Raw genomic sequence first — 278,898 nt, 5'->3', positions numbered from 1 at the left:
ATTAGCACTGGTAGCAGTAAAGACATTGCACACAGGGGATTCCAAGATAACTTTCCTATCACCAGACATGTGCAAAACGTTTTTGTGCAGTTCCTCTGTACTGGGGATTAGGAGCCACCTAAGGAGAAATAATGCAGGGCATGGGCTTGTTTATCACACATATTGTGTTGCTACAGGACAGGGTGATAGAGACCACTGAGTAAAAGCTACATGTTGAGAAATTAACAGTGCTGTACAACCTGTGAAAGTGTGCAGGATGTTGTCCTTAGGTTGGCATGAAATGAAGGAAGAGTGCAGTGAAACAGCAGCTCCCCCCTGGCATCACCTCAAGAGCACATCTCACACCACCCACCTCTGCCCTGCTGCCCAAATCTGTCCCTGACAACTCCTGCCAACTGCACACTGAACTCTTATGACCAAGCTATGAATTGCACTGTTTTATTGCCAGTAAAAATTCCTGGTATTTTCCTCTCTTTTTCCCCTCCCAATATAGTTTTCCTTCCATTAAGCACAGGACTTTTATATTACAGTAAAATTAGAAATCCCCTTCGGGGTTCACTCGCTCAGATGGACTCTGTCTACTCCTAAGAGCTCCAATTACTAAATGGATTTAGAAGTCCATGTTTAGGGTATCCCAAGAGATGCACGAAAGGATGACATTCCTCTGAGGATGTTTATGGTCTTGCACTGCAAAGTTGCCTTCGGCAACCAAAGTTCCTGTGGTATTGTGATTGGGATCGGGATCCTTTGGTGTGAACATACCAGATGGGGTAAGCTGAGGACAATGTTTTGCTTCAGAAACTGAATTTTCTGCTTTCAGTCAGCCTACCATTTACCTCGGCATTGCATCTGGGCAAGAGGGAGATGAGGATGGTTTTAATTGTAAAGGCAGTGCCCCTACTTTTAACTGTGCTGCTTTGACTTGTGTGCTGAAACTGAGCACATGCTTCTTAAATGCTTCCTATTGCTTCTACAGTTTAAAGAGAGAAAAAAAAATTATACTAAGTCATGGTAACTGGGACAAAATTTAGGGAAGAATTTGGGGAGCAGATGTAAAAGAAAGTTGCCAGAAAACTAAAGAGGAACAGATGTTTGTTTTCTGTATTTTAGTGACATCTTAAAATGAAGAGATTTTACTCTTAAAAAATACACTACCCCAGTTATAACATGTAATTTCAACTCAGGTCTGACACCTTTTTTTATGTGCTGTGCACTTTGACAGCAAAGACAATTTTTTTTTTTTTTTTCTTTCAATTCAGTTGACCAAAACTGGCTGGCAAACTTGAAACCAAAGCAGCTAAATCCCTTATTTGTACAGCTGCACCAGGCTCTCCTCCACCCCCCTAAACGATCATGTTGCAGGACAACAACTCTGCACCAAGGCAGTTACCCCCAGGTCCTGCAGCAGGACATGGGATGATCACAAGCCTGTTTTGGTTTTACAGGCTATGACAGTTCTGCCCTTGTTTTGGAAGAAAGTGGTGCTAAAGTCTCCCAACCATAGCAATGTTTCAGCTGGTGTTTGTACAGCTACAGATGCAACCTAAGAGGGATCTGAATGCACCACAGTCTATTCAGGCTCAGAGCTTGGCCTCAGATGTGTTGCTGTAATAGAGTTTGATTCCATTTATATTAAACACAGATAGGTGTTGAATTAGATAGCCAACACTTAACAGGAGTGCATTTATGAACCCACCTGCCATGAACAATTGAAATTACTTTTAAGCAACCTAAAGGAATGCAAGTTTAACTTGGATGTGTTAAAAAACATCATAAGTTCATGAGCAATTTTCAAATAAGGAGCCACTGTATTTTATATCACATATCTTCCGAGTTCATTTGCAAGAAGAAGCAGTAAAGAAGGGAGGAGGAAGAGCTTCACAGTCTGTTTTGCATCTGCCACTGGAGCTGAAACAAGAATTTCCATGCTGGGAACCAAAGGGAAGTGTGTCAGTTCACAAGAAAGCACCGGCACCTTTGGCACCAAGGTACTTTAGCTCTGCAGTGCTTTCAGTGAAGTGTCATTTGCCTTTTGAACTGGGTCATGCTAAGGAAATCCCAGATAAGAATCTTTTTTCCTTTTCCAAGAAATGGAGGATTATCATCTGCCATAATTACAGATTCCGGTTTACAGAAAAAAAACCCCCAATTCCGTCGTCTCTTAGTCACTTTGTTTACTGGCTGCCCCAGTGCGAGGAGCACAGATGTGAAGCGAAGTAACAAGCTGCAGCACTTTCTCTACATACAGACTCAGGATGAGGGCTGCCAGGAGCTTAACTAGCCCTTGGTCTGACTGGTAAGAGTCATCATCCTGTCTGGATACAGGCAAATCTTCCTTGTGTCATCACTTCTGCTTCCAGGCTGCTGTGACACGCCAGATCTGCTCCCCCGTGTCTGCATGGCAGGGTAGCACCTAACACAGCATGGAAATCCCGGAGGGCAGAGAAGGAGAGGCAGAAACAGGGAATTCTTTTTAAACAAGTGAGTCTCCCAGTTCCAGAGAAGTTTACCCAACACTTCTGAAGCCCCAGGCAAAGCAGTTTTGTTCACCTGTATTTACATAAGGCTTAAAGGCTTTCCCAGGCTAAGGTGTGTGTAAACCACCTCATTCACGGGCAGCACAGCTTCCAGAAGCTGGTGTTGAAACATCCTTTGTGGCAGATCCACAGCGTGTGCTGGAAGATTTGGGAAGAAAAGGTTTCACACGCCTGTTTTCTCTCTCCATCTCCCCTTTGCTTACAGAGAAGAGGTCTCTCCAAAGCCTATTATTTGTTAAGGTGTTATTTGTGCTTGTCATGAAGCTGGACCACAGCCCAGGCCCTCCCAGGGCTCAGCATCACAGGAGTGTAACAAGATAGGAAATATTTGTTGTCCGAAGGATAATGGGAAGTGGCATAGCAGGGAAGGGTGGAACCTGGGGCAGGCTTGGGGCACAGGATCTCTTAGAAACCACTCTAGAAAGAAGCTGCCAGGAGCTGAGACAATGCCATTGCCTCCCTGAAGAGGGAGAGCCTGGAGCAACAAATCTAGACGGTGGGAATGGATGAAAAACCTACAGAGTGGAAGAAGCAAACTCTGAGAAGGGAGAGGTCCAAGCAGAACCCGGCCAAGAGCTCTGCCAGGCCAGCAGCAGGCCCAGTGCCCACATCAGGAGGGGCTGCAGCACTCCTGTACTTCTCCTCATGCAAAGAATTTTTCACTCCTGCCAAAATAATTCCACCTTCAGCTTCTTCCAGGCAGCTGCATTATAGAAATGCTGCAGTCTGCTCTCACTAAGAGCCCAGACAACAAACCCGAACCAATCTGCCCCTGTCTTGAGTCTCAGGGTAACATTTGCTGTGCAATATTTATTCCTGTGCAACAGAAAAAGTTCCTTGTAGGAAAAACTACAGTTTGAACTCTTGAGTGAATAAATTAACATCACTTCTCCTGTCTCCTTCCCCTTCCTCTCCAAGGTTAGCACAACTGCAGGCTTTAATAGCAAGTGTCATGTTGGTGTTCTCCAAATAAACCTGAATTCCAGAGGAGGTCTTAATAGCTCCTTTTCTCAGTAAAAGTTTGCTGTCACAGATAAAGCAAACCGGGAAAAAAAGGAAATTTTCAAGTGTTTGATTTTTCTGCCCAGTCACTTCTTTAGTGAAAGAGAGCAAAGAAACTCTTTCACACCCCTCACTATGAATTTTCAGCTCTGTTTGCTTTGACTTTTTGTAGCTAAGCCAAAGAATAATAAAAAAAAAAAAAAAATCCCAAACCAAAACCAACAAACCAACCCACGTCTGAAAATTTCCACTAATGAATTCCAGACTTCTGGACTGCAAAACCATCTGCTTTCTCCCAATTCATGTTGTCAACAACTAAGCACAGCTGTATGAAGGGTAACAAAATATTACACAGTTACTTGTGTTTCTACACCCCAAATTTGCAGGGCTGTTGAAGAACAGTAAGGGAGCCCACTAGGTCTGATGCAAGGCTTTAACACCACCCTCACCTTTGCAAAAACCAGCAGCATGACCTTGATCACATTAGGCAGACAGCTTAAATAAGTGGCCCATCTTCACTGTTTTTTTGCAAAATCCTATAATAAAGAGCCAGGGGATGGCAAAGCACAACATCAGGGTTTTTATCACCCAGCCTGGGAGGCAAGAGTTGGGATGCTGCACCTTAGTGAGGTTAAATAGCTCAGTTTTCCCTGCTACATCCAGGCAGTCCAGCAGCTCCAAGGAGACAGCAAGCACATGAACAAGAAGAGGGTTTCTAAGTAAGCTTTCTTCAGCCCATTAAACAACACCCTCACCAACTGCAGAGGCAAAGATGGAGAGGTAAATACAGTTTTAGCTAAGTCTAATTCTGGTATCTTTGGGAGCTCCATCCCTAATGACATCTTCTTCCTTACAAAGTCATAGATGCATTTACCACTTTGAAAGAAACACAAACTAACTAATCAATTAATACAGCAAATTCAATGCACTGATAAGAGGGCAAGGAAGCTGACACCTTGGAAGGTTTCCTACATGCTTCTAGAATGTTTTTAACTTTCGAGTTTCCTCACTTCCTTTCTTACAGCCTTTTAAGGCACAGGGGAAAGAGAGGTTTTGAGATAGACACTTAGGAACTGAAACCACATATTTAACATAGAGCCTGTCAAATATTTCAAGTTAGAAATATGCAGGAATGCATAAATAGCTTGTGCTTCAATTGTTACAGCCTACATGAAGATATTTTTTCCAGATAGGCTAGAAAAAAAGCACAACTCAGAATAGAGCACATCTTTCCTCCGAGGGACAGAGCTCCTATAAATTTCCATGAATAAATACTATTTCAGTTATTTTACTGACTAGCAAAATACAAAACCCAGTCCTAAATCTTCCTCTCCCTTTTCTGTTAATGGTGTAAACCACAGTTTATTCACTGCCTTGAATCTGGTAGGTCCCCATTTGGCTGCTAATACTGAATCAACTTAAGCTTCCTCATTATCTTGTAAATTGATGGATGTAGATATACAAAAGCCCCCAAACAACAAAAAAACCCACCTCTTCTTTGTAGGCATAACCAGTCAGGTACAATTAGAGAGGAAGTGAAGCCTACAGCCCTTAAATATAGCCAAGGGCCACCCCCAATTAAGAGAAGTTCAGCCACACAACAGAGTGATTTACCTGATCTGCAACAGCTGAGAGCAGCTGAGTTAATTCCCAGATGGAAAGTGTCAGCTTTTCAAGGAAAGATCCCAAATACACTGCTGCTTGGGGAACCTTAGTTTCATTTTCCATGGAGATGCCTTAAGGAGTTAGGACAAGATCTGAGCTTTTAGAAGCATGACCTGTGTTTGTGAATCCTGCATCCATCAGGCCCTTCTGAAAACCACTCTCCTGTAAACTGGCTCAAAACTGAGCAGCTCTCGTGTAAATGTTCAGAAATGCACAAGTGACCTGATATGAGAGATGTTTGGATGATAAAGCAGATGCCCAATACATCTCTCTGGGTATCTCAGACAAGGAGGAGGAGTTCCCTCTGCCAGAATAGCTGTGAACCCTCTCCCATCTGCCTGTTTGGACATACCATGTCCTTGCCCTACCCAACCCCAGCTCATGCTCATGCCCTCCTGGAGCGCCCCAGTGTGCCTCCAGCTCTTCTCTGTGTGGGAGCTCTGTCTTATTCCTTCTTGATGTAGGAGAATAGATTCAACTTTCTGGTCCCTGCCAGTGGCCACTTCCCTGAGACACCCTCTGCAGGAGCCTCATGAGTTCAGACAATGAGGATCCATCTGTACAGAATGTGTTGGGCTTTATGCTACTCTTGCTAGGAGCTACTTCAGCTCTAAAGCAAGGCTGAATGAATCTGCTCGTTGTAAAATCATCTAAACGTTAAATTTATGTCCCTAAACTGTTTCTGGAGTCCTTTGATGAAATCTAGCCTGGAAAACACTTCACACGACCACGCCAATAACGTCTCTAAACGTTCTCTCTAGCGAAAGGAATGACATGAAAAATTTAATTCCTTCCCAACTACTCACTCTGCTGTCTGCCTTGCGTGTAGGAACAGAGCAGTGATGGGGTCATGTGCGTCCCAGTGACACACACAGCTGAGCTGGTGCGGGCAGAGGTTGTGTTCAGCACGGAAATGACCCGCTGAAGTTGTAGCGTCAGATCTTGCACCGTTGGGAATCGCATTCCACAACCTCCCGCAGGAAATACGAGCTCGAGAGTGGAGTCCACTGAGCAGGAGGCAGGGAAAAGATAACCTGCAGAAAGTCCAAACCACCTTCTAGCTGGCCAATTTGCATCAAAATTGGCAGGTTTAAACCCATGGGTAGAATTGTCCAGATGGAAATACAAGTACTGAGCTACCAAAGACTTGTGGGAGACCCACATAAATATGCAGTGTCCTAGTTTGTGTTTGCTGGAAAATTATTTGTGTTGCTGCGTTGCCTGTAGGACCTCAGGGAAGAATCCTGCTGATTACACAGAGAGGATGAACTGTCTGGTGGCATCTCCCTGACTTCTACTGGCCGTAGGATTGACTAGCTTTGTGCTGTCTACAGCCCTAATTCAGGGAACCCGGTCATCTTCTGAGTCCTCCTTATACCTGGCTATAAACCTGTCTAAAGAGACAAGCTGTAAGTGTAGCTGGGCTAAACTAGCAGTAGATGTTGAGCTTTGTTTTTAAAGACAGGGCCTTCAAGTAAAAGCATTGAATAGCACAGATCTAAAGCTCAACATTTTGTTTTGTTACCAGTGTTCCTCATGAAGACCTGAAGTAGAAGACTTAGAAATGTTTGTATCATCTCAGTAGGAAACTATGGGCAGTTTTAGGTTTCTGCAGCAGAAATGGATCCTGGAACACAGCTAGAGAGGTGATTTCAAGTATCACCATCTTTAAATGCTCAGTTTGAATCACTATCCAGATGAAAACACCTCTGTAACACCAGAGGTGTTTCGCTGTAACTCCAACTCTCTAAGACCATCCCCGCCTTTGCAGAAAAAGGTGTTTAAAGTGACAACGAGGACATCCTTTTAAACAAGACAGCAGACAACAGCACCAGGTCTGAAAAGCCTCTCAGAGATACCCCAAGTTTACAGGGTCAGTCATACCTGATACTCATTGTAGCAGATCATGACTTCTTCAATAACATTATACACTGAGCTAGATTTTGGGGGTGGGAGAGCTTGCATTGTAACAGCTCAGTAGGTTTCATTTGCAGTGTAAAACCCATCAGATTTGGTTTTTTAATCTGACACTGCAGATTACAGGCAGTTTTGACCCTCATAAGAGGAATTTTCTTCTTGATCTTCACCATTCAACTAAGCCAGTCCTAAACCTTCCCAGAAGGGCACACTGATGAAAACAGGATGTGATAGTAGGTTCTGCTTTCTGTACAAATCCAGACTTGCACATTAGTTAAACCATAGTTGCTGCAGGGGAAGAATTGTTGATTTTTTTTTTTATTATTATTTTTTCCTTCCCATCCCATTTTTTCTTTTCTCTGGGGCATCCATCCTAACATCTCATCCTGACACTGAACAACATCAGTGCACACATGACGCCACTGGTGAGGCAGGGCACTTATCAGGACCATCAGCAGCAGCCAGAACATTACCTCTGAGAAAAGTTACTCAGTGGCCATCTGAACATTTACACTGAATGTTTTCTTTCTCGACTTCCACCAAAGGGTGTTTGTTTTTTATCCACTCCTTCTATTTTCTCAGTAGCAGCGGAGATGTTTTGAATAAGGCAAGGGGAATACTTCTGATTGCTTGGATTCTGTTCAAGATGGACAGATTTATGTGTTTACCCTGGAAATGACTTATTGGATCATACTTTTGAGCAGAGCCAGGGAGCCCCCTTGCCTCCACCTCCCCCAGCCAGTCCTCAGGGCTCTGCCATAATGTGGTTCTCATTATAAGCAGGAGCATTTTCTTCCTTACTACAGTATTTTTCATTACGCAGCGAGGAGACTAACTAGGAAAATCAACCTCTGTTAAGGAAAGAATTGATTAAAATTATTGGGGGGGATAAAGGTCTTTTAGGCTCATACGTGTGTGATGGTGTTAAAGACGTGATGATGGAGGGTGAGGGGAGCCTTATCCTGTGTTTATAGTGCAGCAGTGTGATAAAATAAGGATTCATTAAGAACAGACCTCACGGCTCAGTTTGGATCCTTGGTGTGCCCAGGTTGCTGCTGCAGTCCAGGCATTTTGATTTGGTTGGGTTACTTTTGGTGGTGATCTTACCAAAGAAACACTTCTGCTTGCCAGCTCAGCACCTCGGGCTCCCCCTTCCAGCTGAGTGAAAAGGAAAAACTGCTGCTAGAAAGATTAAGATGTCGAAGAAATTCCTTTTCAGTTTCAGCTTTTCTTGGGCTCTACTTTTTTTCCTGCCTTTGGTACATGAGGGTTAATCAAACCCAAGATATTGTGTCTGTCATGTCCCTACAATGCACTCTGCAGGAATACCACAAGGTAAACTGGAGGAGGAGAGGACAGAGATCCCATGGGCGAAGAATTAATTGCCACTTTTGGGTGACAAAACTCTTCATCCCACTAACCTGCTGAGTGGATGAGCTTTTGCCAGCTTCATTCACGTCACATTTGCTCTGCCATGAGTGATTAGAGCCCAACTGCCTCCTCAGCAAACCATTCTTTAGTTGTAATACCTGCCAAAAAAGCCGTGACACCAACAGAGAGGTCAATCTTGTGCGTGTCAGCCCCGTTCACCCCAATTGCCACTGGTGCTGGGCACACCAATGTCCACCCCCAGGACCCTGCTTGCTGCAGACCCCAGGGGATGGGGATTGCTCTGAGGATTCCAGCACCATCTTTTGCCCTATGGAAGTGTCCTAATAAATCCCCAAGATAGTATCAGAGCTTGGAGGGATTCCTACCTCTGCAGCTCCTTGATATATATCAGTTTCAGAGGCTGATACATCTCGAATTACCAGTGTTAGCATCATGGCAGAAGAGAAATTCCACCAGATGACAGAAAGACCTCCTGTTAGCCTCTTAAGAGGAGAAAAAGTGAAGGGCTGTAGGGCAGAACTGCTCTTTGACATGTCAAGTTACAGCCACAAGAGGTTATCTCAAACATCTGCTCTTGATTTGTGTGACCCTGGAAGCAGAGACGTTTCACACAGCAATTTTGCTTGTGCATTTGGTGTGCCTTCCCTTAGCCTTCTCCTTTTCTTTCTCATGTCTCACTCCATCAGGGTGAGTTAATTCAGAGGAAGCTTTACTGAGCGATTTCCTGTTTTAGATGATATTTTCACGTTAATGAGGATGAGGGAGGATGAAGCTGAGCAGTGAACAAGCCTATCTGAAATTTTGAGGTTTCCATGTGAATTCCTGAAGTGGGGTTCATGCACCCCTCCCACAGCAGTCGGTGGTGATGAAGTCTTTGATGCATGAGACATGACAGAGCCACCTTTCCGCAAACCAAGACATTTCCAAATCCTTATATTTTCTCTCCTGATACTTCCTTTTCAGCTGTGGCCTTGCATGAGATAGCCCTGTTGGTTTTTAAGAAAACACAAGAACTAGCAGATATAATGACTGAGGATATTGAGCAAGGAGCCATTTACCCAATTGTGACCACTTGAATCATTCTCCAGATGTACCCAGACCATCCCTACCACATTACACGAAATTTTCTGTGGCAGAGAAGAGCAGCTGCCGTGTCTTTGACAGAAACAGTGCTGCAGAAACTCTTCTAGAGACATTTTATTAGACATTTTCAGTCTAACAGCAAAGCTTGGAGCAGTGTGACATTTCGTGCTTTGGGTGGGACGAATGATATTTCATTAATCATTGCTTGTTTTGGAGTTACATCACTGTCCATAAAACTGAAAAACAGAGTATGTTGTGTAGTTTCAATAGGCTTGACCATCACATTACGCAAGGCACCAGTAGCAGGGAAGTGGAACAGGTCGCCCTCATGGTTACAACGCCCAAGTGTCTGGGGTTTTTTTTTTTCCTACCTAATGTCTTTTTCATCTGAAAGTGGCTGTGCCTAAATCACACTGAAAAATTGCGTCAGAGACTTCAGCTTCACCAGCAATGGTGCTGAAGATGCAGCCTGTCCCAGCAAAAGGACTTCTGTTTTTCACGTGTTAAAAATCAGATCTGGAGCTGGTAGAGTGAGGCCTGGTTAAAATTTGTCACTACTATTTTAAATAACTGACATTAGGGAGTTTTGAAACTTGCCATATTTGGGCATGGGAGATACACAACCGAATTGCCATCACCCTTTTACAGGGCCAGACTGGCCATTTTTCAGCTGTGACCTTTGCCCACTCTCGTGTATTGCTCAAGTACAGGAAAATTAATACCAAAAGGGTGGATGAATCCCTTGTAGCTATCCAAGCTCTGCACTGGTGGGCACCTGGTCCAGCCAGCTGCCCTTTGCAGCAGGGGCTCTTCCTAGATGTGGGCTGTTCTGGGTGGAGCATTTCTGCACGTGCAGCAGGAGTCAGGATCCTACAGCAGATGCTGAGAGCTTCTTGCCAACCCCAAGCCTGGAAATGCCAACAGAGCACTTGGAGATTTGGCCCATTCTTGTTCCTGTTGAAGTTAAGGGATTTTGACACTGTTCTCAGTGGGCAGCACAATCAATCTTCCACAGGGGGGGTTTCTCCCAAATGTGTGATTAGATGTGTGGACAAACTCCTAAGTCAGTATTTCATCGGTCACTCCTTTAATTGAGTTTGCACTTTTCAGACATACAAAACAAACGTTGATTTTCTTTGTTAAATGGAGAGCAGTAAACTGGGGTGGCATTTTTTATTATCAGGAAGCAGTATAATACTCAGAAGTCAGGAGAGGGCAGTTTGGTATGCTGTGCACTAACCCTGGGATGGAAATTTCCCATTATCGGTATCAGAAAAAGACTTTGCACAACAGTTTTCATCCACATTCCTATTTATGTTTGTACACGAAGCAAGATGTGGCCAACCCATAAAAATGTAGAGAATGATAAAGCAAGAAAAACAATATATAAAATGATAATCTTGTCCATCTACAGTATTCAACTACATCTGTGTTGGATCAGAGTTTGGCTGCTGAGAATGAACTTTCAGAATATGTTGTTCCCGGTTTTGGTTCTTTAGGGAATTGGGGAGCTTCTCCTCTGAATTTTCCTAAGCTCTTCTTTTTATATGACAAAGAGTTCAGCAATTACAGAGTTACGATGTGGTAGACAGGCAGGAGAAAATGCAAAATGGAATTTTATTTTTTATATTTTTGCAAATTCCACGTGCCCACAAGGACTTGGGCAGAAAGCTCCTCAGCACATAACCCTTACATAGCTGAGAGGCAGATGCCCTCTGATTTCTGAAGTGGAAGAAGCCAAAATGTTAGAGCCCAATATGCCATGCAGAGGCCAAAAGAAAAAATTAGTGTATAGTGTCAACCCTGAAGCTTCAATATCCAAATATAGTCTGAGACTCTACTGCCACACCAGGAATGGAGCTGGGAAGTCCCTGGAGTAGCTTGTAACAGAAATGTCTGTTGAGATTCAAGGATTGAAGTAATTAAAGAAAATATAAAAGCCAAGAGTACAAATAGCTGGTGACATTTTCAGATTTGAAGACCCAAGACTCAGAATACACCATCTGTTGAATAATGATTCATAATGAATTTCTGTACAGGCCAGTTTTTATCCCAGTTTGAAGATCTATCATTTACTAGATACAGTGTCAAAGAGCTCATTCTCTTGCATTTGTTTTCCACTGACATGACTTCATGGCCAACAGCTGACCACGTCCATTGAAGCTGCTCGAAGAGGGAGCCTGTAAATTAAAAATGGCCAATTTCTGTGTGTTTGAGGTCCCACCTCATTTCTAGTCCCATGTTCATGTGGCAGTTCATGTAAACCAATAACTCCTGCCTGAACCTGCAGCAATATTCGTTGGGGCCAAATCAAAATTCACGACTTTTCAATGTCAGATCTGCTTCCTTCTCCTAAACTGTAACTGCATGGTTGATTAGAATTCTGGATTTTAGTAACTGGGGTTGTGCACTGAAGGCCATAGCTAGGAGACCTCTTTCACTATGGTGCAATCAGCCCATGATAAGCACAGGCTCACAGCAGTGCTGCTGAAGGCACCACAACTGCAGTGCCAGTGTGGAAGGGGTTTCATCAGGAAATGTTTTCAGCATTTCCTGTGATTTTAGATTAATAGTGCAGCCCAGGTAATGCTGGATGCCCTGCTCTTTTTTTTTTCCCCTGTTATTTTTAATTCTTTCGTTCCTGTGGGAGGTCTTGCTGGGCTGTTCCTGATTTGGAGACTGGTGCTTTGCATCATTTCCCTTCTAAACCAGACTTGCCCTCTCTGTTCTGGTAAAGCAGTGAGACATTATTGTAGTTCACATTTGTTTAGGTTTGTGGAATTTTTTTTTTTTGTGGTAACTACTTACACATCCCTTTTCTGTAGCAGCTGTTTTTCTGTAACTTGCATCTGTGGCGTGTTTTTGAGGCCAGGAGATAACAGATTTGTTGCTGAATGCAGACCTAATGTATGTTGTCAAGGCTCATAGGCAGTGAAAATCTGCATCGCTTCAGAATGCACCAGGGTTTATTTGCTTTCTCAGTTCAAACACCCCTCAGAGAGCACTTGCTGGCTGGAGTTTGGCATAAATTCTGTGGCAGGATCAAGGGAGCTGATAGCTCAGGAATATTTGAATCAGTAAGTCAGTTTGGGGCATTGGTGGGGGGGAATTTTACTCAACTGTGGGTTTTTTAACGCAATAAAGTATAAGATTGTAACAGGACACTGTTTGGTACATTCCCATGTAATTTATATCAGGCTGGCAAAACTGTGCTGAGACCCTCCAAGTCCCACAGTGAACCCAACACGGTTCCAGCGGGCTTGGATCTGGTTCTCTCCCATGGCACAAGGCAGCTCTGATCAGTGGTGGACAGATCATGTTCCTTCCACCCTCATCAGACATGGGCAGAGCCTCCTGCCACTTGTTTTACTGTTCTGAAGTAAGAACATTCATGTTTTCCATTGCAGCATTCCTCCTTGCTCAGCTGGCACCAAACCCCCCAGCCTGGCACTTCACCAGAGAGGGGAGGGAAAGGTGACCAGAAAGTATGAGAAAGGCAGACATAATGCATTTTAGGGGAGGGTCTCCTTCATCTAATGTACAGTTTCATTTACCCTGTCAAGACTCACAAGTCTTGGCACGTGTCATTCATCAAAAGGAAACCTCACAGGATAAACACAGGCTTTTTTGGTTTTGTTTTTGCTCATCCTAATCCAACAGAAAGGAGGATTTTCTTAAATTTAACAACTGAAGCATTTTCATTTTGCTTCAAACCTTATCTCCTGTTGTTTTATCTGTCTTTTGGAGGATGCCCACATCTATCTCCTTCAAATCTCCAACTTTAATCATGGCATTTCATACATGGAATAACCATTACAGCACCTGAGTGTGCCTGAGGTGTCATTCCACATTCAGATGTAGAAAAACAGGATGAACCCATAGTGCAAGTTATCAGAGGCAACACTGGTTGTACTAACAGAATCTTTCTTTGATATCTCATTTCCTAAAGAGCAGGGATGTGGTAGATCTCACTTACCAAGACTTCAACAAAACCTTTGGCTGGGTATCACCTGGAAAACCAAAGAAACTGGAGGAAATGGCTATTAATAAGGAACTGTTGGTAAAATAGTTGCCTCAGCTAAGAAAAAACAAACATTGATTTTGCATATAAAAGGGAAATGTCACATCAGCAGCAGAAAAAGGAACCAGTGACTGCCCATGTCACAGGGAGAGTTCCCCAAAGACAGATTTTGAGAAGTAACATCCCCAGTCAACATGAGTGAGAATGGACACTGATTGATTTCTATAAATACTTGAAAACAATGCCTGTGAGAGACTTCTCTCTCTGTTTAAGAGCAGTTTTGGGGAGGGGAACAGAAGAGGTTAACTGAGCATGGAGCAGTTCAGGCTCAGAATCAGGCACCGTCTGAGCAGTGCAGTTCTGGAATAGCCTCCAACAGACAAAAAAATCCAACCAACTGACCACATATTGTGGCATTATCTGTGCCAAAGGGTGAATTATTTATTCCCAGATTTATGCCACTGTAAACCCCTGCAGTTTGTGCCACAAAGGTGGCAGCTGTTCTTTAGCCCTGCAGGTACCACAGGCTGAGCCACAGCGGGTGATGCTCCAGCTCCTCTCCCAGTGCCCCGCTGTGTGCAGCAGCCTCCAGGAATGGCTGCTGAATCCACCCTCTGGCTCCTGCCTCCTCCAGCACAGGGGTGTCAGGTTCCAGCCTCTGAAAACCTCAGAGAGAAACTTCTCTCTAAAACGGAGCAAAACTGAGCTCAGCAATGCCAAAGGGGGAAAAAGTCCTTATGTGCTGTTGGCGTCCTGGAGGTAGAGAGTTTGTCCCCAGGACAAACTGGGGGTCCATGGGCTCCTTCTTGAGGATCTGCACCATCCACCCTTTCTACCTTCTTCCTCCCTCTGCTCTCCACCTTTCTGTCTGCTGTGTTTTCACCCATGAGAACGAGGAGGCAGACAGCACAGGGATGATGCCTAGTGCACAGAGACAGACGTGGCATTCTGGAGAGGTTGTTTTCCTCCTCCTTTGTGAGTGGTGTCAAAGGTGAAATGAATCTGCACATCCTTCCCAGGCAGTGTGGAGCCAGGGCCAGCACTCTTCTTGGCTGGCTCCTTGTGGGCACAGAGTGCCTGGGATGGTGGGTGCTGTTTGAAAGGGCAGGAGGAGGGAGATTTCTTTGACTCCTCAACTAGGGTCACAATTTGACCCTTAAAAGCAAAGAATGCGAAGGAAGTCAACTTGTGAGGATTAGAGATGCTGGGATTTGATTTCTTCTGAGTTTTCTCCGCGCTTTAAAAATCCCACAAGCACAGAGGGAAAAAAAAGTGAGCCCAGGCCCTCTGAAGTTCCTTTGGCTTCCAGCTCAGCTCAGGATGACTGTGGCACAATGGATTCCAGATGCTGAATTTCCGGCAGTGGCTCACACACACACACACACTCACACACACTCACACACTCACACAATTCCTTAGCTCCACAGGCTCAGACATAATCCCAGACTACAACAGACGGCGGCATGAGAAACAGAGACATTACAGACTCCCAAACTCATTCCCCCTGGACCTGAGTAGCGCACAGGGTAGTCAATATTTTGGGTATTTTTAGGAGTGCATTAGTGGGATGATGTTCCCTGCTCGTGGCAACGATGGAGGAGCCACACTGCACCAGGAGCACGAGTTCACAGGGTTTGGAGCAACGTCATTTCTACCCCCACAGGATTGCGACCAGGATCAGGATCAGGATCAGGATCAGGCCTCCAGAGGTGTAGCTCAGTAACAGAAGTGGCTGGTTAACCTGTTGGTAGGTGAAAAATTAATGATCTGATTCCAATTATAAATATTCCAGAGAGGGCTAATGATGATTAATCTGTTGTTACTGAGTTAGTCTTTTATGACTCGTTATTTATTGCTCATATGACCGTGCTCACTCGTGACACCTGTTCCCCTTGGAAACATCTATCACCTATTAAATCCTTGTAAGTAATTTAGTAGGGTAACCATCATGTATAAATAATACTTATGTCACTTTTTCATTTGATGGATGACACTAGAGATCAACTGGCAATGTACAACCCAAATTAACGGGATCAAAACCACCAGATATATTTTACATCTTGCATTTTGTAAGGCTGCTGCCCAGCACCACTAACAAGAAGCAATCAAATCACAGTATCTCTTTGGTGGGATGAAGGAAGACTGTCTCCACTCCTCCCGTGCAGCACAAATTTGCTGCAGACAATGGACTCCAGGAATACCCACAGGCACAGGCCCTTGCTGGGACTCAGCACGAGGTCAGAGGAAGGCTAATTTTATTAAGAACTTTTACCATGAAGATATAAACTTGCAATAAAATGGTAGTGACTGCTTCAGGCTGGGATTTTCCAGAAACTCAAGGGGCAATAGGTCCCCAAATCCCACCAAACTGGTACTGCACTCTTACAAGCTTCTCTGAACAGTCCAGCCTTCACTCTGACTCATTACCCATACCACTGCCATTATTTCTTCATAAGCTTTTGTTTAAGTTATTGTGCTCTTAATTTCCTGTTTCACAATCCTTTAGTGATGCCAGCAAAATACATTAATTCAGATTTCTGGATCTGCATTTGAACATTCAAAGGATTAAAATTAATCATCGGCTTCTCATTGGCTCAAGGCGATCAAAGGTTCAGGATACACATTTCAGATTAATATTTCTCCCAGCTGTGATTTGTCAAAGCTCAAGAGAAAAAAACCCACAAAACCCAAAACCCAAAAACCCAGTCAACTGGATCTTTACCAGTCCTGTAAATAGCAGGGCAAACCCAAGTGTAGCACGAGCAGGTGAATCTCCAATAATCACAGTGCAGATATGCTGGCTCATGTTCAGGTTGATCCTAAGCAAGGAAGTGCATGGACAGAAGTCAGGCTGAACTCACGGTGAGCAATGCACTCCCTGACTCAGGGGCTCTCTGACTCAGGGCTGCTTCATTGGCACCCTCATTATTTCATCACACATTAACCCTCTTTATTTTTTATCTTTTTCCAACAAGAAACCATTCCTCCCAGTAGAAGGATAAAAGCGGGTTAAGTGGGCGTAAAACTGGGCATGAATGAAAGATCTGTCAGCAGAAGTATCAGGTTTGCAGGGAAGGTTTGGAGACACTCCGACATCAGGGTTTGCTTCTAACTTGCCTGTGCCTCCAGAGTCTCTGTTATGCAAGATTTCTCTATAGCGTGCCCAGAAGTGTGAAGGAAAAAAAAAGAAATCCAATAGCTGTGGAGCATCTGGACTGCCAGGAACATCTAATTGCAGAACAATTCAAGTGCCTCCAGTGAGCCACACAGAACAAAGGTGACCTGCCCAGATCACCCAGCGGGCTCATGGCCAAACTGGAGTGAGGATCCCGGCCTCCCAAACCCCAAATGGCTGAGTGTGTCCCCAGCTAAAAGATTTTTGTGGACAAGATGGATTTATTTAGAGGTCTTCAAACAGATTTTTGCCCCTGATATGTGCCCACTCCTCCCTTACCAGTTTAGCAGTGGAATCTGGCCCTTCTAGTTTCATTTCCATTGCAGATCAGCAAACATCTCAGTAAAGAGTCTGGTGTCAAGATGTTTGTTGGGGTTGGTGGTTTGGTCAGATAGAAATAAGGGAAGTTAATTCTCTAGGGGAATCTGTATGCAGTCCTAATTCTTTCTTCTAACCATGTGTCCAGCCAGACAAATCCACAAACATGCAAGTTGGTAACAACTGCAGCCAACTGAATTTTTCTAATTATTTTTCTGTGCACAACTTCTAGTGTTTCTGTAGCTCAGATTCCATTCCAAGTGTGTTCCAGTTGATGGAAAGACTCCTGTTGGCTGCAGCAGGCTCTGGGTCAGGCACAAGAGGCAGAGCAGTGGCTCCATTTGCTTTAGAAATTCCACCCATGAGTGCAATACTTGTTGGAGGAGTCCTGTTCCCTCTACATGAAACAACTCTCAGTCCTCTGCTCTGCTGTTCCAGCCACTGCTTCAGCAAGTGACAATTTGGGCACATAAATAATTTGGACTCAGGAGGCATCATTTTCCCTGCCAGCCACCTCCTGCCCCTTCCCTCGTGTCCAGCTCTGATCTACAGACCTTTTGTGAGTCTCAGGTGTGAAAAACAGGCCAGTTCCAAGGCCTGAATGGAAACTGGAAAACAAACCAAGCTAAATAAAATATCCAAGCCAGGCATTTTGTGCATATGTAGCAACATGTGCTGCTATCCAGAAAGTCTGAAGCCTCTCCCAAACTCTAGACAATGACCATATTTACTGAGGATGAGAGTCATTTGGGTCATTTCCCCAGCACTGAGGAGTGGGGATCAAACTCAGAATAACCACTTGTTTTCCAAACTGATCAATACTTATAACCTTTGTTTTCTTAGTTATGGTGCATGTCTTTTTCTCCATTTTAGGACATGCCCTGGAAGGTGTTGACTGTTGAGTCCTGAAGAGGGAAATGAGCTATTTTTATTTTTTATTATTTAATTTTATTTTAGATTTTCATTTATTTTAGCTACTGCAGTTTGATAAAGTCAGTATTTCTGAAAGATATGCATCAGCCCAAGAAGGATAATTAATATCCATCAAGGTTTTACTAGGCAGCATCCACTCTAAATAGTCTAAGCCTTCAGCAAAGCAACAGGGAGGAAAGTGGGGGGTGGTTGTGCAGCTGATAAACCTGTGGATAAAAAGGAAGGGATGGCCTGGCCAGCCCTGGGGTAGGTCCAGATAGGAGCAGGGGACAGACATTACTCCCATGCTTGGAGAAAGAATTGTGAGGTGAAAGTGAACAGCAGGGAAAAGCTGACTCCAGGAAAGTTAATGGCAAAGCTTCCAGTGACTGCACTGCATTTCATAAAAGTTTCACTGCATTTCATAAGGATTTCTCTTACATGGCTTACATCCATGGTTGTTAAAAGTCAGGTGTATTGCTCATTTTGGTGGATATTCAAATTGATAAAATTTGTTGCATTTATAGTATTAATAAAGCTAAAGCCTATAAAAAGGAGGCATATTGGGGGAAAAAAATCCTCCTGAAAATCTAGTTAACACAGGACAGATGTTTCTTCTCCTACTGACAGTCAGCAGTTCCTAATAATGGAATTTGCTCCCTTTTTAATTAAAAAGGCCACTGTTCACTGAAAGGTGAATAAGAATAGATGTTTGGCAAAGGCTTTTAAAGTGTGTTTTGAAGGAGGTCTGTTTGATTTCCAAACTCCCAGCTGCTCATAAGTCTAAATCTCTAAGCTGACTCTGTTGATTTCGTAATTAAATAGGATATAACCCCTTATCTTCTCACTTTAGAAACCACTCAGCTGAACACTCCATTGTGCAATTCATCTGCTCCCGGACGGGTGAGGATGGGGAATAAGGGCTGGTTTGGGTTGGACTCATTTCACTTGCTGGAAAACAACTGGAAACAGTTTTGGATCAGAGTGTCACGCTTTGTCATTTGACATCAGGCAGAACCATGAGACTTTCCCCTCGAAACATCACACAGCAAACGAGTTTGATGCCTCCTGGCTCCAGAGTGAGGGTCTGCTCGTGGCCCTCTTCCCTGGCAAATCCACCTCCATGGGAAGAGAGGAGAGGACAGGAGTGGACAGGACAGGATGGCACAAGGGACTAAGGACAAGGGACAATGGACAAGGAGAGGAGAGGAAGAGGATAATGAAGAAGGAGAGGGAGAAGAGGGAGAGGAGAGGAGAGTGAGGGTCAGTGCAGGAGAGGATAAAACTCCCAAGCTGGTGTGAAGAGTCTTAGCCCTCAACAACCAAAGGGGAACCAGTCCTTTGGCACTGAGGACTGGAGCCAAAGGATTTGCCAGAGGGACAGGCACTTGGCTGGGGACTGAGAGCCTGAATTACTGTTTGGATAAAGGAAAGTGGTCCAGGGCTGATGGGCCTCCCATCAAATTTTCCTGGAAAGGACAAAGTCTTTCTAGAAATCCTGCCCTGACCTTTCCCTGTGCTCACTGGACTCTTACCCAGGCCAGGAAGGCTTTTCCTTGGCACCCAAGCTTGGATCACGTTAGTTATTGCTTGTTTTTCTCAGACTTAGGGTTGGCTAGAAAACAGCATTACATTCAATAAAAAACAATGGAGGCTTCAATATTTATTTTTGTTGAGCTTAGAAGTGAAATTGAAACTGTCCAAGAAAATTAGCTTCCCCCAACTGACCCTCATAAATCTTCCAGCCAATTTGAGCTGAGGGGATTTATTTGCTCTCTTGGTTTTTTTTTTGGTTTGATTTTTTTTTTTTTTTTTTTTTTTAGCAAAAAGCATAATTGAAATTTCCCAGTCTTTTTTCTCTGTTGTGGAAGTAGAGGGGAAAAGAGACTGAATGGATGCTTTGGAACTTTTTTAAACCACCTCCAAAGAATCTGGAGGTTTGGAAGTTACCACATTTCCTTGGTGAGGGTCAGCTTTCACCCCAGCCGGAACCAGCTGTGGCTGCAGTTAGAGACAAGAGATTGTGTCAGAAAAGCCTGTGACAGATGGCCCACAGATATATATATATATATATATATATATCTGTATGTATACATACCAACCCATATATTCATCCACCTTTGCAAAATGTTTTGTGACCCTCAGATGACTTCTGGCTTTTTAAGAGCGAAATATTAATATTGCTTCACTGGGGCAGAAAAGCAGCTTTCCATCTCAAGAGCTTTATTAGCTAATGGGGAACAAAAATAATCTAACTGCTTGCTAGAAATGCGGAAATTAATTGCACTCAATGTCACTGAATTCCTAGGAAAAAATATTTAGGTATTTTAACAGCATTGAAATAAATGGACTGCCAACTGCAAACAGCTGAGCTCCAGAGAGAGGGCTTGGCTCACAGTGGGAGCCAGCCCAGGGCTAACTGCTAACGTGGCTTTTATTCAGTGCTCTATTCCAGGTATGGCTGTCATCCAAGAAGATGATAAACTCCAACACCTTATAATTATTTCAGCAAAAACAACTTGGAACAATGCATTTGAAATTGAAGGGTACCAAAAAGATGGAAAGTGTGGTGAACCCACTTTCTATACCGCTTTCTATTGTTCTTCAAGGACAAAACTCTCTTCTCTACAATTTTCTATGAGGTGAGAGAAAATCTGACAACTCCCAAAACCACTGGACACCCTGTGTGTCAGCAGTCACTTTGGCTGGGATGTGCAGAACAGGCTCTGAACTGTTCCTCCCTCAGGCTTATCAGTGGAGCAGGGCTAGCTCTCAAAAAATATTCTATTTACACTTTAATCCTCAAGCACATTGGAGGACCTCTCGCCAGATCTGCGGTGCTCCAGCAGCTGCAGTCCATCAAATGCATTCAAGAATGCAAAAAAAATGATAAGAAAAGCCGTGGATGAGACGCTGGGCTGGGAGTCAGGAGGCTTTGGTGCAGCTCCAGCACAGCCAGAGACCTGCCAGGCAGGGGGAAGCTCTCCCCACTGCCCCACGCTCCCCTTTGCTTCATCAATTTAGGGCATGAAGCCTGCAGGGAAAGCAGCGTGTGTGTGAGGCCAAAGGCAGCAGGGAGCACTAAGCAGCTACACTCTCGTATTGGGCTTTCAGGCATCAGTGAAATGTCAACAAGAATAAATTGGCTTAGACAGCAACACTCCCCCCTCTTCATCGCCGCTGGCCGCGTAGCAAACGCAGCCCAAAACCACCACAGCACCTTCCCAGACCCCAAATTCCCCCTGAGCCGCCCTGAGCCCCACGGGAGCTGGCTCAGGCAAAAGGGCTCTGCAGCTGCATCAGGAAGGTCAACAGTTTCTGACATTTGTTCAAATAAAGGCTCAAATCCATTTGACTGCTGTGGTGTCTTAGTGCTTCCTGAAATTGTGTGTGGACTGACTGTGTGTGTGTGTGAGTGCCCATGGAAACGTGATGGTGAGAGGTAACGTGCCTGCACTGGGCAGGAGGCTGTTTAGCACAAGGATTCCTCCTTGAGAGGCTGCTGCACTGCAGCCTGTGGAGAGCAAGAGATGGAGCCTGAGGAATCTGAGAGATATCTCTATTTATTTCTGAAAGAGGAAAGGAATTAGGGTACGAAATGAAAGCTGAAGGCAGGATTAGGGCAGATGGAACCAAAGGGTAGGCACGTTGAGTCAAGTGCCTTATTCCTAAAATCTTCTCTAATATTTTTAAAACAAAGTTAATGAAAATTCTTCCAACCACAATTCTCTTCATGTTTATATTTGCTTCTCCCATGAGTTGTAGTGTGCTCCATGGTGGACCTCGTTATTTATAAGAAATGTGAAGGCAAAGGGATACATGTGCATTAGAAGCACTGAACCTCAGACCTTCATAGGACTTTTCTCGTAGAAGAAGCTCAGAACATCTGTTTATTTTTATCACGTCCAATCGCCATGGAGATGTGAACACCCTGTGTTATTCACAGGAAGATGACATAGCTATTCTTCTGCAAAACAGAAATTGCTTTTCAAGTATTTCCAATCATAAATCAGGAAAACACCCAAAAATCCACGTTCCACCCATGTCCCAAAAAACCACACCCTATTCTGTCAATTTGAAATAAATGAGTGCGATAACCTTCGGTTCGATTTGGGCGTGTCCTGCCCTGAGAAGGTCAGCAGGATGGGGTGACTTCAGAGCTCTGCTGTGCCCCAGCCTTCCTCTGGGTGCTGAAGGGATTTTCCTGGGCAGCCTGGCTGCAGCAGCAATGCTCATCCTGGCAAAAAACTGTCCTCTCCTGGATTTCAGGTATTGACTGCTTGCAGTGAATGTGCCCGAGCGATCCACCAGAGCGTGACTCTTCCAGGACAACCTGCCCGGGAGACAATTAATGTGTTTCAGGGAAGGAGACCATTATGGTTGCTCTGCAAGCAGAAAGCTGCTAATGGAACAAAATACGTGCAGTGATGTGAGCCAGTGCCTGGGCTCTGCCCTGCTTTAAATCAAGCCTGTCACAGGCTGATTATTTTAGCAATAATGTCATGTTATATGCCAGAGGTCCTCGGATTTTAGCCCCAAAATGAATAACCCCAGTGAAGACCTGCTTGTGCACTCCTGTCCTGTGGTTTCTCTTTCCTTTTCCTTTTACCTTCCATCAACCCCTCTCTGCATTTTCCCTCTCCCCTGCTGGCAGGAACATCAGTTCCTCTGGCACCTTTGTGGGCATCCCATGCCAATAGGACTGGAAATGCTGCTGATAGATGTGCTCTGCTTTCTCCCCTGGACTTCTGCTCAAAGGAGCACGAGAGGTGAAAGAAGGAAAATGGAGACACCATCAGTAAGCAACAGATAAACCCTCACATCATGAACTATTGGCTTTGTCCTTTTGGCAATACAGCTCCTTCAAAATACAAGGAAAATTGGCTGGAGAGTGCAAGGTCCCCTTCAGGAACCTCATTTTTTCTGTTTTCCATTCGTATCCCGCTCTCCATTACCTCAGTGTGAGTTATGCCCTACTTGCATCACCTCAATAAGTGGCTGTCACATCTTTATTTAAAAACAACAAACCCAAGCATCACTCAGTATGTCGCTGAGGTACGAAATGATGTTGACTGAGGAACCACCAGCAGTGTCTGCACACACACCAGCATCCCAGGGAACACCAACACACTGCTTTGAAGTGGCTTTGTGAGTGTTAGTGGGGGATGTATCGCTCCTGGGTCCCCTGATCTATTTGGATAATTAGAACTCAGCTGTATTGGGAATTAATTCAACGCCTCCGGCTCTCTCAACATTACAAGGACAATTGCCAGGCACAAGGTTTTCCTTTGTAAAACATAGCTTTAGTCTCATAATCCCAGCCTGATATTTCACCCTCCAGCTATTTCCCACATTTTTTTAATCATTAGAGTAGGCTTTCAATTAACTTGTCTTATGGATCAGATACCACCTGCAGATACAAATACAAACATAAAAAAGGAAGGTTGCTCAGAGGCTAGAGGGAAAATCCTGCACTTTGTCACTGGTTTAAATCCATGCAGCTTGTGAGAGGGTGGGGGCTGTTGCTGGTGGCTCTGCAGAAGGTGAGGCTGAGCTTTCTGTGTGTTCACCATTCAGCACATCACGTATAGGCATTGACACTGCTGACTTCTGTGGTAGCACAGGACACAAAAGGGATCATCCTATAGGTGAGTGACTTGTTTAATGGAAGAAGACTACAAGCCTGTATGTTTATCCATTTAAAAAATATTTTAATAAATAACTTCAAACCTCTCAGATTATTTTTCTGCAGGACCTTGGCAAGCATTGACCTGGTGCTGTGCTCCCTTCTTGTACAGGGAATTCTCTCTGTTACACCTTCACACCATTGGGAAAGCAACCATCAAAATCTCAAATGACTGGCTAATATTATCAGAATAAAACTACACATTGCAGGAACTCCAGCTGATGTGAAATTAAGACGGCTTATCTTGCTGCAATTTCCACTGGGAGAACCACAGGGGAAGGAGCTGCCACATCAACAAGAAAGAGCCTTATCACTTTTGGAGCAGCCACAGGGCAGGGCAGCAGCAGGTACCAGAGGACAGTGACAGAAGAGGGAGGTGTTGGTTTACAAAAGCCCTGGCAGATGGGTTCACATGTGCATGAATCAAAACACCTCTAAAGGTAAGAATCAAAAACTGCTTGTATTCATCCTCAGATCATCTTACTTTCAAATTAAAGAACTTAGGAATGACTGTCAAGTAATAAAACATTCATAATTGGGGTCATAAAATCCAACCAGTTTTGGATAACAGAGATAACAGAGTTGCTTTTCCTTCCCAGTTCTTACAAGCAACTGTGGAAAATCCAGTGATCTGTGTAAGCTCCCCTTCGTGGCTGCCACAGCTGAGCTGGACTTTCTAATGTGGGGCAGCTCTGTGATGCCTCATTGTGAGCAGAGCCAAACCATGGGGCACATCAGCCTTGCTCCTCCTGCTGCTGGTGGTTCTTGGAAATGGGACTCCAGTATCTCCAGGACCCTGTAGGAAACACCCCACCAGGGAACTATCCTGGGGCACTTCACCAAAGGCAGAGGCAACCTGGTTTATAGAAGGCAAATGGTGAACATTGTTTTGTACCATTTCTTTTAAATTGTTTGTTCTCTGGCTCAGCCTCTCCGCTGTCTCCCAGAGACAGGTGTCCAGGATCCTCTCTCATAGGTGCTTGGAAGTGAGGAATAGTCCCTTGGAGTTACGGTAACTCCCTCAGGGAATGGTGCCAAAGACACAGCACATTACAGTCCCCTTTCTAATATTGTTAAGTGCACAAGGACCATCTGTAACAGAAACACCATTTCAATCGACTGAGATGATGCCATAAGGGCAGCTATCGATTAGAGGGAAGAAACAGATCTAAATGAGCAAAGGCAAACCAGTGATGACTTTGAGCTGGCATTCAGTGCAGGTCTTTGTCCAAACTAGAGCTCTGCCACTCCGGGGAGCACCCGACCCTCCTGCTGTTTTCTGGATGCAGTCACACCTACTGAAGCTCACATATCTTTATCCCACAGCTGGTAGCTGGACTAGAGCATCTGAGCAGATACAGAAAACTCCTGATGAATTCTGTGGTCTGGGTTACAAAGCAGGCAAAAATGACAATTGCTTACTTCCCTGTAACAGTTTCAAATCTACTTTCTGTGTATCACTAAGCTACGGATGAGGCAACCGATCAGTTCTGACTGAGAAGGGCTGGAATTTGTGTGTTCAGCTGTTCCTTGTGATATAGGAAGGAAAACATCTGCATCAATTCAGTCATCTCCGTGAGCAACAGCGTAGATCAGACACTACAGAGCAGGCAGAACTTGTATTAAAACCCTGAGGATTAGGACATATCTTATGCAACATTTTTTTTTATGTTTTGATGCATTTAAAAATATGAAGCCATCTTTTTAATAAATAATCTTTCAGAGAAAGCAACTAACAAACAAAAGTAAGTCTTTTACATCGTGGTAACCCATAGTGGTAACCAGCTAGGGCTAAACCCAGAAATGCCCGGGTCTTTTACAACTTGGCTACGTGGAATATCACTTTTCCTGTGCATAGCACTGCAGTAGTAGAAAAACAAAAGTATTTTACAAACAAGCTACAGGCCCTTCAAAATACTGTCCAACAGTTCTCTTGCCAAATGAGAATGATTTTACACCATATAATATAGTGTAATACACCCTACACACCCTGTGACGCACCAAGTAACGCTGCGTCACTAACAGAGTTACTGGAAGCGATGCTAAAAGGAGTCATTTGCTTTAAAAGTATGCTCTTTCAGCCTGAATTATCTGGGTTGTTGCTTTTTTTTTTATCTGACCTGAAGAGGTGGTCTGATAAGTCTCATTTGAATTCAGTCAGTCCAGCATGAAGGAAAAGTTTCTTTTTTAGAAGCGCTTGAATGTTTCCATTAAATCACTTTTTACTTTCCTAGAGGCCTTTATAACTATGCAAAGCACTCCAACAGCTAATTTTAAATACACCACCCGTTTCAATGAGACCAATGAAATTATCCACATTCATTGCAAAAGCACTGAAATGCTTTGTAGGGTCGTGATGAGCCCACACAAAGTATGAACCAGGTCCTTTGATCTGAATCTGCACATCCTCGCACTTGGAGAGAGCAGGATTGAGGCTGTAGTCTGGTTTTCGGTGATAACCAACAGAATTCCTGAAATCTCCCATCAAAACAAATAAAAAACCCCAAACAAACAAAACAAAACAACAAACCAAAAACCACAAAACAAACAAACAAACAAAAAAACAAAACAAAAAAAGGAGGGTATTTTTGCAGCTTGGCTCTGTTAGTGCTGGGGTCTGGAGCAGATCTCCCCTCTGCATTCCTGCATGCTGATCACCTCCACTACCCCTTGAGCCTCCTCCTCCGCTTCCAACTCTCCCATGGTGATGAGCCAGAAGGTTCACTCCCGTGGTGATGAGCCAGTACTTCACCTGCTGCACTGTAATTTGATTTTCTTCGTTCAGTTCTGTGCTGGGGAGATATAGTTTGCAGCAGGGCCGGTGTGTTCCTTAGGGCTGTACAAGCCTAAGGGGATGTATACTAGAAAAATGCACAGAATAAAATAGCCTGAACAACCCTGACCTCCACAAGCATCACCTATGCACCACAAACACTGAAAGGAAAGCTGTGTAAGATGAGAAAAACACAGGTATGGTCTGAGTCTCTTTGGGCAAAGCTTCAGCTGAGAAGGTATTTTTTCTATCAAAACACAGACTCACAGGATCTGGCCTCTGTAGAAGAACTGGCCATAGCATCCTCTCATAAAAAGGAAAACCTTTTCCCTCTGGCTGATCCATACTAACTCCAAAAACCCATAGTAAAATTCTAAATACATTTTCAGCATGCCTTTGTTCAGATCCCCTTGGGAACACATCAGATTTACCATTTCCTCGAGTTAAACACTTTGCAACCTGCACACATCAAAGGTCAGTTGCTGGATTCTTATCATCTTTAATGGAGTTTTCCTTGGGAATCTCCCATCAGGGTCCTGCATCTCTGCCATACAGGGTGGAGTTGCTCTGATTACCATGTTCTCCTTAGCCTCTGCCCATATCTAACAGCAGGACTGTGTGGGAGATATCGCTGTCCTGGCCAGCAGCCAGAGAACTCACCCTCTGACATCCCACCAGGGAGCTGGAGCTGATGTACAGCTCTGCTAAGCTAGAGAAGGAGACAGCCTTTAACCCGCTCACCCATCAGTAATGAGATGAACGCTGTGTTCTTTGCCAAAATCAAGTGAAGCATCACTTTATCCTCAAGGCATGCACACTTTCTCACTTTGGCTAGAAAACAGCATCAAATGGCAGTCAAGGGACACACTGAAGTATTGCACCATGTGAGCCTCCACCAAGGGGGTTGAATGGCAGAGCTTCCCAAATCAGGAAAAACATGCATGAGCTCAGCCAGGCTTTCAGACTGAAGTGCCTCTGTTCCCAAATGAAGCTTCTTGACTTGTCTCTGAGCAGTTATATTTTTTTATAAAGCCACCACTTAGAAACAAAGTCAAAATGATTTACACCACTAGGCAAAACCAGATTGTCCCACTCCTACCTCCATGCCAGTGTTTATTCACAACTTGAGTTCTTTTGCTGAGAGGGACAAAAGACACCTTCCAAAGGAAGGAATTTATCCTGGACCCTGATCCAGCCCCCAGTGCCATCAGCCCCAGGTATGAGAAGATGGAGGGGAGATTCTGATTTTAGGTCCTGTTTACAGAGCTGGGCACCGTCCTGCACATCCATGTCCCTTCCCCAATTAATAGCTTGTTCCCTGCCGGGCTGAAATCAGATAATAAAGAGCTGACCAGCCTGTCGGGGACATCTCTAATAGTGTGAGCCATCTGCACTCCTACAACGGGTGGTTCCTCCCACGTCACTGCAGTGAAGGTTACTGGCAGGACACCCAGTCTACATTAGGATTTGTTCCCAGAGCTTTCCTATCATCCTGTCCTGAAGGGAATTTTACTTACAAGCTCTGATATTTCTGCAAGCACCACCCTTCAGAAGCAGTATGTTGCAATTACTTGTCAGAATTTGACTAAGTTTGACCAGTAATTTCATATCAGTTACTACTTTTACATTCACTTAAGGACAAATAAGCCATCACTAGCAAACCCTCTTATTCTCCACTTCAAATGTGGCTTTCATAGGATTGTTTACTAACAAGTTTTTTGTTGTTTTTTTTGTTTTGTTTGGCTTTGTTTGGTTTTTTGTTTTTGTTTGTTTGGTTGGTTTTTTTGTTTGTTTGTTTTTTAAACTTCACAAAAAATAACTTAGAAACATGAAATCTCATTAAGGAACCATTTTTGCTACTACAGTTGTCATATGATTTACCAGCTGATTGGGACACAAAATTAATATCCACTTTTCTGGAAAAGCTGGGGTTTGGCTCAACTACAGCTCTGGAAAACAGGAGGACTGTTGTGATAGTTCATCTTCTAGATTATACAGATGAGAATGAATGAAGTTTAACTGGTGAAAGTTTAATGAAAAAACGGTTATATTGCCACATATTGTAATAAGCACCTGCCAGAGACAGGTTGCACTGAAAAAAAGATGACACAGTGACTACAGTGTACTGAGAACTAATTTAAACACAGAAGTTCTGGAAGATTTGGAAATCTGTCCAGTTCCTTCGAGAATTGTTACTTTTTCTACATTTAAGTTGGGAACAGGATCCCAGCCTGCTGTTGCTGAAGAAAAGTTCTGGCTCATCAGAATCAAAACCTCAAGTGCAATTTAATTACAGTAGGCTTATGGTTCAATCCTGAAAAAACCTAAGAAGTTCAGAATAAGCAGAGCCACATTCAATTCCATATTCCTGTGACAGCATCCATTTACCATAGGATAAAATTCCGGCATTTCTGCTCTCCCAGCTATAAATAGATACATAAAAATGTAAGCTATTATAAGTATAGCATTTCTTACACGACCAGTTACACCTGGAAACACAGGCCACGTAGGAGGGTTAAGCCTCCTGGCACTTGTCAGCTGTGCTCTGGCCCAGATCTGATGAGGAAAGAACTCAGTTGTTATCCCAGTGGCCAAACTGCAGATGTTGTTGTCCACACGTGGGCGTTTTTAAGGGCAGTCTGAAAGCAATTACAAACCCAGTCAAACAAGAAACCTGAGGTTAGGTTGCCTTAATTTCGTTTAAGACGTCTGATTGGAGCTCTGCTTTTCAGGCCACAGTAGACTGTCATAACATGTCAGTTAATTATGGAAGTCCAGTTATTAAAAAAAAACAAACAAGTTTGCACTTTTATTGGAGCTGAAATATTTCCAAAGCCAGCAGTAAACAAAGTGTCTGTATTAAATAAATCACAGGCTGAATGTATCGTTGACATATGGATTAACTGGGCTGGATGCTCTTCAAAATCACATCCGCGCCTTTGCCCAGTCCCACGCGGACGTTCTCACCAGGCCAACACAAAGCACTGTCTTATCACAAAACTTGCAGGAACATTTGTCCAAGAAAACCTGCCATTGCTCCTGCTGATGCCCAGCTTGCAGGGCAGAGGGATCTGCATGGTTTATCTGCCAGCTGGAAGGTGGACTCAACCAGAGTGGCCAGACGCTGTCTGTTTGACACGCTGCCCTGGTTATCTTCACACCTCTCCGGAGGATTTTAGGCTGGAAGAGAGTGTTTCAGCAGCCCTGCTAGCTGATGCAACCAGTTTAATTCGGCTTTAATTCAGGTCCACAGAGTCTGCTGGAGCTCGCTGCTGTTCCCAGCCCCGGTGCTCTGCTTGCTCAGCACTACCTGTGCGCTTCCACAGGGAAATTATCCCACACGGATTGCAGAGTCAAGCCAAGACAAGCTCTTTCGGTTACACGGCCAAGGAGCTCACGGAAGAAAAGTGTCTCTAGAAATGTCAGAGTGGGAGGGGCTTGAGCTTTCGTGGAAAACCAGAAAAACTTGGAAGCAAGCCAGGTGCAAAAATGGAAAAACTTGGCAGGAAGCCAGGTGCTCATCCTCTTCAGAAGCACCCTTCCCACCCTCACCCAGTTTCAGAAAATTAGGGGAAGCTTTGCAAAGCCTAATTCTTTAAAAAAGAAGAAGAAAGAAAAAAAAAAAGTGATGGAATGAACATGTGCTACCACCTGCTGTCCATTATTTGGAAGAGCAGGGGCCCCAGCAGGGCCTGGCACCCACGGTCTCTGCAAGGCCCAATCTTGGGGAGCTCAGGGGCAACAGTCACCCCAAGGAGAAAAATCTGACATTTTGTTGAGTTCTGATCAATTAAAAGCAGCACTGAGGAGAGAATTAGGAGATGAGGTTAAAGGGAAGGTCAGAAAGGTGCCCTGGCTGGAGCAGTTTCCTACGGTGTCAGATCCATGCACAGACATGGAGGTACCAAGACGGAGAAAGCAGCAATGGCAGCTCCAGACGTCCTGGGTGCTCTCCTGGGGTCCATGATCACCTGCTGACACATCCCTGACAGGCAGCTGCTGTCACAAACAGCCACGAAAGCAAAAGATTCACCGAATAAATACGGGTTTAAATAGACCGATTTCTGCACAGGTCACTTCACTTCCACACGTCCCCACCAGGGACTGGCAATTCAGATCTGGAGCAATAAATCACCTCGGGCTGGCAGGAATAACGGCCCAGAGCTCACGAACACAAAGAATGCATTTAATCCTTTTCTGTTGCTGTGGTGAGCAAACAGAGCGTGCCCGGCACATTAGGCAGCTTCTTGTGTTAATGTATTACCTATAATTATTTGTAGAACAAAATGGAGACCAGTGGAGTCAGTCCAGGTATTCACCATTCTCTGAAGCCAAAGGGCTCCCAGGAATTATCATCTTCCCAAAGTCTTGACGAACAGAGAATTAAAGGACAAAAGGGGATTGTTTCCAGTTGTTTTAACCAGAACCACGTATGTCCTGAACACACGGTTACACATAAGATCTTAAAGGAGAAAAAGAATGAAAAAACTCCTGGACAGATCAAAAATCCACCTTTATCCTTCTTGGCCTGTGCAGAGGCTTCTGTGTTTGCAAGGGCCCTGGGCATCAATGCTACCATCTCAAAGTCTTTACATCTGCTTCTTTTGCAACATGTCACTGGTCCGTGGTGCCTCTCATCCAACCCTCTCAAACCACCTCTATAACTCATTAATCAACCACACTGTTTTACAAGGGATTAAATGAAGTAATTCCTGACATACAGTGTTATAGAGGTGAGCAGCAGACTCCAAACACCAGCTCAGTGCAGGACACATGACAGACAAGTCTCAAGCAGCCAATGTGCTCAGCTGTGCTGGCAGAGACCACACACTGAACATTTATGAGTAAGAAACTGGGAAGAAGTTTCCTTTTCCCAAGAACATGTATGAAAATAAAGCATGGCTACATTTAATTAATAAATTACTCAGCCATAATATTCTGATCAGCTGCAACAGAAGGTTGGATTTCAGTAGAGATTTTCGGTAACTTCCCTGGACTTCCCCAGCCTGTTGCAGTTTGCTGTGAAAGAAAACCACACCAGGTTGGTTTGGAAGGGACCATTTCTATAAGTAAGTGCCCCCTGAAACTGCTTCTGTGCAGCCAACATGCTGGAGCAGTAACTACCATGGAATAAAAAGGCTAATACAGTATCAGTGTAAACAGAAAGACAAAAGGTATTCAGGAAAAAAGTAAAAAGGGGAATAAGCTAATGTCAATCCAGGCTTTACAAACACATGTCAAGGGTTTTTCTCTTACTTTCCATCTGCCATAAACAGAAGAAAGAAACATTCTAGGGTGGAACAAAAATGAGCAAAGGAAGAAAATAACATGTGTGCTAAACCCATTTCTCCAAAGCCTCGGTGGCATTTCTCTGCCGCAGCACTCCACATCTCTGCAGGCTCGAGCCAGCGAGAGGATGCTGGGTTACTTCACTCTCATAGCATGAACTCGTACTCCTTGCTATTCTCAATCTGTCACATTCAACAATCACATGTGAAAATGACTCAGGCTGCCAGTTGTCTCCGTGTTGTGCTCGTTGAGCATTTGCCAGTTCCTCAGGAGTAGGCTTGATATTGAAAGCCACACTTTGGGAAATGTGATTTAGCCTGAGCCTGCTGCATTAGGCTCAAACATTTTGGGGTTTTTAATCCCACAACTTTTCGCCTTTTTTTTTTTTTTTTTTTCAATCTTGCAGACCAACAGTTCTGGGGACAGAGTTAAAAACCAGCAGGCCAGATCAGTGGCTTGTTCAGCCTGGCATTTTGCCCCTCCTGGAGGCATTCATTCAAGGTGCCCAATATTTCGGAAGGAGCAGAAAAGCCTAAATGTACCACACCAACAACCAGCTGTAAACGTTGGGCAAATTTTCTGCCTGTCACCTGCAGTGATCACCTGGGAAGCAGGCAATGATTGTCACCCCTTTTTTTCTGAGCAAGAGCTGTTCTGTGGTGCAGCCTTTTAGCTGCAGACACTGAGTCACCTCCTCCCCTTTGCAGCAGCGAATACCCCACGTTCCTTCAGCCCACTGAGGTCTCCCCATGCTTGGAAACAAACCTCTTCCAGTTTCATGATCTCAGCTCCAATGCCTGCCCTTCAAAGCCTTCAAAGAGAAATTACAGCCCCAAGGATCTACACTGTGGCCTCCTCTGGCTGCAAGGGCATCCTATGGTGAGCAGCTCACAGACACGTACACGCCCACACTTATTTAGGTTGTTCCTCCTCTCTGCAAACCTAATGTCCTAAGGAAAGTATTTTGTCAATTCAGATGATATAGAAATAGCCACACTTAACGACCAGCTAAATTTATTCAGTCATTTTGTAACTTTTTTTTGTAACCACCAATGAAAAAAAAAAAAAAGAATAGTAGGCCTATAATAGCCTCAGGATTAAAGTGTACTTTATAAATTCTCTGGAGGGTTTTTTTTTCCCACTAGAGGCTGTCCTCAGCCAAAATTCTTCAGATAAATAATGATCTCCTATACAAAACATTCAGCAGTGAGGACATTCAACATCTTGGAAATGTGAAGCATGTAGCAAAACGAAGACTATGTATAACTGTAATTGGAAATTGTGTGAAGTTTCTTACTGTCACATAAGCAAAATTTAGGTCTAAGATTTGATGCAATAAATAATAAAATTAGAGAGATCAATTCCAAAATCTCCATGCAACCATTTCATTGCCATTCAAAGTAATTAATCTGAGTTACAAATTTACAAAAGGTAAACAATAAATCGCTCATTCTGTCCCACAAATGCCACAAGTAAGGTCGTGGGAATGATACACAAAGTTTTCTACGTCTTCTTCTAATGCAGCAAATGGATTTTTATTCAGGAAGCCTCTAAAACTTCCCCCAGTTACACAGATAGCTGTCTGAAAGCATACGGTTTGTGTAAAGACTGCGTGTACCATATGCACGTATCACTTCACTTGCCACTGAAACAGTTGTGTCATGGGTGGAATGTGGCAACTCTACCCACACACAGTAATGTGATACAACAGATGAAGATAGTGGAAAGCCGTGAAACTGCATGGAGAAATTTAAGTAGATTGAGTCCATCTCTACTTCAATGGGAATTAGATCAGGCCCCAAATGAGGATTTATGCATGACAGCTGGATTAACATATATATTTCCTGAAAGACAGTACCTTTATAAACTGAAGAGTTCCATAGTGTCACACTGGAGCATTAGTTCATTTTTTATTAAGAGAGAAACCATAACTTTGTAATTCACGGTAATTTCCTCCAGGACATAGGTCTCCTTAGTTATCTCTTTTGAGTCCTGATCCTACTTAATTTGCAAGGGATGAGACTGCAGCAGGGACAGCTTAGTGTATATTTGAGTTATAGCCCTCATATATTCTGGTTCATGAGCAGGAAGCAGTGCAAGCATGAGAGACCCAATTAAATTAAAAGTTCAGCAGTCCTCCATTTCGGCGAACGGTCGGGCGACAAATGATTACGGTATTATTGCATTTTCTCACACAAGAAAAACTGCACACCCTCTTTTCCCCCCCCCAACCATGCCCAGCTGGTGGTGCCCTGCCCACCTGATCCACGGTGTGAAATTCTGGCACTCTGGAAGGCTGGAGCTTCCTTACCCATGGCGGGAAGCTCCATCAGACGTGCAGTGCCACGGCGGGGGGAAGCTTTGCAGCGCGGGAGCACAGATGGGATCAGCCTGCAAGTAAATATGTTTCTGCTGCTAGAGAGAAGCATAGAAAGCAACAATGAATAAAGATGAAAAATAAGATGCTGACAGAAGAAGGGAGGGGAAAAAAAACCCTGCCAAAATGGGTACAAAGAGAAGAGGGTATGGTGGAAAAGACCAAAATTCTGGATGGGTTTGTTTGAGCACTTGCTTTCCACTAATGAGAATTCTTCCATCTTACATCAATAACGCCATTATTTGGCATTTAACCTCTCAGTTGTGACTCCATAACTGGGCATTCAGGTATTTCATAGCAATTTGCTCTATTCACTCACCTACATAAAAGCTCTTGCTGTGAAAGGCAAAGCCTTTTGCTCCTTTTGCAGAGCTCTGAATGCAACCAGGAGCTCTGCCCACATAATGAATGCACATAGGTCATACCTTTAACTTTTTCTTTCATGTAATTAACTTAGCTTTAATACAAAAAAGATTGATACCTTCTTGGAGACAGGTGACCAAGAGTTGGAGAGGTGATTCTAGAGACAAAAATCTGTAAGAACCAGCCTGCATCTAAAAAATGGCAATGACATAAACAACATCATGGCTCATAAATCCAGCTTCTTAACAGCATTCAGATTTTAATATTTGATTAGGACAAGTAAGAATTACGACATTCTCAGATCTGTTACTTCACTGCTACAGTATAGCACAAATGCACACACTAGAATATATTAATGACTAAATGCTCCACAGACCTGCAGCCTGAGGTAGAGAACAAGACTCATTTTAAACTGCTACAATTGTGAAAACAGGTCAAATACCTAAATAATTATAAGAGTCATCTACATATGGTATACAAGCATCTCAGGTGGTGGCAGTGTTAAAAAGTAGCATCCATAACTGGCAAAAAGGAGTTAGAAACTCTTCTCTTGCTATGGAAGTCTTCCTACTAAAATGCAGTTATTTCTAGAAAGAAAGCTTTTGATCATATTCAGTTTCTTTTCAAGCACTTAGTCTACTTTTGTCTAACATGGATATTAAAGTAATTCTAAGGCTGCAAAGCCCTTACCTACAAATTGTGCCATTCCAGGATTAAAATTCCTGAATTCATCTCTGTTGTGGATATGCATAAGGGGAGTTTTCAATTACCCTTTTACATACAAGTCTTCTGGAAACCACTGAACTCCATTCCATGCAGAGGAATATTAATTGCCTCAATGCTTTTTGTATGGAGCTTTCACTGTAGCTTTAATGCTCAATAAACATCAAAGATTTATCTTTACTATCCAGCTGTGACAGAAGATGCTCTTACATTCACTCAGTAGATGGAGAACAGGCCATAAAACTTAAGGCTGAAATCATTAAAAATGCAATGATTTCAGAAGCACAATATGAGTGCTCCAAGTCCTCATTTTTCAGAGTACCTGTCATTTTAGGCATATCCCATGTTCAGAGCAGTTATCCCACTGATCTCAACAGCCATGGAAGCTATCCTGCAGTTTCCTGCCTCCTTACCTATACAGACAATAATTAAGCTCTGCCCTCCTATTTGGGATCCCTCTCCTTCTTCTCCCAGTTACTCCCTTCTTTCCTCCTCATTATCTCCCCTACTTTACCATAACTCTGCTCTCCTCCCTGACTAATTTCCTGCCTCCAGTTACACTGTATTTTGTCACATTTCCTGGGCACAGAAAGGGGGGGGGAGCAGAGAGGAGTGAGCCTTTCCTTGGTCACCTCTTTTGTAACCCCAGACACATGAGCTCCCACAAGCCATGACACCTCCGTGCCAGTTCTCTGGGGTGATGATGTATGAGCCATGCAGGATGAAGGGTATGTCTTTTACTACAAAGAACTTAGAAGTCAAACAAGCCTCTACTGTGCACCTGTACATAGATATTTTAAGAGTATAACTTCACCAAATTTGGCAATTCAAACAAAGTAGAATGTACCATAGCTCAGCCACAAAGATAACTCTCTACCACAAGTTTCACATCCCTCTGTCAGTGCACAGAGGCACCAGGACCTCGAACCAGCTGTAAGTGTTGGTGAGATGGACCAAGTGGCCCTCCCTGAGGCCTCCCAGGCACAGCTCCAGCCTTGGATGTGTGCAACAGAGGACATGGTGGGGTTGCTAAAATTCTTTAAACTACTCACAGTAAATATTCTATCTCCAGCTGTAAGGTCAGAAATGTTGCAGGACCTTCACCTTCATCACGTGGGACATGTGATTGTGTGCCAAAAGTGAGATTTGGCCCAACTGAAGGCTTATTCCATAGCACGAAAAGGCAAGTTTTTTAGGATCAATAAATGAAAACTTAAGCTCAGAGTATAGTAAATTTAACATTCTGTTTTTAGAAGTGACTAATTTCTGCTCTAACCTGTCTTTCACAGCAGTACTGGTCCCAAACTCGGGACAACGGTGCTGCGTGTGACATGGCAGCTCCTGAGACGTATGGAAACTGTCATGGGCAGGTAAAAGATTAATGGGAACGGCTTTCTTTTGATTGATGAATCTGTGACCTTGAGCAACAAGAGCACTTGCACCAAGTATATCTGCCATGCGAGACAGGCAAAATGAAAGAGGCTCATGTTACACTCTCAGATCTCATTAAACACCCAGACCAGAAACACCGATACTGGCACTGGCCATCTGCTCTGCTGTTTGCCTGGTTACAGGTCTGATAACACTTTCAGGGAGCAAAAATTAATCATATATACAGATGAGCAACAGCACTTCTGCACAGGAAGAAGTAGAACATAACAGTTTCTAAAAAAAAAAACAAACCACATACCTGTTTTTACTTCTTTCTGTTGTTTCAAACCACATAAGCTGGCAGTTCAAAGAAGAATTGTTGACATAAAAGGCCATAACTTTAGGCTCTTCAAATATTGCTGTTTTTTTATAAATAACTTGTAGCATTATCGCAAAGTTCACTAACTTGAAATCTGCCAAATTGGTGTGACCTCCTGTTACTCTGTGTAACAGGCAATAATAATACAGAATTATTTTTAATTGCTTTAAAATTATTTCCCCTAATGCTCTTTGTTGCTTATCTCAGTTATTTGAGAATTACAGTATTTTCTACCACTTGTTCTCCACTTGCAGCCATGAAGGCCCTTGCAAGTAGACCTTTCCATGTCTAATGTAATATTACCCCAGCATCCATCCCTGAGGAATGAAGTTTCCCTGCAAGCGTTTTTCGAGAGACTTATGATCAACTAAATTTTCTTTGCTGAGCAGCAATTCCTGGAAAATCCTGCAACGTATTCAAAGCCTTTCCTCCTGCTTTTGGAGAATTAGCTCTGGGCAAAATGATATAGTCTATTGAGGCCATATCTGACCCAGAAAGTATTAACTGAAGAATGTGCAGGACAGCTGCTTATCGGAAAGAAAAGACATGCAGTGCAGGAGAATGACATGTAGAGCTACTCGAGTCAGTTCTGAATGACTGTCAGCTCTCCAGAGCCAGCCAAGCCCGGGAAGCAGATAGGACATTCTGCCAGAGCCCGTGCACATCCGTAATGGAGCAGGCTCGGGTATCTCCAGCACAGGACTGCACCATGAGGCGAGGAGATAGTTTATCATCCGAGAGCGTTTCAGATACATGAGCTGATAAGGCTGAACAGAAATCTGAAGTATAGCAGGATTATTTCCATCAAAGTGTCAAAGGGCTCAACCCTTCTGTGGAGGACGTTCTGTGAGGGGGTTTGGTCTGCAGCAGGCCAGGGTCATGCTTTTCAAAGCGCTGCCCTCGCTGGTTTGTGGTGGTGCTCCTCAGAAACTCCACCAGGTACCATTCTCCACTCAATTATGTTAAAAGAGAACGCCTTGTTTGCACAACAGTGTAAGTGCCATTTATTTCCAGCTACATATTCAGTTATGCCTAAGCAGAGGAGCCTTCAATTCTTACACAGCTTTCCCAGGTCAGAGACAGGGTTCTAAATGTGGGACAATGCCTTTTTCTTTACTATTCCTTTGGATGAGGTGGTGTGCACCAAGTGCTCATTTGCTGCTGCACCACCGATGCTTGAACATTTTAACTGTCTGAAAAACTGAGGAAATCCTTGATTTGGAAGTCATTATTTACAATTTTTGGTAGCACTACACCATGGATGGCACCTCCCCACCACCATTTCCCTCACCATCTCTCATCATACTGTAAAGTCCTGTTGCACAGGGATGGTAATAACAACATTTAACAAGAACATGATTTATTTTTCTAAACATCTTTGTTTGCATCCATTAATCTGTTCAAGAGAGAACATTACACCAGCTGCAACCTGAGTTTCAGAAAGGTGCTGCTGGGCAATTCTGGGGGACATTTCACGGAAAACATTGTTCCTGAAAATGTCACAGCACAGGATCCGAGGCCCTGGCTTGCCAGCAAAGACACAAACACAGAGGAAAATATATTCCCTTTCCTAAAAAGCACCCAGGCCCACCACCCGCACCGTGCCTGAGCTCATCCACCGCAAGGCTGAGCTCCCGATTTGGGCTTTTGCGGGAGAATCTAAAAGTTCTTTTCCAAACAAGCGACTGTTTCCACTCGCTCCCGCTGGGAACCCTTTCCCTGCCATACACCGCTTGCACCGCTTTCGTGACGTTACTCTCACCCACTTCCCTCCCCCCTTCCCCGGTTCCCGAGGCCGTACCCCAAAGTCCCCCCAAACTCCTCCCTCCTCATCCCCCCTCCCACCCTCTCTGGCGCTGCTGCGCCCCCTCCCCGCGCTCCTCTCCGCGGCCGCGCAGTGCGGGCGGCCTGGGCAGGCGGGGCGGAGAGAGGGAGAGGAGGAGGAGGAGAAGCAGAGGAAGGAGGAGGAGGAGGAGGAGGAGGAGGAGGAGGAGAAGGAGAAGGGCCGGCCCGCCCGCAGCCGCCGCCGCCGCCAGCGCCGCCATGATGCTTGTTTGCTTTCAATGAGTGTGAGGAGGAGGCGGGGGGGAGCCGCTCTCCCGTCCGGCCCGCGGCAGGAAACAAAGAGCCAGGCAGGCGGCGGAGCGAGGGCGGCGGGGGGACGGGGATGCTGCAGCCACAGGTAGGGGCGGCCCCGGCGACCGGCCCGGAGGGAGGGCTCAGCCCGGGGGCGCAGCACCGCGGTGGTGGGGGTCCGCTGTGCGTGTGTGTGAGGGGGAAGCGGCGGCACCGCGGCGGGGGGACCCTCCCCATCGGAGTTCGGTGTGGGGGAGCCCCCCGTGTCGTTTAGGGGTGTCATGGGGAGAGGCCCCTCTCGGCGTGGCGGGCGGGGGAGCTCCGGAGCAGGGGAGCTGGGCCTGGGAAGCCGCGGCTGCGGGGCCGCCCGGGGGAGGCTCCGCGCCCCGGGGGGGGCGGCGCGGAACGGCAGCGATGGACGGGGGGGACGGGGGGGAAGGGGCCGCGCACCCCCGGCCCGGGCCCGGCGAGCGAGGGGGGACGGAGGGAGGGAGCCGGGCCGGGCGGCGCCGCGCAGGAGCCCGGCTGTGTTTGCATCGGGGAGGCAATTAAGAGAAATGAGTATAATGGCATCTGCAAGCCTGAAGTTTTTTTTTTGTTTGTTTGTTTGGGGTTTTTGTTTTGTTTTTGGTGGAGGGGGTTGTTGGGGTTTTTGTTTGTTTGTGGTTTTTGGCGTTGTTTTGTTGTTGTTATTATTGCCGTTGTTTTGCTTTGGTGTCGGTTTTTGTTTTTGGGTTTTGTTGGTTTGTTGGTTTTTTTTTTTGGGGGGGGGGATATTTTTGTTGTTGTTGTTGTGGGGTTTTTCCCCCCTCACCGTGCGATCGAGTTTAAAATAATTAAAACAAAAGGCAAGAGAGGGAAATGACATCAATCGGTGGTGTGTGGGGGGGCGCAGAGAACTGCCCGTCCACCCTCCGCGCGCGCGGCGCCCCGCGCCGCTGCCTCCCCCGCCGGCGGGGAGGCCGCTCCGCCTGGCTGGGCGAGCACCGAGGGGCGGCAGCCAGCGCTGCCTGTCAGCGGCGGAGAGCGCCTCGCCTGCTCCGGAAGGAGCCGCGGCCGTCGCCGGTCCCTGCCGGCCCTCCCCGCCCCGCCGGCAGCGGGAGCCGCGGCCGCGCTGGCGCCGGGGCCGCAGCGGCGCTCGCTCGTTCCGGCGGAGGGAGCGGCGGGGCGGGCGGGGCGTGCTAGGGGGGGAGCCGTGACTGACAGCGGCGGCGGCCAATGAGGGAGCGCGGGGGCCGTGAGTGGCGGCGGCCGCGGCCAATGGGAGCCCGCGGGGGGCGGGCGCGCGAGGCCGCGGGACGGGCGCATGCAGGGGATAAACAGAGGGAATTGGGGCGGGGGGCGGCGGGGCCGGGATTGGGGTCTGGATCGGGATTTGGACCAGCCGTCTTTTCCAGAACCGGGCTGGGTGCTGGTGGGGTCGATGCCTCGGTTCGGCTGCCACAGGGATGAACGCCTGCGCTGACTGTGGAACGGGAGCGGGCCATTGGGGAGCACCCGCACCCCCACGGCCTGTCGTGGCGTTCGCTTCCTCATCCAGAATTTTATGGAGAGCGATAAGCCTGGGATCAGACAAGGCTTTAGAAAAGGATATAGCTATGCACCTGTCTCTGTCGTGATGGTGAAGACGTATTTTATCGGCAGTTTTTCCACAAACATGTAAAATTCATGTGAAACCTGCTAGGTTATAGTCCTGGGTTGGCCTCGATGATCCCGGAGGTCTTCTGCAACCTGACTGATTCTGTAATTCTGTCATACTTTACTTTTTGTAATATATATGAAAAAATATTCAAAACAAATACAGTAAACCAAAGGTTTTGTTGTTTTTGTAGGCGGATTTTTTGTTTGTTTATTTTTATTTATATTTTTAATTTTTTTTTTAAATACAACTCTCTGTATTTCCACAAATGCATAGAAAATTGTATGTCTGAAAATATAACTTTGTGGACGAGTATTTGCTTTGTAACTAGAGTTGCAGATCATCTGTTTTCTCATTTGATTTCTGGGGCTTATTTTCTTAATCTAGATTTCACCACAGTGGGTAACTAATTCAAAATTCGAGGGATTAAGAAATACCTGTGGTATTTGTCTGACTTAAATACAAAGATGTGCAAGTGTTGACTGGTAATTGTATTGTATCTCGCCTTTTTTTTTTTTTTTCCATTCTAGAGCAGGTCTCGTAATTGGGAATTTATCAACATTTCCACTGGGGTAATTTTACAGGATTATCCGCCCTCTGTTCTTCCTGCTGGTTCATCTGGACTCTGTGGAGTTTGCTGCTAGCAATGGAGCCTTCTGTGGGGGTTTATTCATGCTATTACTGAAATGGAGCCCTTCGCGTTTGGATTAACTCTTTGTTCGCTTTTCACCCGAACCGCTTGGATCGGCCCGTGTGTAAAAAGGATACTGCCGTGCATCCCTTTTCTGTTTGCATATTGAAGTTGAACTCTTGAGTGCAGTCTCGATGCGTTCAGGCTGTTTACTGTGCTTGAATTTTAGAGGAAGAACTGAAATGTAAAGATAGATGTGACTAATACTGCACGGGTAGGTAGATGCTTCGGACGTTTCACGTTATGAGGACTTGAAAACGTGTTATGAAGGTAAAAATCATAAGATAGGGCTGTACTAGATCTGAGGAAGACATTCTTTTAAGCAAGTGCAATGTTCATGATGGAAAGCAGTGCCTTTAAAATGGGGTCAAATATTCCCACAGTCGAGCAAACTAAAAATCCTTTCCCAACAGATGAACAGAAGCATCTATTTTTTTTTAGAAGCATGGCAGTAAAATAAAAATGGCCCTGTTAATATATCACTAAAAAAATTAAGTGTTTTTGCTGGTTTATTGTACCATATTGTTTGGGTCACCACAGTGTCTTAAGAGCCCAGGTGGTGAACCGGAATTCCACCACCCAGTTGTGCAGCCCCTGTTGCACAGGCCCCAGTCATGTTTGCCAACAGACTTTTGAGTTTTAATTTATTTTCTGGTTTTGTCCTGCCATTTTGGCTGTACACTGTGTATGTGCAGTCTGACCATTATGCCCCTGTCCCAAACGGGGCTGCATTAAGCAAAGATTCTACACAGAATCTTTAGGAATGAGGATGCCTTTCAGTCTTTGGAATTGAAACAATTTACAAGAATTGACACTTATTTCCATTGGGGTTTTATTGCCAGGAGGTGTATTTAGTATTAAAGGTTACAGTTGTGTATGTTGGGCTTTAAAAAGCTACCAGTGACCTTAAAACACCACAAGAATATTCTCTACAGGCCCTACCGCTGGATTTTAGCCCTAGTGGCACAAGACAGACCCTTGTCCTGTTGCATGCGATATATCTGGGGTTTTTTAGTCCATATATTTAGATTTTACACTATTTTTGGTGTCAAAATACTGACATTAGTGAATCCAGTCTAAATTTAGACTTCTTTGTGGTGTAATTTTGAAAGCTTTATGCATAAATTGCTCAAACTGAGTCACTGCAGGGTTTTATCTGTCTTGTTCCTTCTAAAGTGTTGGTGCTTCACACTTGGAAGTGTGATTATTGTACAGTGCTCTGCAAAATTATTAGCATTGTATTAAGTGACATAATTTATGTTCCTACATTGAAATTGGGTTGTAGAAGTCCACTAAACAAGGGAATCTTGGCATAAGCTTGGGGACCTGCACTCACAGTTTCTACACTGAGCTATTTCTGCAGTTGAAGTCTTGAAGAGTTTACAAATGCTTAGACAGGTCCCATAGAAAAAGCTGTTTAAATGCTTAACGTGTAGTTTTAGTTACTAATTACACCTCCAAGATGGTGCTTATTTGGAAAGAAAAATGTTGGCAACAACTCAGTTTTTCCTTTTGTAAGGCTGCAACATGAATCCTTTTGTTAGTGCCTCAGAGGCCTTTTTGCAAGGGGATAAATCAAATAGGAACTAGAAGCAGTAAATATATACAATTGTTTATTTTAGAGCTAAAATACTTGCTGTTAGGATTCCAGTTTGTGCTATAATGGAGGAGATTGATGTGATTTAGATTTTTTTAGACTGGGAAGGCTTTTAGTTGTGCTATGGAGGCTGCCAACTAGACATTATGATCACTTCTTGGATATTTGGATGGCTCTCTTGTGTGTCTTAGTTCATGTTCCTGGTATGCAACCTTTTTTCTGCAAGTGAAGTGACTCCCTACCTGAAGACCTTCCTGAAGTTTCTGTGCCATTTTAGAATGCCAGGATCTCCAAGGCCTCCTTTGAACTTCCCCATTTCCTTAGCAAGGATGCAGCCCCTTGCCATGGTTAGGAGACTGTAAATATATCATAATCTGTTATCCTGTCTGTTACAAATAATATGTGCAGCTTTATTTCTTGAGCTGTTTTGGAGTATATTGATGGAAAAATTGGTGATCCTGCAGGTTGATCTGACTGAAGTGGTGTTCCACAAAAAAGTATCTCTGCATAGATCTGTTTGCAGAGGCAGGGATCAGAAAAAAACTCCAAGCACCGGCTGTGCTCCAGAGACAGATCATTTCATATGTTTTTTAGAACAAAACCCATGTTGAACCAGCACCTACAAAACAGGAAGGCTTGAAACTAAACTGAAACACCACCAGGGGTGAGCATGCATCATCTGATGTGTACCACCTGTCAGAGCAAGGAGATGGCATCATAACAGCTAAATAATAAAATGTATTAAGTCGTTTTGTGCCAAACTCTGACCATTGACACTTTTAAATATCCTTTTAAATGAGTTTTAACAGTTTTCACCCAACAGAGTAAAGGTTGTGTGGACTAAGAGGAGTTTCAGTGCTGCCTTAATCACAGTTCCTCTGTAAAAAGAGTACTTTGAGGGAAGAGAGTTTTTAGGAACAAGTGATCTGTGTGAAGAATAATTAAGATTAGGAAGGATTCCTGCTTTGATGAGGAGCATTATCTAATATCCACCTCAAGAACTGATCCTGCAGCAATGCTCTCTATGCAGGGACCAAGATCACCCCATGGTTTCTTCTGGTGCAGTATGTCAGGACTTTTCTCCTGTGGCAGAATTTGGAAAGCAGCTTCTTTGGTTGCTCTTTAACTCTACATAATCTATGTCAGTACCACCGCTGTCAGAATGGTGCTGAAAACCACCCAGTGATGTGGCTGGGGTGATGATACTTTATTATTTAAAGAAAAAACCAAACCCACAGCCTATAAACCCCACTTTCTTAGCTGGGTATCTTTGTTGGCTCTCACCATTGTCTCACAAACAGCTACATCAACACAACAGAGGGAGGTGCTGAAGTGGAACATGGGGACAGGAAAGAAATCTTGAGCTGGCTTTGCTGCACAAGAGCATGGTTGTGGAACAACATTTTCAGTCTTTGGTTAAATTTGAAGTGAAAACAATCTGAATAGTTTGGTTGCTTCTGTCAGGATGTGGCTAGATGGGTAGAGCATAAACTGTGTGATGAGTTCTGTGACATCCTGAACTTCAGTTAGTTTAGCAACTCTAACAAGCAATTAGGTATCTAGAACTTGTGTTGTAGGAAGGCAAAGATTTACTGGCATCTCTTGTCAAGTCTAGTTCAGTTCTATAGCAGGGATGCTGAAAATGAGCTTATGTCCAAACTTCATTTGAAGTAGCTGAGTTACCTTTTACTCCTTAGTTCTATTGTAAGACTAAGAAATAGTGTTTTGTGTGGTGACTTCATGTTTTCACCCATGAAACAACAGAAATGTGGTAAGCAATTTGCAGACATGAAAGAAAATGTGGTTAGGAACATGGTGGTGAATGTGCCAGTATCTAGAATAGCTTACTGAGGAGGACCAAGGTAAGAAATTTTGCATTGAGTAGTTTAAACAAGAATCAATATTCCATGTATTGTGAAGAATCATAACTAAATTGTCAAAGATGATTGTCTGGACACACCCAGTGCAGGGTGAGTTGGTATTATATTAACATATTGGAGTGTAAAATGATTCTCAGCTTTCTGGAGACACGTAGGTAAAGCTTTTAAGCTCTGGTCTTACTGCCTGTGTTTTTAAAACTTGAAGCTAAATGTTTTACAACAGAACTCCTCCTTTTATAGCTGATCTTTTAGGTTCCATCTTACTCGTACAGTATGCAATTATGTAATGCAAGTAAATTCTTAAAGTAATTAGTGAACCTGACATCTCTTAATGTATTGGCATTTCAGAATACACGAAAATAGAACGTGCAAGAAGCTGAATGCTGTGTAGTACTCATTAGTTAGCCAACATGTTTATAGGAATACCAGTTAAGGTCAGCCTTTGCTTTGCAATTTGGTTTTGTGTTAGTGTTTGTTTTGTACACAGCGGCCTTTTACTATAAGCATAATTACATACAATTGCTGATAATTAAGAACTATTCGAATCATCTGGACCATGTCTCTGCTACACTGAAAACACTTGGACATCGAATTTCTAATAATTAGATGTTGTGCATGGTATGGGGTGGGACTTTGAGGTTTTTTACCATGATTCTGATAACACAGATCTGCCTTGTAGGCCTGTCTAGAGGATGGAGCAGTCAAGGGCCTCTGTGCTGAATTGTGCCGTTTGTATTCTGACCGTTGTAACCAACTTTGGAACCCAAAATGGTCCTTATGGCAACTGAACATGGAAGTGACAGTTGCTTCTTTGCACTGGTTTTTCACACCATCCAAGGTTTAGAAGATTCCACGTACACCAGTAAAATACTGGGCTGCTCATCGCTAGGAAATTGTGATAGGTAGGGGTTGGGTAGGAGAAATAAGTTTGGAAAATGACATCTGCCCTAGCCCTGCCACACGCCTTGGAACCAGCCAGTTTGCATTTCCATGAACAAGTACTTACGAGGGACAAAATAACCTTAATTAAATTTGGAATACCTGCAGGTCAAAATTGAGCACATTCTGGCTGACTTTTGGACGTAACCAAATTTAAAGCCTGTTCTAGTCACTGCTCTCTAGTCTAAGCGAGTCTGCCTGATTTGAAGGCAGCCAATAAATCCTTGGACATTTATGGCCTGATTGATCTGAACCAGGATGGTTTGCTTAAGTTTCAGCAGCATTGCCTCATGTTAGTCAGCTTTGGCTAGATAAAGGTTTTTGCAGCACTTTTACAGCTCTATAGATTTTTGAAAGAGCATTAAAGCATTTGTTAACTTCTGAATTTTCTCTAGGAGAATTTATATGTGCAAATTCAAATAACTTGTCTGATTAGTAATGTCACAGATACACTCACATGAACTAATGGCTATTGACCTAATCGGTATCTTGTATTTATTATTACTTAGTTGTCATGGACGTTCACATCCTGCTGCATTATCTTCAGTCTGAAAAAGAGGAAGGGTACCTTGTGGTTTTGCATTGGCAGTCATGTAAAATTATAGTTTTAGAAGTCCTCAAAATATGATGGAGGGAAGCATTATGTCCCTGATGAAGCCATTAAATCTTCATATGCTCACAGCCACTAAAATGTGATCTTAGCAAGTGAAAAAGCACTTGGAATGAATCAATTGACTTAGTGTTGACTCAACAGCTTTCTTTTTATATATATTTTTTAAATTTAGATTATTCTAACATTAAGCTATAAATTGGGTTAAAGGGATCTTGACACTTTCCCACGTGTTACAGTTGAGTCTCTTGGGGGTGGGGAGTGTTTCAGGAGTCCTCCTTGTGCTGCTCCAGTTCTTCCTGTGCCCACAGCTGGTACGTGCCATCCCTCCCCACACCGGCTGAAAGGAAATGTTTAATTCACAGCGTGTGTTCTGAAAAATTCAGGTGTTACCCTTTAGCTGATTTCCCACTCGGATTTTGCCTGGCCTTGGTTTTTTTTTTCAATATTAAATGCTTACTGTAAAAAAAAAAACAACAAAACAAACACCTTGAACAGCCTTTTTTCAAGTAAAATGCCAAGAGTGTTTGCAATAGTCCACAAATAATAGGTGTTTGCACAACAGACGTGATATTTACCTAGAAGTAGCATAATGGTAGGAAAAAAAATAAATCTGTGGTTTCTTGCAACACTGATGTTTTCTTTGTATGCGTTTCAATAGAACGATGTGGTTTATGCCTATGAAGTTAAATGTAAGGTTGTATTTCAATGGATAGGCAAGTCCTCAAGTTTCTGTTTATTCAGCCTCAAAATATTTGTGATTTTAGTGTGCTGTAGTATGGATTTCTCTATTTTGAGGCAGATTTAATAATTCCAGGGGCTTTTTTTCTTTTGGGTGATGGCCCACACCTGCTTTTCTAAACTTGGGTTTATCTACTTGAACAGTTGTGTATTGTAGCAAAAATATATATTTTTATTAATTGTGTATATATCTGTTATAATCTATTGTAACAAAGTGTATATTTTACAAAATAAATGTAGTATAAATATTTATTGTATACTATATTGCAGCAAAATATATATTATGTAACCAGCTATATTTCATAGCAGGATGCAAATATTCTTCCATATTATGGTATATACCTGCTAATAGCTGGGAAATCCAAAACTGCAGGTGCACGTTTAGATTTATTTTTAAAAAAGCAAAGTTTGAGTTTACTATGTTCTAAATAAGACATTGATAGAAATAAAATGACATGACATTTAGAAGGCTTTGTAGGAAGAGTGTCAGAAAAAATATTTAATTCTTTAGTTCAGGTTTTATGTCTTAGGTGGATGGGGTGGTCCCAAATAATTTTAAATAATAATTTAGCTGAAGTACATTAAATTTACTTCACAGGACACTTGAGGTCTAGCTGGGATGCATTGGGTTCCTTTCCTCATCCTGGGTTCTTGCCTTTGAGTAGTTTTTCCATCATTTTTCAGTATTGACATCAGCCTCTAGTTTGTTGCCCAGGCATGGCACAGGCTGAGGATAAATAATACAGTCATTGACTCAGCTCATCAAGTCAAGTGTGTAAATTGTGCAGGGACTGACCTTTATCATAAGCCTCTTCAAGCTGCTGTTGCTTTTCTGTGAGGAGGTGACAGATGTTGCATCTTGTCCTCCTCGCCAGGGACGGTGTTGTTGCTTCATTTGCTTGTACATCAAGCTGAAATGTAAGTAAGTTCCCACAGAAATTTATAACTTGCTGAGTTAAATGCCACCAGTGACAGGAAGGTGAAAGAGGTGAGCTTGGTTCACTTTGGAAACACAGTTGTTTAAAGAATGGGTGGTGGGTCTTTGAGTGGGAATGGACAGACCTGAAGTTTTGTAGTAAAAACTGAAATACAACACTATGATGACACTTAAAGATTTTTTTCCAAAGCACAGTAGTTATTTTTGAGATGTACTTTTGTTCCCTTTGGAGAGGGTCAGTGTTTGGAGTTGAAAGTATTAATTTCTGTTAATTCTAATAAAGTTCAACAGTAGAAATTAACCCTTTAAACACAGGCTAATGCATCTGATTAACCTGTGCATTGTTAGAACTGCTATAACATTCAGTTATCTAAAAAGAAGTGTACTTTGCCTTCAGTTGGGATTTCAGACTTTGTTCAGTGTTACTGTTTAACTGATGGATGGGTGAGGGGAGCTGGAAGCCAGATAGATTCTGCTTCCTGCTCTGGGAGGAGAAATTCTGTGTCCATGTGGCCAGAATTGCCCTTATGGTGGTGTCCTGATTTCAGTCCTTTAAACAGCTGCAAATCCACACATGCATTTCTGCTATCCAGGAATAATACAGGAGGCCAGGCTCCCTCAAATATATTTTTTTGTTTCATCTTTCCCACTTAACCATTTTAATTTTCTTCACCAGCTGCTTTTGTTACCAGACAAAAGTCAGTGCTGATGCAAGAGTGAAGTGGAAATACAGGGTCCTGGGGAGGAGGAACTGCAGCAGGACCAGCTTAATTCTGCTTCATGTGTTGTAAAACCACAGTGCAAGTGGTTTGGGGGGGTGGGTATGTGGAGGATTCTAAATTAACTTGGAATTCAAGACATAGCAGTCAATTTAAGAAACATTTATATTTGGGGGGGAAGTCATTGGAACCCGTTTTCAAATGGAGCTTTGGATTGCATGGAAGAGAGCTTAAGGGTTACAAATGAATGGTCTGGGATGAGCTTCCAGTGTGAGGGTTTGGAGAGGGAAAGGGAAAAAGAAAGTCTCTCATATGGGCTATTGTTTTCTTACAAAATCTTTGAGCAACTGAACAGATTGCTTTCTATCCTGCTCCATTTCAGCATTTCAAAAATAATTTATTTGACAAGTAATACTACACTGCATCAATAAATGGAAAACATACTTCAATTATCTTGTTACTTCTCGCTTTGTTAGATCTAAATTTGTGTAGTTTATTCACTGTTTTCAATTAAAGTGGCAAAAAATCTGAGTAATTCTGCACTTGATCAAGTGTGGTACTACATTGTTTACTTTCCCCTCCTGGCTATCTCCTGATCTGCATCAGTTTGTCAGTAATAAGTAATACCAAGTAAAGGGGAGGGAGAGGAAGTCAAAAGAAGTCACCAACATGTGTTAGGAAGTTTCATAACCAGAGTTGTAATGCTTCAACTCATGATCTTGAGGTACTTGTAAAGATACTCCCATATTTGTAAATGGGTTTTATAGATGCTACGTAGTAAGTAATGCAGTAGTTATTTCAGAGTTGATTAGATCAGAGTTGTGTCTGAACACTGTGCTGCTCTCACTAGTTCATTGTTTTCTACACAGTTTTAGAATTAAGGTTTTCTTTTCCTAATTTTAATGTTGGTATGGTAGGAGATGATGTTTTTTGGGGGCAGACTTCATGTCTACATTTATAATAAAGCTAATGCTATAAAGAGTAGATGGTACTTGACCTACAGGAGTTGTCTGATACATTTAGTTTTGAAATAGAGTTAATTTATCTGTGGTATTGTAGAAAGCATTTCAGGAAATGAAAGGCATGCTGTAGTATTTTCTGTTGATGCTTAAAAAAACCCAAACAAAACCTTACTGTTTACTCTCAAAATAACTGCTCAGCTACCTATTTTGATTAAATTTTTCTCCTCACCATCTTCAGTTTCATAAAAATGGCAGAAGAGCAGGACAGGAAAAACGTCCTTGTCTTTCTTGCCCTGTCCCTCAGGGCAGACTCTCATTTCTCCATTTTGAAGGCATTATTTATTGGTAGTTTTCGTAGTCATCTGGACCATAAACTGCCACGTAGTCGAGCTTCCACTTCACACACACACCTGCAGCCAGGGACACCATTTCAAAAGTCTTGCCAAGCAATGATCTGAACCCTTTCCATTCTTCTCCAGCAGAGGAGCTCGGTCAGCTTGGCCTCCAGGAACTCCTTTTCTGGGCCTCCTGGCACCGTGTCCTTTGTGGCCCTGGTGCTGTGGCTGTGAGGGCACCCCAGGAGCACAGCACATGGGTGTGGGTGATCACGCTGTCCCCTGTCCAGCACAATTCCAAACCCAGCGCCTGGCCTGGCTATGCAGCCCTGGCTGCTGCCATCACTGATCTGGAGAGACAGGCAGCAGTCAGTGCCAGTGCAGCTCAACCTGGGACCATTTGGCTTTGTCTCTACTGGTCTGTTCCAAACTGAAGCCAGAGCTGGCGTTCCATCATCCACCTGCTGCTGTAGCAGCTCTGTCAGCATCTTCTTCCAACAAGTTGCCCTCCCCTTGACTTTATAACCTTCATTTTTTCCTTCTCTTTCAGATCCTCCTGACCCTTGCCCTGCACCCTTCCCTGAAGGGTCTGTCTGCCCCTGCTCTCCCTCACCTCGTCCCAAAGCCCTTCTCACAGCACCCCCTGTGCAAATAAGGGCTTAAAACCGTGTCTGCACTGGAGGCTTGAGATCTAATTCCCTGTGTCAGACCCTGTGCACTGTTGACCTCATTTAGCTCAGTTTCTTTGGGGTAAGGGGTGTTAATTCTGTGTGGAGACTGAGTGATCCAGGGTGGGAGTGGGCAGCCACACTCCTCTTCAGCTCTCAAGCTCTTCTGTTTTTACAAGTATTGAAATAACAATTTTAATAACCTGGTACTAGATAGTAAACAATTTCATTTTCATTCAAACTCAAATGTCCTCTTCAACAAATTTATGTAGTTTTGGGGTGTGTTGCAGGAATCCATGTCATATCTTTGTTTATGAAGATTGTCTCCTTTATGAACCGGTTTGCTGCATGTGATAACAGCCTAACATTAGTGGTGCTTCCACTGTCTGTGTTTGTGCAACTGAAAATTACAGGTGGTGTAAGCTCTTTTGAAAATTATCATCATGATCATTTAAAAGCTGCAGTTATCAATGACTCTCAGAATGTTCAGTGCTATTTTATGGGTCTTACTGAAAATTGCTTTAGTCTGACAAAACTGGATCGCTTAATCTGATGTTTACCTGAGCTTTTATGTTTAACTGTAGCAGCTCGGCAGGTGCTAAATTTGGACTGGGGAAAGGGAGAAGGGAGGAGAGCAAGAGATTTGTAAAAGAGACTGATTTTCTTGAACTACTCCATGCTGTGAAGGTTTGAAATGCAATTCAAGGTATTGTGCTGGTGGTTTATGATGTCCTGTGATATACAACCCAAATTTAGCCTTGCTGTCAGTTCCTGAGAAGTTCTGAGCTCTGGGTGATGGATAAAGATGTGCTGATGCCTGGTGTGACAGTATCCTTGGTGTGGTTGATGTCAGTGCTGCTCTTGGTCAGCAGCAGTTCCTTCAGCCAGGAGGCTCTCAAGCTTTTGCTGCCTTTTTTGGCACCTGGTAATCCTAAACAGCAGGGAATCATTCACTGAGAAATGCAGCAGTGAGACAGGGAAAACCATCAAGAGCAGGAGCTTTAATGAGGGAGGGTCATGCCATGGGTGGACCAGGAGGGCAGGATCCAGTATCAAAACCTCGAATTCCTAAATGTCTAATTGTTTTAGTGCACATTAACAAAACCCACTGGAAAAGTATGTCATCCTCTTCTAGTAGTGAGGGGTGATCTGCTGCTGGTACCAGCAAGGCTGTTAATTAGTGCATGTGATTGAGTGTGCTCTGGGGAGTGTTCATGTTTCTGTACTGAATGAGATTTCTGTCTCTGCCATACCTGCTTCTTGAAAAATTGGAACATATTTATTAATTCAGGGAGCGGCAGGAAGAGAAAGCATCAAATGACTGAGCAAGGTAAATGTTTCCTGACAAACCAGAGCATTCCTATGTGGTATTGGTCTTTGTGAATTATGTATAATATGTGTAGGAGTTTCAGAAGAGATGCTCCATACATTACTTGGCTATATATTCTTGCACCAGTTGCGTAGTTATTGCAGGGAGAAGTTTATGCTTTTACGTTTCCAGTGGTTATAATCCAATCTCCTCTCCTTTAATTAGTTTAGTTTGATGAAGAAAGTGTTACACTTGGTGATTCCAGCACTCTGGGTACTCAAGAACCTTCATTCTGGAGGGAGCCTCACCCAGTTGCTATTTATAATCACATCCTTTTACCCACAATTCACTTCTTAAAGGGGAATTTCTTTTCACTGCAGAAATCTGGTTTTGGCCAGCAGTGGGGGTGGGAAAGGGAAGGAGGAGTGTGATTAGTAAAAGAGCTGTTGTATTAAAGTAAGCATGTGGTGCCTAAAAGCTTTATTTTGATTAAGATGCAGAGTTAGCAGAAAGTTTTTGGTGAGTTTCTGTTGGTTTGGGTTTTTTAACATGCAAAGTAAACATTTTTCAGTGAAGTCCATAAACAGATAATAAATCTGGTTGATGGCCTTATTTACTAACAGTTATTATTTGTTTGTTTTCTACAATGACAACACTCTTTCACTTTGTCCAGGGGTGTGAAAAAAATAAGAAAGCCTTAAAAGCCCTGGTAGGGCTTTATTATGGAGCCAGGAATCCGATTTTCCCCCATCTCCTCTTTGCACTGAAACAGTTACAAGTATGTTGATGTACAGGAAATCTGGAAAGAGGGTGTTTTTTGAGAGGAAGGTTTGCTGCTTCTCTCTGATGGTCCATGAGTGGGTATGGTAAAAAGAAATAACCTAGAAAAATGCTTCTTGCAAAGTTACCAGGAAAGAAGTGAAAAAGAATGTGAAAAATGGAGTTAAATTTCAGTATTAAATACTTGGCTGCAGAAAGTGACAGAAATTTCTACCTTGGGTATAATATTTCAGATTGTGAGAGTAGGCTGAAGGTTGGATTAAAACCTGTAATTCTGCAGACTTAAAGAATTGAGGATCTTTTTGAAACCTTAATTCTTTCTTGATGCTGATTTGTGTGAATAGTTGAGAACTGCAGTAAACCTGGAACTGATAGATAATTTGTTAGCTCATGTGTTCTGTATGAGTAGAAGTGAGATCCCACTTGTGGTGATCATTGCTTTTTGAAGTTTTGCTGTTGAAGGACCAAGAGCCTGGAGTAGAATGGGTTGGTTTTGAAGGACATACCCATGGAAGGTGGCAGGAGACAATGTTTAAGTTGGTTTACAGATGCTGGTAAATTATTGGCTGGGATGTTAGGCTGTCACCTGCTATTCTGGGAGCATCAGGAATCTCTGCTCTTCTATTTTATAGCAGTCTTCCCATTCAGTGAAGTTTGTAAACGGGTGTGGGTTCTCTTTATCCATAGGTTTGAAAAATATTTGGAGCAAACATCCAATATGGAATATAACTGAAACAGGAATTACCTTCTGAAGAATTCTCAGTGTATAACATCTCAGTTAATTGTCTTTTTTTGTCTCAACAGGAATGCCCAAGGAAAAGTACGATCCACCTGATCCACGGAGGATGTACACAATTATGTCCTCAGAGGAAGCAGCCAATGGAAAAAAATCACACTGGGCAGAGTTGGAAATAAGTGGTAAGAAACTGAGGGCATGGTTCTGAGTTATAAACTCATTACAAGGGCTGTGGGCTGGGACAAGACGTGTGGAGTGGAGTTCCCCACCTTGAACTGAGCCAGCAGAACACCAGGATAGCAGCTGCCAGCCTTGGGTGTGGAGGGAAGAGCTTGGGTTGGGATAACACAGGGGAGCTGTAGGAGAGCTAAGTTGGGGCAGGTGGGGAATCCCCACATGTAGGAAGGTTGTGAAGGTGAGGGTATGGGTGTGAGCTCTTTGTGTTTTAAGAAGATGGAGTGAGTGAAAGCATGAATTTAAAATCTGGTTTGTACAAGAGGGTGAAGTTGGGGGTGATCTGTAGGTGTGTGTCAGTGATGGACTTACTGGAAGCAATGTGTTAGTCCATGACGTAGTTTCTACTGAAGCAGAAATTTTCTGTTTAAAAGCAGTTGTAGGTTTTACTTTGTTCTTGAGATTAAAGACAATCCCCAAAGCCTCCAAGATCTGTGTATGCTGTGAGATACTGTTTGACTCTTGGATCTTTCCTTGAAAATAAGACAATGCTCGGAATGTGTAAGCATGAATTTCAGCTGATGTGGGACACCAGTGTCACTTGATTTGTAGAGTAAATCCCAATTTTGCTGCAGAAAGTGTGTTTACAAGGCAATTCAAGCAAATATTTCAAAAGTTAAAAATACTTTTTGTGATGTTTGAAACTTGGGCTGAATTTTGTTTAAATATGGAGGTTCTTTAAGAGACCGAAAAAATTGGCATGTGGTATTCCTGAAAGACTGTTCGGTAGAGAAATTTGTGGGAGAGGGAATAAACATCCAGTTCATCACATTGTGGAGAGTCTTTCCATCCAGTTCACTGAATCTGGGTCTTGCTTCCAGTGGCACGTGCCTCACCATGTGAACGGCATTCTTTACTGAAGGTTACAGATGCAGAAACCCAGTTAAATGCTGCTTCAGGAATCAGCATTATATGCCGGCATTAGGCTTGGAATCCTCTTGGACATCTGCTGCTCTGCATAGGAAGTGCATTAAGTGATGGCTCTCTCCTTTCATGCCTGGTAATCTCACTCGGGGCTGATTCCCGCCAAGAGAGGTGGTGCAGGGGAGAGGCTGGATCAGGGATGTGGATTGGAAATCCTTTCAGCTACAAGGGTTTCTTTGATCACAGTCACCTGTTTGCAGTTGGGGGTGAGGAAGAGGTGTTAATTCAGTTTTAAAAATGCAAAGAGCTATTGATTTGTATTAAAACCTTTCAAAAGGCTCCTTAATGAGCATTAGAGTAGCATCAATCCTTTAAGAGCTGAAGGCATTTGCCTTGCAAAATAAAGCAGTGCAGTGTTTTTGTTTTGTTAGTGTTCACACTGTCTTTTCCTTGCAAAATACTTGGCCATCTGAATCAAAAAACCACAAATGTTTTAACTGCTCTCCTTAAAATCACTGGGCTTTTTTTACTGCAGGGTTTTTTATGCCCCTCACTTTGTTACAGCTCACTGGAAATGATACCTGTGTTAAACCTTTTGCCACTGGGGACTGAGTCCCAGATAAACGTGTATCAGTGTAACATTCCTCAGGCACTAGGTATGAATTCTTTTATTTTGAAGAAAATCATTTAAGGAAAAGAATTCCAAAGTGTTTATGTTGGTGTAATATTAACCAGACTGTGCTTAACATCGATGATCACAGTGGGGTTTTTAAAGGCTGTTGCAAGTAACTTTTTGCCTTGGGCAAACTGGTGTTGATTCTTCTCTTCTAATGCTTTTGGTACTGTGAGATGACTTATGTAAATGAAAAGGGATCTACTCCTGGGGGGGGGGGAAATCTTGGAGAGAAGAAATGTTTTGAGACCTTCTGATGATATCTCACATTCCTTGCATGTGGCAATGTAAAAATCTTGATTCTGTCACACAAATCCATGTTTCCACCCTTCAGTTTATACAAAAAATCATACCTTTTTTTAAATATATGGCAATAGTTTATGCAGCTTTTAGTTGAATAGCAGATGGAAATCCATGTTCTCAACTAAGCATCTTAGTCACCCTAAATATAGTGTTTCTGTCTGTTCTTGGCTGGATTAATGCCATAGAATAAAGATTTTTGGTTTGAAAGATGTGCAGAAATAAGGGCCAAAGCTATTTCATCTCAAACATAAAGCATAATTGAAAAAAAATCTGTTTCTTACACCTCTGGTAATTACTGATTTCATGGTCAGCTAGTAAATATGACTTGTCTTGTATGAAACTTGAGACAGATGTTTAAACCTTAGGTATGGATTGGGAAAAACAGCATAAGCATCCTTGGCAATATATTGTATTTCTCTTGTGTGTTGAAGAAGTTTTTAACTACAGAGTTGCTGATTAATGGAATTTTCATTGAATAAAATAATAATGTTAAACCCCACAACAAAACCCTAGCAAAAACTTTCCTCAAATGCGTTATTATTGCTAAATCTGTATATTTCAAATGTTGTATTTTCTCTTCCTTCCTTCCCCAGGGAAAGTGAGAAGCTTAAGTTCATCGTTGTGGACACTGACCCATTTGACAGCTTTGCATCTCAGTGACAATTCCTTATCCCGTATTCCTTCAGACATTGCCAAGCTTCACAATCTGGTATATCTGGACTTGTCCTCTAATAAAATTCGCAGTTTACCAGCAGAGCTCGGAAACATGGTGTCACTCAGGTATGTAAATCTTAACAGGGGTTAAAACTGGCCTTTAATTGTCTTTGTTGCAGCAGTTTAAATTTCAGCATAAGTCAATTCCCCCTTCCTCCCTTCTTACCTGTCTCCTGAATACTTGCTGTGGTTTGTGCAGCTACAGCAGTGCTGGCTCTCCTGTGATCTCCTGTTCCAGTGTGTGACAGCACAGAATGAGCCTCAGAAGTGCTTGGTTTGATGGCAGTCACCCATTTTATATTTTTCCAAGTCAGGTTTCCTCTCAGGCATCTTTTCCCAGACTCTTTTACAAATCTTTTATGTGTTGTCTTTCTCAAACGGTAACTGATGCACCAAAAAATTTGCTTTTAACTCATAGAAAGGTAAGAGAGAGGTCAGATTGAACATTTATAACTGTATTAACTACAGGTTTTTCATCTTTATTCATATTTAGTAATTATTCTTAACTATAGTTCTTATTCTGTTTATTGTATAACAATTACAACATGTCTAGTATCATCTCCTTCCCACCTTTGCTATGATGTAACTGCATTCCTGTGCAAACTGGGGAGGAGGGAAAAATGTTCTAAACACACACTTTTGGGGTTTTTTTCTCTTCAGTTTTGCAGTGCTGAGATGTGCAAAGTTAGCATGGAGTGAGAACTCCTTTTGGAACTGAAACATGAGTAGTGATGCCTATGGAGATTATACTTAAGGCTGCAGTATTTCACTTTGTAGAAACACTGTTATGTAAATATATAAATTATTTATATGAGACTAAATATTGCAATCCTGTCAAAATATTTGCCAGCAACAGTCTTTGACCCAAAGGAAGAGCCTTATCTTGGGTTTATTAGACAGTTGCCAGTAATTGCCTTCATTGCTGTTGATTTTGAGGACACTTATGAACAGCTTTCTTAAATCCAGAAAGTCTAAAAGTAATGAGAATGTTATTAGAAGTAAAGACCACGATAGGGAAATGGGCTGCCAGCACAGCTTTCATGAAACTGGAAGCAAAGCAAGTTTGTGCATAGAAATATCAGTCATTGCATTTTCTTCTCCTTAGAAAAGTCTGCTCTGTTGGGGAGGATTAGACTAGCTGATTAAATTGGTACTAAATGCTCAAATTCCAGAGCGGTTCAAGTCTCAACCCTGGAGGCTGAGCAAAGAGATCCTGCTTTGTGAAGCATAATTGGCAGCTCTGTTTTGTAGTGTGTTGTATAGTTGTTTTCAGCTGTGAAGTAGTCTGTTCTGAGTTCTAGTTCTTTGCATCACTATTTCAGTTAAAAGCAGTTATTAGTAACAGGTTTCTTCCCTTCTTTATCCACTCCTGGGGTATTGTGAGCTAGTAACCCTCAATTTACTGGAATACTCTCAAATTCATCTTTGTACTTCATTAACATCCTTTCAGTTTTCCCTTTACAACATTTTTGTAAATGTAATACTCGTGACATGGAGATGGCTCAGCAGTGCAGAGTCAGCAGGAACCTCACAAGTCATTACACCTCCTGCCCAGCACTCTTCCCGATTAATTCTGGCTGATCCTGTGAGGCTTCAGCTCTTCCAAGTTTCTTTTGAGTAAAGAAGGCTAAATCTTGTAGATGTGAGATGTGTAATTAAGGTCTAGGATCACACCAGTTTTCTGTCTGTGACCCAAACGTGACACTTGAGCCCAGGTGTCTGGACGTGAGCTGCGGGTTAATCCACAGCCCTCTCTCTGTCCGTGGTAACTGCAGCTGCTCCGTGGCTGCTTTTCACTGTGGTGAAGGTGAAGAAAAGCCCATGAGCAAGCACATCCTATGTGATAGTGCACTGCAGGTCTCAGCTGGGCCAGGGTTTTATGTTTCAGGCTGGCTCTTACTGCAGACACTTCCCGTGGCTTCTGGGAAGCCGTTCAAACTAACGGTAATTCAGTGCTGGGCACTGCTGATATCCTGAGCCACAGAAATCATTTGTGCTCTCACCAGTGGGAACTGATAACAGCTCTTCCAGCTCCCACATCGGGAGCTCTGGGTTTGGTCTGTACAGCAGAGCTCACCCAAGGCTCCTTTCATCTCCCTTTTTACTGCAGGTAGTTGAAAACAAGAGGTGTCAGAGCAGTAGGATTTCTGATCTTTGCAGAAAGAGGAGAAAAAAATAAACACCGTAACATGTTATCTTGGAAAGCTCAGCTGTAAAACAGATTCTCTTGATATGCCTGAAAGAACTTGAGTGCACCCTTGGTACGTTTGCAGATGACACAGAGTTGGGTGGAAGTGTCAGTCTGCTGGAGGGTAGGAAGGCCCTGCAGGGGGATCGATGGACCCACGCCAGTTGTGTGAGGTTCAGTAAGGTGAAGTGCCAGATCCTGCACTTGGATCACAACCACCTCCTGCAGTGCTCCAGGCTGGAGAAACAGTGTCTGGAAAGCTGCCTGAGGGGGGAAAGGACCTGGGAGTGCTGGTTGACAGTGGCTGAGCACGAGCCAGTGCGTGCCCAGATGGCCAAAAAGGCCAGTGGCATCGTGGCTGTGTCAGCAGGAGCAGGGCAGTGATTGTCCCCTTGCACTTGACCGTGGTGAGGCCACACCTCGAATCCTGCAATCACAACAAGAAAGACACTGACAGCTTCAAATGCTGTTATGTAGAAATCTAAAAGAGTTAAGATAACTCTTGGCGTCCAGGTATCCCTTTTTTTCCTTTCTTTTTTTCACTTTCTTTTTTTTTCCTATTTTGTTGCCCAAAAATACTCTACAAGTCTCTAGGCACCAAGCTGTAAAAACTTCAAAGCAGCAACTTTTATATTGACTGTGATTCTGTGAAAGTCTTCACTGCTTAGTGGGAATGTATTTGAGAAAGTGAAAAGCCCCTAACAAGTCCATTTACTTTGCTCAGTTTCTTGGGATATTAGAATGCAGGACATGAATTCTGTGACTGTCTGCATATTGGTTCTGTCAGTTAAAAAGCACATATTTCATCTTAACCCTGAAATTATGAAAAGAAAACTGCCCAAACCAATGGAAAATTACTTTTGTGAATGACTATTGCATGGTAATGTCGTATTGCTAATCATACTGCCACGATCCTGGCTTTTTTTCTTATTTGTTTTCAAATAATTTCCCTTTATTTGGTCTTCAGTCATAGCTGAACTCTTTCATGGTCTGGTTTGTCTGAGCTGTTACTGCTTCATCACTTGGAGATAATAAAGTGTTTTATTACTGCTAATGTTTGCAAAACGTCTGACTGTTTAAGATAAAGGTCCTTTCCTCTGTACTTCAATAATATGTGTTTTGTCTGTGTGTGTGTCTTGAGTACAGCAGGATTTCCCCAACTGTTGCTGTTTAGTCTTTCAGTATTGTGGTTTGCAGTATATTGATTCTCTTCTGGTTCAGTTCTTGTGCTGCTGCAGACAAATGTTGCTCTGTTTTCAGCCCCATATGATTCTTGCTCTGTCTACAGGGAACTACATTTAAATAACAACCTGTTACGAGTTTTACCTTTTGAGCTGGGGAAACTGTTCCAGTTACAGACTTTGGGTCTGAAAGGTATTACTGCTTTTTTTTTTTTTCTCTTGGTCTCCCGTGCTTGTTTAGTGATGTCACTCTTGTAAATGGCTGTAGACTGCCAGTTCATAAAATGTTACTGATTAGCAATCCCAGATGCAGCTACTCACTCCACATTTATAAATACTGTTATTTAGGGATTATTTAGGAAAATAACAAGTTTGGCAAAGCAGTGCACACATAAAGAGGTTTGCTTCTCTTTTTGCAGAGTGAGCAGAAGCTTTCTGTTGCTTGCATAGGGTTTGAATGCAGTGGTGCTTTAACTAAGAAATAGTCTGTAGTTAAATGTAGGTACATCTCCAACCAGAAAGGGAACATGCTTTGTACAGCTGCAGGGCACTTTGCTGTTTATGCAAGCACCAGTTTAAATCTTTTGCCCTTCCCCCCCCCCCGAACTGTATGAATTCTAGCTATAAAATCGCTGACCTTGGGCAATTTCAGTCACAAAATCAGGAGCACAGAGGAATATAAAACCTCTAAACACTGTTGAGTCTCAAAATCTGTTTTTCTCCCCCTTAAACCTGGGTAATTGCAGTGTGTGTTGTCCATGACAACTCCTGCAATCTGCTTATGTTTGGCAGATGGCAGAGTCTCTGCTCAGATCTGCCTGGCAGATAAACTGATGCTGGATGTTCCACTCACGCTGAGCAAAGCGAGCAGAGGTGGCTCCTGAGTTTGGGCTCATCAGCTCGGCCTGTGTGTTTTACCACACCAGTTCTTCACTTCTCCTTGGCCCAGGGACCACCCCTGGGGGGTCAGTCAGAAGGCAGGCTCGGGAGGGGATGTGGTAGCTTCACTAGAGCTATCCACACATCCAGTGTTTTGTGGGATTGAAAATGAAGACCCACAATCTGAAACCCCAAAATAGTTCATGGTAGATGGTGGTATCTTTTCTCCCAGAGGCCAGCTTTAAACACTGATATGTAAGTTTGTAATAGTTCTGGATATTTTATTCAAGATTGCTGTGAATTGGTTTGCAGGAAACCCACTTACACAGGATATTCTGAACCTGTATCAGGAACCAGATGGGACACGAAGGCTACTGAACTATTTGCTTGATAATTTGGCAGGTACTGCAAAAAGAAGTAAGTGATCATTCTTAAAACATTTATTTCTGCTGAGTAGAATAAATGTGATTATAATTTGTTGTATCTCTATTTGAAAATGTTCCCATAGTTTCGACAGAACAGCCACCTCCAAGGTCTTGGATTATGTTGCAAGAACCAGACCGTACAAGACCAACAGGTACTGTAACACTGGAAGGGGTTTTCCTTTCTTCTTCCTTTTTTCCTTTTAATAAAAGCTGTTGATCTTTACTGGAAAAAAAAAAAAAAAAAAAAATTCTTAAATTAACCAGTCATCTCTGCAGTGCTGACCAGCCAGCTGAAGTCATTCTGTCCCAGTTGGGACACCTGTTCCAGATTTACCCATGGTTTACTCTGAAGTAATTTCTTTTTAATTAACATCCTTCTCACAGGAATTGAAATTGTTGTCCACAATCAGTTAAATAGTGGAATTTTAACAGGCTTAATTTAACACTTGTTGAAGAATAAAAAAATAGAATATCAGCATAATTTCCAAAAAATCTAGATTTTTTTTTTTAAGTAATCAGTGTATCATCTTTGACTGTACTTTCCTTGCTGTTGGGATTCAGGTAATGTTTAATTCTTTACTGATTGTCTAACATACAGCCCTTTCTATTTACCTGCACACCAAAAATCTCAGTGTATTTCTCACTTATTGCAGTGTCCTCTCTTTCAGGGCTGTTGTACATTACTTTCCCCTGTTGATTTTATTCAGGCAGTTGCTTTAAAAGTCATGCTGTAAATGCAACTTGTCTTTTGCTCTCGCCTTTCTATTTATTTGTTTTCAAAATGCTGGGCTTTGACCCCAGTCAGCCCCAGATTGTTTCTGTATCTTCGAACAATGGTCTTGTTTCTTTTTTCCACGTTTTCCAGGAGCTCCAAGTAAGCTTCAAGTATCTCATTGTTATTCAAGTATCTCATTCCTTAAGTGCTTTTGAAAAGCAAACAAACCCCAGTAAAGCAAAGAAACAACCCCCTAAATCCATGCTGCTGGATTACACGTCAAGTTGCCCCAAACTGTCTCATTATTATGTTACTCCTATTTCAAGTGAACACAGAGAGTAGATGGTTCATGTCTTCTGCCTGAACTGTAATCTTTTTGAGGTGGAAATAGCTGGGGGGTGAATTTGCCTATACTCTTTCTTTGTGTGAAGAGATCCTTAGCCTGCTGTTACCGTTTGTGATGGTAATAATTAAGGTAGATTTTAAAGAATCCTAATTAAAGACTTGCAGACCTTTGTACTGCTGGCAAATGTAAGTGCTCAGATACACTTACCTCGGTTTGGGTTTTTCACACTGCAGCACCGCTTTGCAAAAAACATGTTTGTCTGCTGTTTACTGCATTAATCATCTAAAGGGGGAGTGGGGGTGTTTCTTTCCTAATTAAATGCTAGAAAACAGATGCCAGAAGTCCAGACTTGTAATTTTTCTCCCTAGAAGGCCTAACAGTTCGGTGCAGATAAACATGCTGTATTTGGGTTGAAACAAATGAGGCTCGAGTGGATGAACTTGCAGAGGACAAAAGCGAAGAACATTAATTGTATAGGGTTTTTTTTAATATATCAGTGTGTAATCACTGATTAAAATTACTGTTCTGCAGCCTTGTTCTCTGTCATGTGTTACAACGTGCTCTGTGACAAATACGCCACCCGGCAGCTGTATGGCTATTGTCCATCTTGGGCCTTGAACTGGGAATACAGAAAAAAAGCCATTATGCAGGAGATCCTGAGCTGCAATGCTGACATCATAAGTCTGCAGGTAAAAGATACCCCGTTATCTCTCTCCATTCCCACGTGCCGGTTTCTTCACGTTTTGAGTGTATTTATAGGAAACATTCTGTTTTCAAAACCTGGCAGAAACAAAAGGAAAAAGAAGTGCTGTTTAGAACGTTATTTGCTGCTTGACATCAAAAGGATGCTTGCAGCCCCCGCAGTTGGAATGGGAACCAGCAGCCCCTGATCAAAGAAATGCACGTGGGGGTGTCTTTGTGCCTGTGTGTGTATGTGGGGCTCTAATTGACACATTTTCAAATAAGAGGCTTGAGATAATCATAACTCGGGGATTACAGAAATTCATTTATATGTTCTTAAAGTAAGGATATTGCTCTCGAATTTGCATTCTCTGATGCACTTAATTCCTAGATTTCTTTCTTCCCTTAAATCTAATTTGAAAGTGATTTACACTTCTGAAGAGTCTAAATAATATCAAGTCTTCTGTGTTTTTGCTAACAGTACGTTCATGCTGTTCTGCCTTGTAACTTTACAGGAGGTTGAAACGGAGCAGTACTACAGCTTTTTCCTGGTAGAACTGAAAGAACGTGGCTATAATGGATTCTTCAGCCCAAAATCTAGAGCCAGGACAATGTCAGAACAGGAAAGAAAACATGTTGATGGTTGTGCAATATTTTTCAAAACAGAGAAGTAAGTGATGCGTTTTGCAAAGCCTTCTGTTGTCTCTTGCTGTCTTCCACGTAATTTCTCGGGTCAGTCTGTAGCTCAGACAGTTTGGCATTAATTGCCCCTTTGTAGCCATGCAGGGTTTCTTACAGAGCATTCTTACCCCTGGAAGGAGTGGTGTGCGTGAGAGAAATCATTCTGTCTAGAATTAGCAGTGCAACATTTTACCTTGTAGTTTTCTTTAAGTTGAAATTTCATTTTGTTTGAGCGGCGCTGGTTGGGAGTTCCCTAAATTATACTTTAATTGTTGAGTGTCTGTGTCCCAACCATTAGGTGGTAATAATAAAAAAAGAAGAAATTAATGAAAAAACGAAGCAAATGTTCTTGGGGTTTTTTTGAGTAAAGGAATTTATAATCCCCGAAATTGCTGAAATAAGGACATTGAATTTTTGATATATTAGGCTTCTGGTAAATTGAAAGACAAAGCACTTGGTATCACTCCATGCTTCTGTAGAAAAAAAATAATCATTTAAGAGCTGGAAAACTTACTGGTTGTATCATATTGCACTTGCACAACTGTTTGGATGTGAGGGTAATAATGTCCCTTCCATTCCTGTGTGTCCACAATTAAGTCTAGGTGCCAGTTTTGATATCAAGTGGCTTATTAAAATTATTTAGTCCCTCTCTATTAAACCAGCATCTTTGACCTCAAAACTGATGCAGAATTTAAAATAAGCTTGACTTTTTTATAGTGTCTCTCTCAATAAAATTTTTTAATTGAAACTAAAATAGTATGAAATACATGAAAATTGCTAGGAAAACTATATCCCTTGATTTCAGTTAAGGATTTTATGAACTGATGTGACTGGCTTTTTCACATCATAAACGTGTTTGAGATTTAATTAAAAGGTGAATTATCTATAACATTTCCTATTGTATCTGGCTGCTGAAAAAAACTATACATGATGTGTTTTCTTTCAGATTTACTTTGGTTCAAAAACATACTGTTGAGTTCAATCAACTGGCAATGGCAAACTCAGAAGGGTCAGAAGCTATGCTGAACAGAGTTATGACAAAAGACAACATTGGAGTTGCTGTGCTGCTAGAACTGCGAAAAGAGTTGATAGAAATGTCATGTAAGTCTCATTTCATTAATTTTTTAAAAATAGATTCTATTTTGTAAATGAAAAAGCTGACTTTGGTCATAGTAAACAAGAGAAACTAGGTTCTGCAGGTAATTATGGTTTTTGCACATTGTAGGTTTAGACAAATTTATTTCCGAAGCTGATTTGGGGGAAAGTCACATTGTTTAAATTACGAAGATTTTCAAGGAAATTTTAAGGAAAAAAAAGCTATAAGGAAAAAAGGACAAAAAGCTATAAAGACTTGAGTTTGAGTGATTTTGTTGTTGGTTTTTTGGTGGTGGTTTTTTTTTTTCCCTTGAAGTTATATACAGGTATCAGAGAATCAGATGGTGTTAGTTGTGTGTATCTGCATCATTTTAGCTTGTTGTTTTCTTTACTGTCATACAACCTGTTTGTTCTGCCCTGTCATTCTTAATTTAGGAAATGTAAATTGGCTTTATAAGTATCGCAGTGGGAACCTACTCAACCACCTGTGTTATATTTATCCAAATGGTATTTTATTAATTCAGATTCTAACAAACAAGCCTTTTAAGAAAACACTTCTTGCAGGAGAGGTAACTTAGAATGTGGATGACTTAGAATTCAGAGCTCATTGCCTAATAAGATATGAGCAGTGCCTGTTTGCTATCACAGCCTGAGGAAAACTTGTAATTTTTTAGAACAACACTATTTGCCTCTAATTAGGATTATCTGTTACTTAAGTTAATTCACAGTATTCTTGGATACACAAACACTATATGTAACAAGATAGTTGATCCATTATTGGTCTTCAATGTGAAATATCATTCCTAATGCTTTATATCAACTAAAACACTTGGTAGATGTAAGAGGAATTGTCTGACCCTCTTGATTTAAATGGTATTGACCCTCTTGAAGTCACACTGGTATTTTATTTTTTGGTCCCCTCAAACATTTTGTTTAGAATTCAGTAATAGTGTTTTCTGTTGCCAACCATGTAAAGTTAATAACTGGTTTTAAATTTTAGCTGGAAAGCCACATCTTGGGATGGAAAAGCAGCTAGTTCTTGTAGCTAATGCACATATGCATTGGGACCCAGATTATTCTGATGTGAAGCTGGTTCAGACTATGATGTTCCTGTCCGAGGTAAAGAACATTATTGATAAAGCTTCTCGTAGTCTCAAACCTGGTGTTTCGGGAGAGCTTGGAACCATTCCACTTGTACTGTGTGCAGATCTCAATTCTCTACCAGACTCTGGTAAGAGTTCTATTTCTTATTCTTTAGACTGTTTCCAAGTGTGTAACAATTTAAGTTCTTGCTTTTTTAAAGGAGTTTTCAACTTAGAGAATGCATTGTTTGATAATATAAACTCTAAAGGTACTATGAGAATAGAAGGAAGAGAGAGAGGGTAAAACTGCTTAATTTGTGAGTGACCTTATTGTTATGCAGTAGTATGGCTATGTCTGGTCTTTTAGAAGCATTTCCACTATTATCTTCCAATACAGGAATGGAAAGGAAAAAAATATCTTCCAGAAATAACTGGAAACACGAGTGTGTTACTGATAATTGGGTTTTCTTAATTGTGTGAGAAGATAATTTCTTATCTTTAAAGTTGCCACCATACAACCATTTTCGGTAGCTCCAATGTTTTAGAGTTTCTAAAATTCAGTGTATCCCCTTCAGACAGGGACTCTTCAGAGCCCTTTATTAACAGGGAACTTTATTTTTTTACTTGGTGGCAACTTCATAAAATGTGAGAAAAGAACTAATTCAGTGACAGCCACCTTGGCTTTCTCAGGTACCCAGCTGAAGTGCTGAACTCAAGAGCCATCCTTCCTTCTTAGTGATGGTTGTTCAATGTAATAATCTCCATTCTTGGTCCCCTTTCCTTCTGGCTTCATCTTGGCAACTCTTAACACCTCTTAGGGTTGAGAGGAGCAGTTACTGCTCAGCAGGACTGGAAATTTGATTCTTTTTGATTCCAGGAAGCCCAATATCCCTGATGGCGATTGCAATGGGCAGTTCACGTGTCTGGTTGTCTTAGGAACAGTGAACTGCTTCTTTTACCTGCCACAATATTAACACAGCTATTCTGAAACTGAGGCACAGTCACAGTTTCCCATGATACAAGTCTTGTCCATTTGGCTTTGCAGCCTCTTTAAAGTTAACTTTATTTGAAGTAGAGTTTCAGAAGTTGGCTCTTTTGCAACACTTTAGCTGAAGAACATTGAAGGGCAGGACCTGAGCACAGAAGCAAGGAGAGAAGGAAGCTGACTGCCTGGCACTGATAGAATTTTACTTCTGAATTTTTCATCTTCCCTTTCCCAACCTATTCCTTATTAGCCTTCTCATTTTTAATAATCTAAGCACGTCTCTTTATTCTAGGTGGCATTTACTCATGATATAGATTGTCCTGTAATATTTTAAAAGAAATATTAACTGTATAGTGTATGTGTTAAGGTTTTGCTTGCATAAAGCATAAAGTTGCATGTATCACTTCAAGAACCTGAACACACTTATTTACTGAGTGACTGTAAATGCCTTCTTGTGTGTACGTGTGTCTCTTAATAGGTGTCGTTGAGTACTTGAGCACTGGCGGGGTGGAAACAAACCACAAAGATTTTAAGGAACTGAGATACAATGAAAGTCTTACTAACTTCAGCTGTAATGGAAAAAATGGGACAACAAATGGAAGAATTACACATGGTTTCAAGTTGAAGAGTGCCTATGAGAATGGTCTAATGCCTTATACAAATTACACATTTGACTTCAAGGTAAGGACTTGGCTGGTATTTCGGAAAAGTTTTCTCCAGTTTGAAGTGTAACTAATGTGATTTGCTGGATGAAGTTTAACAAAGGAGTTAATCTGTTTGTGCAGCTAACTAGATTCACCAAGTTTATATTTAAAACATAGCAAACTAGAATGCCCAACACTTTGGTCTCCTGGAAACCAGATTTTCCCTTTTTCTTGTTAGTAACTTGCAATAGGTTTGCAAGAATTGGAGTTCTGTTACCCTTCCCTGTAAACAGTATTTTAATACTCCAATCTAAATGACACAGTACAGCAGGGGCACTTAAACTGTCAACTGCAAGGAAATAATCCATGTTGCATCTGGAAAACTCTCAGTTCTCTGTTGCCCAGTGAAAACAAGGATGGCTTTTTTCCTCCTCAAAACCAGAGCCCAATGTGATTTGAAGGTCTGTAGGAGACTGGAAATTAGAACCCACAGAAGCAGAGCAGGAGTGATACAGGGTGGGCTTTGCTTTTGTTCTCCTAACCTATACTGAGCAACCCATGGGATACAGGAAGAAGAAATCTCCTAAACTGATGATGTGCTGTAGAGAAGGAATGGGATATTTCACTTACCAGTAACACTGAGCTCACCTTGAGTCATGAATAAATACTAACAGTGATTTCTTTTTTTCCCTCTTGTTTTAGGGTATTATTGATTACATCTTCTACTCTAAACCTCAGCTAAACATACTTGGCATTCTTGGACCTTTGGATCATCATTGGTTAATAGAGAACAATATAAGTGGTTGTCCACATCCACTCATCCCTTCTGACCACTTCTCACTTTTTGCACAACTGGAGCTTTTGCTGCCTTTCCTGCCTCCTGTAAATGGAATCCATCTCCCTGGCAGGAGGTAGTCAAATACATTTTAGAGGGCAACCTCAATCTAACTTGTACAATTGTAAAATCTGAATATAGAGGAGTGAGGTATGGCCAACAGGGATTTTTTTTTTTTCTTAATAATCTTAATCTTAAATCTAATTATTTGCTAAAGACATAGTAAAAGCCAGGTGCTATCAACAGACACAATTCTGAGCCCAATATACTTTGTATACTGTTCGACAGCGATCGGTGCATTTGCACCTTTCTTTAATACGTTACAATTAACCTTCCTGTTTCTTTTATCCAACGTGACATTTTCATGCCTTGAAATAGGGAATTGTTATACAGTGTATTCTCTTTGCACAGTTATCTGTAGCACTACTTTTTTGAGGCCAGTAGGAACATCCACAGAACATTCTCCGTACTTCACTCCCTCCTTTTTCAGACTTGTTTGTAAAATATAGAATTTGAATTTAGCCTTTATTGATTGTATATGAACAACAGAAAACCTGATTTATGAGATTTTGTACTTTAAAAAAAAAAAAAAAAGAAAATTCAGATTTGGAAAATGATTGTATTGTAAACTAAGGCTAAATTTTTATCTGTTTTCATGTGTTATAAAGGCCAGCTTGTAAAAGAGGTTGTCACAGGTTTTCTCTGCTAGTGATTTGCACTGTTAGGGTTTTGTTAGCCCTTTTATACTACTTTTTATGTTCAATTGAGAACGTTGCTTTCAAAATCCAAACCTATAAAATCTTAATATCTTACAGAGATAACTAAATACATTCTGTCTATTTCTGATTTTTAAAAAAAAAAAAGAGAGAAAATCATGGAGTTCTCGCAGAACAGATAAGCTAAGCAGTGAGTATAAGTAGACCTGTATGGATTGAAAGTTATTGCTGATGTGTATACACTCAGATATTTTTCTCATCTCTAACTTTTGAAGTAAAATCTAGGGATACTTGTGTACAGCTTCTTCATTTCTGTTTTAAATATTTGTCCTATCTCCACTGTGCCTGCTTAAATTTGTTCTCAACTAGCACTGCCTGTGCATGCAGAGAGATCCTGTGCATCCTCTTTTATTTTTTTAAATAATGTTAACACTTGTGAAAATTTTATGAAGATACTTTTGTATAAGCTGTGGCATCTTTTTTTTTCCTTTGTGAAGCATTGAATATCACACTTTGGAACATGTTCAGGTTATGGGTACACAGTTTCTAGCTTCTAATGCCCATGCACTGCTTCTTTCAGTGTCATTGCACAGTGCCGTTTTCCCCACTAAGAATTACTATCATGTGGATTCTCTTTCGTTTCAGTGTGTTCCTCAGTTTCAGAAAGTATAATTCCTTGAAGATACAAACCTAGCCCTACGTTTTCTATTAATGAAGCAGTGTAAAATAAACGCGTTTTTCAATGCAGGTCCCAAAGACAATTCTTCAGATCATTTTTTTTTTTAAAGTGACCAAGACCTTATTTTAAAGTGTCAAGCAAGACTGAAGTTCTGGTGTACCCTCAGTGCCATTTGTGTCATGAAGCCAAGTATGTAACAGCTTACAAATTTAACTTGTCTATTTCTATCCTAAAAGGGAGAATTTATCAGTCTCCTTAAACTAATACAACTTGAATAATCAATGTAAAAAAAAAATAAATAAATAAAGGAGATAGCTTGGTCTTAAACAGCTTTTGTTTCAGCTGCGGGCAGGGAAGCAAAAGGACACTGAGCATTAAGAGAAAACTTTCTAAATATTGTGAATTTTTTTATATATAAGAGAGTGAATTGGTAATAATCAAAATTTTATTGAAAAGTAGTCAGCACACAAGTGTGCTCAAACCGTTCTGTTTTAAGCTCAAAGTAAAAATTGCGAACAGTTCGGATGTGTGTAAAATGTACATTTTAAAATTTCAGTAGGAGAAATCTTGATCTTGAATCCTTGTCTGGGACCTGATCTCTTGGGGTTATTTTGTTTTGGTTTTAGTTGTAAAAAAAAAAAAAAAAACCACCAAACATGTCCAGTTTATAATCAGTACATTGAAATGCTGGTAGTATTGCTGTAGTAGACTTAATGCGTAGTGTTATTTTTTTTCTGTTTGTTTTTTGGGGTTTTTTTGTAAAGTGTGAATAAAAGGTGTTATACTCATGTTTCCTTAATGATGTCTTGGTAATGTACATCATGACAATTTCCAGTAATGATGAGCCGACTTAGCTTGTCAGACTAAGCAAACTATTTTTCTTTTCTGATTATCTGGATTGTGTAAGGAGTCCAGAAAGCTTTACAGAAGGGGAAGGGAAGCACTTACTCATTTTGTATTTTTAGAGGGGGATAATTTACTTTTATTAGATGCTGGAGCTTGAGTGCACTTGTTAGATTCTAAAGGTTTGAGCTTTATCCAGTATGTGTTCTCCTCTATTGCTTAGTCTTAAAAAAAAAAAAAATTTGGATTTATGACAGCATGTGAAAATACGGCCCCTTGTGCTTTTGGAGACACAACTGTTCTTGCTTAGTCACCTTATGGTCTAAGGGTCCATTTGAATAACTGTTTCCTCCAGCTTTTTTATACTGTCCATCAGGTCCTGATTGAAAACCCACTGAATCCATTGAAGACACTCCTTTGACTTCACTGGGTTTTAACTGGACTCTGCAGCTGTGACTCGGGGGCTGAAGGAAGGAAGGAAGGAAGGAGAAATGTTTTGAATATAGGGAGAGACCAGATGGCACCAAAACAGAGCTGAGATTAACTTTGTCAAACAATCTCTCAAAGAAAACATATTCTTTGTGTCAAACAAATCTAACTCAAAAGTCTCAATTTCCAGCTATAACATAGAATAAGGCAATAAACCGTGTCTTCACAAAATCAAAATGTTTGCTTCATAGTTTTTAACCTGCAATGGTTATTTGCAATATTTTTATTCAAGGTGGTTTTGGGTGTTGCCATAATGTACCTTCAGTGTTCTTGTTGTGAAAGCACATATAGCAAAAGTCACAGAACATCCTTGGGGTTGAAAGGATTTATTTAGGTTAGACCAGGCTTTTTTCCACTTAAAGTACACTCTGCCATATCTTGTCTAGTTTTATTTACATTTACCAAGAATTCTGGGTGTCAAAGTGTAAATTGAAATATACCTTTAACTAAAAGAATTGATTAGAGTACAAGACTAATACCACAAGTTACTGCTTTTATTATAACACAAATAAGGGGGGAAAGAAGTTGGTGCAAGTTGTAATTATTTTGTCCTTTTAGCAGCTTTAAATTTAACAAAAGAAAAAAGGTAAAATTGGCTATCATTTGACAGAACTGATTTTGAGAACATTGTATGCATCTTTGATGTAACTGTAGCAAATCTCTCAAGGTGGGTTGTTTTTGTTTTTTTTTTTTGAGAAGGCTTAGAAAATACCTTATGCTTTGCTTTTTCAGCCACGCAGAACCTGTATGAAAGACAAAATAATTGCAACACCATTGAGGAGGGGGGAGGGGAAGAAAACTAATTACACTGTAAAACTTTAAAAAGTTCAGTTAACCGCTTCAGTAGCAAGCCTTTCTCATTCAGCCGGACACAGTATTTTTTAGTATGTTAACTGCTATTCTTTTCCTTTGGTTGCATAAATTTGTAACACTTAAGTGTCTTGGTATGTTTAAGTAGTGTCTAAAATAGAATATCTTAGTCTTTATTCACAGTACTTCTGTATAATGTGTAATGCACTGGACTAACTCTTGTTTACCATTCATGTAACAAAAACCAGCACATTATCTGCACTAAGCTCAAAGAATGTTGCATTTGTCTATAGGCAGCTCTTCAATAAGATAAATGGGAAACTGAATATGGTCTGATGGTAAACAAGGGCTTTTACTGTTCTCTTCAGTGGAACTTTCTTCTTGGTCAAATTTTAACTAGTTAGTATTATATTTATATACAGGGTCTTCTTTTTCTTTACCAATGTATTTTCCTACTCATAGCTGACCAATAAATCCAATATCTGTTTCAAACCTTCCTGAAGTCTAATTCATATTTTGATTCCTAAAGCTTTTCCTGAAGAGTTGCACATACAGCTGAAGTGAGTGGAGTGTGAGAAGGTATAGTGGAAGCATGTAAGGAACTTGAGAACCCTAGAAATATTTTCCTGTACTTTCTGTTACTTTCTAGATCTGCAGACCAGAAATCTGCTCAGATCAGTTGGGTTTGTCTGGGTCCTGTAAGACCCCCCCACTCCTTCCTTCCTCTTCCATTCCAGAAGAGTAGCCTTGGGGTCTGACAGTGGGAAGGGATTCAAATACTCCATTAATTTACCACGGAAGGGGAACAAATTGAATATTTCTTCCATATTCTTTTTCAGGAAGGAGATTCCACTAACTCTTGTCTTTAGTTTATTTCAATCCTGCATTCTTTGGCATGGGGTACCTCTGAATCAGTGTCTGAGCGCAGACTCTTGTGTTTGATGTGATGTTCCCATCCCTGGCACAGCAAACAACAAACATCTGAGCACACAAGACCCCTCCCTGGTCCTGCAACGTTCAGGATGTTGGGGCTGCTTTGCTATGAAAAATAAATGATCTGGTTCAGCGTTCCCATGAATACCACAGGCCCCAGAGTTCTCAGCTTGTTTGTAGGTTTAAAATGCGCTGTCCTGAAGCAGCTGTAAATCCCCAGCTGTGTGATGAGTGCATTGCAGACTCGGCAATGATTTCCCTTTGGTTTTGTCTCGTGGGTGAGATGTTAATTCCCATCCCATTTGCAGGGTTGCCACTAGATGGTGTGGGAAACACAGGCTTCATCAGCACACAGCACGGACGGCTTCGAGTGCCATCCACAAAGCGTGGCTCGTGGAATCTTTCTTAGGAGTATTTGTGGGAATTCAGGCCCAGGAATGAATCTTTTTCCAGTGGCAGCAGTTGGTTTGGTAACATCCACGCCAAATAAGTATGGGAGTTATAAATCCAGCTGTCAATGATGGGAATGGAAAACACCTACCTGGTCCTCAGTGATAAAATCATTCTGTAGGGCCTTTGCTTGCTGCATTTAATCTACTTAATGTTACATTTTTAGAGGAGTACAGTTGTTACATGGTTCCAAATTGGAGTTTACAAGGTCTTAAATACTCACATGCCAGGTTAGCAGATCCTGGGAGAGCTGTCTGTAGGGAACCTGGGCCAGAATTAATGGAGAGGCTGGTGACTTGTCAGAGAACAGCACAGAGAACAGCAACTCACTCAAAGGCAAAGGACTGAGTTGAGGTTGTGTCCTGTGATCCTCAGCCAGGTAGGAGAAATACTGTCTTTCCTTAGCTTGCAGGAAAATAACTACAGCTATTTTAATACCCTTGAATACAAAATTGCTCTGGACAGACTCCTGGTTACTGATCCTTCATCCTCCATGTCTGCTGGCTCTTCAGTGACAGAAGAGAAGTTGGATTTGTGCCTTCTAGGGTGGGAATTTCCAAAATCACTGCAGTTGACTGTGTGGTTTGTCTTTTCTACTGACGTTGGTCAAGCAATGGAGTCTTAAAATGTGGAATTGAGCCTAAAGAGAGGAAAGGAGGAGAAACTGAGAAAAAGGTAAGTGGAAAGGACAAGAATAAGCAAGGTACATGGACTGCCCTTTTGGGAGAAGGAATACATCATTAAAGGTGAGTGTTCTGGTTATTTTCTTGCTTTTTATCCTCCTCTCTTAACCCAAAGGCACTAATTGTTTGCTCTCTAAATGTTCCCTTACTCTGTTTGTATGGAAAGCAGCGCAGCTAATTAAGCTATAGGGACCTTTGGTGCATTTGAATATTTTCTTATTCCAAAATAATATTATAATGTTCTCACAGATTATCAGTTTTTAGTAGATAAAATGATATGTTGTGGTTAAATCTTTCTGGTGTGTCAGGGGACAGTATGGATTCCTTTAAAAAATACTAGATGCTGTTGTAAAAAAATACATTACAGAAAATAAAAACATATATACCCCTCTCCTGTGTTTTAATGACCACAAAGATTTAAGCTTCATCTAATTGCATCTTTTTTAATTAGTTGATGTTATTTTTTCTAGGTTTTTTTCTGGCTTTCTTCTATGTTTCTTTTTCTAGTTAAAGGCACAGGTTGTTCCCTTTGGGTGCCAACAGTGACTTAGCAGTAGTTTCTCCACTCTGGCTAATGATATTGATGGCTCTTTGGAGGCTGAATTTATTGATTTCCCTCCTTCCTTTTCAAAAAAATGTCATGTAGGTTAACAGCCTGCTGCTAAAGAGGGCAAAGGCCTTGTTGTATCTGAAGACCTGACCCCAAGCCATGTGCTGGTTTTGCTGACCTGGTAGCAAGACACGACCAAGACACAGGCATGGGAAAGCCTAGAGATGCACAAGGATTTCTTTTAACCATCTCTTGCCCTCCCACCTCTCCCAGAGATAAAGCACTGGGAGAGAGGAGTGTTGGGAATTGCATGTGAGTGGCTCTGGTGAGCAGGGTGGGGTGGAGGAAGGTTGTAGCCAGGTCGGGGTCAGTCTCTTCTCCCAGGTAACAAGTGACAGGATGAGAGGAAACAGCCTCAAGGGGAGGTTTGGGTTGGATTTTAGGGAAAATTTTTATGTGGAAAGGGTTGTCAAGCATAGGAGCAGGCTGCCCAGGGAAGTAGTGGAGTCACCATCCCTGGAGGGATTTAAAAGACATGTAGATGTAGCACTTGGGAATGTGGTGGGCTTGGCAGTGCTGGGTTAATGGCTGGACAGTTTTCCAGTGAATAAAAGCAACTATATGCAGTAAAAAGTCTACACCAATTGCCCAGTGAGAGAAGACCGAGTCCAACGTGTTTCAAACTGCTTTTTGATTTTGGTGAATTTATGCATTTTCATTCCCTTTGCAGTTTTTTAAGGCAACGTGTGAGAGATCTGAAGGTTTATCCTGCCTTAGCTGCCCTCTGAGGGGCTGTACCCCTGTGTTAGCAGGGGTTACTCCTGCAAATGCTTGCATGTAGTAAACTAGAAATATTTCTGGTGTAAGTTTAGGTAACAGACTACAGAAAGGGCTGGGATTACTCTGTGTAACATTTTCTCCCTTAGGTGGAATCGTTCATCCAGGGACAAGTGAGGGAGGAGGGAGATAAACAAAAGGTAGAAATTTGGGTCTTGGCTCAAGACAGCCAACAGGAAATTTTCCATTGACTCCACTGGGATTTCACTGGGAAAACATAATCAGAAGTACAAAATATGAAAATACCACGTGTGCATGTGGAACAGATTGTCTTCCCTGAGACCTGCCCTAACCCACTGAGGCACTGCAGGCAGGAGGGCGACTGTCTGACCTTGAGCACCCAACATGGGGATTCACATTCCACTGAACTGAGTTTGCATTTTTGCAGGGTCCAGCCCCGAGTCTTTGGTATGGCTGTACAATTTAATTAAACTTTCACATTTGATGGTGTGAAAACTGCGGTTTCAACCAGTTACATCATCCTCAGCAGTCGGCAAAGCCTTTTTGTTGCATTTGTCCAGGTATTACTCATGTCCTGTAGGAACTCGTGAAATGAATAAAGAGGAAGAACCACCTGGCACTGCAACACAGTTTTACCTCTTCTGCCTCTGTGGTTCTTTGCAGGTTCTATGACAATCCTTTTCTATATAATTATTTTTTCTTACAGGTTTGGCTAATCTTACAAATCTCTCTCTAAGTAAGAATTCTTCCCATTCTACAGAAAGCAGAAATAACTCAAAAAGCCAGCAAGTTGCTGAAGGTCCTGGGTGTCTGGATGGCAGAGCAGGTCACACCTGCAGCCCCCAGCTCAGACTCCAGGGTTGGTTCTGCTCCCTCATGTCCTGCAGGTGAGAATCCATCACATCCCATGAGCTGAGGGAGCTTAGCAAGGGGGCAACTGCTCTGAATTCAGGTGGATCAAATGGTCTGAGGAGGGTACAGAGCCATGGCCACATCCTGCCCAGAGTTCCTCTCCACAGCAGGCTGAGCCATGTACCTTCCAGTCTGTCAGGTGGGTTGATTCCCTCCTGTCCCCAGTAAAAGGAATACATGCAGTGCTTTGTGTTCACAGCGATTTTAAAAATACTGTACTGCTGGCCTAGAACACTCTGTACAAGGTTCTGAGGGCAGTGACTTCTAAACTATATCTGCAAAGGCCCTGATCCATAAAGATACCCAAGTCTGTGTTGTCTGTTGAAGTACAATGGAGCTGAAAGACCTCGGGAGCTCGTGTGGGTCAGGAGGTGAGTGCTTGTACCAGGAGCAGTAAAATCTTTTATTGTGATCCAAGCAAGAAACACTTCCCAAAAAAAAAAAGTTAAATACTTCTATTCCTGAAACAGGAGTAAAGAGGAAAACTAAAAACATTTTGAAATAAAATTTCTAGAATTATAGAATATTAGAAGCAACAGAATTTGGGGAGGTGGTTTGGGAAGGGTTGTTTCCTTGGAAATTTCGGCAGCAACTGCCAAAATGAATGGCTTCAAACTGTCAGAGGGCAGGGTTAGATTGGATATTAGGAAGAAATTCTTCCCTGTGAGGGTGGGGAGGCCCTGGCACAGGTTGCCCAGAGAAGCTGTGGCTGTTCCTGGATCCCTGGAAGTGTCCAAGGCCAGGTTGGACAGGGCTTGGAGCAACCTGGGCTGGTGGAAGGTGTCCCTGCCCATGGCAGGGGGTGGAATGAGATGATCTTTAAGGTCCCTCCCAACCCAAACCATTCTACAATACTGTGAAAATTTTGAAGACATCGGGCAACACAAATTTCTGCCCATGGGGTGATATTTAAATGTTGACATATTTCCCTTTCTATCCCATAGTTTTTTGCAGTGGACTGGAGGAAGAAGGCTTTGTCTTTGAGCACAGCATCCAAAGCTTTGTGCTGCCTGCCTGAGATCACCAGGTAATTTTCCATTGCCAGCATTAGCCTTAGCAAGACTTTTCTCTCAGAATCCTTTTGTTGAAGACAGTGACATTTAATGAAGTGAACTGATGCCCTGAGCAGGCTGTACTGCCCTTGCTGTCACACGCAGTGCCTCGTGCCTTCTGGCCAGTTGTGCCAGGAGCGCTTCTACGGTGTCAGAAAAATGTGCAAACACTACAGATGTTTGTCAGCATCTTTCTACTGATACAGAAAATTTTGGAAAGGATTGCACTGGGCACTCCAGCCTCCACCTCTTGCTTCCATGGGCAGCTCCCACCTTGGATCAGCTGGTGTGTATCTGCCTGCCTGGAGGGTGAACTCTGTTTCACTGAGGATTTTACTCCTTTGCTTTTTTGTTGCAAGACCCAGTTTCTTCTGCCCTCTTTGGTGGTAGAAACCATCACTCCCATTATCCCCCCTACACTTCCCTGCAATGCCACTAGTGTTGGCTTTTGGACTCAGCTATTCCCCCCGGGTGTTTTTCTGGTTAACGCTATCGTACAGTTACATAATTAATTGGGTTAATTATGCTTAGAGAAGGGTTTCAGGGTGGAGACCAAACCAGCTCATCTGCAGCTGGTTTGTTGTGCAGTTCATTCTCTTCTTGAGAAATCGTTGATCTGAAGCTTAGAGGCAGCAGAGGAGGGAAACTTCCATTTTCTACCTTCAAAATGACGAGGGGAGAGTTGTGCCATGCGCTGTAGCATCGATCAGCCATCACCGAGGACTTCTTAGAGCAGGCAACTCTTTATTATTCAAAGGAAAGAGAAGACACTTTGCAATAGATCCTGCTATTTGCTTGTTGCTATAAAAAGACTGGGAAGGGGAGGTGGGGAGGAATCTGTTCTAAATCCAGCTGGTACCAGCTCAGCCCTTCAGGGAAGTGCAACGCTTAATTTCTCTTGTATTTCTTTGACCCAGTTAGCATTGCACAAACGTTCCTGATCACAGGACTGTCTAATCCTCTCTTGAATCCTGCTAAATTTTATCTTGTTGACATCCTGCAGCAATTAATTCCAGGAGCTGACCCTGCACGGCAAGAAGGCTGTTTTTCTTTCCCGTCTGTGCATCCTTGTTCCAACAAACCAGGTTTGAGCAGAGGCAGCACAGAGCAGGTGTCCAAGGCAGGGATGTCACCATCCCTCCAGGACTGGGAGCAGCCCAACACCTCTGGCATAAACCATTTTCTCTCCTACACACTTGCCATCAAGGAAGAAATAACAAAGCATTCAGCTAAGCTCAGCTGACTTGCAAATGTCATACTCCAGCAGCAGATGAGATGTGGCAGTGTCCCTGCTGGCCAGTTCTGCTCTCCCTGTGCGTGACCACCCGCTCTGCAGAGCAGAGACTTGCTGATCCCCAGGGGAAAAGCCACTGCAGGTGTGTGAGGCACAGGCAGATAAAGCTTTGTGGTTTACACACAGCTTTTGCTAAGCTCAGCTGGCCGATGGGCTTTCAGCTAGACTGATGAGAAATGGTTGACAAACTGCTAATGCACACAAATAAATAAACTAATAATTTGATTTCCCTCCTCAGCTGCCATTAGCAATCTGTGCTTTAAATGCAGCAGAAAATTATTCCCATTACCAGCCCATTCCAAAGCACTTAAAGGCTCCCTTTGACTTCAAATGGCATTTGGTCAAATTTTATGTAGCAACTAGCTGGTATTCTAAAAATGTCCAGTTTTTCTACAGCTCCTCACAACAGTCCTCGGAAGTGTTGCCTCCAGGACCATTAATTCCAGGAAGGCTGCAATTGCCAGGAACAATATCTCTGTATTTACACAACATGTATTTTGCATCAGCTCTAACTCGTGTCAGGCAAATTGAATTATCCTTGAGAATCCCAGATCATGGGGAAAGACCACGAGCTCAAGATGTGGTGCTTCAGGGGTCATCCCTGCTGTCAACTGTGGCCCACATAAGTGGTGCCAGCCACAGAACACGAATGGGCTCTGGTGAGCAAGGCAAAGAGCTGTGCTTTAATGCTCTAACTCCTCAAACACCAGCAGAAAAGCTTTCAGCCATCATTTCAGGTCTCTATTCAGCCCGTGGTTACAGCTGCAAATCCAAAATACAGATCCCCTTGCCATTAATCACGTTGCTGATGGGACAGTCAAGGTTTCATTCAAAGCTGAGGGATTCCTGCTTAGTCACTAAATGCAGTTAAACTTCATTCTACACCATTTATCATTACTCTCCACTAAGGAAGGCCTAAAGTTAATTAAAATATGCCCTCAATGAGCAATTAGGACCAAATGCAGGCACTTCAGGGCACGGAGAAAATCCTGAAGCCACACACAAAGCCCCTGCTTTAAGCAGAGGGATGCTCTGTTCTGCCTCGGGCTCGGGTCTGGTCCCCTTAAAAAGTGGGGGTTTTCTTTAGAGCTCTAAGGTTTGGATTTTTTCTTGAATCAAAAACAGCTGCTTTAATCCTAACTTCAGAGTTAAAGACCTTTTTAAAAACAGGTTTCTCTAACCTTGCTTACATGCCCCCTGCACCTCCCTGTTTGTGTGCAGCCCCTCGATCCGCTCTGTCTTGTCTCTCTGCTCGTTACAGTCCCTCGCTGAGAGAGCCCCATTTCTGACCTACCCCTGTCTGGAACCACACTGTTTCTGATCCACTGTGTTTCTGGCTGTCCATGTGGGCACAGGAAGGCCCCTCCTGGAGTGGGTGAAGGTCTCTGTGCTGTGGCTGCTGTAGGAGTTTCTGAGTTGCTTCTGCACTGCACAGGTCTGATCCCCAGATCCCGTCAGCGAGGACTGTGGAGCTGTTGCTTCCTTGCCTTTGGTTTGAGCTGATGGGTATCTTTGCAATTTAAAAGACAAGAATCTGAGGGAAGAGTGGGACAGCTTTGTTTCTACCTCGCCAACTCTGGTTTGTAAATTCTGGTCATGATTTTCCGTGTCCAGAAGCATTTGCTGTTTGCAGCACGAAGGGGCTGCGTGATCGTGCAAGCAGAACTGCACGTTAGCCCCCAGTTTGCTTGGGAGCTGGTTGTGAAGGCTGAGACTGGAAGCTGCCGGTGGGATTTGGATGCCAATTCCCCATTCAAATTAATCCAAATCCCCTCGGCAGTTCTGATGATCTCAATAAATGAGATTTTTCTGCCAGTGACTTCAAATGCAGAGCCTGCCATGAGATTGGCCGTGGAGGCAGCACGGCTTTTATCTCACTCTGTGACCTAAATTCCCAGATAAGGTTTTCTTTCTTGTCTGGGAGCACTTCTGAAACAGGCAGGAGGTTCATCCTGACCAGTGATTCCTCAGGGGCTGTTCTGTGCAGAGGGAAAAGAGGGGGAGCATTTTCTGATGGCCCGGGTGTGTGTCCATGGGCTGGTATGGTCACCAAAGGGGGGAACAGGGAGAAAAGTGCTGTATAACTGCTGGCCACGTTATCCCATCCAACAGCAGCCTCTTTGTTTTCCTTTGGTAGGACTGCAGGTTCCCTCAGCAGCTCTCAGTTGGATTCTGGAGAGCCCTTGGTGGCCCAGGAGCAGAGGGGCTGTTACAGTGGGGTGAGGGGGCTGCCCCACACTGAACCAGCCTGAGGTGCATCTGCAGCAGGTGGGTGATGCTGTACAGCTGCAAACCTGACTTACCAGGGAACTGGTGCATATTTAACTGCACAGTGATTTCATGGGGACTGAAGTCCTCATTTCCAACAGAGCTGATGGTGAAAAAGGTGAGGACTGTGCTTTTCAAACCAGGATTTATCTCAACCTGAAGGGTAGCAGAGGCAAAGGGAAACAACACTCCCCATGTGCTCTTCTGTCCTGTGTTAAACTGGACTTTTCTTACCCATCACAGCCTTCACTGCACAGCTGGAATCCCTCAGCCTGGAGCTCCTGGCCCCTGGAAACCCTCATCCCCCTCCTCCTGGGAGCTGCCCTGATCGCTCACCAGCACCACTAGTCCCATGTTTCCCCCTTCTAACCCCGATGCCTTGCCACTCCCATGACCCCAATTTGCCTATGTTTGTCCTGATCTTTCCTGCATCCCACCAACTTTGGGTCCTCTTGCAAAACCCAGCTGCTTGAGCAGAACCTCAGTTTTCTCTAAAGAAATAACAGGCTCCAGAGTGAGCCAGTTCACTCCAAAGCTTCATTTCTCCAAACCCTGCTGCACCTCTCAGAGCTGGCTCTGGTGTGACCTGGTAGGGTGAGGAGGTGTTTCTGTGGCAAGTCACAGCCCATGTGCCGTGGACCAGCCCTGCTGTGAAAATAACACCCCACGGAATGCAGTAATGGAAACAACAACTGGATGGAAGGATTTTATTTGTTTCTTCTGTCAAAAGCAGTGATACATGCAGTTGGCACAGGACTTGCTAGGCATTAGTGTCTCAAATATTCACATGGAGGAAATTTAAATGGCAGCAGAGCAATGAGGACAAGCATCACTTAAACCCCAGTGTTTACCTGAGAAGGGAGGGGCAGGTGGGGAGGAGGCAGAGTGGGCTGGCACCTCCCGGCTTCAACTCTTTCCATCAGCTTTAACAGATGCAGGATCCACCTTCACACTTTTGTTCTTGCTGTGTGGTTCGTTCAAGAACAAAGCTGGGAAGCAGTTCAGCTCCATAGTGCTAATGAGTTTCAACAGGAGAAAAAAATATTTGAGGTAAGAGATGTGAGGATGAGAAGCTCAGACACTCTCACCTTTTGATCCTTGAGCGTATTTACACTCGTGTTGGTACTGAGCAGAAGTTGCCTTCTGATTTAATCTGCTCGAGGGGGTTTGGAAATCACTTGTGAGTATTTTTATAATTGCAGTTTTCCAATGCTATTTCTCATCTTAGCTGCTGTTGAGCAAACAACCTGGTCCCTGCGCTCTCCACTGTGCCAAAACATTTGTTCCTAGTAGTAGTAATAATTAGGCTGCTATTGCTTTGAAGTTTTCTCACCTACTTCTCTTGGCTGGCTATGAGAGAGTGTGGCACCAGGCGTAGGTACGTGAGTTTGCTCTGACCACAGGAGGAAGTGCCAAGGACAGGCAGTTTCTCTGGATGGAGAAGTCTCTGGCTGACAGTGAGGGATGGCCTGGGCATGTGCCCACCACCCCACACTGGGACCTCACAGCAGTGCAGGAATGCTTCTTGCACCACAGACATGCCATGTAGCAATAACCCCAACTGAATGGTTTTATGTATGTTCTGTGCTCGATGTTTGTAACATGCACTTATGTTTTTCCCAGGTTTCACTCTTGCAGCACCAGGCAAAGCACAGTCAACATCACCAGCGTGGTCAGGTAGGCGAGAATACAGAAGCACAGACATGTAGGGAAACACAGGAATTATTATTTTACATTCAGGTCCTGTAAGCACCAGCCCAGAGTCCCCAGGTTGCCCCTCAGCCAAAGCTGCCCTTCTGAGCCTGCAGAGATGTGTGCAAGCTCACAGGGCTCCTGCATGGGGCTCCTCCAGCAAACTCCATGGGTGCCCATGGTGTGCAGCCTGGCTGTGACAGTGTAGAAACCAGCACAATCCCTATTTCTTTGCAGCTGGCTCCAGAACAGCCACAGCACTGGCATGGCAATGCCCACCCAGGGCTCCCAGCTCTCCTCATGCCAGGGGGGTAGTTCAAGGAGTAACGGGAACAGAGTTGTGCCGGGGTAAGCAACAGGAAAATCCCCACCCAAGGACTTGTAATATTCTCCATGTTGCCCTCCAGAAAATCCTCTTAAGAGACTTCTTATGATTTTTAAGGAATATTCCTTTATGCTGCTATGCTAACAGATGACTCTCCAGTGGGGCCCTGGTGCTGACACAGGGATCTCTGATGGGTCTCCCAGTAAATGTGTGTGTCAGAGAGAGAACATATCGTACTGTCCCAGCATCAGCCAAAATGTTCCTTTCTGGATAACTGTACCCAAGTGTGAGCAACATCTGGCTGCTTGGCATTGGCTGGAAAACACTGGTATTTCCATGTTCCCACAGATCACTTCTTCTCCAGCACAGATGGGCTTTGTGCTCTCTCCAGCTTTTCTTCATGCTCAGGGCAGTTCTAAGCAGTAGGTGGGAGGAGATGCTTTATGAACTGTTGCCTTTCCAAAATGAGAACTGATTGCTGTTTCCTTAGCAGATGAGACTCTGAATTGTCCCTTTGCCCACAGATGAGGGATATGATGGGTCACAATAGTCTGCCTGACTTGCATGCATGTTCAAGCCATGTTTTCTGTGTGAAGACTCCAGGGAGAGCTGCTAGAGCACAGGGTGGTTACATCTTGTGAATAAAATTATTCTGAGCAGCTGCTTCTTCACACTTCAGCAATGGCTGGGAGCAAACAAGCTTTTATCTTTGCTTCTTTCCAGATGCATCTGTGCTCTGAAATCCAGTTATGGATTGTGGCTTTTTTAGGTACCTGGAAAGACTCGAAGTATCTCTGCTTAGTGGAGACATCACCCATCACATTTTTGTCAAAGTGAGAAGTTTCTCTCCCTTCTTTTTCACCTATGCCTGCAGTGTTGAACAAACTCTGCTTTCTTACAGAGCAGTGCAGCTTCCCTCTGGCTGAGGATGCTGATAGCTCCTCAGTGTTAATGGACACAGGGCCATTTTCTTTCTGACTGTGGCTACTCCCTAAAACTGTTCCCTCATCCCTTCTGAGGTACCTCAGCTCTGAGCAGAACGCTTCTTTCTGAACTGGTCTTGGGGAGGGAAGCCTTGGAAAACTGAACACTCGTGGAAAACTGGGTTTCCCTGTTGCTTTTTCTTTCAGGGTTGTGGGATGAAGGTCACCATTTGGGGCAGAAGAATTGCGCTGTGAGTGACCAGTGCTGGCACTTTTACCATACGAAGAAGCCTTGGAGGAGCAAAGATTTCCTGCACAGGTGTAAATCTGTTCCAGGGGGTCCTCTCTAGACCAAAAGTCGGCTTCTGCAGGTGGGACTTTTCCTAGTGGCACCACATTTGAAATGAAATTGGTCAATTTGCATTTTGACCTTTCCTGCTGTGTCCCCGCAAGGGGTGGGGAACATGACACGTCTTCAAGGGTCTTCAGGGTCTTCCTGTCCTGAACCTTATGCCTGCTTTCAGGAAGGGCTGGGAAGGTGGGTCTGGCGAGGTGGCAGATGGATTGAATGTAGTCATCACTGGAGTACAAGTCTGGGCTGGCTGTGGTGCTTCCAGTGCGCTTTGGGTTGTTGGTTGGATCTTCCATCGCTTCCTCGTGGGTTTCACGGATGGTTGGGAGAGGCTTTGAAAGACTCAACCTGATCCGGGGTGCCATGGCTGTAAAGAGCAGAGCAGGCACGATCAGCACGTGAAAACCAGCTGCAGTAAAGAAATTCTGGGCTTATTTCCGTGAAGTCCACCCTATCTAATGAGCCACCTGATGCCTTCTTGTGGCAAGCAGTGCAGTTTACAAAAACCCCGTTTTAAAAGTTTGCTGGCGGTGCTTTTATACCCAGGGCTTCGTAAAGAGCTTCATAAACGTACAAAAGACACCAAGTGATTAAGAACAGCAGCAAATAAAAGGCTCATTAAGGAGATCAGCAGTGATGCTCCCTCCTGAATGCAAGGGGGCACAGCTGGAGAGGTGTGGGGCAGGGGTAGCAGCTCATCTCATTGTCCCTGTTGTAGCAGCAAGGCACAAAACTCCTCTCCTTATTTAACACTTCTGTTCACTGTAAAAGGGCTCTGACTTCACCCCGTGTCCCAGCAGGCAAGAGCTGAACTGGACAGGAAAGGAGCTGACCTGCCCCTGTGGGGAGTACCATGTAAGTAAAGCAACCTTATGGCTGGTCTGTTCTAGAAGCTGCAGGTGAGACTGCACAAACACGGTCATTTTGTCTCTGCCAGGGGTTCATAAATGTAGTTATGGGTGGTAGATCTTTCCCTGTGTGCTTACAAAGAGCAAGGGGATTTAATTCATGTCCTTTGTATTCAAATAGTCATCCTCAACTTCTTTTAGGATGGATTTCCATCAAACTGCTCCCACTACTCAGTTAAACATATTGAATTACAAACATTTCGGTATATTTTGAGCTGCAGTGTTTTCTAACTGTACTGATTTTTTTTTCCCCCTCCAAATGCTCTCTCTGAGCTTCGCTTATCTCCCCTTCTGGTAGAAATGACCACAAAGCCTGAATTTTTTTTTTTTTTACTGCTTCCCCCAATGAAATTTGTACATGACTAATCTGCCGACACAATATAGCTTTGTTGTGTGATTAAACCCAAAAGTGCTTTGCTAGCTATTTTAATGCCTTGCTTGTCACTGCTGCAAATAAATCTGGCTTTGTTGAACCTCCCTGCAAAGCTGCAGATCTTACACAGAGTGCAAGTGAGCAGCTCGTGCCGAGCCCAGGGCAGAGCTCCAGAGTGCCCATCCCTCCCCTGGCTGATGCTGGCTCTTACTGGTTTCTCTCAGGTGCCACTGGTAAAATCAGCCAAGCTGGGATTTGCTGACCTGAGAGCAGGAGACGCTGGTTTTAAACCTTATGGCCTTTCTATTGTCCTTTTTCCTGCCTGTTCCTTTTTTCCTTATGCCTTAAGGAGAATGCTTGTTCCTTTGCCTTCCCTCCCACCCCTTGTCTGAGCTCGGCAGTGTCAGGGTCTGGGCCCGGTGTTGAGGAGGGTGGACAGATGCTCGTGATAAGGGGCACGGGCACATCGTGATAAATCACCAGTATCGCTAATCAGTAACTAAGTCCTGCCAACACGCCCTTCCTTTGGAAGGAAATTAAACTACCTATTTACAGTAAAACTCTTCCGATGGGATGGATTAGTTCCGGCTCAGATACCCCCCACCCTGGGCACTGGGCTGGCGTGGTCGAGGTCACCTTCCCACCAGCACTCCTGGAGAGCAGGACCCCCTGCCCTGCAGCTCTTTCCCTCCACCACGCCTTGAGCATCACTGGCTGCCACCATCCCGGGTATCCCCAGCGACACCCAGGACCCAGCCCATGGCCAGACCCAGCCCGTGCGACCCCCTCCCCTTACCTGTGTGGCTGCGGGTGGCTGTTCGTCTCCCCTGGCTCCGCGGCTCTGCCCTGCTCTCTCCTCCCCGTTTTCAGCACAGGAGATGTGCTGTCTAACACTAACCCATGCGCCAGCTCCCTGCCTCAGTCAGCTGATCCCGCTGCCTGTTTTGTTGCTGTTGCTAAATATAACCCGCTGGCTGCCTGCCCTGCCCGAGCCGCAGCCGGCAGGCGCCGTGGCATCGGGGCAGGCAGGGCCATCCCGGCCCCGACAGGACTGGCCACCGCACACCCCTGGCGATAATTCCCCGTGTGGAAGGGACCGCGGGGCAGGAGGGGCTGCCTTCGCTCCGAGCTGGGGTGGGAAAAGAGGAGCCGTAGTATCTTCATGCTGAGAGGGGAACCCTTAAGATTTTGGGCTGCTTCTGCTCCTCTGCCTTACTTTGTGAACAAATTTGCGCTGGTTTGCCTAAGAGACAGTGGGGGGTGTTTGCAGCATCTTTATCGCCGCTCTCCGCTCTGCTCCGTCCCCACTCCCACTCTGTGCTGAGCCTACATCCCTGTGCTGAGCCTACATCCCTGTGCTGAGCTTACATCCATGTCGCTGAGCTCAGTGTCACCCACTGTGGAGGCACAGCAGCATCTGGGCCCGCCACGGCACCTCCCTGGGCTCTTCTCCCCTCCTCCCCCTGCCCCCGGCATCGCCCCCGTTCGTGTTTCGCTGAGACCACACAAGTGCATTACGGTAAATTGCTCTCCCAGGAGCACCGGCAGCATCCGACCTTGCGGGCCCCTTGGCAGTAGGGATGGGCCTTTGTTTTCTGGTTTATTAACGTGCTGCAAACTCATTGCAGTTCTGGAATAACCCCCGTGTCCCTCTCGTAGCCTCTATTGCAGCACCACGTTGGGTGGGGAGATGAATAGTTACGTTGCAGCAGAATCTTCCTCCTGTATTTGTTTCCCAACGCTGTCCTCAGAGGCAGCCCCAACAGCTGCTGCTCCTTCCTGGGGAACAGCCACGCCACAAAACATCCCTGTGTGACCCAGGCCAGGGAGTGTGACTGCACTTCTGAACCTTGCTGCTCCCCACAACACCTGTCCTGAGCCACTGCGAGGGATGAAGAGAAGAGCAGAAGTTCTAGATTAAAAATCACCAGTTTTAATGCAAATATTCTCTGTGTTACCAGCACTCCGGCTCGCCTTGGCTGTAACTGCTGATTTGGTCACCCAAGCCCACGCTCATCATCCAGCTTCCTTCTTTATCTCTGGTGGAAAGAAATAAGCAGCTCAACAGACTTGTGCACCCCTTCAGGGTAGGATTCAAAGCAGATTTTTTTTTTTTTCTTTCTGGAAATAGCCATTGCTTAGCATTTCAATATAACAGGTGTGTAAGCTTAAGCTGTTTGTCTGGACTTCTGCTGCCAGAAAGCTGAAGTTAGCTGAAATGACCCTCAACCTTCATGCATTAAATTTCCTAACAGCAATGATAGCTGTGATCATGCTGTAGTAACAAGCTTAAATTTTTCCTTCTTGCTTGCAGGCACTGTAATTACCATAGAAAGGAAAAAAACCCCACACCCCAACTACTCCAAGCAGCTGCAGCATAAAGCTCAGGAAAGCCATTTTGTGAGGAAAATCACTGATCTGGGGAAAAAAACCCCACAAGTGCAGATGTGCATGGACACGTTCTCTTTAAAAAAAGTCCTTAAGGTGCTTTCCAATCCCCTGGAAAGCCTCTCCTTCTGGCTGGAGACGTCTGCTTCCCAAAGGTCTCGTGAAACAGATGGAGCTGGGGCCATGCAAAGCATCGGCTTGGCTGTGGCCACCCCAGCAGGGATGGCAGCAGCTCTGAGAGGAGCTGAATCAGGCTCAGGGTTGGGATATCGGGTCTCTAAAAGGGTCAGGGGAATCTTCTAAAGATTTTTTTGTATCATTGTCCCTCAGTGTGGTTTTGGTGGTGTCCCAACAGGGCTGTGGAGACCTTGCACCCCACACTCAAGATGCTGCCCAAGAGCCTCCAAAGCGATCAGTCCTCAAGAAATGTGCTTTGATAAGGTATTGCTTTATCAAACTGCCCTGAAAATACTGGTTTGCAATAAGAGAATCCCTTTTATCTGTTAAAATTAGTTTCTCCCAGGCGTCTGGTTTTGCTGTAAGAAAATTACATTTATTTGAATCGCTGTTACTGGAATTGCTCAGGATAATGCCAGTATAAATTATTTGTTCTCTATCATATTTTTTTTACATTCTGGGTGATATAAAAGTTAAAATATAATTTAAAAAATACCAGATACAGCTTTAAAAGTAACTGTAATTAACCAAATATAATATAGCTCTTGTGTCTTTTTACCTCAACCACAGCCACTCGGTTTCCTCTTTCAACAATGAGGTACTCAAAGAAAGATAATTTAAAATATATATATAAAAAAAAGACACAATTTTGAACGCTTGTTGCAAAACTGTCATAGGTGTCTCCCAAGCACTTCTGAGGATGGTTCTGGTTAAATCATCCCTGTCTCCTGTACTTATTCTCCCTGAGATCGAGGTGAATCAGCATTCCTGGGTGCATGAAAACCATCACCAAATGGGATTAATGGCAAAAGAAAACAGCCACAGCAGTGGTGCCTGAGCTGCAGAGGAAAACACCAGTTGTTAGCTCTGCAGGGCTCGGTTGAGTGTCTGGGATAGAAATGCTGACGGTTATTTTTTTGGTTTGGTTTTCTGTTTGTTAGCTTTTCTCTTGGAATGCTTCCAGTTTTTGGGAGAGCCTTCTATCCAAGCAGTTTAGCAGCGTTGGGTAAGTGTGTGACTCTCCTTTGGGCATTTTTGAAGTTTGTTGATGTTTGGATAAACAAAGCAATTAATCTTTGGGAGCCATAAATGGATACTAAAGTCAATTCCCATTTTTGGTATTTTCATGGAAAATGTCCTTCATGTCAGATGGGGGCTCTGGGACAGCTCCAGCACTTCTGGCTAAAGCCAGCATCCACCTGATGGGGCACCCAGCCCTGCCAAGGATGCTTCATAAATAATGTAATAATGTTTGCTTTGGGATATTGCAAAGAATATTTATGGGGGGGGGGTTTTACCCTTCTTAGCCCATTTCTGCCCACTCCTCCTTCCAGAGCAGCAGGAGCAACCTGGTCTAGTGGATGGCACCACTATCCATGGCAGGGGGGTTGGAAAGAGATCATCTTTAAGGACCCTTCCAGCTGTGATTCCGTGTTTCTATGTTTGTCTTTAGAAGTTCAGGAAAAGAAAATGTCTTGACCTGATTTGTGCCAGGTTCCAGGTGATTTGTGTTCTCTAATTACATCTCCCACCCCATTAACCTCCCGTGCATTAGAGCAAGCAGCCACTATAGTAACCGGTGAAGATACTCCCATGAAACATTAATGAGCTGGTTTTGTATCAACCAGGCAGAGTTCGGCTGGAAATGTCACATCCACAGCTGTTGCCTTGACTGCAGCTCACACAGCAACTGGTGGAGGCTGCATGTGCAAACACTGCCATTGGTGCACGTGGATTTCCTGGAAATTACTGGTTACTTCTCGATCTTTTGCAGGTGAGGAACCAGTTCCTGTGAGGGCTGGGTGAATGCAGTCACCCCATGGCTTGTTGGCAGAACTGAGCTCTCCACCCAGCTGGGTGGGGTCACCTTGGGAGCCTTTGCAAAGGCTCAGGGTGATTTAGGCACTCGGTTTCCTTGGGATTTCAAGTAGACTTGGAAAATGACTCCTGGGAGCATTTACTGGGAGTTTCTAGGCCATGCCAGTGTCACGGCTCCATTGCCTCTCGTTAGCACTGGTCGCCCACGGCCAGCAGAGAGAGAGGGGTAAAGTATTCTGAAGTCTCAGAAGTACAAACTATGGTGACAACTCACTGGCAGCCTCCCCTGGGAATCCAGCCCCGGGTATTTATTTAAAATAATATCAATATTTTTAGTTATATTATTACTGGTCTGCATAAGGTTGTATCGTATCTTTATGTAGATGCATTTTTTTCATACATTATTTTAGATTTTATATATATATATTCTGAAGTGCCTGAATGCTGGTGTGGATTTGTCCCTTTGGAATGCACCCCATGAAGAGGCTGGAAAGCTGAACAGTGTTGGTTGTGGCAGGGCTTGGTGAGGACACTGTGCTGCCATCAACTGAAAAGCTTCTCCTGCCTGGGGTCCCATCAAACCCCCTGTCCTGCCAGCAGCCAGAGTCACCTGAGACAGGTTTGTCTTCTCATAGCTGTTGCATTTCTTTAATAGAAGATTTTAAAAAATTGAATTACAGCCATCAGTGAAAAACCCTGCAATATTACTGGCCTCTAAACTTTCCTCTTTTCAGAAAAGCTGGGCTATGTTTAGATGTCCTGAGAAAACCCCACAAAACAATTCTTGAGCTGGTTTGGGCAGTGGGGCTGATGATGGCTCTGTGTTTCTCTCCTGCAGGATCCCTGCTTGTTCTTCACTCCCCCAGCTCCTGGTAGGGCACAGGCAGCATCACAACAAGCATCTTAAATACATCATCCACACCGTGGTGAGGACTGAGCCAAGCGGGTTTTACTCCACCTGGTCTTTCCTGAGACCCCGGGATGCAGAGAGCCCATCTCACCAGATCAAGGGATTTTCCACCCCGAGACCGAAGTCCAGCGATTGTTTCATAATCGCACTTCTTGTGCCGTGCCACCATCTAGTGGTAACTCGAGCCGACACTCCGCATCCCAGAGGTGCAGCAGCACCGCCGGAACCCGGGCACTGCCGGGGGTTTGCACGGATGCAAAGTGCGATTTCCTCGCTGGTGGGAGCTCTGCTGACGAGCCATAAAAACCAGCAGATTAACTAGGATGAGGTTCCTGCCACGTGTGTCGTCCTGCTCTGCTCCTTCCTGTAATGAGTTTTCAGAAGTGCCCTTGCACTTGATGCCGTTCTGTGGCTCCGCAGCTTCGGTCTCTGCTGGGCTTTGGGAAGCTGCTGATGGAGAAGGGCAGGGGGAGAAAGCAGAGCCAAGTCATGCACGTGGACACATATCCACCTGCACCCACGCAGCTCTCGTGGGGTTTCCAGGCATTCATCCCCTGGAAGCATTTTTTTGACCCCTGTGGGCAAAGCCCAGCATTGAGCCAGAACCCCGGGTGGGAGCCTGGAAATCATCCTGTGCCCACCTTGCTGTGGGAAAGGGCAGTCAGATTTGCACAGCACTTTGGGAGGGTTGCCCTCTGCCTGGTGGCAGGTTATTGAGGATAACCTGTATAACAACTTTCCGGGCCTGGAATTGCTCCTTGAGCTGCCTTTTTTTTAATTCACACACTGCACTGAGCTGGAGAAATGCCTGGGCTCCCCTGTGGGCTTCCTTTATTGCCCTAATCTGAAGAATAGATGCAAAGGGGATAAAAAGCTGATGTAGGCCAGGAGAGGAAGAGAAGGCCTCCTGTGGGTGTTGTCTTTTAGCATTTCAGACATGGGAGAGGAAGACCAAGGGGAGAAGGAGGGGTGTTGGACATGTCTGCACCCCACCATGGGTGTCTCTGGAGTATGGACATGAGACACTTTCCTATGGCCCCTCTAAAAAAATCTCAAAATCTTCAGGTTGTGAAAACGAAAGGCAATTAAATATAACCCTTGTCAATACTGTATGAATTGTCAGAGTAAATGAACTCCAGGCTTGGGCTGGTCTGCTGTTTTATCAGGGCATTTAAATAAGTAAATGACTTTTCCATATGGAAAATACTGAGGTGGTTTGTTAGCTGATCAAAGAACATGTTGGGCATGAATGCACTGCACGGTGCTCGCTGAATAATCACAGTGAGCAGGGATCTTTCAAATCCTGAAGCAACAAACTTTAATTAGATGGGAGAGACGCATTTATGCTTTAAAGGGAACCTGGCTACGAGTGTGCAGGATATGGCAGGAAAATGTATGCAAAAGAATTTCATGGAAAAGATCAATTATTTTATCAATAGGACATGCCAAGTGGAATTTACTCATCAGTCCTGAACTGAGCCTTTTAAGGAGATGATACATGGACCAGGATGGATTTCAGCCTCAAGCAGGTTTAAGTGAGTTTGATTAATTTCTGTGCAGTTATCAACTGAGGCTTTGGTCCAGTGACTTCATGATATTTAGCCTTGGATAATGGATGTTGTAACAGTAATGTAGGACTTTGGCAGCAAGTACATCCCAATCCCATTTCATTAATATAAAGTTGTAGAGATTGAATTGGGTTTGAATCTGAAGATGCTTCTTCTTCCTCCTCCAACATCTCTGCATAATGTTAATTAATTCAATGAAAAAAGCACAGGGAAAAGCCAAACACTTTTTTTTTTTGCAAAAGAGCACAGACATTTGAATTTAATAAATTATAAAATTAAAGATTCTAATTTGTATATACATTTTTAATATACAAGAAATGGCTATTTATTGCAATTTCTGTTAAGGCATATGTAAGTGAATGGAAGTTGCATATAGATACTCAGATGAACATAGCTAATACTGTGCACTGTAGGTGAGTAAATAAGACATTAAATGCATTACTTAATAAAATAAAACATAAAACCCTTTGAGTACTGATAAAGCACCGTTTCTGGAATTCTCAAAATCTCTGAAAGCATTCTATGGAGATGTTGTGAGACTCTAAATATTGAATGGATATGATACATGAATATAAAAAGTGATGCACTCAGATTACAGAAATTTTTTAAGGAATGATGAAAAAAATGGCAGATGATTGGAGCCAGGGGAACCAGAATTTGTTTGGGTTTGTTTGTTTGGTTGGTTTTTTTGTGAGAGTTTATCACTTGGATTTTAAGTTTAGACCAGCAGAAAAATGACATTTAAAAAAGCTGTCTACTTGCATGGTTAGGTTGCAAATGCACTGCTTCATGGGAGCACAGTGCTTTAGCTCTCAGATCTCTGAGATGGTTCTTTGCAGGAATATATTTATTTATAAGCCTGCTTTAGTTTCTGGGGATTAGGTTACGTTAAAATACCACTTTCTGCTCATTATGTCTCAAAATGCAGCACCTGGGCAACAGCAAACTGGTCACAGAAAGCACATTATGACGATGCTCTTGCCCTAGTACAGCATTTTAAAAAAAGATGAAACAGTTGTCAAAGTCCAACCAAGCAAAAAAAAAAAAAAAAAAAAAAGACCAAATTTTCCACTACATGATGTGGAACAAAGGTCAGTTGAGAGGAAACCCCCACCTGCTGCCTGAGGTTGCTTTTTCTTTATCAACAGAGGCCTGTGTTTGTGTTTTCCAGTTGAAGTGATGAACACATTCTTAGGAAACAACCATGGTGGGGAAGTGCTGAAAAAAACCACCTTCTGAAGAACTCATGGCAGCTTGTAAAGAAGGCACCTTTCCTGCTCTGAAGAGACTCAACTTCCCCCAGTACAGCAAGACTGTGAAGGTAAAGCAGCTGGTGGCTCTGCTCCGTGAGGAGATGGACCATCAGCCTCTCACTGTCTTGAGCAATCTAGACTGAAACTGTTTCAGTGTTCCCCAAATCACAGCTAGAGAAATATTCAGTAGAATTAAAATTGTGAGAAACAAGTCAAATCTCCAAAAAAAGTGAGACTGAGAAGGGAGCAAGCCCTTCCTAAATGCAGATGCCACAAGGCATTGCACTGGGTCTGATGAACACTGGACCTGATGTAGCACCAGACCAGCCCTCTGGGAGGCTGCTCCTGCTCCCTGAGGCAGCAGAAGTTTCCAACATATCTGCAAAAATGCTTTTTTCGAGCTGTGGGTACTGCCTCCTGTGGTTTTTCTTCACATTACCTGGTTGACTAAGCCTATTCCAAAAGCTAAGGCAGAACAGAATCTATGATGAGTTATCTGGGGCTTCTGGAGGTCAGAGCAATGGGTCTCCCCAGAGACTAAGACTAGTACCATCCAGGCAGCAAATTTCTACCTCTCCATTTGCATAAATCCAGCCCCAACCCCTTTCTATCCTTGGGTTTGTAGGATTTTCCTAAGTTTCATATGCTTGGATGTGCTTCTAGGCTACGAAAAAGCTGGGGGCTGTGGCTCATTTTTATTGTCCACAGAGCTAAAAGAATATTAACTTGAAGGGGAAAAGATGAGCTTTATACTAACCACATCTGTGTAAAGGAAATGTGGAAGGCAAGAAATACTGATGACTGACTACAGGCTGGGAGCCCAGCTACAGCTTGTGTCTCCCATGGCACAGCAGCTGGAATGCTGTTGATTTAGACACGTCTTCCTTGCTTATAAATAGCATGGTGGGGTTTTTTTTCCCTTCAGTGCTCGTTTCTACGCTGCTCTGCTTTGCACAGACGTGACCTGACCCTACGCTGTGACCAAAACTTGTCCTGTCTGTAAAGCAACCACAAATCCCTTGGCACGAGGCACCGGCAGCCAGGCCACGGAGCAGGGCTGGGACAGGACTCTAAAGATAAGCACCCTTTGACTGCAGGAACACTCTCAGCGTTCCAGGAGTTAAAGTCTGTGGTGGGACTCCTCCTGCTGTGCTGCCAAACTGCCAGGCCTGAGTTTTCCTTTTCAAAACCAGAACAGATTGTTGCTTGCGCCGGCTTCTGCTTCCACGGCTGCCGCCACGTCTACTTGGCCCAGGAGATGTTTCCCAGTGCTCTGGACTTTTACCAGGCCTGTTATGCTTCCCTGTCATCGTGGTCTTCAGTGTAACTCCCATCCCTGCACCACCTGAGCTGCTCCAGTTGTATCACCTCGGTCCTCTCTGAGAAGGGGCGCTTGATGCCACCACACCAGCTGAAAACATTTCTTCTCTGCTTTGGCCAGTATCTCCATTTGTCCTAGACCAGGTGTTGTGCTTCAAAGACTTCTGGCCACAGTTCAGGCCAGAGCAGTTCCACATCTAGGTGCTGCAAGGTCTGAGGTTCCTGCAGGCTCTCACCTCCTTTCCAGCAGGAATGGCTTGTTTGGAAGAGGAGACTGGGCAGCTCATTCAAATTGTGGTGGTCGAGGGCACAAGGCAGCCACATGTGGTTCATCTTGCAAGACCTGTGAAGCTCTTTGCCAGCAGCCAGAGCAGAGAAGAGCTCTCACATTGCTAGAAACACAGCACATTCCCAATATTTGTGTGACTGTACAGATGGGCTTATTGATGGCACTACTTCAAACCAAGACCAGCTCAGGCTGCCGGATGAGATCTTAACTCTCAGGCTGGAAAATCTGAAGTGGGAGCCATCAGACCAACTTAGTGGTAAAAGTATGATTTCAGGGAAGCCCTGGGCTCTGCAGGAGGTTTACCAGCAAAGAGGAAACAAGTGGAAGAGTCCCAGCCAGGAAAAAAACTGCTCAGATGCCACCCACAGCAGGAACCAGTCCATGCTCCCTGTCTTGGTGGTATTAAAGCTGAATTCATCTTCTGTTCTCCAACCAGGAATTCAAAATGACCTATGAAAACCATGATGACCCTGAGGGGAAAAGAAGTACTCAAAGGGTTGCCAGGTTATACATCTTAAAGTTTCTAGCAGACCTGGTGCTGTGAATACACGTGTGTGTGTTTGTGTAAGGGCACAGCAAACAGTTGTTCACTTCTGCACCAATAAAGCTCTCCTAAGGAAAGGAAGATAATACAGAATTATTTCCTTGAAGAAAACCTCAGCCTATGGGGAGAGGGGAAATGTTTTTCTTAACAAAGCACCAAAGAATCCAGTCATCTTTAAGTTAACCAGAATGTGGGTAGAAAAAAAACAGACCAATAAAAAAAGCACCAACCAACAACGATCACTGAGGCTGTTGCATTACAGGAATTTATCAGAAATACGGATAATTGTAAACAGAAAGACTAGGATGTTGTCAGTCCAAGTTGGCCAGATCTACCCTACTAAAATGTCTTGCGTGCATCCAAAAGTTTGGGAGAATCCTTTGGAACTGTTTATGGAAGTATGAAAACTACTGTTTGCCGGTTTTCAATTTACACATAAATACATGGCTACAGGATTTTCTGTATAGTTTCTAACACAGACCCCGTTCAGAAAGGTACGTGAGCACATGCTGAGCTGTGACCACAGAGGCAGCTCTGCCAAAATCAGTCAAACTGAGCCTGGCACATCCTGAGGCACCTTCCTGAACCGGGCTGTGTTAGTGCCGGGGTTTATGCAATGCACAGAAGCATCGCAGGATTGCTGACCACCTGTTTGTCAGTGTTAAAGGGATTTATTACGTCTTGGGACTGCTCTCCTCCATACTGTGTGTAACTCCCACTACTATTCCCAAGCAGTTTTACACAGGCATAGAAGACTTAAAAGAGCCCATAACCAAGAAACCTGCCAATCTGGCCTAAGTATTATTGTTTGTTTGGATTCAGTGGAACACCGTGGGGATATTGCACTAATACTCTGCCGTACCCTGTACACCTAACCTAGCCATCCAACTGTTCAGATTAGCACTTATCAAGCAATCTGTCATTTCCATTTATAGTAGGCTTGTGAATTTGGCATCTCTGCCATAGCACCACTTTGATTTTCCCCCATTTTTAGTCTCTACGGCATGGGCAATACTATGATGTTTGTAACATCTCTATAAGAGAAAAATGTCGTTTGTGCCATATTTCCGTTTTAGTTTGTTTTCCTAAGAGTCTCTTTTTTCATTTTCTCAGCAATCAGCTCCTGAATTCTTTGATTCCTTGTCCTTTCATAAGGTATCCTCCTCCGTGTAATGATGTTGTGCTGTGGTACTTCGTTATCCAGCCCGTCAACTTTATAGGGAACATCCACTGCGTTGATTTCTGGGTGCTCCTCAGTTGCTTTGGAAGGGGGTGCTCGTGTTTTGGAAACCAGAGGAGGGCTGGTGGCAGACTGTGTGGTGGACACTCCCGTGGGAGGGCTGAGGGTTGTCAGGAGCTCCTCCTCGATGACATTATTCTTATTTACATTGGCATCGGTGACATTGCCGCCCTCTGTGACGTTGCTGTACATGTTGCAGGACTTGCAACACAGCTTATTGTAACCAGGGATGGAGCAGTAACGAGAGAGAACTTCCATGCGACAAAACATTGACTTGTCTCCTTGGCAATGATCTTCTGAAAGAGAAAAAGGGAACAGATAAATAAAGAGCATCTTCGCATTAATCAGAAAAAGAAACACAGCTGAAGCTTTGGCAGTGGGCAGAGGGTTTGATATTTAAAGTGGGATGTGAAACTGGCAAATGAGCCTTCTATAAGCAGAAGCAGGATTAATATTAAACCTAAAACTCAGCTCCCTTCAAGGGCTGCAAAAGCTGATCTGAACTGTTTGCACCGGCCCCATCCAAGCTCTAGATCATAACACTCAGATATTTGGCCTCTCATTCTGGGAGTGCCACCCTAAACACCGTGCAGCCATGATGAATGTGGCTTGGCTTAAACTTCAAAACACACTGATAGTGCTGTGTTTTTAAAACCCAAGAAAGTAATCAGGGTTTATATTAAGAAATCTATTTTTTCCCTGTTAACTCCTTTTAATGTTTTTCTACATCCTCACAGTGACTAACCACAGTCAGGTGTAACTTATATTTATCTGGAACATCTCAGGAAAGTCTGATTTTGATGTGTGCCGTGTAATTCTCAGAATTAATCCATCTCCCATTGGAGTGATATTTTCGCCAGGTACCTCTACTCTCAAAACAACAGCCTTGCCACAGCATGTCCCTTGCTCGGAAAGAAAAGCAGTGCATTTGTTAAGAGGTTTTACTCCTCCTCCTAGAAGGGAGCTGGCATTTTTGGAACAACAAACTCCAGCACGATGGAGCCAAGCCAGTCCATTAATAACTGGGAGACCCAGCAGTAACAAGTCCGGATTTTTGTGTCACTGACTGAAAAACTGTAATGAAAAAGAAATAATGACAGTCAATAAGCTTTAAGCTGCCAACAGCTGTTATGACAATTTGCACTACAATAGAGGTGTTGTGGCAGATCCTGAGCTTGCTGAAATACAGGTGGCAAATTGTAGGCTGAAGCATTAGAGCTGAACTGGTCAAACACTGTTACTGCCTGAGAAACATAAATAGAAGCCTACTCAGAGCTTACTCAAGCCCTTGTGGTTTCTGCTCAGAGGAGGCAGAGGACCATATGAATTGGTGGCAGATGGATGGTGAGGGGTTAGCAGGCTCCTTGGAGAGAAAGCTACCTGTCCTCTGTCCTACATACACACTCCTCAGCTCCTGTGCCTCCAGGATGAAGTAACAGAGCCAGACTGCAGTGGAGGAAAAATCCCAACATGCAGCCCATGATGAGAGAATCCTCAAAGGAGAGGAGAGGGCTGAGGAGAAAGGCAGACTGACCAACACTTGGCATCATCAATAACAAAACATTTTCTCTGTGACCAGAGTGCTGAGACAGATGAAATCACTTCTGTCTCTCTCCCTGCTCTTACTACATTTCCACCTACTCTTACAGTAAAGGATGAGTAACTCCAATTACTCGCCTTTATTTAGAGTGCACCCGATGGCAGAGTCAGCCTCTTACTGGAGCTCATATTTCACCCTCCTGCTACGAGCACTGACTTGTGTCAGCACCCTCACAGCACAAGAGAGAAGCAGAGCAGATTCAGATACCGAGGGAACTCAGAAAGTGTAGGTGCTGCCTCTTCACTCATCCCCAGTTAACAAAACAGGGCATTGTAGGTGTTTAATTGGCAAACATATCAGTCTAAAATAAACTAATAGCTGGTGCTGCTGCTTTAAAAAGCTGGTGCTGGCTGAGGAAAAGTGAAAACACCTCCCTTACATTGTATCTGTACACTGATGGCTGCATTTGCTGCAGAAAAGCAAAATTCTGGTTCCTACTTTCAAATGCACCAGGTCCATTTTCGTATTTTTTCAAATGCTAAACTGAAACGCTGCTGGAAATAAGGAATGACTCCTTCCTTAAGAACCTAAGAATAGTGCTTTGGTTTTGGAGAAATTTTCAGACCAGCCTTTAAGAGCTGGAAGTGTTCATACCTGCATGCACAGCTCCATACAAAGGCCTGCACGTGCCTACACAGCTTTATATTTATTTTTTACATACCCCATAAGAGTCCCCTCTGAACACTTTGCCTTGTGTTGCATGACCCTTATGCACGTTCCTCCAAATGCCTTGCAGAATAAAAGCCAACAGATAACAACATTTAAACGTGGTTTCAACAAGGCAGGGCTGTTCTTGGCTTTGTAAGGATCACTAAAAGCACCTTTAGAAAAATGCCTTTTTTTCCTATTAAAAATATGCAATGTCAAGCTTAAAAGTACAACAGAGATAAACCTGCATTATGTAATAAGTTTAGGGACATCTGATAAATTATATAAATAAACCCTGTAACTTCTGGATGTCAGAATGAAATTTTGATCCTCTATCCAAAGCAAAATATCCAGATTTGCTGAACTTTTATTTATTTTTACTTGCAGTATGCATGACAGACTGGAAGTATATATTCAAAACATCAGTAAGAAAAAAATAAATCAGTTTCACAGTCACTTTGGTACACATTAGTCTCATAAAAAAATATTGAAAAGCAAACTGAATTGGCACATCTTTAATATTATGTTAAATACATACAAAACACTAATAAAATATCCCTGATAAACCAAAGTGCATATAGACATAGTGCACAATGCCCAGATACCTTATTGCACCATTCTCTATAGCCACCCATCTCTTGAAACATCACTAAACATTGTCTATTTAAAGGTAACAGTCATGAATATATTTATACAGTTAAACACCAATTATTTTACATAACAGTATTCAGTGCCAGATACGTGTCTTTGCTTTTTCACCTTGTCATGTAAATTGTTAACATGTTTCAGGAAATTATCATATTAACAGCAAAATTTAAATATGTGATCACATGATAATGACAAGTTTGAAGTGCTACACTGTTGACGACCCAAAGATTCAAAGATGCCACTTTTCCAAAAAATATGATCAAAGCAATAAGGTAGTAATTTGCTCCAAGACTGCAGTTTTACAGTTGATACATTTCTACTATTGGTACTGACTGTCACGAACAGGATTATGACTTGTGAATTCCAAATCTTCAACACAAACACGGAAGGTGAAGCACGAATGCCAGTTAAATTTCAGTAAGTCAGGCCACAATCCTGTCTTGATGAAGATATGGATATGCACTGTGCAAATTAACCTCCAGTTAAATTTACTGCCTTCCAATAGTTACCATTCAAGTCAAAACACTCCATATGAAGATTAACTCAAGGTACCAGTGTACTGTTTATATTTAAAGCTGGATCTGGTAAATTAATGCCATTTACATTTCAACATTAAGGCATTTTTCTAAAATTCTTCTTCTAAGCAAAAAAAAAAAAAAAAAAAAAGCAATAAAAATTGAGGTAATTCTGTAGTAGTTCACACTGTTATGTTTGCCAGTTGACACATCTAAGAGCACACACACACATACACACACACACACACACACACACACCATACCAGTCAAGTCAGACATGCACATGGTGAAAAAAGACCAAGGATGTAATGAGTATAAACAGCTCCGTGCTGAGCAGCTGGAGACGTCGTAGTCATGAAAACATCATATTGCCTCCGCCACGCTAAGAAAAACACCACCACGCAACCCTCAACATGGACCGTGCCTGCTCTGCTTGGGGTTTGTTTCTAGAGTGAAAAGTACGCAAAACTGGCAAAAAATTGTGCGATGGGAATAAAATGAATGCAGCTTTTCTCGAGGAAAAATCACCCCAAACCGCCACCGGGAGTTTGGCGAGAGCCGGCGGCGGCGTAGCAGCACGGGAAGTACCGACAGAAACTCGGCTTCTGCTTCCCAGTGAGCCCTCCACGGGCCACAAACGTAAATGTGAGGGTCAGGAATGAAAAAACTGAGCGGCAAGGGTGAGGAAAGCAACAGCCCCGCAAAGGAAAATGGAATGAAAAAATTCTTCCACTCATCAGACTACCCTGTCTGCGAACTGAAACCAGAGAGTTACGAGATTTCGGGTTCTTTAGATAAAGGAGAACTTTAGCACTACAAGGTGTCATTATTGTGATGTGATCACATTCACAATAAGTTCTCAGTTTTGCTATCAAACTGAACATCAGGAACCAGTAAGAGCCTTTTTTCACCATCACCAAGCAACAAGCAAACCGATCCCAGCTCCCTTTCAGAGGACTGCAACATACTGTGGAGATCCAGCTTCACACATCCAACACTTCAAGACCTCCACCACCAGTGCTACGCAAGCTCCAGAGAAGAAAGACACCGAGCACCAAGTGCCTGGTGTGAAAAAACAGATTCAGCCCAAGATTTAAACTTGGCAAAGTCAAGGGAACTTTCCGCATAGAGAGAAGAAGAGAGCAAAAGGCAAAGTCCACACTCGATGTGGCATGCATTTAAGGGCAAAGGCAGAGTTATAAATGGGTCTTTTACTTGAAGATATTTTCTGGATGGGGTAGTCTGGATCAGGTCTTGACAGCCACTGTATCATGTAGGTTTTCTTTGAAGGATCAGAAACGTTTCCTTGAATAGAGAGGGGAAAAAAAAGACGTAACACAACATATGTTAGACAGCATTAAACGGTTGCCCTGTCAGAAGGGGATGAGCTGAGAGAGCAAGTGGGCTCCAGTGGTGAAGGAGCCCAGGGAAGGATTATGACCAGGCTGGGTAGTTTTGGGCAAAGGATGCTTTTTGGGGAGCTTGCTACAACTGGCGCCCAGCACTTGGCAGCCAACACCAAAGACAGCCCGAAGGCCAGTTCTCCAGCAGCAGTGTGACAAATGTCCTCAGAGACATGCAGTCTGGTTTAGTTACACTGCCTTGTTAAAATTGTTGTATTGGAGACCATAATTGACAGCTTGCTTCTAATTAATTAGGAGTCAAAAGCTACCCTGAGAAATACATCAGGAATAAAAGAAAAATACGAATTACTTAATAATAGGAATATGTAAAATGATCTCACAGGCATTATTTGCTAACAGCTGAAAAGCTAACAAGGATAAAGGCCTTATTGTCCTGGATTAAGAAGGGAAAAATTAATTACAGCTTTAAAAAAACTGAATTAGATAAGCCCTGCAGATGACTTGTGTCTGACAGAATGGAAAAAAAGCCTGGAACTGTCAATGGAGATGGGGAAAGCAAGGAGGCATCTTTGTACATGATGCCCTCGGTTAGCCACAACCCAGCAGGCTCCTGCCAAGCCCTGCAGGTCTCAGGGGTGCAGGGCTGGACCTGGGCAGTGCTTCTCACCCAGGGCAGCTGTTGGCTGCTGGCACATCCAGCCATCCCCACTGTACCGGGGTGTGCCCCAGACTCTCTTGCTGTTCTGGAGCAAGTGGTGCTCCCCAGCAGGAGAAGGGATTGACCACATGCCCGAGAAGCCCACTGGCCACGGAACAGCTCTACATTTGGAAAACCTGCTCAAAACAGGGACCAGTGGAGAGCTGCCACCCCAGGCGTGGCACACCGGCATAAATTCAAGGAGGGCATCGCAAATAAATACCTTAATACTTTCCCAACAGGTACCACATGCTGTGGGAGACAGGCACTTACTTGGGCACGGAGGTAGTCTGCAAATCCTTACGTTCTCCGGTTTGCTCTCCTTGCACAGGCCGATGGCGTTGTCCCTGGTCCGGCACAGCACCGGGCGATCCTGCGTGCCATTGCCACAGCTGACAGAGCACTGGAGGGACAGGCAGCAGTTAGACCCCAGCCACTCCTTGGGGAACAACGCTTTAGAAACTCAGCTTCTGAATTTTAAGCTACTGCCCTCGGTTTGAGCTGACAGGGGGGCGTCATTTGAACCACTGCAGTACCCGCGGTAACCAAGCAAGAGGAAGAGCCACTCACTTGGCTTTTTGTGGCGCACCAGTAATTGTGAAACACTGCAAGAAAGAGCTTATGGTCTGAGCAACAACCAAACAGCTGTAAATATGAGGCATCTGTTCACAGAGGCATCCATTCACAGTGCCAGGGATGGCGTTGCTTGTCAGAAATTAGCTGCTTTGAGACCTCCAGCCAGAGACTGACCTGTGACCAGGGTCCTATTCTCCACTGTGCTGGGCACAGCTCTCGGTTGCAGGGCCTCCTGCCCTCGGGGCGGTCGTTGTTGCAGTACTTGGTATGGACAGAGCGGTTTGTGTTGTCGTGGAGGGGCTGGATGCATCGCACTGATCGCACCTGATACCCTGTTTTCCCACAGGTTTTGCTGCAAGGCTCCCATTCTCCTGTGACCCATCTGGGTTGGTGAAAAGAGAGGAAGGTGAGTCAAATTCTCTCCTAAATTAAGTGAGCTCAAACTGTCGATCTCTAACTCTGTAACACGGGTTCAACAGGGTGATAACACTAGTTCTGATACAGAAAAAGAAGATATGAAAAACCATGAGCAGTTGTGGTGAGGGTTATTTGAACATGCACCTGAAATATCATTAAGATGACACAGGTCTTTAATATTAATTTTACCCATTATTTCTGAGATGAGCATCATTCTTACTTTGCTGCGTTTGCTTTGATTTTAAGCCGGCCTTTACAAGACTGCACATAAAAATATGGTAGTTTTTATGTCAAAAGCAGCCACCCAAGGGTGCTGCTGAGCCTCCCAGGTCTTGGTGCATGAGATGTGCCTTGTCTCATAATGTAGCATTCACCAGCCACTCCCACACCTGGTTCCCATAGGAGTGAAGCCCAAACACCTGGGCTAGAAATGCAGTTGCAGCCTGGCCCATATCTGGGCACTCCATGGATCACACCCTTGGTCGTGTTAGACACCATCAGCTGAAGCACTGTCAAACCCAGCTACTACCCAGTGCTGTGGGTGCAGATTGGGCAAATCGAGGTCCTCAGCATCGTAAATGTTTGGTTTTGGGGAAGGCAACACTCCACTGAAAACCATGATGTCAGAGTTCATAACATGTAAGTCAATTTGACCACTGGAAAATGAACCCTATCATTTGTAATGTGGTGTACTTCAAAACATCACTGATCACCCAAACCAGCTCATGAATTACAGCTACAAATTGTAGGGAACTTAGAGAAGAGCAACAGGAACAGACAGGACCAGAGGACATTTATGTAGAGAGCCAAAAGCTTGGTTGTAATTAAGAAGGTATACAGCAGTCTATAAATATTTACAGAGTGCAGAGATCTGCAAGATGGAAATGTTGGTCCATGTAAACAGTATTCGTGGGATAAACTTAAACAAAAAACATACACAGCCTGATGAAATACCCTGAGTTTGAAGGAATTGTCCTAAAGTACTCATAAAGTCCTGGGTTTAGAAATAGTCAGGAAGTAGCATGGGCACGAGGCACTGCACTACAGGCTGCAGTTAAACAAAAAGTGACTATTTCACCCAACTTTCTCTTTGTAACCTACTGAAATTACCCAGCTGTGGGGAAAAGTGAGTGCTGTGGAGCACAAAGCCGTGAATCCTGATGTGACTTCTGATATAAAGATGAGTTTATCCCAGTGGTGAAGAAGCAGCATATTAGTGTAGTGGGTGTCACAGAGCTTCATAAAACCCCTTAAATAATTGCCTCTCCTATGTACAAGAGCAAAATGTTCCAATGACATTCTATGGAAACAGAGGAGACTGAAACTTCAGGGATCCAAGTACAATTTAGGATCCTATTGAGTCTTTGTGGTACCAGAGTCCAATTATATTTGCAGCTGAAAGGAGAAAAGAGTCCTTTCCAGAGAGCCTGAGATAGAGTTAGGTCATTACTTCAGTTTTCCAATAAATAAATGTTAAGCCCTGACCATGCTGAGTTAATGGGGCACAGTTTCTTGCCTTTTCTCTTTCAAATTTTTTTTTTTTTTGAAATGAAGTCAGGAAATATTGTGTGGTATGTTCTATTTATTTGCTGTGATTCCTGGAATCTATAGTTGGTCCCCAGAGATAAAAGCTGGGATCAACACACTCCTTTCTTGTTACAGTAGCAGCACAAGGAATATATGAGACCTACATGTGGCAGGAATAACCTGCTGCCAGTCAAAAAAATCACCTGTAAAATGTGAATTAGAATATTTATAACACTTGACTATGTAGAGCAGAGATGAAGGTAATAACAGGCATATCATGCTATATGAGGGAAGTCAGAGAAATTTAACAGGTCAAATATTTTTCCTGTGTTTAAAATTGTCCAAAAATACGAACTTCAGGAAGATCTGGATTTGACAGTCTAGATGACATTGGTTTCCTTACATAGCACTCTGCATATTTGTTCTGACACAGTCAATTCTCAGTGTCTAAACTCAGCTTCCTGCTGTTTTGGCAGGGATGCTTACATGGGCTGGGAGCACTCCTGGAGGTTGCACACCCTGCGGATGGGCTTGGGCTTCTGGATCAGCTCGCAGTAACTCCGGTGAACCATCTTGTGGTCCGTCTTCCTCCGGCAGCCGTACTTGGTGAACTGGTAGCCTGGAGAAAGGCACTCCTGTTATTCTCAGCACTGGTAAATCTCACAGAGGAGTCACGTTTCAAACAGACTGCGCACACGCTGTCAAAGGGTGCAGCAGGAACTGCGCGTTACCAAAGGAACCGGACACCGCACCAAATTCACACGCGTTCATGCAAATTTAACACCCGGAGTTGCTCACCCCCTTTATTTTTTTACCACAGGCTTTAATGAGAAGAAGGACAACAACATCTAACATTTTAAAAACATTGTGCACATCTGCCCAGCCACACAGTCCAGAGCTGCAGCCTGACCACGAGCCTGGGTAACAGCATCAGGGTTCACATCTGGCCCCGAAAGCAGGAGTCTGACACTGCAAGGTCCTCACCGCAGGATGTGCATTTACAGAGGGCTGCCCCAGGGCATCTCGAGGTTTGTCACCTTCACAGCTTGGAGAATCTCATCCAAATCTTGGACATTTGTCCGATTTTTCAGTTTCATAAGCATAAAATCGGAGATGAGCCAGCCCAGAACTGCCCCCAAACCAATGAAGTCAGATTTTAACTCCTTTGGCTATTTATATATCTATTACGTAACTTAAATAAAACCCCTCCTACGCTCCTGGTCTCCCCAGGGTCTTGTGGCAATGAATCAATTTTAAATGGCCTGGGGTTTTGTTTTTACCTCCTCCACAAGGTTTTGAACACTGGGACCATTTCTTCAAAGCCCACTCATATGACACTGAGTCCTCTTCCAAAACATTATTGTTATCTACATTCAAGGAATCTTCATGGATCATGTACTTGTAAGTCAAAGATATCTTGGCACCACCATGAGGAGTCACCTAGTAAGGAAACCAGATGTAAGGAAAAAAGATACAGAAGACTGGTACCAGAAGCTCTGTGAGATGACATGAAATAGGGACCATCATGGCTCGAGTACAAAAACATCCCCAGAGGGATTTAAACCTTTGAGCTGCACTCAACAGATTTTTTTCCCTGATGAAAAAGTATATCCTTATGACACAGAGTTTCTAAACTGCATATTAAGAAAGACTGTTGTTGATTTAGACTTATTTTTCTTGCCAGCATTGGACTGGCTTCCCGATACTAAATTTTTTCCATATCCCATCATAAAGGAAGGAAATTTTGTACTAAAAGGATAATGGATAGTTCCACTAAAAGACAAAGCAAATTCAACTGCAGAGATAACTGAAAGCAGCAAAGAAAACTGCTTATATTTCTGATAAAACACAAATATTCTTATGATAACCCTGGGAGTTCTGCAAAGCTTGTTACTTAATCTTGACAGAAATATAAACTTATTAGAAAGAGTTTTTGTTATCACACTGCACTGAGACAAATGCAAGAAAACAGAACTCAATGAGAGTAAAGTGAAAAATATTGGTCCTTTGGAAACATAATATTTATTCCTCCTTTGGAGTTCAGCTGGTGTAGATCAACACATTACAGCTGTTTTCAGAGGGATTCTGAATCAACTTACCCCTACTCCTTGAAGTCTATTGTTTGCTGGTTTGCAATGAAAAAAGAATATAGTTGGGTGGTTTTGGGAACTGTGGAACTGGCTGTGCCCCGACAAAGGGAGCCTGGAAGCACAAGACTCCTGCATCTGCCTGTGCAGGATACATTTGCAGAACATGGGTGGGAGAAGGAGCTATTAGATCAAGCTGACATGAACCACTTTGACCTTTTTTTAACTTATGCTCTCATGTCAGATGTGATAAGTAAGCTGGAGAGTCTCTCCACAGTGGCTGATTGTTAGGCCATCCACAGGAAATGATCAGGCTGAGAGCTGGTTGCTCAACACATAAGCCTGAGTTATAACAACTCTCGTACGGAGCAATGAATTAGGAGAAAGGAATTAAAATACATCTTCTATTGTCTTGTAATTGAAGCAGATGTCTCCTTGCAACTCACAAGAGGAACCTAAATTATATGATAGCCCATTATGGCTCTGTAACCCTGACAGTGTGTTCTGTGGGAGATGGTTTTTGTTTGACTTACCAGAATAACTATCCCATTACGCAGTGGTCCCATGGTCTGCACCGTTTCTCTGTCATCGTCATTCCGATACTCCCACTCCACACCCATGTCAATAAATACTTTAGAGTCTGGCACATAGTTGTCTTCGCTCAGAATGAATTTCCCCGTCTCACGGTTTTTAATAGCTGGGAACAACACGAGAGAAGCGAATATGAGAGGTTTGCTTCTCATCTCCGGTTTTGTCCTGCTCCTGTCCCAGTGGAAGAAGCAGAAAAAGGGCAGTCTGAATTTCCCTCTGTTCCCTCACAGGTTTGGAAAGACTTTTTCAGGTGTCTCATTGAACTGCCAATGCTTCTCTGCTCAGCTCCAGAAACATCAATTGTCCTTTTTTTTTCCTTTTTCATTGCCTGCCTTGCCAGAGAAATGAGGCCAGCGCGGCTGCACCGCGGGGGTCCAGCTGCCTGCTCTCAGCTAACAACTTCTGAATCCACTGGCCAAATCCGAGCCAATTTGAGAGCCTGTGGGGGTCCCAGGGCTATTCAGCTCTTTCACATGTTGTAAGGCAGCTCAGGAGGCTATTACTGCTCCATCAGAGACAGGCTACTGGGCTAACCCCCAGCAGGTCCCCACAGCAAGAGACAGACACTTAGAAACAGTATTAATTCTCCTGCTCAGATCCAGTCCTGACACAGACACAGCCCTGTTAAGCTCCTGCTGCTTTGCAGGCACCTGCCACTGCACACAGCGCCTGGTTCCTCTGCTCCAGAACCCATCAGTGCTCCATCCTTCACCTGGAGAGACTTCAGCCACCTTTGTATTAGGACAGGTTTTCAGCTGAGATGGAAAATTTGCCCTTCTCGTTGGAAGAAGCAGGGACTGTTTGTTTTAACACCAGATTTTAACTCCATTTTCTCTCTAGCAGCCACCTGAGCATCCTGCTCCCTCAGCACCGGCCTCAACAGCGAGTGAGCTGTTCATGTCCCTGCACAGCACCTACCCCACACCGACAGAACTTTGTCTGAACTTGCAGCAAGGGAAGCATTCACTGGGGAGAAGTTGGGATGACTCACGATACAATTAGCAGACCATTCGCTGTGAATCTACTTCCAATTAGGGGTAGCCTACTAGACACTGCTTCCCATTGATTACAGGGCAGGGGAGGAGCAGATTACAATTACCTCCTAAGTTGCTGCATTGATTTGGCAACTTCATGTCAATACTATTAGCAATGGGGCAGAATCTGAAACGGATTTGGATACAGCTGGGAAAGGGAGCACATTATGAAAGATGCACACAAAGAGCATGGAACCATAGAATGGTTTGGTTTGAAAGGGACCTTAAAGACCATTTTGCTCCAACTCCCATAGGATAATGCATTGCACCCCATGAAACCATTTAGTGCCTCTTCTAGCAGCTTTCACACATGCACATTCCAACACAGAGGTCTGAGGCACCAGGGAATACAGCACAGGGAAATCAAATTGCCAAACAAGTTTCCTAATTTAACATACTTAAAGAAGGTAGGTGGTGTGGGAGGATAATGGGTAAACAAATGCATAAACACATTGTCAGGTGCCAAAGACAAAAAATAAACAGTAGAAAAAATTATTCTGACTGCAAATTTTCCTACTTGTTACTTACCAAGATTGTGAGTGGTGGCGTCTGTTTCCTGTATAAGTAAATGTCTTGCACCAGCAGGAATTTCAAACATCTTAATATGTCCTATATTGTAGCATTTGGAAATATAGTAATGGGTTAGTATGCCACAAACAGGAAGGGTCTGTCTTAGGTTTTTAAATAAATCTTATTTTCTGAAAGCAGGGTGTGTTACAACAAGCTAATCCAGCATCAGCCCATATTGTTTATTGGAATTAATGGTGCTGCAAACAATTTGTAATTTTCCTGGTACTTTCCATGAGACAGAAGAGATCAAGCAAAAATACCCTGAATTCCCCAGGAAAAACCACACTGAATGCACTGACCTTGTTTCTTCGGTACTCTTGAAAATGTTCTTTTCACCACTTTGCAGTGGGAGTTATCTCCTCCACAAACACCACACTTATCTTCCTGCTTCGTGGAACCTATGACCCTGTCACACCCAACTTTCTGTGCACGAAAGAGAAAAAGAGTCATTCTTATTTATCCACTCTTCAAATGAGCCTTCACTTCATATATCAAAACCCCAGACTTCTGCATCACTAAAGCAGTACACCTTGTAGTATTTTCCTGCAAGATCAACACCTAACCAGATTTTAATACTTCCAGTTCCTATAAGACCTGTCAATTGGGTGATTATATTTTCATATTATACTTCACAGTGGTCCTCTTACTGAAGGAACAAGCTCTTAAGCCCCAGCTTATCTTCAGGCAGATGCTTAAATTCCAGGAGAATCAATGCATCTATATGAGGATAAGAACCTCCCCCAGTGCTTTGATAGTCAGAGACTCTAATTCCATTGAAAGATGACCTGCAGCAGACCCTGACTTAGAGGAACTGTCATTGATTTTTTAAAAATAGCATGATCAAATACAGAGAGGATGCACATCAGCCATGTCCTAACACCGCTTTCCTTGAAAGCTGCTGCATGTTTCCATTTCATTGTACATTCCACCCCCACTAAACCTCAGCAGGAAAAGCTTTCCTTGAGAGCTAATTGTAATAGTTCATCTCGAAATACTGCGTGAAATATTACTTGTGTAGGTAGGTGCTTTTGGAACTGAGTCACGGGCATGGCAACTGTGAATATCACACATAATATTGTGACAATAATCCTAATGAAATCTCCTTGTTGCCTGAGGCGTTATTATACTTCGCCATTCTCGGAGAGAAGCACTCAAGGTACATTTTAATTGTTGTCACAACACTGAGCTCTGAAAGGAGCCATCAAACACTTACCAAGCAGTCTCCCCTCACACAGATGCTGTAAGCATCCTTGTAGGAGCAGCGGGTCCCATCATGCACCATCCTTTTCATGTACACCACATCCCCTGTCTCTTTTGACTCACAGTACAGGTGGCACCTCTCCTTAGCTGGAAAATAAAATGACCCAAATTGTGAGTGTTCAGCTCCCACAGTTTAATAGCTGACATTGTGAACAGCACTTTCAGTAGTGCTGGCTCTCTCTTCCTCCTCCACATCACACAACACAACGTGGTACCCCATAAATCATCGATGTTATCCCCTTTCAAAGGCTCTCTGGTCATTTGGAAACTGCTGAATCATAAAGCACCTGTGTGTTACCATTAGGAGACAGACTTAAAAACAACACATCATTGACAGACTTAAAAACAACACATCATTGACTTTGGGGGGTGGGGGGGGATCTATTTAATCCTTCGCAGATGATCTAATCTGGCAGAGGACTCCTCAGTCTGCTGCACAACTACCTGTGAGAGATGCGAGTTTCTCCTGCACTGCACTTAAATCTGAAAACAAAAACCGAAGCAATTTTGCCATTAAAAGCAGCTGTTTGACACTGAGTGAACCTGGCATCCAAAATTTCTTCAGAGACAGCTGGGCCATAGCATTTCCTCCTAACCATGAAGTTAATTTTTCCTCATGGTTGTACTCGTGTTTATGATAATTTAAACCATTAAACAAGATGAGATGTCAAAAAGAATCAGAAAAACCCCTATTTTTTACTGCTAACACATGCACGAACAGCCAGACAAGTGGTATTTTCTCTAATCTGTTCCAAAGAGCTAAGAACAAAAAACAAAGCTGAAAATGGCTAGTCAGTGGCTAAATAAAGTTTTATTCCACTAGTGTATTTCATTTTATCCATTTCTCTTGCTGTCCCCAGCCCAATAATAGGATTCTATGCTTTCTTTGGCGCTGAAGAGCAGATGGTCTTTCTGTTAGATGAAACAAATAGAGATTCTGCTACTTTAACATGATTAAAAGTTGGGACACTTTTCCCACCATTTAAAACAATAATGACCCTTCCATTACAGCAGTTCAATTGAAATAAATCTTCGCAGTTCCATGGCCTCTGCCCTCATTTTATAAAGTCCTTGTTATTGCTGTTGATGTCCTCAAGGCCACTGGGTATTGGTACATCAGAGACCTTTGTTCCTGCTCCCAAACGATGCAGAGATGTCACGCTAAAAATGCAGGGTCTGGTCTATTGGAACAGGTACTTCACTTTTTTTGTGCAAATCCTTAATAGGCGACTGTTAAGATCATAATAGTGGCAGACCTAATGTGTTTGCATATATTAGAAATATTAAATCATACACAGGACCATAGATGTGTTCACACCACCCCCCTGGGTATGTTCCCACCCCCACCCCACACATACCACGCATTCACTGCACGCGATTCAGTGAAAATATCAGCAGGTCTGACTGGGTGCCAAGAGCTCTGTACAAGGGCTCTATTTTAGTGATGGTTCTGTTCCCACTGCTCCATGGGAACAACAAATGTGCAAGTGCTGTTAAATTGGACCCTGTTAATTGCAAAGAATTGTCTTCTTCCTATTCACTGGTGCTGGGCATAGCAGAGGTGCAGGAGCACGGATGTGCTGTGTGTGCCTGTCCGTTCCCCGCTCCCCATGAGCTTCCTTCTCATTTAATTGAGGCTGGGAGCTAATAGCCAATGTCACACTCTACTGCCCCAGCAGATGCACGACACAGGGGTCTGTGAGCACAGCGGGGGCGAGGGGATGGGGTGCTCAGAGGGCTTGGAGCAGGAGACAGGCCATGGCACAAGGGGGCACTGGGATGCTCAAGCACACACTGGGGTGTATCCCAGCTCGGCAGCTTTTCTCTGTCCACAGCATGAGGTGCTCCTCTCTGTTCCTGTCCCATACACAATGTGTCAGACACGTCCAGCTGAGCTGCGTGTGAAGTGTATGGATTTGTGTCACTTCTGAGCCACGACTGCACAAAGGATGTCACTGATATGCCTTGTCTTTACAAAAGGGAGTTTTTAATAGATTGGAGTTCAAGCATAAGCCACCCTCTGGCCTTGCTTTCACACAAAAGCTGTTCCCTTTAATAACCCTGCACAGGTAAATGTAACTCTCAAGGTGTCTGCAGTTATGCCATAGATATATGGGAAACCAGCAGTGCCCAGGGATCAGTGCTCAGACATCAATGAGCTGATTTCTGACCCAGAAGCCATTGAATTTAATAGAAAAAAATCTGATTAGCTTCAGTGGTCTTCTCAGCAGACTGCTCCAAAGCCTAAAGCAGAAGAAAAGGTCCTGCAGGCCACAGCGTTCATCCCCTCACCCTGTGCCAGCAAAGCTGTTCCATGAAATAAAGCTGTGAGGCTGTATCTGTGCTTCTGAAAATCCCAGACTGACCAAGATGGCATGAAAAGAATGAGGGAACCCTGAGAACTGTTTGGGAAGAAAGTCAGGCGAATTTATTGCAAGGAATTTGCTCTTAATTTCTGGTAAAGTATCCTTTCACTGGAATGCAAAATGATTCACCCAAAGTGACCCTTCCCCTCCCAGCAATGGGTGCCAAGCTGAGGGCAGGGTGGGTGCCCAGTACCTGCCCCTTGCCAGGCCGACCCTGCCCTCATGGCTTGTCATTCAAGTGAAGTGATACAGTTCGAAAACATGTTCAAGGAGTTGATTAGACTCATTGCCCTCTGCCTTTCTGTTTGGTAAAACATCTTCTCATTGTATTTTCTGGCAGTAGCAGACGTGGCAATAGCACAGCAACAGCCCTTGTGGCCCGAATCAACCAGCTGCACTTTCAGTGACAGCTAAGCCGAGGCATTAACTGGAACATTTTTGTCCTAAGAGGTGCCAGAACACCAGCCTGGCCGTGCTGGTTGAGACCCAGCACCCACCCAGCCCAACACCTGCCTCCAGCAGTGCCAGCAGTGTTTGCAGGGAGATGTTAAGAGTAAACTGGATACTTTTCTCAGAATATTCTTCAATTTCCTTTTAAACTGCAGCTTGGGGACTTCTGAAGTCATGGCAGGAACTTGGTGTTTAATAGCTCTTAATGGATTGTAGAATTGTCAAGAAATTTTCTAAATCATTTCTAAAACTTTCTGGCATCTGCAACTTCCTGTGGCAGTGAATTCCAGGATAATTAGATACTGTGTGGAAAAGTATTTTCTCTTATTTGTTTTAAATCTGCCACCTGATAATTTTATTTGATGTTCCCAGGCTTGGGAACATCATAATCATTCTGTGTTCAGTCCCTTAGTGCCACTCACAAATCTGTACCTCTATCTCTTTAATCTAAATCCTTGCATTTTCAGAGTGAAAAGTCCTGGTTTATCCAAACTGTCCTCATCCAGAAGTCATTTGCTTGATTTATCATGGCCTTTCTGAGTTCAACTGTAGGTTTTTTGCAACATGGGCAGCAGTGAGGTGGGCACAGCTTGGCTGAGTATTTAAAATGCAGACACACCGTGCAGGTACTCAGATCATTGTTCTCCATCCCTCTCTTGACAGTCCCTGAACTGATGTTTTCCTAAAGCTATTCCCAACTCCCAACCTTTCTGTTCAGAGCCCACCTTGTCTATAGACCCTTACAGACATACACACCAGTTTTTACCCCCATAACCATTACTAGAATTCATCAACACCAAACTTCCTTTGCCATCTTCAACCACTTTGCGTCACAAGCTCCTTCTGCAGCTCTCACAGTTTAAATAGCCCAATAATTTTGTAACTTGAGTAGTTTTTGTCACCTGGTTTGTTCCCTTTCCCTGCTCACTGCCATGTCCAGCAGCATCCATGCTGCCAGCACCCATCTTTGTGCAACACATCCTCCCATGCAAAACCATTCCCTTTTATCTCAGGGTGACTCAACTTTAACGCTCTCATTGGAGAGCACAGTCCAAAGTTTTCTGAAAATCCAGGTACGTTGTGTGAACTGGATCACTCATACATGCACTGATACTCACTGATCCCTCCAAACAACTTGTAACAGATTTGGGATCATTTCCCTAGAAGAAGTTTTACCTCTCCCTGTATAGTTTTTATTCATATTTTCAACCGATTTTAGTTTTCACAGGAAAAGGGGCTACTCACCGTCAACATGTTCATAGGGGAGCCAGTGGTGTTTTGTGTTCTGGTACTCAAAGTAGGGGTCCCACTGCCTGCATTGCTCCTCTCTGAAGTCCTCAAAGTCCTTGGGACAGTCCTGTGTGTTGCACAGCTGGAATTCGTAGCTCGGCCCCACACACGTGCGGCCTCCGTTGGCAGGACTGTGGTGGGGGGAGAAACCCACTGTTAGTTTTGCCATCAATGCATGAATCAAGTGTCTGTCGAATCTTTTGAGGAGCAGTTTAATTCCCAGTCTTGTCAGTAGGCACTTGGAGAAGCCAGTGTTGTATTTCTGATACGGAAAATATGTATTTCCTTTCAAAACCCACTGTCGCCATTTAGCTCTTAAAAAGCAATTTCTGCAAGCAGAGGCTCAAACCACTTGACAACAGCAAGAAAAGCCATTTTTCTTGGTGTAGCTAAGAAAGGGAAGCACAGGCAGATGAAGCAAGTCATCCACATTCACCCCTGAGCCAGCAGCACACCCGGCACAGCCCAGCTCGGTGCTGTGTCCCCAGGCAGATGTGCCCCAGGTCACTGTCAGATCCAGCAGAGCTCAGGGGCTGCAGCTGGGTTTGCACCCTCTTCCAGAAGGCACAGAAAACATTTGCAATAGTACATCGGGCTTTTCCTACATGAAAATAGATTTTACAACTAAATCTGTGCCCACAGTTATAAAGGTCACTTTCGTGTTGCCAATGTAATAAAGGCTGAAATGAGAACTGGCAATCTTTTTTCTTCACAGAACAATTTCCATTGGAAAATGCTGCATCATAAAACTTGATTTGTTTTAAAAAATCAATGATAAGATGATTTTTAACACTAGTCAAGTTCAATTGCTTTATCAACACAAACTGAGAAATTCAATGTTAAAAATATTCTGTCTGGTAAAGCAATTTAATTCTGACAATTGTTTCAGTTCTTGCTGTTAGGATCTTGACATTATATGATACCCCACTAAGATAGCAATAATTATATATATCATATTATTTGTATATTCCAGTCTTTATTAAATACACTTTACCTGCAGAATTACTGAAATTGAATCATTCTACATTACCTAGATGACCCATATGTAAGTTATTGAAGCAAAACCATTCAAAATTCCTAAAATTAACTTTGGAGAACATTCTGATTTCTGGAACTTTGTTCCAACTTGGAATGAAAACGGTTTGAAAATATTTTAAGACCTTCTTGTTGAAATATCCTAAAAGGTGGATTAAAGAAAACTTTTTTTAAAAGTCTTTAAAAAAATCCAGCAAATCATTGCCATCATTTCATACTCACATATTAAAAAAAGACATATATAGGGCCCTAAACTTTTACTTATGTTTCACACAGTAGCGTGTTAGCACTTTCAAGATCCTTGTAACTGCAGAACTGCATGAAGGAGGGATAAACTGAGAAATAAAGATGATTTATGGCTTGCTAAGGGCCAAAAGTAGAACTTCTGACAATGTCCCATAGGTCAGATTTAGCAAGCACCACTCAACACCCTTTACTGCACGGGTAACGGAGCAAGGATTGTCCCCACTGAGTCACTGCACGTGGGGAAGGCACGAGGGGGGTGTGCACTCACTGTGGGTTATCACACTGCCGTGTCCTGTACTTCACCCCGGTGCCACAGGTGCGAGAACAAGAGCCAAACTTACTCCATGCCCCCCAGTGCCCATCCTGCTTCAGGATGTCTGGTGTGAGCCAGATGCAGTGACCTTTAAAGCAGTGCTGAAAGAGAAAATCAGACGTCAAAACGATTAGATGATTAAATTGTAAGAGAAGCTGTGGTACAACAGATTGAATTTTAGGCACAGACTCTGGACTTTTTTTCATCTTTCCAGCAGAAAGTAGGAAGACTCACTGTTAGATCGTGCCCATGATCCCAAACTCATTCAGGTTTTATAAACTTCCGTGTCCAGTATGCACATATGTGTGTGTGCAGGATTCAAGGTTACCAATGTCATTAAACTGCTCTTAGCATTACATTCCCTCATCACCTGCCTGCAGCGGGGATTTCAGCATAACTAATACAGATTCATTTAGGGGAAATGGCAGAATCCCAAATCTTGGAGGCTAACAGTAACATTCTGACTCTGCCACTACATGCAGCCTCTCCAGGCAGCACCAGCAAGAGCTCTGGCCACAGCACCATCCTGCCCAGCCGCTCCCACCTCCATGAACATATTCCTGCAATAAATGTGATCAGTGAAGTGGCATGAAATTAAAGCCAGCTCACATTTTAGACATTAGTGCTATTAAATAAAAAACTCTTGTGGTCTCCCTGGAGATCTCGTAGCAAACCGGGGCAAAATATCGGAATTTTTCCTTAGGGAGCAACCCTGGACAGTCCCAGCACCGCACAACCCATCACACCCTACCACACTTTCTTTTACCTGGTTTTTAGTACACTCATTCTACAGCAGTTGAAACACAGAATTTGCTACATTCTCCAAACCTATAAGGTATGTACACATTTCTTTAAGAGGCTTTATAGCCCCAGTACTGATCTCTACTGTCTGCCTCGTTAAAGAAACCTGTCAGTGCCTTTCCACCAATTTCTCTGGTCCCTAATCAAGGCATTTTTTCTCAGCTGAAGTCAGAGTGAATTCTCCTCAAGGATCACAGGTTCTGGCCCTTTCTAGTACTATGTCTGCTTTCATAAAAGTTTACTGATGAAGTGTGGGTGCTGGAAAATATATTGCAAGAAACGACTTTGCATGAGACCGTCGCAGTCTGTCTGCATTAACAGTTACTGTCGGGATGAGAGCTCTGGCTCAGGAGCGCAGATGGCTGCAACAACAAGTGAAATCAGTCACTTACTTTCCTTAACATTCAAGTCAACAACAACATTTTACACAGCTTAACAAGCCCTGGAACGCAGGAATTTGGCAGGCTGCACAAGCCAAGCATATGGCTAAATGCAGGCTGCCAGCAAAAACAAAATCAGAAGATATATAACAGGAGAGCGTTCTTCAGCAGAGAGCGATTAGTGATCTGGAAGGCAAATTTAAAAGTGATGGATAATCATTAATAATGTTGAATTTAAAGAGAGAATCATTAGTAAAATGGTGACAAGGCACAGCTTACTGATTTGCTAATCTGCTCAGTGACTGGCTCTTTATTCATGCAATTTATTTTGGTGCTGATTTGGTTGGACAAGGAGTAGAAGAGAGAGTAGAAATTAGATTTCAACTATTTTTTTCTTTCCCATATCTTCAGATATTCAAAGTCAAAACCTATGAAATAGATAAGTTACCACAAAGCCAATTACACCAATCCTGCTCCAGAGCTGTAATGGGAAGATTTTTCTTAGCTGTTTGACAGAACAAGAGATAATTCAGCAAAGCATGAAAGAAATGCAAAATGCTAATATGTCCTTTGCTTTTTTTTTTGATTTTGAAGCTCAGAGCTGTGCCCTTCAGGGACTGTTTGCTTATGGCTTTAGAGAGGTTTGTTTGAATGAACAGTTTGAGTCGTGGGGCCCCGTGAAGCCATGGGACCATTCCGAGATGTGGGGGAAGCTGGCAGAGCATCAGCTTGTCAATACAAATGTCAGCTGGGCTTGGAAGCAGATGTGAAGTGACAGCCCCTGATCTGGGCTTGCTGACACATCCCCTTCTCAGGCTGTAAGTTCCACAGCAGTCACCAAATCCATTTCAAGAACCATATAGCCTGTGTTCATCGTATGATGATTCAGAATCCAGTGCTTGGACTCATGGAGGAGACACTGAGTTTCCCAATCTCTTTTCCCTGTTTTAGCCAAGAATAGCGGGATGTGGGTTTGCAGCAAGCACCAATAAACCCCCTATCTGACACTGGGACTGGTCCCTGAACTGGAAGGCAAACATGAAAAAGTGTTACTGGCTTGGCTGCATAAAGGAAAGAGCAGCACTGGTTTTTACTGGAGAAGTTGGTCAGATGCTGATTTTTGGGAAGCTGAGGCAGAGCTATTGAGAGAGAAGCATTTGGGTGAATGAGTCATCCCCTGCTCTGCCTTTTTTTTTTGTGGATTAAGAGAAAGGAGCCTGCAGAAAACAAAATGATTCACAAATGAACCTTATTCTGTGCAGATCCATGCAAGAAATTGATGAGAAGGTAAACCCAGAGTCAGAGAGACCTCCAGTGTAATAAAGGAAGTTAAAGTCAACCCTTCCTATTGCTACTACATTAAATACATAATGAGGTGGAAAAGAGCTGATTTCAAGCACTACTCCCTTCATAAACAGGGGATTTCACTTAAAGAGTGAAGCATATTAAAGATTTTTTTTTTTTAATAATGTAAAAAAACAGGTAAATGTAAATTGTTTTCTTAGTGGAAGACAAGATGACTCCTTGCAGTCTCGCCTATTTTTCTGGCAAACAGGACAGTCCAAAACAAGTGCAATTTCCAGGAGAGGAAGCTTAAATTTCTTGCAGTAAAACATTCCACTGCTGTTTTCAGCAGTTCTTTGAAACAACTGCTGTGGACACCAAAAAAAGGGCTTAACACATCTGCAAGTCAGTTTTCCAAGAAAAGACTTGGAGGTATTGTGTGGGTATCTCTGACTATTTTATACTGGGCAGCAAAAGGCAGCTCTCCTATCTCCTCAACACCCCAGTTATCTTCCAGGTAACCTCTGGTACTGAACCATGGCTGGTGGCCCTCAACTCTCCTGAGATCCTCTGAGGAGAGAGTTACTTATTTATTTGTATTCCTCAACACACGCCGGCTGGCCTGCTCTGCTCCATCTGTTGAGAATAATTAGTTGCAAGGGATGAACTGAAAGCTCCAACACTAAGGACTTCTCTGAGCCAGTAAAAGTTCCTTCAGTGGAGAATCGAGTGTTCTCCCTGTTTCTGTGGTGACTAACACAGCTCACACTCACCCATCTGTCTCCTGTCTCCGAGAGAAGCTGAGGTCAGCTTTCTTAGTGGGAAATTATCTGGATTGCTCTGAGGACACATCAGTGTTTTCAGAAACCTTTTTTCTTGGTCCATTTTCCTTCTCAATAATACCTATTTATTTCAGTATTTAATCATTTCCTTCCTTTCCTGACAGAGTAAAAAAAAAAAATCGTTCCAAGTTTGACTCAGATCATCTCATTAGCACAGAGCAAACAAAGAGATGACCTGGTAGGTTTGTGCTGGAACCGTGCCACATGAGCCAAATCCAAGAGCAACATCAGCTTGGTAGGCAGGGGCAGGTACCAGGCTCTTACCTCTCTCCAAGAAAAGGGAAAAAAAAAAAAGATGCTCAGGTGGTGCAAACCTTGGTGTTAGTCACTGCAGCAAGCAGATGGATCTCCTTGCATGAATGGCTCTGGGTTTGATTTCTACCCCGTGGAGAGCAGTTTGCTACTTCAGCCAGTCTAAATGTCTCCCCAGAAGAGTAATATTTTTAAAAAATGGAATAACAGAAACTGATGATATATTACTTAAGGTTGCCTGCATTCAGAAGCCTGAGGCCAATGGTGAAGCCGACAGAACTGTATACAAGTAAATAAATTTATCAGCTGAAAGCATATGTTTTCTTTCAATCTACAGAATGCTGGGCAGAGTTAAGCTTTGCACAGTTGTGGCTTGTCTGCGTGGCTTACTATAACAATTTATGGAGTGTCTTTGACTCCACATGAAGACAGACTTAACTTTACACACCGGAGTTATTTCATGGAAGTTGATGTGACCGTTGCAAGTTGTTGCATCATCAAAGCTTCACAAAATTGACAGAGTCTTTTCTTTTTGCTATTGGAAACTCAATCTAGTTTAAAAAAATCAAACTGGGAGCAGTATAAGGTATTGTTTCCTTTAGGAAACTATACAAAATGGTGGTTTTCTTCTCTGGCTGGGAAGCTCCAAGAGAATATTTTATTTATTTATCTTTAAACCCAGCAAATTATTAGTTTGCTGCCAGTTAACATAATGGTAGTTCGATATCTCCGTTTGCACAAGGAGACTTATTAAAAAGGTTTTGAAATGGCAGAATCTCACTCTTTTGGCAACTTGTTTCAAATAACCACACGCACAGAAGAGCTTACATACATTTACATATATTTACTTAAGTATAAACACTTATATGCATGCATACACATGTATAGACAGCATTAGAAAGTCTAATCTTCCCTTTCTAAGGGTCAGTGCCTGGGTCCAGTTCACAACCTGGGTGTGCAGAGACACGACCCTTATCAGCCTGCCTGACAAAAATGTGCTACGGATCTCATGTCTCCCAAGTGGGTGTGTTTTGCCCCTTGATCATCAGTTAGGAAGGAGGCAGCTGGACTGGCTTCTCCTCAGTAGCATCTGCTAAGTTTGGGAGCAGTTATCAGTTATCTGAACACCACCCTTAGGTGAGAACACCCACCCACCCCTGCACCACTTTCATTTCTGGCATCGGGTCCCCTCAGCTGCAGCAAAGCCAGGATGTTTCTTTGACACATCAGCAGTGTTGTGATTGGTTTGAGCTTAAAATAGGCCCTGGGAATTAGTGGTATGAATTCATGAAAACTGCAAGTCTCTAAAGTGGGAAACAAACGGATTTTTTTGAATCAACATCTTTAATTGCTTGCATTTCTGTGCTTTTCTGGTGTTATTCCAAAGAAAACAGTGGATCAAGCTGGAAATTATTTTCCTCTTCCTCATGTGCTGTGATGAGGTGTCATGGGAGATGTACCTGAAAGGAGGCTGCCCCACTGCAACTGAGTCCCAGCTTTGGGGAATAAATTCCTTTTACATCCCTGTGCTTTCACATAAGAGCCTCTGGTATTGTCCAAATCGGTGCAGAGTGAACAGGGGAAGGCAAAAGCAAGGGCAGGGATGAAAGGGAAAGGAACAGATGAAAAAGCATTGATCAGATTTGCTTGTATTAAAAACCCCAACAACTATTAAATACACTGGTCAGAGGTTGAGCTCAGACCCACTGAGTCAGCTGTATAACCTCCATAGCTCGTGCTATTTAAAAAAGCCAAACATTTCACTCAGACTGCTGAGCCTTATCTATCAAAATGATTTTCATTTTACAACATTTTCTCGGGTTCTTCTGGAAGGTGGCAGCAAGTTTATTTATCAAAAAACTGGGGCAGCTCCCCTGAGAATGAAACAGTCGTAGTCCTATCATCTACTGCAACTTCAGAATGTGCACATACTCTCTTGCATCTCTGCTGAGCTCAAAAGCCTGGCTGTCTGCACAGCTTGCTGAAGCCTTGGATCCCAAGTTCCAGTCCAAAGAAAATTTTTACAGCTGAGTTGCATAATATCCTGACAAACTGTTTATAATGGAAGCACTGACAGATCCTTAACTGTGGGGTTACAAATTCCCTTTCTCTCCTCATTTCTGTTCAAATACTAATATGAATGAATGGCTCGGGGAAGAGTGTGATGCAACAAAATGGATATAACTGTATTTTTCGCGGGGGGAGGGGGTTAATGAGTATTTTGAATGCAAAAGGCAAGATAAAAAATAATGAATCCAAATAAACCGCCTAAGATTTTGGATTGTAATTTAAAATATATGTAATTTTTTTAAAATCAGAAACAAAGTTGATATAACAGGAGTAGTTTAAAGAAGAGAAAACCAGAAAGGAGTGGTTTATTTAGAGCGTGACTTGCTGGGGAATTAATTTAACATAACGTTTTCATAAAAAAGACATTCCAAACCATAACAGCAGCTGCTAATACGGTTCATTTATCGCATAAATGATGTCATCCATTGGGTTATAAAAAAATCTTTCCAAGTAGCGACATCTTCCTCTCCCCCTCAGTCACTGCATCCAAAGCCCAGGGAAGCCAGATTTTTTTCAGCAGACTTCAAAGGACTCAGAGTTCAGATCCACTGTGAGCACAGCGTGATCTCCTCAGAGGATAACTGAGGTTTGGAGCAGGCTCAGCATGGTGGTTGAGTGGCCAGAGCTGTCTGAGCCTTTGCCACATCACACCATCCCTCCACAGCTCCTCGTGCCTCCCTTGACTATCATCAAACCAGCATATCCACCTCCACAGATCTGCCCTTCTCTCCTCATAGTCCCCCTTGGCTGTCACGTTGGTTCTCCCTAGCTGGCACTCACCTCCCACATCCATCCTTTCCCTCTGGCAAACTACAGTGCCCTTAGCTCGGCTGTCATCTCCAGGCCCTCAGTGCTCTCTGCATTCCCACACTGGGATACAGGCACAACAAGCTGACATCAAAAAGTCATAGCAGAGTGGGCACTTTGCCCCAGATCTCAGCAAACTTCAGGTCCTCAAGACAGGCCCTCTTCTCTTGTTCCCCTTGATTTTAAGGGCAACACCCCCAACTGCACCCAAACACACATGAACCCACCCTGTCTCACCTTTCCTGGAGCACACATGGTCCCGTCCAGCGGAGGCCCTTTCTTTGTTTTGCAGAAATAGGGGTTCTCGGGGTGGCTGCACCACAGTTGCTTGCAGGGATCAAATGTACGGAACTGAAACACAAGAAAAATTGAAGTGGATGATGCTCTGAGAGAGTTCCCACTGGAAACTGCACTGGAAGCTGCAGCATGGGGCAGGTTAGTTTCCTTTCCTAGGAGTAAAATGCTTAGCACTGACTCCTTGGGAACACCATGATGTCTGTGGATTGAGCATATTTGAGCTTTCACACAGAATCATCAGTGACTTTGAAGTGAGATCCCACCTGGGTGAGATGGATTAAAGTCACGCAAAAATAGTTTTACACTAAGGACCAAAGGCCTACTGGCCAAGGGGGAAACCATTTTCCCCAGACACACCACCTTTTCTTACAGCTTCTCCAAATGGTGCTGCTTCACTTGGCAAACAAAGCAAAAAATCCTTGAGCACCCATGGCAGACAGAAACGAGCTGCTCAGATGGAAGTTCAGGAGTTGTATTTACCTTCTTAGGAGGATGGAAATTTGAGATCAGAACCATGATCTGATGAATAAATCAGCATTTTATCTACAATGCAAAGGCTTCTATAGGAGAGGATGAGAATCACCCACCACAAAACATAATAGAACATGATGTCTGGATATGCTTTTGCCTATTCTGAACAAAGAAGATTAGAATGTCTCCATTGCCCAGGCTCTGGAGAATGGGTGTAAGAAAAGATCCTCTTTGGCTGGGATTTTCTTCTAAGCCAACAGTGGGAATTGTGTCAAGACAAAACACTAGAGCTGATGCTCTGAAGGTTCTCATGCATTATCTAGAGGGACTGCTTGGCACACATATTCCTGCAGATGGGAATGAAAGCTGAAATGTTATGTGTCAGCAGCTGCCACACCAGTTGAAAACATCTCTTTCCATTTAATATTTTGTCCTACTTGAGGACCTGAAGGTGGGAGGCACAGCTCAGCTGCAGAAGACTGTTTTCTGAGGCAAATCCACTGAGAATTGCACTAATCTTGCCTTGCTTTAAATTTAGACTTTGCCTGTTGTTTTCCTCATACACAAGAGCCAACCATGTCATCAAGAGCCCTTGCAAGTTGCTTTACTCGCTGTCATGCCTATTTTCTCTTGCTTAGGTATCAAAATGCATCACACTTTCCATAAAATTGGATCATAAAAGCATGCTGCCCCGTGCTAGTGCTACAAGATGTGCCAGAAAATCCATCTCCTCCACATCTGGGTGGGAGCTGTGTAGCAAAATAACTAGCTGCCAGCAAGAGGAGGCTCAATAATGAAGCAAGTTTGTTTGCTTGAAGTCTACAGATATTTGTGAAACTACAGAATAATTATTTCTGTAACTCCAGTTTAAAAAAAAACAACAACACCTAAATCTATTAGAAATAACACATTTGCCAACATTCAGTTGTTAATCCTTGCTTACAGCTAAGTGGACACAACATTTTTCCTTGGGGGCTTCACTGCTCTGTCCCTACTAAGGACATTTCAGAGACACTTTGAGCCCTCCTGGATGAGAAACAGCAGAGACCAAAGTTAAGTACTCACAGCTGTGCACATCATGTAGCCCAAACCAAAATCAAACCGGCACTGCTCATTCATGGAGTAGTGAATTCCTGGCAGCTGGGGAAGGGAAGGCCAGTCATGTTCGAAGGGATCATCACGCAGACAATCATAGGAGCTGCAACAGGCAAAAAATTACAGTAACAGATGGGGCTGTGAGACTTGCACAGTGTTTGTGGTTTCGTTGCCTTTTTGTTCCAAACAAAACAGAGCCTACGATTTCTCAGATGCTGGTTGTGAGGAGCAGCTAATATTGCAGTTACACTCACATTCACTTTATCATGTTGTATCCACCTTTAATGGATTCTATATATATTTTTTTTTTCTGAAGCCCTTCCTTTGTAATTTCCATTTAGCTTGCAGGTAAATTCCTATCAGTCTCCAGGCTCCTTATGTGAAAGGAATCAAAGGAGGAATCCACATGAGACCAAGAAGAAAAGAAAGTTTAATTAATTTTCCATTTGTGGAGTTTCTTGCTGCCTGCAACTGTCTTTCAAGTGAAGTTTCAAAAGCAGAGGCCAGGGTAACCAGCCCAGAACACCACTAACCCTGCAGTTTCCCTGTGTCCTCGCTGAGAAGCAGCACCTCACTCACAGACTAAGTTTCCTTTCTGTGTGATGAACGTGGAGGTTTCTCCTCTCCTCCCAAGGAGGGAGGACAGCCTGTAATATATTAGAATTACATCTGACCGAGCCACGTGGGGGACAGAGGACTGGTGCCAGTATCACCAAATGGTTAACACAGTGGAAGCACTGGTTAATTCACAAGACCAACACAGTCCACAGGATCTCTGAAATGTCTCTGAGTTATTTAATAGACATGAGGACACCATACACGAGCCTGTCCTGGCAGTCATTAAGGTTGCCTTGAAGATACCAATAGCTGAAAGCAGAATTTTGAGGTTAGATTTACTTCAAAGCAAACCATCGTTCTGCTTTGTTGTAAGACATTTTAAAAATAGTTGTATTTAAAAGAATGTAAAGCAGCCCTCTAGGCCAGATGATTTTTATTTAATGGCTAAAGCTCTGGAGGATCTTGATAATTGAAACAATCACATTTGCCTCACAATATTTTTATTCGTTATTGCCACACCTAAGATATCTAAGATAATAAAAATACCAACAAAAAGACTGACTCATGTTTACTTCATGTGTTTCTCTGCATTTTTTCCTACTAATTTTCAGGTTTTGCTGCTTATCCTAGAAGCTTCCCAAGATTTTTCTGTACAACTTGCACATAAATACAAGGGGAAGTCTTTTTTTTTCCTGTAAGGAGCAAAACCATGGTCATAAACAATAGAGCTTTTCAGGGAACTCCAGCACAGGTCTAGGGCCTGAAGCATCAGGTCCAAAGGGGCAGGGATAAAGCTCTTTAAACAACTTTTTCATTTAGGGTACTTAAAGGAAAACTAACAACTGAACAGCTAATTCTAGAACCACGTTCTCTCCTTAGATATCTATTAAAGCCAAGAAAAGCCCTGAGGATTTAAAGGGTGGATTTTATTGGTTAAGCATCACCATCTTATCATTGACAAGCATCATAAGCAACAAATGGTCCTTGAAGCCAAATGTGGTATCTGTAAGACAGAGACCATGCTGCTGGGAGGGAGGAAAGTTGGCAGTGAGATCCACCACAGTGCCCTCTCAACACCCCTGAGAGGACAGTGTGTACACTCTACATGTCCAGACAGTGAACAGATGTAAATGAAATGAGAATAATTTAAATTGGACTGAAATAAAACTAATTGAGAACTTGCAGTTAGTGGGAAAGAAAGGCATTCCTAATAGGGCGGGGAGGGGACGCCGTGTGTGTTTTACTCGGCTCCACGTGAGCAACTAACAAAAGGACAAGGCACAAGTGCTGGATGAATGGTTCTGACATGCTTCCTAATCAAAGGGGAGAGGCTACTTGGCAGCTACTCACTGGAGGTATCTGTTCAGCTCCTGCTGGCTGCAGCGGGACCAGTGGAAGCGGTGGAAGGCGGCCTGCACCAGGGGGGCCATGATGCTGCCCAGGCGCACCTCGTCCCCGCATCTGTTCCCTTGGCCGTCGTGCTCCATGCCTAAACTGCCCCGCCCAGGAGAGACACAGCACAGTTAACATCACAGCTGAACTCCAGGAAGTGCTTCCACGTCCTTCCACCTCCCAGATGCCGCCAGGGGTCGATGGCAGCGAGGGGCCGAAGTCCCGGGACTCTTGGCCGCGCGAGCAGAGTCGTGAGAAATGAGAGGGTGAGGCTGAAGCTGAAGAGCTAGTCTGGAAGCACTGACCCCTGAGAGTACTTTCATGCCATAAGCATAATCCACTTTCAAAAAGACTAAAAATGCCTTTTTCTGGGCCTCTGTGAACGTTTGTGAATTACTACAGCTAAATGAATCCATTTCAGAATTATTGAGCTAGTCCACCCTCCAGCAGTACTGATAGAAATTTACTTATGCTCTAATCTGGAGCTATTCTGGAATTAATTTGACTTCTAAAAAAAAAAAAATCACACCTTGGCTTAATTCAGAGTATTTTGCAACTATAGACAAGTCCTTTGCATGGAAAAAAGGAAAGACACTACAATGGAATCTAGTTCAGACAAACTGCTGTTGTTGCCCAGGAGCAATCCCACATTATTTAAATGTGAAACAGCCTGGAAAGTGTCGGGTGCTTTCTAGAAAATTTCCCCAAGTTACACATATTTTAAGATTTATTTTTGGCTTTAATTTGAGTATGTTTTCTCCTTTTCTTTGTTAGGATCTTACACTGCATTTTTTTAATGAGCACTCTTGGACCAGCATGGGCAGGATCTGTCCATAGTTAATACAAACTAACAGATTGGGGCTGAATGTGACTTGAGGGATTACAAATGTTCTTCAGTGGTATCCCTTTTACAGCTCACATTGTATTCTTTTTAATCCTAATTGAAAAATTCTGGAATTAAATACCATCTGGGTATCAAATCTATGTCTCTGTCTTACTGAGATAGGTTTACAGTGATTTCAATACATTTTGGCACTTTCATGTTCAAAGCCCTTAATAACTATGATACAAAAAAGAGAAAGGGCCTGCAGGCTTTCTTAGGGAAAACAGAATAGAGTGAAACTGTTCTGAAAAAGCCTTCTGGGAACTGTTGTACTACCAAAGATAAAAAATAGGGAATCAGCAGATGTTCTCTGCAAACGGAAACAAAAATGAGCTCTGACAACTGCTGCCCAGTCATTGGTTCTAATAACACCAGCAAGTAAAATTATTGCATTTTTTATATGAAATATATAGAACAGTTGTAACCACAGTGCTTGGCACCTCACTGCTATGCAGTATTGTTTCCTTTATCAGCAGTAACATATACAGATGATGTGCTTATTTAGTACGGATTGTTTGCAAGAATCATGTGTTCTACCGGTTCAGTGAATTCATATTTCATCATTATGAGTACTCTACATTTCCACCAGGAGACTACAATACATCATTCAACCTACTCTCACAGCAGTCCTGAAAGATATTTTGGTATTAGTTCTTTTTTCCATTTGAAAATCCCAAAATATAAAGCTCACTTAAGATCATAAAGAAAGCTTAGCGAGAGCTGAGACCTGAAATCGGAGTTAACCCTGAATATTATCTCTTAACATCAACAGCATCTTTCCAAAGTCATCAGTACTTCTCTGTATCAATGACCTCTAAAGGTACAACACAGATGTCCAGAGTGCTACTCACACATGTCCAGTTTCGTGAGCCACCACGAATGCAGATGAGAAACCATCTTCATGGTTGAGAGTGCAGCTTCGGACAGGATGACACATCCCGGTGACTGGAGCGTAGCCTGAGAGGAACACCAGGTGTTTCAGAAAATGAACAATATAGAAAGGCAATGTGGTGGGAAGCTCTAGGGTGAACATCTGTCTTTTGTTGTGACACAAATAAAGTTGGAGTAGTCCTTTCAGGAGACCTCTGCTCCCAAACATTTAACAGTGTGCTCCCTCATCTGTAAAACAGGTGAGACCAGCCTGTTGGATAAATTAAAACTTCCTGGCTCACCAAGAAAACTCTTGTCACCTCCAGGACCATCCTGCAATTGCTTTTTCCAAGTGCATAAGACAACAGAGGCAAAGGACACCACGTGCTGCTGAATTACAGCTCAGGAGGAGCTCAGTGCAGTTCCAGCCCTCAGGGTAAAACCCCAGCCCTGTGTTGACAGCAGATCTGGCCAACTCAAAAGGAATGGGAAAGCTCTGAGGTTTCTCCTCACTGGTGAAAAACCTGATCTCACAGGAGGTAGAGCTCTGAAAAAAGGGAAAAAATGGACAGCACTTGGCCCTGCTGTTCCAGACCTCTCTGTAACAACATTTCTTGGCAATTCGGCTGTAGCACAGCAACAGCTTTGGAACTTTTTAAACACAAAATCTGTTCTTTAATCTTTGGGCATTTCCATTACAGTTTGCATATGGATCCCATTTTTTTGGCTCTAGTAAGAAAGAGCACAGAAATGATGCAATAAGTAATCAGAAAGAAAGGATAAAATAGTAAGTGAAGCACTTACAGCTGAAACCTATGCAGAGCCCTGGGGGAAAGAAAACACCCACCAAAACCACGCAAAAGGTACACAACTAAACTCTGCATGATCAGCCTTGCCCAGTGGTAAACACAAATGCAAACCAAACCTGGATGTACATCTTACCCTGCATGCCTGATGGACCAAAATCCTGCCTGGTGAGGAAGATGGCGTGGTCGTGATACTCCGCGTGCCCAGTGTCAGGTTTCTGCTGCAGGTAGGCCCAGCGACACACGTTCTCCAGGCTTTGTGAGGGGTTCCCAATCTCTATCAGACTCATAGACTGCACATGTGCAGGAAAAAAAAAATAGAACCAAGAGTTCTTTATTAAAAGCTTGGGCTCTAAGTGTAAAACTAAGTGTGCCTTTTCAGCTGTACTTGTTACTTTCAGAAATTTTTTTCGATGGCCGCCTTTTAAATTGCATTTTCTTCATCCCACTATGCATGTGAAGATCATTCAGAAGGTAGAACATAGAACTGTGGTGTGCCATTCTGCATATAAACCACACATTACATGGGTGGTGTAGTGACAGAGCTCGGCTGGCTCAAATGATCTGGCATGTTAGATGAGGTGCAATGGATGATTCTCTTGCACAAGAAAGAGAAAGGTATTTTAAAATCCAGCTACTACGTTTGCCTTTTCTTTTTTTTTTTCTTTTTTTGCAATAGTACTTTTGCAAGAGTTCCCAGCTCATTCTACTTAGTGTTGTTCACAGCTAAGACTTTAGAAAGCTTATTGTATGTGGGGTGCTATAAAATGTATGACTAATTGACCCATCTCAGGCCTTCCAGGATTTTTAAGAACTACATATGTGAACCCTGGCTTTTCATTTGCAGAAATTGTATTACCATGACAACACTGTAATCATAACACAAACCACTACAATTTAGATGCTATACTCCAATGCAAGTATTTGTCATTCCAAAATACTTAATGGAGAGCAAAACCTACCCTAAGCCAAAAATAAGAGAGAAGTAATATAATTCGTGTTTAAATACAGATGTATTTGACGTGTCCTCTAATTGAGTGCATGATGGAGTACAGAGAATATTGACTACATGAAACAGAAAATCCTCAAAGGGTTGTGGAAGAACAACTGGAATTGATAAAAGAAATGTCTGCCAAACTGAGGTCTCATTTTGGCAAAACTAAGATATTAGAATCCTGCAAATGTTCAGAAAAACAAATTAATAAACCAAATAGAGGCTCAGCTTGGATTCTTATATCACTGCGGAATGAAAAAGTTGTAATATAATCCTACACTGGATCATACTGCTTCCAACCATCATTCCCTTGGAAATTGAACTAATAACTGTCTTTTAAATGGTGGGACAGTTGTGGTGCCTTTATTGCATGTTTGTATATTTATAAGAACAGATTTAAACAAACTTTGAATCACTGTTACAGGGCAAAATCCTGGTTCTTCAAGTGAAAATCCTAGTCAGTTAAACAGGGTTTGACCATTGCTGAGGTCTTCAATAACACCCATCAGTGGTAAACCAAAAACAAACAAGCAAACAAGCACAAAACCTATCTACATCGTCTCCACTGTTCTCATTTCTCCAAAGCCACACCAAAGAGATCAATCCCTTCAAGGAGCTCAGTGAGAAATCTGACTGCAAGCCTGAAAAAGCAAAGAACACTGTAAAATGAAGTTGAAAAGTCTCCAGTCGTGTACTGTTTGCTAATAGTTCCTTATTTCTCAATGACCTCCTTCTGTACCTTGTACCAAACAAAAATCATTACATCTTATAAGATGCATTGATCAGAAAACAAAGAAAAAATGCACACTGTCAACATGTTCTTTGTTTAAGAGCATCCAATTATTTGCAAAGAAATCTCTGACCAAAACACTGATTTTAGTTTGTTTCCAAGCAAATGAAAGGAGCACCAAGCAGTTAATGTGGAATATTGTGGGGGTTTTGCATCCAACACAATGGGGAAAATGAAGAAAACCCCTTTGGCCTTTGAGGGGAAGCTGAGAACAGACAAGTCTATAATATGTTTCAGTTGACCCAATTTCCTTGCCAATGACACAATTTTAACATCAGAAATTCGGCACATAAAACTGAGCCTTATTGCTCTTTGAGTTGGGAAATGAGGCATCCAGTAGGAAGTCCTTTATTTTGAGTGTCCATGTCCCACAAATGTAAACAGCAAGTTGAGGTCCTGTGTCAGTGAGGAGGACTTGCAAAGAGTGAGAGGAAAAACTCAGTTCTACCTGCTGAGTACTCAAAGTCCACTGAGCACACAAGTCATCTGGCCACTAATCTCTTGCCTTTCCTCACTGTAATGAAAAGAGAAACCCACTTGATTCCAAGCAAATTCTCACCTGAACTCCCACTTTCTGCAATTTATCGAGGGCTTTCAAATCGGAAAGGCTCCAACAGTACTCACAGCAAATCCTGCATGGCCGGGGAACCATCAATCTGACAGTGAGTCAACCTCACTGTGCTGTGAAACTGCTCTGGCTGCAACCAAAGAACCACATGTACCATGATCATCTCCTGACAGTAGGCAACGGGATGTCCAGGGAAGGGAATTAGAGGAGCACAAGTATGGTGTAGTGTTTCCCTCTAAATAAATTCCAAGGCTCCAGTGGTGTTTGGATCAGAGATTTCCTAAGCCAGACATGCCTTTATATTGCGTTTTTATCCACTTTTCCAGCTGCCTTGCCTTTACAGATAAATGCTGCTGTCCTGCAAGAAAGGAGCTCAGGAAATCATGGGACCCGGCAGAGCTTGTTAGTAGACAGGGCAGATGTCATATGTTTTGGAAGGATGTTGTCCAAAAAATTACTCTTGTAGAGATGTCAGATAACACTTGATAATATTTTCTGTTGGAAGTCAATGGGGAGCTTTCAACAGACTCAGGAAAGCCCAACCCCTTATTAAATGGACACAGCAAAGGGAGAAAGAGGACAAGAGATGAACTGTGTACAGTAATGAGGATTGTAAGGTGAAATCTCTCTTTGTCACACTGCAAACAGAGAAAGTTTGGGGGCCAGCAGGCTGCACATGGAGAAGAGGTGTAGGTGTTACTGTTGGCCAGCAAAGGGCCTGCACTGCCAGGAACACACAGGTCCTGCAGCTGGCTGGGAGCTCAGACCTGGCTGGGAAGGACCTCTTTCCAAGCAGGACAGCAGGCCTGTGGAGAGCATTACTCAGCTGATCAGCAGGAAAACTGCCAATGGAAAGAGAAACTTTCCTTCTCACAGCAAGAAAAGCAAAAAGTCTCTGAATTGGTGATGGAAACAGATGGAGATGTTGGCCAAGAAGTGGAAAGGGTTCATCTGGGAGAACATCCCCCAGGCAAGGAGACACCACAGAGGGTTATGAGGACAATCTGCCCTAGAGAATTGGCCAAGGCCCTTTCTCTGGGAAACTCAACATCTACCAACGCTTTCCATTTTCCTTTCTTTTTGACTCTGCCTTCAGTTCTTCTTCAATCCCTTCCATAGATAGAAGTAGCAGAAAATAAAAATAAAAAATAGAAGACAACTGAGCTGCAACTACCATTCATACAAAGAGGAAAAGAAGAGCATTGAGAAAGTGTTGAGAGTCCTTAGAGAGGTCTCTGAGCCTTCTTTGCCACTTGTCTTGTCCTTTGGGAAGTTATCAGTGTGGTGTTCAGTTCTCTCATACAAAGACACTGAAGAACAAGTCATTCATGAAGCTGACTGAAAGGCCCTTCAGATACTTGTGGGGATTGTTGGACAAGTAAGAAACGTGTAATTTTTTTTTTCTTTAAAAGTGTCAGAGTTATCTTAGAAGAAAACTGCAAATTTGGACTATATTCTACCCAAACCTTTCAAGAATGTTCAAGCTGCCAGCCCGTGTGAGAGACAGACAAGTATCACCACAAAATGGCAGCTCCCCTTAATGAACTGTTTCATTTATCTGCCATTTGGCATCACTGGGTGCAAGTTTGCAGTGGTGTTGATTAGCAGGGATTTGATGATAAGAATATAAGAAATTTAGGCTGGTCAGAAGCTTGGTACCTTTCCTAACTCATCCATTAGGTGGTGCTCCAAGAGTACCAACGGAGAAGGTTTTGCAGCTCTTCAGTAGCTCCAGGAGGAGCAGAAATTTGTTTAACATGATAGGCTTCAAACTATGGTAGCAAAAGTTGGACCAGAGCAGCACACACATTCGAGAAACAACTTAACATATGTCTTTCCCTTCTTGAATGTGTAAAGTCTCTGCAAAACATACTGTTTACATTGCTTCTCCTTGGCACTTCTATTGTTCACTGGATATTGGATTAGATCTTCTATATTCTTCTCTCATCCCGAACAAGAGAAGGGAAAAATACATAAATACAATTATTGAGTGTCCGTGGTAACTGAACTAACAAAAATAGCTCATTCAGCAAACTGTCATTTCGCATTCAAAGGATTAGTACAGCTTTCTTATGGCAGCAGTTTGTAAACATTTTTCAGTCTCTAATTCTGTATAAATGTAAGCAGATCAGGAATACAAAGTACTGTTTATGCTATCAGCCAGCTCCACATTCTTCAAGGTCCCAACAAAACACACTGGGAAATTATAAGCTATGACTCCAATACATAAATAAGGGAATTCAACAATTCACCCAGATAAAAACAGGAGGGACTTTATCTCTTCTCTTTATCCTTACCCTAAGCATATGAAAACAGTGCAAAAACATGAACTGCAGCCAAAATGCTATATAATAGGTATGTTCTGGCCTTGCAACTCAACCTGTGCAGAACTGGTTTGGCCACACTGGAGATGGCCAAATGCTGGAGTCAACAACTCCATTTGTATAGCATTCTGCAAGATCAGGGCTTGATTCCTGCTGATTCTTTCAGGTCTTCTGCATCTGCCAATGTCAGTGGAAAACTAAGATACTCAACTCACATCAGTGACTTCCTAACACAAGGAGAGGCTGGAGAAACTCTCAATGTATATAAATACCTACTGGGCAGGGAATAAAGATGACTCAGACAGAGTCTTCTCAGTGGTATCCAGAGAAAGGGCGAGAGGCAATGGGTAAGAAAAAAAGCCTCTAGGAGTGTGACTGTAGTTTTACCATAAAAATGGCAAAACACTGGGAAGAGTTGCCCAGAGAGACTATGGAGTCTCTGGAAATATTCAAAATAGAGCTGGACAAGGTCCTGAGCAAGCTGCTCCAAGTGACCTTGCTTTGAGCAGGGGAGTTGGACTAGATGGTGCCCAGAGGTCCGTTCCAAGCGCAGCTGTTCAGTGACCATAATGTGCAGCTAAGAACCTCCTTGCACTGCCAGGCACAAATGCTCTCAGCCAGAGTTTTGGCACTTTCCTGGGAGAATCAGAGATAGGTGGAGGCATTCATCCCTTTCCCCTCCATCCAGGGCCAACAGCAAAGTCATGAGGATGAACACCAGATTTAAGGGGTAAACCTGGTTTGTCCTTCCAAGACCTCCCACTGGGAAACAGAGAGAAGAAAATGATTCAAACCAAACCAGCACTTTCCATCCTGGCTGAATCAGGAACATCTTCCTTGCTTGTATCAAGCTTAGACATGAAAAGGTCAGATGGCAGAGTTAAAGAGAGCATCATTTTATGAAAATATCAAAGGTAAAATCTTGTCCCAAATGAAGGCAGCAGGAGCTCTGCTAATATCTTAGACATACACAATTGAAAAATCCTTCTTGGTTAACAGTCCTGTCCTGTGAGATTTTAGGCATCCACCCCACAGTACCTTCTTCCTGACCTGCCATCTTAAAGCCATCTGGGTTTTCTTCCCTCCCCTCATCTTTTTGAAAGGCTCTGGGTCTTAGTGGTCAGATTCCTCTTTCAATTTGACCAAGTTAACACACAGCCAGAGTCCAACCACTCGTTCTGGGGCTGCCACTGGTTTATGGTTGCATGGGGTTTTTTTCTCCTTGCTGGTTGCACTTCCAGATGAGTATGGAGCAGACATATCATCCCTCAGCTTATCCCAACCTGCTCCAGTCTGAATACAGGTGACTCCAGCCTGTGCTTTTTGCTCCAAAGGAGAGTTCAGGAGTTCCTGCACTGCCTCGTTCACATTTCCCAAGAAATAACCCTCAGAAATCCTCAGGTGGCTGCATTTATCGAAACCCCTGCAGTCCCTGCAAAACTCCTGATTTTTTTTCATTAATCACTGTATTAATTACATCCATCCCAGCTAATGTGTGTGCTTTTCTCTGTGCTGTGCAAGGCCAGCTCATCTGCACACAGAGTCACCATTGTCGATGGTCAGAGTGCGGGGCCGGAGCCAGGAATTTATGAGGTCTTATCCCCAGCCTGCCAGTGGCCTTCCGTGTGGCCTTGGAAAATAACTCTTCACATCGTTGTTTTTTTAGCTGCAAAGTGGGAATAATAATCTTTATTCATCCACCTCAAAGAGGCGATGAGAGGATTTTATGCAGGGCTCAGGATTTAAATGTTTCCAAACAAATTTCATAATAACCAGTCAGGATTTTTAAATGCATTCTCAGCTCATCTCTTGCCACCTCCTCTGCACTTGGTGATAGTGGTTGCCCTGCTTATTTCCCTCAGTATCCTAGAGCTAGCTGGATTACAGAGCCCTTACAACCAAAATAGGTCTAAGTGGAATTAATTGCCCAAACATTGAATTATATTAATCTCAAATGTATCCGCAGCTTCCAAAATTTGGAACCACTCTTCCTACTACTGAAGTCAAACAGGCAGAAGCCAGCCAGCTCATCTTTTTCCCATTTGAAGAAAAAGGCACTGCATGTACCCTGTTTACTTATTTGCAGTATCCCATCCCATCAGAGGAGCCTGTGACTTTGGGAGTCAATGGCAAGAAAATGCAGAGAAATCCATGGGGGCTTCGGGAGCCACCACAGATACGAAGCAGCCTTTGCAGAACACATTTTTCTACCCTAATGGTGGAATTGCTAAATGAGTGGGCAGCAGCCAGGCACACTTGAGGCCTTCACATCAGTCCCTCTGGTACATCGTTGGTTTGAAGTACTGAGAGAAGAGTGGGGAGTCGGGGAAGGGCTGATAGCTCCTGCAAACCTACCCCAGCCACAGCCCAGCCACACTCTGCCTGCTGCCCAAACACAGCACCCAGCCAGCACCCAAGCCCGGTGCTCCTTGGCAGGGCTCAACCTGCCATACCCTCAAAGTCCAGAGGTGATAACTTACACAAAGTACTAGTTCAGTAAAACTGTGTCAAATCTCTTGAATTTGTCCCTGAAGTAATTTCAGCATGTGATCACCAAGGAATATCTTCCATTTTTTCACCTTACTAGGGCAATTAGTGCAATTCCTGAAATGATTGAAACTTCTGAATGTACAGTTGCCTGTGTTTGAGAATGTTAAAAAGTGAGAATGTTTGAAGGAGTGGAGTACCTTCAAGCAAGAACCAGTGAAAGGTTGGTTGCTATGCAACTCAAGTATTGTCCATATTATTCTTATCAACAGATGACATATTGTATAAAATAATATAATCCTCTAAAAAACCCCCACAATACAGTAGAAGGCTTCTCAGGGGTGGAGAATTGGCAATAGCTGAGAGTGCTGTCATAAAACTGACGTTGATGGTACATACTTCATCAATTACAGAACCATAATGTAATTATTATGATTATTTAAATGGCACCCTTGATAATATATATAAATTGCCTGCAGTGAAGCAAATGAATCTGAAGATATCAGCTCCGTGCTTTCAAAGGAAATCTTACTCAAACAAGACAGGGATAATATTTTCATACTGTGAAGCCAACCAGGCTGCTTCATTCATGCACTGCCTTAACTTGCACATGCAAGAAACTTGCATTTCTTTTGTTATGTACTTTGACTATATATTCCTGAAAAATTGTTAGTACTGACATGTAGGATAGTAGAATATTGAAGGCTTTGTTCTAACTCCTCAGGGTAAGTTATGAAAGTGAGAACTATACACCTTTTCTCTCTGCTTTTCCACTGCTAAATAATCCCAAACCTCTGAAGAGGAATCTCCTCACCTTCTACTCCCCAGTACTAGTCCTCTGATCAGGAGCTTTAAAACATGAACATAAAAGAAGGTATTCTCATGCAGCCATGGCATGCAGGTCCTCACACCATAAGGCAGAGGAGCTTGGAAATTATCTCTTTTACGTACTTTTTACTTTTTTTCAGAAAGCCATAAATTCCCTTTCATGTAAATAAGAATCAGATATAGAAATGCAAGAAAAATTATCTTCTTGGCTACTTAGGACAAGCTTGTGGCAGTGGAATTATGACGCTTTATGGCCTTCTGAAACCAGCAGGGCAGCTCAGAAGCTAGAACATTGTCCGCTGCAGAGATGCTCCCTCATTTGCACCAGGGAGGAAAATTCTCAGCTGATATTGAGCAGGGTAAATGGATAAATGTCAGTAGAGCTTCACCACTGACACATCTGCACTGGTTTTTTGCTCACAGCATTCCAACACTTCCATGAACAGACACGGAGTCTTCCAGAACCCAGGTTCACTACATGAACATGCAAATGCCAGCAGCTCCAGGCACAGAAAGGTGCCTTAGACTTTAACACTCTGCTCTGAGCAGCTGGGCATGCTACTGGGCTAGAGAGCACTAAAATCACATGTCCTCTACCAAAGCATTTATCAACATAGCTGAAACGCCCTGTCCCTGTTTCCATGGAATTTGATGTTGATTAGGCAATAATGGGGCACAGGTACTGAACTGATCAATACTTTTGAAACACACTTACATTTTGTTACCCTTTACTCGAGTTTTGCCTGTGGAGTAACCCCTTCCAGAAGAACAGTGAGAGAAAAAACACTTAATATTCTTAATTACAGATTTGATCTGCTGAGCTCTTGCCTTCTGGCCCCTATTCCACAGAACTCCCATTTAGCTTTAAGTAAATGTGTAGTCCCACTGATAATAAGCACAAGTATAAATGAGTTCTTAGAAAGAGGCTGTAGCCCTCAGCATCTTGCAGAACTGATCTTGTGTTTATTGTCACTTACATGCAGTTCTACCACAACACCTTGTGTTTTCTTTAGGAACCAAAATGCTCTCTATATTTTGTGGATTATTCCAAACAAATCTGAAATTACAGACTGCCACAGCTAAGCAACAGCTTCAAATGAGAAAGGGAAAACCCAGAAGAAACTGAAATTATTTGAAATGATAAGCAAATGTATAGAAACAAAAAAGTTCTTTATATTCATAGACTGGTAAGGACAATATATGAATTAAAATACAAAACCAATACAAGTCACTACATTAACTACACTGGTCATAAACAAATGAAGTTTATAGATATTGATATTCTCCATTTAAATTAACCTTTTCTTACCTTGCCGTAGCTCAGCAGGATTATCCTCACCAAGACAACGTTAATGTGAGCACCCAGGGATTCATCATGATAAATTTCATTAACCTGCAAAAGAGTTCAGCACTTTAATGATGATACTGGCAGCCAGTAACTATGAAAGCAGTGGTGCAGAAGTACCTTTTATGCTCTGTCATTAGTCCAGAGACCACTTTGTGTTCATATATAAAACATGAAAAAACCCACTAATGTGAGAGGGAATGTTTTCTTTTCCAGACTCTGTTGTAGCCTCCCAACAGGTCGTAATTCAAGAAATCATTTAAGATCAACACATAATCAGAGACTGCAGATTAACAGGTATATAAGTGCCAGCCTGAATGGACTTAGAGGTGTCATGGTGCACCTACGTGATGCAGCGGAACCGACCCGTGTGTGCCTGCTGGAGCCTGGAGCACGGTAATCCAGGCAGAATGCCAAATATCTCTCTGCTGGGCAGGTCTGTAGGTGGGGAGGGGGACTGGGGAGAGGGACAGGACCTCTCTCCCAAGAGCAATTCACTGAACCAGCTCAGCTGCACCCTGCAACTCTTCCATCTGGGACCCATCACCTCACGCTCTGCCAAGAGGATCCACCTCCCTCAAAAAGCTGGTCGGGCACATGGGCTGGCTTTGTTGTCTGTCAAAACTCATCAGTGTTAAACTCTGCAAGCAGAACAAAAGCTACAAAATGCCAGCAAATTAAAACTGTCTTTTTTTTTTTTTTTTTTTTTTTTAATAGGAGAGCTACATAACTAAACACGCACGCTGGAAAATCACCCCAGGAACACCAAAAAGAAAACTGTAAATATTTAGAGAATGAACTGTGGATGAATAATGATTACTGAGGAAACACTACTACAAGCAAGCTAGGCAAATATTAACTGTTAAAGAGGCTGATTTAAGTATTTAGTGATGAAGACTGCATGAGACTCAGCCAAATGGCAGGGGTTTAGCTCTACAAATTAGAAGAGGCAGATGAGATTCCCTGCAAGGCAAGTGCCTCTCCTAAAACCTCCTTCTCTTGGTAAAGGTTGCACCAAACTGGACTGCTTTGCTGGCTGGATCTAAATTTCATTTATTCCTGCAAACTAGACTCATTACTCCAAGCTAATAAATAACTTTCAGAAAACCTTTCATTTGAAACACAGTAAATAATGTCCTGTTACTTCCATCAGCCCCAGTTTTAATGGCCCATCTTTTATCTCTGCAAAAATCATTAAAATTAAATACACCAGTGTAGGCTTTGCTAAGCAATCCCTGTTGACATTTTAAAGTGAATTTTAATTCATTTCATCAGTGTTTTTTTAATAGAAGGGCCTTATTTTATGTTTGGTAGATGTCCAAGTTCTCAACAGTCCTGAGTGTCCTGTGCTGATGGGTTGGAGATGGTGTGGCTGAACCACAGCTCCAGGAATGGGTTCACACCCTCCAAGTCACCTGCCCAGGCACCTGGGGAACATGCTGGGGGATGCCTGGAATCCAGGCTCATTGCTGGTTGATGAGCAAGCAGATCCTAGGCTGAAAGATGGTGGATGAAGAAACCATGACAATAATTGTCTTCAGGGGCTGCTATTTTCATTCAGGTGTGGGAACAGCTGACCTGTTCAGATGTGCTTTGTAAACAACCCCTCCAGAAATCGGATAATCTCTTTACATGTCTAAATAAGACTTGAGTAGACTAACTTTATATTCCAATATTTTAAAAAATCTCTTATTTTTACTGTGAGACCACTGCTGAACAGAGATTATGAAGAGGTAAGACATAAACACATATTTTGCTTTACAGAAATTCTTGCACCCAGGAAAAAGACCCTTGTGGATTGTCAAGGGACTCAGAGATATTAATTTGCCTCCCTCTTTGTGTGGTGAGAAGAAAGCACACGCATCAAGGGTATGAGGTTGAAATAAGCTGTAAATCACCTATACATGAAATGAGTCCTAAACCAGAACTGCTGTGTACAGGGGACAGCAAACACAGTATGTAAATAAGTATTTAATTAGTTCATAAAGCATAATCCAAATTGCTCTCTCTCTCTTAACCTAAGCCTCTTTTAACAATAGTTGAGTAACTGAACAACTGTATCGCTGTTCTGTGCCAAAGGGAAACTTGGCTTGCAAATGTTGATGGAACAGAATTAAAAACACTGCTTGACTGTTCATGCAAATGACATCTAACAAACAAACTGTGAATGAACAGAAAAGCACAAGCACTGTAAAAAGCTGCTTGGTTCTCTTGGGATCCTGGTTTTTCTGCAAGACAGTGGGCCAATTCAAAGCTCTAGGTCTTGGTTTCATTAATGAGTCCAACCTCTCTTCACACAGCATCTTTCTCTAAGCTAAGCCGTGTCTTTCTAGTAGTGTCTCACTGCACAGAGATAACATGCTGAAATAGATACTTTTCTTCTTTTCCAGCATGGCCTAAATTGCACTTATTTGTTACAGGAAGCTAGTAAAGATACAAGATCCAAGCAACTGAACGTTGGGCTCTGGAACACTCATGAAAAATGCACACACTTGCCTCCACGATCAGATTCTCCAAATTTCCACCCGTTATTTCAACAGGAAAGCAGAGTCAGGATAATGCAGCACAATGTACAGGGCAGAAAATGACCGACCAATGTGTGGAATCAGAAAGCTCCAGGCTTGAGAGCAGCTCACAACTTTGAAACGTACTGTTTCAAAGCAGAGGTAATCAGACAATGGGTGTCCACGTTCAGATGTCCGCGCAATAAATACACATAGGTGTGAAAACAAGGGCAGAGTACTTTTACAGCACTGCATGTCCAGGTACTTCAGTAGGACATCCTGGTTCGTACCAACAGAAGGAAAATCAGAGGCCATCTCCCATTGTTCTTAGATCAGTTAGTCTAAAATTAAGTTGCTGCATAGGAAAAGAAAGGACAGAGACTATCCCCAAATCCCAGCTCCTGAACTGAAGGCAGTGAATGTATTAAATCTTGTTAGATGTCCTACAGTGATTCAGCATTTATAGAGGGTGATGAAGAAGGCTGGGTAAATCTCAAAGAATTCAAAGCACAGTGAAACTCTGTAAAGAGACTTTCATCAAGCTATTGTAGTTCACTAACTATTTTGGGATAACTCTGCTTTCTTTTCTGGGATATTTCAAAGGAAAACATGCATTTCTATTTAAAGTTTCTGTTTAGAAATCAGGCTGGCACAGATTGGTGCTACATAAGAAAAACAAAGACTTCATTTACTTTTTTCATCTGTCCCTCCCCGCTAATTTTATAATTCTTCTGCCTTGAGCAAGTTTCAAGTCAGCACAGTAAGCACACAGAATACATCAAAAAACTAAAGGCAAGTTAGGAGCCTGTGAGGTGCCTCCTGCTTTGTAAAAGTAGCACTGGAAAGTTTTTATTATTGAGCAAAGCAGGCCCCAATCCTAAAAGGGAATTTTGAAAGCTGCTGTAACACAAATAGTAATCACCAGCCTGCAGTTCTGCAAGTCTTGGTGCAGAGCAGGTTACCTGCTGATAGAGCTGGCAGGGCTTTTAGGGAAAGTCAGGTGGTTCCCTGAATCTCTAATTAAACCGATACGCAATAGGAGAACAATCTGCACATTTTGGCAAGTCGTGGGCAAACTCATTCATGCAGTTTGAAGGAGTTCCCAGCCTTGCAAAGTTCGTTAGTATCTGCTGTGCACAAGGCAGTCCTCTCCATCACAAAACAACCACGGCTCCATCCCACTGAACCAGAAATCATCGTGTGCATCCCGAGGCACACCCCCTGCAGCTCCTTGGGCTGTGCCTTACGCTCGGGTGGGCGCCGCTTCCTCGGGCTCCTGAGCACACACACACCCCCTGTGGACATCTAACAGCTCCCACCTCGGGCCACCATCAATGTCAAACAGCTCCGACCCAGCGACAGCGGCCGTCGAGAGGGCACATCTGACCATTTGGAGAGGGCACAGAACAAGACGCGTCTGGTTTTCCAGCCGCCACAAACTGCCCATCCATCCGGCCTGATTAGCCTGCTCTTTGATCACCCAGCATCCTTACACAACTGCTGCTGCAGAAACCACCCATGGCTACGTGCTGCCAGGCAGAGCAGGGACCGCCTGTGGGTCTGTGCCAGAGCGATACTGGAGGAGCTGGAGAGCATCAGCTCCTTCCCCGTGGGATGGCAGAGCTCCTGGCAAACCGCTGTTAGAGCCCAGCCCGAGATGCAGCTCATTCATCAGATCATAATTATCTGCAGCAAAGCCTCGGTGCCTGGTGGGCATCCAGTGATTGTCTATTTCTGTAAGAAACGTCTGTTTTGAGTTACAGAATAGGAACCAGAAATGTCGCGGTGGGTACTGAGCACAAACTTTTGTAATCTGACCCTCCAAAAGCGTCCCCCTCTCACTTTATATTTCTGTGGTCCCACTTCAAACACCACTCTCCTCTTCGATTTTCATCACCTCCTTCAGGCTTTTGAAGATCCCAAAGTAGCATTTCTAACATTCCCAAAGCTTTATCTTAATCCCACAGGAATAACATTACATCAGTTCCTTGCGTGGATGTGCTATGGTCACACAGAAAGTCATCAGGCAAAATCCAGGGTTCCCAAGTCTCCCTTTCTAGTCCTTACAAGGCATTTCCTAATTTCCTCAGAGAGGAACTCTTTTTTTCCCCTGAAATCTTTGTTGAGCATCGCAAGGAAAAAAGAATAATGAAAGCATACAACACACATGAAACTTAAAGGTCAAACTGTGAGCTCTGATTTGGGAAACATCTATCATTCTTCTCAAAACCACAGGCAACAGGCAGTTTTAGAAGAACTTGGCAATGTACATCACAAAAAAAAAAAAAAAGAGATAAGAATCTGGCATTTTCTATGCAAATATGAGTCCGAGTCCTGATTTACCTTTCCTGGCGTGAGAGTCAGTAGATGTTACCAAGTCCAAGTTAGCTGCTTCTGGTCAAAATGAAAAACATTCTCCTCAGCAGATGTGTTGGCAAGGCACTGGGTAGCTTCATGTTATGGGTCTCTATCTCATCTTCGACTGTAACACTGGCTTCAGAAAGGTCACAGACTTTGTTTTCTGACTTCATGACTAATTTATTTTTCTTAGTTCCTCCCGCAGGCTCTTGGAACTCCTCATTTTTGCCACAAACCATTGCTCTGAGAAGTTTTTCTAAACACTGTAAATTACCTTTGCACCAAAAGACTTGGTATTTTTCTGAATTACTGTCTCAAGATCTTGTTAATAAAATCAACTATAGCATCATAAAATAATTAAGCAGATTGATTTATTATGTTGCTACAAGGGATAGGGGTGTGGTGTCCATCCAATAAACATGGTGACCTCTTCAAATCTAAGTGGTTTGGTTCAGAAAAGCATCCAGGATTTGAAAGCTGATCCTAATTATCCACACTCCATCACACAAACCGCACTGTCATAACTGAAAAGTCCCTGGCTGCAATTTTGATGGCTAAAACTCATGTTGGTATTTGGAGTAAAAGAAAAAAAAAAAATCTATCTTTTAACAGTACCTACCCTCTGCCTTGAGGATGGTACCAAAACCTGTGTGATGCTCTGTGCTGTGCCCAACAGAGCAGCAAGGCACGTTCCAGGTAATAATAACGAGCAATGCTCACCTAACTGACATTGGGAGTAATATCCCTGTGAAAATGAGCACAACCTGTAAGAGTTCTGAGAGGGTCTTTCCTGCAGGAGCTCCTGAACGCCCAGTCACAACTACAACTTCCACTGGAGGGTGGCAATCAAAATAATGAACAAAAATAACCCCATGAGGCCTTTTCAGACACTGTTCACACCAGCCACAGCTACTGGTTGATAATGATCCACCTAAACGTGGAGTTAACTCACATACATATATTTAAACTTTCAAACAGCTACTGACAGCTGAAGTGCCTCAGATGAATAGAGCTGGACTTATATTTGTTATTTGTGGAACTTCTTAGAGTTAGTTCAGCTTTCAAGTGAACATTTTGAAATAAACTGATTTTAAATAATGAGCATTGGTGCCTATGAATGATTTAATTTTCAAAAATCCAGTCAAATTCTACATTTCTGAACTATCCTTCCCATCTGAAAAAATGCTTTTTAGTTTAAGAAGCATGATTCTGGAGACAGGGTGCCCCATTATTTCAATGTATTCAATCATCACTTTCTTTTTAACAGCTTGAATTAGACATCCTTTCAGGTTTTTATCCAACTGTCAGTTAGAAAACCGATGGCGTCTCTGCCCTCTCCTCTCATTAGGAACTTGCTGTTCTGTACCTGCAAATCTTCATCCCTCATCAGCCAGAGAAAGGAAAGCAGAAATCTCATCTATAATAGTAGTATCATGTACATCCTATTAAAGAGGACAGATAACATATTCAACAGCGCCTCAGGGCCACCATTTCAAAGACATATGTAGTGCTGAAAGATGCAGGTGAAAGACTCCAGGGACTTTCCAAAGCCCCCAGCTGCACAACTCCCATGGATTTCAGTTATTCAAATGAAAAGTTTTATAATGTATTTGTTCTGGAGTGGAAGTTTCACTTGAAGGCTGGGAGATGCATAAACCCATAGGCTAATTTTTAAAACTGATTCTCACTAATTTCAAAAGCAGGTAAATGACTAAATACTCAGATAAATCTAGCCCAGAGTGAGGCATAAATCCTATTTAGGGTCTCTCTGCCTTTGAAATAACAGCAGTTATGCACTCACCTAGTTTGAGGAGATAGGGTTTGTATCACAAATATTTTGGCCATATATCCATCACATGAATAGATATAAATATTGCAATAACACATCTTTTACGGGAAGGGAATGGAAAGGAAAGATTTTTACCCCTGAAAATTGTCCAAAGATAAAAAAAAACATACATACTTTGTAGATAAATTCTTCTAAAAAAATAGACAAGGATGACAATTGTCAACCTGGATGTGACCCTGAACACAGGACTGTAGCAGCTGAAATAGTCACACTAGTCAGTAGTGAGAGGGTCTCAGGTCTGCTGCTCTTCCAGAGCAGGCAGCAAATGCTCTGCTTAATCCTGGAATCTCTTTTCAAGAGGGTTCTGAAATGATCAGAGGATTTCAGCACTGGGGCTGGCTACCAACAACACCCACCTTAGAATCACAGAATAGTTTAGGCTGGAAAGGATCTCTAATATCGTCATGTCCAACTATCAACCCATCACTGCCCAGGCCACCTCTAAACCATGTCCCCAAGTGCCACATCCACACATCTTCTAAATCCCTCCAAATCATTGATAAAGATATTAAACAGCGCTGGCCCCGGTACTGAGCCCTGGAGAACACCCCTTTTGACTGGCCACTAACTGGATTTAGTTCCCTTCACCACCACTCTTTGGACTTGACCCTTCTACCAGTTTGTTTACCCTGTGGTCAGTGCACTCACCCAAGCCATTCAGCTCAATGACATCCACTCAGCTCCCTGCTCCCCCTCCCAAAGCATCCTGCAGCGAAATCCTTTCATTTCCCAAGGAACAAGAAGACAGTTCTCCACTGCCTTGCACTCTTCTAATATTTCCCAAACACTTGTAGAACCAGATAAAATCCCCGGGGTTTTGAGACGCCTTTTCTTGCTGGAATTGAATTACCTTCCATGTTCTTGAGTAACTACAGAGCTACAAGTTTCCACCCAAATCTCTCTCCTCTGTGGCAATGCTCCTGCATGCTATAAATACAGAGTTAATTTGTGCAATGTGTGGGCTCACGCTTGGAAGTGCAGAGGACTGTGCAGGCTAATATCCTTCCCAGGAAAAAAACCCAGCGTGACGTACAGCTGAAAATGGTGCAGCCCAGGGTCCCTTCAGGGACAACAATGGAATGTTTTCCAAAGGTGGACTCAGCGTCCCGTGGGTGCTGAGCAGAGAAGAGAGAGGAGGTCAAGAGAAACCAGGGTTTTTGTATGAGGAAATGACTGGAGGATGAAAAGGGGGTGGCACGAGGCCGAGCTCACTGCAGTGGAACGGCTGGCGCGCGGTCAGGAGATCCGTGGCTGCAGCCCAACGTGTTAAAAATGCTCTGGCGTCTATCACCATTTGTTTGGGAGTGACTTCATTTCCAAACTTTGGGATAAATATTAGCCCAGCTATTCAAGACAGCCAGGACACCCAGCCCCTGGGTTTTTTCTCACTTCATGGCTTTTAGGTGTGGACTGTAACACATCGCTTAAGCAGCACAAAGCAGATTTTACTGAATTTACAGTCACTGCACTGGGCTTGAAAAGAAAAATAAATTGTTTTGGTTGGGTTGGTGGTAGGGTTCCACCCAAGATTCCTGGGAGGAGTTAGTTAAGGACAACTGCTCATGCCATCACTCATAAAGAAATCAAGCAAAGTGGGGAGAAGCAGCTGTGCTGGGAGTTGCTTCTGGGAAAGTGGTGTTGTGTCCCAGGAGGGAGAATTCACCTGGGATGTATTTCATTTCCAGAACCTCAGAAATTCAACTATTTGATCATCCTATTATCTCCAGTAAATACTTTCACTGTTATTTTATTCAGTTACCATGCAGTCTTGATTTTATGCTTTCTACCACCTTGTTACCGTACAAAGCCAATTGATTCCATGCTTAATGCCTTGTTGCTGTAGGAAGCTAATTGATTACATCCTAAAATCAGCAAGATACGCACAATCTGATGGTTACAGAAGGATCTTCCACCAGATTTAAAAATACAGCTGGAATTTTTTGTAGCTGTCTCTTCTTTTTGAGTGACCCTGGACCTACACGTTTCATTAGAAACATGAAATGGTCCCCAGCACCGCCCGGTATCTGCAGTAACAAACCCCTCTTACCTCTCTATACTGGAGCTGGAAACAGGACTGGTTACCATCACCCATCCCTCTGTTCAAATACAGACTCTAGAAACCAGCTGAGTTTTGAAAAAGGGAAGAACAGGACAGCACTGATGACTGCCAAAGACTATCCAGAACCTCCTCAAGAGGCCTTGGGGATTTCAAACAGCTCCTCGAATTTGGGCACAAGGCATGGGACACATCCTCAGTCCCCAAAAGACACGTTTCTTCCTCTGAGCTCTCAACAGAACAATTGTTGCCTATGCCAAGAGCTGCTGTGCCCTGTGGGTACAGTTACACAGGCTGCACTTTCTAAACCACTTGCAGAGACAGCGTGCTTAAGAGTTGTTATTTCTTGCAATTTGTGTGTTGGATGGTTTACTAAAATTAGGAAAAAGTATATTCCAGAGCTGGAACATTTATGGCTTCTTTACCATTACTGTATATTTTAATACTTAAAAATAGATTTAAGTGACATGATAAGTAAAGAGTCATGTTTAATCTATTTTGGCCTGTTTGCCACATTCCTGGTTTGGCCTCTTTGGCTTGTTAATTTAGAGATGCATAAAACCATCTGTTTCACTGTAGACTTTGTTTTAAGCCTCAGAGGAAACAAACCACACAAATAAATGAAATTCACTATGTCATTTCTGTTAGAATATATGTATTTACAGCCATCAGAGCAGACACCATAACTCTAATGTTAGTGCAGGTTTTTAACTATTTACCATGCTGTTATAAAAAGTCAGTGCAACTGAATTTATATCACACGAGGGATTTTCTTAAATTGTATTCCACCTCTCATTTAAAGTGAAAAACATGGATATTCTGCACATTGCTAAAAGAATGTAATAAAGAAAGAAAAAAATGAACTTCATAATTAAAAAAATATATCTTGGAAAAACTACATCCCAGGCAAACGTACCTAATAGCCTGGATTTCTGCCTCTGTGGTTTGTAAAGCCAAAGGAGCCACCTCCATGCTCATCCTCTTGACATGACTGCAAACTTGAGCAGTCAGATTCCATTTGTCAAAAACATAGCAGACCTACAATTTTTTACTCAACACTATTTCACTGAGAACACACATTCACTGAACCTAAAGCTTTTTTCAAGTATGTTTTTTCAAGAAAAGACTCCTGTTCCAGATGAGAAGGAAGGAAGTCATCCCCAAATGAGCTGCCTGTGAAGGGGGCTGCCACTCAGTTCTATTTTTTGGGCAGAAGAAGGAAATATATTTTGACTTTGATCTGTAACAGGGATGATTTTTCAAGACTTGATTCTTTTCCCACAAAATAGTGTCCTTGCTTACTGACTGGGGTGCTAGAGGGCTGCTGTGTCTGCTGCACTCATGTTTAGAAATAAAAAGTGGTTCTTTCAAATATAATATTCCCTGGTGTATTCTTTCATCCCTACTACACTATAAAGTCTGTTGCACAGACTATGGTTCTGAAGATTAAATATTTAACTAAGGAAACCTAAAGATGTCAGTCAGGGAGTAAACACTAAATCAATTTAAGAAAGTTCAGTGTTACGCTACATAACATTTTACTGCAGGGTGAACAAGGAGCAGGGAAGTGCCCTGGGACCTAAAGGGGCAGTTGAGTTGAGGAATCGAAGAATTCATCTGGGTAGTTTTAAAAATGTGCGAAAAAAACAATTGAATTTTCTAATAGAACCATATTTGAAGTTCTCCAAACCACATTTCTCAGCAAGAAGCTCAGATTAAGGGAATATACAGCTAAAATGTAATGACTTCCAAAAACCTGAGCCCCTGACCCTATGCCCCCAACCCACCAAAGCACATAAAGCAGGACTTTGAACATTTTAACAGTCCCACACTCAGCTTCTTTCTTGGCCCCTTTTTCTCTTTTTTTTTTTTTTTTTTTTTTTGCTTCTCCTCTTCTGAATTTTTTGAAAGTGGCCTGGATTTCCCTCCCTGTTATCTCCTGCAGCGAGAAAAGTTTGTTATGTCTCCTTCAAACGGGCCAACCCAACCTCCATTCCCGGTCCTGTCCGCGCCTTCCCACAGGGCGGTTCGCGGGGTTGTACTCACAATGTTCATCAAGGTCAGCAGGTACTTCTGAACGTGCTCTTTGCCATGGAACTGAACAACTGAGTCATCAACCCCCAGAAGGACCTCGATGTTGTAATCGTCCTCCGTCGCGTGCCTTCGATGGCGCTGCCTCGATCTGCGCACCTGGTCTCCAACAAGGCTCAACGCGCTGTCGAGATTATCCAAATTAGTGAGGTTAGCAGCTGGAATCAAACAGACAAACAAGTCATCAACCAAGAGAGGTTCAGGCTCAGGTTTCAGCTAAGCTGGTGTAAATCTGAAGCAGCAGCATTTGTTGTGTTCTGGGCGTTATGTAACGGCATTAGTTTCACTTAATGTCAATTAAAAATTACCTAAATGAGAGAGAAACACGACCCAAAATGTTTTTGCTTCTCCGAGGAAAAGCAATGCTTTCTACTAAGTAATACTGCATAATAAATACAAGCCCAAAAGGGCAGCAAGTCATGCCAATGTCTTGAGGAGAAGAATGGAGCTGTTTGCAGTAAAATGCTTGCTGCTTAAAAGTACTTCTAACAAAAATACACTATTCAGTGGTATTGTGCTGCCCAGGCTAGCCTACATTTCAGAACAATTGAAGATAGACATCCTACTTCAAAATCTGATCTTGCTGCCCACAGACTCCTGTTTCAAGGCAACTGCAGTTGCCAATATAGTTTTTTTCTATCCAGGCAGGTAATAACAAACCAGTCCCCTGGCTTCAACCTCTTACCTCCTTTCCTAGATACACACATACAATTTAACAGTAGTGACATGGACCTTATTTATCATCACAGCTCAGTACCACATTTTAGCTACGAGATTAATTAATTTATAGCTACATTCACAATTTTTTTAACAGGCTTTCATCATTCCAAATTTGCCTTGTCACTTTGCATTATTGTATGTCAAAGACCAACCCATCAGGTACATCAGTAGCTACTTCATGACTAACAATTTCTAACAGTCCCTGTTATGTGAAATGCACATTCCCTGCAGGATGGGACATGATTATTGTGGTACCTACCTACTAAAAATTAACATGAAAATATGGAATCTTGACATTTCACTCTGAAGAATAACAGTTATTAGCATTAACATCATTACTATCATTTGCATTACAAGAGCTCTGGAAGTCCCACCAAGAACCTCTTGATTTTAACACGTCAGGAAAGAGTCACTCAGAGAGGTGAGGAGGGGCAGTGAGAGGGCTGTGGGTTGAGTAAAGGCTCCCAGTGCTTCATTCACAGAAATACAGTGGAAAGCAAAGGGAGGAGGCCAAAGCCATCACCTTCAAAACAGAAATAAGAAACAACTCCTGGAAATGTTATGAAGTGGGTTCTCCATCTTCATTTATTGAAGTTTTCACATCAAAACTGGCTGCTTGAGAAGGGATGAATGAGTCACCAGATCACTGGGCTCATTACAAGAACATCTGCGCTCTTGCCTGAAGACCTGCTGCCTCAGGCTGCTGTGTCAGCAGGTCCTGGGCAATGTGCAGCCTGAGCAGAGTCCCCACAGCTCCCCTCTGGGGTGACAATAACATACTGACCTGCACAGCCTCTGGCTGCCAGGAAGGACACACACCAGGCAGTGTTCCTTACTGCCCTGGGCCTCTGTGCCTTGTGTGGTGAGCAGCTTGTCTCTGTGCCTCCAGGAGAGACCTCCTGTCAAAGGACAGTCCTTGAAAGGCACAGCCCCTTACCATTTCTCCACCAAGCTTCAAGGACACATTTGTCCTGAGACCCACAGCTGCAGGTCACCCCACTGCCCTGGACAGAGGGAAGGTCACACGTGGTGGTTCTGCATCCCCACGGAGCCACAATGTCCTTCTCCCAGTCCAGCAGCATTTAATGCAGCTAATAAGCACAACCACCATGTTCTCACTGCCAGCCTCAATGCTCTCAGCAGTTTCTGCCTGAGGCCACAAGTTTTTGAAATTAGTCTGGTCAGAATCTATGATTCAGCATGAAAAGTCACTCTCCCTGCAGAACCCAGCTGTCACTCCCAGGTGTGCCATGGAGGGTGAATGGCTCTGGCCTAGCAGCAATGGAGGGCTCCAAACCTGCCAAGCACCCAGCTCCAGCCCTGTCTCCTGGTTCACTCCACCAGGAAAAATTCAGTGTTAAAACTTCCTTGCTAGTAATGACTGAGCCATCACAGTGGTCTCAGGGGACTTGCTAAGGGACCGTGGGGCAATCATATATTCATGATCTGTAGGGCAAATTACAGTTACTGTAAAATTTGACCATAAATCTTAAATCCTCTCTAGAAAAAGAAGGCCTAGGCTGGCAGGGCTTGCAGGTCACGTCCTCTCTCTGCTGCTCACAAAAAGCTACAGCAATCAGCAGCAAGGCCAAAGCTCTCAGAGCTGCTATGGCAGAACAGCAGAGCTGGGCAGGGGGGAGAGCCTGAGCCCTGCACTGAGACTGCAGACAGGCAGCTCTGCTGGCTGGGGGGCTGTTATTTGGGTGAGTGGTTGGCTGTCAAGGTATCTTGAGCTTTTGTGCTTTCATCTCTTCCCCTTTGTGTCAAAGTCAAACTAACTCCGAGTGCAGTATCTTTATTCCTGCTGTGAGTAAATCAGCCAGAGGCAAAATGTGATCCTACTATCCTGCAGTGAAAACTGCCTGTCCTCCCTCTTTGCTCCTCAGTTCATCACTGTCACACTATAGCCCTCACAGTCCTGCCAACTCCTGGGAAAAGTTATCAGGAAGTTCCTTGGAAGTCATCTCACTGCCAGTAGGTGCCAACCAACCACTTTAAATTTTCTTTGGAGCACAAAAATTCTCCAGTTACCTTCACCCCTCAAGTGTTTCCCTCTCAAGACAACATGCCCAGTGGGCACTGGTACCTCTGAGGCACCAACACTGTGTGCTTCCCAGCAGAGAGAAAGCCACTCTGGCTCCAGCTGGCACTGGAACCATCCCAAGAGCAGCAACACAGCTCAAAACACTTACAACAGTATCTGCAAGATTCCTGGTTCACATCCCAGTTTCCCACCAAGTGTCCTTTCCCAGAGGCTCTCCCGGGACAGGCAGGGATGCCTCCACACACACCTGACCAGATATCCCCCCGAGTCCTCCTCCAGTGCTGCTCTGCCTCTCAGTCTCTTGGATGATGAACTGTTGGATTTGCTGGACCATGCTGTGTTATTCCCACGTTGAATTTGCTCCTAAATGACTGTTACATCCAAATGGAATTAATACCCATACCTTGCCATAGAGGAAGCAAAACAAAGTTGCATCTGTAGTAAATGAGCAATTTGTAGTGTTTTGGCATCTCAACTTTCCTCAGTTAACATCAGTAACTTTGCTGTATCATTGTACTCTAACAATATGCTGGAAAAGCTCAAGGGAAAAACTCCAAGAACTGAATAAGGCACCAAATTCCTCCTTCGCATTTTCCATACTACCTTCCTTCTGGTCACCCCTGCACTTTGCATAGTAACATCAAAAAAGTCATCTCAAACTGCACTGTATTTTACTAAATCATGCCAAGACCTCTCCAACAGTTGTTAATTTTCAGCAACTTTTGCCAAATCAGTCACTAATTATTGGTGCCAACTTTGTTCTCCATCTCCCTAGAGCAGACACTTGGCATTTGCAGGCTTAACAATAGCTTGTGTTGAAACCTTCTTGCTCCTGCTAGGAAAAATTCACATTTGTGAAAATTAACCAATGAGAGACAAGGTTCAAATAAATCAAACTGATAAAATAAATCAAATAGAGCAGCACTCTAACAGTTCATCCAAAAATCCCACAAAACCCCTCTTTTTCTCTAAAACCAGCTAAAAACTCAGTGGTATTTCAGTGGTCTTCTCCCAATACTGCAGACCATCTTCCAGTGAAGGAATAAGTGCCCAAGTTGTTGATTACTTTTGCCTTTGCAAGTCTTCAGAAGAACCTCTCTCTGCAACACTTTGGGATGACACCACCTTCTTTTCTGGGAGTTTTTGCCTTGTTCATTAATGTTTGATATCATGTGCTTTATGGAAACCTAATTACATGACATCTCCTGATTCTGCCTTACCCATCATGGCAGGCCAAGCTCAAACAGATGCTCTGAGTTACTGAAGCATGAACACGCTGCCTGCCATGAAAACCGCCTCTCCCTGTGTTTTCTGTCACTCCCTTTAGGACATCCAACAAAAGCACAGTTGCTGGCTCAGGATCTTGTTTTGTGTTTTTTTTCATGACCCCTTTCAAAAAGGCTCAGGGAAATACAGCTGCACCTACAGCTCTTGAAGAGGCCCTTATGAAATCACTGCACTTTAACAGTACAAGATTTAGGGTTCCCCAGTCTCACAGCAGCAATATTGTCCTAATAAAGCAGTTTCTAATTTTTACCTCCTCTTTCTGATAGGCAGAAGGGAACTTTCTGGCAAGCCCAGAGCAGAGACCGGGATGGGCAGCTGGGAGACTGAACTGCGTGTCATGTTCACAGCTGTCATCTGCGGCCTGTCAGCACAGCAACGAGCTGGAATTTCTTTTCCAAGCTGAGTGTGCAGCATTCAGACCAGCCAGCCACCATTTAAATGCAGCTGGTTTGCTTTTATGGACACTTCATCTGTCAGCGTGGGAGCAGACGAACACCTGAGCTGACTGCTGAGCAACCTTCTCTGCAGCCGCACAAGGGGCAGCGCTTTTGTTGCTGATCCCCATTCCTGTGACATTCTCCTGAAGGGACTCCCAGCTTCCCATTCCTTGCTGCAAACCACCAGCTTCTTTGTGGTTGTTTTATTTCTTTTCGCCCCAGTGACTCAGACTGAGCACCAGTGAAGCCCAGGAGGAGCCTGCTCTGCTGTGGTGGCAGATATATGTGGATGGCAAAGGACCACGGGGCACCCAGCCCTGTTCATCTGCACCACAGCTGCTGGCAGTGCCAGTCCAAGCCTGGGACTATGACCCCAGCACAGGCATGAGGCCATCTACCACTGGGTGCTGCAAATGCAGGAGGAACAGGCTATGTGCTAGGGAAGCAGGAGGCAGGGTGGACTTGCTTTAGCTCAGCTTCCCACTGCTCAGGTACATCTGCACCTCTGGAAAAGTATCAAACACCAGACACCCTCAACAGCTTGACAGAGAGCTGCTCCTTTGGGAATTGCACCTTAAATCACAAGTCATCTTTCTGCAATACTCCCTGCCACTCAGATGCTGCAGGCTTCTGTTGTGCCTGTCCTCTGTGATCAACAGACTCCCTAATTAGCCCCCAATTAGCCTTTTCATGTATTCTAAAAAAGCCCTCATTTGTCATCCATGGTAAATTGAAGTCCAACCCATGGAAGTTGGAGTCACCAATGAACAGTCATCAAATCTTGATTTTTATGCCCTAGTGATTTTTTTCTCCCACTTTTAAATTCCTCGATTTGGGGTTTTGTTTTTCATTCCAGTTGCACACAGTCATGATGTGTTTTGTTCATTTGCTAATCAACAGTTTCTCTAATATTTTAATTTCTTTTAAAACTTACTTCTGCTGGTTTTGCAGCCCTGCTCACCTCCCTCTTCACTTTCTGTTTTGTTTTCCAAATGTCCTCTACTTGTCTTTCTTCTCCCCCTTAACCATCCTGCTCAGCTACATTGGTCTTTCATAATTTATAAATCCCTTTCCCATGGTAGAGTCTGCATTTGGACCCTTGTGCTATAGATCACTCCTAAGAAAACTGGGTAAAGCCAGCAAGGAATTAAAATGGGAGAGCACTCCTGTGAGGTGAAAGCCAATGGAAAATGGTCTAAACAAGAGAAGCAAATCCCACACAGTGCACTGGGTACACAATACAAAGTTAACCGTTTTTGAAAGTCATCCCCACAAGGACATTGCCTCAACATTTGATTTTCATGAGATTCTTGTGATTTCTTGAATCACAGGTTAACGCAGTGGCTGCTATTTGGTAATTCATTAACCAAGAACAATTACTGCAGCAGAACTATCTTGGGCTTGTGACCGAATTCCTCCTCTTCCACTTTTTTACATAAACCAAAAGTGAGACCACACTAGTAGACCAAAGACCAGGCATGCACCAGGCATCCTTACCGAGGTTCTGAATCCTCATCCTGCCCTTATCTGCAAAGAAGCAGTAATTTAAAAGGAAACTCTTGGGCTGTATGCCTTTCTAACCATATGATCTCATTACAAGCTCCCTGCCTCTGAGTTTATGGTGATGCCATTTCCAGTCAAATCACATTTTAACACAAAGCCTGCTCCACCTTTCATCTGGCTGGGGAAGTTTGCCACGGGTGTTGGGGTAAGTTGGGCTGGGCTCTCAAAAGTAGGTCTCAGACTGGAGCTGCACGAAGGCCAGCAGATATGGCAGCTGAACTCCCGCTGGAATGATCCAGTCCTGGCATCTGAAACCAGGACGGAGTTCAAAGTATTTAACACTATTTCATATACTGTATATTTGGGCCTTTATAGAGTAATTCTTGTAAACTTCTCGGGGCAGAGCGATTGTCTCACATTTGCAGAGTGAAAGCACATTCTTGCAAACACAGGCACAAGCAACATTCCTTTTTTTTCTCCTTGTCATCTATGCAACAGCACAGGGACTCTAAATCTCAGGAGATGCTCAAGTGCCTGCCCAGACCATAAAATAACAGAATGGTTTGGCTTGGAAGGACTTTAAAGCTTATCTTGTTCCGTTCCCCTGCCATGGGCAGGGACACCTTCCACTAGACCAAATTGCTCCAGCCCTTTCCAACCTGGCCTTGGACACTTCCAGGGATGGGGAAGCCACAGCTTCTCTGGGCAACCTGGGCCAGGCCCTCACCACCCTCACAGGGAGGAATTTCTTCCTAATATGCAACTGAAACACAGATCAGAGAATCAGAGTTACAAAGAATTAAGAAGCTGAAACCCACTGAATTGAGAAAACAGAGAACTTTCAAGACTGAAAAATAAAAAATTGTCTTTTCCTAAGGATAAACCAAATTGGCAGTGACAGTGGCCAGGTGGATGCCATGGCAAATGTCCAGGCCAGAGGCACTAAGAACAGTCACAGTTAGATGTTGCCAGGGAGATCTTTTCTGGCAAGTCACAACAAAGAAAAAAGTTATTACAATACCAAAAAAAAAAAAAAAAAAAGTTGAAAACTAAATTGATCTCATCATGGCCAGAGTCACATAATGAATAACAAAGATGAGAGATAATTGCACTGTAAAAAGATTAAGTGAGAGCAAGGTAATAGAATACCCCAGGCTAAGCCATTTTTTTTTTTTGAAATGGTGAAACATATTGTGTTAAAATTTTAACTTTCATATTACAACATAATAGTCAAAAAAGGGAAATGAAAGAAATGGTAAAACAGCCAGGCAAACCAGCCTGTGTGACCTGAAATGGAGCTCTCTGACAACTGAACAAAAACTTTTCCCAACAGCAAAATTTATCCTTTGGATAATTTTCAGCTCTCAACCTTACTAGTGCTAACACAAGTTCCACAATTTATAGCACCAAATAATCTGTAAGCAAGACATCCCAAATCTAGTGTTTAAAAGTAAGCTCAAAAAGGGGCAAAAAAAAAAATCTACTCCAGAAAATTAGCTTTTGGTCCAACTTCTAAATACCACTGACTTAATTGACCCCGCCTGGGAAATACTGTCTTGCAAATATTTTGGCAAGTCATTGTAAAGTGGCTCGTATTGCAGAGCCTGTGACTTGCAAAACAAGGTGCCTGGTTTGCCACATCACATTTGTTCTAAGAGCCCACAGCTGACCCTGGAAAAGGGCTCTGTCCCTCGAAAGTCCCTGAGCACGTGTGTGCACCCAGGCAAGGCAGGCTGGGTGCACACAGAGCCACCGAGGGAGCTCTCAGTCTCATTTGCAGCTAATGCATAATTAATTAAACTGCAGAGTTCAGTCACATCTCCAGGCAGGCGCTGGGCACAGAGCCAGAGCTCCACGAAGCTCCAGGAGCCCCAGAGATCCCACCTGAAGTCCCAAAGGCAAAGGATCCGGAGCCGACCCACAACCTGCTTTTCCCAGCCAGGCTTTAGCGAAGTGTTTATGGGCTGTTTGAGTCCGAGTCTGCCACCGAGATGCTCAAACGTCCAATCCATATTCCAAGCGTGATTAAATTACAGCAAATTAGCACATTAAGTAAGATGCCAAGCTGACCCCCTGGCTTTGTAGGTGACATGTCCAACAATCCCACTTGCATTTTTAACAGAATGAAATGCCAAACCTTGATACAGGACCTGAATAACAACAGATTACGGGGGGGTGGAAGTTGTCTTTCTGTGAGCCAACTATTCTGCAAGAAGGGGAAATAAGGTTTAATTACAGTTTAACAAACTAACATTAAAAACACAAAGGTATTTAAAAAAAAAAAAAAAATCAAATTCCTAGCCAGTGCAGGGGGCTGAAAAGATGGAGAAAAGACAAAGAAATACATAAAATAATGATACATCATTGGAAATATTACTGAAGCAAATAGGCATTTTTCCAATGCTTTTTAGCCATTACCTCAAATCTTGCCTTTTGGTAACATTTGAAAATGGAATCATCCCATCCTTTTGAAAAGGGAGCGCTTTTCTCAGTTAGAGTTTCACAAAGTTGGAAATTATACAATTGAATGTTCTCAATGTCAAGTAGAACATGATATAAATCTCATCAGTGGAAATAATGTACTGCACAAATGACAATGCAAACAGCTCCTGTTTCTTACATAATCATCATGATCTTTTAATTAGACAAAGTAAACAGTCTGCTCATTTCACCTGGTGAACAAAAGCATAGGAAGAAAGTTTCCCAAATTCTGTGGGTAAAAACTGTGTAATTTGCAGTATCTGTAAGTTCAACCAACTTCTTATACATCTCAGAATGTTATGCCATAAACCAGTAGTCAGTCAGACAAAAAAGAAGAAAACCTCAGCTGGGCAGGCTGAGCAAAGGCAGTGCAATACATGATGCCTTGGCTACTTATACTGGCAGGATTTAAATTGGAGCAAAAAGGAGTTATAATTTCACCTATGTTTTGAAAATATCCTTGTTGCTAAATCTGCTTGGACCTTCTGCAACAACAAACCCAGCTGCAGTTGATTAGGGATTGCAGGGAGGACAAAGCCCACTTGGAGAACTCTGGAGTTTCTTGAACTCCAAAATGACAGCAGAAAACCCTGAAAGAGAACCAGTCTCCGCTCCAGGGAAAGTGCAGGAGTTTTCCTCCCAAGGCGTTTCAAAACCAAGGGCCAAGGCTTCTTTGGTTATTTGTACAAGAGCTCTGAATCTGTCAGGCCCTGCAAAAAGCAAACTGAGAAATGCTGCCCCTCTGCTGCAGCGGGTGGGTGGGGCCCTGGTGGCAACAGCAGAGAAGAGATGCTTCGAACATGCAGCACTCCTCATGAACAGGGGTCAGGGATGGAGAGAGGGGGGAGGAAGGCAGGGAGGAAGGAAAGAAGCTGGACGGGTGTAAGGACACCAAAACTCTCAGGTGAAAAGGCAAACTAAGAGGCACAACTCGGAAGAACACGAAGCGAAAAGAACTCATGGCCCATCTTCCTGCTGCAGTTCCCCACTGGCCCCAGGAAGGCAAAGCCAGGGCTTGCTCCCACCTCCCACTCCCCAGCCCTGGAAGCTGTGTCCTGAGAACAACCCCATGAGCTTTAGGGTGCACAGGGATGAGTGCCAAGGTTTGCCAGGCAAACCTTCTCCCCAGCACATGTGGGCAGGGCTTTAGCGTTTCTTTTTCAAGATAAATTTAGCATTAATATCTGTGAGCTTTAGAGGGATTAGAGCCAGGTCAACGTGCATTTATTTAGTTTTCTGGCAGGTCCAAAATATTTTTAATTCCTTTTGGGTCAAGTGGACTTGAATACTGAAATTTTTTATTAAAGTGAAGAAACAAACACAGCATTTTAGTTCAGCTGAAAACGTGTTTTACTCATCTGATATGAAATCAAGTACTTCAAGTCTCAATGCAGAGGATCATTGAAAAATATAAGATATTCCAAGGGAAAGAAGGGAGATGGTTTGTTTGAAACCCACTGCCATGAGATCCCTCAACAGTCTCAGGATTTTTTTTTTTTGTCCATGTGAAGTTCAGTGAGAAATTTAGAATTTTTTATTACTAAAAAATTTCACCTAACTCAACTGCAAGTGCCAGGACTTAAAAGAGTTTCCATCTGCCTCTTTCCACTATCTACCCCCCCTTTCCTCCAAAGGAATGATCATCATTTTAGGACCTCTCTATTTTTGTAAGGTTATCTACATATTATTGATAAGCAAGCTGTACTTAGCACTGTCTGACTTGCCCTTCAGATTGGCTTGTAGCCTAATCAAACTGAGGTCATTTGTCTGCTAAATCAGATGAAGTCAGTAGGATGTGACACTCCTTGGCAGGCAACAGACAACTCTGCTATAGGGACAAATCAGACCCACCACATCTCAAAATAAAAGCCTTTCAAGAAATAGGTGGCAAGGAATTTATCTCCTGAATTAAAGACAGTGTCATCTTTGTCTGTGCAAATAAGGCTTAAATTGGTCAAAACTGCATTTGTATTCACTTTGCAGAGTGCTATAAAATTGCTTTAGTATTAATGACTGCTCTTCTCTTACTACAGAGAATGAAATCAGACTTTGGAAAACAAATGTACAATGTCCAATAAGAAGGGCTGGGAAGCCTCTTTTATATATATATACACACATGTATAGATACACAAACATGTAATAATGACTAAAATAAGAGAACTGTGCATTTTAACAAGGTATGATGGTGGCTGGAAGGTTGGTGGACAACTCACTTGATTGCTGACATTTCCATCAGAAATGTTTTTAGATTAAGTCAAACATTGGAAAAGTATCAGAAACAACAGCAAACTGAGGTATTAAATTTTTTAAAACTCACTTAAATTCTCTTTAAATGGTGGTAACCCAAATGGAAGCTGAAAAGGCTAGACAAGTCAATGGCTGTTAAAGAAATAGTGGAAGCTGTTAAGGGTAAAACTAGACTGCTCTTCCAAAGCTCCAGGTAGTTTCTGCCTCCTGAACTGGAACAGTATATAAAGACCATTTAGCCTCTAACCTGTTATTTTTTCAGAATAAATGGGAAACGTCAAAGCCAACACCAAAAAACCCTTTCAAATTATGTTACAAAGCAGTTGCTAAAGTAATCAAGAAGTTTACTGAGAGCTCTGCTGACATAAATAGTAAAGGCTTGCAGTAATTAACACGTTCTGTCTAAAATTGCTAGAAACAGAGTGACTCCAGATCTGAGTTCCTGCAATGAATTACAGGTTTTATCCACATACTGGACTTCAATTAGTTGAACTCTATCATCTATTGCTACCTATTTAAGAACTGGCTAACCAAGCCTTTCCTGGTTTACTTGATTCTTAAAATGCCTGTGAGCAGTTGAACAACAATCATAAGAAGAAATGAAATAAATAAAATAAACCCTTCCACAAATCGTCAGCTGTAGCGTCACAGTTTATGTTCCATTTTAAAAATCAAATGGTAAAAAGCTGTCCCTGAGTATATTCATCTTCTTTATTCTTCCAAAATGTTTAGATAATAGTACTGATCATACTAACTCTGGTAATATTAATTATTAATGCATACTGTGCTAATAGAAGTAATCACATGGTTTCCTCATCTGAAGTCAGAACAGACTCTATCCTCTTTCAGTTCTTGCTGGGCAATATTATTCCTTCAGTCTTTCAACACAGAAATTCTTTATATTTTCCCATTTCCCCAAAAAGAAAAGTCTACAAAGCTAAAAGTTAACACTGACCGAAATTACTTTAAAGAAATAAAGTAACAGCTTGTAGCAATGGGGAAGCAAGGCTGGAGGGAAAAGTAATATTTTTTGGCTGCTGAAAAAGGCACACTTCGGATGTCAGGGTCTCTTCAACAGATTATTGTTCCCTAAGAGCAGCTTAGGGAACTGTCTCCTCAGCAACACAAGCACCACAAATGCTGTCTCCTTCAGTCCACCTACAGTATCTGTTCACCCAGATTTGAGACCATAAATCCGTGCTGAAAAATAATGTTTTTGAAAGTCATACAAAACAGCATTTACTTGTCTGACAACAGTGCTGTTCAGTTATGCAATAAGACATGAAAGTACCACAGTCAATAAAGACTCCACTTTGCTTTGGTGCCCTGGAAGCCCCTCAGAGTCCTCAACAATTATTTTGGACTTGCGGGACTCAGAATGATCTTCTGCAGTGTGGGAGCTGGACATGTATTTATTGGAGCTGACACTAATCAATACCCATCACTTTCTCCCTGGTTTCAACTTTATTAGAAAAATGGTATCAACAGCTGCTACTGTCCCAGGGAGCCTCAAGAGAAAGCCAAGGGTTGATGGTTTCCAAGTGCTCTCACTGCCTGGTTCTCCAGTTTATCTTCAAGTCAGCTCCAGGCTGCCTTTCAGTGCAAAGTTTTCCATTTGACCTTTCCTATATTTCTCTTAGGATCAGAGAATTTTAATTTATTACTTTTTCACTCTTTCCAATCTATTTCTGGCTAATCTTCCCTAAAATTTCTGAAGCACTCGGAACGGTTTCTTACATTCTGGTTTTAGTCCAAGGTGCCTTCGTGTGAAATACTGCAGTGCAGCTGGGCAACTCTTACATTTTGCTGAATAACTGGTTCACCAAAAGCAAAGTTTTTTATTGTTTTGAAGTGATTTTCAAATCGAGCCGCAGGGGTTTTTTTAGGGATTAAAAAACCCACAAAAATAGTGGAGCAAGGACTCACATTTCATTTTGGTGAACATATAGTCCCCAATATGAAAGCTTCTGCACCTTTCCAAAGAACTGGAATCTGTAGGAGTTCAACACAACGAGCAAAATAAATGAGATCCTCAACCCTCCTAACTGAGAGCTTGTTTTTTGCAGATACTGCCTAGCTTTGAGCTTTCAGCTTTCAGTCTTGCCCTTGACTTCTTGACCATTTGAATGGGAGATTGTTACCCAAGTCCAAAGCAATGATTCTTAGCCTGGCTAAAACTCAGAAAATAGCAACTCTGAGTAGCCAACTGAAAGGGGGGAGGGGGGAACTCAGACCAAAAAAAAATACACCACTATGAAAAAAACACAATATGAAAAAAAAGGGAAGCAAAGCAGCTAGTGAAGGGAAAAATCTTTAAAAGGTCTTTCCTTTTTTTTTTTTTTCCCACCCTCACAAAGTGAGAGGTCAAACTGTGGTATGAAATTAGTGAAACAACCATCACCCATCACATGAGTTTCAGCCACCTCTTCTGACCAATGGTGGGCTCTGCAGTGCAGTTTTTATACTGGGGGAGACCTAAACATTTTTGGGCAATTCCACTAAAATTACATTTAAAAAATTCATCTGTGAAGCCAAGCAATGCTCTGAGAGAACATCAGTATTTGGAACTCCTAAAGTAGGAGGAAAGTCAGCAAAGAACAAAATGTCTGAAGCGTTAACCTGCCAGGATTATGACTTAACGTCACAAATTTCAGGTCCATTTGAAGTCTCACAACAGAGAAACTAAAGCAACCGATTGAACTTCCTTGTAAAAAGAACTAAAAAACTCAAAAACCTAAAGAGTACAGCATGTGGTCTTGCAGATATGTCCTGAATTCACCCAGGGAGAACAACGTCTCTTGCAGAAACCCTTGCTGCCATTAGTCAAGGCAAAGAGAGGGAAAAAAAAGTGCTTTCTCATCCAGCTGCAAAGGCAGCTTCTGTCTCTTTGTTTCCCAGTCTTCCAGGCCTAGATCTAGCTCAATCCAGACATTAGTTACAGCTACCAACCTCAGCAAGGCCAGAAACATGCCCAGTGGCCTGTGAGCAACATCCTGCCCCACTGGTATCAGCGGCTTAATTTCAACAGGAATGCATTTCCACCTTCTTTCTCCTTGAAACTCAGAGTATCCTCCAGACAACCAACACCCTTCCCCAAAGACAAGTCACGGCAAAACCCCAGCAAGCTCTGTAGATAACCATCAGAACAAGGAAAGGGGTCATGCCAAAAAGCACGTGGGAGAGGGAAGAAGGGTTTTTGGGGCTAGAGAGAAGAGTTGCTTTGTTTGGCAGATGCACATAGAATGTGACCATGGAGCCAGAGGGCTTTGGGAAAAGATATTTCAATGTGCTTTCAGGTGTTGGACCACTGATGGAAATGGTGGTGAAGAACTGCAAGAAGGGAGTCTGACAGGGCCAGACTGAGCCATTCCTCGTATGTGGGACAGTTACAGCTCAGCTGGCACCAGCACAGCCTTCTTCCTGCCCCTGCCTTCCTAACACATGGTATCTTGAAATAACACTCATATAAGTAATATCAACTCTCAGTTTACAGAGTTTCCCCAGCTTTACTGTTCCCTGGGAAAGTGAGAGGCCAAGACAAGAGTACAAGATCCCAGACAGCTTCCCAGTTCTTCCCCTTGGCACCTCGGGAGGAAAGGGAAAGATACATTCAGGGGAGTGGACTCGTACCAGGGCAAGTAATGCAGGGCCAGCACTTGCACCAGGTACCAAACTGCTGCACCTGCACCATGGCATGTGACTGCTGCTCCAGCTCATTCCAGAGCTGCTCCAGCTGGAAACTCTGCAGGGCAGGGAGTGTCCCCCATCGGTGCTGGCACCGTGGGGTGTTTCCAGTCCAGGCTGGGCATTGGGTATAACCATCATGCAAGCAGCTGACAGCTACAAGCCATTTTCTCCCTGGAGTCAACTGCTTCCCAAAACTTCTGTAAATCTCTGCCCCTTAACACGAGCTTACCACAGCTCCATAATTATGGATGTAGCAGAAGGAGCAGACAAGCTGAATTAGGCTTCCGATTGCATGTCTAATTTATGTACAACTGCAGCAATTACAGATGCAAATTAAATAACTGTGCAGAAAATGGGTTTTATTAGCCATAACTAAAACCCAATAAAACTCAGTAACTCATGCACATCTCTCCACTGAATGTGCCTCTTTAGAATGTCAATTAAAAATGTGAGAAAAGATCAGGATTTTCTATTTCCTAATCTGAAAATAAAAAAAAAGGAAAAAAAAGAAAAAGAAAACACTGTCAGAGTACATCTTCCTTCCATAACAAAATGAACAGGATCTCTAATTGGCAATTTCAGAGCAACACGTTGTTTTACAGACAACAGTTCTAGGCAGCTTTTAAACACATTATTTATACTCAGTCTTTCATGCCTGACATGGCTGAGAAAAAGTCTCATCTAATAAAACGATATGCTAAATGTAATTCAGCTTCACAAGAGGCCCCTTCTGACTGCATGGCAGGTTGGGATTTAAAAGTTTAAACTCTAAGCTAAGGAACACTGTGCTTAACTTTGCAGCCCTCCTGAGATTTGGGAATTTGGGGGCTTCTTAACATCATGTCAACTGGGTCCAGGGCTGTGAAAAACCTCTCTGGATGTTTTAATGCTGAAACCACTCAAATCTTCTGTCATTCAGACTTAGGATGAGTGCTGTCATATCTAAGGAGCCAGCGCTTACCTGTCAATTTTTTTAAAAGCAATAAAAAAATTGTTCCCATTAAATCAAGGTTAATCCTCCCTCACAGTTCTTACACAATTCTGTGCTACGTGAGATTAAACCTATTCCATATATACGTAGCATGAACACCTGGAAAAAAAAGTTTGTATATAGCATGGTGTGTCTGCACTGTCCGTTTGCTTTGCAAGGGAGAGGGGATTTTCCTGACTGGCTGAGTTACAACATGGGAGTTGATCACTGTAATACAGGTGGCATTTAGCTCATAGATTAGCATGACCATTGCTGTTCCCACACTGCTTCCCAATGGACCTGGTCCTGGATGCAGTTCCCTACAAGCCACTGCCCTGAGCTTCTCCTGCCAGGCCACAGCATGGACACTCATTCTGGGTGCAGAAACCTCCTTCAAAATTTAAATACACCACAAGCACTGACTTCCCCTTATCTCTTGTGGCAGTTATATCCTCAAACAACTCCAGCAAATTACTTAAACATGACCTCCCTTGCCTGAATGTCTGCCAGGTAGTCTTAATTAAACTGTGCATTCCCACATACACTCTCCACAACACCCTGAGGAGAGGTTTCCAAGATTTCCTCATTTTGTGTATTCCCTTGGATCAACGATCATTAAACAGCAGTAGTGATAAGCAGAATGAAGGAGACAAGAATAGTTTTGTTTCTGCAGCAAGATAATGCACAAAAAATAACTAACTGGAGATCAGTTATTAGATGGGATACTCTGTCTCTTCCAAACAGAGATCCTGAGATGCTGAGCACTTCCCTACAGCTGCTGAAGGATGAGGTTTTCAAACATCGTGGTGATGAACGTGGAGTAAAAGCCATGAACGGGTTCAGAACAGATCTTACCACAAGAAGGATAATCTAAGTTGCTAAAAGAGAAGCAGTACCAGAAATGTTGATTTTGCCTACAATTCAAATAGGAGAAGCATTTACATGGAGTCGTGTTCAGCTTTCCTAACTAAGGGAGTCATATCAAAGGCATTATCATGTGATCATTAATTTTTTATGCTGCAGTTCTAGGTTCAGATGTTCCAGGTTCCATTAAAAGCTTTAAAAAACCCAACCCTCCATGAGCCCACTGCCCTCCCCAACCTGGTCCCTCCTCTCGAATCAATATTAAATCTGCTGCCAGTCTGAGTGGGTGTGGGAGCATCCTGAGGGCACTGACAGCACACAGCTCTGCAATAGCAGAGGACAGGCAGGGCTCAGCTCAGAGGAACTTGGCACTCAAAGGAAACTCCTTCCCTTAGAGGTGAACTGCTCTGGAAATGGTGATTTTGTAACACTGGGAACTGCCAAAGGACAGAGAATGAACCATGCTCTCCAAACCTCCAGCTGACAGTCCCAGCAGTGGGGCTGTAACACCACAGCAGCAGCATCCTCGGCCCCAGGAGCCTGTGACAGAGCTTCTGACATCCACAGAAGGTGAGCAAGGTAACGTAAGGCACAGGTTTATTAATCCCATCAAGCAAAAAAAAAAATCAATTTAAGGAGATTTAGGGTTTACACTTATCCCATGCCTGATTTAAAAAGATATTTTAAGTCATGCTTTTGTTTTCTAGCTGTATTTTGTAGCTGACCCATTTCTGTTCATAGTTGACCCTGGGGTTTTGTTTTACTCCAGGATCAAGATACCTACAGAAAAACGATCTGGGTTGTGTCTGGACCGATGTAACAAGATTGTTACCTAATTCTGGGTACAAGACTGTTGTTGCTGATGAGTGAGGAGGAGAGAAATCAACTTGATTTCACAGCAATGCCTGGGGAAGTCCAAAATCTCATCTCTGCAAAGTCATCTTCCAGAAGAGAAGTGCGCCCACAACTGCACCAAGCCATCAAAAATTCCTCCACTGCAACCTAGATCAGGTTATGTCAGGCACATAAAACACAGCTGAGGTTTTACAGGAGTAGCTGAAGATTTAAAAAAAAAAAAAAAAAACAACACCAAAACCAATGTTTCAATAACTCAAGGAACTACCTGCTCTTATGCCTGCTGCTGGTGGTCAGTTGGCTGAAGACACTGATGTGGAAGGAGATGAGGCAAATCATGGAAAACTGGGAGGAGGGGAGTTATACCCATGGGCAAACTTTGCCTCCTTAAAATAGATGAAAAAATCAGGGATAATAAGAGGATAGTGACAGTCATTCACAGTGATCCAGAGAACAGGAAACTCTGTGTGAGATAAATGAGCTGCAGCACAGGAAGTACACGGGTACATCCATTTCGGAGCTGCAGCTCGTATGTGCAACTGGTGTGAAACCACAGACAGGACTCGCTGTTGACACCAGTGGTTTGTGGGCAGCACTCCCATTACAGGGGCAGGATGCAGACTCACTGCAGCGTCTGGCTGGAAGACATCGTTTGCTTACATTGCATACAGTGCATCTGTGTTAAAAATTGATGAGGGCTCGGGTACAGCTGTCAATAGAGGGGGACAAAAGTGAATACTACGTGCAAGAGGTTCCTGTGCACCTGAGGAAAAGAGTCACTTTCGGGCTGGCAGGCAGAACGCCACACACGGTTACTTTGCTAGGTGCAGCATCCCCAAGAGTCGGTGCCTCACCAGATGCCATCGATCTGTGCCAGGTTATGCAAGGTCTGGAGCACACTGCCTACAGAAACCTGCCCAAGCAGAGACCCTTTTAGTACTTAACTTGAGATTTTGTTAAGATTCACTTAATCTGCCTTCTTAAAGTGCAGTTACAAAAGCAAAAATGATCAATAACTCCACTGTTAAATTGCATTACTTTGCATAAGTAATTTGGGACAATACATTTACTAAATGAATGAATAATCCTTGAAATCTACATGCAATAGGACAGCAGCTTTAATAGTGAATCTCTGCTGGAAGGAAAACATGCTATTCATGTGAATAAATCTACGAGGCAACCTAGGAAAACCAAAAAACAATCAGTTTCATATTGGAAGCAAGTGGATTAACTTTAACAGACACCAGCATAGCAATTTATAGCTATTACAATTTTTTTGACAACATAAATCTCCAATTTCAGCAGCCAGAGTAGGTGAAGTTTTAAGAACAAAGAGCTCATTGATTCAATATGTCTGTGCAGTTTAATTCTGAGAAATCGATCATTGTGCATTTCCTCCAACACTTTTTTTTTTGTAGCATCCTCCTAAACAATTTATTATTATTGCTTTTTACTAAAATAGAAACGGTGATTCCACCACTCACAGCCCCACTAAATCATTATTTAGTGCTGCATGGCTGCCCTGTTTATATAAAGGGATAGCTTGGTTTATTATGAAGAAGATTATTATTAAACATTCTCAGTTGTGTTTATAGCTGGTGGATATTATTTTAAGAATTCTGTTTTCTTTGACTAGATTTCCTTTGCCCCACCTATGTCGTGCAGAGCTCTTGGAATCACCTCTAAAGGAAAGGGTCACTTTCGGTTTATGAAGTATCCCCAGGCAAAAGCCAGAAGCTATAAACATGAATTTTTCATTATATTAATTGTCCTAGTTTAACTATGCTACATGACTCTTCCAGATAACCGATATAGAATTTTAATTGTGTGTGAAATATTCAGTCTTCACAAGCCCCCTTCCTAACCTCTTTTATACTGGAGGGAGCTTCTGCCAACAAACACTGCCTCTTAGCTAATGCTCAACTTTCTTTGTAATTCACTTTCCTGACCTTTTATTTTGACATTTTCACCTCATATATTAATTTCTGCCTGCACTGAATACTGCAGCATTATAATTACTTACATATAAACCTTTCATCACATCTCTCTTTGGATTTTGTTAGAAAATGCTGGATATCAAATAACAGCAAATTTCACGTTAATCAGCTGGCCTTTCAGCGGAACAGGGAGATGCCACCAGCAGGAGATGATCCCACCTAAGAGCCTCTGTGCTGCCAAGTGTGGGTCAGAGAAGTCTTCTGCTGCGAGAGAGCAACACAGGGCACCCAAAAGAGAGAAACTTGCCTTTCCAGAGCTCCCACAGGCCCTGTGGATGTATCCTCAGGCTTGCCCTCACTCGGATTTAGGGCAGCAGTAAATTAAGCAGGACACTGAGCACCATCCCAGCACATCCCAGAAACTACACTGCCCCACAAGTCCTTCAGGCAGACCTGAGGATCACCTTTCTCATCCTGCTATCTCATCCTGGATATCACTGATAATTTAAACCACATTTTCCAGTGGGTTCACTACCTATATATTGAGAAAACCACCCACATAAATCATGCAGGTTCTATTGTATATTTTTATCCCCAGCATATTCACCCACAGTCCATTGCAGGCAGGTAAATGCAGTGACACACTGAAACAATCACGTCACAGAAATGTTTTTCTCGCCTGGTTTCCACACGAGAAACAAGGAACGGGAAGTGCACAGGGCATACTCCAGGTGATCAGCTCCAGGGAGATGGTGTCCACTGGACCTGACACCTCCTAAATCCAGCCCACCCGAGGCTCTTCCACTGGAAGGTGGCATAGAGCAAACAGACCTCTGTGCATCCCTGTAGGCACCAAACCTCCACATGAGAGCCTGGCCTGCCTCACCAGGAGCCCTGGCTGGCTGGCTGGCAACAAGAACATGGTTCAGCAGCTCTCCAAAGAAGTTCTGATTCTTCAGGATACAGATGTAAGCCTCCAAACCACCCAGGTGATTGCAATATCCCATGGGGACTTCCATACAGCCTCCTGGGTTTTAACCCTCCTCTACCTTGCTGGCTCCTCTTCCCAGGGACAGGCCAGTGTTGGGGTGACAACTCACAGCAAGTGCAGGAGAAAGATTTGATTTCTCAAAATGCCAGCCTAACTTCTCTCTAGTCCTGTTCCATAAGATATCATAAAAAAACCATTTAAATTTGTTCCACAGCAGCTGCCTTCAGAAAGTTCTCTTGGATGTGACTGCTCTAAATACAATTCCAGACTTTCTGGGTTTTACATCTCTTAGTTACACTGAAGGAATTGTAGGACTTTCACAGCTGTCACAAATTTTTGATACGTAGACAGAAGAGATTTTCAAATAACGTATGCAAGCAGCACAGATGTTCTTGCATTGTTCTTCCAGCTTCCACTGAGCCAAGGTCCTTAGTTCTGTTATTTACCGTGGAGACCAGCGAAAAACTAATCCAAATATCTGAGTGAATTGAAGTAACCTTGTCAATAGTTCTGAGAAGTGGGTCTGTGCTCAGCTGAGCAAGAGAGACAGAAAAACATGCCAAAGCCATTTCAAGCATCATCCAGTGTGAGCTGCAGGCACACTGGAATTGTGCATCAGTGGAAAATCTCCACAGTTCTGTTACCCAGCCTTTTATTTTAGTAGCTAATAAAGATATAACTCGATTGTTTGCAGACAGACACAGCTGAGTATCCTTCATGTAGAGGTCTAAGTCATCTTCTAGTACCCTGAACATTAAACAGACAGGATAAAATTGCAGAAGGGAGAAAAAAGAAAAAAAAAAAAGATACAACAGCTGATTATGTACATGCTGCCATATATTAAGTACGTTTTCTGGAGTAGGAAAGTATTTAGGAACAACACCACAGACACTATTTGGCTGCTCAGCCTTTCAGGTTCCCATAAGGCATTTCACATTTCTCTTCCTTCCTCTTATCAAGGACCCGTTTGTCAGCAGCCAGTTTAGTGCTGGTTCTTAAATAAAACTTCTGCTCCAAAATGTACATTTTCAACTCCAGACACTAATAAGAGATTTTCCCACTAACTTGGAGCGCCACAGTTTCACCCTAATCTTTGCAAAATAACCAAAATGCAACTAAGAACATAAGCATTACTAAGCAGACATCATCTGTGCCAGAGATAATCCTGTCGCTGAGAGGACTGTGAGGTATTTATCCCGTATTTTTCCTTTCCAAGACCACCAGAATAGTGTTTTGTTAGTACACTTGGAGATATCATTAGCTCAACCGACATGCTGCTTCACTGGTCTCAAATTCAAAAGGCCAGGCAGCTCGAAACCTCAACCACAACTTTTGCTTCTGACTTGCTAGGAAGACGCAGAGAGCTCACAATCATTGTCCCACTATTTTTTAAATACCATTTCAAATCTCCCTGAGCAGATTATTTCAAAGCTTGATCCCAGCTCACTGCAGAGTGATGCTCTTGTGGAACTCCTGGTAATGGGAAAAGAGCAGGCAGCACAATGGCTATTTATCAGAGCACATTGTAGCAGAGAACTCTGTGCCCATAAAAGCACAGCCAGGCCCCTTGGGTCTGTCCAGACACCAGCACTGCTTTTTAATCGCTGGAAGCTGGAGGAACATTCAGAATCCTGGAATTCAAGCCAGTAAATTGAACAAGTGAAGTTTCTCTCTTCTTTAACCCATTACGAGGAGTTTTCAGCAAAATTCTGAAACCCAAGCAATGTGGATGCTTTATGCCCAGCACAAGCAAAGGGTAAGAAACTTTCCCAGGCTTGGCAAAGGGCAAATGAATTAGTTGTTTTGGGGTTTGCTGTATGTGTTCAGACCTGCACAGTCTGGGGGATGTTTCAGAGGTCACAGCTGGGATACCACACATAGGCTGAGCCAAATTTGGAACTCAAGGCAAAGCTCCAGCCATCTTCATATGAAGGATGCAGCAGGTCATACCCAAAGTTACAGAACCTAATCTCTAAGAACAACATCCTGCCCCAAGAAAATAGAACCAAATCTATTTTTTAACTTACAAATTTAAATTAATTAAAAAATCAATGATTCCTTTACATTTCTGTGCCTTCACTTGCTAGGATTTCTCTAATATAATCTCAATATTGGATATACCTCATTTTTGTTACTCCTAATTTGGGGATAATTACATCATCTAAAATTTATTATCTTTCTAGATTACTCCCAATTGTAATTTCAGTATACATAGTCATTTTTGGCAATATGTTATTACCAATCAAAAGACTACTTTGATCCTTTCCTACCAGAATTGGGAGTAACTGAAATAATTTAAATTGGTGTTAAAGAAAACAAAGGTTAGACTCATCTAACTGGAAATACAAAAGGATGCTGTCTGTGTGGCTAATGAGACACTATTTAAAACCAGGGATGTATCCTGTGCTATCCCAAACCCATATATTAACTAAAACTTGGCCCAGTAATAACATAAGCATTTTGTTTTGTTTAGTGTAGGAATGGCCCCCAGTTAAGTGCAGTAACAGAGATTGTATTCTGCAGAGAGGGTAATGAGCCCTGGGAGAGGCTCACACAGAGCCAGCACCATAAAGCAAAACTGTCTGCAAGAAAGTTTGTTAATCTCTGCTATGGGACATTTCCATTAAAACATGTTTCATAAAGGCACAGGTTCCTTCTGCCAAACCCAGGCAGCTCGACCAACTCATCAGCAAGCAGAGCCACTGAAGACCTCAGTCTCTGTTTAATGACCATTTCAACAGAACTTGCATTTACCCAAAGACCAGCAGCAATTCACGTTCTGCACCATTTCCCAAGCCAGATACCTGAATCCAGACCTGTGTGCCCACAAACTTTTCTTTATTTTGCTGTAGAAGCAAGGGATAAATTCTTCTAAACCTTAAATACTCATGTAGCAGTTAGAAAGAACATTCTACTGGTTGCTATATTCATCATAATATTCAAAAACATCCTTAACACTGACTTTAGAGTAGGAGATGGTATAAATTTAAGAGATTGAATTGAGATAAGCATAAACAAGACAGAAGAGAAGGCTAAAGCCATTTGTTACAAACACACAAAAGAGATATCACTACAAGATCTAGAAATGATAGATTATTTTTCTTTCAACAGACCCCAAAGGTCAGTCAATTTGAATGGTTTTGGAAAAAAGGGAACACTTTAAGTCTGAAGCCGAAAATCCACCACAGAGAACGTCTAGACAGCGAGTCTTGAATCTCACTCCTAAATCAACTGAGCTGCAGCTCAGCTGTCCCTGCCACGCCGTCATGCCTGGTGAGAGACGAGTCTCAGTGAGGAGCAGTCCCCAAACACCACCAGAAAGATGAGCTTTGAAGGTCTGGGGAGCTGCCCCGAGGGCAGGACACAGCCCATCCCCCCTGCTCTGTGTGAGCAGTGCTGTGTTGGGGTGGGTTTTTCAGGGGTCTGTAATGTTCTGCCTGAACTTCCAGGTGGATTTAACGAGCGCATCTGCAGCAGCAGCAGCAGCGCCGAGAGCAGGAGCAGCAGCCAACTTTTTAATCTACAGATCTCAAAATACTTACAAAAGAGACTTGTATTGTTACACCATGGTACAGAGAGGGAAAATGTAGCCCTAGGAGGAGAGATGAAGAATGGAGAGCAGATGTCCCAGCCCAGTGCCACCACAACATCCCACCTCCACCACTGCATACTCTCTGAAGGTGCCCACCAGCAATTCTGCACCTTTAATAACAGCAGTCCTTCCAACTCTTATTCATTTCAGGTATACTCTGAATGCAGGCATAAGAAAACTCAACATCATGAGAAGTTTACTGTCTGGTTTTCCCCATGGAAAAGACCATAAAGCTCCTTTTACTAATTTCTGATTCCACTGGCTGTGCGAGCCTCCTTCAAAGACTCGGATGCAACATTGGGTTGTATTTTGTACACCAGAGGGTAAAAGCTGTAAATTGATTCACTTTGGGCACTGTCTTCTTCCACCATGATTTATCAGGCCCAGCTCACCGTGAGGAATATTCTGCAGGGGAGGGAGAGTGATAAATGTCATTAATGACCGGCCTGAGAACACGCAGGGTGGAACAGCGGGATAATGAATAGTGGGGGACTCCTACCTCCTGGTCATGGCTGCAGACCATTAGACAAAGATATTGTTTTATGCTGCAGCAGGTTCAGACACACTCTATTCTTTTGTTTAATCCATGGAAAATAGATTTAGGTGAGAAACAGACATGTGGTAATTAAAAAATAACAGAGAAACTTTTCCTTTTCCTACTCTTTTTTTTTTTTTTCAGTTTCTCCAATTTATTAATTCCTTGTTCTTCCTCTTCTCCCACCCCAAACATGCCCTATGTTTTGTTGTTAGGGTTTTTTTTTCCCCAGATAAAGAGAGAAAGGAGTCATACCATCATGACTGTGTCTTAATCTTTACCAGTCCTTGGTCTGACTCTCTTTAATTTCAGAAGAGGTCCCGAAGCTAATAAACAATTAAACCACAGAGGAAAGCCACCTGGAAGATGAACTGCAGAAAGAATTAAACAGCAATTTTTTTTACCTTTTTTTTGGCTAAGCAACCAGAAAATGCCAAAATGTTTTGAGCAACCTGATGGCTTTGGGATCCATGGGGTGAGACTCATGATTTTAGTAGCAATTGTATGCAAATATCAATAATCTCACATAGGTGTTCCAGTGAGGAGAAAAGTAGATAGATAATAATAAAAAAAACCTTAAAGAATAAGATGGGAGAGAAAGAAACTAAGGGGTGGTGCAGAAATGGAAATGTCAGAGAATGTCGCAGGCAGAGGGTAGGTATGGGAATAACAGATCCAGAGCAAATCTGCTGGAGATGTTAAGAGCTGGCAAAAGATCAAAGTGATAAGAAGCAGGAATGGAAATAACCTTTAATTCTGTGCCTATGAGAGGACGTCAAAAAAACATTGCAGCAAAGGCCAGCCAAGGTAACATGGAAAGGGGCCTAGTCATGCGCTGGGGGCTCTGCTCATCTCGGTCCAAACTACGGCTTTTGTCCTACTTTAAAAAGTTTTCTGTGAAAAAAAATAATACAGAGAAGCTCTGAAACAAAGCTGAAATACTTCAGGGTTTTTAGTAAACCAGGGCTGTAGCTGCAGCTTTCTAACTCTTCAGATATTCCAGCTCTGTGAAGATGCGTTTTCACTCCTCCTCTTCCCGATACGGAGATGAGCCTGTTCCACTGTCCCTAAGAACTGTTTGTGGCACCACATTTAATCAGGTGACACAGCAGAGAGACAGAGGACCAAGTCCTGCCTTTCCTCCCAGAACTTTGTGCCCCTCCTGAAGACATTCAGTTACTCATCAGACACCAAATACCCACTGTCGTTGTACACTGCCCTGACTGACCACTAAGAAGAGAAGCAATGAGTAGATGTCTTTTCATTGGAAATCTCATCATTGTTGCTTTGCTACAGAGCAGGTACAACCTGCCCTGGTACTCCCAATGCAGGTCCTACAGCCCAAATTCCCTTCTTGGAGTGCACACAAGCTCAGCCAAACCCTTACCTACTTGCCTTCAAAGCTTTGCTGGAGCACTGGCAAACACTGACCCTCTCTAAACTTGACCCAGGATTTTCCTGAGTGTATGGAGCTAACATAATATAATCTCTGATCCAAACATGTTTCTGTCTTTGAAACACCTGTTTCTACCTTCCTTATCTCCATCCCAAAGTACCAAAACGCTGCCAGGGAATGTTTGAGGATGTTACAGCTTGTTCCCAATCTAGAAATGCCAGAAAAGCCTTAACTTTGGTATACCAGAGTTAAAAAAAAAAAAAACAGCTTTGCAAAACTTGAGATGTTTAATAAAAATTGGCTAAAACTTGGAGAAATGATGAGCTTTTGAGCAGCATCTGAACTGAACCACAGGGAAAAACTGAGGTTCGTTCATCACTAATTAAGGGCTTAACTGACATTACCAATGCTTAGCATATGTTCTTCCCCATTAGCTTCCAAGAACAACAACAGGCATGCAAGATTATTTTGAGCTTGAGTTGAAATAAGGTGAACCATACCTTAGGCCAGCAAAGTTTTCCAGAAGGACCAAACATTTTGTTTACTCTGAAGTCAATTCTGAGACACAAAGTGTTTACCCAACTTCAGCACACACAGCCACGGATCAGCCCCATTTCCAGCAGACTGAAGGCAGCTTTATTCTTACTTCTCCATTTCAGCAGTTTCAGTTTGCTAATATAAATCTGAGTGGAGATAAAAGATACTGTAATGCCCCTTACATTAAATGAGCACATTGTTTTGAAGTTGCAGCGTTTTTCCATGAGACAGTTGTAGAATATTCTGCTGGTTGTGATAGGGCTGATAACCTGAGTGCTTGCACAGTGTTTTCTCTAATGCACATAAACACAATATACAACATACAATAAATATTTGTGGTGGGAACTACCCACACTGAGCCCTATCAAAGACTTCAAAAAGGTTAAAGTGAGACCCTGTGGAGCACAGAACTTGCTCCATGGGAGAAGCTTAATCCCAAACTGGATTTCTTCCCATATTATGGTTTAAAACTACCCAGTGCTCACTAACATCCTTATCTGTAGGCACATATGGAGTTCCAGAGAACTTGCTATGATGCTTTTATATTTAAAGGTTTATATGGTCAGAGGCTCAGATGTCATTATTCATGAGCAAATAAAATTTCAGAACTGCAAGGCACTATGGAAAATGTCAAAGGCATTTCATCTCATAGTCATACAAGTTTTTACCATCATCATTTCATCAACATCATTTAATGTTATTATTTGCAATACAGGGGAAAAAAACCTTATCACTTCTATTTTTAAAATGGAACACTCAGTTAATAAAGCAGCATATTTATTTATTATGTTTTAAAAATCAATCTGGTTCTTACTAAAGCCTGCAGAAAATTTCATTGATTCCACTGGGAAATAGGTCAGCCCTCCAAATATAGGCCAAAGAAGTAAGGTTTCCTGCAAATGTAGAATAGATTATACCACTGAAAGGCCTCAAGCTGTCAGATCCCAGCTCTCCAACAAATTCTGGGTGGAGGGACAGGAGGTTTCTCCCCTGTTTGGCTCAGGTTACTCGGCTCCAGTGCAAGGGGAAGGGCTCAGGCAGTTTTGTAACACAGCTTGGATCTGGTGCTTGCACCCAGACTGAAAACAAATGAAAACATTGTAATTTCCTTCAGAGATCAAAACTTTCATCACTGAAAGGTGCTGCTGTTTATTTTGTTATGTCCTGCCACAGGCCAGACTGATACTTTAGGGCTGAACTCCTGCCAGCTCTCCCTTCCTACCACCTCTGGGAGCTTTTGCTAGAAAACCAGTATCGCTGGCTTAAACAAACAGCTGGCAGCAGGCAGATTTCCGTCCACTGTGAAAAGGTCAGACACAGCCCAGCCTATTTTTAGTGTGTATTTAGGGCCCATTCAGGCTTGATTTATGCCTTCTTTTAATTCAGAGACTTAAGAATAGTATGAGGTTACGGTACTTTAAAACTCTTTGAGGAAACACCTAAATGGAAAACCTAATGACCTTCCAGTGACCCAAGATGGATTTAAGTGTGGTTAGTAACAGAAATGAAAATTCATTTTCTCGCAATAAAGGCCAGTTGACTTCACCATCGTGTTAGAATTCAGTCTTAAACCAGTTATGTTTATAGCCTTGTTGATGTTTTACACGGTCTGATGAAATAGTTTTATCTACCAAAATCCAAACACAATCTCAGTAATTGGGAACTTCTCAGGCAAGTGCTTTTTGGTGCCTGAAGGGTCTTCAGGAAGCCTGATTTCTCAAGCAAGCATGGCTCAGCAGCTTTTGAAAATGAGGCCTTTGCAAAACTATAACAAATAGTAACTTAGCAGCTACCTTCAAAAATGTAGGTCACCTGTTGCATTTGGTGGAAAAACAATCAGGATGCTTGTTCTCAACTCTTCAGGCAAGCCAAACTGGCTATGAAATTTGATTTCCCTTCTATGGATTGCCAAAGTCAACTGCCTGGTGTAAGAGATGCTCAGTTTTGATGTTGCTTCTGTGAGGAGAGACTATGTGTGAGGAACAGCTCAAGGGGGCTCAGCCACAAGTACATCCAGGACAGAGGCCTTCGTGAGAGAGGAAGACACACTGTGAAGTTGCTTTGCCTGAATTCAGATTTGAAGAGGCATTCAGCATGATATCAGGGTCCCAAAGGAGAAAGAGGTGGGAAAATACCTGTGAAGTGATGCAGCTTGGCATTTTGTGGCTGCAAATGAAATAGAACACGCAGGTAGCAGTGCATACACTGATGCAGTTTTGAGATACTGCAATGAAATCCTGACAACTTGAGTCAAAATCATGGCTGTCCACCCCAGTGTTTGCAGTCTGAGCAAGACTTAAGAGCCCTGTACTCCAGGACTGTCCCCCAACAGCATGGAGGAATGCTGGTTATCCTAACTGGAAGCCTGAGTTTGCACCTCGGCTCCTGTTTTATCTACAGGAAGAGGGAGGTGTCAAGCTGAAGGGTGGCCTATACAGCCAAAAAAATCCTGCAGCTCATCATTGCCTGAAAGATCAACTAGAAAACCTCTCTTTTTTCTATTGAGGCATAAGAGAGTTTCCATTCTCAGCAAACGTATTTCAAAGTAACGTAGAACAGAGGAAAAAAAGAATCTCAGTTGTACTCTGCAGTGGGGAAGGTGGGGCAAGATTGGAAGAATTCAGATTTAGTCCTTGAATGGCAACTATCACAAGTGACCATAAGGAAGAGAGCCAAAGCAGATATTTATCTATTCTCCTGGTCATCAGTCTATGCATATGTACAGGAAAGAGTGTTTCCCCTATCCAGAGAGACAACTGCCAACAACCTAAAAATCTGCCATTGGAGACTTCACCTGTCTCCCAGACACTGTAATTGCTTTCTTAGGATCACTAATGAACTGAATCCCTGTAACCTACATTCAAGCTGTCAAATGTGGCAGCCTACTAATATTCACAAAAACCAACTCATCTCTTTTCTCTGCATACAACATATCATTTTCACTAGTTAAACCACAGAATATAGAGGCATTTTAGCTGTCTTTTCATTTCTTAGACATACGTTGCTTTACTTGAAAATGTTTTTTATCTGAAAAAACTAGATTAGCTTTAGAAAAATGACCATGAAGGCAGGTTAATAAATTTATATGATGGAATATAGATGAGAGTTTTACTTAAAATGGCATTTCTAGCAATGAACCAAAAAAATGTTTAATTATTAATTTTTTTCCATATCCACAGGAAACATAGCTGCACTGCCCTCCCATCCTGCAAAACATTCTCCTGCCAGTGACATCTTTACAGGTAGATACAACAAGCATTTGGGAAACTACCTTCTTGGCCATGTAAACTCTAAGAATTTAGCAATTTTAGCTGTGTGGAATAAGTAAGAGAAGCTGCAACTTTTTAATTCGGAAAATGGGATGGGGGGATTTACCTTTATTCCTTTCAGGAGAGTCGTATTTTCTGCTTGAGTTCTCTGTCTTTTCAGTAATACTCCATCAACAGCCTTTGCTCTGTCGTTCCAGGAAACTGGTCTTTGGGTTGAAATCCTGCACAAACTTCATGCACCAGTGAGAAACCCTTTACATATTTCCATGTTTGTGTAGTTGTTGCACAACCCATCCTGAAGAACCATCCACCCCTTACGCCCAGTAGGAAGGTCGAGTCAGTTGTGTACAATTCAGGAAACCTGGCTTTCATGAGCTCCTTCTATCCTGGAATCTGTTGCACAAAAGGTCTGTCCTATAAAAAGACCACATGGATCTAGTGGAATTTCCCTGGCACACCCAGATCCATGGCTGTTGTTATCCTTCTAACACTCTCTGCACCTCTCACACACCTTCCCCTGCAGACAACTCAAACTAGGTCACTATCCATGGAGTGAGTCATGCCCAGCTTTAGCATCTGATGCAGCTGGCTGTTCAGGAATCCACTCACCTTAGACTCTCTAAATAGTCATCCAAGTTAAAAAAAGCATCTCCTGACAGTGATTCAGAAAAAGACACCAACAAAATTATCTGAGTCTTTTTCTAGAGGAAAGCAGTGATTGTCACTCAAATTTCTAGAAAATTATCAGGGCAAGGAAAAATTTCTGTGACTAAACATTTTACTGTATATCCTTTGATATTGCCTTTTAAAGAATAACAGCTCTTGAAATGAGGAAAATCAGTCAAAGAAACCCAGGCATTTATTAAAAACTACTTATCCTTTGCATACATGTAGATTATTTAGGACTTCCCCAGAAGTCTGGTGCTAGAGAAGATCAATGACTTCACTGAGCAGTGGATTAACTCCCACTGGAAGTACTTCAGGAATCAATCACTGCCCAAGTATCCATCAGAAAACACTTTGGATCATAGCAATAGGAAGTAACAATGAGTACGGATTTTCCTTCAGCTCTCTAATACAGAGAAATAGATATCCCATGTTTGAATAGCATTTCCAAAGCAGCAGTGTCAAAGGTTTTCTCAGCTACAAAGGTTCATTACTGAAAATGCTTTAATTAATTCTTGTGTGCCCATAACCCTGGGCCCCAGCAGTTATGTATTATGATGCAGATTTCTATGAGATATTCACATACTTTCCACTGAACCCCTGACCATGCAAACAATAAACCTGTGTAGAGACAATTCAGAGGAGGGCAGTGAACAATTTTCTGTGGAATTTCTTTTATCACATATTGCAAAGGATGAGAATGGTGCTGAAAAGTGTCTAAGGAAGGAACACAAAGCAAATTTGCTTTGGAGAAGCAAACTCCACTCTATCACATGCACCATACAGTTTTTCCTTTGCAGGTGCCACTGTACCATCTGTGCTGTAGCCATCTGGCTTGAAACATCAGCCTTGGATTTTATAAAGCCTCCAAGTCTTCAATCTGCAATTGGGCATAACAGTTGCTCAGTGTGTTCTGACTCTTTAAATCACTTTATAAAAGGTCCCTCAAACAGGCCAGCCAGAGAACAAGGAAAGTTTAAGCTCCAGTCACTGGTTACTTGGTTCCCTCCTCTGTAAGACGTGGAGAAAACACTCTCTTATTGCAGAGGGCCATGAAAACAGATGCATTAGTGCTTGTGAAACATTCAGGTAGAGCATCAGGGAAAAACCCTGGAGAAAGTTCAATAATGAGAGTCTGGTCTGAAAATGGATCAGCAATGAAGGCATGTTTGGACACCTGGGAGAGCAAACAGAAAACAATATCCTGCACAGATGCTCCCCTGGAGAGCCTTCTTTACTCTGTCATCAAGTACGACCTGAGCAGCATTGCCAAAAGTCACCCTGTCCAAAGTGTCCAGCAAAACAAAGCCCTGACACGAAAACCTTCACCCCCGAACCAGTGAAGTTTGGTAAATTTTTATCGAAATTAAACCAGAGTTCAATAATGGGAAGCATCATGTAAACTCAGTGATAGCTGATACTACCCACTCTGCTTACAACTCTGCCATCTCTCAAGATAAACCACCAGCTGCCCACACAGAGATTCATTGAGGCGTCCGGAGGAAAGGACCGCGCTGCTTCGTTCGGGGGAAAGTGTGAAATTTATCATATGCCTTTTATTTTTTGCTTTCCCTTTTCCCCTTGCTTCAGACTGACAAGTGCAAATTAAAATTTCACACCCAGCCTCATACAGGGAGCATGAAATTCAGATTTGGAGGATTTAGGAAGATTTCTCCAGGCTTACACGGGTGGCAGCTGCCCGAGTCAGTGCCACTGAGCCTGTCCCGTCCAGCCTGCCCTGCCCTTGGGCAAAAACTTTGTGCAAACATTTAATGAGGAGAAAATGCAGATGTGGCACTAACAAAACTAATGCATGTGCATAATTTAATATTGAGAATAATAAAACATATTTATACTGCAAAGCACCCTCAGATCAACTGAATTGGTGCCATAAACACGATATGTGAATAGGCAGCTGGTTCTCAGGGTCAGTTCAGTAGTCATGTACAGGGTGGTCAAAGATAACCAGAAGGTTCCCATGTCAAAAAACCTAAAACTTAATACATACTTAGTATTGAACACAGATTTTTGCTGTGCCATTTCTAGAAACAAGAAGGGATTTATTTTTTGACCATTTTTTAGATAATACCTATCCTTAGAAGCATATTGTTATTTCCTTTCTCTGTGGAGAAACGAATTTAACCCATATTTTGGGAATGGTTGAGGACAGCAAAACTATTACCGAGTCTCTGACCTTGATCTCTTGGCCGTGGTTGTTCCATGCCAACTTCATGTCTCTGGCATTGTTGATGAGCCATGGAATAGTGTAGTAGGAGATAGAAACAAACAATATTTACAAATATTTGTATCGTGAGGTATGAGCATCTTCCACTCCTTTGCCACCCTTCTGCCCTGTTCCCTTGCCTTCAGAGACTGTTGGACATGCACAGTGAGTACCAATTCCATCAGTGCCTTTGATTTCATTCACAACTTGGTTGGACAATTCACTGTTCTTTGAGAAGTCCTCGTTGCAACCTGGTGTCATTTCAGTGCCAACAAAGAGCAGCAAATAAGGGAATAGCTTCATGAGAGGCACTTTTACGTGCATTCCATAACCCTACTAAGTGGGAGTCCCTGGGAAAGTTCCCAGTAAGCTCAGACAAGCCACAGCTTCACTCAGGTTTGACTGTCCCAAATTCTCTAATATCTCTCAGGTAGGAGACTGTGTTTGGCAAGGTGGCATTTCTGGTTATCAATTTTTGACTTTCCAATTATTTTGTTAAGCAAAAAAAAAAGTGATTTCCAAAGTAAATTCATGCTTTGAATGTCACACAGATTCAGTTTAATCCCCACTGCCAAACTGTTACAACATGGCAATGCTGGATGAGTGAAAACATGTGGATGCCAACAAGTGCCACTTGCTTCTGGATTTTCCACTGCCTTGAACTGTGAAGCTCCATTTTTATAATTTTAAATTCTCACCAGTTCCTAACGACATTCATGGTTTAACTTTTAAGGATTGCAGCAAACTGATGAGGAAACCATTAAAAGAAACAGGTTGGATATATGAGTTAGGAGTTTTCTGGCACCAGTTCCTATGTTTTGGTTAGTATATACCACAGCACAGACACTCAAGGATCTACTTTTCTCTTTGCAGAGAACCACATTTTCCACATTTTTTTGAGACGATCTAGCACACAGAAAAGAAAAAGGTGTGACTAAAGTCAACTTTCAGTTGTCCTGGTACAGATTTAGTGCAATCTCAAAGAACTTTGAAGAGGGTCAATGTCTTTGAAGAGTCCTGGACCATCACCAGTGTGATTAAGAGAAGTTATTACACTTACAGAACATATGACATCCATATGACATAAACCTAGGAATCCAATACTTGCATTATTAGGGGTTTTGTTTGTGATTACATTTGATTAACTCATGAGAGCTTTTTTAATTCAAAGTCAGGATGTGATGCCATTGCAACACCACACAGCCACACCACTTCTGGAAAAGCAACCCTTACAGAAAATAAGCTACACCCACTGTCAGGACAGCACTGAAGGATTAACAGCGAACTCGACATTTGAACATTACTTTGTCCCAGTTTTGAATCCATAAAAAACAGTTCTGCTCAGTCAGGATGTTTTAATCACTGAGACTTATTTGGGAATACAAATGTATGAATAAGAGTCATTCCTCCATCCAACACCACCAAACCACAGCAGAACATGAACTCTGCTCAAGGACACACATTTACTCAGCTGATGACTCCTCTGCCAAGCTGCCTACCCATTGCTGTTTTTTTCTTTTTTAAGGGTGTGGAAATCTTTGTTCATTTAAAGTCATCCTCCTGGTTTATTGTCCCAGTTCACCTATCTTCTGGGTGATAATTATCAATATAAGCACTGGTGTGGGTACTGGGATAAAGGTGCCTCATCCCAAGCAGAATTCGTCTTCCCACAGAACTGTGTTACACAACGACACCAGCGAGGTTGCGTCATTTTAACTTCGGGAGGTTACATTAGTACGACTTCTGTATTTACATAAAGATGAAGAAAAAAAAATAATCATCTACAGGAACTAAAAAGTACATCTTGATTGAAAGATGGCTGAGACAACCTGATAACAGCTTATGTGTCTACAAAACACTGGCACATGGAAGGGAAGGAACTTTTTTTAAGAAGAAAGTGGGGGAGGGTTAGCTACAAAGGATAGATTGTGAAAAATTATTAAACTTAGACTCAAGAAAACATTTTTAAGCAGTGAGATCATTTAGACTACAATGTAGGCTCCAAGTGCAAATTGTTCAATTTCTTTCTCTGGAATTCTGTTTAATAAGTTTGAACAATGCACAGGAGGGAGTGGTGGTAGGGGGGCTCGGGGCGCACCAAAGGACCAAAGAGATTATTTGTATAGTAGAGGATAATGATACTGTTGTATGATTGACTGCGAAGATCTGGAATATTTGGCTTCTGATTCACAAAGAACGATAAACAACTCACATTCTAACCACACTTCTAAGGTTTTGCTTGCACTGAGAAGTCATCCATCAGATGGTACGCAGAGCAGCGCGAGGCAGAGAGACATTTGTGAGGAGAGAGGGATTGTCTAAGCCTTGCAGAGCCTGAGCTTGGGTCCCTCTGCAGGGAATCCTGCATTTCTCTGGGTTACACAGAAATTAGGTACATTTCCTGCCCATTTGGTCAGAGAGAGTGAACGTGCAGAATGGGAAGTAACAGCCTTTTAAGACGAGTAAAAATTGAGAATGCCACAGTCGAGAAACAGATTGGAAATATCAAGATAAACAGGACTTTCATTTTAATACAGCAACTGTTATCAGACTCTCAAAGCTAGGACAAAAATACAGCCAGCACCAACTAAGAGCAAGGAAAATGGCTTACACCAAATGGTCAGACTAAATGCTCCTCCATCTATGTAGAGAAAGGCTGTTATATATGAGTCTGATTGAGCAAGAACTTAAAGCCTTGGTGGCAAATCATTGGCACCAAATTTTCAACTTTACTTTTTAATTTATTTCCTTCAGCTAATTGTACGTTACTTGGAAAATTCAAACTATATTTCAATCCTGTTTTGATAAGAAAGGCTATAGAATCAAAGCAGGCTCTGATTTTGGCCAAAAATGTTCTGTATTTTTCCAGAGGGGAAAAAAACAAAACCAGAAAGAGAAAAAAATAAGATATACCTTTGTGGGTGGCCTCCTGCAAAACTGGCAGAAGAAACCCACTGCTTTCCAGTTTCACTTCTATATTCAGACATGTTTGCATAACTTTTGCATTTGGAAAGGATCTTTCATATTTCAGGGGAAGATGGTTCTAGTAAGAAAAAAAAATTCTTTACCCAATAACAAGTTCCTTTTGTATCCTTTATTCTAAGTTTTGCAACGAAAGCTTGTTGCTCAACAACACAATCCAAAACCCACTGATTCTTATCAAACACAGTCCTAACAAAGCCCTTGTGAACAGTACATCCTTGAGACAAAAGTTTTGGTATTAGTTTGTTCATCCAGGTTTCCTCCTAGTTCTGCTCTTTATCTTCCCAGAAATTTTGCCCAGGTGGGATTAGAGAACACTGGCTGTTTGTCTCACATTTCTAGATGTTCCAGATGTCTGACCAAGCTACTGGTGTTTTGAACCACTCCTCCACGGAGGAGCACTGGTCATGAGGTAACCAGATCCAGAAGCACAATAAATCTACTGCAGCTGCAACACACTGGAACAAGTGAGCCACACACGTACTCAGTAAATTTGGGATGTCCTTCAGCGCTGTCTCATGTGCCTGGAGCACACTCTGGAATCCCCTGAGCACACACAGCAAGCAGGATGCAACTGGTAAGTACTGGGTTTACAACATGTGGGTGGATCAGTGCTGCAGGACATGCACACTAAGTCCCACTAAGTCCCCTCTTGCATATTAAATCCCACCCAACTTGGGCACTGCAGATTCACTCTGATCAAAGCGTACATAGGTCCCTGCTTGAAAAATCCTAGACAGAATGATGCTCCACGGGGCCTGACAGGTTTGTCCAAATCCTATTAAAAATCCATCAAAGATCAGGTGACACTGAAATTTTTCATGCAGCTCCATCATTTAGCTGTAAGGGTATAGACTTCTTGCAAGATACAGCTAAATCAGCAAAGAACAGCACTTCAGATTGGAAAGCAGATTGGAAGAACCGAGTATCTTGACACTGCCTAATTAAGCTATGCTGCTTTTCACACCAGGACTGCCAGCAGAAGGCAAAACATATTGCAAGCATACAGTTCTCTCCACAACCAGACACTAAATGGCACTCCTTTCTCGCTTCCTCACTCCACTACGTGCCGTTCCACCTTGCCCACCAACCGTCCTGGCAGGGAACTATCACACTGAGTGTGCACCAGAGCTGCTCTTCCTCAGGGGTGAGGTGAGCTGTGCTTCTGTCCTCACCCAGCCTGCCCAGGAGCCAACAGAGCCCCTCAGCCAGCAGGAAAAGGGCACATGTCTACACCCTCAGCACAAGAGTTGTCTCCTTGCACAGGGCAGGAGCACGGAGCCATGGGAGCACCTGCAGCAGTGGGGTGTGTCTTCAGACCCCTCTGCAAAAGGAGAGCAGTTCCCAGCTGGATTTGCACGGTAGCCTCCTCTTCCAGCCCAAGCTCAGCACTTCCAAGGGAAGGAAATTCACCCTGAGCTCCTGGCAGTGTTTCTGAAACATCCTGTTAATTGCTTTGTGGGTTCTTTTAAGAGTAAAACGTGAAATGAAATGAAGTCCAAGGGCTTACACTGACTTGGTCATTAAGGTGACTGTGAAGGGAGAAACAAGAGGAGAGTGGCTAAAGGGAATACAGAGGTCAGGCCAGGAGCTTCAAAGTCTGTAGATGCCTTATTGATTCTCCCTTCAGATCCTGAAACCAATAAATTTGTCTTCTCGAGATCCTTTCTATAGAAGCTGAGAACAGTAATTTTCCTGGGTATCTAAAGAACTTGAAACTTGGTTTGAAAAACTTGAACTATTTACCTTTGTTATAAAGAAAAGTGAGAAAGATATTTGCACATTTCAAAGACATCTGGAAGAATGGGGTGAGACCAATACTGCAGGATGTTTTTGGTGCTAGTGCCCAGGGAAGTGTGCTTCTTTCCTTTTCAGTCATACTGGAATTGAGAGGTCCTTTGCTTGGATTTCATGGATATTTTAGAATTTGGGAAGCAAGGATTGCTTCTGGATTTGTGTTTTGAGCCAAATTTGCCCATGAATGAGAAATTCTTCTAAATCCTAACACAGTATCAAAGTCTCCCAAAAATTTCACTGTAAATTGGGAGAAAACGAAACGAGCAGTAAAGACTCATGCAACATGGTTTCTTGGTATACAGTGGTTAAAATACTGTCAGAACATGATGGATTCCTTGGAAAATGTGGATGACAAGCCTGAAAGACACTAAGACATCTGGGAAAGATGGAAATCAACAAGACACCACCTGGAAACCTAAATGAGACAAATTAACTGTTGCGAGGGGAAAACAAGGAAAAAAAAAAAAAGAAATGGCTCAGTTGGACAAGACAAAATGTGAGGAACTGGAAGGACAAACTAGTAACAACAAAGCTGAGGGGTCAAAATTTTACACTTCTTGCAGTTACACCGTAGTATATTTTGGTGAACTTAAACATACAGAAGCACAGCCCAATGTGAATTCAATGAATTATTGAAATCAGTCAAGAAGTTTTCTGAAAATTGGAATAGAAGGATGAAAAGAAGATACTGCTACATGAACACAAAGCAGTGATTTTTGGAAAGTACTAGGGGAAAGGAGGGCACTATATATTTCCTGCAAATTGGATTAAAAACAAAGTAAGAATGGAACAATGAGATTCAGCACAGTGAAGTGCATATCCCCAAAAAAAAGCTGTATAAAGAAAATTCAGAAAATTATTTAATCAGAGAGCACCAGGAGGAACAGAGGCATGATTATTACTGACAGAGCCTGACAAAATTACATCCCAGCTCTGAACGCATCTAACAAACACTGGAGGAAGGCATACCTGACCAGGTGATAAAATACAGACAGTGCTCATTAAAATAAAAAGGAGCAGCACTGAAATCCCAAGACATATAACTTAGTCACTTATAATCTGAAAGCTTCTTAACAGGTTCGTTAATGACAAATTGGTTGAACTGGTTGAAACTAATGATGTGCTTCTTGACATGAGGAAAGGTATTGGCACAGTGTAAGCAGGGAGGAAAAAAAAATCATCTCATGGTGACCAAGCTGGTGAAGGCAGGAAAAGACTCTGCCTGAATTCTGAGCAAACTGAGGAATGTGTATGACACTGTCATAAGTGTGTCTGTCCTAAGCGGTGAAAGCACATCTGCTGCAACTGGAAAGTAGCACATCAAAGCATACAACCCATGCAAACAGTGCAGTGGGAAAAAAAGGGGAAATAAATATACTTTAAAATGGGCTCTGATAATTTTTCATGAACAATGAAAGATTTTGCTGTCCCTCAACAGACACAAAAGGAATGTTAGGGAGTGAGCACCTGGGGAGTGTAGCTTCATTTGGAATGCCTGGGTCTGTTCTATCATGTCCACAGATACACTCCATCATTAGAAACACAGAGCTCATACCCTCAGTGCTCAGTTCTTAAGATAGCTTCAAGTTGCAGGTTAGCTTCAGTGTGTTCAAACGAATCCCATAGCAAATCATGGGATAAAAACCAGAAGGTACAACATTAAATCAAAACAGAAGCAGACAAAGACACTTTGCAATTCAGGCAAATTCAGACATCCAGTTTCCCACAGCCTTGCACTGGGTCTGCCCCCACTAAACTCACTGGGAACTTTCCCATTAAAATCAGCGTGAACGGGATCAAGTGCATGGCTTGGTTGAACCTTATGCACTTGCCAACCAGTAATTTATTATTACAAAGGCAGTTCCCAGAAAATGCATTCGTATAAGGTCTGTGAGAATTAGCTATCCCAGAGCATGCGTTGTCCACAGGGATTTTGAAAGAGACACTGTAATTTATTTGGTGGGAGTACAGTTCCATCTCACATTGCAAAGGCTACAAGCTCTCCTTTAAAAAACTGTAAAAAATCGAAAAGAAATAATCTTGAGGAAGGAATGTGGCCTCTTAGCTAAGGGATTCTTTCTCCCAGAGATTCTTGGAAATGCCCCCACCATTGCTTCAGAGACAATCGGGCTTTCCAGTTGTCTGACCTGAGGCCCATAAGGACTGTAAATCCTACCCGTGCAATCAGTCTGATCTGCTGCAAATCTTCAGAGCTGAGACACACCAGGTTCACTGCAAGGAACACTCTGCCCTTTGCCGGTGCTTTTCACGAGGGTTTCAGCAACACGAAAGAACATTTAATTCCCTTCTGATAGGAGGGTCAAGCAATATTATGGACCAGTAAACACCTCCACAAAGATCTAAGGCTTAGCTAATTCAGACCATGTGCCCTTCCCACCCACATCCCACCACCATTTCCAACAACCTGTGCAGGAGCAGCATGAAGGCAGCCACATCAGGCTCTCCCAAAGTCTGTTAGCACCTCTAATACAGACATAACAGGAGCTACTACAACATTTTTACAATCATTCCACCTCTATCCCACATCCAGCCACAAATACAAACCAGACCTACAGCCAAACTTGATGTTACCACTAGCCAGGAGTCTTAAACAAACCCCCCACTTCACGTTTAAGTCCAGATTTTATTCCAAAGCCTGTGTTTTCTCATCTGCATTTTGTTGCTGTTGCCTGTACATTTTACAGTAGACTGATAGATTTTTACCAGTCTTTCAAAAATATTCTGCTTCAGTAATATACGACCTGCAGGTCAATATCTGAAATGCTACAATGGGTTGCCATGGAAATGTCAATACCATCCGTTTCTCTGCACACATTTAATTGGGATATCCTAGAAAAATACCTGGATATTTATAAATTATATTCCAGTCATCCTACAGTGACTCAAAATCAGATTTTCTCCCTGTGTAATGTTTTACTCCATTGGAGATGGAGCAGTAGTTTCATGCTGCCTAGGACATTTAATACCCTTAGCTAGAGCCTTTGGGCTGCCTTTCTGTAACCATTTCATAGTTTAACAAGGCTCCAGAGGCTCTACTTCAAGAGGAACAAAGCAAAAATTACTTCAGCTTGCTAGTAGAATATGAAGTTAACATGTATGATTTTCAGCCTGCTCTTTAGTCAACACTTTCTGAAAGGGACTGGGAAAAAGGCTACATTGAACTGGCAGGAGTAATGGCCAGTGAGCCTGTGAACAGGGACTTAAGACTAGATTTAATATATAGCTTTAGACAACACATCATTTTAAGATCAGCTCCCTGAAAGGTCTGATTTCCCAACCCCCATGAAATGAATGTATTGAAAAAAAGACTCTGCTCTAAAAGCCACCTTACAAATAGAATTAAACCCCAAATATCTAAGGTTTGGCACACCCAGTTTCATTGTGACTTAATGTGTATGAGAATTCTGTAAAATGAAACCCAAACTTCTGCCCTACTCCACAGGGAAAAAGGCACGATCAACTGAAATGTGTTCATTACTATATATAACAGTGTCTCTAAAAGAGGAAAGCCCGAGATAGAAAGAAATCCAGTAGGATGAATGAACTCTGAACACCATGATACAGTGAAGCTCAATTAGTCAAACAGAATTGCTGCCCACTCAGCAACAACAAAACACAGCTCATAAGATGCAACTCTCAGTGCCTGCTAATTTCATGTATTTTAATAGCCAGGCGAGGGCAGTTTCTCATGTCACTATTTAGTTGCTGTTTCTGCCAGTCACACCAGATGCTTTCCCATGAGGTGACCTGGGTTTGCTGATCTGTGGAAGAATGACGTTTCCAAAATGAAAAAAAAAAAAAAAAGAGAGAGACCAGACAGGGAAAACAAAGCAACAATTCATATTCATCTAAAAGTTAAAAAAATCCTTTCAGCAGCAAGGTAAACTTTCCCTGCTGACTCTCCCGCTAAGTCTGCAAGGTGGTTTTTGAAGGAGGCACAGGAATGGGCGTTTTGGAGGCAGCTGCTTCAGGCAGAAAACATTTTTCAGTGTCTCTTACCATTCACAGTCAGCAAGTACCTTCAACAACTGCAATATGCCTCCACATGCACCACAGGAAAAAAGATCTCCCTGACAGGCAAACAGACATGGTCACAAAGTGCACAGATACTTGACAGGATTACAAGTTTAAAAAATTCCCACAGGTGGCTGTTCACAGAAACCACTATTAGGTTTGTCTTTTCAGGTTACTTTTAGAACTGAGCATGTCTTATGTGCAACTCACTCTTTGGATAAAAGAATCCTTCCTCAAGCGTTCTGTAAATAATCACTCCAATATTTACAAAGCTGTGATTGTTGAAGCGATTTTAAAATGTTAGGGTTACCAGTAAAAAAAAATAATCCATGTCTCTTGGAACTGACAGTCTGTAGTGACCAAACCCTGCAAAATGGAGCAAAGCCCAGGGAAATGAATTTGGTTCCAAGGACAACTGTCTGAAGCCCAGCAGTACCAAAGAAAATGATCCTCAGCACCGTGAGGCTCCTGCAGCACGAGGCGCCAAGGATCGCTGCTCCCGGCTCCTCCCTTACACCTGGTCCCTCAGGAATTCTGGCCACCTTTCCTCAAAGGGCTGCTGAGAAACCTTCCCTAAAGAACCACTGACCTGTGGAACTGCCAGCTCTGCAGTGGAAATAAAAGCAATCCCTAACCCCCTCACCATCCAGATTGTGATTAATAATTTTCCTCCTTGAGAGCGGCACACATTGACGGGCAGCCGAGCTGTGCCAGATGGTCTGAGCACACACAGAGAGCTGGAACAAGCAAGTGACTGCACAAAAACTCAGAGATAAAAGGAAGAGCAAAGATGCATCTCAGGCTTTTAATCAAAGAACCTGCTGAAAAATGAAGTGTAAGGTATTTTACCCATTAACAAGCACCACAGTTCCACGAGCTGTGCAGCCACGTTACACAGAAAATGAATGTTGGTCTACAAAAACTTTGCACAGGGATGGGGAAGGTGGGTAACAGAACCAGGTGCCACTCTCTGGGGGTCTCTTTTGAGACACACAGCCAGCAGAGCACAGGGTCTCCACGAGCAGAGAGGAAAGCAAAGTAGTGATTCAGTTGCCTGCCTTGGCGTTGTTGGACCATCCAACAGTTTCCAGCTGATGACTGCATCCCTTCCAGCAAGGTGGCTCAGAAAACAACAGCTGGCAGGAGACTCTGTGGCCAGTGAGGAGAAGAACTGGTCTGTCACAGTGTTAGGTTGTTTTAAACCAATTACCAAACCATTCCCTTGGTCTTATTAGAATAGCAAAGTTCAGTAATAGAGTGTCAGGCTGCAGGTCTGGGCAGGGCAGTGCTGCAGGGTTCAAACTAGGCAAGAGCATCATCCACACCTGGGATGTGATGGAAAGTCAGGGAAGCAGCTTGTGGCTATTGTTCACATGTGGGTCCTTAACAGGAATGGTTCAAATCCAAGCAGGCACCTCTGTGATAACAAAATAACTGTTGTTTGGCTTGAAAGTACATCATGATCCAAGACAATCCTGCTGACAGAACGTTTTTAATCTAATATGTGAATGTTAGGTAAAATGACTCCTGAGGTTTATATTCAAAGGAGCAAAGACAACTAAATTCAAAGTATTACCAGCAAGTGTGCATGTGGGACTCCATGCTCACACAGTTTGGGACAAAATATTTTGAAAAATAATTATAGACCATTTGTAAAGTGATTATTTAGAAGAATCAGAGTTTGTGCTCACAGTTTGCAGTAACAGTTTCTGCTACTGCCTTACCCTACTTGTCCCACTGTTCCAAAACAGTCTCTGCTCTACAGAAAAGCACAAATTTCAGAGAAGAAATTCACTTACTGCTGTTACCAAACTGCAGATTGAAAGCAATTGAAATCAGGAATGTTACTGGTTTTTCCTGGGCTAAAACCATCTTTACCTTTTAGAATTTCAGGAAGGCACAGGAGAAAGGAGCTTTACACAGGCTGAAATAAAAGTTACCACTGCTGTCGCTCGCTTTTCCTAGAGAAAGTTATTTTTACCTAAAAAGACCAGGCAGCCCCAAGCAAGAGTTACAAAATAGCTGCACAAAGTTATTACCCAGCACAGCTATAAACCAAGGCTGGGCAGACCAGGCACCTAATTCCTACCAACCACCAGGTTACTACAGGTGGACTACCCAGCCTCCCACAGAGCAGAACACATGCCTTGCTAAAGCATAAGCATCAAAGAGGGATGAGCTTCCCTGCTCATCCCTGCCCCTGCACACAGCAGGGGCAGAACCCAGCCCAAAGAGCTGCATCCTCCTCTCCTCTCGTCTTCAAAAGGCAGAAGTGCTCTCTTTCCTCTCCCTCTGCCAGTTCACCCAGTAGCAGTACTGGTGAGCAGCAGTGTCTGCCCTACCAAGCTCCCCCAGCACTGCTGTGTTTCACCAACCCACACAGGACCTGGGATTGCAAAGGGGAAGGCAGGCAGGACAAGCAGCCCTGGCTACACCGGGAGAAGATTTTAAGTCACTGGGAAGAGCAGCTTTTAAAGGGAACAGTCTGTAATGAAGTGATTAAATATATGATATGATGCACAACTTACCATATACACAGCCAGCTAAAGAAACAGCCCTTTAACTGAGGCAGTGGCTTGAAGGAGCTTGGTGACAACTGTCTGTGCAGCAGCAGCTCTGAGGCACTGACTCTCCTTTAAAGCAGAACTGAGCTCACAGGCAACAGAGCATGTGCTTGTAGGGGTGTGTTTGGTGTATGATGGCAACTGTGATCTAAATGAGCGCAGAGAAAGAGCAAGTACTTTGTTTCTCATTCTCCAGCTGGGTCTCACAGCACCACAAATGCAGAGACCCTTCCAGTGCCACTTCTGCAACACCAGCACACAGTGCTGCTTCCCTGGCTGGCCCACAAGGAGCACATTTCACACAGCTGAGAACAGTCAGAACCAGATGGAACACATTTTTTGTCTTTGGACCTCTTCACAGGGGCCTCACATGTGGCTCTTCTGTTGCAAGAAATGTAGATGTTTGAAGGATATCCATCTCCCTTGCAGCTCTGGGCTTGCCCGTTGCTTTCATTTGATGATGCCTGGAGCTTACAGCCTGATCAAACCACTGTATCATCATTACCATGGACAGCAGGCAAAATTTATGCCGCTTTTAGTCAGAAAACATTTTAAGCTGAAAACGTTTATCGGCATTTTCTACCAGAGCTTATTTCAGTGATGCCTACCAGATGCTATTTTGTGTATTGTTATTAAACACAGAGTTTGAATCCCATGGTACAAAACAGCAAACACTACATGCTACCCATATTTTTGAATTCTCAGTTTCAGAATCCATTTCCCAAACAGAGATATGGGTTCCAGAACACTTCCAGTTAGTCAAGACAGAATATTAAGGTCTTTCTGTGAACAAGTTTCCTCCCCCTTCGAGCCTGGCAGGACCTACTGGATCCTTGCCACGCTCTGTTTTTCCCAGCAGGTTGGACAACACGAACACAGCTTGTAAATAAACAAACCCCAACAGGATGACACTTCACGGAGAAACACACCAGTAAATGTGAAACTGCAGAAACCATGTGGGTGTGCACATACATTTTCATAAGCAGAGCCTCCTCACACGCCTGTGGGCGGCCGCACAGCCTCACGTGGGCGAGCTGGGGCTCTGGGGGCCAGGTCTGATTTACCAACTGCTGCTCCCGTGACCTCTGCTCTTACACTGGGCTATTACCAGCAAGAAACAGGATCAGCTTTCAGTGAAAACAAGGTCTGTGTTACTCCTGTCCAAAAGGCAAATATTTTGTTCTCTCTTTCCTCCCAGGAGGCTGAGAGGCTAAATTCATTAAGGGTTGTGAGATCAATGGGTATTAGAAGGAAGAATTAAAGTGAACCGTTATTTAAATCTGTTGAAAATTTTTTGTCTCTGTAAATGTATCTATAAGCAAACAAGTGTTGACTAAATGTAAACAGAACTGAGTGATTAATCAACCTCAGTTTCACACACCCCCAGTGCTGAATTAATTGATAGATGGATGTGAAAAATAAAATGAGTGCTTTCCCTATACTTTCATCGAGCTTCTCACAAACACTTTGCAGGAGTATTTGCAGGAGAACTGGAAACTGTTATTTTATAGATCAACATCACCTTTATTATAATAGTTTTGTTATATTTACCAATATTTGATAATATTCAACTCCAACTGTAAGCTCTTCACAAGCCATCACTTTGGAGAGCCTTACAGAGTTTGAATTTAGCAGAGAAACTAAAATGAACTCATCACTTGAGAATTAAATTAATTTTATTTTTACATTAGCTAACAATACATGCAAATCTGTGATATTTAAATAAGCCCAAATAATTAAGTTGTTCACCTTTAACTGATGCATATCTGAATGGAAGTAACTTGCTGTGGTAACTTGCCTCATAACCAAAACAGAAACTATCCAGAATAAAAAACATTTAGCCTAAGGTGCACATCTGAATCCCACTGAAATCAATTCCACTTAAGTACCTGCTCAAAGCTAAGCCTGCACTGAAATGTTTCCTTTGAGCCTACGTGGATCCCAAAGTGCCTAATGAGAAAGGCAGGGACAAATGCAGAAACTGAAACTGAGCTTCTCCACATCCTATTACTGTGTTCCTGTATTCCAGGAACATTTTATTACAGCTTGATGGGGTGTGTGGGATAGGGAGGTGGCAGTTCAGTGCCAGCAACCCGCAGCAGAGCTGGCCCACGTGGCGGTTCTCCACTCCAGCTCCGTGACACCCCACCAACTTTCACCTCTGCACAAGAGGATTTACGATCCTCACGAAACAAAACTGTGCTGCGGCAACTACAGATTTGATATCGTGAAGAAATAACAATGAGAAAGCACTTAACGGATGTTCAATCATTCTGGAAGAAAATTAGTGCCTCTGGAAACAGGAGATGTTTAATTAAAAGAAAAATGAAGATGAAACACCCTTCCCGAAGCACTCTGAAATTCTAAACAGCCCCACTGTACAAGTAGCCCACACACCTTTACTGTGGTCCCAACATGCATATGCATCACCACACATCTGTAGTTACATGAGCACTTCCCCTTTGAAAAAATTTAGCTACGTTACCAGTATTAAATTAAAAAAAAAAATTATATATTTTCATGGTAATTTTATTTCCAGGCTAAAGAAAACTGCCCCAGAAGCACTAGAAGGGTTTTCACCTGACACTACTCTGTGGCCCAGATAAGGCCACCCACCAAGGAGGTCCATGGCAGAAAACTCCATCAGCTCTGGAGAAAAAGAGGTTATTCCTTGCTTTTCCCATCAAGCACAAGTTAGAGCATTGTTCATTAGTCTCCACCTAATCATCCCAGATGATTTATTGCACCACTATAGAAGTAGAAACCTTTAGATTCATCCTAAAGTTTCTTACTGAAAATGCTGTAAGGATCTTATTTGCCTGTGCTAGAAAAGAACTGCTCCATCAGCTGTGGTGAAGATGGTTGGGAAGGGGGACATCCCATGGTCTAACACCACTCCCTGGAGACTTCTTTTCTCATGAGTGCATGCCCTTGCTTCTTATTAAAAGCTGATTTGCAACTGAATTCTCAGCCTTCCTCTTCCCAGAAAATCCCCAGAAAATGAATCTGCAATGTGCAATTCACAGAAAACCCAAGACAGGAGAGAAAGACAGATGTATTTATCATGCACAGATGATGTAGGAAGGAGACAAAAAATATTGTCATCAGAGTCTTACTGACTGCAAAATAAGAGAACAGTAATTAATCAGCAAGAGTGCAGACTGAGAGGAAATATTGATTGGATTTGGAGAAACTTCAGTTTCCTGAAGGAACTGTTCCCCTGCAAAGGTAACCAGGAAAGTTTCTGTAAATTAGAATGGCAACCAGCCAGGCAGCAGCCAAACTGAGTGTCGTTTCAGGCAACCCAGAAAAATATACACCAGATGCACGTTGGTTTCTAAAAAGTAATTTAAATACATTAGTAAATCAATGGCATTGACAGTTTGATGGACTATGATGGAGGAGTCTTCCTCTGAAATGTCATCTCCAAAACCTGCAAAGCTCTGGCAACTGAGTTGTTACAACTTTATCGTATTTTTAACTTTCATCCTTTCAGAAAAATTTAGAGGGTTGGGTTGTTTCAGCTTAAATTTGAGTGGATTTCTGTCCTGCTGAACTGGCCCCAAGCACTCAGGACTCCTGAATATCCCATTAGGATGAGAAGGAGGGACTTTTGCCCTTTTGCATCGTGGAGGGGCAGGAGATGCCAGGGACAGGACTGAGGACCAGCTCTGCTCCAGTGAGGTTTGGGTGTCTGTCAGAAAGGAGTTGGCCACCACTGCTGAGTAGAAGCAGCAGTTTATTTCTGTCCTTTTGCCTGACTGGTATGTGCTTATGGCCAGGGGGATGTTAGCACCCCCAACATCAAAAAAGGAAACAGTGATAGAATTTAAAAAAAAAAAAAAAAATGTAAAATGATGGGGTTTGCCCTGACAGATACATCACAGGGTCACATAAAATGATCACATCATTCAGCACCAAGCCACTGCCCCTCTGCAGGTCTGACCACCAGCAACCCCAAGCATTGCCATGGGAGGAGGTCACACGTCTCCAGCAGGGGCTGTGAGTCTGTCTGTCCACCCTGTCAGCCCACAGCCTGTTCATGACAGGACTTGTGTCAGATTGGGTTTGGCCATTCCAAGGGATTTAATTGGCACTTGCAGAAACAACAACTTCCTGGTTTAAGCACATTTGGGGAGTTACCTTGCTGTCTTCCTCAGTAATAAACTGTTCTTGGCTAAGGCCATCTTTCATCTGCACAGTAAATAAAACTGTCACTAAAGCTGAGTTTCTGTTTCTCATCAATCAAACAATACAATAAAACTCAGAGCACCATATTTAAGCAATGTTTTTGAGAGAAAAGGCCAGCCTTAAAGAAGTTTTAGTATAATCATTTCCTCTCAGCTGATCAACATAACAGACACAGTAATTTAGCTGGGGAAATGTGATATTAAAGTTTACAAGCCTGATAATCAGATTGTCTTTAGAGACAAAAAAAAAATCAAGCTGGTTTTCCAGACCTCATCATAACCATCAATTAAATACTTACTATCTCTTCACTTAACATTCAAAGAATATTTAAGAAAAAAACACCTACTCTAGCTCATCTATTAAATTCCAATTCTATCATGTAGCTAGTTTTACTGCTATCGAGTCACATTTTTCATGTTTGTGAGAAGGAATTCAACTGGAAATATTAAAATATTTTCAACATGCTGCTTATTTTTATCTAGAGGAAGATAAATTATTATATGCATGCAAGCAGTAAGAGCAGTCACCAGAAAAAATAGGATTTATTCTCACCATACCTGCAATATATCAACCACTACATGAAAATATCTCTCTTTCTGAAACAATTAGCCTGATTTGTAATGACCTCACACTGACTTGCACAGTACTACTCTGCTGAAGATTATTACTTGCCTAAAACGTGATGCTTACATTTCTCCAGTACATTGACAAATGGTGTTGTTTGAGAGGGGAAGAGGAGGCAGAAACATTACACCCCACACTCTGTCATTCTCACCAACACCAGATAATCCCACACCAGTCAAAACAAATTATTCAGGCTGTCAAAACAACTATTTACGTTTCCCCAATATTCTGATAGCATTTCATGTGCATGCAGAAGGAAAACCTGGCCCAGCCTGAAATCAGAGCAGAGCTCTGCCCCTCCTTTCAATGGCAGATCCTTCCCAGGACATTCCACTTCCCAAAACCCAGCACGTCAGCAGAGCCTTCACAAAACTAGATGCATGCCTTGATCCCTCCAGGGCCTGGGAGGTCGTGGGGTTTGTTTGTTTGTTTGTCTTTTAAACAGATGGAATATTATCTCAATTTCTTTTACTGTAATATAAAATATAGATAGCAGTATATGGAAAATGCCAGAGAAACCCTGCAACCCTGCTCTGTCAGGTTCACCTCACCACTGTATCTGTTGACACAACTAGAATTTACTTCCGTGGTGTGGAAAATGAAATTTTAATTTTTATTTTTGGGAATCTACACTCACAACCAATCAATGGGTCTTCCATTAGTCCTGGTTGTCTTCTAGGGAAGTTCAGTTGCTCATCAGCTTCAGGGCCCTCTCTCCTGCTGTCCTGCAGCTCCACGTTGGAGCTCTCTGCCTGGGTAGCTGGGGAAGATCCATGTTGAGTTGGGTAGCAAGTTCTTCAACAAACTACTCTACAAAAAAACTGCATTTAGCAGTAAATCCCAAAGCCTTGTATTGTGTGAGGTCCAGCATGGCCACTGCCCACTGCAGACCCAAGCCCTTGGAATGACAACTGACCCACCCAACTCCAAGTTCATGGAGCTTTCCATTCCTTCCCCTCCCGTTTCACTGGGGAGAGAACATCTTGTCCTATTTCTTGTGAGAAGAGTGCCAGAGACAGGAATATTTATAAGGAATTTGTATCTATCTATCCAAAGTGAAACATTCAAAAATCATGACTCACAATCCCCTCCCAAATCATGGGATTAAATTAACATATCATGGGACTTTGAACGATGCTGTCTTAAAAACGATGGAATACATAAACTTTGTGTTGCTCATTACCTTAAAATATTTACACAGCCAGAAACTAAAGATTTTTTTCCAACAGTTAAAAGAACCAGAAGCTTACCTAGGGAAAAAAAAAAAGTCATCACATATTCATAAGATTCCTGGAGGCTGGACCTTTAAAAATAGTCCAAGTGTTACAATTCATCACATGTAAATTTATGGGATTTGGCAACAATGCAGTTGTCTCCAGGGATGTTGGAAGAGGGGGAGTGCTCTTGGTTAACCTCTTTTATTTTTTTTTAATAGATCCAGCATGCTGAAAGTGCCCTACTAAGTATTTCCTAAATCAGCCCATCGATCAGTTTGGAGCACCATGGAAACACGCAGAGCAGCGCCCTTCTCAACACCCAGTCACTAAATGTTTGTTACGTTTGTTAAACCAAAACTCGATGCATTCTGTAAAGAGACAAACTGGGAAATGAAATTACAGTTTCTGGGAGCACGTCCTTTCCATGCCTGTTGCCTAGAGCAAGTCAGAGGTGGGAAGCCAGGTTTAATAAAAAGTAAAGAACAGACCATTTTGGAGTGTCTGTTCGCTTTCTTTGTTAAAGGCAAAGACAATTTCATGGCAAAAAGTCCCCTTTGCACTGCAGTAGGTTTTTTCCAAAACGAAAACTAATCTGTAATTAACTTTACAATCAAAAGATGGTGGGGTGGAAGGGAAGATTACTTTAAATTACTAAGTATTTCTTTACTTCAAAATGTGAACTATCACAACTATTCCTACCTATCACCAACATGTGTTGATCCAGACGAGGTCACTGCTATGTCACAGCCCGGCCTGCATGAGTTCAGCCTCGCTGTTCATGCCCCCAGTGCTGGCTGATGGCTCTGATTACTTTGTGCCTTTGTACCAGAGCCTGCAAAACTCCAGCCCTTGCGCAGGGGAGGTGACAGACACGGAAGTCTGGTGGCATCAGACACAGTGTGTGGCTTGGCTGCCGGGCACGGCGGGCAGTCCCACAGCACTTCAGAGGGGCGTTTTCAGACACTGCTGTCAGAGCCTCCTCTCGCAGGTACTGCATGCCAATAACTGGAGCTGATCTACAGTTTACACTTTGCTGTGTACCAGACTCCTACTCCTGAGGAATATTTACCATCCAAAAACAAAAATACTGCCATAAGGTGTGAACGAAATCAACTCTCTTTTGTTTAGGAGGAAATGCAGCGAGTGGCTGATATTTTCCAACATGAAATATTTTTATAAACTTCTACTAATAGAGCAACTTCCATCCTATCTGCCATCCAGTCCTTCTGGGATTGTGGCTCTCAGACTCCTGCATTTCCCAGCTCTGCTCCACAGTGAGCACAAAGGCAACCAGAAGAGCCTGCCCACAGCACTGTGTCAGCCAAAAAATGCATGGGTCATTTCAAGGTGGGAAAAAAAGGTTGGTTGAATGCTATTGCTTGCTTTCTTTTTAATCCCTGTTCCAATTTGAACACTGAGAAATTTATACTGTTCACATGACCCTAATTTCAGTGCCTCACCTCTGTGGCTCTCTGTTCCTTCCTTCCTATACTTGAAAACCCATTATACTGAAATAAGATAATACTAGGGTATGAGTGACAAATAACTCAGCAGTTTGGTACACACATTTGGAACAAAAATGTAGCTATTTTGTTGTTTCCACTCAAATGACCCAGTTACTTTCAGTGTTAACATCAGCTGTCAAAACATCTACTTACCAGATTTGCATCCCTTATTTATTTAGAAAAAAAAAGGTGCAATATCCAAACAGTTATCAGACAAATAGAAAACACTACATAGAATTGGTGTTTATGTTTAATTCCTGCTATTCCATCACTGTCTATCACATACTTAATACGTTAAATTCCACACTTGGTAGCTCATAAATAAATCAAGAGAGTTTGTGTTCATACTGGAGATAGCTTTACTTCCCTGTTGGGACTAATCCAGCCCAGCAAAGACACTCAGAAGCCCATGTACCACGTCAGCCTTGGTGTCCCTGCTGCAGCCTTCCAACACAGCCTCTGCCAAGCCAGCAGTGCCACCTGCCCCCAGCACAGGCACCTCTGCTCTGCTGTGTCATCCACCAACCCCCTCCTCTGCTCTGACCCAGGGACTCGGTGGGACACAAAACTTGATGTTGGCTGTCTCTGGAGCCAAGGGAACTCTTTAAAGCAAAGAGAGATTCTGGAGATGGTTTTGGCTGCTGCAACGTTTGCTGACCCCAGGTAAATTGCTCAACTCCTTCCGTAGTTTTTCATCCTCGGAGGGAGAACGCATTTCCATTTTCAAGGATACGAAAGCCAGAGGTAGCAGATCAAGTTGGCCACGTGCCTTCAGCTGCACTTTATACATCAACCTGTCTTACCTTTATACAGGGTATCCACGTTCTCAACAGGAAGCTGCTTCTTGGCAGCTGCTCTGCGATAGACCACGTGTGTTCTGCCTCCTCCCTCCTCCTCCTCCCGGGCCCCCTTCTCCAGAGGTTCGATGAAGAACTCATCCTTGTCCGTGCGGATCATGCCGGCCTGCAGGGACAGGGCAGAGATGGAACACTTTGCATTACTGCACATACAGCAAAGGTTGGGAGTAAACAGCTACAATATGCTTAAGCACACCTTAGTGCTCCCTGGAGAGCAATTAGGATGCAGAAAGGAAACCAGGTGAATGCTTTATTAGGGCAAAACGAGGCATCACTTCCCCAGTTCGACAAGAAAGGACAAAAGGTACAACCCTGAGCCTAAAGGACTTCTCCTTGAGCCACGTGAGAGAAGTATAGGTCTAAGAATCCGTCTAGGAAATACCCTCTCCATTAAAAAACAGCTACAATGAAAGTTATGATGACCTTAGCTATCCATCAAGCCCAGACAGCCCCAGTGTTTACTATTTCTGCTAAATAAAGGATCAGCTCATGCCATAAGCTGGTCCTGATGTGCAGTTCAAGTCAAAAAAAATGTAAAGTCAGCCTTTCTGTTCAGGAGCAGGATGGAAAAATACTACATCTTACTTGCAAGCAGCTAAGCTTTGTGATTATTTCCCCCTTGACACAAAGGGTTCAGCTAACAAAATAATCTTTCAAGAATTAGCCACAACTAGTTTTAAAAAAAAGTGTCAGTAGTGCATTGCTCAAAAATAAATCTTATTCAGACTGGACCAGATACCCTGGTACAAAAGAAGAAACTTGCACTTGTACAGAGCAGCTCTGAGGCATATCATCCAAGCAACTTTCACTGTGTTCAGGAGAAACCCTCATAAAGACCGAAAACTTTAAGAAGACTTTTCATCATCTTTACGCAGGTGAAATAACTTGGGCACCTGGATGACTTGGGTTTGTCTCCTCTTGCAGTCCTGCCCTACTGCAGAAGGTCACAGCAGCCAGGAGCTGCTCACAGAGATGCTTGGCTTGAATCAATTTTTCTGCATATATTTAAACATCTGTGTTTGAGAACTCAAACTAATGAACTCTCAGCTTGTAGACAGAAAATCTCTCTATTAACATGAATGAAATTGTTCAGATGATTGTTGAGAGAAGCTCCAGATCCAACTTTCAGAAGTTCCTGCATCATGACCACTGGTGATCCTGGAGTCACTGGAGTTCCAAGCTGGACACAGGAGAACATCTCAACACTGTGGCACACTTCACCTTGCTATCTGAGCTTCTGGGACCCTAAATCCCCTGTTGCTGAATGCCTCTCTCAAGCTTCAGGAGAACCAGCTTTGGCTCCTTTGAACCCAGAATCCTCACTTGAAACAAGCATCATCTAAACACTCTTACCATATCCCCCACTGAAGTTCTCATACACCACATATTTTTCTTCTACAAGCAGCAAACTACGTTCCTACTGCTATAAATACAGTATGTTCACTAGTTCCCTCCTTGGAAAAATGTCAGGTTCATTTGTCATGTCTTAACTTACATTAGGCAAGATTTCCAGTCCCAGAATTCATATGTATAATGTATAGAAAAACAGATTGAAGAGGAAGGATTAAAGAAGCAAAATTTTATCTAAGCAATTTCAGCTGATGCCATCCTGCCTGTACAGAGGAAAGTGAATTTGAAATCATGTCCTGTTTCTTCTTATCTAATTTAGATTCTACATCAGACACGGAAAAGGTGAGACAGGCTCAGTAGCTCAAGGAAGCCAAGACAATCAAGAAAATAAGTACTGAACCCAGAGAGACAGAAACTGATCTTTTACTGTAAAGTAGAATACATGAAAAATTTAGAGGTGATGTTACTCTCCTTTTAATGTGTATTCCAATTGCATTACACACACACTTCTTCTGGATATTAATTATTATATCCAGAAATCCTGAAATCTTTTTATAAATGCACAAGTAAAGATCAAGAAGGAACAACCATTTGCAAGCTCAGCTGCACAGGGTATGGTGCAAACAACATACATATGCCCAGGAGAAATACACTGAGGGTTTGACTGTCATGAAAAAAAAAAGTGATTTTGTTTTTTGCAAGTTAAAAATAAAAAAAATAGTTTAAAAAAAAAACAAAACAAACAAACAAAAAGAAAACCACCCAAACATGGTTGTGTGCATGTTCCTATGTAGTTCTGGGTTCATTAGACCAAGTATTAACTAAACATCTAATGCCAGAGCTCAGTTTGGAATGCAGACCATAATTCAAGATAGTGGGGAAAATGCTGCTGTACATGGATGGGAGTTTGGAGGAATTTAGATCTTCTAAGAATATTAACAGATAAGCAACTTCTGCACTCAGTAGTTGAACTGATTAGATAGAAGAACAACTGTTATAGGTGAACTTTAGCTTCCAGGGCATGGTGGCCTTTTGGAAATGAAAACAGCTGGTCAGAGCGAATTCTGCCTCCTGAGAAGATGAAGGTGACATCTGAGAAAAATATCAATTATTTTTGGTTGAAATTATTAGGAAAGAACGTGTGTTTGAACTTTTCAAGAATTACATATTTTTATGTATTGCATGTCCTACACAGTCTTTGATATAGCCAACGTATTGCCGTGAAATAATTTCAGAAAAAATGGCTTTTTCAAGACTTTAAGAAGAAAATTCATTTAGATGGCAAGGCAGAATTCCTACAGCAATCCACAGTTCAAGCTATCTGCCTAATAATATAACCACAGTTATAAATGATTCACTAAGAAATACGTGGGGCTCCTGAAAGTCTCCACCACACATTTCCTTGCTGCTTTGAGCAAGACATTTAACCTCTTTACTTCCACTTCTCCACCTGTGAGGCAGCATAACAACAGTCTTGCAGGATAATTACAAGGGCTGATTTGTAATTATTTTTTTGGCAAGTGCTTTGAACATGAAACACTCAAGATGAATTGCCTGTTGCATTTTTTTCTGATACTACTCAGAACAACCTCAAAAAGCCACCATGGAAGGGGGGATTGCTTTTAGTCACCAACTGAACACCAGTGCTGTGCACAGCCCAGCAAGCAACACAAAGGCAGCAGGGGTTTGTTCACATTCCTTCACCTTCCATCAGTCCTGTTCTTATCCACAGGTGTCATCACCCTTGTGCCACAGCCTGTCATGCCAAGACAACTGTCAGACAACCACCAAGTTTGTGATGACAACATTAAAGTTGCTGCAATTTCCTGGAGAGTCTCTGGGTGACTGAAGCAGAAATGCTGTATTGTTTGAGCACACCTCTGCCTTCCCTTCGACTAGAAGGGCTTCAGAAAATTCTTGGACCATCATCATCTGGACATTTACTCCAGGAGATTTTTAAAGCAGAATTAAGGCTTTCCATTACTGGTTTCCCAAAAAGTTCAGAATGGAATCACAGTAGTTGCTTTCATGAACTTTAAGAGCTTAAAAGTACCTGCTGCCAGCAGTGTTTTTCTATCCTAAATTTCTTGCCACCCATCCCAGGAATGCTGTACCTCCAGGAGTTATGGATTAGCATAACTCTTCCTCTTCCTTAGATTAGCATAACCTCTTCCTCTCCTCTTCTGGGACTTTTAACTTGAAACCAAACTGAATGTGGGAATATTGCTAAATAATGATGGCAGGAGAGACTATGTCCTGTGACTAATGAAAATATAAATTAGTGGAAAAAGTGTTTGCCTTTGGAATGCACCAAACTGTAGCAACGAGCCTATAATATCCCACTGTTTCCCAAAGCGAGACATCCCCAGGCCTTTCAGATCCCAGCTGCAAATTACTCAAGTCAAGCACTGCTTGGCACTCATTAATATGCATTAAAGACTAGAGCAGAAGACACTTAATCAAAAGGAAATGGCAGTTCAGAGAATCAAAACCTCTGCTAAGGTTACCAAGGCGGTTATTTAGAAGTGAAAGCCACACAGGAAAAAACTCACAAGGAAGGCAGAGAGTGACTGTCCTGTCTAATCATGACACGAATTACATTGATAAGCCACAAATTAGTCCATTGCAACACACAGGGTTGGGGTTTAGGGTTCCACTAATCTCTTTTGGGGCTAATAGGGCTTCCATGCATCCCTGAAGACCTCCTTCCAAGATTTTCAAGGACCACGGGATGCATATTTGCTGGCAGTGCCAGCAGCCACATGGGCTTTCTGCCTAAATTAATTACCCTAATCCTGTCCACCACGATGGAGATCTCCTCTCCAGCCCAGGAGACCTGCCAGTGCTTTGCCATCATACCTTAGAGCTCAGCTGAAAAGCAGGTTTCTTCTCCCATCTCCTCAACACCCCCAACCCTTCTTGCCTTTCTAAAGACGTTCTTTAGAAGTCTAATTTGACAGAAAAACCGCCTGGCATATTTAGATCTACAGAAAACTCCAGGTTTTAGAGCGTTTGCTCCTGTGGATAATTAAATGTCTCTCTGGCTCTGCACTTGGTGAGTGACTTAATTGTCTCCTCATTCCCATTCACATCACAGCTCCCTGTTCTGGGCTGTAATGAAGCAACCCATCTAACTGCTGCTTCAGGACTCCAGAGCCTCGGCCCATCCTGTAACCACAAGTTTAATTAATGCTCATTTTCTTCCTCATTAGTACAGCTTTACGAAGTTTCTCCCACTGCCACGTAAGGGCAGATCTACTTCCCAATCTGCAAGCACGTGATACAGATAGGAAGATAAAATTAAATGTGAACAAACATGAAATTAATATAAAAAAATCCACATGTCTGCTTAGTTAATTAAATCAGTAACCTACAAAACCAGAGTGTTTCAGAAACTCTTAGAAACAGCATTTCTGTAAATAAAGAGCTCTTTGGGTTTTTGAGTATTTGAGTCTTAAAAAGGTAACTAGACAAGTGACATACCTGTGTATGAACAAATCCCGAATACAGTCTTGAATTGCAGATTATTTTCTTGAAACCAAAGGGAGCTACAAAATATCTGATATTTAACCTCAGTGCCTGGGTTATGAGCCTGCACTCCCTGTGATGACAGCGAAGACTCCAGAAGGGAATTTGCAATATGGGATCCTCCCAACAATCAATTCACAGAGAAGCTGGGAGAGATCTGCATTTAACCTTACAGTTGTCAAAAATAATCTGTAGATGAGTTGAAAATGAAAATATTTATATTTGCAGGACAACATATTGAACAAAGTTTAATTAATTCTATGTTTATATCAACATTCTTGTACCCTAAATACACAACTGTTAGACATTTGGCCATACTGGCAGTAGTAGAGCAGAGAATCAGAAAGCAAATTCCAAGTGTTACTTTCATGATCCTTCTCTAGGCCTGAGAACCACAGGAACATGCTTTTTCAAACAATGACAGACCTGTCCTTCCAACCCTGAAGAAAGGAAATGCTGTTTGTTCAGTTCCATTAGATTGGACCTGATGCACCAGGAGCAAAATCACCTGGGAAATGAGGCAGAGTGAGGGACATTGCACAGACCTTCCAAACTCATCCCTGCCCAGATGGGATCCCTCAGTGTTTTCCCTTCTGCAATGTCTTCATTCCCAACCACACAGTACATTGATTCAGGAACAGATGTGTTGGGCATTTTATTTCCATTTAGCTTAATTCACGTAGATAATAATAAAAAGTAATAAAAACAAAACCAAACAAAACCAGAAACCCTTCCTATGTCACATTTGCACTTGATTCTTTGAGAACATCCCTTGAACTACTGAAGCATTGCAGAGGAAGAATTGTGCAGTGCTGCAAATTCATCTTCCTTCACAGTGAAATGAGGGACTGCAGGAATTGTAGCAAATATTTGGAGCAAACTGGCACTTACTTTGCTGGCTGCTGCTGCTGCCCTAAAGCTACACCTACCTATTCAGGCTGGAGGAGGAAGTTTTCAACTGAGCATATATATATATTTTTATTACTCTTAGTATTTTTCAGCTTTTTTTCAAGTTGGTTTGCAATTAAGTTGCTTTATTTTTGCATGTCCTCAAAAAATTAGGGGGGCAAATAATTATGGATACACACAGGAATTCCAGAGCCAGACTAACAGAGACACAGAACCTGCTGGGTATCCCTATAGGAGCTTCAGGGCCCCCTTTATTCTCTGCAGAATGGGGATAAGGTCACATTTTTACTGCACTTTGAGATGTACTAATGAACAGCACCGTACAGGAGTTGTTCCACAGGCTGCTTTCTGCAGTCCTTGTTGCTCAAGGGAGGATGGGTATCCATCCATTCGTGCATCTACACGCTTCTACTGCTACCAAAAATAAAATTTTGTCCCTGGAGCCCAGCTTAGTGAGTACACAATTGCAGGTGTGATTGATAACAGCAGGGGGACAAATCTGAGCCCATATAACTGAAGTTATGAGAGCTGCATTAGTTATAGAAGACGAGGATCTGCACCCAAATCTTGCAGTTGTATGGTATAACTTATTTTAGAATAAAGGGTTTTCTGTGGTTTTTAAGGGACACAATAGTGAGACAGACTGTGGTTCAGTGAGAATGAGACATCAAGGAAACAGACACAAAGCAATTTCACAAAGCAGCGCCAGCAGATTTCCAAACAAAGGTCCTGGTCACGATACCTGGCCTTCACCAGTGAGCAATGCTAAAGACATTGCTTCCAACTTCTCTGTCTTTACAAGAAAATTACCACATTCTCACCTCTGCCACTCAGCACCTGCCCCGGGCCAGCAGCACCAGCAGGCTGAGGCCACGACCCCGAGCACCACTTCCCTCCAGCAAATCTCCTGCCCCTGACCCCACAACCCACCCTGTCCTGGCAGCCACTCGCCTACAAACCCTTGCGGATCACAAGAGGTAAATCTCATTTTCAAAAGGTTTAGGTAACACAAAAAACCAAGACCTCCTGTATTTGCCACAGAGATTCCTCTTGCAGAGTACAGCCTGCAGAAGTGTTACAGAGGCTTCTGAGCAGGCAAATTCAGAACTGGAAACAGCACTGCACCTCTGCCAGGGTGGCTTCCACTTTTGGGATACCTCTCCCAAGACCAGCAGGAACCTCGTCTGCAATGAGCTCAGTTGCAAGACCTGTTACAATTCTGTAGCTTTTTTAACACAAACAACCAGTTCTTTTACCTAAAATAATGCTTAAGCAAGAACATTTTGGAAAGTCTCTAGGTTTGATGTCCAGGGGTACGTGCAATTCCAAGTGGGGAAGAGGTGAGTTATTAAATAGCTGTTAAGAATGAAAATGATAAATGCAGCAGATCTTGCCGACTCAGGGGATTGTAAACTTGATTGCTGTTGTTGCAAGCAGGGAATAGTAATTGCAGTGCCCTGCAACAGTTTCTCAGTTTTAATCTTTCAGGGAGGAAAAGCATGAATATCAAGTCCATGAATTCGCTAACAGCAAGATCCAAAAAGATTAACTTTCCCAATTTTATCACAGGGAACCATTTGAAATAAAGCATTTCTGAGGACACTTTGACAAAACACATAGTTGAGTCCTACCCTCAGCAATAAAAATTAATTGACGTTCTGCAAGAAAACAAAACAGGCCTGACTGGAAAGCTCTTCAGCTCAAACCTTCACGAAATGGGACAGTTGCTACACAAGTTTCTTTTCAAAAATGTATTTGCTTAAGGCTCAAATCACCACCCACTGAAGTCAACGGGTGTCACAATCATAAATCTCAAGGCCAGAATTTATAAATGGATTCATAAATATTAAAGGAGTTTAGTCTGATGTCCTATATAAGATAGGCCAAAGATTTTCACCAAAGCATAGCTGCAGCCTCCCAGAAATTGTCTTCATCCTGAATTCAGCAGGGCTGGATCAGATCCATTAATGGTTAGGAAATGGAGTCTGAGTCTTTGCTATGGTAAGCAGGATAAAAAAGATCCAGACCACAAACTAAGGTTTACTATATTAAAAAAAAAAAAATTAATATATTGAATTCATCTGAGTAACCCCAGCTCTTCCCTTAGGAAGATGTTCTGCAGCAATGCACGTTCCAGAGGAGTGCATGGACTGCATAAGCTGGAGGAGAGCAGGAGCCAACTCTGGCCTGGGTCATTCCCATCTCCTCTTCCTCCCAGTGCCACACCAGCCCTTCTGACACAGCAGCCCCAGAGCCCACACAGCGAGTAGGCTCAGGAAGCTCACCCCAAAATCACCACCCTAGTGAGACGTGCACCTTGGCAGAACCTGGTGTCCCTGGTCTGCAGCCTCCAACATTCCCAAGATCCCCAGCAGGTAAAAATTCCCCCTTGGGAGAGAGCATCTCACACTCTCTTCACACTGTTCATAACCCAAATCCAGCCACAGGTCCAGGAATTCATGGCTGGGAAATCAGACAGGGTCCTTCTCTGCCAAATGCAAGTTTTACTCTGACTGGATGCTCGTAAGGGTGCGGGAAAACAAAAGTAACAAAAGGTTGCTACGGCTGGGGCTTGTTTTTCTCTCTACATCCTATGGACAGATTTATTTTAACCTTCTGTCTCTTACTCTGCTTCAGAGAAATGAACCTGGAAAGCCGTTATCCAAATGGGAGCACGAAAAACTAATGAGAGATGAGCTTTCAATTTTATCCTACACTCCGTTGTAGGCTCCCAGTACAAGATGTCAACAAAGTGCAAGATAGAGTACAGAAACTAAAATAATTAATCCCCGGAGGAACAGGCTTATTAAGAAGGATTAAATCAAAGAATTAATGTGCACTATTTGTCTGTATGACAAAGAGGAAGGGAGGCATATGATAACTCTCCAAGATCTGAAAGCATAAAGAGAATAAGAATTGTTGATGAGAAAAGCTTGGACATATCAGGAAACAAATGAAAAAAAGAAACTCTGACAGAAATTTTATCCTGCAATGTTATAGGCAGTCTCTATGAAAAACCAACTCAAAAGCTTGTCCATAAAATTCTTTAAATTAACACTTCATATTCTTTACGTTCCCACAGTTCAAGGAAAAAGGTTTAATCAGTTGCACAATAATAAATACATTTTAGGAGATTTCTGCAGATGAAGAAATAAAGAACATCAGCTGAGTCCAAAACAGGCTCAGGAACTCAACAGTAGCTGGTGATTTACGTCCTTGGAAAAGCAAAATCAAATATGAGATAGATTAAGACACCAGAGACACTCACTCGCTACTGGCCAGGTCTGAGGACAAGCTAAGGCCTCACATGGACATCTGGTCCAACAGAGTGTGGCTCATGATTTTCTCTTTCCCTCACTTTGATCACCTCCAGTTTTTCATGGGTTTTGCTGCTTTGTGTTTTTCCTGATGTTTTTCTCCTCCACTGCTGCCAAGGTTGCAGCTACTTGTAAAATAATTTAATATTGTGTGAATTGAAGAACTTGAAGAACAAGAATGTTCCCTCTGTCTGTTCCTTAGACTATGGCTCCAGTAACCATAAACTTTTCACCATACTCCAAGCAGCAGAAAAGAACTTAAATTACTTACATGCACACACAAACCTCTAAAGGACAGAACCACAGTTAGATAATAATTGTAGAAACCTGAAAGAATAGCAAGGGTTGAAGTAGAAGGTAGACTGTCGGAAACATTTCGTTTTGGATAACAAAATGTACCTATATTCTTAGGCAAAAGTTTAAAAAAAAATCCATTTTCTCAAAATAAATAGAAATTAAGATTCAGCAGTGACCAGAAGTTGGACACAACATACATGAAGTCAAATGGAACCTATAAAGGACACACTCCCTGATCATAAGAGAATACAGAAAATACATGCAAAGCAAGAAGCATAAATCAGCCTGTAAATCTTTCAGAACTACTAGAAATCAAATTACACACCATATGTCAGTGGGCTAATGTATTCACACCAGTAGAGCTGGGTTAGCACATTCTGGTAAGTTTACAAGTGGTGTGTGTTTATTTGGACAATACTACTACCACAGAAGATAGTGAGGAAGTTCTTCAAGAGGTGGTTTCCATACTTTACACATCTACTGTAAAATGATGTGACTTTCTTACTTAAAGATGCCTTTAAATCTCATCAGATTGTTTTATAATTAAACAGGCATTATTAATTTAGACCACTAGGCAGAGAGGAATAAAAAAAAAAACAAACACATTTGTAGCTTTTAAGCCAACAACAATGCTTAAAAACATCTCAAAGTCAATTGTCCAAATACAGTTACAGGAACTACAAGCCAGGAGTCTGGATTCAGAGGTTCCAACCAACTCTTGAGCATCCCAGACCAGACCATACCAATGGTGAGTTGTGGCCATATGACCACTGAGCTTCACAGTGAACTTCCAGTGTTTTTGACAAATTACAAAGAAGGTCAACAAAATCCTCACTCTTCCACTTTAAATTCGGTGCTAGCTACAGAATTTAGGTTAGGGATAGCACTATCAGGGGCCCAAGAGACAGAACTCAGGAACATCAGGGAATGAATACAGAGAAATGTGGCAAATAGAAGCTAACACTGACAAAAACCTGAAATGCTTTGTCAGAAACATTTAACCAACCTACGCATCTTACAAAATCCTAAATTAGCTACTTCCACCTCAGGTAAACTATTGCAATGGGTTCAGTGAAGATTTCCTCTCACTCTACAAAGACCAAAACAGGAGGGGCGGGGGGGGGAAAAAAAAAAAGATGTTTAAATATGGAATAAAAAAAAAATAAGACAGATGGCATTATTTGGTTGTTACACAAGTCAGTGGTATAGTTGCATTGAAAACACTGTTAGGTATTTGTTTTAATATGAATGAGAAAGACAGAGGAAAACAATTAATGGTATGATAAGGGATACCTGAAATTCATCTCTCCATTTCACAATAAAGAGAAAGAGTATCAATTAAATTAAAACATGCTTTTCCTTGCCTCCCTCTGCCTAAAACAAATAACAGAGTAACTCCACCGTTTTTATTCTCCAGCTGACATCTTACAGCAAATTAAAGACCATTAATACAAACAGCAAGGAGCCTCAGAAGCTCCAGGGTGCCCCAGAAAGAACAGAAGCAGGTCTGGACTTCTTGGTCTTGGATTCCTGCCAGACCAAAAGACTTTATTAAATGAAAATGCCCAGAGGATCCTGAAGAGAAAACTCTCTTTTAGTTTATTTGTTTAACCAGTGACATTGCTTCATATTTACAGGTTGAGTTTATACTGGTAGCTTTTTGTTTTTACAAGCCAGCTGACCCTGGGTTTCACAGGACTAACACACCTACTGTGACAGTTTTACAACCTGTTGTAGCTGCCCCACGCAGCACGGCCAAAGCCAAGCTGTTCTTTTGGTAACACCGTCAGGTTTCATAGCCCTCCTTCAACAGGTTCCAAGTTCTATTTAGGGTTCCTCATCTCTATGGCAACTGCCAACTCCACGGAGCCTCACAGCACCGTGCTGGAGGAAAGCAATCCCCCCTTCCTCCCTTTGCCTCCCTGAGATGAGGAGGAAAAACTGGATGACTTTGGCCAAGGACGTGTAAGAACTGCGTGGCAGAGATGGGAAACCAAATGTCCCGAAGACCAAGTGCAGTGTCTGATCTACAGGATGCCTTTTTCACTCCTACTAGCAAAGCCACACTCTCCAGGCAGCTCTCAGTATCAGAGTCATTTCCAACCAGAGCAAGGTTCTTGGTTTACATTGCACACTCCATCCCTGTTCTGCTCTGCTGCAAGAAGTTGGTCAGTGAACAACCCTCACCAGCAGCATGACCACCCATCCTGGTGGCTGGCCACTGCACTGCAGTGAGGAGCTTAACACAATTAGACTTTCCTGGGATTCATCTGAACCCTGGGGAAGCAGGAATTTCACAAAGCTATGAAGGTTGTTTTAAAAAGTTTTCCAGATTTTTATCCTTTTTCACGCAGTCTGCAGTTCTCCTTCCTGGCTTTTGAAAAATGACACACAGCTGTGCTTTGGATCACAGCTGTGACTTTTGGCACCAGGCAGAGGAGGCCCAGTGCTGGGCTGGGGTAACCAATGTCACCCCGAGCTGTCTGGTGCTTCTCATCAGCAAGGAGGGACCAGACCCCCTCACTGGCGTGGCATGGTGCAGCTATTGCAGGCTCCTGCTCTGTCACAGCATTTCTGTGAAACTATGAAATGCCCTCTGGATCTGCTGTCCTGACTACAATCAATGGGGAAAAAAATGACCACATGCATGAAAGGCAATGGGGAAGAGAGAGGAGAAAAATCTAATGAGTGTTGTGTTGCCTCCCCATTTGAAGACAGTTTTCTCTCTCGTATTTGCTACTTCAAGCCTTTGTTTTGTTATGTTTGGTCTGTTCTGGTGTTATCCAGGCTCCTACCAGTTCTCATTTTCACATCCACATTTTCCACAGTTTTCATATTTTCTGCCTTTTCCAAAGAGCTCGCTGGGTTCTGTGTCGTTGCAGAACAGATGGCACAGCACTCAAGTTTGCTTTAGTACAGGGACAAATGTGGTTGCTTTGTTCTTCTCAGCTCACATCTGTGCTCAGTGGAGAACTCTGCCCCTGCTAGCCAGGCAGCCAGGGACAGCAGTGCTGTGCAGCAGGGCAGGACCAGGTACTCACCAAATCCCCTGGAGCCAAACTGGCACTTGGGCAGCATTGGTGAATGTAGACACAGCACCTCCCAGTCAGCAGCATAAGAATCAAACACCAATAGCCACCTTCCTCCCAGATCCACAGGAATAACAAACCTTGGGAAAGCTTTAAAGTGCAGGGGGAGGCAGGGAGAATGAGCAGCACAAAAGAACAAGATAACGCTGACTCTCCCAGAAGAGCCTGAGGACAAGTACTGTCATTTTTAGCCATATTTCAACTTCTAAGGCAACCTCCCATCAGTCACAATTACAGCATGTGGAAGGAACCTGTTCCATCTTGGAAAGCCAGAGGCCACTTAGTCTCATGACAGCAGACTGTGATCAGACCCAGCTTCTCTCACAGAGTACAGAGCAGTGAAAATTAACCCTTGGCCTGCCAAGTGCTCTGCTGTGGTGGCAGACACATGCAGCAAACCATGCCTGAAAGTTTTGATTGGTCATAGATGAAACAGTCTTTAAATATCCAGGTATGGCTAGGAAACATCATGCTTATAGAGATGACAACACTCATTCTTCAGGTGGGCTCCTCTTCGCCCACAAAGCACAAACACGTAGGGCCCACAGTGGCATCTCCAGGGGAGTTCTTCAGTTAGGGGTCCAGATTTCTTTGGGGCACAAGGGCCTCATAAGAGAGAAGATGATGAAGTTCATGCTTCCAACTGATCAAATCAGCAACCAGAGGTACATTGGAAGGAGCCTTTCCTCCTTCTCCACAAACTCACCCTCCCGTTTCAGAGATGCCACAGGGAAATAGCTCAGGCTACTTCAATTCATTAAGGAATTTTCAGATACACATTTCAGGTTTCCATTTGGGCTAACACTTATTGGAGACATGATAAACTACCATGAGAAGGAGATGTCGTTTTTCAAGCCATGGGCATAATCCCAGAGGAGAAAGAGAGGAAGTATAAGGAAGGTTAATGAGCCTTGAGGTCTTGCTTTGGGGGAAAAAAAGAACATTGTAGAAGAAAGGGATTATTAAAACACCTGTGTGCTCCCAGAGCTCAGACTCCTCCTGGATTTACCTTGGCCTTGTGATCCTCAAAGTACTACATTTGGGATGTCTTCCCTTTATCAGCCAACATTAATACAGACAAAATTTTAAATGCATTAATGCATCCTTGGTTATAAACACGTGAGCATGTTCACAGGAACCAGATTATTTCAGCATGATCCAGCTTTTTCATCCACTCATTAACTACTGCATTCACAGGAGTGTTGTATTTGTAAGTAGTCACATAGCTCTGACAGCAACAATCCTCAGGAGCTACTTCCTACCTTGGGCAAAGAGGTAGAAAAGAGAGGAGAGTAGTGAAAGCCAACATTTTTCTACAACCTTTTTAAGGGTTTTCTTACAGAGTTACTGCTGATTTTTTTATAGTTTATTGGAGGAAAAGAAGAAGTCATTTTAGTTCAGTCTCAGAGGAACTGAAAACTACTTTTTTTTTTATTTGACTCTCTCCAAGTCTCTTTATGTATCCCTCAAGAGTGCACAAAATTTTGCTTTTTTCCACATCCTGCAGAGATTTTTTAAAAATTAGCATAATGCTTTAAAATTAATTGCATTTTTAAAATAAGAATAACTCCAACTTTCTTGCAGGCAGCTACTGAAGTGAAACACATGATTATGCAAACCACAACCAATATTTTGGTGCCAAAAATACAGCTCAGCAGAGAGATGTATAAATACTGGCCAAACCTTGGAAAATTCGAGTTACAGAAGTAGATAACAGAACTCTCCTTTCAGCAGCTATTCAAATTTCCTTCCTTTTTAACTTCTTTGGAAAGGAATCAATTAAAAACCAAACATTAATTCAACTTCTGCACCATCCTTTTCTATTGCTTCTGTCTCATGGGGGAAACTAAATCACACCTTAAAAACTCTCCTTAACGTCTCCTTTCAGAGAGTAGAGTCCCTTGCTGTGGCCAAAGCTCTCTGTGCCTGAGCAGTCATGAGGCTATAAAAACAAAACCTCAAAAACTACAAAATTCAGGTAGCAGCATCTGGTCTTTGGGACTCTGCTCTTCTCCAAGACTTGCATGTGACTCTGCAGCAATCAAGACTCTTGGCACACGTGGCAGGTGTGTGCAAACAGAGGGGTTTCCAATTTTACAAGTGATTCATAGGGGAGAAATTGCCAAGGAACCCATTTCCTTTCAAATTCCTTTTTGTGCCCTGCCAAGGTAAACTTGGGCATTTGTACATTTCTGATCAGTACCTTTACAAATTTTATAGAGGGGTAAAATTAACATGCAGGGACTCTTAAGCTGAGTTTACTAAAATAGAGCTGAAATATAATTATGTATTTGTATGCATAAAAAAACTTGTTTTTGAAGAATACAGGCAAAGACCAGCCAGGTATCTGGCATGTACCTCTAAAATGACAGTTGGGGCCTGATATTTGGAGGTCCCTGTGAATTTAATGGGAAAAAAATCCTTAAATTAGAATATAAGTACCACAGACCAACTTTGCAGTACATATACACATAGAGACCAGCACAGACCATGTGATCACATTATCTGATGTGACTACAACACTTTTCAGAAGCATTTGATTCATATGGAAAACATGTGGACAGAGAAGCCTCGAAAGAAGCTCCCCCATCTGTCACCTTTCCCTCCAGTAACTCCTGTCTCACCCACTAGTCATGTAAGCCTGCAATTCTTCTTAGCAGGGAAAGGATTAATCACACTCTCAGTTCTTACTGGAAATGCCTAAACCAGAATAGTCAACACTCTTAATATCAATACACATGGCTGTAGCAAAGACCTTGGACACAGTGCTTAAAAAAGCACATCTTTCCATGCAGGACATGCCTATGGGGATCTAATCTCATTCTACTACTGTGCAGAAGATGGATGAGTTAATGGGCTGATTATTTTTTTCCCATTTATCCTCCTCTGATCTGTTTTGCATCTTTTCAGTTAAGCAATACAGATAAGTCCTAGATCCTCTTGCATGAACTAATGCTCATTAATAATACACATAGGTTTATTAGAATTTGTTCTTCTTTTCTTTGACTCGAGTATAAGGAACCGTGTACTTAAAAGAAAAACATATATAGAGTTATTTGGGGTATTGTCTTTCTGTGCATTTCAAACAGCACAGTTTGCCTCCCCTACACACCCCACTTAAGGATGTATAATGTCAAATCAAAACAGGTTATGTTCATCTCATCTGTTATTAACCAAGAAACTTCTATAGAGATTTGAGTAGATGTTTACCCTGTGAAAACCTACACAGTGCAATCTACAGCTAAGAGCAATACTAGACACCTACATAATCAGAGAAAATGCAGGAAGAATCCTGCAAAGCAAATGAGCAGAAGCTAAATAGATCCTATTATATTGCTCTGACCCCGTGGAAAAGGGAGAACAAATATTGAACATGCAGTATTACCATTTATTTCTGCTGAAGCAGCTCGGGAGTGAAGAGGCATCGTGTAAATATACAACCCACAGATCGCTGATGATCCAACCACAGCCTTGCACACAAGGATTAGATACAAAAAAAAACCAAACCAGGAGTGGGGTAAACACCAGGTAATCAGGAAGAATTAGGATCTGCCAATACTCAGCAGCTGGAGAGCTTGAGTTTGCCCAAGACAAGTGCAGTTACCCAGGTGCACGTGGCAGAGGCAGCATCACTCACACACTGTCCCACCGCTCGTGGGCCTGTCTCCTGCCTGCTGCAGCTTGCACATGGAATCACAGGATCATTTAGGTTGGAAAAGACCTTTAAGACGATCGAGTCCAACCACAATATGAGCGATCCGAGGCACGGGGCCCCCGGGGGCTGACTCCATATGGGAGGCACATGTCAGGCTGAGGGCACAGCCGTGCAAGAAATGATGAAAAAGCAACACAGGTTACAACAGATTGCCAGTTATCAATTCAAATGAGACAAAAGGTCCCTGTGGGCAATGCTATTTCAAGAAGTGTCTACCTGGCAGGGGAGCAGCTGAGTCCAGGAGCGTGGGCTGCCAGCCTGTGCTTCCCCGAAGCTGCACTTTCAGGACTCTTCCAGCAGCACCCAGCTGGGGTAAATTACACACATTTCTTCAAGTTCTTATTGCATTTATAATGACAACTTGATCACAGAGACAGACTGGAAAAAAGAGGCATCAGGATAGGGTGTTTCACAAGGCCAGCACCACTTCCCATCTTGCAGGAGCCCCCAGCCCCAGCACAGGATAATAAAGAGTGCAGCCTGAGCCACTGCAGCCAGCAAACCTGGAGCAGGCAACACACAGCACCTTGTCAAATAAGCAGCAATATACATGCCTAATGCCTTTAATTCCCTATATTGCAACCTGGTGCATTAGTAAAGCCCATTATAGAGGGCAAAAGGAAATTTGAAGCAATTTCTACAGATCAACGTGCCTGGAAATATTACATTAAGTCCCAGATTCAAAAAAGCATAAAGATACATGGTTCCAATTAGCTGACAAGATTTGCGAAAATGATGGAAAAGATAGTTTTAGAAGGAACTAATTCTTGCTACTGCACAATTGAGTCTGTGTTTGAAAAACAAGTAAAACTAAAAATAAAGTGCCCACAAATCAGCAATCTACTTATTAAAAATTTTATTCTCTCTGGGCCTGATGTGAACTTGTTCTGACCCAGTATTAGGAACAGAGGAACACACAAAAAGTCAGAGTTCCTCTTCATTCATTCTGCAAAGTTGAGGCCTGAAAAAGCCAACACTAAAATGTGGTAATGTTGCCGTGATTGAGATGGCCTTTGTACATTAGTTACTATGAAAATCAGAAGTTCAAAGACAGAAACAAATTCAACAGTTTATTTTTAATATTGAAATTGCTTCCTCTGCCTTCTAATGAAATAATTTTTTGGCAGAACTGCTGTCCAGAACACGAAATTCTGGCAAATATTACAATATTCCCCTGCACTCCTGAATTAGAACACCCTGGAATCTTAGTCAATTCTTTCAACAAAGCAAAAATTATCAAGTTACAATAATGTAATGAAAAAATAGAAAAATGAATCATGACATTTCTGTGTCCAGTGTAACAGATGAGCTTCTGAACATCAACTGCTCACAACAAATCTCTTGTAAATGAGCTACAAAGGCAGGATTGCTGACAGAAATTATTTGGTGCATAATTTTAATTAACAACTAAATTCAAGTAAGTCATGCTTTATTCCCAGGCAATTCAAAATAGGAAAAGGTGACATTCATAAAATAAATTACTCTTTATGAATTATTCACCCAGTTCTAATATCTTTTGCAGAATTTCCAATCTGTTCACTAAGCCCTACTGTGAAAAGCTCAATACCATATTCATTAAAATAAACTTAATGTAACTGAACCCTGAAGGAAAGCACACACAGATCATCACTACAACCAACTCTTCTACACCTGAAATCCCTGTTTTACACAAGTGCAGAATGTGTTCTCTTACCTGCTCTTCAAAAGACATATCAATACCTGGATTACAAGTGCTATCCTTCAAAAGAAACTAAAGATATCTGGGCATGACCTACTGACCTACATCAAGACAGTCACTGGCAGACTTAGAAGACATTTCCTCTCCCCTGACAGTGGCTGGGTGTTGCAAATCTCAGGATGAAGCCCTGATCATGAACCTTCCCCTTGCCATGTGCAGGGAAATGTTTAAGGCAAGGTGAGTCAGGGGGCTACGAGAGTAAACTTTCCATGTCCTGACCTTTCCCTTGCACTAAATCATCGCCCGGGTCTGTCCTCCAAGAGCAGGAAAGAGGCACATGGACTTCTGAAACAGCAACTCTCTTGGCCCACACTGCCAGGATGCAATCACAGACCCTCTGGTGACTCATGAATTTAAATCCTGCAACAGAGGCAAGAAAACCAAACATACTCACTGACCTTTGCTTGGGGAAAGGAGTACAGTGATGAATGAAGAGGAACTGGAGCTGCTGCTATCCATGTTACTCACCATGGAGAGTTCACTTCTCCCCCATTAGTAAACACAAAAATATGTAGTTTTATCGTCAGCCAAATAGTCAGGCTGTGGTCCTCAGAGGATAATCTGGCAGTCATTGCTGCAAGGTTTCTCAATTTGGTTTGATATTACATTAAATAAGATGTCTCAGATCTCTCTCATATAACAGTCATCTGGTGTGTTATCTCCCATGTATATTAGCAGGGCTGTTTTCCCGAAACCTGATGTATCATTGTAACCAGCATATGTCAGGGAATTGCAAATCAGCACATTACAGAGCATTGCTGCAGTCCCAGCCCTGAGAACAATGTGTAGCACCACACCAGAGGACAGGACTGTACATCAACAGAGAGGCTTCTGCTCTACTGGGAAGCTGAGCATGGTGCTGCTCTGGGCACACTGGGATCCAAAATGTCAGGCAGCACTGAAGGAAGGAGATTCACAATGCAAATCTAATATTTACATTCTTTCCCAGAACCTTAGCCAGATTGTCAATGGTTTTTTGGCAGCTTAAATAAACCCTTGGAAGTATATAAAAGCAGGGAAAGAAAATGATTCTGTATTACAAGACAATAAACAGGAGGACTCAGGACAGGTAGTGATGCATTTCAGAGCAATTTCTGTCCTTTCAGGTCACCGTGACAGAGGGGGAAACTCTGTGCTCACAGCAGAGAGACTCATGCAATTGCTGTGCCTGGTGCTTTTGTGCAAAAGTGATGGAGAAACAGAGGAGAGGAGAGGCAGGTGGCTCTATGAAAGGTTATAAAGGGCATCCCCACTCCCTTCCTGAGAAATGTGCCAGCATAAATAAATTAATTCTGTTCTCAAATAAAAAGCATTTTCAGTGTCTGAGTTCTCTACAAATCTCAATGAAGTTTCTCATCTTTTAAGGAAAATCTAAATATTACATAGACATTTCTGAGCAAATTTAGGACTTGGGAGGTGGGGGAAAGTGTTCTTTTCAGAGGGAAAATAGTCTAAAAACTTCCAACTAACCCTAACGGATCTACAGCTGTGTTCCCTCTGCTTCATCACCACCTTGACCCTATGCAGTCACAGCCTCCTGTTTGCATTCAAGAAACATGACTAACGTGCTGGAGAAGTAATCTGATGACTCAAAATTCTGGACAGTGACTTCTCATGTCTACTCTGTGCCAGGCTAAGCCCCTAGAAAACATTTTCCTTGGAGATTCAGACGACTTGCCATTGAAAAACACTTAAGATAAATCCTCTGTTTGAAGTAAGCAGGAAGAGAGGTGGAATGGGATGACCCATGACTCAAAATTCCAAAGGGAGGAAAAAAAAAAGAGAAATATATGGGAAAAGGAGAATGGGAGACAAAGCAAAATCTGCAGTAAAGGGCATAAAGGTCCAACAGAAAAGGATGGAGCAGCGAGAAGGAGAAAAGGGTTCAACTCAAATGTCACAAGTGGTTTGTTATGCAGCTGCCACCGATCAATTTTTAAAAACAAGGTGATGAAAACTAATCCTGCTAAAAGCATAATTCAGAGAGTTTCTTTCTCACCACATATGTACCTGGAAGAGCAAAACCCATCACACTGTTCTGTGAGATCATTGCCTGGGTGCAGCAACGAAACACATACAGCAAGTGACCCACAGCAAGTGAACACTCATGTGCAGTTCAACAGCTGCACATTGCTTTAAAGATGAACAGAAACAGACAAAATAACGATTTGTGTTATTTTAATATCTACATACATAAATATATCTAGTAGGTAAAGGAAATCGAAATCCAAAGCTCCAGTAGATGCCAAAACTAAAAATAAAAAAAAAAAGCCAAAAAAAAACCCATGGTATTTCTGTTGGCTCCAAAGAAAACTGTTTGTCTACCTTCTTCCAGGAACTTTAAAAGATAGTGATGGAAAGTAAAAGGAGAGGAGAAAAACATATATCTAAAAAGAAGAAAATTACCATGCAAATTGAAACCACATACTGGGTCCCATGTGTGTACCACATACAGCTGCTCATGGTATGTATCTCACAATTTCAGTTTAATGCTCTCCACTGTCACCATTCTAACACACACCTGCTCTGGGCATTAATTCACTCTGTGGCTTATTTGTTCATTTAAAGACCATCTGTAACAGTCAACTTATATTATTAAAAATACAAAATGAGTTTCCCTGGAAAGCTTCAGAGATCAGAGATGAAGTTCTTATGTCCTCTCTGGCAACGAGTTGTGCACTGCCTGAAGGAGCAGGTGGGGAAGGCTTCTAACCCAGAGGAGCCTCTCACTTGTGATCACAGCAGCAGAGAGGTGAGAGGCTGATGTGACCCATCCACAGCCAGAAGCCACATCTGGGCCAGCATGTTTTTGTAAATCAGATTATTCAGAAAGAGGTAAAATTGTGTATTCTGATTTGTGACTGAGCCATGCCTCCTTCCCCCAGGTTAACCAAGCTCTGAGCCTCAAGTGCCCAGCAGAAGAGGGACAGTGGGCACTGTGTGGAAGACACTCCCCTGCACCACATAGGTGTTGCTGCAACTCATTTAAAAAACAGGGCTGTGGGCACCAATCAGGAAAGGAGATCTCAAAATATGTGAAAGGGGAAAATTTAGATGCTGACATCTGCATCTGAGAGCTCTTTAAGGTTCTTGAAGTACTTTGGAAGGATATCCTAGCTTTGCAGGCTTCCCACCAGCTAAAGAGGCACCACAATCCAAAGCTAAAGGGTGAGCAGAATAAGCAGAGGACAATGAATCAACTAGTGCTACAAAGTTGATGCACATAAATTAAAGCTCATTAAGTGCTGGGGATTACGTTCATCTGAAAGAGGAATTTGTTTGTCATAACTTAATCCTATCCAGAAGATGAGCATACAGCAATTCACTACCAGACAAGACCATTCTGGCAGAGGCTTGATGTGCTCTAGCTGAGTCCCAGCAACTTCACAGTTTTAGGGACTTTTGATCAATTTTCTGTGTTCTTCAAATAGACAATCCTCAAGCATTGTTTAAGAAATGTTAAGGCTACCACACCAAGTAAATAAATCACCACATTTTAGGGTAAAAAGCAACCACTCACAACTTCAAAGTGGGATGACTTTACACCTGCTATTAATCTTCATGTACCTGCAGCTGGGACCTTTGGCTTTGGCCGCTTTCAAGGCAGAAAAGCCTGATTAATGGGAAAACAGATGGTAACCGATATGATAAAACACTTATTTCTGACAGGGAGAAACAACACAATCTCATTTACATCCAGTGCAACCCAACTCCCCCTGCCCTCTTCAGAAGTGCAGCACAATCAGGGCTCCTGCTCCACAGCTGTGTTTCCTCAAGGAAGAGGAGAAGGATCAAGAATGCGAACACGCATAATTCCCGTTGTTAGAGAGGCAACAAAAACAAGACCGTGCAGTCTGTGAATTCAGGCTGATGTTCTAAGTTTTTGCCACCACTTTTTCTCTCATTGCACCACCAAAATAAATTAATCTGGAGCCAGTTCTAAATTGGCCTTTATAAAAACAGGATTTGTTGTCTTTAAATGCACCGAGCTCTACCAGCCCGCTATGCACGAATTCTGCAGCCTTTGCACTTCAAGGGACATTAATTCAAATGAATACAGTAGCAGACCACTGCCATATATTACACAATGTTTTTACAGATGTACATAGTTTTCCGATTGAAAGATAAAATAATGCAAACCTAGGCAGGGGAATTAGGCATGCAGGCAGAGTCGATGTACAGGTATGAAATACAAAGTAGGACTGGCAGGCTGACAGGACATTCCTATTCTCTAGGGAAATCTAACATTTTAAGAGGGTCAGCAGCTTAAGAACATCTGAATGGCCAAACACAGCTTCCTGTTTACATAAATTAATAGAAGATTAGTCTTTTCCAAGCTTTGAGTTCAGCAAGTGACGTGTAAATTCCATGTGACTCACAAATCCTTTGCATATGGCCCAAGCACACATAGGATTTTCCATCCCGAGTCAGAACCTGGGTCCAGCATTTTCCTGTGATGGTGATTTCTGGGAATGAGACAGAAACTCTAAGACATTGCTATCTTTTTCTCAGTCCATCCTTTAGAAGGCATTGATAACTCCGCTTTTCAGGACAAGCCTGGGAAAAATGCAGAGCAGATAGAAATGTGTGGTTATGATGAACCATCATCCTCTCAGTCTGAGGCCAATGTCCCTGCAACGCAGCCCCTGGTATTTCTCCTGCAGAATATTGAGTGATCTTATCTACTCCATTCCCAGTGCAAGGGTTAGAACAGAAGTTGGAGGAGTCCTCTACAGATGTCAAGTAGTCCACATTGTGACAGCAAGATGGTAAGAAAGATGGGATGCAAATTCTTACCACGTTGGGAATTGCATCTGGGGTCTGTATTCGTCAAGGAAAACATTCATGTCCACCTGCACTGAATTTTCAAGCCTCATGCGTGCCACAAAAAAACAGGTAAGAGCTGAAAAGTCTCACAGCTTCATTTCCCACTGAGGCCAAGGGCTATCTGCTACACAGAGGCACTCTGATGATTGCCCCACTGCCAGAGTGGGAAAGGCACACTCCCAGCAAGGATGGGCATCACACTTGCTATACACTAATTGGAAGAATCATCTGCTGGCTGTTTTAGCTGGCCTTGCAACCCCTTCACGCACAGTCCAAACACTCCTCGTGGGAAAGCTGGCAAGAGCCCCAGAGAATTACAAAATGATGAATTTTGCTTGGACAAGAGAGGTTGCCAGAGTTAATTATGGACCATTATTTAGACATATTGGTGAGGAAGACATAACAATTCTCAATACTCAGACTTATTATCAGGCCTGCCAAATTCCTGCCTCTGGGTACAATGCTGCACGTAGACCAAGACATTTCTTCAGAAATTGGCATTGATGAAATTTTATGAATAAGCAAAACATCCCATTAGCAAGGGGTCTCTGAACATCCATTAGTCAGAGCAGCAATGAAAGCATGGGAGGGAGTAGCCTACATGGTCACTTCTTGCCCTCTCCCTGTGGATCATGAGAAACAGATTTTCAGCCACAGAAAGACCCAAGAATGTTGATAGCTCGGGAATAGGCTGAAATTTTGCACTGTGAACTACAGGGACCTGGGAAATGAATTTGCACATTGCCAAGAAATTAAGCTGAATTTAATTTCCCATCTTGGGCTTTCTTGTATCTTCTCGACTTCTTGCAAATCAGTCATTATGCCAAGAAAATATCTTAAAAATATCACAACGAACACAAACCCCATACTGCTAAAGCAAATGGTGAGTTAGGAAAAGAAAACATTTTCTCCAATGTCTGAAAATCTGATGCCAACTAACAGAAGATGGGAGAAATATCATAATAAGAAGCTGAGAATTTAATACACAGAGAGTGATGGGATATTTGGATAATATAACACAGGAAAGCTACTGAGAACTACATTAACAGCAAAGCTCCAAGCCACTCCAACAGCAATAATGGGATGTGCTGCTGGGATTGTAGAGGAACACTTTTTTTTCCATAATATATGATGTGTAAAGATCAAAACATCTGTGCTTACTGGGCCAAAGGCAGACACAGAGCTTTTCTGTCTAAATAGAGGATGATAGAGAAAGATATGACAGCAGTGTCTGTGAGCCTCCTGATTGCCTATGAAGCCCCAAGGGTCCCCAGTTGCAATAAGAACAAATATTCTTGGTACTCTGAGACTCCCAGATTAAAGCTCAATATCCTGTTTCCAAAGGTGTCCTATAACTGCTTCCTAAGAAACTATATAAGAAAAAGGCAAGCAAGCAGTGATGTTCTCCAGAATATACCTCCTACTTCCAGCAAAGTGCTAGTCTGGGATTTCCTGCAGCAGCACTGGTGACTGGATACTTCCTAGCTCTTAATCAATTTTCCTTCTGTGAATCTCTGATGACTTTTTGAACTCATGCATCACTTTACCCTCCATAGTATCACTCAGCAGGTAGTTCCATGGCTTTATTTTGCTGTGCAGGCTTCCCTGTGTTTGTCTCAAGCTGCTCTCTCTAAGTTTTATTTAATGTCCCTTAGCTGCCACATAGGAAGAGACATGGGACAGTGATTATCTATTTACCTTCTCCTGATTACTCATGATTTTATAGACCTTGATATCCCTGTATCTCTTCCCACCTCCTCCTGCTGAAATTGTTCTGCCCTTGGCAGCACTCCTCGACTGCCCTTGGAGAGAGGTCCATGGCAGTCCCCATTCCACTCCCAGGGTCCAAGAACAGTGTCACTTAGTTCCCAGACTGCCACACAAACAGTCTGACCTCCCAAAGGCTGGGATGATGAAGAGGTTTGTGCAACTGCTCCATGTTATCAGTGCAGTTCACCAAATGTTCCTCTCTACATCCTGAGTTCTGTAACAGTGCCATGTTCCGTATCTTTGTTTTATATCATTTGGTCTTACACATTACACCTCCTGCAGACTCACTGCAGAGATCCCATCTACCAGTTCAGTCTCAATTCCAGGTTAAGTTCCAATCTGAATATAAGATTTGCAAGTTATAATTCAAGCTGACAGAACACTATTGTTGGAAAAAGTGACTGACAGCAAAATGAGTGTCTGTCCTACACAATCACAGTCTCTACTATCCCAGTGAAGTCTTATTTCTACCACTATAAAGTTCAAGCAATCCATGCTTAGAGGAAAGAACTCATTTCACAATTTTATCACTGCTGTTATGATACCAGTAGGGGTTTCTTTTAAAGCCTGCTCTGGCAGGATCATAACTCCCTGCAATTCTCTCCCTGCATTTAAAACAAAACAGCTCTAGCTGTTGTGGTTGCAAAGGAACGTTTGAACTTTAATGCAATCTTAAAAGCTCAGGGGAGGTGGCAGATACAAACCCAAACATGATGGGAAATTAAACAACAAATCTGAGGATTTTTAACCAAATCTCATTTTCTGAGCAATTGGATTTAGTGCACGAACCCCCCTCTGCAATCTATGGATTATCTGTTTCCTCATGCAAGTTTAAAACAGGCTCCTTGGGTATTCATTTCACCGTGAAGCTCAGCTCAGGCTCATCACTCCTTTTGGGATGAGGGAGGCTGCAGCTACAGGTTGTTTTGGTGGGGGTTGTAGCCTCTCCATCAAGCTCTTGCTGCCTCAACAACACTATGGCCAACACTCAACTCAGTTGTTTCGCAGCTAATGCTTGTCATCTACACAAGCTGCAATCACGCCTTTTGACTTGAGGGCCATACACATAAATTGAGTTCAGAAGGACTCCAGGTTGGATTTAGCAGCTCAGAGTTTCACTCCAGTGCTTTCTGCAGCTCCTAGTACAACCAAAGCATCTTTTTAATTCTTACATCAAACCACGTTACAAAATAAGGCTCACACACTCTGAAATTCATGGTGTAGTTTGTATCCAGCTTCCGTGTATTTGTGTCTGTTTATATGAAACTTTTGCGTATTTTAAGGCTCTAAGATGGGAATCTAAAAATGGTAAGAGCTGCTCTAGGAAATTGGTATTCACTGAGTTTGTTTACACTCGATTCAGAACTTCTTTTCAAAAGCTTCTCTGAATTATTATTAGCAGCTTTTATACAACATTGAAAACATACAGATCATTTTACAAATAATAAGAACATCCTCTGTCCTGAAAACTTAATCACGGGCTGAGTTAAGTCAGAGTCAGATTTCACAATCATCTGCTCAATTTGAGAATATAAATGGCAATATTTATAAGTATAAATATAAATGGCAATTGTCCCTGCCATGGCAGGGGGTTGGAACTAGATGATCTTTAAGGTCCTTTCCAACCCAAACCATTGTATGATTCATCCCATGAATATGCCCTCATTTGAACAAAATGGCCCAGAAGTCAGCTAAATACATGTTTGGCTGAAACAAGTATGCATTTATCTGACAATTTTGGCGTGCTTAAAACTTATTTACAGCAAATGAAAAAAACGTGGCGTTTGAAGATAGAAATCTTCAAACACTGAGCGTTATAAAACCGTCCTACAATTGTTCTCAGCACAATCAGCAGCAGGGTCACCAGCTACATTTCACATCCAGCTCTGGGACCTGACCTTACCCATGTTCCTTAATTTCTCTGTGGTTTATGCCTTGACCAACTCTTACCCTGTCACGGACTTTCACGACCACTGATGTGCTTCCCCCAGCACCGCATTCAGCCTCTGGTTTCCAGCCACATCTCAACACATTCACAAATGCTACTGGGAAATCCCTCAGAAGTTTCAAGGTAGCTCTCTGAGGAAATACTCCAGCTGTGGGATGGCAGCTTATTTATTTTCTATTTTCCCCTTTTTATTTTTTAATACAGACCACATGACATTGCTCCCACGGTGCTTATTTTAGTTGTCTCCCTTTCTAGCTACACTGAATTGGCCAGAAGACAACTGTGCCCAGCTCCTATTCTCACACCAAGCTTTTACATTCCCTATGTTCCACTAAAAACAAAGGCCTTTTTCTTTCCCTCATTTTAAACATTGTATGTTTGAACACACATCAGTGCCCTCTCACTGACCAGACAGCTTGGACTCAAGAAATCCATGATGGAATCACAGGCTACAATCATCTTTCTCCATCCATGCCCAGAGTTCACAATGAAGTGTTTCCATGGGATTCCAAGGGGAAAATGGATATTTGGAAAGGCAAGTCTATTCTACTTTAGCAAGTCAAAAGTTTTACCACTTTAAGCTTGTTTGGCCCTTCTGAAGGAGAATGTCATGTCCGTGGAGGTACTGGGTAGGAGAGGATGAGGATGGGGACATCTTTTCCTGAAGACCTTCTGGTGTGCCTTTCTGACAGCAGCAGAGGAGGAGGAGGTCTCCCATCCACCTTCCAGAAATGTCAGTGCTGACACTCCTACGGGTCACTGCTTTGATTTAAGTGTCAGTGCATCATCACCTGGAAGCTCTCAGTAGCTGCACAAGCTGCAGCCAAAGCAATCCAGGCCTCTGAGTGGTCAGCTATGACTTATGATCCCTGACAGTTTTATTCATTTACATGAAAGTCTTCAAGTAAAAGAGAAGGGAAAAAAACACCCCAAAACAACCAAAACCCTTGTACATATAGGCCTTAAGAACCAGCCAAAATCCTGAGACAGGCAGTACTCCATTTATCTGGAGAATCTGACAACAACTCCTGACATGTAAAGCCGGACCTTCTAATCTAGCCAATTTGTAAAACTACAGGAATTCATTCCAATGCTGCACAGCAAGCACACTCCAGCACAAAATCAATTCCAACAAGCAAGAGACTGTGGGAAGCACAGAATACTTATTTTAGTGTTTGGTGAAGGCTGAGGTGGTCATTAATTTCTGTCTTATCGTTATTATCAATACATTTTCTGATGCATACATCTAACAAATTTCCAGGGAAACAGGGTTGGATGATAAAGAAATTACCTTCCTGCTTATAGTTTTGGTGGGTTTAGTACTTTTGTGACTGTCTTCAAAACGTATCACAAATCCCAGTGGATGATGGATTGCAGAGAGAAAAAGACAATTCCAGTGTCTTCACAAAACCACACATTACAAGACAATGAGCCTAACTTAATTGTTGTTTATGGGGTAGATCCAAGCATGAAGACATTCCATTCTCCTACCATTAAGTCACATTTTGCTGCTCAATACACCACTGTTTCTGAGCATTCCACATTTTACAAGGAAATCTTGGGCTTAAAACAGGGCAGATCAGAATCACAGATCCCCAAACTCCAGATCTTGAAGGCAACCCAGATCTTGTCAGACCAGATTCTCACCCTGAGCTCACAATGGGAACTGAAACACTCATTCCAAAGCAGATGGTTTTCTCTACCTCATTAAATATTTAAACCACATATTACGGTGGGACGTTTTGTGTGTTGTCCAACCACAGGAAACAAAGGAGAACTCGGGGAAAAATCCCGGCACATCCTAAATATTTGCTGGCAGGCTGAGAAGTGCCACCATCCATCGATGGGCTCTTAAAAAAAGCAAAGCTCTGGGATGCTTGGCAGATCCCTGTGTCAGGGAAAAACTCCTGCAAGGGCCTTTCCTGCAGGGTCAGGCACAGAGCTGTGCTTGGCAGCGCCTGGTGGGAGCAGACCCTGGAGATGGCACTGAAGGAACTCTTCTACAACCCTTACTGATTATTCAAATCACAGCAGCACTTTGAGGAACTGAGTATCAACCAGAGTTCTCGCTCCTCCTGTTCCCAGCGGGACCAGGATATGGTACAGAAGGAATCTAATAGACTCCCTGACCTAAAATCAATTATTGAAGTTTTCGAAATCTATTGCCTTTTTAATTGTAAGCAACTGTGAGTTTACTCTCCTGGTTTTATCCAAAGCCCCACAGGACTGAGTTTCAGTTCCTGTCTTTAAAACACAGATAATCATATTCATACAGTGGGTTTAAAAAAAAAAAATTAAATAAAGAAGCAATCACAATTTGTAAACAACAACTTAATACAACCAGAAAGGTACATTCAGCATCAAGAAATAAACAGAGAATGAAAATAACTAAGAAAATATTTTTATATTACTATTTTTTTACGTGGTCCATTTACTTGGGGGTGGAGGAGCAGGACTGAGCCAGAATGCTTTAAATTGGCTTTACTGCAACACATCCCCAGGAGGATTTAAACCCAGCAAATGAGGGCAGAAGCCCTGGTGTTCAGCCCAGGAGTTGTCTGGATCAAAGGTTACAGAAGAAATCATGAGACCACATAAGCATTTGTACTTTGACAGGCAGAACCTCTCCTATACTGAGTTCTGCCCAAATTCTCTGCAAAATAACTGCCAGCAGTAATGATATCTCTGAAATGTGCTCACAATGCAATGATAGGGCAGGTTTTTCGAGCCCTTCAAAGGGATTAGTGAATTTCACGCTTGCCAGAAAAGCAGATTAATCTTAATATTCCCCTTTGTTCTGCAACCAAACAATGACTGCTTAAGAATAATTCTTATTCCTTTATGCTTTGCCTAAGTGTTGGAATATCTTACGCACAGGAAATTTGCTCCCATCTATGACCCCCATTAGCCCATGTAACGTGCATATTTTAAGAGAATACTTAATTATAGGCCAATAATTCCAGCAGGCCACAGAGCTTTTATTTCACAATACCCATTTGTGTTGCAATTTCGATCACTTATTTTTCACACATGCTTGGTGACGAGGTTATGGCACAAAGGATTCCATCAAATACACCTGCCAAGTCACAGCAAACTGCGAGCAGCGAGAACAACATTAAACATCCCGTTTATAGCACTGAGTATATATGTTTAATGGAGCCTAAATGGCAAAGCCTCGTGTCTCCCACATCCTTCCCCATAAAGTCAGGTGAGTGTCAGAAGCAGTTTGCCTGTCTGGAAGTGAAACACGCTTTTTTCTGCGGCAGCTTATCTTAAATTCAAGCTTTCAACCTTAAGGGGTAAATAGTGTGAGGATTTGGGAAGAAATCTCAAGGAAACACATGGAAGATTTACTACAGACTATTTGAAAATGTAAAGGAGGAAAAAAAGCATTCTAGCAGAAAATTATTTAGGTCAGTGGGGTAATTCATTTTATGTGCCTTAGAATTTATAATATCACTCACTTTCTATACTAGATATATACATATACATTAACAGTTATGCTATACTTTCACATCATCATTCTTCACAAACACTTTGATATCAGTAAACATCTTTATACTGAAAAGACAAGACATCTTTTCCTGCATTTTTAAGGGCCAGCAACCTTGTCTCTTTTTCCCCATGTCATCTCTAGTACTGATGAATGAAACCACAACAGTTTCAAACCACTCTGTAAAATCAGCTGCATAAACCTTCCACAAAGAAAAGGGCAAACTCCTTCCAGAGTTTTTAATTCTCCTCATACCACTCTACCTGCTGACTACATGAAATTTTCTCATTCCTCAGTACCACTTCCACCTTATTCCAGTGGATTTTAAGATCAATGTTTTTCATCCCATCTTTATCTCGATCTTTATCCTCAGGCAGGCAAGAGGACCATGTCACAGTGCCACATGAAAAGGCATATCACTGTTAATATGAGACTACTGGAGAACTTAAAATGCTCTCCTCTGCCTCCCAGTCCCATTGCCAATCAGCTCCATGCACCTCTAGCAGAGAGAGACCATCTGTAGGAAGAAATTTCTTTCCATATTTTTTCTATTAACAACCTTGGCATTTCGGAGTGCTTCACACTTCCTAAAATCAGATCCAATGTCAACATTTATACCGTTGGAGACTAAGGAAATTCCTCTGGCCTGCCCCATCCTACTCAAGTGTTGTACTGAGAGGTTAGCAATCCACCTAAAGAGAGAAAAATTACATTCTAAATGCTTTGCAAAAATTTACTACCATTTTCAGCTGTTTTCCGAAAGCTCTTGTAATGAACAAATGAAAAATTCTCATCTTCTTCATTTGCACTTAAACTTACTAATTATCCCCAGCCCATGAGGCAGCCTCTGATCCAAGAAATAAACTTGTGCCTCGAAAGGCCACCAGCCAGTAACTATTACTGTACGTTCACTTTCATTCTCTGCAACTTTCTGTGATGTTTGTCAACACTCCCTTTGCCTTTGGATATTTATTTTTTGCTGGTTTCATAACAGTGAGTTACACGTAAGGTAACTTCTCTTTCTACCAGACTCCTGCAAGGCACAGAGTCTGCAAAATCACCACAGCTCTGGGAGCAGCGTGATTTGGTTGCTGCAGTTTCTGAATTAGCAGGAAGCTCATAATGACTTGTGGCTTCATGTCTATGAGCCAGAACTCGATCCTCCAGCTCTACCAGCTTCCTAAAAGGACACAAGGTCGTAAAATGGGCCCTTAGGCTCTTTGTGTTCATGTAACAATTTCGCTGACCACCTTGGAGTTAGTGCCTGTTTCCATCAGCACATGGCAGCAAGTTGTACCTTCCAGTATCTTCATTGTAAACACCGAAGAACATTTTCAGATTGAAATGAAGGGAAATGAATTTCAGTTCAATTATTCCATTTGCTTCAGAAATTTACAGTAAGAAAAACTATCAGCAGCATCCCACAGTATTTGTAATCTTCGCAGTCGTAACTCACAGCGATCGTGGAAACTGGCAGAACTGCTGTGGACACTTCTACACTTGGTGAACATTCTGTTTAGAAGGCAGTGTAGTGTAACTGCAAGACAAAACCCTGGCTTTGTGCTAGCCCTGCCACTGACCCATCTGTGTAATTGCCACAGATTGCTGGTTTGTGAAATGGAGATGAAAAAGGAACAACCTCGCACGTGCGCGGCACCCGCGAGGCACACGCACCAGGAGGCACCCAGCAGCTCAGGTTTCTTCCACTCCATGCTCCTAAAAAAATTGAATTTACCCAAAGTTATCTGAGGTCCTTAAACAAAAAACACTATTTAATTGAAGCTCTTGTCATAGGGCACTTTGCATCAGTTCCCTCTGGAGTATAAAGGGGAAGGAAATAAATTTTTGGAAGTACTAAGAATATGTTCTTACTATTTTAACTTTATCTAGATTTACCTTGTTCAAAGCAGACCAATAAAATATATATTCTATAGCTGTGGAAAAAATGTAGGAGTACAAAGCAGACTGTAACTAAAGTTAAAAAAAAAACCACCAAAACCCCAAGCCCAAGATGGATCTATCCATGGACCTATCATTACTCCAGGCATCATTTCCAACCCTTTCACGAGCCTTTCCCAACATCAGGAGCTTTTCAGTGAAGTTCCATAGCAGTACAATGAGCTTTGCAGAGAAGTTAAAATTTAGAGAAAGTGGTAAGAACTGTCCTTCAGCTGCTTTCCTATAAAAGCCAGGGGCAGCTTCAGCTTTGGTCAAACCAGTTTGAGAAGTTGTTCAGAAGTTTACAGGGAAACTTCCACTGCTCAGAGCAGTGCCGAGTTCTGTGCGTCACGCTGGAGGATGACACCAACACAGCAGTACATTCTGTGCAGGAGGACTAATCTGCATGGAATGGATGTCAGCACTGGGATATGTGATTTGGCCAGCACAGTGGTTATTTCAAAATTCAGGAGAAAAGGAAAACGTCTTGAGATGAAAGTCTTGGCAGGTGCAATAAAATAGGTTAAAAAGTAGGTTGTGTAATCTCAGTTTATGATTCTTACTAATAGATTAAGTTCTTACAAGTAGATTGCAAAGAAGCATTTTAGAAAGCATGGCTTTTTTGTTGGGTTTGTTGTTGTTTTTTTTTCTTTTGGAGGAGGATCAAAGGAGGAAGACTGGGATGAGAATCTGCCTGCAAATCTCAGTACAACAGGAAGAAAGAAAAACAAGCTCACACATAAAGCCAAGAAACAAATGGATAGCTGGAGAGAGAGAAGAATCCTTCCTTCTTTCATCATCTTCTCCTAAGTTTCAGGCAGCCTTGCTCTTGAATTGTAGGCTGGGAGCAGTGAGGAAAGATAGGGCATTTGTAATCATGATGGAAGCAACAGAATATATCAAAACAGCTCCAGGCACAACTGCATTAGCTGGGACAGCAAACCCACTGCCTAAGCCTGCTACCTCAGCTCCCTGGCCCAACCATAAATTAGTCTTAACATAACGGGTTTTCAGTTCCCATGCTCATCCCACACGCCTGGGTGTCCCATTTTTTTCTTTTGTACATATCTGCAGGGTATGCAAATACATTTAAGAAGCAGAAGGCTCTCATCTGCTCATGGCTTCCACAGGGGGAGGCATCAACATCACAGAAGAGGTAGACCTTGCCTCTGGGAGCCAAACAGCAAATATGCCAAGAGGAGAGACGAAAAGAAACTCCTGCACTGATCTCCAGTGATGCTCTGATGTTGGTGCCTCCCTACAGGTCACAGGGCTGGGACTCTCCAGCTCCTTCTGCTACTGGCACAGATGCTCCACATGGCCCCAGGCAATGGGAGGGACACAGGGATTTGGCAGTGCCTCACTCTGGTCTTTTTAATACCATTTATTTAAAGCCTCTCTGAAATCTCCTTTCAAACTGCAGTAGAGCAAGGGAAGGGTAATTAAAAATAAAAGGAAGTTTTCATCTGTTTCATCATGATCAAAGGAGAAGGTAAAGGAGCGTGTGAGTCCTGAGGGACCTGTGTTCCCCACCATAGCACAGCTCTTGTCATAAAACCTGGATCTGTGTTTTATTGAGACAGTTTTGCTTAACAAATATTCTAAGATGCAACATCCCATTTTCATGAGGGGCCTCAGGGGACAGAGTTAAAAACACCCATCCTGAACAAGTAAGAGCATTTAAATAGAAAAGTAAGAGGGGGGAAAAAAGGTAGAGCAGAATGCCCTGTCCAGAAATGGACTCTGATGAACAATGACCCGGGTTCATTTACCATCAGCTAACTGAACTTCCTCAGTGTAAGCAGGGCTTGGGATAAATTGGGACATTTATTTCAGATGACAGGACCAGAGTAAACAAACAGGAGATTTTTAATTTCTCCTTTTACTTAGGAGGCCCTGAAAATTCAATGGCAAGGACACCACACAGGGGAAGACACAGAAGATTTAGATTGGCACAAGAAATGCATCTGAGCAAAGGTTTGCCTTAAGAAACAAAAAGAAGCTTTTTAAGTCCAGAAGGGCTCATCCTTAAAGAGAAGGACGACTTCTACCCTGAGTGTTACATTCCTAGTGCAAATCCCTGCTCTCTTTTCTGCCAGCCAGCCAGTGTCCCAAGCACCCCTTTCTTCTCTCTTTCCAAAAGTAGCAGCAGTTAAAAATCCTCTTGCATCTAGTAAGGAAAACAAAACAAACTCCAGCACCACTAGTTAAACTAAAACTGGAACACTCAGTTCTGTCTGTAGGTTTGCCTCTTCAAATCCCTATTTGAACACTTAAAAATGACCTAATTTTAAAAGCTACTTGAAGACCCAACTTGCTTTCATTCCATTCAAACTGTGGAGCTGGATTAGCCATTACATTGACTGCAGCTGCCTGTATCATCAGCCCAAACAGATTACAGCCCTCGTGTCACACCTGAAGCAGCACTTCAAAGACAACTAAAGAAGGAATTAACACCTTAGGTACTCTATCCCTGAGTAATATAACACCATCCTATCTCACCCAGAAAGGATACACCAAAAAAAATCTGTTATCAGTATGGTATACATGAGTGTGTATGCTGAGTAGGACCACATGATTACCAGAAAAGCCTATCCCATCATCAGTCTACAAAAATTAAGCAGTGCCATGACAGGTATGTAACAGAACAAGGACTTTAGACACAGCATCAAGCTGTGCTATCTATGGGAAGTGGTGTTTCCTTTATTGAGGAAAAGCTTTGTTAAGTGTATGGCTTTCATGAGTTATATGAGGCTTCTGTCAAAACTTAACTCACTTTTTATTGCTATTGTTCAAGCTTTCAGAAATCAAAGTTTTTCCAAAACCTTTCCCTATTAGAGAAAAAAAGCCAGAAGCTTTAGGAATCTGCTGTATGCTATACTTTCCTTGCAGCTATCTCTGTTGAAGGCTTTTTTAATTACAAAATGGCTTTGGAAGGCACAGAAGTGGTTCAGCAAATTACTGTTTAGAGCACAGCATAAACCCCAGTGCCAACAAGGGGGCACGTTCAGGATTTTGTCTTGAAGGTCAGAAATACCAACTCTAATCAAAGATGGTTCGATTTCAAAGTGTTAAATGACAGCTGTGGTCCAGAGATTTTGTTTTTTGTCAGATGTACAGGAAGGCAGAAACCTGAAGAGGAGAAAATGGACATCTGGTAGAACAGCATCCAGTAATTTCCTACAGGCATAATAGGGCCTTGGCTTTTAAGGCAATATAATGGGACATGCTTGCCCATGGTTTTAAAAGGCAGGTTTCAGAGCTGCACAAAAAAGGAGGTATCATACATATCAAACCTCTATATAAGTAGTTAAGAAATTCACTGTCTTGCTTTTGGATCCAGTCCACAGCCTGGAGACAACTGTGGAACCTCAACATCAGTGATTAAGGTCTGAGGAGCTACAGTACAGTGAGAGAACAGGAACTCTACAGGGAACAATCTTTCAGATACGTAGATTTAAACTTCATTTTTCATATGGAAGGAAGGGAAAGAGCTCTCTCAGTTTCAAAGAACTTGAGCCAAGCATAAATACTATTATTAAGAGTTGTACTAATGCATACGATTGATCCTGCAGTAGTCATTATAAAAAAAAAAAAAAAAAAAGACAGTGGATACTCTGTAACTTTAAAGTATAACATTTTCTTTTCAGATTGTTTGCATTGATCATTTCTGATCATGACCAGATGTATGAAGCACCCCTGCTAAGAGCAAAGTAATTTTTTCAAATTAATTTTTTCGTTCGAGATACAACTCAGCATACATTTTGTGTTAAGAAATGCTGCCAATTTTTATAACTTAATTTGAAAAAAAAATGTCTTCTTCCTTAGTGTACAAATTGCTACATTCCAATCACATCCTACACAGCCTGGCCAAATTAACATAGTCTAATAAAGCTTAGCAGATATCACTTTCTCTTGTCCTGGAAAGTCAATACAAGGATGAACATTGTCTCTGATGCTATTAGAAATATTTAGAAATTAGGGCACAAAACATGGACATGAATAACTCAATGTACATAACTCAATAGCATAGGACATGTCTATTTTTCTCTCCCCAAATCATATTCTTAACCACCACCCATTAGCATCAGAGCCTATTGTCCAACAGATCATGTGTAATTTTGGCCTCTTAATTACAAGCTCATCACTTTTGCATTTTAAGTCCATACTTTTTCAGGGAGTTCTGCTCCAGTCTTTCCTCACCCCAGTTTACTCAGTTGCATAAGACAACCTTATTAAAGATTACAGTCTGCTGCAAAATGCTTTCTTCTGCCTGGAACTGCAGAGAGAACTGAACTAAGGCGGGCAGCATTTCAACAATAAGTCAGACCACTTCCAGCAAGGAAACTAAATAATTTTCTGTCCCAATTACTTTGGATAATCTTGAATTTAGCCTTATGCCATCTCTGTATCTAGTATTTTTGCCATGAACTGGGGACTTGCTGACGCACTCTGACCTGCTTAATTGGAAGCTGAAGCATAATTGATATCAAAACAGATATCAGAGGAAATCGTTAGCCAGTTCACCAGATTTCCCATGCCCAAAAAACTTCAACTGACTCATTAAGAAATTACATCAAGAAATGAGATATGGAAGAGCAGTGACATCCTAATTAACAGAACAGGAAATACATAATCAGCAGGAGAACCTTTTTGTGTGGAGGGTGCATTGGGAGATGTTTCAAGTAAATCAGGCAAAGGTTGATTGTGTATCCACAGTCTCGTTTCCCTGCATTGATGGTGCAGTTCCCAATACCAGACGCTACTGAGAGTTTAAATAAACCCTCCCAACAGTCAAGTCTTAGTAATCTGTCTATCAAATGTAGATCAGTTTAAAGGATGTTTGAAATCTTAATCTCAGCTCTCCATACCATATCCACATCCTGTCTGTTTCAAGGGTGTTTAAAAAAACACTTTTGCTCCATTGCAGAAGAATGTATTTTAGCCAGAAAGAGGCCAAGACTAAAAGATTTCTTCCAAGTCCTTAACAAATTCAGGTGGGGCGCCCATCCAAATCTGCTTTGGACTCAAGTCAGATCCAAAGCTGGAGAAAAACTGTTTTCTTGTTCCAGTTCAAATATGGACAAAAATCTCAAAATCTGTCTTGAGACAATGAACATGTGCCTCAGATGAAACACGATTAAAAATACTGTTCTCCCTCCTTCTCTTGTTTTAATTCTGAGTAGACAGTCCCACTTTGCCCTCTGGCAGCATCACACCCAGCACTGCTCCCAGCCCATGTGACACTGGAGCAAAGGAACCTCTGGTTCCAACACAGATTTAACACTTTATCAAAATATGGTATAGGCCCTTTCATTTCCAAAGTAGATTCCCACGGAACAATACACATGGATTTATGAGTCAACACATAGGAGGTTTAACCTGAGAAGTTCCTGCCTTTGCCCTCTCTTTCTGTAACCCCACTCCATATTCTCAGCTACAGGAACTACATTGGAGCAGAGTTATTTCCAAACACATTAATTAGAGCCTTAATCTATCCCACAGGAAACTAGCAGAGGATTCATTTTCTGCAAAACCCTGCTGTAAGGAAGGCTGATCTACACTTACCACATGTTTAGAATCAGCAGCTTTTCCTCCTCCTTTAACCCTCCTTCATTTTCACTTCCACCTCATAAATATCACTCCCAAAAAAACCCGAAAATCTCAGATTAATAAAAACAAAGCCAATCTGACTTGCACAGGGTTTCTTTACAGCATGGCCACCTTTCTCACACCAGCAGCTGCCTCGGAGTTTGAGCAGAGCAGACCACACAAGGGTGATGTCAGACACTTCCCTGCTTCCCACAGCGAGCACTTCCAACTCCAACAAACCAGGTTCTGAGAGTGCAACAGGTTAAGAAGTACCAAAACAGTTCTTTACCCAAATAAATCTGTTGTACTCAAAAGCACTGGTAAGCAACTTGTTATTTGGGTGGCAACTAACCTGTCCTGTAATGTTATAGGGAAAATGGGTTAGTTCAATTCCTTAGAAGCTTCAGAGTTCAGCATAACATATAAGAAACACTTCTTTTTCCTACAACAATCTGCTCTTTGGCACTGCCTCAGAATACTTTACTGCCACGTCTTACTTTGAAATGGGAGGATGCCAAGAATGAGATAAGTGCAGACATCCATGACTGGGAAACACAAGGAAAAGGCCTTCTCCAGAGCCAATTACAGCCTTCGATGCACAAGAGTTTCAAAAAAAACCCCAAAATTCTAAACTAAACTAAACAAACAAAGTAAAAGCAACAGTAGATTTCTCTTTGTGTGTTCAAGTAGAAAAACTCAGTATTTTTCTTTAATTAAAATCTTCAAAATATCCAGCCAAATTGAAATAAAGCCTTGTTCCTTCCAAACACGAGTCTGAATTCTCAAAAAGATACAAATGCCCACATTACTCCATTAAAGAAGTAATCATTCCTTATCTGCCATTCCTTATCACCCATTCAGTGAATGAAAACCCAGATTACAGAAGAGACTTGCTTGAGATATAACTGCTGCAGTGGCCAGATTTGGCCAGTTATATTTTGCTTTTGTGTTCCCTAAGTGTGTGATAGCAATTTATCATATAGTTTTATCAGCAGTTTTTCCACTACTAAATATTATAGTCAAGATGATGCAAAAATGCCAACGTGACTACAGTCTTCATTTGCCACCTTTATAGTTCAGCAGATTTCCTTCTGGAAAAGGAAGAGCTAACTTAAGTCAATTAGGGAAAACATGGTAAGAATACCTTATAAACCATCAGGAGAGAGAAAAATTGAGTTTAATCAAATAAGCCACAGCAAGTAATTAACTATGTAGATTCAGCTTCATACACACTTAAGCCTACAAGGATCCCAAACTGACCCATTCTGCACCCCCCATTCTTGCCTGGTTAGAAAAATCCAGGTTGTGAAGTCAGAAGCAAGCAGGGGAAGGTCCATAAAACAGAAAGACAACACCAAGGTATCAAGTGACTCAAATAAAACTGCAACTGAAGAGAACTCTGAAATTTCAAGGCAGTAAGGAATTCAATCAAGCCAGTCCTATTGAAACTGAAATTACCTTCAAACAACACTAGAAATGTTCTTTAGCTCCATCTTCCTCTTGTTCACGTTGCTTCATGAAGGAGTTCTGGCTACTTCAAAGTCCTTGGCTCCATTTTTCCTTCTTCACTAGAACAGTGATGCTTCACCACTGCTATTGCAGAGGGCACATATAAACAGTCTCAATCACTTTTTTAAAGAGCATTAAAACAACCCCAGGTGATTTTAGAAGGGGTTGAAACCAAATTCAGAAGAGGACAGTGAAGTCCAGCCCACCTTCACTTCCTCAGGAGCCTATGAAGGAGACCCAACAAAAGCCAACAGCTCACAGTTCAGAAACTCAGCTGGGTGGGGTTACATTATCCAAAGGTATTTATTTACCCACCAAGGAGGCAGGTAGTGGGATTATGTAAAGCCCCCAGCCCCAGTGAGTTAGGTAATTAAACTCACTGAGATCAAACAGTTAATGACCATAGCTCAGGTGATTGTGGAAGCTTCACCAGGTGCCTCTTTTAGTTCCCTACACAACTCTACTAAAATTCAGAAGATCCACCGTGACCTTTGGTGTCAGCAGAAGTTCCAAAATCTTATTTTTCCGAGGGGGTTGATTTGGGTCTCAGCCACTTTGTTAAGCTGGCTGCAGACACAGCTTCGGGAGATTTTGCGGTTCGTGCTGTACAAGAGATCAATCAGCAGCATCATAAACATTCTTGGTGATATTAAAAATAAAAGGCAAAGGACCATAGCAATATTTTGTGAACATGTGCAAAAACACTGCAGAAGAAGCCAGTGCTCCCCAGGCCCCTCACAGCTGTCATGGTGAAGTGGCAGAAGCCCTGATGAGAGGGAGAATTCAAAATATGGTTGAACTGGGTTTTGTTGAAAGTTTCCACACAGAGGGGAATTTACCTTTGGCCCAAGACCAGGAATGAAAAACTCTCAGTCCAAAAAGAATGCTTTGGCCAAGGCTGCATACAGCTTGAAAAGGGGGCTTCTCGTGAGAGCTGGAGCACTGTGGTTACTCTGGCATCTGCTATCACATGTTTTGCATTTTATTTCTTAATGACATTATGCTCCCTGTAAGTACTGAAAGTAACAAAGATTTACTTATTTTACCCATTTTTCCCATATGTTCTAGAGGTGCACAAGCATAATTTGCCAATTTGTTGTATTTTATAGGTATTTTATGGATTCTGAATGTACAATAATTTGAGTTTTGCAATCCAAATTTCATTTCATCAATATTTTATGTAGAGTTTCTATGAGTTCCATAAAAAGGGTCAACTGTCTTTTGCAAAAGGTGGTATTTGGACCAATATACTATATAATGTTACAAGTACAGTGACATATAATGATACACACAGACTACTCCAAGAAACCTCTCTTTTCCAGTATTTTCCATTAATCTTAACCCAGCAAGTAAAAAGATTACTTTTTTTCCAAAGAAGAGAAATATGCAGTTGGTAAGGTCTATGCAGAAGATTAAAGTAAAAGATACATGTAAAAAAAACCATGGCCCTGACACCTGATAAAAAGAGAATAATTGTTACATTCACTTTCATCTGTTGGCTCTTAATTGTACTGGCCAATATGATTGAATAATTCTCAATTTTAGAACTGATGCAACCACTACTTTATATAAATAAAGTAATACTGCAGTCACTTATTGCTTGACTCAGCCAAGATAAGCTCTTTTTTTACTTTATACAAATGGGATGCTTTAATATCTGTTCTTCACATGGCTCGTGTCTACAGTCTGGGAAGCTTAAAAGAGGGAGATAAAACACTGTCACTGAAGGAGGAGGCTGTATATGCCACATTTAGTTCATTTTCCCTTTATGACCCAAAAATTCTCTCTCCCACTCCCCAAATTTACCTTCTCTTTATCTGAAAATGATGAACCAGCACCCTGCAAGGAGCTGCCACCCAGTGCTGCTGGGGGGGTAGGAAAGAACCCAGGGAACTGCAGCTCATCAGCAGCTCAGAGGGTGACAGTACCAGCAGGAAAGAAGGGTAACAGCAAAAAATGTTGGGACACTTCTTTGGAAGAGGCAGCCGAATTTCCTTCACTCAAAGTAGTGGGAAATGCAGTGGGAAATGCTCTGTTTAGTTTGGGCCTCAATATGCAGAAGTGGCATAAATGAAACAAGGAGATGAATCAAGGAAGGGACAAATATTTTAGAATAGTTCATGTAAGGACAACCCTGGAGAATGGCAACATTGCTTACAAACCAGAGGGGGGAGAAAGGGAATATCAAAACTCGGTAATTCCCTCAGCAGCAACAGAACAGACTTGTCAAGTCTGCCAAAGAGGACTTGAAGGTGTTATTTATTGTACTACACTTCAGTAAGAAAAAGATGCAGAAAACTAACAGAAGAGAGCAATAAGTGTATTTACACACCTATAATTTCAAGAGAACCAGCTGTATTTTGAAAGGAGGGAAAGGCCACTTTCTTCTCTGAGAGAGAATTTAAGGAACACAGAAAACACCAAGCTTTATCTTATTTGTATTAAAGGTTTGGTTGGTTCAGAAGCAAAATAGAAATTCTTTATCTGAAAATTAATGTCTGCAAAGTGACCAGAAGGCTTTTTTTTTTTTTTTCCAAAGAAAGAGACGTTTTATATGAATTATCTCATTTCCTGATTAACAAACTAGAAGTATGAAATTGTTTTCCCCCTGGCTATATTCCAGCTGGATCAAAGCACTGGCCCAAGAACATACTGTACTAGATTAGTTGTTAAGAAAGTCCATGAGTAACTCAAGCATCTACTTCTCATCTCTGCTGATAAAGTTATCACCTCGGAATGTAAACACGGGCTCTTTATGCACCATACAACCAGATGCTTGCCCAGATAGTTTTACACCTGTTTTTTTTGTTGCAGTGTTACTCCTTCTACGCAAGGAGTATCTGCTCTGCTTTTGGAGCAGAGTCCATGTCCAGTTCTAGATGACGAATCACCAAAGTTCATTCCACCACCCCTTCTCTTTCCAGGTCTCACAGAGAAAGGTGAATTCCATCCCTGGAAAAAACAGCTACAGCTCACATAGAAGTTGTGTGTGGGCCAGTGAATGGCACAGGGACACCCTGAAAGGAGCAGTGCATGGTGAGGAGGCTTCAGAACAATTTCCAATATTTAAATATCACTGTGATATCTATTTTCAGTAAGTAAAAGGAAAGAATCTACACCCACTTCTTCTGAATGCACAGAATCATCAATAAAAAGAGTCTCCTGCTCCGAGCCATGAAGTCATAAATCAAGACAAAACAAGCTGTTGACCTGGTTTTATTCTAATGTGGAGATCACCACTGCAGTAAGGGTTTAAGGCCATGACTGCTGTGTAAATCAGCTCTCTCCTACGTAATCGTGTGACAGATCCAAATACACACTGGCAGCCAAAACAGGAGAGAGGGATACTCTGGTGGGGTGGGGCTGGCTGGATGCCAGATGCCCACCAAAGCCAGCCCATCATTCCCCTTCTCAGATGGGCAAGGGAGACAAAATGCAATGAAAGGTTGAGATAAGGGCAGGGAGCAATCACTCAGCACTTACTGTCACAGGCAAAATTTGACTTGGGGAAAATTAATTTAATTTATTATCAATCAAATCAGAATAGGATAAAGATAATTAAAACCAAATCTTAAAAACGCCTTCCCCCCACCCCTCTGTTTTTCCTGAGCTGAATTTCACTCCTGAATTCTCTGCCTCCTTCCCCACAGTGGCACAGGGGGACAGGGAATGTGGGCTGCAGTCACTTCATCACACATTGTCTCTGCTGCTGCTTCCTCCTCAGAGGGAGGATTCCTCAGACTCTTCCCCTGCTCCAGCAGGGGGTTCTCCATGGGCTGCAGGGGGGTCTCTGCTCCTTGCCTCACAAACCTGATGCCAGTATTCCTCTCTATTTGGAAAAGTAGAGCCATCCTTTAGGAAGGTGTCTGTATAAAAACTACAAGGGGTGAGAACTGATTACTATCTTCCAGAGAGCAATGTTAATATAGGCTTTAAAAGGAGATCAATAGGCATTTTTCTATTAGTCACATTTTTGGCAGCTTGTCCATATCTTGAAATATATATTTTATAAGCTCAAATCAGCAGCCAACCCAAGCAACAGAGAGAAAAAGGAAGACAGTAAAAGCACAAGTCATAGAATTATATTGGTGCTCCCTCCTAGAGAATGTTTTACAATTATGTCTGGCCAGTTAAACTAATTCCTCTTTACTGCTCACTGGAACACCGTCCCTCCCTACTATATTCTCCGAGCTGACTAGGGTTTTTTTGTTTACCTTCCTCACTTCTTTTATTCTATAAGTGTTTTGCTAATACACTGTCAGTTGGATTAGACTGCACTTAACCTGAAAAGGGTTCACCATTCACTGGGTTTAAAATAAGAAGCGTCACAGCAGCAGGGAGAGATCTGGTGTACATCACTGTCCAAAGCCTGTGTGTGTCCAGGGTCAAGAAAAACTCTGCTGGACACGATCCAGCTTGAGAAGCAGGTGCACCTGAGAAAAGTCAGAGAGACAGCCCAAAACCACACAGTGCAGAGAACCAGACACAGAACCCACAGACAAACAGTCCCAGGGAAAAAGCTAGACTTTGAGGTAGTTGTTGAACTTGGAGCTGGGAGCAGGAATCTGTGTCCTGCTGTTTGATTTGAGTTCAGCGAGAACTCAAAGAACTTCCTTATTCTTTGTAAACAGGCAGGAGGTACGAAGAATATCTGACTCTGTCTCCTTTCCCTAGCTCCAACTATCTGCAAGAATCCAGCTGTTGGTAAATCCAACTCATGTCCAAAGGAACCAGAACATGCAATGCTATGTAGTTTAAAATGTCACATGTTGATGCCATCAAGTTCAAGACGTAAGAAGAAGTTGCTATGGAAACATGCATTGTATTGCCTGGAACATAAGGCAACATTTTACATTAAAATGAAAAAAAAACCTCCAAAACCTTGGACCAACAAAGTAGTTGGTTGCCAAATTAGGTTTTTGGTGGGGAAAAATTAGGTTGTCATTTGTTCTCAGACAGAAATATTTTCATTAAGAAACAATGAAGGTAAATGTGATGAAAGCATTTACATTGTATTTTGGATTGTTTCCCTTGCCTCAGAACAAAAAGTAGTTTTGTATTGAAAGACTTTCCTCTGTGGTTCATATACAACAAATCTATCTTTATATTCCCATGTGCTGGAGTCTCCATCTAATTTTGGTTTTATAATTACTGAAATCACTTCAATGAGTGGTCATGTTCTTTGAAGGGTTAATTCTTTAACTCTTCCATAACTACACTGTGTACCCCCATTGGCCAGTGGAACTAATATAGGAACAGAACTGATCACAGGTGAGCAGAACTGCATCCTTGGGCAATCAGGCAGCTCTCAGTTGCTTCATAAACCCTGTTTTATAACCTGTCACTGTTGCAAGATGACTCCTGCCCTTCTGGGGTATCACAGTTGCTGTGGCATCCTTCAATGCCAATCTCTTCTGCTTCATTCCACTGCCCTCCCAAAGAACACATGAAAAATTCTGAATTCTCCAAACAACAGTTTTACTCTGCAGGCTTCATCAAAAGCCTGATCCTAAAACACAATTCTTACACACTCATCTCCTCAAAGGAAAAAAAACTTTCTACTTGGTACCCACTAGATTTAAAAGAGAAGATATGTAAAAAGAGGAGATGAGGTTCTAGTTCAGACACTTTATTTTGGGAAGCACAAACAAACATTTGAGCCGCTTGTTATTACCCTCATTGAATAAATGTATCTATGAAAACCTCTAAACAGGCAGTAAAAATGTAAGGATCTTTATAAATTCAGCTCTCTTAAAAACCCACAGTGTATCTGTGTCAGAAGGACTGAGGCAGAGAAATATGGAAAAGCTCATCTGCAAAGATATTGAGACTTTGGCTGCAGTTCACTCAACTTCACAGGGTTCATCACAACAGTATTTGGCTCTCCTCTCTTCTGTTTTCTTCACTACTAATGGATACTTTACTATTTAATTAGTGCAGCATGATCCAAATCCCATCAAAGTCAATAAAACTCTTTTCATTTATGTTAACGGGCTTTGGACCAGCTCCTGATTTAATACCAGAATCAAATAAAACACCCTTAGGAAAAGAACAGATACGCCACGCTTACACTTTAAAGTACAACCTTAAAACCTTCCTAAGGTTTTTACTCGCTTTAAAGTAAATCTCATTATCGAACATCTTACAAAAACAGCTGGACAGCCCTTTTTCTGCCAGTCTGATTAAAGTGTCAGAAGGAATCAAAATGTATGCTCTGCTTTGCTGTGAAGAACCTTCCCACGATTAGGAAGGCAGAAGGTCACACCTTGCTGAAATCTACTCCTGGTGCTCCTACGCTCCTCCCCACGAAGGTTCCCACTGTGGGAGGATAGACTTGGCAATACAACTGCATTTCAAAGGTCCTGCCCCCAAAACACTTGTTCTTTCTCTCACACCACTGTAGCTGTGCCAACAATGGGTCTGTTGGGCTGCTCTGCAGAAAACTCCACCAACGAGACTCACCCATCAAGGCTTTTGGCCAGACAACATCCACACCTGGCCAGGTGGCATCAGGACAGTCCATGCCCAGCCCAGGAAAGCTCTGTTCAGTGGAGCAGTCAGTATTATGTGTAGCACAGCTGAACCTCCATAACCACTTTAATCAAATCAGCAGGACAGAGCAAAGGCTGTTTTTGTCATACAGAGTAGAGAAGAGGCTTTCTGCTCTTAGACTATCCCCTACTCGCTGCAAAAATTAATGAACCACAAAGCAAGCAAAATGACACTATGTAAACAGGGATATTAAACCTTCTCCTGAAACTTTTGACCTATTTTGGCAACACCAAGCAAGCCACACAAAGCCACCACATCATTTCTTGCATAGCAGCTTGCTTTAACTGACTGACACATTAAACATCAAAGCTTCGTGTAAAGTTTGACCACACTCAAAAATCACATCCCACCAATGCTGACTCAGCAGCAGAGCCACAGAACATGTTTTTAAATTCCCAAAATCCCAGACAAATGAAGCAAACCTGTGCTGTTGTTTTCAATGGTTTTTTTTTTTTTTTTATTCCATGCTGGTCCAAACTGGCAGCATAGTAGGGAGGGAGACAACTTTCCCTAGAAAACAACTTTGGCAGAATGATAATAGAGAAGGAACAAAACTCAAGGTGAGGATGAGAGGTGCTTCAATCCCTTCTGGGCTGGAGCTGTGACCCTTCCCATGGAATCAATCACAGCAGCTCTGGAGGGGACTGTCCTGCAGCACACAGGACATGGTGGTGGTGCATTCACGTGTTTTCAGCTCTCTGCTCCCATCTGCCCAGTGCCCCTGGGCAGCCCTGACTCACCTTGTAGTGCCACGTGGACTGGTTTGGGAGATGAAAGGACTTTCATATGCTCTCAAATCCAGTCAGTATTCCAGCCCTGCCCTGCAGACTAGCAATGAGGATAAATGGGCTACTCACGAGCTATTCTTATCACCTCAGCACTGCAGTGCCAGGGCTCAGCGTCTTGCCCTGCTGACACTGATCAGAAGTCTCTAACTACTCTTTCCTTTGGTCTTTTTTCTGACCCATTCCACCCTCTCACCCAAACCCCACCCAGAGACAGTCATCTCGCTGCTCTGAACACTACACTTCTCCACAGGAGCCACAGTGCATTTTTTTCCCCAGTGAAGGAAGTCTTTCCAGCACATGAAAGGGAGAGCAGAACTGCCCACCAGCCCAGCAGCAGCATGTGGGGAGGGAGGTAGACTTTCAAACAATCTGCAACCTTGGAATTCAAACCCATTGACTGTGGTGGGACAAACCCACCACCTCTTGGCAGCAGTTTCAAAGATGGGCATTTGCTCCACATTCCTCGGCAAAGGAGGGGTGCTGACAAGGTCCCTGGCTCTGGGAAGGTGAGGAGTGAGAACCTACAGGCTCAGCCATCACCTAGGACCAGCTTCAGGGAGGACATGATCACAAGGTGAAAGCTGCCTCCAACACAGACTAGAAAACACAAGTATTAGGGCTAATCTAGCCGGTGCACCGTGAGATATAGAGGATTAGGTTTGACCTGATAGGTCTCTGACGTCAGTGAAAAGTGGTCTTAATATAAACAAACATAAAATGAAAAGAGAAAAAGCCCAACCGTTTCCCACAGAGGGATAGCTGGAATCTACCGTAGAACCTGCAAGCAGTGATTCAATATCCCAAAATTATATCCTTGGGTTCAAGACTGCATGGAGTTCATTCTGGAAGTGCACTATAAAAGCAGCACCTAGACACAAATATTTCTTAAACCCACCAGACAAGGCAAACACCTCTTTGAATCGCCTCAAAGAAACACAAAATTGCCAGGAGCAGCTAAACCCTTCAAAGACCTGAGTATATCCATCACAGATGAATTTCACATCACTAACATGGTATTTATTCCACAGTTTTGCTAGTCTTGTCATGATTTCTACAGGCTTGCATAATAACATGGAAATGTCACAAAAATTACGTCAGAATGACAATTCCGAGACAGGGAGCCACGAGGCCTCAGTGAGCCCACATTGACAACAAGCAGTGCCCTCAGCTGTGTCTTTGACCCATCTCCCCATTGGAGACCAAGGGCCCAGACAACCTTCAAAGATCTTCCTCTTCCATTGCGTTTTGTCATTTCCAAGTATGTTAACAAATCCTAAATGCATTACTTAAAGAACTCTCATGTTCATAGCACATAAACATTCACGGATCTTGTGTGTCCTGCTGCCTCCCAAAAACGAGTGTATCTCTTCTCAGACCATGGAGGCCTGAAATCCAGACAGTCAGAGGAGGGTATGTCACCAAGAGAGTGTGAAAACATCCAATTACATAAGGCCAGGTCCTCAGCTAATGCAAAGTGACAGAGCTCCCAGAAATCCGTGGAGACAAGATGATGCAGATCAACGGAGGTTTGGCTCATTATAATTGAATGGACCCCACTTCTAACTTTCTCATCTAGTGACAGATTGTTGGAATCCTGACCACTGGAATCCCAGAGCGCAAGGGGGAGTTGAAAGGAGATTGCATCAGGGAAAGTAAACTCCAGTTTTGCTGAAGGCATATTTATGATCCAGGAGTTTCAATTAGCTGTTGCTGAGTTATCACAAAAGTCTGTTGAACAGATGTGCAATTAGGGGTTTTCTCATGTTGTTCTCTCTCCTGGCTTGTTGTTTGTTTGGGTTTTTTTTTTTTTTTGTTGGGGGGGGTTGTATTTGGCGTTTGGAGTGGGTTTTTTTGCAAGTGATGTTGGTTTTATTGAAGTCAGAGAAAGCTCTTCCCACCACCACGCCTCTAGCAGTGCAGAATCAAAGCAGGGCAGCCTCAGAAAGCAGGAAAATCTTTCTCTTTCTGGCCCAAACTTCATAGGCAGAAGGAGGCAGAAGAGCTGTCAGAAAGAGCCTGCAAATTCAAGGCAGCTGGAATTGCCTCATCTTCCTGGCATGGACAAGGGGAAGGGTTTCTCCTGATCCCTCCCCCTTGCTTAATGCATCACCTCTTCTGTGGTGGGGATGTGGTGTGAGGCAGAAGGGGAAGAAGGTTTAGCAGAGCTATTTCAGGTTTAGAAGCACAGTTCTGTCCTGTTCCATCCAGCACACGGGATATAAACAGCCATGGGAGAAGCTGCCCTTGAGCCTCTCATACTCCCCTCCCTCACCACCTCCAACTGCACCAGGGGACAGAGAACAAGGTGAAAGGCAAGGTTAGGATGTGCAATACTCCATGGCCTGCTTTTTGTCCCAAATTCTTTGCTAATCAACCTGCCCAAACAAAGCCAAATGGAGCCAGTGAAACGAAACATACTCACTTCAGCAGATTTGGAACAAATCCAAAGATCAGCTACTTGCCATGGGACCTCCCTGGCCTTTATGAAAATGATGCTGGATCATGACACAAACATTGACAGAGACCTATCTTTTTTCTCTGTGATTTTCTGTTTAGATAAATACAAAATCATACTACATTTTTATAGGTTCAACACTTTTATTCTATTTTATAAGATGTGTTGATTATTGTTGGCCTTAATTTGACTGCAGAGAAGTAAGCACTTTATTTTCATAGCAAACTCATTAGCCTTTTCTACTGAGGAGTTTAAATTAATTCAAGACATCTTGTAAATTGTCGTCTTCTTTGCTTGTCTATTACTTATCCAGACTGAGTTTCATATTCTTCTTTCAGAGTAGTAAATCATCCTGTGATTAATCCCATTTTTACACTTGCTGCTTATGTCAGCCTTAATGTGCTGTAACTTTGCAAACAAATTTAATTTTGACAGACACCTCTTAGCACTTATTTGGGAATTAAATATTTTGGTTTACTGATGAATGGCGGATTTGCCATTTTTACAATGAAACCTAAATCTATTAGGAAATTCTGATTTCAAGCTTGGTTATAAACCTGAAATCGATCCACATTCATCCCTAGAACTTCTTCATCCCTGAGCTCCTTAGTAGTATTGAACTGAAGCAATGTAAAATTTCTGCTTCTGGGCTTTGGGGTGGGCTTTTTGTTCCCAATAATTAAAAGATTGTGACTTCAGGTGGGTTCACGCCGCTCCACAGGGAGGTGTTTTGAAAAGTTTGACAGAAATAATTTTATTTAGGTATTATTTTAAGGATAAAGAAAAAAAATTCTGAGACATTTTCAGATTTGCAAGTTTCAGAGCCTGTCAGCTTCCAACATAGCTCCTGTCACGTGAGAGAGTGTTGGCACATGAAAGACTCTTGGCCCAGCTCGGCTGTCTTCATCATCAGGTAGTGATTTATTTCTCAAAGACTGTTTCTTAAATACGTTCTGCTTTGCAGAATGCTTTCCAAACAACATCTCTAGCATTCCTTCCACAGCTCCTCTGCTTGGAGAAAGAAAAAAAAAAGCCTAGCAATTCTAAGACTCTGAGAAATGAAGAGGTATATTCCTCTGCATATGGGTTGCATGAGCATGATTTAGCCAAAAGCCATGACTTAAAACAAATAAAACCACTATTAAAACAGTAACCACAGCCTGTGCTGCCACCTATCCTTGGTTAATCTCTGCGTTTTCTGCGGATTCTTTTTCCAAACTACAGGCTCTGTCCTGTTTGCCCTTCGAGTGATGCAATGGCCATGGACACCAGCCCTTGTACCAGACCTGGGAGTCACACACTTCAGCAGGAGAGAACATGCAAGGTGCATCTGCTCAGGGCAGCTATGGGATAGTTAGTTCTGCTTTTTACATATGGGGCAAATGTCAGATAAATTAGAATCACAAAATCACAGAATTGTTTAGGTTGGAAAAAGACCTGGAAGATAATCGAGTCAACACAGCACTGCCAAGGCCACCACTAAACCATATCCCCAGGTGCCACATCTCTACTTCCCTGGGCAGGTTGTTCCAGTGCTTGACAGCCCTTGCAGTGGAGAACTTTTTCCTAATATACAATCTAAAAATTTAGCAAGTCTTCAGAGTAAAATCTGTGCTTTCCCCTATTCCCTTCTAAATTCCATCATTTTACAGTATTCATAAGAAAATGTAAATGGTTTAGGACTATTCTTAGCTCTTGAAATAGTTTTGCTCCCAAGAAAATAAGCCTTTCTTTCCTGTTGGACTCAACATATTATTTTGACTTTCTCCGTCCTATACTCCACAATATTCATTATATCACGCCAAAGAAAGCACATGTTCAGAAATACAACTTGAAAAAGAAATCCCTCCTACAAACTGTGCAAGAGTAGCCCTGACTCTGCAGTCCCCATCCTGGGTGTGCAGTGTGAAGGTGCCTCTGGATGGGTTTGGCTAAGGGGGTTGATACAAGCCCAGAGCTCCACTGGGCATGCTGGAAGAGGCTCCTGCAGCCCACAGAGCACAGAAGAAGGAGGTAGGTATGGAAAAAGGACTACCCAGAAGAGAGGGAAGCAGGCACAACACCAGGATGAGAGATCTGCACTCAGGGCTCCTGTAAAACGTGCTCTATCATTCACAAAATCCAATCCCTCCTGCCATTTCATGGACTGCTTCTTGTCAGTGCTGTAAGTGATGGAGTAAAAGAAAAGAGGTCAGGAAGAGCTGCTGGTCAGCCTGTTCATTAGCCAGCCTGCTCATTAGCCAGCCTGCTCATTAGCCACGCAGGTTCTTCTCAGCACATGTCCACTTCATTATTCTTACAGTGGTAGTAAATCAGAAAACACATTAATAAAGGCTTAAAAACCCAGGGCCTACATCAAGATGTGGCTCTGTGTCATCCTATAACCTCAGGAAGATATTTCGATTCTATGTTTTCCAAAAAACCAGTTTAAAATATTGGCCAAATGCCAGGTGTTTCTTTCCAGTTTTCTGGAAAGTGTAGAAATCATTCCCCTTCGTTAAAGGCCAATAACAGCTACCTGTAGTCAACACACCTAGTGAAGAGAAATAACTTAAATGCATAGATTAGTTTTATCAAGTCACAGGTAAAAGGAGATGTTCTTATCCACAAAGATAGCAGTGATGTCCACTGACTCTCTCATTACAGCATTAGTAGACTTCACGCTTGATTTCAGTAGAAAATAGTTCATAATTTGTCCCCTGAGACTCACTGGGCTAGAGGTTAAATACTGAGAAAAAGTGGTCTGACCATCTAATGAAATTCAGACATGGAGGTGGCAACTACAGGAAAAGTTAAAGGGAATGGCAGTAGGAAAGAAGTTAAAGTAGCTTTATTTATAGCTCGCCACATCAGAAGAAAAGTGAAAACATTGTACTTTGCAGGTGGAAGAGTCAGAAAGTGTCAGGGACACTGGGAAATTTCAACCTCTGAATTCTCCACAGAGAGCTGCACAACTGAAGAATTAATTGCATGCATTTATTTTGAAGATAAAGGTCACAAGTGCAGCAATAGAGGGGTAAAATATTAAATTTGACAGAAACCAATACAAAGGGAATAAGAATGAATACAAACTTTAAGGAAACACAGAGGATACCAAGACCAAAAACTAACAGCAAGTTATACAAACGGGACTTCAATTTTAGCAAGGCAAAGTTTTGGGAAACAAACAGATCAGTAGATGCAATCCTACAAGGGGCATGAAGTAAAATAAATAAATAAATAAATGAGTGGTAAGGGCAGGTCATTTCTGTGGGATCAGAGAGGATGAAACGATGCTGAGGTTACCACGTCCAGCAATTGAACCTCCCCCACTTGAGGGGCAGCCAGCCCACGTAACCCACACCAGTGGACAAACTCACTCAGAAATGCACACAAGACACACACACAAGGTGGTAAGAGAAACTCATCTGTACTGTAAAATGACACCTTCAAAACAACATACTTGGGATGATTTTCACTGGCCTGGTGATTTTTTGAGACTTCAAGAGAGAGAACTGGCATCTCTGCCTTTTTCTTGAGGGAAACTCTGAAACACTTCCTTTAAACAGGAAACAGTTACTTAGAAGAAAAAGCAAAAAAAAAAAATTAGTGCTGAGATTCACACTCATGACTCTGAGAGCTCCAGATCTGAAGAAAGCACCAGACGTTTCGAGACCTGGGAATAACTCAGATCTGTGACAGAAACTGTGATTTAGATATGAGGAAGCAAAATGCTCTTCTGCACTTGAAGAGGACACTCTTCAATGTTACAGTTTAATGGAACAGCGCTGAAAATAGCGTGTGAAATGTGGGCCTTTCATTTGCAGACTATTAAAAGTGGGAACCCGCTGTGTCAAGACTCTGCAAACAAAGATGAATTTAAAGCATCACACAGATAGACGAGGCTAAAGAAACAAGATGTGATGGGTTAAAGAACTTCCTGAAAGTTTGGAAGAAAGAAAGCGGTAAAGGGAGAGGCTGATCCGAAAAGGAGGGCGTGTATGTCAGAGCTGTTCACAGGAAGCAAAAGCTGTGCAACCCCTACAGGAGGCTCAAGACCTGCTCCCTGGTTCTGTTTTAATCAGACCCAGCATGAGAGATGTCCTAGTGTGCAATTAAGTAATGGCATGACCTGCTTACAAAGCAACAGTCACCGTTAATAAAAAGGGCTCAGAGGTAGTAGAAGAATAAAATACTAGTGTGATCTGTGGAGGAAAGGTCCTGCTCCATCCAACTGCTGGAATCCTGGTTGATCCAAAAAAGTATTTTTCAACATTCTGTAGCAGAAAGTAAACACGTAATTAACTCAAAATGTGAGAATGCCTTGCCATTTGCAGGAGTCTTAAGTTCTCAGGGAGCACTGGAACACCTCACCACACAACAAGTGAGCCAATAGCACATTTTGAAGGACACACCTTTGGAAGGTGAGGAGGGACAGACTTCTCAAAATAGATGTTCTGCTTACCCCAGAAATTAATTGTGACCTTATCAAAATTAGTTCCTATATTTGGATCTTTCAAGATGGAAAGCAGAAGAAGCCATTAGGAACGCCTCCTTGGATGTACAGAGTTTAATATTCTGGTTGGAAAATGACAGAATAGGTACCACTACAATGAGGACAATGCAACACAAGGTCAAATAGGACTTAAGGAAATACCTATATTTTATCCAAAGGCCTACAACATACCACAAAGATACCAGTTTTGATTGCCTGAGGAGACCCTGACCAGATGGTGTCCACCTGTATGATGTAGAAAATTACTTACTCTGCTTTCAGATAAAATGTAGGTGGGATGATCCATGCACAAAAGATGCAAAGGAAAAAAAAAACAACTTACTGATGACAGAGTCTCTTTTAAGGACAGCAGAGGATAATTTACTCCAGTCAGAGGCTGAATCATAGTGTTTACACTCTCTGTGTTTCAGACTATAACTTTTAAAAGGGAAAGTCTGTGCAATTTACACAACAGAAGGGGCTGTCCAACTAGGCTGTCCAAGGAAATGAATGGTAGAAACTCAGATAATGGATTACAAAGCAAAGTCTGGCCTGTGAAGACCTATGGACATGCTGGAGTGTTAGGTGTCAAAACAGCTCCTTTGCTTTCTGTCGGGGAGCACAGGTCTTTAAAACGATGTGTGTAGGTGGGATGTGCAGTCAGGCTCTGATTGTGCTAGAATTTACATACAGGCTTGGCTTAGACACATAGAGACCCCAGCAGAATTCAAAACACCTTTCAAAAAGGGTTAATGGTGATCCCACTCTGATCATCTGCAGAGGAGGTGTTTTCTTTAGAAGAATGGCTTTTACATTTTGTTCCATACTGCGTCACAGGAAATATTTGCATTTCTCCTGCCACTGTATTATAGTTCTATGTCCAAAAGACCAAAAATAACAACCCATACCAAAAAAAAAAAAACAGATGGCAACTTTGGTTGGATTTTGGTTAAATTTACAGATAAAATGCTCCCAAATTAAGAGACTATACATGCCCAATTTTAATATACTAAAAATGCATGCAACATGATCACAATGTAAATGCTAAGAACTTAGCACACAAAAAATGGATTACTGGAATTATTTGTGGCAGGCATCTGTTTTAACTGTCAGGCACTCAACCTGACCAGACTTTGAAGATAATATTGTGCTACCTTGAGCTCTGCTTTTTTGCTACATCACAAACCAGTGTAATCCAAAAACCAGATAAAAAAGGAATAAAACTAAATTGTAAATCCATATGAAAGCAGGAGATGGATGTCTAAAAGGAAAAATAAGTTATATAAGCATGTTTGCCTTCTACTGGCGTATTCACTGTGAGCAGCTCCTTCACCCTCTTACCCAGGTAAACTACATGTTCCACCTGAGGTGAGTCAGATTCAACTTCAGCTTTGTGGCCTGTTCCAAGAAAGCAACTCTGTCAGGAAGGCATATAAAAATATAACCTTAGAAGTCACTGACTTCTAAGAGCTCAAGCTCATTTTCAAAGTGAAGAAGGACTACTACTAAACAAGTACAGACTTCACAATGTGTTTGAATGTCTTCAGGAATGCAGGCAAGGTTGCAGGAGGGAGGGGGAAAATATTCCCCCAGGAAGGGGAAAGGTGGGTATTCGACATGGGTAGTTGGAATTGCTCTTAGGAAGCACCATTGACTGACTCTGAACCTGAGCTTTTACATGTACAATATACAAGTTAGATTATATGAATACATCCCTGTAAAATTAAAACTGGGAAAAAAAATCTATTCTCTGATTTAAAAAAGACAACACTATTAATACAAATAATACATCACAAATTCTTGGGACAGCTGACAGATATGCACTTATATTGACAGCAGCCAAAGCACCAGCCAGTTCCTGAAGATCCATGACTGGTGGATGGATCACCAGCAAATGGATCACCCCAAACCCACCCAGGTCAGCCCAGGGCTACAGATATTGTTAGCATTGGACATGAGTTGAAAAAGCACTGCTGGTGTCCCAAGCATTTCTAGAAGAAACAGCATCACAGCATCTGGGCAAGCAGCCAGCCATCAGGCTTCTCTCAAACAGTTTGGGAGGGTTATTATAGCACACAGTGAAGACTGAAATGTTGTAGAGCAAATCCTGCCCAGTTCACCGAACAAGAAGAAACAAGTCCATGCTGTTGATAACGTGACTATGGCTTGGTACCTCCAGACACGTAACACTCACAACTTACTAAGAAAACACACAATGTCTGATGTCTTGAAAAGCTCACAGTTACTTCTAACAACTTTACATTTTAATGACAATATAGTGACATTTTTGGAGAGCTGATCTTTTAACTTTTTAAGAAGAAAGAGGATTATACTGATGAAGCAGAGCTAGGACATCATGTTTTGTTACTGAAACTGATGTTCCTTCTTTTGCTTCAGTGGGTGCTAGATCGTACTGACTGTTCATCCTGAAGTTGTGATCCTCAGTCTTCTAGGATCATGTCAGTGAGTCTGACTCTGCACTGCAGCCCAATTTAATCACTTTCATCCATTTCAGATGTGGTGTTGATATTGTGTTTCTCCTATACCTGCTTGTGTCTGGGCTCACACATTCTAGCTCACAAACTACAAGTGTTATGAGGAGACTGGGAGGAACTTCATGTCTCTGAATTTCCACAACCAAATACTGCCATCCTATCAAATCTGAAGAAGATATTTTTGGCACAGCTGTCTCAAGCACTGCAGAAATATACATCAAAAATCAGAAATCCACATGCATAAAGAGTTTGTCTACAACGGCAGGTTCATCTGCTGAGGTGAAAAAAGGGCGTTCCCATAGTTCAGGCTATAATCTGGAAGGATTAAGATGATTCTAATTTTTTATTGTTTTAGGGCACTTTTTAGAGCCTCCAATCACTTCTCCTTCACAACCCTCGGAGAGGGCAGCCAGCTCCCTTATCCTCCAGCTGCAGCCACAAGTAAGAATCTGGCCAAGGACCAAGAACATACTCAAAGTGCAATACCTTCCACAACAGCCTGCAGGCCACAGACAGCTGACCATGCTGGTTCTGCCCACTCAGTGGAGAATTAGTTTGAAGGCTATCAGGCTGACCAAGATTACAACAAGATGTCCAGAACATTTCTATCTGAAGTAGGAAAGTTTTCACAAAACTTTTTTTCTAATATGGTAAAAGTCACATTCATAATTCAGAGAGCTGTTAAAAAAGTTATCGATTAGCTTCAACTTGCCAATGATTTGTAAAGACCCATTTCAGCTCTGAAAACACATCTAGATTGCACACTTCAGAAGTTCTCTTCATCTGTCTCAGATTTGATTTTTAGGTCAATAAAACTAATTTTGTCATGGACTTCTGATAGAGAAAACCATGAGTACCCAAACTAACTATCTACCTCCTCTATCAGGGCAACAAATCTTCGTAATTTATAGTATAGTTCAAAAATCCCTTCACAAAATCTTCATTTTCATGTAAATACCTTCCAACAACAACTCATTTGGCAATGCCAATTCCACCAGCCAGACTTTTCACTGACAAAGATTGGAAAATAAGACACAGTTGGTAGTAAAGTGCAAACCAAAGGGGATGTTCAGAGAAAATAACATCAGAAATTGGCAAGGTAGCAGATGCATTCGCTGACTTAAACCAGATTCAGTCAACAAAAGTTTGCAATGTAAAGATCAAAGTAGGAAACTTGAGTTCCAGTATGATTTCATCCCTGATGTCTGATGCAAAAGCTGGAAGACCACCAGAAGCATAGACAGATGTCAAACCACCTTCAAAAGGAAATGCTTCAAGAAAATACCAGGAATTAAAAGAAACAAGTTTATAACAAATAACTCTTAACACTTGTCATTTGACAACTCAGTAGTCAGACAGCTCCACCATCCCTGTCTCCAGAGTAACCTGGAAAAGGAGGTGGAAATACTTGAGGTATGTCACACTGGCCATGGTGTGTATATTGTCAGGCAACTGAAAAAAAAATCCATGATACTACAGAATTCCTCCATCTAATAAACTATGTGTGAGGCAAAAAATGGATGTAGAAAACCAGTTGGGAATAACCTTGTCCATGTCTTAATTCACATCCAAAATGCCAATAAACCTGAGAAAAGCATAAAGCCCAGTGGTCTCTAAGAATGTCTTGCTGGTGATACATTGCTCCAAAGATTCTTCAATATTCCTTTCAAACACAAGAAATAAAAACACAAGGTAAATGGGAAGACAGTTAAGTGCAGTATTAACTTCAGTGGGTTACTTGCTCATTACTGCTAGTCCATGCAGCAGTGGCTTTTGGAGAACCACTGGTATAATTTCTTGGAGTTTGTGCAATTCTATGGGCAATCTGGTTTATACTCTTGCCCCACAAGAAAGAAAGACACTGAGATGGAGGGAATGGGTAGAACATAGTACCCAAGGGATTGGAGCTCAATTTGTTGTTCTGCAACAGATTTACTGCACAACCTCAGGGAAATCATTATGGCCAGATGCTTAAAGGTATCGAGGTTATGCTTCAGCTTCAGTGACCTGGGCAAAAAAGTACATGTCTCTGCCCTGCAATATTTACCATTTAGATACACATGGAGGAAGCAGCAATCCATTGCCAAAGGTATTAGCAGAACCACAGATGTTGTAGTGCCATGAAAGAACCAGCCTGACATCCAGACTGGAATGTGGCAGCTCCCAGACCAACTCTCCCACTTCAAAGAGCAGCATTTTATAAACCCTTTGTCATATTCACATGCAACATGAGGTCTTGGACCTTTAGAGTCTTACCCATGCTTTGGCTTTAAGCCCTGTTCTATTTTATCATAACTCTCTTCTCTAAATATAAGGAGTTCGCACTCAGGTGAACACGAGAAGGAAGAAGGAACAAGCTCCTCCATTGCCCTTACAGTCAACACCTGTGCTGATGAGGAGAGCACAAGGCAAGCAACAGCCATCAACAGGATCTTCCTCCACCTTTCAGCACAGATGAACAAGGAAGAAGAGCTTTGGCTCCTCCTCAGTTCTGAAAGTAAAGAGCAATTAAATGTTGAGCAAGTAAATTTTGTGTTTTACACAAAACGATCTGTGCCAAGTGTGGGGAGAGCACAGAACTTCTGCTTTCCCCCTGAGGCAGGACTGCAGGCTCACACTCTGCTTTCTGAATGGCTCCTCTTACTCAGTCCTGATGCTCCTCTTGCCCTCAGCCAGCTGTCCACATCAAACAACTGCAACATTAAAACCTGCTTCTCCAAACAGGAATGCACATGGCTAAGGGAAACCGCAGGAAGGAAAGACTAAGAGGAAAAGCATTTGATTCCCTTCCATTCTCAGACAGCCAACATGCTATCTCCATACATGTCATCTTCTTGGCACAGCAAACTAACAACTTCCTATGACTAAATAAATAGAAATACAACTGACTCCTACTGGCTCTTCGTGCAGAGGCAGAATGCATTACAACTAAGCAATCTCAAAATGATGAACTCTACAGGCTATAGCAAGGGAACATTGGCTGGATAAGTTGTTCATTATAAAAAAATATAGCTCTTTTCTCACTAAACAAATTGCTGTGCAGTAATTACTGCTCAAATGGCAGTATGACAGTTTAAGATGTCACGGACTAAGGGTGATAATCTGACTGCTGAACATGTACTCCAGAACAGAAAGCTGCAGCAAGTTTTAAAACACACAGCCTTGCAAAATATATCTCAGGGAGCTGTTTTGCATATAAAACTCAAACTCTTCTGCAACTTTCCATCAATCACTTGATTAGGCAATGAAACTCTCCAAGTGAAAGATCCATGAAAACAGACTCTGAATAAATTAAAATTTTCCAAAGCAAAACCATATTTCACCAATGACATTTGTTTCCAGGGCAGTCCAACCAATTATTTGGGACTAACCCTCCCCAACATTTCCCCTTGCAGGCTGGAAGTGAAAAGTGGACGAGGATGCTGAGAACTTGCCATTTCATCCCCTGTTTCAGAGCGCCAGACACCTCAGGCAACTTTACCACAAATCAACACAAATCCTGGTTTCAGCTGCTCTGTTCCAGAGTAGCTACCTCAGAGCATGTGCTCAAACTTCTAGTGCCACTGTCTGTAAAGCAGCGCCTGGTGCAGCGCAGCTATTCCCACACAAGGGAACATTAGTTAATTTGCATTCACAGTTACCATACGAGGTGTGAGTTTCTGACAGTCCACACATTTTATATTTAAAGATTGTACGAAATTAATATAATTATCTTTGATATAATAACAAAAGTAACTTACCAGCCCGTCGCAGTTGCTGATAGCCACTGAAGCGTTTGGCAAATCAGTGATATCCCCAACATAGAGGCAATTCCCATAGAGAGGTTCAATGTGAGTCTCCTCAGAGTCCTCCTGCCACTCAACTGTTGCTCCAGGGGCCACGAGCCTCGAGTTTGGCCGCAACCTGAAGTGAAACTCTCTTCCAAAAACAGTGACATTGTAAAATATTTGCTCATTTGCCACTTCATGTTGCAAGTCCTCCACTGCTCTCCTGAAGCGTGCTTTTGGCGGTCCAGACACCAAGTGGGATAGGAACCTGCCCTCTGAATCGGTGCTGGTGGGGATGACAAGGCTGTACTCCTCTATATTCCTCAGAATTGAATCTTTACAGGGAGAAAGCAAGAGAGGACAGAGATACTAGAACTAAACATATCCTGATGCCGCGGGATTTTTATTCATTATTCATTAGCACACCAGACGCTTACATAAGGCAGATGGACACTGCACTCTGTGCAGGCACTTCGTTCACCTGCATGAAGTGTGCAGAGTTCATTCGAACTTGCCTTTTGCTCCCCAAAACACCAGACGGCAGCGTGAGCCTCCCCATCCCGCCGGGACCCCGCACTCCTGCCCTTGCAGCGAGGTCCCGCTACCCTTTGCCCACCCACTCGGGACCCCGCACCCCTGCCCACCCCGTCCGTGACCGGGTCGCCTCGGGGACTTCGGGGCTACCCGGGCTGCCAGAGTTGAAGACGAGGGCGCTGGTCCACTTCGGGACTGCTCAGAGAGAGAGGGGCAGGGGCTGGGTTTGCAGGTGGCAAGTCTGCAAGGGAAAAGGCACGTCCCTCAAACTAGCCCCGGTACGGCGGGAATGGGTCGAGCGGTGATGGGAGCGCCACGAGCAGCGATCGGGAGCGGTCTCTGCAGGAACCCCGGGAGTTTTGTACCGAGGCGATGACCGGGGCAGGAGGAGGAGGAGGCAGACCAGCTGCCATGTGTTTCATCCCGCCCGGGGAACTCCAGGCACCGCGCCCTGCCCGCCGGGGCTCGCCCGCTCCGTGGGGCAGGCAGCGAGAGGCGCGGGGCTGCGGGCGCAGCGCTGTCACCGCCGGGCACTGCCCCGTCCCTTCTCCCGCTCCCCGTCCCCGCCTGCCCCTTGCAGGAAACAGCTGGAAAACCCGGCAAAAAGTAGCCGCAGAAGAAGTTCAAGGGGAGCGGAAAGCCGCGGGGCGACGAGCCGCGACTTGGGACGGGCGGGCTTGCGGGCAGCGGGGCAAAGGCGACCAGCCCCGAGGGGCGTCCCGGCGGAGACCTACCTCTGTCCCCGGGGCGCCGCAGGGCTCCGGCGGGCAGGGCGAGCGCGCAGCAGAGCAGGACGCAGGCGATGCCCGCGGGAGGGTCCATCGCGGCGGCCCCGGCCCGAGGCGGGGGCCGGCGCCCGGGCTGCCCGCAGCCGGGGCGGGCCAGGCGGCAGCCCCGCTCCGCTCCGCTCCGCGCCGCTCAGCGCTGCCCCGCGCCCCGCCGCCCGCGCATTCGCCCAGCCGCAGCCGCAGCGGCAGTGGCGGCCGCGCTCCCGGCTCGCAGCGAAGCAGAGACACCAGGAGGCGGCGGGGGTATAGTACTGGAAGCACAGGGCGTGCGGAGTGAAGTCAGGCTGATTGACAGAGGCGCTGCCACACGGCGCAGCCGGGGCCGCGGGGAGCGGGGCCGGGACCGCCCGCCCCGCCGGGGCAGCCCCCGCACCGCCCCCGCCGGGCTTCCCCGGCCGGCACCGCCCGACGCTCCCCCGCTCCGGGACGGGGCCCGCCGGCGGGGACGGAGCTTGACAGAAAGTGTTTTTCGAGGCAAAAAAAGAAACGCCCCCTGCGCCGGGCTCGGGACCCCCGGGCGCTGGGACAGCGTCCCCCTGCCGAGCCCCGAGGGCTGCGCCGTCCCGGCTGTGCATCCACTGGTGGTCAAGGAACACCGGAGACGGATAAGGGAAATTTAAAGCACCTCGGCACGAGTTTTGTTGGAGTCTTGGTTCACAGCTGAGAGCGAGGACTCAAATGGAAAAAGTGCCACCAGCAGAGGCAAGCCACAATCAGAGATCATCATCTGATCTGATAAATTAACTCCATGCAGCCATTTCACACGAAAAATTGTTTGAACCATTAGCTAATAAGACTGAAATTACTTGCTTCAAAGCCATCTTATATTAAATATCTGCAATTAGAGAGATAAGCCCTGAAAGTGTTTAGGAATACTAGAAATAAGATACAGAAGAACATTTTTTTAAAATTATATAGAAGATTTTTTTCAATTATTAAAGAATCAAGAGTGGCCTTCATGGAAAAAAACAAGTTATATTTGTTTCCATATGGCCAGGATAAATGCCATATCTCTTATTCCCTTCAGAGAATGTATGTATTTACTCAGCTGTTACATTACAGGGATCATCTGCTTCTTTCACCACTTTATTCTTCAACCTTGCAGAATCCCACAAGCCCTTCTCGTGCTCCCTCTGACCCTGCCAGCCCATGGCCTTACCTGCCTCGGGCTGATTCACACTGTACCTGCATGTGTTATATCCCTCTGGAAATCTGCATGCAACGGCTTCCTGCCAGAAGCTGGTCCTCTGCCAAGGAATTTTCCTGGGTATCCTTGACTATTTTTGCTCCTTTGTGACTAAAGGTCCAATTATTGCCTTCCATCCCTACCTTAGGGACACAGGTGAAGGGTATAGAAGAAAAAATAACAACAAACCATTCTGCTCACTGCCCATGATGAGGTTTTATGGACGCCCAGCCCTGGTCAGTTATGGCAGTCACTGATCTCTGCTCGCTTGGTTTGATGTTCTGGTTTGGTTTTCCCACTTCTCTAGGTTGAGAATAAAACAGGAAAGATTATTCTGAATAATGGAGTAGATCAATTTATACATTGCATTCAAACACCCCTTTACTTGTCATTTCAAATGACCTCTGCTTGGGATTGCTATCTGCACCAGGCTTCTCCCAGTTCTTCCTTTTGGTTTGGTTTTCTATTGGCTCATTTTTTTTGTTTTCTTTTGGTTTTGAGTCCATATTGAGCAGCTTCTCTTACTTAAAATCTCATATACTTTCATCAGTACACAGCTGGTGAAGTTCCAACTTCATTTTTATTGGACTTGTATTTTAAGCTGATGATGTGGCTTTTTTATGTTCCATCCATCCCATCCTGCTCAAATTGAAATAACTTCTGTACATAAACTTGAAAGGGAGAGGGGATGGTCCTCTATATCTGAAATCAAAGTTCTTGTTTGTACATCATGCATGCAGGAAAAAAAAAAAGAGGGGGGGACAGAGTAGGTTATAGAAATACAAAACAATCCAGCCAGTAGTTCTGCTAATTAAGATGGATTTTTACTCTTGAAAATACCAGAGGTTAGAAAACATGCTTTAATATGGATAACAGCTGTACTGCAGAGTAATGATATAAACAAAAAGAAGTAGTAACTGCCTTCATGTGGTTTATTTCTATACAGAAACCAAATTCTGTGTGCACATGTTGTTACCTTATCACATGTGGACAAAAGCTCGGTGGGCTCCAGGTCTTGGGGGGACTGTTTTACAACCTTCTTTAAAATGTTTAAAAAACTAAGCTGAGAACAAGTGTCAAACAATGGAGCCAGATATGCAGTTGGTAAAATCTGTGCTTCCACTGAAGTCCCTGGAATAAATCCTGATCCCCCACTGAAGTCAGTGAGAGTTTTGCCATTGGCTTGAGCAGAGCCAAGATTTTCTGCAATAGATTGCCAGTGCCAGTTTAGACCAACAGAGAATGTGCCACATGGCTCAGCAATGGGCCCATTATCCTTCAAGAGGAAAAATGGATCCATGTTTGACCCTGAGAAGGTGGTCCAGAGCATGCCAACCACCACAGAGCCTGGGGGAGTGAAATTCAAAAAGTCCTTACATCCCTACTCTTACACAATCATAGCAGAGAAATTCAGGGAAATATCGTCATCAAAACTAGTTCTTCCCCATTCCTTGAACTAGAATTCTTGTCACAGGCAGTCAAGGTTGTGGCCTGGGTTTCCTTGGTAGGACCTTGCCATGGCTGGCTCCAGCAAGATGTTTCAATTCCTTTTAGAATTAACTAGAAAAACTCAATGTGAGATGTAAGGACTGCTGCATCACTTATAGTCCATGAATGAGCACTCAGGCCAAAGGAAAAATGTTCTAGCAGCTTATGCTGAAATACCCAAAGCAGCTTTAAACAACTTGAGGTATGAACAGCCTCGTAAATGAACCAATGCGAAGTTCAGCACAGATTGACAGAGCATTTACTTGGAATTACAGATCTTCTAGTCCTCACCAAGTTTGTGCTATCTGTTCCTATTCCAGCCAGGGTACATCTGCAAAAACTGCAGCCAGACCTTCCCTTGGAGATGTTCTCACGAGATTCAATCTTGCTTAGGAAAATGAAAAGATCCTAAGCTTAAATCTTCAACTACTGCTCTGAAGGTGTTCAAAATACCACAAAAATACCATACCTTATACCTGCAGGTTGCAAAGAGAAACCTTGCATTCGAAATTCCTAAGACCTCACTCTTTTCAAGGGAAAAATCACTTTTTTCCTTATGTTAGTGGGGCTGTGAGGGGAGATGCTGAGCTGCAGCACTGTGCCTTCTGCAAAGGGCACATCACCACCTGAGCAGGTGACTTAGAGGCTGCTTACAGCCCTCATGACACAAAGCAGCCCAAGCTCTCAGGCTAGAGGTTCCCAAAAGGGGAGTTCTCAATCCTGACATCCTGATGGAGAAGGTGGTACCTGTCTGCACAAGGACTGCATGTTACCTGCACTGTGTTTCTCATACAGATGATTGTCTTTGCTCTCACCCTTAACTGCTATGCACACTTCGTGGCTATGCTGCATTGTAAAGCTTAATAAAGGAGAATTAAAATTAAAATAAGGTGCCAGTTCATTTCCTTCACACTTGACATTTCCAGGCTTCATATTGTTTGAACCCTTTTGCCATTACGAGGCACTATGATACACTACCTAGGAAAAAAAGCAGGTATTTAATGCTGATTTTGAAGCAGTGCATGCTAAAGAGAAGTAATTAAAACTGGAACAGTCCTGCCTTTCCCCCTTTACTTTAGCACTCTAATGAAACCATCCATCACACAGAAAATAGACCAATTTAACAATTAATAAATTACCAGATTATCAAGCTCTTGTTAATAATTTCACTTCCACTCCCTTTTCTTAAGAGTGCCAAAGAAATATTCTAAGGGAAGTAAATGATAATAAACTAAATTAAAGCAGTAGTACCCAGGATAGTCACTTTGATTCCTGAAGTAAGAAATTAGGTAATATTACAAAGCATTAAAATCTTTAATCGGTAACTAATAAAATCCTGCCTTGGACAGGAAATCATTGATTGAATGTATAAAAGAGGGGCATGCCCTCTGCCTGCCCATGCCGAGATTTCTGAGAACCAGCTCCTCAGCCCTTCCTAGGCATGCTCAAAGTGCCCAGGCTCCCCAGGAGACTGGGGTGATTCTGCCGAGCCAGGAGCAGCACGGGACGTGCCACGGAACTTCAGGGCCTTAAGAAACTTTACTCACGAAAAAACTTCAAGAGGTGCACGTTTTGAAGCCTGTTCCCTGTTGGACTATCAGACTGCACTCTCCCTTTAGCTGTCTGAGATGCAGATGTGCGGTCTTCCAAGGTGGAACAGAGCAGCAGAGGTTCCTGCCAGCCTCGATCCGTGTGTCACTGCTGGGATACCTGCAGCCTGAGGCAGTAAAAAGGACAGGCTGAGAGATTAATCATGCAGGGACCTTCTGGGGTCTATGCTCATGGACAACACAGGCTCAAATCCCTTCTGCTCTGCCCCAGAGCTTCTGCCTGACCACAGCCTTGCACCTGAACTGCACACACGGGAGTTCGCACTCGGATCCAGGGAAGGAAGTAACAGAACTCGGGGGATGGATCCAAGTTTCCTTCAGCACCTTCAGTATTTGGTTCAGTCACTTCGTCCTGATTTTGTGGCCCATGGTAGATGTTCCATCTTAATTCCCCTTTACATTTTCCCCTTAATTCTCCCTTCTCTGTCAGCATAATACGTAAAGTTTTATTGTTACCACTTCTTTCGCTAACCATCTGTATTTACCTGCTGGTATAATTGTGTTTTGATAAATAGTACAACCCCTCCCCTACGTTTTCACCTTGATTCTTCCTGTGCAGATTTATTGCCTCGCTATTAATATTCCAGCCATGTGATTTATCCCAGCATGTTCCCGGAATACTTGCCTTCCCTATATAAATATTTGAATGATCTTAATTTCAACTAATTAGTACTGGGACATTTGATTTCCCTCTTGAAGAATTCTCATTTGCTGCTAACCAGTTTCCTTTCCATTTTATGAGATACCTATTTTGAGGGGAGAAATTAGAGACACTGAGTGAACCAAACACTTTTCAATACTGTTCTGCCCTTCATTACGTTGTTCATGTTAATCTGGTGCCAAAATAACTCTCCTAAGGTCTGAAATCTCAGAAACATCAAATACACAGGGAGTGACAATAAAGCATTCCTATCCTGCCTGTCATCATGCTTCCATCCTTACAGAAAGACAGACCTTACTTAACATCTCATTATGCCACAAATTTGGGCAAGCCACTACGTTCAGATCTGTGCAAGATCTGGGAGTCAGAATAAAAGTTTGATGGTCCTGAGATCTATCACTCTCTGGGAAATCACTTTCCCTGTCTGCTTTACCTGTTAAGGAAGTTTTTGAGGAACTAGGCCCTAATCAGGGATTTGGGATTTTTTCCCAGTGCAAATCTAGCTAAACATTATTTTCCCTGAAAAACATTTAGCAAGTTTGGCTTTGGGCTCAGTGACTTTTTAAAAAGAGAGGGATCAACATCTTCCAGAAGAAACATTTCTGAAGGAAAAGCATGTTTCCAGTCAACATACTATTATTGTTGAGAAACAATTTCGATGGAGCTGTTTCAACCAACCGTACTCACAAATTGTTCTGCTAGAAAGAAATCGTCTCAGAAGCATTTCAGCCATGCAGATTTCTTCACCCTCCAGAAAAACCACACCACTCATTTTTACTGATTCACCCACTGTTGACATTAATTGATTGTTCAGTGTAGGCATTGTTTTGGTGAGTAAAGATACACATAGAACAGTATTCATTACAACTATTAGAAAGCAAAAGTATTCCTTAGAACATCTAGAAAATGCTGTTCTGAAATACTTATTTATAAATCTAATTGAGTATGGCCAAAAAGCAGAATTTTTCCCAAAACAGACTTAAGAAACATGAGAATTTTTTTAAATTAGCCTTATCAAGATCTTCAGATTCAATTCTCTCTTCAAATACAGACTCAATTCTTCTCTTCAAATAAAACAAATTCTACTTTCCAGTTGCCTGTTTCACAGCTGCAACTCTGATAACAGGACATCTTAGTAATTTATATCCTCACTAAAAACAAATACCCATTTAAAATAGACCAGGAGATCTTCCAGCTTCAGAATCATTATTTGTATATTTGTATTGAAGTAATGCCTAGAAGGCCCAGCCAAGACTGAGGTCTACTGAGTTAGTAAGACAGTGAAGAAAGTGACCTCCTTAAGTACAAAGTTCGATACAGCAGTTTGGTGAAACAAATAGAAAACTAAGGATTTCCATCCCAAAATCCTAACAGGTTGCATAATATTAAAAAAAAAAAAAAAATCCTCTCTGCAATCATTACCTATTACTCCTAGGCACACTTTTCAAATAGTATTTATCCTTTGCATTTACAAACAATTTATCTGAATAACTATATCCTTTAACAACAGAAGTCTCAAGCTAATTCCCTTCTCCCTTCTCACCGCCTACGCTGCCTCCTCGAGAGATGCCATGCATTTGCAACTTAGCCTTTTCCTTTTTTTTTTCTTTTTTTTTTTTTTCCTCCCTTAATCATGCTTGCTGGGAGCCATAAAGCTGAAAGGGAGAAAACCGTAAATAATTGCATCTTCAGAGATGAGTTGAAGCTTTAAGCAGTGGCAGAAATACTGAGTTCATACGCTCACACCAGGCTCGATCAGAGAGGACCTTACAAATTAGGGTAAGGAAAATTTATTGCTGTGCAGGACCCTGTATTTTAAGAGGTTTTTCATCAGTCACAGGAATGATAGAAATCTCTGTAGCTGCCGTTTCGGTGTATAAGTAACACAGAAGGAAAAGCACAGCAGATTACTGGGATCTTATCCAATATGGAATATCTGCAGCCTCAAGTCAAACAAGCTCAGAAGGTTCATGGAATTTGACTCAGTGGGAACTGCCAACTCAGGGGGAAGGTCACAATCACAGTGCCTGAAGGATAAAGGAAAACAATTCTCAGGCTGTTGGGAAATGGGAAACTTTTGGTAATGTGCATTTTTATACCTCACAAAGTTATGTTAAAATTATGGATTTTGCATTTCCTTTAGCTCCAGTCTCCAAACCTGCCAAATGATGTGGCACTTCACATGGAAACTCTACCTAATCCTTTACTCATTCAGGAATGAGGGAAGGGATTCTTTAGGAATATTTAAAAGCAAGCCTCTTGCACCATTTGTCACTCAGAAAAATCTGATACAAGGACTAAGAACAGAATAATTTCTATTCACCTTTATTGTGCAGAAATTGAATCCCATCCCTGCCTTCTATTTAATCCCAGAACAGAATTTACTTGAGTGTGAGCTGGCACTCCTGGAGTGAACTATAAATTGTGTCACACTAGCATCAAAGGAAAATAGCATGGAAAATCTCTAGTAAGCCCAGGGCTATTATTGAAACACATGCAGTAAAACAACCAAATGTTTCTGGCTGTTCTTCAGCTTATTCTTCAAATGACATGTCAGGGTCTAGTCTGTAATATGAAGAGCTCTAACTTGGGTAAGCGTGCTCTGTGTTACACAAAAAGAATGGTTGCAGCTTGAGAAGGTCCAGTTTAGTGGAAATAATAGAGCAAGTTCACAGAAATGGAAATTCAAGGAAACACATTCAGAAAGCATAATAAGAAATAATTTTCACCTTAAAATTCGCAGCTGAGAAAGCTGGCTTGGTGCAGCAAAATGCAAGTCACACATCAGGCATTTCAGTGCCCCAAGGGAACAGAGGGAAAATCTGGATGTTTCCAATGACCTTCTTCATTTCACAAAAGTAATGAAGTCACTTTCAAACGGATATTTAACGTTTAACAAATTTATAACTGGTTTTTGCTCCACTTTCAACCAATGGCTGACAAGTAGACTGCAGAGCTCAGTCCATGACCTGAAAGCTTGTTAGCAGCCTGCCTTGTTCTTTGGCTCTTTGTATTGATTTCAGAGTATCACAGGGAGTATCTTATGATTGTTCCTGTCCTTTATAGACATATAAATCAAGAGTAAATTCACTGAACTCAGAGCTGTGACCCTCATGTGAAATGGATGTTAATACAATCAGAATCACCTACTGACAAAACATTTTTGAATCATTTCAGCCTGCTGTGCTTGCAGCATCCCTGCCTCTAACTTGTAGTTTTGGGCAATTATATAAAGTGCATTTCATAGTCAGATAGCAAAGAATTCCCAAACACAGAAGCAGGTGAAAAATATGCAGTCTATCTACTAAATATGTTAACCTACAGTTTATTTCCTCAGACATCATGTGGTAATTTGGGGCTGCTTGAGTTTCAGAATAGTTAATCAACTGCAGTGTAGTATTTTATAGATCTGTTTTCATGCTCATGGTAATAATGTGATACTACATAAGGGACACTGTATCAGTGATCAAAGTGCACATGCTTTGTGTTCCCTGACAACCTTTTCCACCTGAAATAACTTCTGGGTTCTGTCTTCTTTAGGCACTGTGTGAATTACTGAACTTCAGAAGTGGCCCGTGCATCCTGCCTACGTCACAGATGAATTCTGTAAAAGCAGGAACAATTCTGGTTTCTGATCTGTGTTCATGAGTGAGAGGCCTGCTCATCTCTCCAGAGCATTTGTGGCAACAGCACGAGGGACCTGCAGGACTCCCTGCAGCTTCCTCCAGCTCCAAGGCATGTTGTGGTTGAGTGGACAGAGCCATCAGCCACCAGAAATAGCTGTGCCTTTCACTTTGCATATTTGCTTCCAGCACTCCTGTTTGCAAGTGCTGAAGATTGCGGCAACTCAAAGTTCTGCCAAAACAGTGCCTGAGTACGAACAGGATCAAACTTTTCCAATGAAAAAGTAGGTAAAATGACACCTGCCTGCTAATTACAACTGATGCAATTCTTGGTAGAGCACACCTAGTTAATGTTTTACTGAGTTTACTGAGAACTCAACTTCCATCAGAGAGAGTACAGAATAACACAGGCCCTGCCTAGACATGGTCAATCTCTCATCACTGGTCAGATTGAAGGCACCAAAATAGGCCTGTGCATCCATCAGACTCTCTCCTTTCTGTAGATTCCAGGCTTCTGGCCCTCTCTGGAAACATTCCATTCACGATGGAAGAGAATTAAGTTGTTTTGCTTTTTAAATCAAACCTACACAGGCTCGTAATCCATCAGGCAACTTCACAGCGTATACACATCTGCATAATCCTCCTGAAGTTGCATAACTCTCCAGCTGTCCTCATAAAAGGGATTTCATTCTGTGCCTGGCAGGTTTTGCAAGAAGTACACGTTCTGTACAATATGCACCTACCAACGTGCCCGGTTCTAGGGAGGATTCTTAAAACTAATCAGTTTTTAATCTCTGCACCTTCCCTTTGTAAAACCTGCCTTCCCTGTGGCTGTGTACACACACGCTGAGGAACAGACATCAGCATCTTTGGGTCTGAAAGTGACTCCAGTTAAATATTTTAGCAAGGGCTAAATATTCTTCTGAGTTGTAACCTATCTTAGAAATACACTTGAAATATTCTATAGAAATGTCATACTTACCATGTCAACTGGCAGTAGTTAAATTAATAATTTAGTGTGATGGCAATCATGGGACTTCTCATACACACATAGAGTGCAAAAATATATGTAAGATCTGCCTGAAGAAGAAATAACTCTGACTGTAAATTATGCTGATCATGAAAGAAGTTATATCAAGAGCAAAATTGGAAATGCAGCTGGAGCACAATTCATACACAAATCTGACTTTGTCCACATGGAAAAGGAATCTCTTCCTAGAGAGCTGCAAATACCACCTCCATGACTCCTTCATTCCAAGTCATTATTCAAACATTATTTGCTACTGGATAGGTATGTATCAAAAATATGAGCAATCCTGGTTCTGAGGGACAGGGGAAAACCATCTGGTTTTTAGTGTCATCAAGAAATCTACTGTATTTCTTCCTCCAGTTGGCATTGCATCATGGCCATGTTCCATGGGAGAAGAAACAAAAGCAAATGCTTCTTATGACCAGGATAAGTATTTCTAAAATGCTATCTTTTCAAAGGTTACTCAGGTTTCTAAGTCAAAGAGTTGTTTTATTCTCTTCCAAGTTTTTAAAGAAATTTCCCTATTCCAATGTTACCCCTGTCTTTTTTACTGATGGTGCTCCATCTGGCTTCAGTCTTTAATTGCAATTTTAGCACAGACTGTGACATTGTACAAACTTGAAGCTTCTCATGAAGTTGATACTCTCCTATATTTAATTGCACATTGCAAGCAGTGGGGGAGAGGAAATAATCTTCAAAATAAATTTAAATCTTATGGAAAATAGAGGGTGGGCAATATCTGGCAAGTTCTTAAAACTTCTGCCCTCAAACTGGAGAGAGGACTAAAATGCAATGTGACCAGTGTTACTACATAAATTGATATTCCTATTCCTCTGATCTTTACTAAGGCCTAAACCAAATAGTTCTCAAAGCTCTCTGAGGCTATTAAATAGCTAGATTTGAATTTTGCAGTTCAACCTCTTACAACTTTAATATCATTACGACAGTATCAGTGCAAGAGAGGATTAATGTACAGATTCCCTAAAGAAAATGTGCCATTGGCAACTGCAGTGGATTAGCAGTCATGATTATACCTAATTATTTAATGCCAAGCAGATTCAAACAAGACCAGATCATATTGTGTTAAATCCTATTAAATACAGTAAATGACTCATTCTTTTCTAAATATCTTACTACTTACATAAACAAGCCATGATAAACATGGTAATAAAATGACTGGCAGGGAGTAATGGTATAACTTGCCTAAAATCATACAGAAGGTCAGCTAAAAAATCAAGAATAGAACGTGTCTCAATGGACCATGTAATCATTACCTCAGAACATAATCTAACATCACCATAATGAATCTGCATTACACTTGAATAAACATTTGTTCACTGTTACAGGCTTTGGTAATTTGGTACATCAGAACAGTGAAAGAACATGCAAGTTGCATTAAACATCTGCATTCAATCCTTTCTGAGATATTACATCACATTAGATATTGATCCAATGAGGAAAGGAATGAAAAAGGGAGAACACACACAAAAGCAAAAGAAATATACTGATTCTTGTTTCAAGGTCAATCATGTGCATGTCTTCACCCTAATAGGGCTAATTATGAAAGAAAAAAGCTGATCCCTGCTGTTACAATCATTAAATGCTGCTTAAACAAAATGACACTTATATCACATTGAAAAGAAACTATTTTGCTTCGTTTTATACTCCACTTATCCCAAAGTACCTAAATATTACCCTTTATGAGCCAATGCTCCTGCAGGTTACATGGTGTTTCCCTTAAAAACAAAAGAGAAGTTGAGCTCCATGGACCTGCACTCAGAACCTACAGGATGCCACATCTGCTAAATTGACTTTTCAAGGCAAAGGTTGTCCTCTCCTCAGCCCCATCTCCATCTCATTCAACAGGCTTCTGTACCCACAATATCAGTCTTCTTCCCAGGAACTCCTTTTAGCTGCCCAGTGATTAATATCTTTTCATTCCTGACATGACATTTTCAATTGTTTAAACTGAGGGACCAGAGAGATTGTTATTGTAACCAATCTGCAGATATTGAGACCTCTCACATACACACCGTGTGGCTGCTTGGAACAACCTGGCAACAGCAGTCATAGGAGCCTGGATAATACCAATAATAATAATAAAAAAAAACCCTCTGCATATTTATTTAAAAATATGGCATCGAGGGAAATTAAAATTGAGCTGAAAGTTCAGCAGTCAGGTTGGGTTTGAATACAGGATAGTTTGGAGGCTCATCCACTTTTTACTCTGCAAGCTGATCTTGCATCTGCCCATTTTCTCTCTGCACACAGTTACAGCTATGGAGACAAAGACACAGCTCACAGTGAGCAGCATCCCAGGGTGTGCACTGCTCTCCAAAAGAACTGGAAGAAAATGTTGGGCTTTTTTGTGGTTTTTTTTTTTTTTAAATTAAGACAGAGGAGCAGACATTTCCGACTGAGACACAGCAGATGGCTGCCAGAAAAATGGTAAAGAATTCAGGAAGATGAAGGGCGAGGCAGCCTGTGGGCTTTGGAAAAGAGACAAGAACCCAGAGCAGTTCAAACGCTCTGTATATGTGGGGCAGGAAGGGTTTTGAGTGGCAAAAGTGTGTAGGAGTCTGTCTCTGTGCCCTTTGGTCCTGCTGCAGTCAGCTTCCCACTGCAAATTCATTCTAAACCCAAGCACTGCATGGCAGCAATAATTCAGCATTCCACGTGTGACGAGGAAATGTGTGCTCTGCTCTGGCCTCTTTGGCCCTTTTTCAGTACAGCTGTAACTGGAGCTGTATTTCCTGGGAAAGGTGGCCTTATTCTGGTACAGCAGCTCTGCAAATGCTTTTCTTAATATTGCAAACAGTTAGCATTGGAAGGGTTTAGACAATTCCATAGGAAACTCATCTGGCTATGGAGCTTAAGAAACATTTTACTAGCAGAACTAACAACCTTTATAATAATAATAGGCAAAGTCAGTGTTTCCATTCATTTATGTTAGGAGGTGTTGATACAGATGCTTTCTTTTGCAATATATGTTATTGTAATGATCACATTTCAAGAGGGTGGGAGAGGAATTTCTTCTGTAACTATCTGAAAGAATTTTTGAGCTATGCCTGACACAATCATTTTTAGCTTCTTATTCTGACCTGTTCTGTAATTGTTTATGTGAAACTTCAAAATGAAATGTAATCAGGTGGAATAGCACAGTCCTGCAGCTAACAGTTCAAAAGTACAATATTTGATCATGGCTGGGGTTCAGTGTCTTGTGATTAGAACGTGTCCCCATTCTGGGGGCTTTTTTGGCACTGGTTTCTAGGACTCCACAGCACCTACACTGGCAGATAGATTTTCAGCATAGCTCAGCTCCAGTTTTAGAGTCTCAGAACAGCCAGGTATGTCCTCTGAAGAGTCCAGCACTCTGATGTTCTTCAACTTGTCCAAGGCAATGGCAAACTGCTTCAGAACCCAATTCCTTTCCATCAAAATACAACAAATCCAGGCTTTGCTGTCTGAGTACAGCCCCCAAATGACCCTTTCCCACAAAAATACTCATTCAAAGTATTTGATTGTATGGAAAGCCATTGTTTCCTCCCTAATCCATTTGAATATCTGAAGTGATTAACCCAAAATTAAGAAGAACTGTTATGAATGCAAAATACGAAATTCAACAGCTCTTTATGAGCTGTTTATTAAACAAGTCCCCAACTTACACCAAATGCAAAGAATAGTTATTGAAGGGGGGGGTAATTCTTCACTTATGAAAATAAAAAGTCATAGTCTTCCTCGTGGACTACAAGGCTTCATCAATATCTATTATTCCATTTACAATAACTTTGTACATCTCTTTCAGCACACACATACACAAATAAAAATACCTTCTACACATCTGAAAGCAATTCAGTAGCTGAAACTACATCCTCTGGTCAGTCAGCTCTTTGAAGTCATTACAGGACTGCATTGATCCTCTGCAAGGCCCATGGCCTGGCATGAGACAGATTAAAGGCAACTCAGCAGGGCATCTCCTTGTGCACATTAAGTTAATATGACTAAGTTAATAGATTAAATTGTTCACAGAGTCTTCACAGTTTGTTGGAAGCTACTGTTGTAAAAGTTATGTTACTGGGAAGGTTGCTAGATATCCTCTATGATACAGAGCATCCCACATTCCAACCCCAAATCCTATGTTCCTCAGTAAAAGCAAGCAGTATATTAATTTCCCCGTGTTTTCTCACCTGCAAGTGGCTGCTCAAGGCCTTCAGAACATTATCTTGAAGCTGATTTACATTTCTGAAAGGGAGATCCCAGTGAGATTGATGTTCCTTTTCAGTTGCATTTCATTTGTGTACAGTTTCCTCCCTCCGCACTAAAACATTTGATTTTATCTACCAGAAGTGCACAACTGTCAGGGAGCAAGAGAGGGAACCTAAAACTCCTGTAAAGGTCAAGGATATTAAAGGCTCACAAACAGCAAGAATTAGCTGTTCAGCAAGCCTGTGCTTCATTTTAATGGAGGCTGGTGGAGCAACAGCATGAGACACACAGCTCTACCCAACCTCAGAGACTAACATGGAGAAAACTTCCACAAAGACCCTCTGGCCCTACCTCTCACTGGTGTAGGAAAACAGGATCTGGACTCCTGTTTTTATTGGCATCCTGATTAACTCCATAGAGCAATCAAAGTAATTTGTTCCAACTGTGTTCTTCTAAAGCAACTTGCATTCTCTGCCACACCTCTGAGAAGAAAACTAAATTGTTAACAAATGGCTGAGGGCTCAGTCACAATGAAAACAACAATTGTGAGGCAGAAATAACAATAACACAAACACAGCCCTATCCAGTTCTTGCTGGGGTAAGTTATTCCTGCAGAGACATGGAATTGTAACCCAAGGGTATGCACTGACTTTATTATTTGGCTCAGTGACCTCTTACTTTCCTGCAAAGTAGTGCTGCTGGTATTTATTAGCAACAATGCCCTCTAATAGCTGGAGTGCAGAGTGAGTGGGACAGTACTTTTCCTGAGGAGTTCTGCTTTAAAAACCACGAGCTTTTCCTGTTCAGTGTAAATCCTGTATGACACACAGTATCTGCTTATCTCGTTTGCAACATATGGCTACTGGTGAGCTCTTCCCAACAGCTGGCACCATCAACTTGTGGAAAAAGATTTTCAATCAGCCCTGCCCGTGTTTCAAAGGCCTGTGTGCACTTACTCCTGAAAAGATGCCGTTTGCATCATCCACGCTGAGACACGGCCAAGCATCAAACAAAAAGGCTGGGAATAAACACGCTGGCAATATGAGATTAGCTGCCATTCTGCTCACCTACAGAACAGATGTTCAGCTTCCTAGTCACCTAAAATCATCCTCCAGGAATGCATGATTTGTATCTAGCTGCCTGTGTTTAAAACACTGTGTATGGACAGTGGAGTCATTAACAGATTCATATAGTTCACATCACACAAAATGGCAATTGTTCCTCTTGTATCATTGTGGTTAGTAAAGGAGTTGTTGAAATGTATATTGAATTGCTGAGGTTTTTAATGACAAGTAACAAAAGCAATTTCAAGAATAAAATATACAACAGTAGTGGAAAAAAAATATTTTGAAGTACATGCACTTGATGCTGAAATACATAGTGAAAATACCAGCTATAAGTGAATTTTCAAAGTGCAATACCTTGCAAGGCTCAGGTGTCCTGGAAATTGCTATCTTGCAATTCATCAAGTTTTTGTCTTGAATTACAAAATGACCATGTCAGCTGAACTTTCCTACTGTCCATATGTAATTTTAAAGTATAGAGAATCACTTAATATACAATATTATAGACATTGTTATTGTGTTCAATTTTATGAAACAATTCATAAATATAGGGACATTGGAATTAATTTGAGTAAATTTTAACCTGAGATCAAATATAAACACAGTCTCTTTTGACCATTCCACATAAAAGTAATACCTTACAATCAAAGCCAAATGTATGCCATTTTAAACACTCGTGCAAGAAAACCTTCTACCTCCTGTTTCAAAACCCCACACTTCCCTTGCATTTTTACTTGAGCACTTACCATTCTCTAGTTCCTCCAGCCATTAGAAACAAAGTCACTTCTAGGTAATAAGCACACAAGTAGCCTGAACACCAATGGAATAGGAAATCAGAGATAAAATGTTCTGATTTTCTTTCAGGTCTGTCCTGATGCTGATGCAGATTTGTTCCACTAGAAATTTTGTGTCTTCCTACTTGGGTTTGGTCAGTTCCTGTCTTTCAACCTCCTTTACCTTTTGGTTGTCCTCATTACCTGTTCATCTGAACACTAATTATATTATTTATTGGGCTGAGAACAGGAGTAGATTCTGGACAACCAAGATCACCTAAGATTTGCTGAGTAAGGGCTTCAGGACTGTCCCCTTGGTGCTCCTCATTGTTCTGCAGAAGCTACACTGTCTTGCCTCTTAATCATTTGTGTTGGTTGCCTCTGAATTCCTTTCACATTTCTGCTACTGAGCTGCCCAGAACCGAATTTATTAATTCCTCCAAATACATTAGCTTGCAGTTCTCCAGCCTGAATCTCATTTTGCTTCCTGCACGTACCTCTGAGCTCTTTAGATCCCTTTTTATTATTTCTCCTTGGTCGCTTGTGCTCGCAACACCTGTCAGTTTGGAGTATGATTGCACCATTAGAAAGCAGGGCAGCTGCAGGGCAATGCCCTGGGGAAACTCCAAGCAATATTGGGTCTTAAACTTCTGGAAATTTATCCGTGGCAGGGAGGAAGCGTCGGGAACAGGTGCCTAAAATAATCTGCCTGCAGATGCAGGGCACACAGTGTTGCCTCAGAACAACATCGAGCGTCTGCTGCCATCCCTTTATGTGAAGTAGCTGCTGTTGGCTGAGTATGATTTTACCTGGGCATGAGGGACCTGAAGCCTCTTCATGGCCCAGGGAACACTGCCAGGTGTTGGCATGTGCCCATAACATGGTTGTGCCTCTGCATCCTGCCGTTCATTCCTCCGTGGGGAGCATTGAACTACAAGACAGTTCCTTAAGCCATGATTCAAGAATACCTTTTTTTGGATTTTTTTGGCTCTGTAGACATTAAAACATTTTGGGATACTTGGAACTTTAAAAAAAAAAAAAATTAACAGCCTGCAAGTTTGGTACTGATATTAGGAATTCTAATAATATTTAACTCTGAAGTGGAAGCACAGGGATTAAAAGTTTGGGAGATTATGTTCACATCAAGACATTCCTTTTCACTTTGTAAATTTTTATCTGGAGCCTGATGTTCGGTTTTTCCATGACATTTTCCACAGAATTAACTATTCTCCCCGTGTCTTATTTCCCAAGACAGATCCCAGGGTGATTGTAATACTGACAGCTGCCTCCAGGGAGAACTGGATTTCAATACATGTGACTAACTGGGTACTTTATCTAACCTGCTGCAAACACAGCCCACCTTGCAGGGCAGAGATGCTCCTTACCTTTGAGGAAAGTCAGTTTAAAACAGTAACATCAGTTCTCTCTGAAGAGAGGTGTTTTTTCAGTG

At 42.6% G+C, this 278,898-nt stretch overlaps 3 protein-coding genes across 6 annotated transcripts; 1 reads left to right on the top strand and 2 right to left on the bottom strand.

The window, feature by feature from the left end:
• The first annotated feature begins 39,002 nt into the window (after positions 1-39,002).
• Positions 39,003-72,161, top strand: CNOT6 (CCR4-NOT transcription complex subunit 6). Of its 3 annotated transcripts, none has more exons than XM_050311886.1 (12): positions 39,003-39,165; positions 53,671-53,784; positions 56,270-56,456; positions 59,867-59,952; positions 60,951-61,055; positions 61,147-61,215; positions 62,656-62,813; positions 63,321-63,475; positions 64,433-64,587; positions 65,582-65,812; positions 67,127-67,329; positions 67,995-72,161. In XM_050311886.1, the coding sequence occupies exons 2-12, from the start codon at positions 53,673-53,675 to the stop codon at positions 68,205-68,207; spliced, it is 1,674 nt and encodes a 557-aa protein (XP_050167843.1). In that variant the 5' UTR covers positions 39,003-39,165; positions 53,671-53,672; the 3' UTR covers positions 68,208-72,161. The 3 variants fall into 3 exon arrangements, with proteins under 3 accessions (XP_050167843.1, XP_050167845.1, XP_050167846.1); XM_050311888.1 differs by lacking the exon at positions 39,003-39,165 and adding an exon at positions 40,922-41,603; XM_050311889.1 differs by lacking the exon at positions 39,003-39,165 and having other exon boundaries at positions 53,312-53,784; positions 60,951-61,040.
• Positions 72,162-81,297: 9,136 nt separating this feature from the next.
• On the bottom strand, positions 81,298-86,134 carry LOC126638424 (uncharacterized). The gene is made up of 2 exons (XM_050312294.1): positions 85,974-86,134; positions 81,298-84,263 (listed from the first exon to the last, which is right to left on the bottom strand). The coding sequence occupies exon 2, from the start codon at positions 84,259-84,261 to the stop codon at positions 83,290-83,292; it is 972 nt and encodes a 323-aa protein (XP_050168251.1). The 5' UTR covers positions 84,262-84,263; positions 85,974-86,134; the 3' UTR covers positions 81,298-83,289.
• A 6,230-nt stretch (positions 86,135-92,364) lies between these two features.
• On the bottom strand, positions 92,365-263,216 carry ADAMTS2 (ADAM metallopeptidase with thrombospondin type 1 motif 2). Of its 2 annotated transcripts, none has more exons than XM_050312068.1 (22): positions 263,195-263,216; positions 260,459-260,820; positions 200,881-201,040; positions 148,876-149,078; positions 138,027-138,110; positions 128,863-129,019; positions 127,902-128,007; positions 126,126-126,269; positions 124,188-124,320; positions 122,592-122,705; positions 115,874-116,019; positions 114,280-114,455; positions 110,172-110,305; positions 109,258-109,381; positions 108,917-108,997; positions 107,297-107,460; positions 105,957-106,116; positions 105,163-105,295; positions 102,907-103,114; positions 102,430-102,559; positions 101,311-101,400; positions 92,365-96,980 (listed from the first exon to the last, which is right to left on the bottom strand). In XM_050312068.1, exons 1-22 carry the CDS (start codon positions 263,199-263,201, stop codon positions 96,517-96,519), a joined length of 3,480 nt encoding a protein of 1,159 aa, XP_050168025.1. In that variant the 5' UTR covers positions 263,202-263,216; the 3' UTR covers positions 92,365-96,516. The 2 variants fall into 2 exon arrangements, with proteins under 2 accessions (XP_050168025.1, XP_050168024.1); XM_050312067.1 differs by lacking the exon at positions 263,195-263,216 and adding an exon at positions 261,754-261,911.
• Positions 263,217-278,898: the final 15,682 nt, after the last annotated feature.

The sequence above is a fragment of the Myiozetetes cayanensis genome, unplaced genomic scaffold (assembly GCF_022539395.1).
Source record: "Myiozetetes cayanensis isolate MyiCay16 unplaced genomic scaffold, myiCay2020 scf17, whole genome shotgun sequence".
Classification (NCBI taxonomy): Eukaryota; Metazoa; Chordata; class Aves; order Passeriformes; family Tyrannidae; genus Myiozetetes; species Myiozetetes cayanensis.
This window is presented reverse-complemented; position numbering and strand designations above follow the sequence as displayed.

Excerpts from the sequence above, each read along its gene's own strand:
- CNOT6 (XM_050311886.1), top strand. The coding sequence starts at position 53,673 with ATGCCCAAGGAAAAGTACGATCCACCTGATCCACGGAGGATGTACACA. Across the intron at positions 59,953-60,950 it reads ACAGACTTTGGGTCTGAAAG|GAAACCCACTTACACAGGAT; the intron begins GTATTACTGCTT and ends ATTGGTTTGCAG. Across the intron at positions 65,813-67,126 it reads CAATTCTCTACCAGACTCTG|GTGTCGTTGAGTACTTGAGC; the intron begins GTAAGAGTTCTA and ends GTCTCTTAATAG.
- LOC126638424 (XM_050312294.1), bottom strand. The coding sequence starts at position 84,261 with ATGGCACCCCGGATCAGGTTGAGTCTTTCAAAGCCTCTCCCAACCATC.
- ADAMTS2 (XM_050312067.1), bottom strand. The coding sequence starts at position 261,841 with ATGGACCCTCCCGCGGGCATCGCCTGCGTCCTGCTCTGCTGCGCGCTC. Across the intron at positions 138,111-148,875 it reads TGCTGACCTTGATGAACATT|GTTAATGAAATTTATCATGA; the intron begins GTGAGTACAACC and ends ACTCTTTTGCAG. Across the intron at positions 102,560-102,906 it reads GAATAGGACCCTGGTCACAG|TGCTCTGTCAGCTGTGGCAA; the intron begins GTCAGTCTCTGG and ends CTGTCCCTCCAG.